The 287134-nt window shown below is 44.4% G+C and overlaps 2 protein-coding genes across 5 annotated transcripts; both read right to left on the minus strand.

Moving 5' to 3' along the window:
* Nucleotides 1–4772: 4772 nt before the first annotated feature.
* HSPB8 (heat shock protein family B (small) member 8) lies at nucleotides 4773–40574 on the minus strand. 2 transcript variants are annotated; one of them, XM_072983610.2, is made up of 4 exons: nucleotides 40276–40574; nucleotides 28493–28948; nucleotides 20608–20671; nucleotides 4773–7118 (listed from the first exon to the last, which is right to left on the minus strand). In XM_072983610.2, exons 2-4 carry the CDS (start codon nucleotides 28887–28889, stop codon nucleotides 6959–6961), a joined length of 621 nt encoding a protein of 206 aa, XP_072839711.2. In that variant the 5' UTR covers nucleotides 28890–28948; nucleotides 40276–40574; the 3' UTR covers nucleotides 4773–6958. The 2 variants fall into 2 exon arrangements, with proteins under 2 accessions (XP_072839711.2, XP_072839712.2); XM_072983611.2 differs by having other exon boundaries at nucleotides 28493–28901; nucleotides 40276–40386.
* Nucleotides 40575–43003: 2429 nt separating this feature from the next.
* On the minus strand, nucleotides 43004–192180 carry SRRM4 (serine/arginine repetitive matrix 4). 3 transcript variants are annotated; one of them, XR_013539172.1, is made up of 14 exons: nucleotides 191911–192179; nucleotides 96455–96595; nucleotides 86877–86960; nucleotides 85913–85987; nucleotides 81459–81485; nucleotides 80574–80624; nucleotides 77681–77791; nucleotides 75204–75366; nucleotides 64151–64479; nucleotides 61204–61296; nucleotides 59675–59785; nucleotides 55800–55949; nucleotides 43533–43628; nucleotides 43004–43364 (listed from the first exon to the last, which is right to left on the minus strand). XR_013539172.1 is itself a non-coding variant. In XM_078381624.1 (13 exons), the coding sequence occupies exons 1-13, from the start codon at nucleotides 192042–192044 to the stop codon at nucleotides 55016–55018; spliced, it is 1737 nt and encodes a 578-aa protein (XP_078237750.1). In that variant the 5' UTR covers nucleotides 192045–192180; the 3' UTR covers nucleotides 53603–55015. The 3 variants fall into 3 exon arrangements, 2 of the variants coding, with proteins under 2 accessions (XP_078237750.1, XP_078237749.1); XM_078381624.1 differs by lacking the exons at nucleotides 43004–43364; nucleotides 43533–43628 and adding an exon at nucleotides 53603–55286 and having other exon boundaries at nucleotides 61204–61293; nucleotides 191911–192180; XM_078381623.1 differs by lacking the exons at nucleotides 43004–43364; nucleotides 43533–43628 and adding an exon at nucleotides 53603–55286 and having other exon boundaries at nucleotides 191911–192180.
* Between the last annotated feature and the right edge of the window lie 94954 nt (nucleotides 192181–287134).

The raw sequence follows: 287134 nt of genomic DNA on the forward strand, positions 1-287134 counted from the left end.
ACGAATACCACCATCCCAGGTGCAACTAATGTGGGTCTGGCGCCGGAATGGGCCCGCCTCCCGCCTGGAGTGGCTAGCTTAGCAGAGAGACAGAGGATTGACTTCCACAATTGGTGAGGAGAGCTGGAAGCTGGCAACGCCAGGACTCATGAGTGGATGGGCCGGGTCTGGCGGCCACCGGACCCACATTAGTTGCATTCAGGACAGAGATATTCATATATTTTTGTGTGTTTAGCCATCCTTCACTCTCAAGAGACTATGGTAACATGCTCTGTATGGAGGACTTGGAACAGTGTCTAGTGTGGCTGAGAAGGCCAATTCGAGAGTGACAGTCCCTTCCACACTGATCACAAATGCAATCTGTCCCCCGTCCAGCTCCCTGATTTGGCTGCTTTCGGGACAGCCTCTTTGCCTCAGCCTGCTGGACAAGGGTCTCTTCAAATTGGGAGAGGCCGTGATGCACTGCCTGCCTCCAGGCTGAGCACTCAGAGGTCAAGGTTTCCCATCTGTTGAGGTCCGTTCCCAAGGCCTTCAGATCCCGCTTGCAGATGTCCTTGTATTGAAGCTGTGGTCTCCCTCTGGGGCGATTTCCCTGCACTAATTCTCCATACAGGAGATCTTTTGGAATCCGACCATCTGCCATTCTCACAACATGCCCAAGCCAATGTAGATGTCACTGTTTCAGTAATGTATACGTGCTAAAAATTCTAGCTCGATCTAGGACTACTCTGTTTGGAACTTTGTCCTGCCAGGTGATACCAAAAATGTGTCGGAGGAAACGCATATGGAACGTGTTCAGCTTATATTTGCAACCTCTTATCTGTCTGTAGTTTGTGTGACTAGGAGGAACACTTCTGGACTCGTGTGACTTTCCAGCACTAACCAATTATTTCTTCCAGCCTTTGATTCACAAGAGAGCCCCACCTTTCTGCTACTGTTTCTTCACCTCTTTTCTTTGTTGGAGCCAGTCGTTTGTTTGCTGTTGAACTGTTCGGTAAAGTATGTGTTCAGTAACTAAAGTAGCATGCCCAAAAGTCTGTAATTTCAAGCAGCAGTCATTGAAGAAAGGTTTTTTTTATTCTTTCTCCTACAAATGTCTCAGAGTGAGTCACCGAGACCTTAGGTGCTGGTTAATGAGAAAGGGGTGCACTATCTGGGGAACTTGTTGCTATTCTCCTCTGTGGACCTGTGTATTCTGCTGCATAGAAAAAGGAATTTTACCAGAAATTCAAAACTCTGCAACAGCAACTGCTTCCAGACAACAGCTGCTGGGAGCAGCCAGGCAACAGTGAGATGCTGTGGGGCAGAGTTCTCCCTGGACCAGTGCTAGAAGAATACGAAACTATGACTCTGGTTGCCTTCTCCCTTTAGAATGAAGTGGGCACCAAATTATCCCTGGCCTCATGCAGCAAAATTGTTCGGGTGTCCAGCCATAGCCACCATGGTGCAGATGGTTGAAATGGCAAATCTGTTTTGTTCTAGAAAATCTGGCAATCCTATTTATGGAGATCACTAATTTATATGAGTAGCAACAAGCTCGCCATTTAAGGGTGTGCTGAGAATAAAACCCCTTTCTCCTTAATCAAAGCTTTATTGAGGTTTTAATCTTCAGATAAAGCCCAGGTCCTATTGGGATGTGTTCCTGGAGCGTGCCTAATGAATACAGCTGTACACTTGTGGGTTTCGGAGTTCTGGCCTGCGACCAGAATCGTACGATGTGCTAGCGCAGCCTCCAGAGATGTAATGTATCATTATGGAGAACCATGAAGTGTGAAATGCTTACCACCTTTAAAAGCTTGCCCTCTCCAGCAAACAACGGAGCGGTCCATCCCTGTCCGTTGGCAACGCAACGTTCCCAGATTTTAAAATTCCTGTCACATAGCTGAGCATGCATATTTATTCAACAGTGCAAAATCCATTTAGTAGAAAGAGGAACATGTGGCTGCCTAGGGAAGCCATCTGATCCCATCAGCCCTAGAGGACCTAATCAATGGCCAATGGCCATCAAGGAGAACCTAATCAATGGACGATGGGAGTTGTGTTCCAACAAAACTGAAGGACTACATATTTCCAACTTCTCCGATGTACCAATACCAAATTTAGTCCTTAGGGGTGGATCCTTATGTTCTCCAAATCGCGAAGCCCATGGCTTGCCAAACTACAACATATATTTAGGGCAATATGTGTCTTTGTGTGTGCAAGCACATGCCCAACACCTCAGTGAGGGAGTGAGCAAAATGCAGAAATGTTAACTTCAGAAGGCAGAGACGTTATAGTTGCCATAACTTCTGTTTCAAAAATTGTGCATACCTAGGCATTTCCAAGAGGTTAATACTAAGTTTCAAACCTTAGATGGAAATGTCACTTTTTGGACTACAAACCCCAGATTCCATGGAGGTAATTCAGAGCCCTTCTGGTTAAGGGATTCTGGAGTTGTATGCAACAGCAGCTTTTCTCGAAGTCCAACAATTCAAGAACTTTCCAGTTCAAACCAGGTTGGCGAGCTCATGGGGATCATCTCTCTCCTTATGCAACAAAATAAAGACGCTTCCTTGTCAAAGAGCCTCTTCTTTTTTACAACTTGGATCTATATATTTGAGAAGAGGAGACTAGAGGAACTTCCTTGCCAATTCAGAGCAAAGGTTTAGATAATGTTGTGTTATGCTTCCACAAAAGCCAACCATGTGTCTCATCAAATTTTCACAAACTAAATGTTGTAGCAATTCAGTGGTCCCCAACCTTGGGCCTCCAGATGTTCTTAGACTACAACTCCCAGAAGCCTTCACTACCACCTCTGCTGGCCAGGATTTCTGGGAGTTGAAGTCCAACAACATCTGGAGGCCCAAGGTTGGGGACCATTGTAAATGTAGCTTTTCCCTGGTTCCTCCACCCTCCCAGGCACTAAGCAATTGGAGGTATCCTACTTCTGCATCTTGAGGCTCAGTTTCACTCTTATAGTTCAAAGTGAGCAGTCCCTAGCACGTTCTGTGGGTACAAGGGTCACATCATCCTCACTGCTGTTGACCCTTTAATTCAAGGCTGGGAAAACAAGGTCCAGCAATGTTCTGGCCTAAAACTCCCATCCATGATACCTTAACACTAGAGATGCTGGTTAGGGCTTCCAGAAACTTGAGGACCACCGCTTCCCTAGCCTCACTTTAATGTTTTCCTCTTAGTCCAGTGCCCTTGAGCTACACCAGGTAGCTGAGTCAGTCTGCCATTTTAATTTCCCCAATGGCTTGCATGTAATTGCCTTGGAGCGTTTTGGGAAAACAAAAGAGTCCTCAGACATCCCATTCCAATGTTGCAACTGTCGCTCCCACGGGAACCCACCACTGTGCCTGACCAACAGAAAAGATGCTACATTTCTTACCACCCTAGGTGGTCTGCATTGGGTGGAGTACCTCATACCAAGGTTTCAGATGAACCTCCTTTTAATAGTGCTTCATCCACATTCAGTCCAAAGTCCCCCATCTTTTCAATGGAGCTGACTTCCAACAAGGTCTACCCAGGATTTCCCAAACATGGGAAATATTTAGGGGTTTTTTTTGGACTGCAACTCAGCATGGTTGCTAGTCCAGGAAAACAAGTTTTCTCATCTCTGAGACATTGGAGTTTAAGCACTGGTCTTCTCCACTTGGCTCTAGCTGACAGAGTTTACTGTATTTCTTCAAAAACAATGTAGACACCATCAGCTTAAAACTTGCTCCTGTCTCTTGAGAAATCCATGTAATTCCCTTGATAGGGTTTCGGCTATCGGGGTGCTGTCTGAAATCTCAAGAGCACTGCTATACTTTCCTGGGGTGAGGAGAGAAATCTCCGGGCACAGAGTGTTCCCTCATTTATGCTCCATATTAGGGGGTGGGTTTTTCTAAATTTCTTGGACTACAAACCCCACAATTCCTCATCCCGAGAGTTGTACTTGACTTACCCACAACTTACAGACATCTAAATGTGCTTCAAGTTCAAGTTACAGTGGTACCTCACTCGACGATGATAATCCGTTCCACTGAAATTGCTGTTTAGCGAAATCATTGTCTAGCGAAAAGCATTTCCCCACTGGAATGCATTGAAACCTGTTTAATGTGTTCCAATGGGGAAGAATCGTCATTGTCTAGCGAAGATCGGCCATAGGAAAGTTGCTTTGCGAACCACTGATCAGCTGTTTAAATCGCTGTCTTGCGAAGCTTAGGTCCCGAAAACACCCGCTTTGCGAGTGCAGAGGGAGCTGTCAAACTCGTCGTCTAGCAAAAATCGGTTTGCGAAGCAGGGACCAAACATTGTCCAGCGAAATTCCCCCATAGGAATCACTGTTTTGCGAATCGCTATAGCGATCGCAAAAAGTCAATGTCTAGTGAAAAAACTGTCATGCGGGGTAACTGTCTAGCGAGGCACCACTTCAAGTGGTTCTCAAGGGCTCTTGAGCTGCAGTTCTCAGAAACCCTGGTTAGCACAGCTAATAGTGATGGCTTCTGGGGATTGCAGTGCAAGAACACTGAGCAACCCATGGCTGGCCTAAGTTGGAATTCTTTGAGGCTTAGCTTCCAGTTCCGAAAAAAAGCTCCCAGCTAGCACTGGGACAGAAAGAGGAAGAGAAAGCTTGGTTGCAACTAGGCCAAAGGAAGTCCGATCTGCACCACCAACACCCTGTAATGGGACATCACACCCAACGTTGCTTCTTCATGGTCTCCCATTGTTTCTCAAGAGACAGAGGTTTCCACTTATTTACAGAAGCAGAACCTTTGACACCACCACTAAAAGTAAAACACCACTAAAAATTTCAGCTTAAGTTTATTCTTCAAAGAAAAACACAGATCTGGTTCAAATGGTTGCAAATTCGAATACTGTAGTTGCATATTTCATTATTTTGGGGGGTACCACTGCCTTGTCTCTCTAAACCATCCTCCCTTCTCCCAAATCGCAGTTACTTGAAGACAACACAGTTTGTATAAGAAGCAGGTTGCCTTTTTTTAAAAAAAGAAGGGGAAGCTTTATAAGATTTGTAATAATTCTACATTCAAAATCTTATTGTCTTAAATATCTTACATACACCCAAAACTAGACTAATAACAGAGACAACTCGTTGCTATGTCCAATATACAAATAAACAACACTGGAGCAGGTAAGACCTTGATGAAATCATACAGGGTGTTAATTTGCAAAGGTGTGTTTCTCTAAGGAGGAGTTGTCACGGCTGGTACTGTTGCAATCCCAAGTTTCTATAAGACTAATTTGGTTTGGCTTGTCCTAATAGTGCTTGAGGGTACACGAGACTGTCGTTATGGAAAAAACAATAACAAGAAAACAAGAGAGTTCCATGTTCTCGTGAGAACCACGAAGCCCTTGGTGGCCGTCGCTAGTTCAACTCCGATGCTTCCGGATGTACATTTGTAAACTTTACGGAACGTTGGAAAGACAACTTTAGTGCAAAATCAGTATTTGAGTGGGAAGCACTTTGGTGAGCTGCTAGTACTCTGTGACTCAAGAGGCACTCGAAAAGTGATGAACGCAAGGGTGAGATGCTCAGCGCAGAGGGCCAGTCCTTCCTAGTGCTGTGTGGACCTGAAAGAATGCTGGCCAGTGCTTGTCTCATGGGACACTCAGTCTTCCCTTATGAGGACTTCTGTTCCTGCATATGTAGCACGATCAGGTATACTAGTTTCTCAGGCTTCTCACTGCATACACAAGGTAGGTATTACACAGGGGCAGGAACATCCGGGTAGGGGCCAAGACTTCAGAGGGTCAACCAGGGCAGTGGGCGCAAGAAGACGGTCAAGATTCTGCTCAGGTCAACTGAGGCAGTGTGGTGAGACATCATTTGAGTACCAGAGAGCCTAACGTCTACACTGTGGCGAAAAACTACAGTAGTTGGACAGTCCTAAATGATGCTTCGGTGGCAAATTAAGCACCTACATACATTGAACAAGACCAATGACAATGATAGCCCCATCTTCCTCAGCTGCAGAAATCAAGGATTGAAAGTCAGGCAGCTGACGTGTTGTGCCTTCCTCAGCCGAGAATCCACTTTGGGAAACAGGTAGGCAGGTAGAGAAGCCCTTCTAAGAAGCGGCTGGACATCACCGTTCAACATTCGTGGACCACTGTCAAGGTCCCAGAACCTCAGGCAACGCCATCCCTGATACCGGCTTCAATGGTCTCTCAAACCAGTACTTTGATCTGAGAGCTGGCAAAGCGGGTCGGAAGGGACCTGCCGTTTCGATTTCCCACAATGCCCCCGAGACTGCGTTGTTCCTTGGCATTCTGGGAAATCTAAAGGGCAGCTTTATCACAACACACAACACAGCTAGGTGCTATCAGCAGGTAGGCAAGCGGGCTACTGATATGGATGGAGGGCATCAGAGGGAGGTTTGTTCAGGATTTCCTCAAATGTATGGCCAGTGGCGTCCTTACTCAAAAGATCTAAACCGGAGAGGGACTCCCTGGTCTGCTAGATGTTTTGAACCTCAGCTCCCAGAAGCCGTGGCTGGCGTGGCCAGTGGTCAAAGATTATGGAAGGTGTGAGGCCAACCTTTGGAGGGCCCAAGGCTTCCCTATCCTCAGAACGTGTAAACCTCTGCTGCTTCTCTTTCTAAATTCTTTTGAGTTTATGTCTTCAGGTGCTCCACAACTTCTGGGCCGAGCCTTTTTGCTTCATAGCCATTCCGGGGGTCGGGCTACAGAACGATGGGGCCATGACCAGATGGGGCTGTTATTTTCAAAAATGGCTACTGATATAAAAGCTACAACGCCTTCTCCCCTTGCCATGCAGATCCGACCAGATCACCGGCGAAAGCAGCAGGACTCGCCAGGGGATGGGGTGGGGTTTGACATATATTTATTAAAAAAAATGGACAACATCAAATGGGCTTCTGGTGAATGGGGGTGTGTGATCCGATGTGAAGAGAAGGTAGTAGGGTGCGGGGGTGAAGCGGTGGGGGAATGGCAACGAGGGCGTGCTTCAGGCAAAGGCGGGTTCTTTGCTGTCCATTGGGAGCTCGTTGGCAAAGCTGATGTCTCCATACTGGGAGTAGGGAGGGATCTGTGGTGCTTCAATGATCAAGAGTCCCTCCGGGGACAAGGAGGCGAAGACGGTGCTGGGATCCACCTCTCCGGGAAGCCTAGAAGGCAAAACAGGAAACAGGAGGACATTTTGTAAGTTCCAAACCACGCTACTCCTTTGTGGAGCTTGTAAAAGATGGCCAACATTGCATTATAGGTTCATCTGGGCACAAAACCTTCACCATAAATTGGTTTTTACTGCGACATGTTGATAAGTTAGTGAAGGCATGGGTTGTTGTTGCACTCCGAGAGGGAGCCATGGTACACAACAGGAAATATCTGTATGACTTTTTTAATTTGCAGCAATTTGCTTGCAAGAATTAGGCAGAGGTACGACCGGACAAGGAAATAGCTCTAGTCTTGGACTGCTTTGGAAACAGCGCAAGTTATTTCCCAGTGATCACACAACGAACAATCCAGTCTGGCCAAGGTTCCCTCTAAGCTGGGCATATGCCTCTTACCCCTCCGCGCAGCAATTGTGTTAGGTTCCGGTTGTGATGGAACCCAGTGCATGTGTGTTTGGAGTCTTGTGTGCAGAAGCAAAGTTGCGCGCACAAGAGGCAGAGTCCCACCCAGTGGAGCTGAAAGTGAGAGGGCACATGGAGTCTGACCATGATCCACGCCCATGCTGGACCCTTTCGGCCCAGCCGCTGGGCTACTCTTTCTTTGGGCTGGGTTAGAGCGATTCCCGCACGATCAAAAGCGTCGCTTTAGGGGAAACTGCTCCTAGCAAAGTGATTAGAGATGGGCACAGAACGCAGGTTTGGCAGGTGTGTCGTGGTTATGAGCCCCATCTTCTTTGGCAGGCGCCCACTCAGAGACAGCATCCTGGCTTCCCCGCTCCGCCTTCTCCAGGCACTGCCCTCTGAGCGGGTGCCTGTCAGGGATGGTGGCAGCATGGAACCTCGGAACACCTCTTGGGCCAACTATCAAATAGGCAGTTTGAGCTCCTATCTAGACACAACCCTTTCTTGCTGTCTGATTGCACTCTGACCGCATGAAGGACCTATAACAGGAGTTTGGCTATTACCATATTTTTCTGTGTATAAGACGCCCCCATGTATAAGACCCCCCACTTTTCTAATCCAAAATTAAGAAATCTAAGTGGGGCTTAGCAAGCGTAGGTGGAAAGGGATCAAAGCGCTGCAGGATCACTTTGATCCCTGCTTTCCCCTCCGCTTGTTTTTGTTCTCTCCTCAGCTTACTTCCATGTATAAGACAACCCTCAATTTTTAGTCTAAGGATTTTAGACAAAAGTATAGTCTTATACACCGAAAAATACAGTATTCCTTCCACTAAAACTCCCAAGAAAAAACAGAGAGATGACAAGCATTCCTGCCTCCCTTTTTATTAATGAATATAATGCCCAGAATACTAGCTGGGGCATTTTGAACATTTGGCCTCTCTCCCTCTCAAATTTCTAAGCTCTGTTCTTCCCTGCCCTTTGCAACGCCGTTCCTGAAAACTAAAGATGGATGAGAATTTCAGTTCAATTTGTTCTTCATCACAGCCACACCGTCACTAAATTAAATGTGGGTGCCTGCTGCATTGCATACATAGTACATCGGTGCATTATTTATAACAAATGCTCCGAAAATCTCATCACACATATTTTGTGGGCATACATGTATAATGTGCTAAGTGCGCACTAAATAGGAAGGTATATCAAAAGCAATCTTTGTGCCTATTTTTTATTCTTCCTTTTTATTCTCTGAAAAACAGTGGCACACTGTCATTATATGCTACAATACATGTTGACGAAGTGTTAATAGGCAAGCACCGGGTACATTTATCACTGCTTTGATACACTGCATTTTGGAGAATGAAAAATAGGTGCAAAGACTTTTCAGCGTACCTTCCGATAATTGTATATTAACGCTGATGGATGGAAGGAAACCTACTGTTTGGATGTGCTTGTTGGAAAGCCAGGATTGGCTGCAGCTGGGAAAAGTTACTTTTTTCCCTACTCTTCGTCCGAGAAGAGGAATGGTTGCTTAGCTCCACACCGCAGTGAATTCAGTGAGACTGTGTTCCAGATAAGACTATTCAAGATTGCAGACTTCATATGCTATTTATTTACATTTATATTTTATGCAAGAACAGATTTCTAAATGATCCAGATTTAAAACCCTGAAAAGGCAGCGTGCAAGTCTTTGATCATTATCAGAAAAGCAAAAACGGGTGGTGGTGCTTATGCACAATCCAAAAATGAGGGTGGGTGGGATCTTTATTCATCATGTGTTCAGTCAATTCTGACTTATGCTTGCCCTTTCCAGGGTTTTCTAGGTATGTATTTGGAAATGGTTTACCCTTCCTGTCTTCTGGAGCGTCCTGGGACTGTGCAGCTGGCCCAAGGCCACGCAGGCTGGCCTTTCTCCAAGGAGGCACAGTGAGGGAATCGAACTCCCAACCTTTGGCTCCACAGCCAGAGACCTAACTCACTGAGCTATCCAGCCAGTTGATATTTTTATTAGACTATTAAAAAGACACACACAGGCAATCTGTAGAGCCCAACAGGATTATTAGACTGTTGAGGAATGGGTAAAAGGTTGCCCTTGACATTTAGTCCAGTCGTGTCTGACTCTAGGGCACGGTGCTCATCCCTGTCTCCAAGCCGTAGAGCCAGCATTTGTCCATAGACAGTTTCCGTGGTCACGTGGCCAGCGCGACTAGACACGGAACGCTGTTTACCTTTCCACGGAGGTGGTACCTATTTATCTACTCACATTTTTACATGCTTTCGAATGGCTAGAAATGAGGAATGGGAGGGGGCAGCAAAAAGTGAAAATTGAGCCTCCAAAAGAGCCTCCTCAAGTTAAACATGAAATCTGAAGTGGCCCAGAAAATCAGTGTCGGCCTGTCTCTTTGGTTTCACAAGAGTTTGTTATAGGAACACTGGCTGGATGGCTCAGTGGTTTAGGTATCCGGCTGTGGAGCCACAGGCTGGGAGTTCAATTCCCCACTGTGACTCGCAGGAGAAGAGCCAGCCTGGGTGGCCTTGGGCAAGCTGCACAGTCCCGAAGATGCCTCCAGAAGAAGGGAAGGAGAAACCACTTGTGTGTATTCTCTACCTCGTAAAACCCTGGAAGAAGTCACTGCAAGCCAGCAGTGACTTGATGGCATATTATTATTATTATTATTATTATTATTATTATTATTATTATTATTATTATTATTATTATTATTATTATTATTATTATTATTATTATTATTATCATCATCATCATCATCATCATCATCATCATCATCATCATCATCATCATCATCATCATCATCAGAGCATGTTCCACAAATATTCTCCCCTTCATCCAGTGAGTGGATATCCAGTAAACGTTGCAGTTAGAGTAGGCTCACTTAATCAGTGGAACCTACGGAGGAGTTGGCTCACCATAACCCCGCTGATTCAATGGGTTTCCTGAAGTTATAACTTACTGCTGGATTTCAGCCAATGTCTTCCTCCTCCTTCAATATTTATTTATTCATTTAATTCCTTACATTGCCCTGCACTTTTCCGCCTCCAAAAATTTAAGGCAGCCCGTATATCTCGGTTCCTGCCTTCTTTATCCTCATCACATACGAACAGTACAATATAATTATAGAAGAGAAAATGGTCTTCCTTTAAAAGATCCACAAACAGAGTCATTTGGCTTTTGAAGGCCACAAGGAGACTCTCTTATGGGTCTACACACTTTCTTTGCTGTAATTACTAATTAAACTTCTCTGAGAACGGGTCAGATTACACCGGGGGGGGGGAATGATGGGAGAGCGGGTTTAACAGCCAAATAATGTATGCTTTACAAAAAGAGAGAGAGAATCTACTGACTCCTCCTTGGATTTTAACACAGGCTTTGTGTTGAATCTTCGTACATTCTTTGGCAACAGGTTTGGGCAGGACATCTTTCTAATCTTAAACTGCAGCTTAGATACGAGTGCAAGACCATCAAAGTAAACATGACGGCAGAGCATGTCCAAATAAGGAGCGCGTGCAGATGCTCAAGAATCCAGCCAAAAACTGGGAGGTAGAACACTAAATCTTAAGAGTGCCTCTGATTCCACCCTGAGATGGGTACTTCTTTTTGTGGGTGGGTGGATGTGTAAGTGATTGAGATGCTATTGGGAGGAGATGACAGAAAGTTGGGGGGGAGAGATTAGATAGATAGATAGATAGATAGACAGACAGACAGACAGACAGACAGACAGACAGACAGACAAACAACCCTTGTTCCAATAGTTTCAATGCTCCTGCACCAGCTACACGAAAAACACAGAGTTCTGTACGGCTGTTCCAGCTTTAGGATAAAGTCTCCTCCAAAGCAGTCAAATGGGAAGGGTTTCTTGACAGCCTCATATGGCAACGATCAAGTTTCTTCCATCTGCCCCAACAACCAGTTCAAGCAAAGCATTCTGGATTTGGGCCATTCCCCCCACTCCGGTACATTAAACTTCCCTTGCCCCCCTGCCTCTACCTCCTTCTACTTTCTCTCTTCAATTTCAGACTGCAAACTCCTCGGGGCAGGGACCCACCCTCTTTGCTTCAATAAAACACCATCCGCACAGATGAAATTGCATTAGGAACGAACAAGAAACTGCTTCTACCTGGCTGTTAGGTGGGAAGATTGATTTTTATAATAAAATATACGTCCTCTTGTCCCAGAATTTCTGGTACAAATTCAAAGGACACTTGCTGATTTTATTCAATTATTTTGGACTACGATCTTGACAGATTATTTCTTCCCATTTTTTAAAAAAATCTCCTGCCCTTCCACTAAATCCAACCTCCCCAGACACAGGAATTGTAGATACGATCAAACTCAATTTAATAGGCATGGCCCTGGGGAAAACCTATTGAAATGATGTGGGTTCCTCTCTCTGTTATGAAATGCACTGCAAGGCCATGAGTTTTTGAAGACTGCCTAGGAATGAAGAAAACAGACTGTGTCCCCCCCCCCCCACAAATGTTCCATCACTCCCAATCACTGGCCATGCCAACTCTGCATCCATTCTTAGCGCTGCCTCTGGAAAGTGTCCAGAAATTTCAATGGGTCCAAAATTCAGCAACCAGATGGCTTATTGGGACCGGTCCCTGGAATCACATAAACCCCATTACGTCAATTCCACCGGCTGCCGATCTGTTCCCGGGCACAATCCAAAGTGTCGGTTCTAACCTATAAAGCCTTGGGTCCAAAGTATCTCAAGGACCACCTCTCCCTTAATGAGCCCACCCGGGCATTAAGGTCATCAGGAGAGGCCTTTCTCTCCATCCCACCACCTCCGCGGGTATCTTTGGCGGGAGACACAGGAGAGAGAGAGCCTTCTCTGTGGCTGCTCCTTTAGACTCTGGAACTCCCTCCCACAGGAGGCCAGGTTGACCCCATCTTGGCTATCTTTCCCCAAGCAGGCAAAGACCTTTCTCTTCAGGCAACCTTTCCATGAGTGACTGGCTGCCTGGGTTGGATTTTTTAATGGATGTTTATGCCTTCCTGCTTTGAATGTATTTTCAATATTGCTTTTGTTTACCATTTCTCCGGGCGGTGTTTGTTTGATCCCCTTTAGTATTTGTATACTTATTGTTTTTAGCTTTTAATGACGTAAGCGGCCTTGGGTCCTTTTTAAGAGAAAGGTGGGATAAGTACAAACAAACAAATACAGTGGTGCCTCGCTAGACAGTTACCCCGCATGACAATTTTTTCGCTAGACATTGACTTTTTGCGATTGCTATAGCGATTCGCAAAACAGTGATTCCTACGGGGGAATTTTGCTGGACAATGTTTGGTCCCTGCTTTGCAAACCGATTTTCGCTAGACGACGATTTTGACAGCTCCCTCCACACTCGCAAAACAGGTGTTTTCGGGACCTAAGCTTCGCAAGACAACGATTTAAACAGCTGATCGGCGGTTCGCAAAGCGGCTTTCCTATGGCCGATCTTCGCTAGACAACGACGATTCTTCCTCATTGGAACACATTAAACAGGTTTCAATGCATTCCAATGGGGAAATGCTTTTTGCTAGACAATGATTTCGCTAAACAGCGATTTCAGTGGAACGAATTATCACATCTAGCGAGGCACCACTGTATATAAATGGCTCTCTCAGCTGCCTAGGGCTTCTTCCAACTTCATGAGATGCCCTTTTAAGAAACAGAAAAGTGATCAATGAGCTCAAAGCAACCCTTATCTACAAATTATTTCCCCTGCAGCCTTTTGTGGTTGCTAGTGACCCTTTCTAATGTCTTATATTTTCAATAATCTGGGCCGGGAGGGGGGGAATTGAGGTTATGTGAGACACATATCTCAAGTTGTGGGTGGTGTGCTATCCACCTTTTTTCCATCTTTTCCACCCAAACAACAGAGGTCCAGATTATTGGTGCCAGATACTGTTTGCTCCCTTTTGCTAGAGCCACTGAAGGCAGAAAAAGAGAGGCCATGTAAGGACTATATGATGTCCACCCTGGTAAATAAACAAACACACACAAATAATCTCTCTCTCTCTCTCTTTCTATCTACAGAGTGGACACCATATGATCTTTATATCCCCTCTGTTTTCAGGAATGTAGCAGTACTTTTAAAAGCCAACTGAAAACATGGATGTACATCCTGGGCTTCCCTCCTATCAGCACTTGACTCTCTTTTCTTGCTTGCTATTTATTATTTTCTATATTATTTGGCACTCTATCTGTTATTATGTCATAATGTTTTTGTGTTAACTTAATGTATATACGTTATGTTGGAAGCCGCCCAGAGTGGTAGAATATACCAGATGGGCGGGATATAAATCAAATCAAATCAAATCAAATCAAATCAAATCAAATCAAATCAAATCAAATAAATAAATAAATAAATAAATAAATAAATACTCTATTTACATTAGCCATATGCCTTTGTAGGTAATACATTAAAAGTTACTTGGATATGAAGCCAGCATACTAAAATCAAGAAAATAAATGCAATCATCAGAAATAAAGGCATACTCTAAAAACAGGTCAATTAAAAATAATTTAATGTTGCATGATCCGACCATATATGGTCACGAGTGGCTTCATACCCAGATACAGGAGGGAGGGTTTAATTCCTGTCACAATGCAAGCATCATCTCACCTACCTACCCAACCCCACTTGCATCATCATCACAATGCTACTTGCCATTCCAGGTCATAATGGGACTGCCTATAAAAAGCCCCCACATCTTGAACTCAGGAGCATTTCTCCAGGATGGAGCTGGAGGAGGGAGGGCCCTGGGATCTCTTAGAGAGGATGGCTGGGGGGGGGGATCCCTTGCTTGTGGGTCTCGGTTTGAGACCTGCACTTGCTGCCTAACAGCTTCTGGATGTCAGATAGTGCTTAATTAGAATGCCCCAGCTTTGCTGGGAGAGAGAGGAAGGGAAATAAGATTTGCTCATCCCTGCTCTCCTTAGAGAATCTGGAAGGCCATGCCCACTTAAGTAGACATGGGGTGGCCGGCAGGATCCTGCACTTAGCTTATTTCATATTAATGCAGGATCCTGCACTTGGCTTATTTCATATTAATTCAGGATCCTGCCCTTGGCTTGCCTCTCAGATTGCTTAAGATCAGGACCTTGAATAGGCAGGCTTAAAGTCAGGGCCCTTGGCAGTTCTTCAGGTAAGACCTAAGACCAGCAATCATTAAAGAGGTAAGACAAACTGGACCAAGAAAGAAGAGGTGAGTTACTCTTAAGGAAGATGTAACCATTCGGGAAGACTTTGTGCCTGGTTCCTTGTTGTCATCCTCTCTTGACAACCCCGGCACAAAAAAACGTTAGTCATTCAGCCCTGGGCCCTCAGATATGCAGCTTGTCCCCCATTGACTAACTGGTCTCACTTTTCTTTTTAGGATAGGATGGCGGATGAAGAAAAGCAAGGGATTCAGAACTGACGCCGGAGATCTACAATCATATCTTCTAAATACCTAGGCCAGTCCACCCAGTGTTTAACCTGGCAGTGCAGGCTCAGCCGGTTGCCTGAATTGGAGCCGAGAAGGAATTTTCCCTGTGGAACCCCATATTGGCCCTGGTGGAAGACATAGGTTTTTGCCTTCTCTGCAGTGCCTTCCCCTTGAACTGCCGCCTCTTGAGTAGCAGCCAAGGAGGAGTTAAAATGGGTGGCGTGCTGGGGGGGGGGGTCTTTGTGAAATAAAATCTTTAAAATGTACTTATGGTTGTCTTGTCTTTTTTGGGGGGGGATTTGGGGCCAACACTCCGGGCATGGAAAGGTTCCCCTTTTTTGAGTGTAACTGTCTTGAACCCCCCCCCCCAATCAACATGTTTCGAGAGACTCCTCCACCCATTTATCTCCAATCCACAGCGATGTGTGGGACTTGGTAAGAACCGAAAAGAGATGGGCTCAAGGAATCATTTTTGGTCTTTGGTTTATGATGACGAGGACAGTCTTCAACCTCAAGGCGGTGATGATGGACATGCCAACAGCAGCAACAATGGGAATGATGTCAAACCTGACTCAACACAAGAAGCCAAAAAAGGCTCAGCTTAACCTGTGAAAGGACTCTGCCACCTTAAAAGGATCCAAAGTGGCTTACATCATTTGGCTATTAAAGGTTAATTTTAATATTCAGTCACAATGATCAGAAACTCATTGAATTAATAGGATTTATAATTTAGATTCGATTCATCCAATACATCTGCCCTAGTTCATAACTGATAATAGCCATTAGATTTCACCCTGAGAGTTTAAGTACTATTATATTGCTTCTAAAGAATAGACCCAAATCCTGTGGTTTGCCATAACTCAAATAGTCCTAAAGCCAGTTGCTCCTCCCAGTTAGATGCAACCCAAGTTAGGATACGGTTAATTAACAATAGCAGAAGTGTTGGGCTCATAACTTTTCCAGTTAAAACATTTAAGCCTAAATCCAGGTCAGAGTCTCAGCTCAAGTGGCTCCATTGAACCAACCGGTGATGTGTAAATCTAGTCTTGAGTAATTTCAGCTGACTCAGTTGGACACTTTACAGGCAGAACTACCAACTGGATTCAGGTCTGAGTTATTAATGGTAGCAATTAACCCAACGAATTGATGTGAGCTTTGTTAAGTAACAAGTATTTCACTTTTTGACTGAATCTCAGATCCACATGAAGGAAACAAGACTGTGGCCCTCCAAATGTTCCATCATCCCCAATCACTGGCCATGCCGATTCTGTACCTATTCCTGGAGAAGTCTGATTTGGCCACTGTGACACATGCTTTAGTTACATCCTGGCTGGAATACCGTAACACACTGTATATGGGGCTGCCTCTGGAAAGTGTCCAGAAATTTCAATGCATCTAAAAGCCGGCCATCGGATTGCTAACTGTAACAGCTCTAATCTATAAATGTTCTAACCTATAAAGCCCTAAATGGATTAGGCTGAAGCTATCTCAGAGACTGCACCTCCCTTTATGAGCCTGTTTGAGTATTAAAATCAGGAGAGGCCTTTATCTCTATCCCGACACTTTTACTGCTGCGTTTGATGGGGACACGCGACAGGGCCTTCTCTGTGGCTGCTCCCAGACTTTGGAACTCCCTCCCACAGGAGGCCATGCTGGCCTTACGTTGCTGTCCTTCCACAAGGGCCTTCTCTTTAGAAGGGATTTCCTTGAGCGATTGACTGCCTGTGTGTTTTTTTTTGTTTTAAATAGACTGTTGTACCTTACTGCTTTAAATGTGTTTTGGTATTGCTTATGTTTTTTGTATGGCATTTGCTTGATCTTTTTTTTTGTATACTCACTTTTTTTTAATGGTGTAAGCCACTTGGGATCTTTTTAAGGAGAAAGGCACAGTAATGAATGAATGAATGAATGAATGAATGAATGAATGAATGCTGCCTGGATCTGTTGGGAGATGTCATCTAATGTATGGTTGGTCACAGGTTCCCCACCCAGCACAGCTTGACCTCTGATACTATATTAGGAATAGAAAACGTCTAAGGATGCAGGGATTCAGGCCCCTCTGACTCCACAGATAATCACAGTTAACAAATGTTAACATTCAGTTATTAGGGAAATCCTAATTCATTGGTGGAGGCATTTTATGGTGCAAGAGGAGAGAGTCTCTCTGTGACCAACAGAGGACAGCAGGCTCGGCAATAAAAGGGCTGGGAATATCAGATGTTCTCCATTGATTAAAGATTCCACCATGAAAAAGACTCTTTTCTCTTTTATAACCTTCTGGAATTTTGGGGGGTAAAAAACAAACACTAACAGAAAACAGAAGCAGCAGAAAGAGAAAGTTTAGGAGTATGACTCGTCATCATTTAAAAGTAAACGATGAAGGCTTAGAAGCCTGATGACACATCTATTCTGAAATAGATGTTTAAATGCCTGCGGGTGAGTCACCGCTCTTGGCAGAAGCTCCACAGCTAAACAGAGAATGAGCGTTTCTTATCCACCTGCCATCCTTTTCCCTTAGGAGAAGCATCCGTACCACATTGGCCACGCTGTGGATCTGTCCCACTAATCTTATAAACTTTCCAAAGGTGCCTCTCCCAACCTTCAAATTTTTCAGCTACTCCTCCAGTAACCCCTCACTACTGATCATTGTTTGTTGGAACAGACAGGAGTTGTTGGTCAAAAAGTCTGGCAAGCCAGCAGTTCTTCACTGAAAACGTTATGTTTTCTGCAGGCACCATAACGAGGACCATAATGGCCTCGAGGCAGGGAGCTGACCCCGTCCTCTCATTTCCTCAGAGGATATTTGCATTATAGAGACCCAGTATGGTGTAGTGGACAGAGTGTCACAGTAGGATTCAGGAGACCTGGGTTTGAATCACGGCTCCACCTCAGAAACTCGGTAGTGGGAGGCAAGAAGAAAACACTCTCTGAACATCCCACGTACCTTGAAAACCTTATTAAAGTTGACCTTGAGTCAGAAGCAACATGGCAGAGAAGAAAGCCTTCTGCACTGTAAGTGTACCAGTTTAACAACTGTGCCTTCTCCTTAGAACTCTGAGAATCGTAGTTCAGGTATGTATGGGTGGCGGTGGGGGAGAGTAGCAAAGCCATAACTACAGGAGTTAGGAACCGGACATGCAACGGAAACAGTATAGTCCCAATCGGTTCTATTTTTTTGACTCAGTCAGAGACACATACACATATCAATGGGTGCGTTCACATGTCACAACAAGCCATGAGTGCACAGGAGACTTGAACTGTTGTACTGTGTGCAAATGATGGGCACATACTATCTGGCTATTCATGCTTAGGGCATGGTGTATTATGGCAGACCATGCCAACGAAGAGAGGCAATCGCCAGCCTCTTGCAAGTTGGCTTGGGGACCCCTCTTCTTGTTCGTTGGGAAAGAAGCAAACCTGGGAGGCCTGGGTACACAGAACATGGGAAACTCTTCCTGTTAGCAAGAATGATCATGGAGCATGCATGTGCACGTTGTCTCCCCGAAGGAAGGTAGAGTTATTGCAATGGCTTGGCTTACCATGTTGTGCAAATGCATCCGATACATAAACATGGGGCTTTTAAATATCTGGGAGGAAAACACAACAGAAAGAGCCAAAGTAGCCACTGTGTAACAGCTTGGGTTTATAGGTTCAACTGATGCTTCAGGCTGGTGATTAGGATGAGTCATGCTCCTAAACTTAAGCATCACGCTAAATAAACTACAGTGCGTGAATCTGTAAATGACAGCACATTACAAGGGAGCTACTGCCCTAAATTACTAGGGAGTGCCCTAATTGTGATGAATGCCCTTACTCTCTGGTGCATGCAAGTTGTTACGCGCCATCAAGTTGCTTCTGACTTACGGCAATCCTAACAGGGTTTTCAAGGCATGTGAGATGTTCAAGAAGATGATTAATTGTCATTGACACCCCCGTGAGTTTTTGTGGCCAAGCAGATTTGAACCCACATCTCCCAAGTGCTCGTTCAATACTCTGCCCACTGCATCGCACCGGTCCCAGTACTGCTTGTTGCTTGCACATGGCACTTTAAAACACCCAGTTTGTTAGGGATCACCCCAGGACGCCAGTAGTTGGCAGTGCGCATGCTCTCAACTAGAGAAACAGATCCAAAACTGTGTCAGCCTACTTGGCATGATTTAGACAGCCGCAGGTTTCGAGAGTGGGACCAACAGAGGTCAAATAGCAAATAAGTCATTCATTCCTCTCCGTTTGCTGTCTCGGCAGACAAATCCTGTAATGGATGCTACCAGACAAAAATATTTCTTATCCTGGTCATAGCTATAGGACCAAAGCAGGTTCAAATAGGATTCCCTTTGCCTAGAAACCAAGGTCTGGCAAAAGTCCTCTAGGACGAGTCTTTCCGCTCCCATCATCTGCCTCTGATCAAACCAGTTTCCAGAGGACCCAGCATGGCGTCAGCATTTAATTTTTATGCACGCTCCTGAGTTTGGTCGGACGCTAGAGGGAGAAAACAACTGACGCAAGTGTAGAGCTGTGCAGGAGTCAAGCTATGAACAGAGGCACAGAATCAGACTCAGCCAGTCTGGAGTAAAAGAGTAAACCGCCTACAAGCCAATAAATAATTTGGAAAGGTGGAGAGTGGGGGAGATATATTGGAAATGCTTCAGCGCTGCAGTCACGGTGGGCATGTCTAGCATCCTTTCATGGCTGGAGCTGAAGGTTGTTGTGTTGTCGTTACATGTCGTCAAGTTGCCTCTGGCTTATAACAACCCTACACATCAGCAATCCCCAAAATTCATACTGAATGGTCCCTTTTATTATCTTCAGATTTTATACTTTGGAATTGTGCACAAGATGCATGGAGATGTCCTCAATGAACCGATTTCCTGCAGGTACACCTCCCACATACGCTACAATAGTTAGGTATTTTACCTATTCTACTATATTTATTGCTAGCAGCAAATACAACCCACAATCCGTCCTCCATAATTGTTAGTGCTGTGAAGCCAAGTATTCCCAGTATGCTTGATTGTTCCCAGTTTCAGATTTAGTCTCCTTGTCTATCACTGCAAAGTCTCTCCCCGGTTCCACTAGGGATTCAATGGGACAAATGACTCCGAATCCCATCTAAGCTTCGGTCTCCTCTACTAAAGTCTTGGCTGCTCTTCCAAGGCCAATCACCTCCCAGATGTTGAATCAACAGAGCACAAGGTTTACAATCCATTTGGAAAGCCAATCTACCAATTACGGGTCAACTAGAAGCTGAAAACCGTACAGATTCTAGCCTCCTGAATTCTACCTGCAGGCTATAATTCAGAATTCACACTGACCAAATTCAGTGTGACCTGGGAGCAGTTGTATATTTCCCAATTTCCTTCCTCCGAGATACATCTGTGATGATCTCTGCTATGAAGGCACACACTTGGGCTAAAATATTCCTCGCACACCCAGAATATATGACTGAAGTGTTTAGGCAATCAGACATCAAAAGTATTAGCCCTAAAGATCAATCAGCAAATAAATTGCTTCCAAATTCAGGTCATAGTGTATATTACATAAAAGGTAGGTCATCTGTCTTATCCTGATGAATGGGACTCTGTACTCTTGGCCTTGAAATTCTTCCCCATTGGGGGAAGAATTGCTCTTGAGAAACTTAAGTCATACTTACTGGATTTTCTTGGTGAAATTCTTAGACACGATTCCTCCTTCCGCCTGTTGTTCTTCATGTTTACCTGTCAAAAGCCAAGCCAAAGGATGGAAACGTTACTCATTGCAAAAAAAAGGGACCATTCAGTGTTAATTTTGTGAAAGAAAATGTGGTACTCACTAGCTAACAATTTTTGCCTGTCCCACCATTCTTTTTAGGTGTATTGTTTCATTTGTTAGCTGCCTTGAATGCTAAAAAACATCCCAACCCTTGAGGCACCTTTGTAAATCATTTTAATCAATAAATAAGAACAAATGGAAAAACGTAGCCATAATCATTTTGTGTTTTGTTTTTAGACCATGGTATGGAGACATGAGTATTTTTGCCAAAGCCACAAAGCCTGTCCTGTCCTACGTGCTGGACAGGTTCTTGAGGAGCAAGCCAAGCTCTGAGGAACAGCTGCTGCCCTGAGGCAGCCAAATAAAACATCCAGAACCATCCGTATGGGATGACCATCTCTGAGCGGGCACAGATCTGCTGCCTACCTCCAGTGCAGACGGACAGGCTCTCTTCCTACATCACGGTGACAGCAAGCCAAGAGAGTTGGCAAGCAAGGATGAATCCCAGATGTAGCTTTGCAGAACAGCTGAAGAGGCCAAAATAATGGCCTCTTGAAATTCTCCCCCCATTTTTAGGCAGAGAACTATGTGTGTAGGGGGAGGTCCTACTTCACCTAATATCTCCATGGGCAGTAAAAATTCCTAAAGTTTCTCAAGCACAGAGACTTCGGGACTGGCTGTGGCATTCTGGGATTTGTAGTCCAAAATTAGTAACATTTCCAAGCGACTGGGTCAGGATCCCCATTAATAATGGGAGGAGCACTGCTCCTCCCTTCTGACTGTAGGCTTGGTTTTATTTTGGCAAATGATGGCAACAGCAACTTCCATGTTGTATGCTCCACAGGGCGCTCGACTGAACATCTTTCCAAGGCATTTGTGGGTGGGCGTGCGCATGTAGGTGGAAAAAATGGAGACCCAATTCAGAGTCCAATTAAAGTTAATATTTTTGGATGGATATCCAAAAATATTCTGGATCTCAGAATTTTCTAGCTGGAATTGGATATGGGATTCTGGGAATAGTATTCCAAAACATGAGAGAGAATCAAACCATATGTTACAGATAGCTCATCATCATCAGAGGGAATTTCTAAGTCCTGAAACCATCTGGTTATTACAGCGGGAGCTTCTTGTCCCTTTCCAAATGAACTCCTTTTGTTGTGTGACTGGTCTTCAGGAGATAAATCTCAACTCAGCTTGTAAATCTGATTTCTCAGACTTAATGGTCTGCCGGAATCATGTCTCTGAAACACGCCAGTGACTTGGCTTCTAAGAACACATTATCTGAATAGTTCAGCCTTAAGTCCTGCTCCCATTTTTTTTTTAAAAAAGACCTTCCCTCACTACTCTTAAGTTTCCTGCATTAAATGACGAACATCTCAATTTATCCCAAAACGTCACTTGGGAGGATGAGTCTGTGGGGGTGACCTAAAACGGGGAGTCAAATTTTACGGTGTATAATTTTTACGTGTGTCATATTCTGAGGATGGGCAGCTCTGAAGGCTTGGTTCAGGCAAGCGCGTGGTTGACTAAAATGCCAAGGGAGATGGCCAGCGACCCAGTAAACATCACCGTGGGGCTCCATCACAAGACTCTTCAAACGAAACAAATCATACATGGCTGCCAGCCAGATATCAAGTAACGCACATGATTAAGGTTCAGGTTGGCCTGATTTTATTTCATACTATTACTGTGTCCTGTTTTTCACCCTCCTGAGTGTATATTTCAGTCTCCTACACTGCTTCGAGAATTGAGACAAATCGCAGTTTGAGTACGGGTAGAGGGAATCTCGCCCTGAAATTTTGGGCTGAGGTCTCCCGACAACAGTATCCTTGGGTCACAAGCTGACAGCTAATAATCTGGAAGCCAGGGCCAAACATATTCAAAAGAAAAAGAAAAAGTACCCACGAATCAGCTGTTAGGAACATGGGAAGTGGCTTTGTCTCACCATAAGTCCCTCTAGCCTATCAGCTCCTTCCAACAATTGGCATCTTTCATATGTGTTGGATTACAAGTCCCATTGTCCACACGGTATCAGGTGCAGGGCCAACCATAACTGTTGGCAGCTGTCCAAGGCGTTCTATATGGGCGCTGTATATATGGGATCTTCTGTACTGTACTTTAGCAAGAATCACTAGGGAACAAGGAATAACTTTAGACTCCTTAAAAACTGGGAAAGGAAAGGAGGGTGACTCTATGCAGGTTTTATGATCAGTGATGACTTGGTACCTGGAACTAACTTTAAAAACAAAACCTGAAATGAGGATGCACCCATTTTACAGATAGTGGAACTGAAGGAAAGAGACAGTCCTGAGGCCAGGCTCTCAGGATTTTTCCACAATGACTTGGGGCCAGCTCACACAATAAAGAAAAGTGTGGAAAAATCAGGAAAAGGCTGCATGGTTGTGGGAAAAAAAAATACAAAGTGTGTGCAATCAGTTCATGGTGTTGTTCTTGCTTCAAAAATTGCACGCTGGGGGTGAGGTAGGATGAGGAACGTGGCCGGCAGAGAAGAAATGGCTAATGCTTCCCTATGCTGCGGTCCAAGTAAAAAATTACCCTTCTGTTTGCAACAATAAAGAATCCCTTAATAGCAATGTGGAGTTGAGAGAGGCAAATGTGGCTTAGGATTCACAGTGCAGGGGGAAAAGGTGACTCTTCTTTCATAGAAGCTGTGAGCACAGCCCTTGATCAGGTGAGTTATTTTTAAAGTAAAAATAAGGTGCACTAATTGTATGTGGCTCTTTATGGGGAACACAGAACTCCCTTTATGCAACAGTTTTACTAGCTGCAGGTCCGTCTCTGCCCACAATTCAAAGTCACGACTGTGACCTATAAATTCCTATACCACTCGGGTCCAAGGTCCCTGAGCAACTGTATTTTCCTCCATGAGCCTGCCTGGGCTTTGAGATCTGCAGGAGAGACGCTCCTCGAGGTCTCACCGCCTGCTTGGTGGGGGACATGAAAGTGGGGATAAAGCTGGGAAAAGCTGAACAACATAGGAAAAGAAGCAGACCAACGATGAGATGGGTTGATTCAATACAAGAAACCATGATCTTGTGTTAAGAGCAGGATCATTAATCTTGTTCTTAATTATAAGAGCAGAGCAGGGCTGTTGAGGACATGACGTTCTAGATCACCTGATGATGAGGACCCTTGACATGAGAGGGCCTTCGCTGGGTCGGCTCTTGAGGTCTGGAACCCTTTGCCAAGAGAAGGAGGGTTACGAATCAATGTCCTTCCACTAGGAGTCCAAGATTTTTTATTTATTTAGTAAGCCTTCAGCGACTACCATCATCCTAACGACGTTTAGTTGGATGTGGTGATTTTCTTTTTTAAAGGTAAAACATTATTAATATTTTAATTGGGAGGCTATTAAGTCTTATAATTTTAACTGGGTTTTAATATTACATGATATCCATTCTATTGAAGTGCACTGTATTTTAATGCTTTTCAATCTACTGTAAGGCACCATGAGTCATAGTGTTGGGAGACAGTAACAAATAAAACAAAAAAGAATTACAAATAAATAAAGCATCCAATTTATTGTTTGGTTGCTCTCCTGCAGGAGAGCACCATTGGATAGCTGTTGTGGTTGTCATTTATATTTACATTCAATGTTTCCCCCCATAAGCCCAAAACAGCTTACATCCGTTTTATTCTTACCACTATAATCCTTACCTATGAGGTAGGTAAGATGCAGAAACAAGAGTGAGTGGCTCAAGGGTCACGCAGCAAGCTTAATGGCTCCGTGAGGATTAGAATCTGGATCTTCCAAGCCATAGACCAATAACTCTTACCCAGTGGTCCCCAGCCTTGGGCCTCCAGATGTTCTTGGACTTCAACTCCCAGAAATCATGGCCAGCAGAGGTGGTGGTGAAGGCTTCTGGGAGTTGTAGTCCAAGAACATCTGGAGGCCCAAGGTTGGGGACCACTGCTCTAACCAGTACATCTCACTACCTTATATGTGGCATCTTCCTCCGTGACAGGCTGGGGTAAATCTGGAATCCTGATTGATTGAAAAGGTGGGGAAGGGGATTTAGGATGAGAAGACTAAAACGGCATAGTGGTTAAATACAGTCTTTCTGGGCTGGGAACCTCGAGAGGAGGAAGCAGAAAAGCACGAGATGGGAATTTCACCATCCTCCTTCGATTTAGCTTTCTGCCTGGCTCAGCCGTAAAACAGAATGGGAAAACCTCCCCATGTCAAAGGAACTGGTGTTTTCTCCCAGAAAGAGGTGTTGTGCCTTAAACAATGGCAAAAAGACAGGTGGAAAATTATTAAGTCATGCTTTTCCTGGCATGGTGATATAGTAAGATCAGAAAATCTCCTCCTGATTTCTTTCTTTCTTTCTTTCTTTCTTTCTTTCTTTCTTTCTTTCTTTCTTTCTTTCTTTCTTTCTTTCTTTCTTTCTTTCTTTCTTTCTTTCTTTCTTTTGGAGTAATTCTATAAGGGTTGTTCTTATGAAGCAATGATTATCCTAACAACAGTGTAGACACAGTAAAAAAAATTTCCCTCCGCAAACTACACAGCAGTATAAATTCCCAGCGACTTTATTTTTGCCCAGAAAACAGCTATTTAAAAAAACATACATCATCCTTTCACCTGCTGTAAGTTGCATGTTCTGGAATTTGCAGCTAAGTAAGGGGGGGGGAGAGACAGAAAGAGACTCTGTTCTTTATCCTTTCAGAATATTTTCACTCTTACTATATATAAGCAGGATATATTTCTGAATACAGTACTTACAGTATCTCTCCCTTAAAGGATACTCCTTTTGTAGTTAAATTTAAATAGTGATTAGTTGAGCAAAGATATGAATAAAAACGCAGACGCAAACTTTGCTAACAGCAAAATTCTATGCTAATCTTTGCACTCTTCATGCTAATTTATAGCTTTTCTATTTCATAAAGAGTATTTTATACTCTTTATACTAATCTGGATAGTAATTTCTCTTTGAATCTCCTTACCTTTATTCGGAATGCATTATTATTATATTGTACTTCTTAATTCTCAGCATTGCTGGTGCTTATAGGTGGGCCAAAGGTTTAACCCTAAACATTGGGAGTCAAGTTATAAAAAATTGTGGGTAAGGTGATGTGCAAACCCACTGATTTTTGAATTTCAGGGAGCAAATGAGCAGCCACTGGCCATTGTTTCATGCTGGTAGCCAAAAATTTTGGAAGGATTCCAGTTGCTGAAATCAGTATGGTGGAGAAGATAAACTGATTTTCTTTCCACAGTCTTTTAATTTCTTGCCTTAATGTTTTGTACTTTCTGTAGTTTTGAGGTTGTTTGCTGTTGGAATTCCAACTTCCATCAGATATGTTTTTTCTTTGCTGCTGGTCCAGAACTATAACATCCAGCTTATTAAAATCAGTTGTTTTATCCATGTTCACTTGAAACAACTATTTAATCCATGATAACTTGTGTTGTTGTTGACAATGATATTCCTTGAATATTATCGGGTCATTGACAGGAAGGCAAATATTCAATTCTTTTTTTTAAAGTCAAATTGATTTAAATCACAGTTTTAATTTTTTTTTAATCAAATTTTTATTTTTATTTAGCTTGGTTCCCTATTTTACTGACCTTTTGTTGCTGTTGCTGTTTATGGGTACGTGGAGAGGAAAGCAGAGCAGGGGGAAGATGAGAAATGGAAGATTATGGTGTCTCAACACCTTCAGCCCTAGAGTAACATTTCCTGTTTCAGTTAGGGTTATTGCCTCATAAAAGCCTCCCCTAGAAGGACCTTGGGAGCCAGTGTGGATATAATATGGGACTAGGACTCAGGAGACCTGGGTTCAAATCCTCACCCACCTACAGAATTCACTGGAAGGGATGGAGCTGTTAAAGCCACTCCTTGAATTTCTCATAGATGGAGCTTAAAGGCTGTACTAGAGTCACTGTAAGTCAAAAGCCGCTTGATTGAATGTAATAATGGCAGAAGAAACCTGGTTGGATTACAGCGCCCATCATCCTCAGCCATCATTCCGATCAGGAGGCCACCAAATTGGCTAAGGCTACTCTGGGCCAGGGCTTGACCTACCAATAGGTCTCACGTCAAACCAGAGCGGCTCCGAACAAGCTCACCGGTTCTGCACACTGAAGAATCGAAAAGTTTCTATTTTTGGATTGCTAACCTGGAACGATTTGAGGAGTTGTCGTGCAAAACAGAAAAGAAAATAAAACTTTGGCAAACTTTCCCCAAACACTGGCAAAGAACAAGGATTCTAAACAATCCAGTAGGCTTCAGTAAAACACCACATGCTTCTTTTTTGGGGGGTGGGGGATAGTTTATGAGCAAATTGCGTAATTTTCGCTCTTTCATTCTCTACCTCTAAATTGATCAGCCAGTCAGTCATTCAACTAAAATTGAATAAATATGGAAACTTATGTTTAAAAAAAAATCAAAAGAGGTGAGTTTCGGAGCCAGTGAACTTATTTTAAGGTTATAACCCCATGCACATTTAGCATGGGGGGGGGGAAATGTAATTGAGACCTATAAAAATGACTTTTATATAGTCACGGATCCAATCCTGCAGGAATCCTTAGAATGTTTCTGAAAGTTTTTTTATGCCATGGGGTTCCTCAGGGCTCAATACTGTCCCCCATGCTGTTTAACATCTACATGAAACCGCTGGGAGAGGTCATCAGGAGGTTTGGGCTGAGGAGTCAGCAATACGCTGACGACACTCAGCTCTACCTCTCATTTTCCACCAATCCAGGTGAGGCAATTTCTGTGATGAACTCGTGTCTGGACCTGATAATGGACTGGATGAGGGTTAATAAACTGAAACTCAATCCAGACAAGACGGAAGTGCTGTTAGTGGGTGCTTCGCCGGACAGGTTGGAGGGCCATTTCCCTGCCCTGAATGGGGTTACACTCCCCCTAAGGGACAGGGTCCGCAGCTTAGGGGCACTCCTGGACCCCAGTCTAACTTTGGAAATCCAGATGGACTCAGTGGCCAGGGGCGGCTTCCTTCAGCTGCGGAAATTATACCAGCTATGGCCCTACCTGGACGAGCGGAGTCTCATGACAGTTACACACGGACTGGTAACATCTCGTATAGATTACTGCAATGCACTCTACATGGGGCTGCCACTGCAACTGGTCCAGAATTGAGCTGCGCGGCTGGTGAGTGGTGGAGCCGCTAGGGAATACATCAAGCCGATTCCGTTTAAGTTACATTGGCTACCAATTGCTGCCCGAGCCCAATTCAAAGTGCTTGTTTTGACCCATAAAGCCCTAAACGGCTTGGGCCCTGGATACCTGAAGGACCGCCTCCTTCCATATGAACCTACCTGGCAGTTAAGATCTAACCAGGGGGCCCTTTTGAAAGAACCGTCCCTTAAGGAGATAAGAGGGAGGGCTTGTAGAGAAAGGGCCTTTTCGGCAGTTGCCCCCAGACTATGGAACGCCCTCCTGACTGAGATTTGTCTGGCGCCGATGCTGATGTTTCGGTGCCAGGTCAAAACCCTTCCTGTTCCAGAAGGCTTTTAATTGAAATAATATCAAATGTGGGTCTTGATGCCAATTTTTAGAGTCTCTATTTTAACTGTATTTTAATTGTTTTATCTTTTTTTTATTGTAGTTAAATTGTTGTAAGCCGCCCAGAGACATTTGGGTAGTGTGGGCGGAATAAGTTAAATAAATAAATAAATATTTTTAAAACATCTGATTATTAAAATTGATTAAGATAGAGTTTTTTTTAAATCCTTAATTTGTATCCTCCCCGCTCTTTAGCAAGAAGACTTGACCACCACCACCCTGCATCTGCCATCCACTCACCAGAGACTTCCACGTAGCCGTCCTTGGTCTTCACCGTCAGCTCCTCGGCTTTGAAGCTCTGCACGTTGACGCACACTTTCCAGGGCTCCCCAGAGAAGGGGGGTGGGCTCCCGCCAAAGGGTCCTCCTTCTGTGTAACCCCCAAATCTGGCCCCATAGCCTGGCGGGGAGAGGCCAGGGGTACGGGTCATGCCCGCTCGGAGCGGGCTGGGCCAGGCGCTGCTCAACCGGGAGCGGGCCCAATCCGGCCAGTCGGCCGTCAGTTCGCCGGAAAAGGGCGACATCCCAAAGTCCTCGTCCAAGAGTCGAGAGGAGAGGCTGGATTCCCGGAAAGGGTCCCGAAGGCTTCGGTGCCGGCTGGGGAAATGGCAGGAGAAGGGCATCTGGCTGTCGGCCATGGTCTTCTTTCGCTCGGAGCCAAGAGGACGGGATGGGGAGGAGGAAAAAAAGGCAAAAGCTAAGGAAGAAAGGAAGGAGAATCCAAGAGGGTTACCTGGCTGAAATTTAGGACGGGCAGGAAAAGGTCATGCAATTGCCCTTCAACGATGCAGGAATGTTGGGGGAACGGGGATCCCCTGGCATCGGACAGGTTCAGCTTCAAGATCCTGTGTCGACAGCTGCCCTTGGCTTTCCTCCAACTCCGGAAAGAAACTCCAAAAAAATAAATAATATTCTCCCCGCTCTCCAACAGGACGCAAACTGCCACCACCTTCCAAACCGCACCTGAAGGCCAAGCGGACTTCACTTGCAAAGGCCAAGCCAGTCGGAGGAGAAGAAACCGAGGCGGGCGATATCAGCTCTTTCCTGGGCTCAACTTTCCCCCTCCGGTTCCCAAACAGAAGCTTAAATAAGCCTTCCTTCTCAGAGCCCAGAAACTTCGCTAAAGTTCCAACGCCTGCCTGCCTGCCTTCTATTTATAACGTGCTTTAGGAATGTGTGAGTGTGTGTGTGTGTGTGTCGCAATTCCTGCCCTGCAAGCTGTATTTTTGGAGAGGATGAAACACCCCCGGAGAATCTGGGCTGCGACAGCTGACTTCATCCCGGTGGGACAGGCATGCCCAAATGGAGAGCCAAGTTGAGGCAGCTCCCTCCCTCTTTATGCTGGCACCTGGATCTGCAGCAGGCGAAGCCGGCTATTATTAACTTAGGGTGTCAGTCTGAACTTCTGAATGCCATCTCTTCGGATTTTGCTGAAGCCACAGAGAGGCCTCGGTGGCATTTTAAAAGCCAGAAGCTTTGGGCACCTCTGATCCAGATGGCTCCCGATTCTCTCTGTCTCAGTGTATTTGGCTTTTAGGTTCTTCATTTCTCAACCCGAGGTGTACCAAATGTATTTTGTGTTATTTAAAAGCAAACAAACGCACTCCAAAGCCGTAACTGCAAAGCAGCGCACGTAAAAGCATGGAGAATCCATGTAAAAGTATAGCTAGCAGCAAAAACAAAACAGTGAGAGGACGTGTGAAAGTATGTCTTAAAATAAAATGAAAAGAGCTGTCGGGGACCTCAAGCAGGCCATGAAGGTACTGCCTGATTGGCAAGGTCATCTTCAAAGGGCCATCTGGCCATTGTTGTAGTGACCTCTGGTCTTTCTTTCCCAAGAGAGATTCATCTGGCATTCTCATTGTAAATTTGAGACGACAGGATAAAAACCTGATCTTGAATCCAGTCCTCAATACGTACAGTGGGGTCTCGACTTACGAACGGCTCGACATACGAACGTTTCGACTTACGAACCACTCTCATAGGAATATATGGACTCGACTTACGAACTTAGATTCGAGTTACGAACTTTTTTCCCTTTTTTTTACAGCTAAGTCATCTTAGGTTAAAAGGAAAAAAGGAAAAAATACCCCCCTCTAGTGGCAGAAGGCGGAATAGCAGCTTCCCATTAGTTTCTATGGACGAAAAGAGCAGATACGGATTAAATGGTTTTCAATGCATTCCTATGGGAAATACAGATTCGACTTAAGAACTTTTCGACCTGAGAACTGCCTTCCAATACGGATTAAGTTCTTAAGTCGAGACCCCACTGTATTTTCAATTTTACTTTAAAATAATATTTTTGGGGAGGGGTCACTTTTCCACATTCTAATATTCCAATATTCTAACATCTCCACTCCTGTTTCAACTGATTTGCTTTCTTTGATTGTAAAACTGGAGATTTTTGGGGGGGTCTCCCTTCCTTTTGGTGTTTTAAATCTTTTTGAAACACAGCTTGTGTCTGTAGTTGCCATCGGTAGAAATAATGGCTGAAACAACCACAACGGCAAGACTATTTTCTTTTTTTAAATTGGTAAACAGTTGAAAAGGCAGTAACCCACCAGACCAAGGCTCTATTTCTTGGGTCATACCTTTAAATAGTTCATAATAGTTTTAATTTACCCTGTCCTGGCACGAGTTCCAGATGAAGGGGCGACGAATTCAGATCCTGCCTCAGTCATAGAAAGATCTATTTATACCATGGCACAACAACCTGTTCTTGAAACACCAAGGTTAAAAAAAATGGTGGCAAACTCTTTTCTGCAAACTCTTATGATTGTATCAAATTACTTTGCACGGAATCAATCAAGTGCTGACCATCTCTTTATATATGTGATGTGGGAATGAGTGGCATTTCTTTATTTTCATATCTGGCCTCCTTATTTTGTAAACATTTTACAACAGCTTTATCGAGTCAGGTTACACGGAGATGCAGTGACACCTGCTCAAAGGGACACAGTGAGCGTCCCAGCTAAAACGAGATTTGAAGGCAGTCTTTCTTGAGCGCTCGAAAAGACACCAACAGCATGTAACTGTTTGGGGCAACTGGGGCTTCGATCCAGTGTGCTGAAATTTAGAGAGCGCAATCATTTAGTACAAGAAATACATGATCCCATCCATTGGCATTTGTGGCAGGAAGGGTGCAAACTCACCCAACCACAGGCGATACCCCATCTCCAGCCACTCCTCCCCAGGGAGAAGGAAACATACAATAAGTGGGCTCAATACAGAAACAATATGGTTGCCACATGCCCAGATCCAGACTTTTGTGTCCGTTCCTCTGTCCTCTCTCTACCGATCTCACCCGAACAGAGTTTAACCAACAGGGCAAAGACGCTGCAGGGACCGAAGTAACTAGTTCCGCCTCTGCATTCCATTGTGTTCTTTCACCTATATCCAGTCTATATATTTTTATATGAACTGAAATACGTAGTGCAAACACCAATAAACCTCCAGTGGCTCAACAGAAACACCGGATAAATACTGGACTGTACGATTTCAGAGAACAGTGGCGACTATCACACTCTCCTTATTCCTATATATAAAAAGGGGGATACCCACAGAGGCTGGTTGGGGGGGAGGGAGGATACAGCTTCCACTCAGAGGCAAAAACAAGGGGTCACCTGGAGCCAAAGATATTTAATATGCTACCGAGCTTCCCCAATCCCTTGTAAGATCTAACGAAGCAGCTATATTAGTCTGCGCAAAAGCTAAAGCCACAAAACAAGCAAAAAGGAAAAAAAACCTCAGCGTTACATTCCAGTGTGAGCTTTCATCCCCTTCCTCAAACACAAGTCGCATCTCAGTATATGATCCGTGAAATAACACATTGGCGGAAATCTGTTGCTTATCAAAAGTCCTGCTATAATAGATCCAGTCAACGGCTCCGTAGGTACCCTTGATTCAAATGGGCTTACTCTCGTTGAGGTTTACCGTAGTGTGGCACGTTGCAACTAGAAGGCTCATCTGAATCAACAGAACTTGCAGAGCTGTTGATTCACTAAATCCCTAATGACTGAATGGGCCTATCCTTAGTATTTCTATGCTAAGCAACTGGATTTTAACCAGTGAAATTGTAACATTTCATCCTTAAGCTGCCACTACATTTTTGGTTTTTATTTTATTTGTTTGCTTGCTTGCTTTTGGCTTTCTCCCCCAACCCCCATATGTAAGACGCAAGTATACTTCGTGCCCTGTTGCTGAGGGCTTAGAATATGCTTACAACCGCAAAGCTGGAAGGGATCCAATAGATCATTAAGTCCAGCCCTTATTCAAGGGGCACAGTGGGGAATCGAACTCCCAACCTCTGGCACCACCGCTGCTGAGCTATGCAGGCTATTGGAGGTTCAGTTGACAGTGGCCCATCTCTACAGACAGTAGGGCTGAAAAAGAGGGAATCAGGGAACGGGTCTGAGCACTTTGCTTAGCGTTGGGCGCGTCCAGAAGGTGCCCGTCCTGGAAGATCAAAGGACGAGCTGAATACCATTCCAGACTCAGTCAATGAGGGTAATAAACTTCAGTCATTAGGCCACCCCTGAAGGCACTGGCACGCCCGACCTTTTTTAAAGCCTGGCATTCCCTCTGACTCACGTCATAATTACGAAATAATGACTGTTTGTAGGCAGCGTTTAGGCGGCCCCAACCCCAGCCTGAAGACATGGCTCCTAATCCACGAAAACTCAACCTCAGCTAATCTGCAGCTTGAAAAACTAGTATTGGGGCATGAGAGGGAGGCTGGAATGCCCTCCATTCAAATCTCCCATCAGTAATGTAGTAGATAAGAATTGTTGGACTAGGACTTGGGTTATATGGGTTCAAATCCTGGCTTGGCCATGAAACTCACCGGGGGACTAGGATTGGTAAAACTGCTCATTAAATATCTCACATGCCTCAAAAACCCAGCTAGGGTTGATATAAGTCTGATGTGACTTGCTGGCATTTAATATAACACAGTGAATTTAGTTAGAGCCAAACACCTCAAGACAGCAGGAGGTGGGGGAAAGGCTGAGAGAGAAAAGGAACAAAATATTTTGCAAATGTCTCATGGGGATACAGGGGACCCTCTCGAAGATAGGAGGTGACCTGTTGGGGGAGACTAACCCATTCATTGTATACTTGAAGGCTTTCACGGCCAGGATCTGATGGTTGTTGTGGCTTTTTCAGGCTCCCTGGCCGTGTCCTGAAGGTTGTTCTTCCTGATATTTCGCCAGTCTCTGTGGCCGGCATCCTCTGAAGATGCCGGCCACAGAGACTGGCGAAACGTCAGGAAGAACAACCTTCAGAACACAGCCAAAGAGCCTGAAAAACCCACAACAACCATCTAACCCATTCATTGTTAGAAGCTCTTCACCTGTATAGGGAAAAACATGTAAGGAGGTATACTCAGGGACAACACTGTGGCCCTCCAAGCAGTTGTTGGACTGCAGTTTCCAGTAGCTGTAACCAACTTAACCAATGGTGAGGGATCATGGGATCTGTAGTGACACATGCCTTAGTTACATCCCGGCTGGTTTACTGTAACCTACTCTACATGGGGCTGCCTATGGAAAGTATCTGGAGACTTCAATGGGTCCAAAATGCAGCAGCCAGATTGCAAACTGGGGCTAGTCATTGGAATCCCATAACTCCCTGTTACAGCATCTCCACTAGCTGCCTATCTGTTTCCAGGCACAATTCAGAGTGATGGTTCTAACTTCTAAAGTCCTAAATGGCTTGGGTCTAAGCTATCTCCCTTTATGAACCGCTTTTCTCATGGTTCCACTTGGTGGGTATATGGGAGAGGGCCTTCTCTGTTGCTGGTCCCAGACACTGGAACTCCCTCCCACTGGAGGCCAGCCTGGCCCCATCTTGGCTGTCCTTTCGCAATGCCGTCAAACACCTTTCTCTTCAGGCAAGCTTTTTCTCAGTGACTGGCTGCCTAAGTGGGGTTTTTTAATGGATGGTTGTGCCTTACTCTGCTTTGATTGTGTTTTTGGTGTTGCTTTTGTTTACCTTCTACTTATTTAAAATATTTTTATCCCGCATTTTTCCTTAAAAGGAACACAAGGCGGCTTACATCGTTAAAAATACAATATGTGGAAGCTAAAAATGGTAGGTATAAAAATATTAAAAAAGAATTACACAAGTATACTGTACATTAAAAACAGTAATAAAATCAATACTAAAACACACTTAAAACAACAGACTACAAGCATTCATTTTACTATGGTAATTGATATGGATAAAAATCAATAATTTTTAAAAATCAAATTAATTTAAATCATGATTTAAATTAAAAAAAATTGGATTTAAATAGTCAAAAAAATCTGATTTTTTAAAATTTAAATCATGATTTAAATCCATTCTAAATCATGATTTAAATCAATTTGATTTAAATCAAAGCCACCCTGCTTTTCAGTATGGATGGAGCAGATGACACATCTTTTTAATATTTTTTAAATCACGGCTTCTAAGAAGCTGAGTAAACAATATGGAATGGAAAACCTTCCCTGGTAAGAACATCCTGTCCTACCCTTTTACTTTGGTGGGGCTGGAGAAACAATAGATAGAAAGCCTCGGGGCACAGTGAATAAACTGAGCATTGCATCCAAAAACTCTCCTCACAACCTGGTTCAATCCCAGGTAGCTGGCTTCAGGTTCATTCAATCTTCCTTCCTTCCAAGGTTGATAAATTGGGTACCCAGCTTGCATAATTAAGTAGCCTGAATAATTACATTTTAAGCTGCCTAGAGAGAGCTTTGACTCATATAGGGCGGTACACTTTGCTTTCTTTTTAAAAAAATAAACAGGACAATTACATGTAGCTTTTGAACTCTGAGATTTGCCTGTCTTGACGCATGACAAGATCTTCTTCGTATTAGCATTTTAACAACCCACACAATGGATCTTTGGCTTCCTGGAAAGAACTCCTCTTTAAAGGAAACCATCCTCTTCCCTGTAAATACATTGAATCTGGGTTAGATAATTTGATTTTGCATGATCTTGTTCACCTCGATGCCACTTACAGAATCCAACTGCCCTGGCACTTCAGTCTTGCTTCAACACTGGTGAAGGTTTAGCATCCTCCATCACACCAAGGCAAGCATGACAATTATGGGATGGAGGGGAGGCCATCCAGAAGGAAACCTCATTTTCTAACAGAAGGGCATGCTGCTTTTCTTTTCTTTTCCACTCCACTCAGATCTACTGTCTGAGACTACTGCCAGTGCCCACTCTGCCTTTACGGTAAATCTGGCCCTGTCCGATCTACGCTTGGTACCACCTTCTTATTTCTTTATTCATTTAAATTTCTACTCCACGTTTCTCCCAGCAAAGAGACTGAAGGTGGTTTACAAGGATTTTTAAATCACAAATATTATAATAATTAAAAATATACCACATCCAATGTTAAAAAAAAACTTTTTTAAATCTAGTCATCCCATAGGGGTCCCAGGTGATGGTTTATTTAAAATATTTATACCCCAGCTTTCTCCTCCAGCGCACCCAAGGTGGCTTACAGTATAGCACAGTCTGGGGCACGATGGGTGACCCCCAAAGACCTCCGTTGACCCACCGTTGAAAGTCGATATTCAAAGAGGAATGAGTATACAATGGTGGCTTGCCTCCTTAAAAGACAATATTAAATCAATAAGTATACCAGTATTAAAAAGGAACGAGCAAATCACACGCTGAGAAATGGTAAACAAAGGTAATACTAGAAACTCATTCAAAGCAGAAAGGCATAGCAATCCGTTGGAAAAAAAAAAAAAACCACACTCTGGTCACAGGGGGAAGGAAGGCTTGTCAGAAGAGAAAGGTCTTTGCCTGGAAATGGCCAGACCATCCTTGATGCACAGAACACTATCGCAGACCCATCGCACGCACAAACGATGGCTGCCCAGGTCCACCATTTTTAAAATTATTATTTATTTGAAATATTGTTACTCCGCCTTTGCGGAGGCGCTTATTTATCTGCTCCTTCCCTAAACGGAGAGATGGGTGTTTCATTTGATGTGATGGTGATGGAGAGGCAGTAATGGAAACCTGCTGCTGTTGCCTAGCAACCACAGGGCCTACTCCCCAGGGTTCGCAGGGCTGGGATGGAAGCCACACTCCCTTTGCTAGGCAACCGCCTGTGTTGTCCTTCCCCTGGATGAACAACACAGCTGCTTGGAGCTGAAGGCCCAGCACGGAGCGAGGTGGGAGGCTCCTGAAATGTTTGTTTCCTTTGAAGCAGCCAGGAAGACTTTGATAGTGATCAGACAGGTGCCCCCCCCCCCCGATTTTTACCTCTTTTTATCCTCTCTCTTCCCTAATGTGGATCCACCGACACTTGGAAAGTTGCACTGTGCCTTAGTGTATATTCATACTGTATGTATGCTGCAAACATATATATATTTGCAATATTTACCGTATATGTATGTACACAAAGCTACAGTGCCAAGTGAAACTTTCAAAGTGTAGGCTGACACAGTGGTGCCTCACTTGACAATGTTAATTCGTTCCAGCGAAATCACTGTAGAGCGAAAACATTGTCAAACGAAACGAAAAAAAAACATTAAAACACATTGAAAACTGTTCAATGTGTTCCAATGGGCTGAATACCAGCTCGTCCAGTGAAGATCCTCCATACAGCGGCCATTTTCGGTGCCTGTAAAGCGAGGAATCTATCCTAGAAAACAGCGGGGAGCCATTTTCTTCAGCCGGTGGCCATTTTGAAACCCGAAAAGGTTGTAAAGCGAAAATCGGTTCCCGAAGCAGGGAACTGATCATCACTAAGCGAAATTCCCCCATTTAAACCATCATTTTGTGATCGCAAAAGCGATCGCTAAACCATCAATGTAATGCGGATTTGTCATAGAGCGGGGTAATCGTCCAGCTGGGTACGACTGTACACAGTATTTGCAGTGTGCGCATACACACAAACACAGACATATTTGCATTTTTCTTTTCATTTATGGAGGGCTGGAAAAGATATGGCCCAAGAACTAGGTTTTAATCACTTGATGCCACCTCACCATTTGCTGGGATCAAAATCCGACTTGTAGCCAATCTGCTCTCCGGGTTCCTGACAGAACCATTTTATCTGCTGCATAATTAGAGGAAATTTAGCTATTATTACTTAAGCCACACTCTGTTCCTAACACACTCTGCCCCAAGATGGCACCCACACAGTTACATCCCAACTGGATTATTTAATGTGCTCTATGTGAGACTGACTGCCCTTCTGAACAGTCTTCCTGTGCAGAAATTGAAGCTGATTCTTCACTGGCTGCTAGTCCGTGTCTGCCGGCGATGCAAAGTACAGGTTATCAGTTATAAAGCCCTGTCTAGGCTATTTGAAAGATCATTATTATGCTATACAAGCCTGTCTGATATTTGAAATCTGCTAGAAAGGTCCTGCATGATCACACCACCTACAGAGGGGGGACCCGAAAGCAAGGCCTTCTCGGTGTCTGCTCCCAGGCTTCGGAATCCCTTCATCTTAGCAAGCATGGCCCCCCCACCCCACTCTACTTCCTGCATCAAGCAACTATATTTTTATCCAACCTTTTTATTCATTTGTCTTTGGCAGTTAAGAGCTTAAATTGCAAGATTTTAACCGATATTATTATTTTATTTATTTAACGTAAAGTGGTATTAGTATTTTAGTCAAATGATTTTAATATGTTTTAATTTTTCATTGCGTTTTATTAAGGCAATGAATGTTTTTAATTTTATTGTACTTTCTTCTTCTTCTTTTTTAGAAAAACTTCCTCACTGTTAGAGCAGTACGACAGTGGAACCAGTTACCTCGGGAGTTGGTGAGTGCTCCAACACTGGAGGCATTCAATAAACACTTAGATAATCACCTGGCAGATATACTTTGATTGCATTCGTGCCTTGAGCAGGGGGTTGGACTTGATGGCCTTGTAGGCCCCTTCCAACTTCCACTTTTCTATGATTCTAAACTGTCTTGCAAGCCATATTGGGTCCCAATTCTGGGAAAAAGGCACTGAGCACTGTAACCTTCAGGTCCGAAGTTACTATCCTTCTACATCACGACAAATCACCATAATGTGTGGCATTGAAATCTGGCTTATTTGTGATGTTTGAACCCACACTTGCTAAGGGGAGGCCCTTTTTATAGCAAACATAAACCACCATTGGAATTTGTTGCTTTTGGTTGACTTCCTAACTTTGGCTTGTTTAAAACATGGCTTGCGAAGTTTGAACCCACCACTCTGGATTATTCCTGTCTTGATGCCCAGATTTCTTACTCACAGAAACAGTTGAGAAAAGGAGCAGTAGAAAAACTAAACAAAAAACAAAAAAATGGGAATTGAAGACATCAAGCCATTTGTAGCTTAAGCAACAAACCATGATTTACAGTATAATGAAGGGCAAAACTGCCTGCATGTGTATTTCTGTATGGGAGACTGGCGTTTCAGACAACTGTTTGACAGTTAACTTGTTCAGATCCAAAAGAGGCTCTTATCCTCCCAAATACTTAAAGTTATACCTAATTACACTAATTACAGTTACTCGCCATTACCACATCTGTCATCTTGATAGGGAGAGAATAAGAGACCATACACCCCATTTCATTTCCCTTACAATTTTTATATGTGTTATTCTTTGCTTTGGGATATGCCCAATGGCTGGGGTTACCCCCCTCCCCTCCAGAACTAGATATTCATGCAGAACTGCGTCGCAATCATTGAATCACAAAGGCCTGCCGCGGGATAAGTAAACAGGTATGGACTGTGGGCATATTTTGTTAGTTATTTGTAGCAACCTTTTCTCCAGTCAGTAGAGTATTGATATCCTGGACTCCTCCCTGTTTTATTCTTACAATAATGTTGTAAAATAGGTCTGGATGACAGGCACAGTGGAAACGAGATTCAGTTTTCCAGACCAACAGTCTTAACTACTACATCTTATTTCTCTCTATGGCTCCTATAAAGGTCACTGATATGTTACATTGCAGGAGGTTTTTTTCCCCCTTTTATGTTAAAAACATCACAGACTTATGCTGTCTTTTGCATCGGATGACCTTTTGCGCCCAGATTGTGGCATTTCTCTCTCTGAGAACCAAAAACAATATGTATAACAAACACGGCATGCACTTGAAGAAATAGGCTTTGGGTCCACCAAAGCAAAGCACAATGTAGGTCTCCTTGAAGGTACTGCAAATGGCTTTGCATTTGTATGTTTTATTTCTGTCAGAAGTGCACCCTGATACCTGTGGGCTAACCTGCAGGAAATGTCATCCAGTCTCCAAGATGGTGGCCTGCAACCACCATCCTATTCACCCAGGAGGGGGTGGGGAGTTGCTGGTGGAGACTAAATTATACTTTATTACGGTCAAAGACCAGTAAAGAGACTAAATTATAGCTCTTGAACCGCACACATCTCCAGTTCACAAACCATCATAGAATCAGTGCGTTGGAAGGGGCCTATAAGGCCATTCAGTCCAAGCCCCTGCTCCGTGCAAGAATACAGATCAAAGCAAACCTCGACAGAGGGTTGTCTAATTTTATCTTAAATGCCTCCAGCCTTGAAGCACAGGCTACTTCCCAAGGTAACTGATCCCCCCTGTCATGCTGCTCTAACACTTAGAGGAGGTTTTTCCTGATATTTGACCAAAAATCTGGCTTCTGGTAACTTGAGCCCATTATGACATGTATCCTGCACTCTGGGGTGACGGAGAACAAATTCTGCCCCTCCTCTGTAAAACAGCTTTTCAAGTCTTTGAAAAAGTGCAATCCTATTGCCTCTCAATCTTCTTTTCTCAAGGCTAAACATGCCCAGTTCTTTCCTTCTTAAGGCTGGGTTTCCAGCCCCCTGATCATCCTTGTTGCCCTCCTCTGAACTTATTCCAGGTTTGTCAATATCCTTCTTAAAGAACTAAATGCAGGACTCAAGATATAAGGGCTAACCAGTGCCAAACAGAGGAACTAGTATCTGAGCACACAAACACACAACCGACTCCTCCCAAGACTGCAAAGTATATAAAAGCTCCCCCCCTCCCTTTGGTTAAGCAAGTTTAGCAGTTCTTCTTACCCACAATTTCCTGGAGGTCAGGAATTTCCAAGAGGCGCTGGACGATGCCCACTCACCACACCGAGCCCTGGGGCATTTGCCTGTTCCAATCCCAGTAATGGCGATTTCAGTTGCTGAGTCAGACAGGCACACACACAAAACACACACACACACACACCACTTTCCTGGCAGCTCAGCAATGCAGAGACAGAGCGTCCCTCCGCTTTTCTCCGGGCAAGCAGCCACTGCAAACCAGCTCAGTGGGCAGGGGTGGAGCAAGGGAGTTTGCAGCTTACTCCGGAGGTGCTCTGGTTATTTTTTCAGCTGAGAGCACTCTGGATCCCGGCCAGCTGTCAAAAAAAAAAAAGCCTGTGCTTTTATCCCCAGCTGATGGCCTTGACACTGTGATGGCCGCACAGAGTACTGCATTTAAATCCATCAAAGCTGCAACCTGCATCTCCAGGGGTTGGGAAGAGAGAGAGAGAGATCCTTTTAGGTTCTGAAATGAAAACTATTAGCTGCTATTCTGTTGCGCAGGGGTCGCTTATAAAGATGGGCTTTCCAGATGTTTCGGATGCTGCTTTGGAAGCTCTGGAGGGTATCAAGACCTTGAAATAAAACAACCCCGTTTCCCCCCAGATGGTTCATCTCTTCCCTTCACATTGCCATTTATCTCCCAACAACCTTGTGAAGCTGTTTTATGGTCAAAAAGGGATGTGAATCCATGTTCTTGCAGTTCCAATGAAGCACCTTTTTTTGGAAACCTCACTTACGGAACAGCACAGGAGCCAAATCTATTAGCTTATTTTTTTTAATTTGATTGTGTAAACTGTTCAATAATATTTTTTCCAGTTAGTTGCCTTGTTCAAAATTGTTTTAAAGTTGTTTTATTGATTCTACTCTACCATGAGATATAAGACCGGGCAGATTGCAGCTTAAAAAAAACAACAATTTCTAGATGTACCTTCTAGACTAGTTTATTGTGCAGTACATTTCAATGAACCCTATGGGAATTTAAACAAGATATTCGACTTCTGATGCAGCTGTTTCCTTACTTCTGTCTCTCTGCCCATCTCAGCTCAGAAAGCTGGTTAAAAAGGAAAAGGATGAATTGTTCCAATACTGGAAGCCAAACTTCCACACAAATTAGGACATTCTCTATTTTATTTCTTCTTTTTCCACTTTCCCCTCCTTCTTCTCCCTCTTTTCTTCCATTATGCTTGTTATTGTTATTGTTTCCCCTAAAATAAGACCTAACCTCAAAATAAGCCCTAGTATGACTTTTCAGGATGCTTATAAGCCCTACCCAAAAATAAGCCCCAGTTAAGTGAAACGCCACCCTCCACCATTGTGTAGCAACCAGAAAAGATTACATGACTGTGTTTGAATAAATGTAGATGGTTGTACATGGAAGAAAAAACATCCCCTGAAAATACGCCCTAATGCGTTTTTTTCTAGCAAAAATTAATATAAGACCCTGTCTTATTTTCAGAGAAACACAGTGTATAAATCTATTTGAAATGTGATCCATTACATGTAATGGTGTTGAAGAATAGTTATTGCTTATTGATACATTATTGTTATCATTAAGATTTGTAACATCACCAAACGTTTACAATGGTACACACACAACAGAAAAAAATACTGTTAAAATAGCTCCCCAATTCTGATGATGAACTTAGAAAATGTGATTATAATATTGACAGTAAAATGGCCCTGTTTTTGAAGGCAGCATATAGGTTATTTCAGCACAAACAGTTTATTGGTGTTGATTTCCATGTCAGTCTGTCTTGTAGAAATCAGTAAAAGTCAACATTTAGTGTGCATGTAAAATAAAACACTATAACTAGATCTAAGTGTTAGCCTCCCAAAGAATAGACTCCATCTATAGAACTTGAAAGTGCTGTTCATTTGGACTAACAATTATTTACACAGTGAAACATTTAAACAAAATCTAATGATTAATATCATCTATGGGTGACACATGGGATTTAAGGTCATCTTTATTGTGAACTCATTGATTGCAACCTAGTTGAAATTAAGTGTTGAATTTAGCCCTAAACCAGATTTACATATGTTTTTGACTCACTGTTCAGTCATTAATTGAATGGATCTACTAAACTTTTGGCTATATACTTGGATTTAGGTCTAAATATTGTGGCCTAAATATTTTGCATCACAAAAATTGATCTCTGCTTTAATTTCTAAACCGGGTAGATAACAGTGTCCAGTCACAGGTTAAGCTGGGCCTCAATGAGTTTGTGATCATTGTGACTGAATATTCAAATTAAGCTTTAATAGCCAAATGATGTAAGCCACTTTGGATCCTTTTAAGGTAGCAGAGTCCAGTCACAGGTTAAGCTGAGCCCTTTTTTGGCCCTGGGCTTCTTGTGTTGAGTCACGTTTGACATCATTCCCATTGTCGCTGCTGTTGGCATGTCCATCATCACCGCCTTGAAGCTGAACACTGTCCTCGTCATCATAAACCAAAGACCGACAATGATTCCTTCAGCCCATCTCTTTTCAGTTCTTGGATCTTCAAGTCCCACACATCGCTGTGGATTGGAGATAAATGGGTGGAGGAGTCACTTGAAACATGTTGATTGGGGGGTTCTAGGCAGTTACACTCAAAAAAGGGGGACCTTTCCATGCCCGGACTGTTGGCCCCCCATGGAATCCTAGGCACACATTAAACTGCATGAAAAGATTGACCCCAAATCCCCTCCAAAAAAGACAAGACAACCATAAGTACATTTTAGAGATTTTATTGCACAAAGACCCATCCCCCCACCCCCCCCAGCACGCCACCCATTTTAACTTCTCCTTGGCTGCTACACAAAAGGCAACAACTCAAGGGGAAGGCAGTGCAGAGAAGGCAAAAAAACCTGCGTCTCCCCCCAAGGGCCAATATGGGGTTCCACAGGAAAAATTCCTTCTCGGCTCCAATTCAGGCAACCGGCTGAGCCTGCACTGCCGAGTTAAACACTGGGTGGACTGGCCTAGGCGCTCTCTTTGGAAGAGAGGATTGTAGGTGTAAGAAGAGATGATTGTAGATCGTCGGCGCCAGTTCTGAATCCCTCGCTGGTCTGTCCCCCGGCGTCCACTTGATCCTGAAAAGAAAAGGGAGACCAGTTAGTCCATGGGGAACAAGCTGCATATCTGAGGGCCCAGGGCTGAATGACAACGGTTGTTGTGCCGGGGTTGTCAAGAGAGGATGACAACAAGGAACCAGGCACAAAGTCTTCCCCAATGGTTACATCTTCCTTAGAGTAGCCCACCTTTTCTTTCTTCATTAGGCCTTGGACCAGCGGTGTCTCGCTTCCATCTTTCACAGTGGCTCATCCTGGTTCTTCAAGGGCCCGATCTTAAGCAATCTGAAAGGCAAACCAAGTGCAGGATCCTGAATTAATATGAAATGAGCCAAGTGCAGGATCCTGCATTAGTATGAAATAAGCTAAGTGCAGGATCCTGCATTAGTATGAAATAAGCTAAGTGCAGGATCCTGCATTAGTATGAAATAAGCTAAGTGCAGGATCCTGCATTAGTATGAAATAAGCTAAGTGCAGGATCCTGCATTAGTATGAAATAAGCTAAGTGCAGGATCCTGCATTAGTATGAAATAAGCTAAGTGCAGGATCCTGCATTAATATGAAATAAGCTAAGTGCAGGATCCTGTTGGCCACCCCATGTCTACTTAAGTGGGCATGGCCTTCCAGATTCTCTAAGGAGAGCAGGGATGAGCAAAACTTATTTCCCTTGCTCTCTCTCCCAGCAAAGCTGGGGCATTCTAATTAAGCACTATCTGACATCCAGATGCTGTTAGGCAGCAAGTGCAGGTCTCAAACCGAGACCCACAAGCAAGGGATCCCCCCCCCACAGCCATCCTCTCTAAGAGATCCTCCTCCCAGGGCCCTCCCTCCTCCAGCTGCATCCTGGAGAAATGCTCCTGGGTTCAAGATGTGGGGGCTTTTTATAGGCAGTCCCATTATGACCTGGAAGGACATGTAGGATTTGTGATGAGGCAAGTGGGGTTGGGATGCTGCTTGCATTGTGACAGGAATGAACCCTCCCTCCTGTATCTAGGGATGAAGCCACTGGACTAACTGGTCTCACTTTTCAGGATCGAGTGGATGGGGGACAAACCAGCGAGGGATTCAGATGATTCTACAATCATCTCTTCTTACATCTACAATCCTCTCTTCCAAAGAGAGCACGTAGGCCAGTCCACCCAGTGTTTAACTTGGCAATAAAATATTTAAAATGTACTTATGGTTGTCTTGTCTTTTTTGGGGGGGGATTTGGGGTCAATCTTTTTTTGCAGTTTAATGTGTGCCTAGAATTCCATGGGGGGGCCAACACTCTGGGCATGGAAAGGTCCCCCTTTTTTTGAGTGTAACTGTCTTGAACCCCCCAATCAACATGTTTCGAGAGCCTCCTCCACCCATTTCTCTCCAATCCACAGCGATGTGTGGGACTTGGTAAGAACTGAAAAGAGATGGGCTCAAGGAATCATTTTTGGTCTTTGGTTTATGATGACGAGAACAGTGTTCAGGTTCAAGGCAGTGATGATGGACGTGCCAACAGAAGCGACAATGGGAATGATGTCAAACGTGACTCAACACAAGAGGCCCAGGGCCGAAAAGGGCTCAGCTTATCCTGTGACTGGACTCTGCTATCTACCTGGTTTGGATAATAAAGGCTAATTGTAATATGTGGTCACAATTATAATAAACTTATTGAATTAATATTTATCATTTAGATCCCATTCATTCAATAGATTTTCACTAGTTTATCACTGATAATAGCCATCAGATTTCACCCTGAGAGTTTAAGTAATATTTTATTGCTTAAAAATAATAGAGCCAAATTCTGTGGTTTGCCATAACTTAAATTAGGCCTAAATCTCGTTGCTCTTCCCAGTTAGATCCAACCCATGGAATAAATTGGGTTAATTAAGAATGGCAGAAGTGTTGAGCTCATTGTATGGCAGGGCCCTTTCACTTTCTTGGTTAAAACATTTAAGGCTTAATCCAGATGAAGAGTCTCACCTTGAGTGGATCCATTGAATCAACTGATGAAATGTGAATAAAGAGTTAGGTAATTTCAGCTAATTCAGTTGGTCACTTTACAGGAGAAACTACCAATTGGATTCAGGTCTGAATTATTAATGGCTGCATTTAATCAAATGAATTGATGTGACTTTATATTTGCCTTATTAAATAACAAGTATTTCAGTTTTTGACAAAATCTCAGATCCATATGAAATATTCAGTTTTTTCTTTCTTTCTACCACCTTTAACATTGGCCTTGATGTGCAAATTGAAGCAATTGGCTTTAGTCAGAAGAATTTCTCTTCCACTGTACAAACTAGTGAGACAGGTTTATTGTCATTAAATAAGTATATATCTTTCTATTTTAAAATTGAACTTTTAGAACTGCTGGATAGAATGCTGTGTGGCATAGAAGACTTCAATTATAGGAAACCGAGGAGGAAAATAATGACTTGGGAGAATACAAAATAAATTAAGCCATTGTGGAGGGGGGGAAAAAGAATAATTATTGCATATAAAGGTAACAAAAAGGTTGTTGCTGTCTGTTCTTTCGGTAGTGTTTTATTGCTTTACTATGGGCAATAATTATCACTTAATATAAATTAGATGTTGGAAAGATGTAGTGGTTATGTATATTAGTGTGCTCATCCTTTGTTAGGGCTGCCTTATAGAAATGTTGCTGTTAACAAATTAATGATATTTAAAGCTACTGTATGATGTTATATATTTTTACTGCAAGTCATGAGGATACCAGCCAAATTTTATCTAAATAAAATAACCTTAGCTTTACTGTTGAGGTTTATTAATTTTTTTTATTTGATCAGTTTTTATTTTATATTTTGTTTGTGAATTTTACTGTTGTATCCCAACTAGTTTTGAGTCATGGTTGATTTGTAGGGGTTTTCATTGTGCTGTCAGTTGACTGAATCAATAAAGTTGGGATTTTAATGTTATTTAATTCTAATATTAAATGAAAATGTGATTTTGTTTGGCTCATGGCTTGTTGAAATAACAGCCGCAAATGTGGAAGTCAGATCCATGCAAAATTTGGCATCCTTTTGCATTTCTGTCTCTTTTCACAATTTATTGATTACATTTGTGTCCTGGCTTGTGAAAAGGAAAACAGGAATACATATTTCGTAAACATATATTAATCACCTATGAGGGCTGAAGTAGATAACATGGTTTCATAGTGTCATAGAATTGGAAGGGGCCTATAAGGCCAATGAGTTCAACATCCTGTTCAGTGTTAAGAATCCAAATTTAAGCATGGTGGATTTTTTTGACCATTTAAATACATTTTAAAAATGATTTTTATTTCAATTGTAATTTAAATCAATTTGATTTTTAAAAATCATTAATTTTTATACACTCTGAATCAAAGCAGATCTAACAGATGGTGGTTCATTGTCTCTTGAATGCCTCCTGCACTGGAGTGCTCATCACCTCCTGGGGTAATTGGTTCCACTATCATACTACTCCAACTGATAGGATTTTTTTCTTGATGTTCAGCCAAAATCTGGCTTCCTATAACTTGAGCTCATTGTTGTGTGAATGACTGAGAACAAATCCTGCCATATTTAGGACATTTTGAGAACAGGTGCCCCCTACTCACTCTGCCTTCTAACTCCTGATTTTCTTGCCTTATTTTGGGCTTAGGTAACGGTAAAGGTTGCCCTTGACATTTTTAGTCCAGTCGTGTCCGACTCTAGGGCACGGTGCTCATCTCTGTTTCCAAGCCATAGAGCGAGCGCTTTGTCCGAAGACAGTTTCTGTGGTCACGTGGCCAGCGCGACTAGACACAGAACACTGTTACCTTCCCACCGAGGTGGTACCTGTTTATCTACTCGCATTTACATGCTTTCGAACGGCTAGGTTGGCGGGAGCTGGGACAAGCGACGGGAGCTCACTCCGTTGCGTGGATTCAATCTTACAACTGCTGGTCTTCTGACCCTGCAGCACAGAGGCTTCTGCGGTTTAACCCACAGCGCCACCCACTTCCCCTTGGGTTTATCCTGCCTGATTTTGTAGTTGGTTGTTGAAAATTAAAGATAGGCTTAATTTGCAGGCCTGATTACTGTGCTCCATATCTGTGTAGAGGCAAAAGATAAATAAATAGGCATTTGATGACCCATAAAGCCTGATCCTCAATATCATAGTTCACTGGTGAGTAGAACTTGCACACTGTGGAATTAGCAAAGACCTACGGCCTGCTGGAGTGTGTGGAGGGCCATGGGTTGTAATTTACAAGTAGAGACAAAAAATATTCTATGGAAGCATTGATTGTCCAGCTTAAACCCTGTTGGCTATTTCTCAAAATCAGTTCACAAAGAACCCCAATTTGGTTCCACTCAATGGTTACCTTTTAGCGGCACCTGCTCATAGACTTTTTAGTCTACGGGATGGTGCTCACGGAGATCATCTTCCTCTGGATCCCAACCGAGAGGTTCTTCTGTTGTCCACCACGTTTCCATCTACCATCAACAATGCGTGTTACAAGCGCAATATTGCAAATAATTAGCTTGTATGAAAAAAATAAATCCTGTATATTCATGGCTCCTTGGATTCTGATAATTCTTGCTACAGCATCTGATCTCAGCTTGATTAAAACCTTAATCTCTGGCTTCCATTAGTTTGGGTACGATCGGACCGTAAGGAAGCTGATCACAATGGAAAGGGTCGCTTTGCTGAGAAGTGAGCGTGCCATCGGTCTAGGAGCTGCTCCAGTCTGGCCTCCCAAATTAGTAGCCCTGGTGGTCCAAAAAGGTCCATCTTGGGCACAGATAGGGGTCAGGCTGGAGCACTATGACCACAGCACGAGCAGTCCAACATGTGACCTATATCCCCGTGTGATCACACCCTTAGATTCTAGTCCTGCTAGGGCCTTCTCAGTCTGATGCTTTGGTTTTTGCTCCACACAACTTTTTAGAATCTTCTTGTCTACCTTGTTTAATAATTGTATGTCCCCTTGCCTCTAGCTCAGCTTTCTGGATGCTCTACTGTGGTTCCTTTTATTTGACCTGGTGCTCCTGTGACACTAACAGTTTGACCCAAGACAGTATGAACCCACACCCGTTACTACTGGCGTGGAAGCAGGACTCTAAGCTTGGCTTGGTCTTCTTTGGAAAGAGAGAGGAGGAGAGACTTAAGACATTTCTAAAATGTTTGAATTTATTTGGAAATACACCAGCCGGAGTAATACAGCATAGCACACCTACAGAAAGCAATTTTACCGCTCACCAGAGTAGCTGACACCCTGGATGCTTCCCAAAACTAAGATTTATCACTTTCTCCGTCCGTCTCAAAACTGTACCTTCCACCTCGCACAAATCACATCTTTAGCTGAGAGGAAGAGAATAGCTTTCACTTTTCAAAACAACCAAAGCAGATCTCACCTTCTGTCAAAACCACTCTCTCCGTTCAATTAATCTTTGCGGCTATTTCTTTGCCACTGTGGGGAATTTCTCTAACAAGAGATGGTTGAGACCTACTTGACTTCAGGCTATTAAAGACCTTTAAGCAGGGCCGGCTCTACCATTAGAGGCCGGTGATTTGACAGCAGATTTGGGGCATTATGGAAGGATAGTAGATTTGTTATTTATTGTATTGCTGTACCTTCACAGAAATGGCGACGGGCTTGTGAGATATTCCACCTCCTGTGCCAAAATAACTTGATTGGTGTTGTGTTCTATGACCTTGACTTCGGGGGAAGCACTTTGACGTAGGTATATAAGGGCATGGGGAAGGGAAGCATCATTTGTTCATCTGCCTCAGATGGCACAACGTTTTGGGTCTACCCTTGTTCTCCATTGACTTCTAATCAAACCTGAAATTGTGATTCAGATTTGCTCCAGGCTGAATGTACAGCAACGTCTCTCGTGCCTGAATATGCTTCAGAAGGTAATTTTGGAACAGAAATGTGCAGAAACAGGTGTGAGCATGAAAAAGGGCAGGACTTCTCTTTATTTGCATGTACATGTGTGTTTATGCACTATGTATTCTTGCGTGTGAGAGAGAACTAGTTCAAAGGTTATTTTAAAAATCTAACGTTTGGTATAATCCCACTCTTTCATGGAGTAGCTCTGTCACTAATGGCCAGGAGGCACAAATCAAGCGAGACACACCGCTTCTACTTAAAAAATTTCTCCATACTCCCTGACCCCTTTGGATTTCAGCCCATGTTGTTTTTAAAGCCCCTGAATTCATGTTGTAGAGCAGTGGTTCCCCAACCTTGGGCCTCCAGATGTTCTTAGACTTCAGCTCCCAGAAATCCTGGCCAGCAGAGCTGGTGGTGAAGGCTTCTGGGAGTTGTAGTCCAAGAACATCTGGTGGTCCAAGGTTGGGAACCACTGTTGTAGAGGAATTTATCAGTTAAGTTCTGGATTTCTGTCTTCCTTGTAACCCAGCGCACACCCCAAAAAGCTGTTCCCTTAACATAGTCTCAGGTCAGTTTCCACCAAGTTGAAGCAGAACATCCAGAGAAATAAATTTTCTCTCTCTCCTTTGTAAACTCTCGAGGGTGCATTCTTCATGAAAGTCTTTAGCTACAGCAGATGCAGACGGCATCAAAAAGGAAAAACAAGGCTCCGTGATTGGAAGGTTCTGTCTTGTTCAGCTGTTGTAATGCTTCTTGTTCTGGGGCTATGTTGAGATCCTATTTTGTGATCCAGTCTCTGTCTGTCTCTCTTTGCTGCAGGGGGAGCCACCTCTGTGGCTTGTGAGCTGGTCCCACCTCCCATCTCCCCAAGGGCAGAATTGTTCTCCTTTAACAGCAATACTCAATAAATGCAATAAATTATTAATAAATTATACTCTAGATCTGAACATACGTACTGTACATATCAGTGCATAGCAGCAGCAGCAGCAGCAGCAGCAATAATAATAATAATAATAATAATAATAATGGAGGCAGAAATCCATTCGCTCAACCTGACACAGAAGGCCAAATGAATAATAGATGCAGCAGAGAGAAAAAGACAAGGAACAATTTAATATGGAGTCTGTATGTTTAGTTCCACTGAACTCATAGTAATAATAATAATAAAAAATAAAACCGACAGATAGTACTTTTAAGACTATCAGATTTCTTTTAGTGTGAGCTTTCAGGAAAGCTCATAGGAAAATAAATCTCTTAATCCGAAAGATGTAGCAACACTTTGTCTTCTGTTTTGGTTATGTACTTGCTGATACAGATTGACACAACTCTTTGAAAATGATGAACCCACTAAGAACCTTTCTGAAACTGAAACCATGTCAGTCTTCTTTAAACTGAGTTTCTCAGAATCACTCTGGATTGTAAAACCTCATGCCTATTCTGTCAGTAAATCCCTGCGTAGTTTCGTCGTATATTTCCTCATGAACACGTGTTTGTATATGTTTTTCCACTGAGTAGTTTGTTTTTGTGCATTTTTCACAGAGACACAATTTGAGTTGTGCATTTTCTTTAACCCCCCTCTCAATGCATCACAAGTCCTAGAAATAAGTGGATTTGTATTCTGTTGCTTGCTTTGATGGCAAAATATGAATTTAGTGAACTTCTACGACTGTTTTGGATTGGAATGTCAGAAAAGCCAGTGTTTTTCCCTGCATAGAGGTAGAATCAGCAGCAATAGTGTTTTTTTTTCTGAGGACAAAGGTGATTGGGTCTTGTATTTTTGGATGGGAAGTTTGCACAAACAGAAGGAAAATTCTGAGCCTGCAGTGGGAATATATTTGAGGAGTTTGTGGGTGATGGGAGAGTGTACAGGAGAAGATATTTTTAAGATTGAGTAGACAGACTTCGGGTTTATAGGGTCTACCTTGTTTTTCATGAAAATGTCCATCAAGCAGTACCAAATGGAAAAGAGTCGCTTAAGAAGGCGAGCACAGGGAGTCTCTTAAGCACATGTTAAACCCAGCTGTTTCCTTCCAGTAGCAGAATTTGAGGTGTCACACAGATCCAGTAGCAGAATTTGAGGTGTCACACAGATCTACCCCCTCCAGGATTCAGGTGGGAAAGAAAACTTTTGGCCTTCCAGATGTTCTTGAGTTCCAGCTCCCATAATCCTTTAACTCTGGCTACGTAGGACAAGGCTGATGGCAACAGAAACCCAATGGCTCTGGATTTCCAAATTCCTTCATCCTTGGACCAGAAGAAGAGAGAAAGATTTATCCTCCAGAAATTCCTGGATTGGACCTCCAGCATTCTCCACTGTTGACTGAGAGAAGTAAAACACAGCATCTGGGACTGGATCCTCCAGATTAGTGGTCCCCACCATTGGGCATCCATAAGTTCTTGGACTACAACTCCCAGAAGCCTTCATCACCACCTCTGCTGGCCTGGATTTCTGGGAGTTGAAGTCCAAGAACATCTGGAGGCCCAAGGTTGGGGAACCACTGAGCCTTTTTCAGGCTGAAGAACCTCGAACAAACACCACTAGAGATCCTGTTTCTCACCCAAGAGCTGTCCTTCATAAAGAAACAAGTTACTCTAGAAGCATATCTTACAAAAGTTATATTTTTTGGAGGGTAGAATAACCCACCCAATAGCCCAAGAAATTACAAGAATGGAGGTCACCGTCCCATTTTTGTTCCGACCAAGTTGAATATTCCATGTTGGGCTCTTACATTCGTGCCACCCCGCTCGTCGTTGCTTGGTGACAAAAGAATGTGAATTTTCCATCCAAGCTTCTCTTTTTAAAAAATCTGTTTCTCTTTGTATAAAAAGCTGCCCCTCTTTAAGAACTTCTTCAGAAAATTTGAAGAAATATTTTAAAAATCTGCTTCTCTGCTGGAGCTTTCTGTACTGAACCTTTTAATGGAAAGTGTCCGAGATGTTCTCACTGTGGACTAGACTTTATTTGGGAGTACCAATAACATTACTGTGTTACTTCAGGAGAACTAAGGTTCTGTCTACGGGGACGATCCCTTAGCCAACAGCGCTCTCTGAGCAAAAGAAGGGGTTTTTGGCTGGATTGAAAGGACGAGAAAAGCTGCAGGGCCCGAAGAAGGATGGTGGGTCTCCCGTTTGCCATGCTCACATGAAACAAACCTGATACAAAACAGTGGTTGTTGTGGGTTTTTCGGGCTCTTTGGCCATGTTCTGAAGGTTGAGAGGTTCTGAAGGTTGAGGGTCAAAGAGCCCGAAAAACCCACAACAACTATTAGATCCCGGCCGTGAAAGCTTTCGCGAATACACGTACAAAATAATAATAATAATAATAATAATAATAATAATAATAATAATAATAATAATAATAATAATAATAATAATAATAATAATAATAATAATAATAATAATAATAATAATTTAACACTCCCAAAATGGCAATAAATTAAATATTGATTGTGACTGCAGCACACTGATTCCCATTCATACAAAATGCAGAATCTTGAAGACGCTATTCAATAAATAACCCAAAAACACAGAACAACGCAGGCGCCGCTTGAGGAAACGAAAGGAGTCTTATTAGCTGCCGTGGAATAATATGGCTGTGGACAGTTTCTCTAAGTAGATCCATTTGGCCACGATCCACCAAGGCAGTGAAGTGCGAAGGGGGATGTAAAATTGGGAGGTTTGTCCCGAAATCCTCCTCTCCGAGTAAGAGACTCGAACCTCCTGCTTCCATTGGTGCAAAGCTCTTTTCTTCTGCCTTGGTCCAGAGTTTGTGGGGCTGATGGCTCATGACAAAAATGTGCCTCTCCGAAGCCCATCATCCTGCTTCCTGGCCTGCTGAAGCCTTAGCCGGACATTCTTATAAGCTGACAACTCACCGGGAGATGCAGGGAGGAGGGAGAGATATATTTTACACTAGAGTAGGTGCACACCGCCCCTTCTTCAAGCCCTCTTCTCAAATTTATATACAACAGCTCTTGACGGATCTTAGCTACTCCTAGCTACTTTAGGGTAAGGCTGGGATATAGAAATGTACCACAGGCTTTGGGGGGGGGGGGAATGACAATCCTCTGCATCACTATGCGGTTTGATCCATCAAGTCCTGTACTGGCAGGGAGATTTTATGAGTAGCAGGCAGTAAATAAATAAATAAATAAATAAATAAATAGATCAGTCGATCGATTGATCGATCAACCGATCGATCAACCGATCAATTGATCAACCGATCGATCGATCAATCAATCAATCAATCAATAACTTCCCCTATCTCTGTGCCAGAAGAGATGAAATGTAGTTAGACCTAATGGGAGTTAGACCTAATGGCGACATCAGTCACCCAGCCCAGTGGATCTCGAGAGTGGGGTTTTGGGGTGTAGAAATGAACCCCCTTTCTGCCCCACTGCAAATTTCTCTTTTAAAATCACCTGCTTTGGAGATTGTTTTCAACCTTGAAGGAAAAAGTAATGAAGGAAAAGGTTAACTCACCGTCCCCCCCCAATTCCAACCCTCCCCCCATCTAAGGCAGGGCCATCAAAGTGAAACTATCAAGAGGCCTGAAGCTTCTAGCTCCCATTTTTTGCTACCTTTGGCACCTCATTCCATCACATCTCTAGCCTGGCCTCCAAGAACTAGTTGAGGGCCCACTTGGTTTTGATGACAAGAAAGGCAAAATAAGTCATGCATCTGCTCTGTCCACACTGAATGCAGAAGATGGGACCTAGTTTTTCCCCCAAATAAGGAGTGCCCCCCTTAATTTCAAACACTAGTTCTATTTTTTCCCCCAAAAAGGCTATTCCATAACTTTGAAATATCTTGAGGGAAGAGAATTTGCCTTGAAATAGATAAATTCACCTGTTCTTTTTTATACTCAAAATGGACGGTGGGTGGGTTTGTTCCTGGAAGGGAACTGATCATTGCAAAGCGAAATTCCCCCATTTAGACCATTGTTCTGCGATCGCACTTGCGATCGCAAAAAGATCGTCGTCAAGCAGATTTGTCATAATGCGGGGCAATCGTTAAGCGAGGCACCACTGTATAGGCAACACTATGGCCTCCAGGAAAGACTGAGGGGATGAAGGGAAAGCCGGAGGCATGGCGGAATTTGAATCAAAGCTCCAAGGGGATCCAGACCAACTCCTCTCCCATAGCCTGCCTTGCTCATTAGGGAGCATCCAGAATCATTCACATGGGGCTGGCCCTACCATTAGGCAGAGCGAGGGGGTTGCCCGGGGCAAGCGTTTGTTGTCATGAATAGGCCACAGATAGCAAGGTACATATCTATGTATTTTTCCTGACCGGAAGGGGAAGAGGCCTTTGTGACATTTCCAGCTTTAGGTGCCAAAATAACTTGGTGGGCTTAGATATAATAGGAGGCACCGTATCTTTCTGCTTCGACATGAGAAGGAAAATGTCCTCCGTCAGCCCAGCCTGTTGAGGTTGGGCTGTGCATGGTGGAGATTGGACAGCGGTCCCTACACGGGACAGTTTAATGATGCTGACGTGACGAGGATGATGGGCTCAGAGGTTTCCGGTTTTGAGAACTGGATCCTGGTTGTTTGCTTGCTCTCTTGTTCATACGGTGGAAGCATGCTGAGAGGATCTGGCTTTGTATTTTCTAGTCTACATTGAACAAGATTGATGGCACAGTCCCCTCCCCAAGAGGGGAAAAACATTAAACTTGTAATCTTCCCTTTGAGACGTGTCCTGCTCTGTAGGGTTGTTGTGACATTGTTCGCCTCTGGTTAACAAGGAATGGGTTTTTGCCCCTCGCAAAAAGACATCCCATTGTTAGGGCAGAGCAGAGGGGGACTAAGAGGGCATCCAAGCACGTTCTCCGCTAACGCCGCATGCTGTCGTAGCTGCCCGCCGACGCCGAGCTCCTGCTGCCGCTCTGCCAGCTGTTCCTCGCCCCTGAGCTGCGGCTGGGGCTTCGGCTGCTGCTGTCGCTGCTCCAGCTTCTGCTGCGGCTGGTCCGGCTGCTGGAGTAGCTGCGACTCCGGCCGGGCGAGTGGCTGTAGCAGCTGTACCACGAGGAGTAAGTGCTCATACTGCTGGAGGAGGAGGAGGAAGGGCTTGGTCTGTAGTAGGGGATGGGGCGTTTTCGGGCGCTGCAAAGGGAAAAGCAGGAGGAGGAGGTGAAAAAGGTGAGTTAGTTCTGCATTTGTAGAATTTATTTTATAGGTAGGGCTCGGAGCCGTACTTTCCAGCACACCCTCCCTTCTAGCACAAGGCCAGAGTTCCCTAGTGAGGGTGCAACCGGACGGTGATACAGTATAGGAAAACCTTTGACCAGAAAGGGTCACTCCACTGTGAGTGATCTCCCTTAAAGCAACTCTTGCACGGAGACAGGAATTGCTCCAGCCCAGCTCCAGATCGGAGGTCCAGACTGGGCCTGGAACGGAGTTGGTCTGCTTTGTGATTTCCATAATGTCGTCTGATCAACCGAAGACAGCTCAAACTGGACGATGCTACAAGTGGTCTAAAAACACAAGCTGTCGTCCTCCGTTCGATTGCAGCCTAACTTATTCCTTCCTTCACGTTGAAACAAGTTGTAAGAACACTGCCATGTTTTGCCTCCCAGAGAATTAAACCATGCTTTAAAAAAAAACCTTATATCTTACCTTGTTATGCGCCGTGCCTCCAGGTGACTGGGAGAATCTCTCCGGCGCTTCCGTAGAGGGGAGTAAGACTGTTTGCGACGCTGTCGCCCGTGATGCCCGTGTGACTCCTTTCTGCCGGAGCTATACTTGTGATCCTCCTCTTCACGGTCCCTGAGAAACAGATAATACCTGAAAGGGTCCATGGGACTTAGCCTTGATGAAGGAAGCTATGTAATGTTTGGCCACATCCCATTGATTTCTGTCTCCGTGCTCTTTGCAATCAATATGGATATTCTCGGGAGGCCTAATAGCTCCTCCTTATTGGGCAAGGATGGCTAGGCAGGTGGGGCAATAATATTGAGATTCTGATATGAAAATGTATCAAATATTAATGCTGTATAGTTCAATGTAAAATGGCTGATTTTACCTGAGTCACTGTACTGATTGTATTCAGGAATGGGTATCATGATAATTGGATCATGGTCAGATTCCAAAAGATCTCCTGTATGGAGAATTAGTGCAGGGAAACCACCCCAGAGGGAGACCCCAGCTGCAATACAAGGAGATCTGCAAGCGGGATCTGAAGGCCTTAGGAATGGACCTCCACAGATGGGAAACATTGACCTCTGAACGATCAACCTGGAGGCAGGCAGTGCATCACGGCCTCTCCCAATTTGAAGAGACCCTTGTCCAGCAGGCTGAGGCAAAGAGGCCGTCCCGGAAGCAGCAAAACAAGGGAGCTGGACAGGGGACAGATTGGATTTGTCTTCAGTGTGGAAGGGATTGTCACTCTTGAATGGCCTCCTCAGCTGTTCCAAGACCTCCATACAGAGCACATTACCATTGTCTCTCGAGACTGAAGGATGCCTACTACTATCAAGGATTAAGACTTACCGTATTTGCCGGCGTACAAGATGACTGGGCAGATAAGACGACCCCCCCCCAACATTTCCACTCAAAATATAGAGTGGACGGCTCTGCTGCGGCGGCGGTGGCTGTCCGGGACTCTGCCCAGGCCCGCCCTGGAAGTTCATGGCCGGCGATGAGGAGGGCAAGGAGGGGGAAGCGGCTGGGCAGGCGGCAGCAGCGGAGGGGGAGGAGGGGAAGTGGCTCTTCGGCGGCGGGCGGGCGAGCTGGCTCAGCGGCGTGGGGCAGTGGGCAGCCCGGCGGCGGGCTCTGGCTGCTCAGGCATGGCAGGCTCTGCTTCCTTCCCTCCATCCATACTGCCCGCCTGCCTGCCCGCCTTCCTTCCTCCCCTGTCGGTGCGGCCCCGAAAACACCTATGAAAACATCAACGGTGGTGGCGACAGCAGCTCCTTCCTGGCCCAACTGAAGTGCACCCGCCGTATAAGATGACCCCCCCACTTGGAGGCATGTTTTTTTGGGCCAAAAAAGTCATCTTATACGCCGGCAAATACGGTAATGTTGTACCCAGCTGTGTAACAGAAAATGAAGTAATGTATTTTCTAATGGGTCACAGAACTGTACATAAGTCATGTATAAAATGAACGTTTCTATCTGCTGTAAGTCAGGTCACTTTTTCCTCTGCTGTGTTGCTTTATATCATGTTATGTTGCCAGAGGAATGTCTTTTCTCTATGTATATATGTAAACAGACTAAGTTGTTGGTTTTACTCTCTCAGTATCATAGTGTCATAAGTATCTCTGCTAACCAATATCTCCTTACTCTGCTGATGTTATAAGGATACACGTTATAATCACAATTCTCAACAGATAACTCCATGACCGACCTAAGTTATTTTGTCGCCTGCAGCAAACAGCAAGATATCTCCCATTCCACTTTAAAAATCTGACTGCAGGTCAACTTTGCCAATGGGACGGAGACCTCTTCAGCACCTAAAGGCAGTTGGCTAACTTAGGCTTTGTGGTATAGACTTTATGATATTCTGTTCTCCCAGTGTACACCTGCCGCCTCACAGCATCTGCTGCCTGAGTCAGAGGCTTCACTATGGCTAAACAAAGGGCTAGCACCAAATAACACGGGGAACCATTAAAAGCAGTCAATTAAAATGTTGATTAAAAAGAAGGAAATTGTCAAATAAAGTAAGTTAAGTAATTTTAAGCCATGGTTTTTTTTTTAAAAAAAAGAGGCCAGGATTTGATTGTGTTACACTATTGTGTAAGTGCAGTTTTGTAAGTGTTCTCCTGGTCCAGCAGGCTCCTCTTTGCATATTTGACCTCGCACTGCTTGTGAGATGGATTGTACAGTCAGTTGTGTGACTGGCCACACAATAGGGAACTTCCCAGAGTGTGGAAACAGTGACACAACTGGCTTGTGTTCTGGACAGAATGCTGGCCATTATACGTAGGTGTTTTCCATATGCATAAGATTTAATATACAGTACCTCGCCATACAATGATAAAAAGTTTCTGAACAGAGATGGGCATGAACCTTCATGCCAGTTTGTTCTTCCAATGAGCAGGTGTTTGGTGGTTCCCAGCCTACCTCCTCGAGTGGCCACTCACTCAGAGGCAGCAACCTGGTTTCCCTGCAGCGCTGAACACCTGTTCCTCCGAAGAATGAACAGGCATGAATCACCAAACCACCAGTCCAGACTGGAAGGCCTTAAGGTCTAACTTCCTGTTCAAAAAGAAAGTTCCCAGGAATGGGCAACCTGGGCAGGGCCATGCCTCGCTCAGCCTCAAAGCCTCCCAAATTGAGGCATTTCTCCCAGGTGTCCATAACATCCAGGGATCCATAACACGCCTACCTAACATGTCAGGTGGAATTCCCACAATGAAGAATGATGGGATGTGTAGTCTAAGAAATAAAAAAAATCCCATCCCTATCAGTTATATCCTGTATTAAATATACTGTTGGTTGCTGTGTTTTTTTCAGGCTCTTTGGCCGTGTTCTGAAGGTTGTTCTTCCTGACGTTTCGCCAGTCTCTGTGGCCGGCATCTTCAGAGGACTGGAGTAGGAACTCAACAGAGCATGGACAGAGTTCTGACTCCTTGTCCTCTGAAGATGCCGGCCACAGAGACTGGCGAAGCGTTAGGAAGAACAACCATCAGAACATGGCCAAAGAGCCCGAAAAACCCACAACAACCGTCAGATCCCGGCCGTGAAAGCCTCCGTGAATACATTTATACTGTTATTTTATACTGTTTGGTTTGATTGATTTATAATCATCATCAGCAGCATCTTAGAACTCCAAAGCTGGAGGGAACCCTGTGGGTCACCCCCCCCCATGTCAAGGGGGCACAGTGAGGAATCAAACTCCCACCCTCTGGCTCCACAGCCAAATATCTAAACCACTGAGCTATCCAGCAACTCAATACATTGGACCCTCAACTTACAGATGGCTCGACTTACAGACTTTTCGAGTTACAGATTTCTCTGGCCACAAAATTTAGGTTTGACTTGCAGCCGGAGAATTGACTTACAGACCAGAAAAACAAAAAACAAAAATGGAACAAAAACGGAACAAAAATGGCCGGTTACGGATTAATCGGTTTTCAATGCATTGTAGGTCAACGGAGACTCGACCTACAGACTTTTTGACCTGCAGCCACCGTTCCAATACGGATTAATTCCGTAAGTAGAGAGTCCACTGTATATTGTACCTGGCAATTTAAAAGTCTATGACCAAAATAAATGCACCACTAATTATTAATTAATTATTAATAATCATTATTTATTTATTATGTATTATTAATAATTAATAATTATACTATTACTTATTATACAGTATTTATATTTGCAATCCATCTTGTATATGAGTGAATGAATGAATGAATGAATGAATGAATTCATTCATTCACATGCAAGAGGGTTTGCAAACATAAATACTGTAAGCCAAAATCCCTGGATGTAGCAGCATGTGTGACCACTTTCATAAGGGATATGATATGGTGTGTGATGATGAGACATACCGGCTAGGGCTATACCGAGAATAGCTGGGGCTCCGTCGCTGCCTTGAGCTCCTGCTTTCGGAACGTCTCTTGCATGACTTGGAAGAGTAGCTGAGGGAGCGCGAGTAGGACCTGGATGGAGCAGAGAAGCAGGAAACAAACAGATTTGGGGGGGGGGGAGCAAGAGAAAGAGGCATCTCCCAAACAGGAGGTGGGGAGAAAGACTAGCAAGTCCTTATCTGGGGTTGATTGTCTCTTACTGCTTCCTGTAGGGCTAGGGTGGGATAGGGTTTACATTGGAATTTTTTGGACTTCAATCCCAAGAATTTTCCAAAAATTTCCTTTAGCCAGATTTCCGGGGGTTTAGCCAAGAAACGAAAATCCACACAATAGTGTTCAGTTACTTACAGATGAGGAGTGAAGCCATGTTGTTCCTGTGAAGGAAGAGGAAATGGGTGGGCAGGTGGCTAAATCCAATGGGAATTACAAGGGATGAGGGTACTGGTAGTTTTTTGAGAGTCCTTTTACTGAGCCTAATGGGCAGAGAGCCTACCAGTCTCAACGTTCTTCAGTCTTCAGCTGTAAGTGATTAAAAATTCCTATGAAGATCTTAACCTCTTGGTTAAGGGCTCCAGAATTCTGGCTAGGAGAATTCCTGAAGAATTTGGGGAATGGAAGTCTAAAGAAGTCCAAAAGTCCCATGCCTAGTGGTGACAGTTTCGGACTGGGATTTAGATCCCAGTTCAAGTCTCCATGAAACTCCCCAGGTGACCTGAAGCCAGTTACTATAATACAAACAATTTTGGAGTAGCTTAGTTTTGAATGGGCAAAACTAAGTTCACAAAACACCTCTTCTGGTGGAGATGAAAAGTGGTCGATCTGATTTGCTGCTATGGCTCTATAACACTTGTCTCCATTTTTGGAATCTCCTTGGGAGTCTGGCTTTTGAGACTGGTTTTGATTACACTTCAGAATATTCCACTACCTCACTGACCTCATGCTTTCGCCTCTTCTCTCTACACCTCCCCATGCTTATCGGGGAAGCTGAAAACCTGAATCTATATTATAATTAGCTGTACAGTGGTGCCTCGCATTACGAGCGCTCCATTTTACGACGAAATCACTTGACGTTGAAGGTTTTGCGATTGCAAAAGCGATCGCAAAACGATGTTTCCAATGGGGGCATTTCGCTTTGTGATGATCGGTTCCCTGCTTCGGGAACTGATTCTCGCAAAGCGATGATTTTCGGCCAGCTGATCGGCAGTTTCAAAATGGCCACCGGGTAAAAACCATGGTTCCCCGCTCTTTTCTGGGACAGATTCCTCGCTGCACAGGCAGTGAAAATGGCCGCGCTATGGAGGATCTTCGCTGGACGGTGAGTTTCAAGCCCATAGGAACACATTAATTGGGTTTTAATGCATTTCTATGGACTTTTTAATTTCGCATTACGACGTTTTCATTCTACAGCAATTTCGCTGGAACGAATTAATGTCGTAATGGGAGGCACCACTGTATATACATATGCACACACACCTCAAAATATAGCTCACCTTGTCTCTGATGAACAGGATCTGCTTTGGGAGGACCTGGGATTCGTCTTGTGATGCGATGAATGGGACTGTCTAGACGCTGGAGATGACCTGCTGAAAAAGGACAGGCTCTAGAGACACAGACAAAGCAGACAGTTCAGGGAAACGGGTAAAGCCAAAATGTCCTTTCCTTTTAGGATGTCCAAAAAGCTGCAATGGCCATCCTATGCAAAGACAGGTTTTCCACCCAGTTTTGCATGTTTTAATGGCGCAGGACCCTGTGACAAAAAGATGATCCAAAAAGCACATTCATTTAAGAGCAGCAGTCTTGCTGTCTGGAACACAGAAAGTTGTCTTCGTCGGCCAAGATCCAGTTGTTACCCTGAACTAGAGAAGACCCGTTGACTCAATGGGATTTATATAAATATTGATTTAACATTTGGTATCACCTGGCAGGACAAAGTTCCAAATAGAGTCGTCCTAGAATGAGCTGAAATTTTTAGCATGTACACATTACTGAAATAGTAACGTCTATGTTGGCTTGGGCACGTCATGAGAATGGCTGATGGTCGGATTCCAAAATATCTCCTGTATGGAGAATTAGTCCAGGGAAATTGCCCCAGAGGGAGACCACAAGGAAATCTGCAAGCGGGATCTGAAGGCCTTAGGAATGGACCTCAACAGATGGGAAACCTTGACCTCTGAGGATTCAGTCTGGAGGCAGGCGGGGCATCACGGCCTCTCCCAATTTGAAGAGACCCTTGTCCAGCAGGCCGAGGCAAAGAGGCAGTCTCGAAACCAGCAAAATCAGGGAGCTGGACAGGGACAGTCTATTTGTCTTCAGTGTGGAAGGAATGGTCACTCTCGAATTGGCCTTCTCAGCCACACTGGATGCTGTTCCAAGTCCTCCATACAGAGCACGTTACCATAGTCTCTCGAGACTGAAGCATGCCTAATTTAAGATTTAACATTGATTCAAGGTCTACTCTAATTGGGATTAACAATGGGGAAAAAAATTAGACCCAGCAGTTTGATTTTCTCCAGAACGCATGAAAACCTGGTCAGGCTGTGTTGCCCATCTGGGGTGGCATTGTTCTGAACTGGCAACCCTTTTTCTTGTCTCAGAGAAGTGTCTTTCCCCCACTACGGCTAACTGATCCTTTAAAATAAAAAAGCTGGAAACAAAATGCTGGTCTTCCTCTTTGGAAAGGATGTGTCCCATTGCTGAGCTGGTGGTATTTCTCTAAACAGGAAGCTTCATTTTGCTAGATCCTGCCTGTCCATCTGGCCCAGTATTACAATAGGGTCACCATATCCATGGGATAAGCATCTGTGGTTTCACTTATCTGTAAAAATATTTAAAAATATTAAAAGAAAAATTCCAGAAACATGTATTTCCATGTTATAGTTGTCAGAACTGGCTACTAGAGGGAGCCAGAGACCATGCTATTTATTGCATCTGCTATTATCTGTGGGTTTTGGCATCTGTTGGGGGGGAGGCTTGGAACTGATCCCCTGCAGATATGGGGGTCCTACTGTACGATGCTACAGATAAGCCATCCTTAGAAGAGGGGATCCTGTATGAGCTGGGGGCGCCTGATTGTCATAAAAAGTGGTTAAAACGCTGTACTGCAGCTAAAACTGTGCTCACGACCTGGGGTTCAAATCCCAGGTAGCCGGCTCAAGGTTGACTCATCCTTCTGAGGTAGGTAAAATGAGTACCCAGCTTGCTTGGGAGGGTGCAATGTGTAGCCTGTATAATTAAATTGTAAACCGCCCGGAGAGTGCTTGTAACGCTATGTGGCGGTATATAAGTCCAATAAATAAATAAATAAAAAGGTGCCGTTCACACCTTCCACAATTCACAAATTTGCTCAAACTATTTTGTAAGTGGTTTTCAAAGGCTAAGCCCAAACGTTGACAGTACGACTCCTCCAGTACAATAGGATTTCCACCATTACAGCACTTAACCACTAACTTTGAAACTTCTGATCACAGGCCATCACAGTTGGGACTTTGGGCTTAATCAGCAGCAACTCTCTGAAGCCACAAGTAGCAAAGAAACTTTCCTGTACAGTATTTGAAAGGTCATCCCGTCCGAGTGTGAAGGGAAGATAAAATCCACAAGAAGGGAGATCAGGGGTAAGTTGTGTTGCAATTCTGTTCACATAGCAGAAATTATGTCTAATTTTGCATATGCACATATAAATTAACGTATTAAGTTTTATGTAAATTGGAATCCTTGTTGGTTATTTCGCCAGTCTCTGTGGCCGGCATCTTCAGAGGACTGGAGTACGAACTCTATCCATACAGTGGACCCTCGACTTACAGACGGCTCGACTTACAAATGGCTCGACTTCTCTGGCTGCAATATTTAGGTTTGACTTGCAGCCGGAGAATCGGCCTGCAGACCAGAAAAAAACAACAAAATGGAACAAAAACGGAACAAAAATGGCCGGTTATGGATTAATCGGTTTTCAATGCATTGTAGGTCAATGGAGATTCGACCTACAGACTTTTCGACCTGCAGCCACCGTTCCAATATGGATTAATTCCGTATGTAGAAGGTCCACTGTACTCTGTTGCTGTTTGTTGGATAATTGAATATTTATAGCTGTGGGAACAGCCGGCCACAGAGACTGGCAAAACGTCAAGAAGAACAACCTCCAGAACACGGCCAAAGAGCCTGAAAAACCCACAACAACCATCAGATCCCAGCTGTGAAAGCCTTTGAGAATATATGGAATCCTTGTTCTTGAAGTAGTTTTTATTATGTAGGTGACCTATTATTGGTGACACATGACCCTAGGGGCAAAAATAGCATGGGGAGGAAGTTTGCATCCATGGGTGATGGGTGATGTTGCCCCCACCAGGACTAAACGGATCAATGCTCTGAGTTGGTACATGGCAAGTTTCTGTGGTCCATGGGACATGTAGTTGGGTACCAACTCCCTGGGCAAGTTCTCACCTTTGACTCTTGCTTTGGATTTGCAGAGATGGAGCCGGATCTTCCCGAGTTGCTCCTTTTGTCCGAGAAAAGCAGCTGGTGAAGGAATTTCCCGAATCTGAGCTGCTTCCGCTGCTGGCAGATGAGAAGGTATTGCCAAAGTCATCATGAACCGGGCAGCTGGCTTCTTGCTTGCCCTTTGACCTTGATGTGCTTGTCTGATTGGATGGTGGGGAAGAAGTGTCATTTCCTGAGTCGTTTTCATGGGGTTCTCCATTGCGTTGGACTGGGTTGACCACCTGACCTTCTGCTTTTTGAAAGAGGTCAGCAGAAACCCCAGTCTTTGATATCTGCAAACAAAAAAGCCATTTTGCCCGTGTTTAAAATAAATGCTTTTTTCAGTACAAGGGAGTATGTGTTAGCTTTCCCTGTCTTTATGATTTATTTATACATTTATTTCTTTTCTCAAATCAACCAGTGGTTTTGGGTTTTTTGTTTTTTTTTGTCAAATCAAATATATTGCTTTTACCATCATGATGCAAAGTCTGTAGTCAAAGAAAAGTAAGAAAGAAAGGAGGGAAGAAAAGAGGAAGGAAGGAAGGAAGGAAACGAAGAAAAGAGAAGTCAGAACTTAAAAACCAAACCAAAAACTACATTTCCCTTGAAAGAAAGAAGAAAGTGTCCTTTTCCCCCAGATATAATTGGAAGATTTTAAGGCATCATGCAAAGAAGTACTAAGCATGCTATCCATGTTGAATGAATTTTTTTAAAGTTCTAAATTAAAGCAGACTAATTAAACAAAACAAAACAAAAACACATTGTCCTAAATAGACCTAAAAAGAGAAAGAAAGGGAGAACAAAAGGAATAGGAATAAATGTACCTTTTAAAAAAAGAGAGAGAGAGAGAGAGAGAGAAAGAAAAGGAAAGGGGAAAAATATATTTTAGAAATCAAAGAAAATGAAACAAAATCCTAGGAGCACAATCCAGCCAAAATTAAGCTCTTTTAGATACCATTGAGTGCAGTGGGAGATTTTTGATCACAGAAAGATAGGAAAAAATAGCATATTTCAAGATGTTGTCAAAGGATTTGTGGGAATTAGGAAAACTGTGAATGGATTGGTAGTGCATTAGCACCCATTATTTCAGGTGTACCTGGGTGAATTTGCTTTAGCTGACCACACGGGAGTTAGCAGAGACAGGGAGAGAAAGGGAAAGAGAGAGGTGGAAACTAGCAGTCAGCCTTGTTTACAGCTTGTTAAGGTAGCTCTGCTGTAGCCATTCAAATCTGCAGGAGACACAGTTAGAGTAACAAGCTGTAATCAGGGCTGATTGGCAATTTCCTTCTCTCTAACAATGGATTCCTCACTCCCCCTTCCTCCTTTTAGCCACCTAGGTGTCCTAAAACAACAGCATGAAACCTTTGAAAAGAAAGAATGAACAAAAGAAATGAGACAGAGTGGGAGGAAGACAGCAAGCAGACTCAGCATCAGCTTTGGGGAGAAAAGGATTCAGGGGGTAGCTGGTTTCTGTGCTGCCACTTCAACCACATCTGGGTAGAAGGGCTTTAAACAGAATGTCTATATAACCCTCCACATCAGTTCAAGTGATCTCACTACCTGAACTGATGTGAATGCATTTGCTACAAAAAAAAAGTAGAAGCCTTATCGGCAGATGGGAAAAAAATTGGATTGGGGAAAAAACGCGATGCTGATTTGCATTAATTTGTACATTGTAAAGTCAATGGAGGGACATGGTGGCGCTGCAGGTTAAATTGCAGAAACCTCTGTGCTGCAGGGTCAGAAGACCAGCCTTCATAAGATCAAATCCACGCAATGGAGTGAGCCCCCGTCGCTTGTCCCAGCTCCTGCCAACCTAGTCATTCGAAAGCATGTAAATGCAAGTAGATAAATAGGTACCACCGCAGTGGGAAGGTCACACCATTCCGTGTCTAGTCGCGCTGGCCACTTGACCATGGAAACTGTCTACGGACAAACGCTGGCTCTACGGCTTGGAAACGGGGATGAGCACCGCGCCCTAGAGTCAGACACAACTGGACTAAATGTCAAGGGGAACCTTTACCTCTACCTTGAAGTCAATGGAAAAAGATGTGAATATGATTGTTCCTATCCTGGAGCAGGATGTGCTTCCGTTTTCTCTGACTTAAATAACCAGAGGTTCATATGTGTATGTGTATCGATTTACGTTCACAGCAAATTCCATTGAATGCACTGAAACTGACGTCCAGCTCACATAGAACTGTGGTAGATAAAGGGCTAAGTCCACTGAATTTGGGGAGACTTCTTTATTTCATTGTAAACATGTGAAGCAGAATTGGGCATCTGGTGGTCCTCCAGCTCCCTGCATCCTCTCCTGTTGACTGGCTTGCAGATCCGGGAACATCATTCCTGATGCACAGCTAATGTATAAGGAAGAAGTAGGGAACCCAACATCCTCCAGAGATTGGTGGACTCCAGCTCCCTCTCCGCTAGCTATTGACAGTATTGGCAAGGGCTGATGGGGGTTGTAGTCCAAAAATGGGGCTATACCGGGAAGGCCATGGCATCCCGTGCAATGAGGGTTTAATTTTGGTTGGATTGTACTCGGTAAGATGATTTCCATTTTTTAAAAAAATATGGTTTTGATCAGGAAGAGATGAGATGGCCATCGGACGACAACAACCCAAAAAGGTTTAGGCATAAAGTAAAGGGGAGGAAAAACTGGCAAACTAACCAGAATAATTTGAAAAACCATCTAAAGAAAAAAAGGAGGAAATTAAAAGAAACTTAACAACAACGACAAAACAACGACCTGAAAGCAAAATCCCTCTGGAGAAAAAAGGCAGACATATATTGCTCTGTGTGTTTTTCCCCTTGGAGAAGGTACAGCTAAGAGTTTTTGAGTTCCTCTAGCAAGAAATGCCCTAGCGTCTTGCGGTTAGCATCCACTTACCAATCAAGATTTCCTCCTTTAGTAGGGTAAGGTGTAAGAAAAAGGGAAGAGCGGGCAACGTAAGTCCATTATTAGAGTCTCAAATTACAAAAGAAAAAAAAAAGCCACAACCCCTCTCTTTCATCCACAGTGCCAATTCAAGCGTTTGGTTTTGTCCAGTTTTTCACTGCTTTGCTATTGTTTTTCAAACCAATTTTAAATTCAGTTTTCCTCTAGGCAGGTTGATTCTCTGGGATTGACAAGGCATCAGTTCAAATAATCACTTTCTGGCTTTTACGCTAGCCCACAAGACAAAGCAAAAAAATTAAAAATCATTAGAAGGAAATTGAAGGGTTTTTTTTAAAATTTTATGTTACAAGAAAAGCTGAAGGTTTCCTGTTTCTGCTTCCCGGTGAATTCTCAAGAATCTTGGGTTCAAGAAGCATATTGGGGTCAAATAGCATATTAAGGAAAATGCCTTTTTCCTAATGTTTTCCCTTCAAGCACATACTGTACATCTTTCTTCCTATATGCTGTGAAATGAGACATACACATAAAGCCCAAGTTTATCTTCCAGAGCAATAATAAATCAAACATCAGCTGATTCGCAAAATGGGGACTGAGGTGAGCCAGCGTTAGGATAAGCAGATGTCTTTTACCTTTTAATAGAGTTCTGTTTCTAATGATGTGCTATTTGTATCATCTTGGTCTGCCCTAACCTCTTAACACCCACAGACAGAGGGCCGTATCCTTCCCAGGTCCTACACTTGAACTTTCTTCCCCTCACCTTATCCCACAACCAATTATGAAACGTTCCAAATCTCAAAGGTATTGACTCAAGCCACCTTAGAGATAACTCTGCTTTTCGTTCCACTGCCAAGAGCTGTGAGAATTGGTATGTAGAAAGGAAAGCACTCAGCACGTGCTCAGAAGAACCCTTTTTTAAAGATTCCAAACCTTGCCAGCACTCAGACTGGCTGAAACTTAGTTCTGTGCAAATTGAACCTGGTTTACAGATTTAACAATCTAGGTTTTCTTTCCACGCATGTGTGTCTCTGTGTGAAGTTTTAGCCATTACTTTTTATACAGGATGAAGACGGGGAACAGAATATGTTATTCACTGGTCATATAGGATCATGTCTGCTGAAATAAGCCCCTTCCCCGTAGAATAAAAACAATAAAAGAATCCTGACCAGAACACAATCCTGTAGAAATAAGTGAGCCTTTGAAGCAATATTAAGGTCAATCAATCCATCCACTATCAATCTTGAAGCTACGGTATTCCGTCAGATTAAATGAGAACCAATTAGAAGACGTATCCATGAGGGGAACCTTCCCTTTTTCTGTGTGGTGCAACTCACTTAAAGCTTTGGAAAATGACTTTTTAAGACGACAATTCCCCAGTGGTCTCGCTACCTAGGGGGGATCTGGGAGTTGTAGTTCTAAAAATGCCAATTTCTCTGAGTTTCAGATTCACCACAAAGCCAGAAAGGAAAAGCACTCATTTCAGAATGTGGGCTTTACTTAAATCGCAGCCAGCAAATGTTTTGCAGTTTTGGCCGGCCGTTCCTTGTCGTGCTGAAGAAAGCGAGACAACTTTCCACAAAGTGAGCCAGCAACAAGGGCTGAAAGTAGAGGGCAGAAGCGGCTATGAGCAGCTATTGTGGGAAGGGCCCCGATTTTCACAGTGTCACGGCCAGTCTTACAACCACCCTCTTAGATGGGTTGGCCTTACTGCATCTTAATGGATTCTCACAATGCTACTGATATAGCATCATTTGAGGAACACTGTGCGGTTATGAACATTTTAAATTTCTCCATTAGGACATTGGAGGTAGTTGAAATGAAGCGTGTCTCAGAGTGACGTGAACTGTCCCCGTTATCGTTGGCCATCATCGTTGCTGCCACTGTAGATATTGCAAGAGGTCTACTAATGGACATGCGACACGGTCTACATATAAATCTACACAGGGATTTTTTTCTAGTCTTCTGCCACTCCCTTATCAGACCTACCAAGCAAAGTATTCTTCGCCTTTGTCTGCTTATAAATATTTCCACCGTGCAATATCAGAATTGGCCATTGGCGGGGCATAGAGTATAAGGGCAATGCAACACGGTAACACACAACACAACGAATTAATTGCACAATGGGAGCAGCCTCAATGGTAACTCAACAAGTTCCTTTTAAAATGCAACAGTTTAAGATCAGGCTCTGGGGAATAAAATAGAACAGACAGATTCGTCCATCTAAGCGGCTGAAAGTTTACCTCCGAATTCCTAGGCTTTTAGTCAGGTTAATATGAAATTACTGCCACATCAACTTTAATGAGAGGCTTTTCATTCTTCATATGCATGAAGTAAGCAAATTCAACAGGAAGATCTGTAGCGATTAAATCCGGTGAAGGAGGAGAATTTTGTTTTGCTTTGTTTTTGAGCAATTTGCTCACATCCACAAATATCTGTATATTTGGGGGGAAAATGACTTAAGATTTTAAAAATCGGGAGATGAGAAAAAAGGAAGGTGTCAGAGTACCCAGTTTCTAATCTTGGGCGCCTCTTTCCTTAGAGCCGTGCTACATTTTTATTTCCACGTTCTTCAGTTGTGCGATTTTATTCCCTTGTTCTCTCACCATGAGAACATTGCGGTTGCTGGTCCCATTTCAATGTGTGATACAGGGTAATGTCCAGGGATTTCATCTAAGTGTACTTTTGGAAAAAGAAATTCCAGCTAGATTCAGCAGGATTCCATGTCTGATTAAAAATGTTGAAGCTTAGGGTATTATCAAGTTTTGGTTGGGTGAAAACATTATTTCATTGAAGCAAGAGAAAGGGGTAAAAAAAGGAAGAAAAGAAAAGTGGAAAAATGCGGGGGAAGTATTTTACTTACTCCTCAGGCTTTAATTTCCACTGACTGCTTAGTTCAACAGGCAACCCACCCTAATAGGTTACAAAAGTATAATCGCAGTGAGTTTTCCAATTAAACCGAACAAGTCTGTTAACTGTGCTTCAAATGGCCCCTTGCGGAGAAGTGGCTATCAATTTTGTGAAACATATGGAACCAGCAATTTTGCAGAACACTGAAAACTCTCTATCAGGGGGTGGGGGTGGTCTTTCTTGTGATTTAAGCTCCTGCTTCAAAGTTAAAAAGTTTTTACCTTTGAGGAGGTACCAGGCAGAATAACAAGAGCAGAGATCAGTGTAAAACAACAGATTTTTCTATACGAAATCACAGATCCTTATACACAAGATCTTCGTGGAGAGTTTTTAACACAGCATTCCCCAAATGGGTGTGGTCCAGAAATGCTGGATTACAATTCCCATCAGTGGAGATGCCAAGAGCAGAAGATGGGATTTGTTTTCCAACACACTGGGGAGATGGTTGTTGTAGGTTTTTCGGGCTGTTTGGCCGTGTTCTGGATATTTTTCTTCCTAATGTTTCGCCAGTCTCTGTGGCCGGCATTTTCATAACAAAAAACACCCTGCTCTCCATAATCGCCCAATCTCCTTAAAAGGACAAAAAGCTGATTCCGCAGCTACAAATATCTAAATATCCCACACACTACACCAGAACACAGACAGAGTGTTCTGAAGATGCTGGCCACAGAGATGGGCGAAATGTTAGGGAAAAAAAAAAAACCTTCGGAACATGGCCAAACAGCTCGAAAAGCCTACAACAACCATCGGATCCCGGCCGTGAAAGAGAATACACTGGGGAGAGTACGGCTTAAGGCAAGGTGATCAAACTGGTGACCCGCATTCAATGGCAACTCCAGGTTACGGTAGGAAAATAGCCAAATGCTAAAGGTCAGTTCCAATGGACATTCATGGAATTGGATCATAGGAGGGACCAGTAGAACTTCAACCCCTACCAAACATTCATTAGTTTCTCTTATTCTGTTGAAAATACAGAACCCCATCTAGTCCTACAGCGCATGTGCTCATACAACTTCCATCAGTGGAAATGGTAGAAGTTAATAAACTACAAAGTCTCTGTGAAGTTGGGATGTTCATGAACATACTCTAGCATCTCCACTATAGCTATAAATGGCTGACATCAACCTATGGTTCGTTCCTCTCCCCCACCCACCCTCCACACACACCTAGAGCCATAGGTGGGTTGTGCATGACTCATTCTTAAGTGCAGACGTGGCAAAGGCAGATCCACGGAAGTAACCAAAGTCAAGATGTCTACGCAAATCTCCAGTTGATCTCCGTTTGAAAGAGATCAAAAGCAGGTACATATTAAAGTAACCCCCCAAAAATGTACTATGATGAGGACATGTGCTTACAGAACTTCCGTAAAAACATTAATGTCCTTTTTGAATGCACTGGGCTTTTCATTTCCATCAGGGAACTCTCCTTAAACAGAGCGATTAGTGGGGCATTAGATACGAAAGATGTGTGAATATGGAATACAGGGGAGGTAGCAGAACCTAAAGTAAGTTTGCCAGCTTTCTTACGGACCCTGCTCTCGTGCCTAGACTTCAAGAAATTAAGCAGGAGAAAATTACACACGGATACACCAGCCCTGGAGACCTAGTGGTATGTAAACATTTATCTCCTCAATTTAATTTAAGTTAAGTCAAAGGGGCTAAGGGTCAGCAAAAGCTGGTACTTGTCTCTCTCTCATGCAGCCTTGTATATAACGCCTTGGCTGAGCCTCCCTCCTTTGACCAGCTCAAATTTAATGGTATTTTTTAAAAAATTAACTCTGAATTACTCCCTTTGTTAGCAAGCTCGCCAGGAGACGCCCAGATTAGATTTTTTTCCCCCTTTGTAAATGATGGAGCAATAACACTTAACAGGAAAAGTTCGGCAACATCAACTGTATTCATTGTTTGACTTTTAGCAGGCATTAAGAAATAAGGTTGCCAGCTGCCTTTGCTAACCCCACAAACATTTAATAGCCTAAGAACAGAGAATGGGGCTGAACCGCTGAGGAAAACTGGCCCTACCATTAGACAAAATGAGCAACCAATGCTTTCCGGTCCATTTAGCACCCTGACTGGAAGGCAGAATGATATGTTTTATATAGATTCCAGAAACCCAAGGGTTCCCCTGTAAATGCAGGATTCTGGAAGCTGTATTTCAGAAACTGATATTCCTAAAACACTGCTCCTTCAGCCCTGGGGGGCCAAAAAACCTGGGTGAGAGTGAGCAGCTGGTGCTATGTGGGAATTTGACACACCCCCGTTCAACAGAATGATGCAGATTTCTGTGTTTTTTTTTTTTTTGACTATAACTCCCACTATTTTGGGAGTTACAGTAAAAAAAAACCACACACCACACATCTGCACTCCTTTGCTTAGAAACGACACCAGGCCAGCATTATTCTAGAGAGGAATGGTTCAAAATGAACCTCACCTCAGCGGCCTCAAGCAAACGGGAAGGCTAGACCGCTCTGCTCTTTTGGTATGTTTCTAACCAGAGGCGTGGACACCAGTTTTTACACAATTAGTGGATAAATGGGGGCCAACCGGGGCCCTCAGTGCAGTCCCTATAGTAGCCTCCACCCACTGTCCTTCTCATGGAGAAAACTGAGGTGGAGTTGAAGGGGGGCAGGAAAGCCAAGTCGTGATGCAGTGGCCCCCGTTTGATCAGCTTGGAAGAGAGAGGGTCTCCACAGCAGCAACAGGAGTGGGTGGGTTTTCGGATGGAGCAGTGTATTCTCCCACTCCTGGTGGTTCCCCGTCTGAAGCGGGTGCCTCATTTCCTCGGATGGCAGGGCCAACTCTGAAGGCAACATTAACGGCCTTGTCGGGACGACAGAACGGAAAGGAAGGACACCCTTTTCACTGCCTTTGATGAGGACCAGAAAAGCCATGGGGTCGGGTAAGCAGAACCGTTTGACCGAAGACCACCAGGCTGGAATGATCAGCGTGGCTCCAACAGGGTAAAGTCGTGCCCCGCTTAATGACTGCCCCACATTACGACAAATCCATTTTATGATGATGTTTTTGCGATCGCAAAATGATGGTCTAAATGGGGGAATTTCGCTTAGCGATGATAGGTTCCCTGCTTCGGGAACCAATTTTCACTTTAGGACGATAAAAAACGATCAAAAACAGCTGATCGTCGGGTTTTCAAAATGGCCACCGGATGCTTAAAATGGCTCCCCGCTGTGCTTAGGGATGGATTCCTCGCTATACAGGCACCGAAAATGGCCGCCGTATGGAGGATCTTCACTGGACAGTGAGTTTTTAGCCCATTGGAACACATTGAACGGTTTTCAATGCGTTTCAATGGGTTTTTTAATTTTGCTTTACAACGTTTTCGCTTAACAGCGATTTTCCTGGAACGGATTATCGTTGTTAAGCGAGGCACCACTGTATTATAAATCAACGAGGGGCAACAAAAAGCCCCCACCCCACCTCTTTGGGGAGGGAGAGAGATGCAATTGTGCCATGTTTTTTGGGGGGGCTCAACTGACCTAAGTGCCGAAGGCTGGGTGGGGAGGTCCCCCCCCCAATGCTAGAGCAGCTCAGAAGCACCAAAAACAAACTCAACCAACCAACCAACAAAAAAACCCAACCCAACAAAACTCAGTGAAATCACTTTTCTTCGGTCAATAGAGGAAACGATGAAGTTTTTCCAAGTAAAAAAGGTAGTGGGTGCCGCTGTCCAAGCCCCCCCCCCCCCGCTGGGCCATAACATGAGCAGAGCGACAGTGGCTTTCCCCCCATGGGTTCTTTGGTGCCACTTTAGAGGGCACCAAAATCTAGAGGGGAATCTACTGACAAATGTTAGGGAAATGGTCTGTTCATGTTTCTTTTGTGGAGGGGGGGAGCCGCACATTCTCCTCCTTATTTCTGTGGGTTGGTGGTGGTGGGGATCATGCCCAGATGTCAGGGGAGAAAGAGTAGAGGATGCTAACAACTGCCCTGGCCTCTAAAATTGCCAGTTATCACTCTGCGCCCAACAAGGGGTCTGTGTTGGGTTTCTGACAGTTGCCTGGTGCTTTTAAATGCCTGCTTATTACAGCTCATCCCTTTCCCTCTGCCATTAGCAAAGCAATCTCCCCTTTCTTTCCGCTGGCTATCCCTTGGGCGTTCTTTATTTTTACACTACAGGCCTCAGAGGAGTGCACCTTCCCTTCGCTTTGGATGACAATACCTGCCTGAAAATGGCATTAAAATACAAATAAATAAATCACCAGTCTTTGAGAAGGGGGAGCCCCCTTGACCCGAAGTGAAATGGGTCCAAGGCTAGGGAAGTTCGCCAACCCCCCCATCGAAGGTCCCTCCCCATTTCCCAGGCTCTTGGCTGAATTATTATTATGATGCTTTTGCAAGGCTCCTGCTGAACAACCGAGCGCTCAAGCAAAGAACCGGAAATGATGGTTTCCTCGAAGTAATTCCCTGCCTCACTCGATGGGAAGCTGACATCGGGTGACGCTTCCTCCGTTTGACTTGAGGATGCTCGAAGGGCACGCATGATCGCTGGAATTAGACGCAGCCAGGCATGCCCAAAAACGCAAGCAAACCCTGCTTTGAGCTAAGCTGACGGCGCCTCAGTGGGCCCAAGTGTATCTCTCCGCACAGAAGAGGGAAATGCCCTTGGGGACTTGATTGTGCATTTTCTCCTTGGATGCCCACATGGCACCGATTAGCATCCACGGGAACAAGCCAGCGTTGCTTGGAATGGGGACTTGTTAAGTTTGGAGTCCGTACAATATCCGTTCAGCAGTCAGCATCCACCCACCTCTTTCCCCCAATAACACTCACACCCTGCTAGACATAAATGTTTCGTTTTTGTAGCTTTAATCTTCTGTGCCTCGGAGGAATGGGGAACTGGGTGCAGCCAAGAAGGGAGATCATCCATTGAGTAAAGAAGGGGTTTTATAGCTCCATATCCCTGTAAAATATCATGGCTACAGGCTGCTGTTTGGGTAAACGTCTTCTCTTTATTTTTCTGGGGCTGAAGCCTAGGTAGGCTCTCTCTCATGTCTCCCCCCCACACGCCTCTCTGCAAAACATACGCTTTTTCCATACCTCAGACTGAGAGAGTGTGTGTCACACCATGAATAATGAAACCAGCTTCTAAATGGATGCCAGTCTAATACGGCACTAATAGAGTCATAAAAATTTCATGCAGATTCTTGGGGGCCCTACATTGAGCAGTGGACCGGATGGGGACAATGCTTACCATTCCATGGGTGGAGGGGAAGCGGTTGTTCTGGAGGGGGCAGCTGAGGGACGGGGTGTTAGTCACCTCTGCAGCAGCGTCTGGCTTTCGAGCACTCTTCAAGGAGCGCCGTGAGCGCTTCCATCTCGTTTTATGCCCCTTTTCGCGGTATCGGGCTCTCGGCCTGCGGGATGAAAGACAACAGCGTACAGTTCCCAAATCAGGCAGCTGAATTTCCTGCATCCGGGGAAATCAAGGGGGGCAGTCTGGTTGAAAAGCAATGCATCTCCTCTGCCAGGTAAGGGCTGAAGTCTCTGCGTCTCAGAACCAGTGGCGGGAGAGACGGTCAATTTTATATTTGTAAGTCAGGTGTTTTTAAAGTCTTGAGCACCCTTCTCCACTCATCTTTATTTAGTGACAGCTCTGCACAAGCTCAACGAGCCTGGGATAATTTCCAAAAATCATGCGTGTAAGGATTGCAAATCCTAGCAAGAACATGGATCTTCTGCAGCCGATGGTTGCCTTACACTGCCTGCCTCACCACCCAGTTCCCTTGATGCCAATAATCTGCCAGATGCCATATTACCTGACCTAGCCAGGATTTAGCTGTATCCAAGGCATATTTACTAAGGTTCCTCATGCCTGCTTTTATAACCAGCTCAGAAGCAGTTCCATCTCGCTCACAAACCCTGCCGGCCTTGCCTCTGTGACATCACGAGGGACCGCCTCCAGGCTGGCCCCGAATCTCAAGGAAGAGGATGCTGCTGGTACCTGACACATCTAGCACAACAGAGCCTGCTTCACTGCACAGGTGTTGTTACTGCTACTACTACTACTACTACTACTACTATTCTTATCAACCTGATTGTTAACATTGATCATTATTAATCTGACTATGAACACTGAACTTATTAAAAAGCTTTTAATACATTGTTTTTAAAGAATAGTTTCTTTGTATTCTCGAAGGCTTTCACGGCCTGCATCTGATGGTTGTTGTGGGTTTTTCGGGCTCTTTGGCCGTGTTCTGACGGTTGTTCTTCCTAACGTTTCGTCAGTCTCTGTGGCCAGCATCCTCTGAAGACTGGAGTAGGAACTCTGTCCATGCGTACAAAAACATGTTGATCCCCATCATCACCCTATCTCCTGAAAAGGACAAAAGCTGTCCCCACAGCTATAAATACTCAACTATCCAACACGCAGCAACAGAGCATGGACAGAGTTCCAACTACAGTCCTCTGAAGGTGCTGGCCACAGAGACTGGTGAAACATCAGGAAGAACAACCGTCAGAACACGGCCAAAGAGCCCGAAAAACCCACAACAACCAATAGCTTCTTTGATTATATTCTGTCCAGTCATATATCAGTCAGTTTTTCAGCAAGTTCAGTTCCACATGCACTAATTCTCAGGAGGATAGTGGCCTGCTTGTATGTAATAGAACAGTGGTTCCCAACCTTGGGTCACAGATGTTCTTGGACTACTGTTCCTAGAAATCATGGCCAGCACAGCTAGTGGTGAAAGCTTCTGGGAGTTTCAGTCCAAGAACACTTGGGGACCCAAGCTTTTTTTTTGGGGGGGGGAACGACTGTCCTAGAATGAGGTTCCACAGCTCCACCACTTTAACATCTGCTTGATTTTGTTTGGTGGTTGGTCACTGAGAGGTGTTTTGCTTGCTAGTTGATCGGGCAAGCATGACAGCTCTGAAGGTATTGACTCCAAAGGAATCCTGAAGCTGAAGCTCCAATACTTTGGCCATCTCAGGAGAAAGCGATGAAACACCTCGACAGCATCTTAAAAAGCAGAGACCTCAACTTGCCAACAAAGATCTACATAGTCAAAGCTATGACTTTTCCAGTAGTGATGTATGGAAGTGGGAGATGGACCATAAAGAAGGCTGATCGCCGAAGAATTGATGCTTTTGAATTGTGGTGTTAAGAGGAGGATCTTGAGAGTCCCCTGGACTGCAAGGAGAACAAACCTATCAATTCTGAAGGAAATCAACCCTGAGTGCTCACTGGAAGGACAGATCCTGAAGCTGAGGCTCCAGTACTTTGGCCAACTCATGAGAAGAGAAGACTCTCTGGAAAAGACCCTGATGTTAGGAAAGTGTGAAGGCGAGAGGAGAAGGGGGATGACAGTGGATGAGATGCTTGGATGGTGTCATTGAAGCAACCAACATGACTTTGACCCAACTCCGGGAGGCGGTGGAAGACAGGAGGGCCTGGCGTGCTCTGGTCCATGGGGTCACGAAGAGTTGGACACAACTGAACGACTAAAAACAACAATAACACTTGTCCCCATAGAACCACTTCCATGAACGACTCTAGCTGGGAGATGTGTTCAAGACCTCTGGGATTTTGAGCTTTCCAGACTGTGAGTTAATGTGTGGTTAGCAATGCAACCTAATATTTTGACTGGTACGAAGTTATAACAGGGAATCTTGTGCTGCAAGGAACTTCTCCACCCAGGTGACTCAAGAGGGTGCTTATAGGGAACTTACCTGCTTCCACAGCTCTCTGAGAGAGAACTGGTGCTCTCTGAGCCAGAACGGCAGTGTCGGCGGCGGCGGTGATGGTGGTGACGGTGAGATTTTTGAGATCGGCCACGAGAGCTTTTGGATGGCAGGAAGGGAAAACAAGCATAAAATTAATTCACAGAAGCATAAGATCCAGGGGGGCAGTGAATGGGATACATGGGGTAGGTGGCTGGAAAACCTGGCTAACGAGTAGACATGGTCTAGAGGGGCGGGGTAAAAATCAAATAAATAAATAAATAAATAAATAAATAAATAAATAAATAAATAAATAAATAAATGGCCCCATGCCGAACGAGTATAAACCGCTAATAGCTGTGTTAAATTCCGAGCGTCTGAAATGATACAAAGTGGTATCTTTTGTAGACCAGTCTACCAAAGATTTAACATTTAACAGTTAACATTTAACTGTTAGTTAAATATTTAATATTAACATTTATTAGTTAACTATTTAATAGTCAACTATTTAATAGTTGACATTTAATAGTTAGGGAAACCGAATTCCTTGATAGTACCATGTTAAGAAAGTGAATCTGTAAATTAATTTGTTACTTAATTTGTCAGAGCATTGGATCATTATGCTTTAAGGTACTGTCTAGGATTACAGAAATTGACTGCAACACAACACATCAACACAACAACAACAACAACAAAACATTGAAACAGCATTTTTCTGATGATCTAAAACAAGGAATTGCCACTTAAAATAGGGAATTTTGAACCAGTTGGTAAAAATTTAACAAATTAGGGCAGTGATTTAATTTTCAGGAAATTGTTTCCAGGTTTTAACTCATGTAGCCAAAATACCAACACCTAAGCCTGAGGGGGAGGTATCACTTCATACAAAGGCACCCTGAGGAGAGGAGAGTGGGGGGCTCTTTAAAGCAGGGGTGGGAGCAATAGATGAACAACGATCACATGTATTCATTGGCTCTGGATAGAGATGGGCACAAACTGACGGTTTGGGGGTTTGTGCCAGTTCATTTATTGACTGAACAGGTCATCTGCACTTCAAGGCCCCACCTCCTTTGGCAGGCACCTGCTGGAGGAGGCGGGGTAGGGAAACTAGGCTGTTGCCTTTGAGTGGGCACCTGCTAGAGGAGGCGGGGTAGGGAAACTAGGCTGTTGCCTTTGAGTGGGCACCTGCTGGAGGAGGCGGGGTAGGGAAATTAGGCTGTTGCCTTTGAGTGGGCACCTGCTAGAGGAGGCGGGGTAGGGAAACTAGGCTGTTGCCTTTGAGTGGCCACCTGCTGGAGGAGGTGGAGCTTTGAGGCACCAAACATCTGTTCATCCGATAAACGAACTAATGTACTGGCAGTTCGTGCTCATCTTTCCTCATGGAATACTGGCTGATGGTTAGGACCCCGCCTCTGAAAACTGGGATGGTGAAGGAATGAATGGTATAGATTAGGAGTAAGCAAAATATATATTTTTCCCACATGTTGTTAGACTGGAGATCTCAGCATTTGTCAACTTTTCTCCGAGCTGGTTAAAAGTAACAGGTGTTCCCATCCACCAATCATTGAAGGGCTGAACTTTGCCTATGAGAAAATGGGAAGGGACTCCTGGGCAGCAAAGATATCCATAGTTATATCTAAGCTGGGCCATACTCTACTGGCAGAGTATCACATTGGGATCCCCAGATGTTCTTGGACTGCAGTTCCCAGAAGCCTTCGCCACTTGCTGTGCTGGCCAGGACTTCTGGGCACTGTGGTTCAAGAACATCATGGTGCAAGTAGATACTGCCCAGCAGGATGCTGTAAGATAGAGGGCATGGTACATTTTCTAACAGAATGCTTTCTGTATACAGATTTGAGGGATCAATATCTTAAACCAGTGGTTCCCAACCTTGGGTCCCCAGATATTCTTGGACTACAACTCCCAGAAATCCTGGCTAGCACAGCTAGCAGTGAAGACTTCTGGGAATTTTAACCTAAGACCATCTGAGGACCCAAGGTTGGGAACCACTGTCTTAAACCTTTCAAAACTGAAATTAAGAACAATTCCCCTTTATGCGTGGTTTTCTTTGAGCTAGCAGGCACAGACTATATATATACTATAGGATGGCCAAATCCGTTAAATGAGCCATGGAAAGACAAACTCCATTGCCTGCTTCACAATCTCCATAAGTTCATCTTACAACTTGATATACATGCTTGAGGATGTTTATTTCATCTGTTTATCCTTTTCTGATTGTTTATATGTATTTATATACTAGTTGCTAAAAGAGCAGTTTTAATTTCTGTTTATGCATACAGCCTGGCTGGCTATGGAGCAATAATAAAGTAAGGCAATGCATTACAGTGGTGCCCCACAAGACAATGTTAATTCGTTCAGCAAAAATCGCTGTCTTGTGAAAACGTCGTCTTGCGGGGCACCACTGTAATGCATTGAAATCCATTTAATGCGTTCCAAAGGGGAAAAATCATCATCGTTTTGCAAAAATTGCCCATAGAGAAACTGTTTTGCTGTAAAAATCGCTGTCTTGCGAAAATTGGTCCCGAAGACACCCGTTTTGCAAGTCGCGGACTCAGCTGTCAAAATCGTCATCTTGCGAAAATTGGTCCCCCCCCCCAAAAAAGTCTTGCGAAGCACGGTCCAAAACATCCTCCAGCAAAAATCGCCCATAGGAAACACCATTTTGCGAAGTGCTATAGCGATCGCAAAAACTCATAGTCTAGCGAATTAACCATTTTGCAAGGTAATCGTCTAGTGGGGCACCACTGTATTTTGCTATTCTTCTAACCAGTTACACAGTAAATTGCTTTTTAGACTCTGCCCACTGGATCCACAACCGTTCACGTCAAAATTGGGCTGGTTCCCCAAGGATTCAAATCTACTTCCGGCCACCTCTACTTACTGTTTCTTGTGTTTGCGATCTTCCTTCCTTTTGCTTTTTGGGCTTGAAGAACTGAAGAAGAAAGATAAAATTAATTGGTAGATTGCTGCTTTACTCAGACAGCCAGTTTTTATCATCATCATCACCACCGTCATCATAATCATCTTAGAACTGCAGAGCTGGAAGCTATGGATCATTGAAACCAGTCCCCATTAAGGAGGCAGAGTGGGGAATTGAACTCCCAACCGCTGGCTCCACAGCCAGAGACTTAAACCCAGAGGAAGGACAGCTCTCTCTGCCCCACGCCCTTATGGAGTTTCAATCTATAATTCCTATCACCCCTCCACCATTGCTCATGCTGTTTGTGGCAGATGGAAACTGTAGTTGGACTTGTCAAGAAAGGATGACATTGGAGGACATTGAAGGGGCATTTGCAAATTAATTAGCTCGCCTTGAGCCCGTGCCTATGCAAAATAGCTGTTTAGTAGGCACAGTGGTTGCCGCTTGGAAAGAGTAAGAGGGATTAAACACTAAACTTCAATAAAAATCTAAAAACTTTGTGCCAGAAAAGAATACATTCTTGCTCCTTATCCCTTGCTGCTAGGGCAAGGGTAAGTTTTGATCTTGATCCAACTGCCCATTTTGGCAATCTTTACCTTAACTGGGAGCATGGCTTTTGTTGATGGGTCTTAGGTCATCACAGGACATCATCCTCCCTACTGATTATAAAAGTTCCATTTGTTCTAGCTCTTTTTGACTTAGTTCTCCAAGACTGGTCAATGCACAGCAGGCTAGCCTTAGCTCATCCAGGGTGATATTGGCTGACCGCACTGGCCCCTTACCACCTAACAGCTGAAAAGTTGCTTCAGCTTACAGTTCTAAACAAGCCATTATTACTATCCTTACCTGTGTCTTCTTTTCTTCGAAGATAATCTGCAAAGCAATAAATATTGATATTTTACAAACCCATAAAGGTGTAAACTAGGAATAAATCTCACTGTACAGAACATTTTTGGTTTGAAAAAATGCCTTTCAGGTAGAACGCTTGGCCTCATGGGGATCTAACAGAAGCACCTTGCCATCGTGATTTATAGGGGCATCTGTTCAGTAGAAGGAAAATTTGAAAAGAATTTGGATCCAGTTTAAGTGTCTTGGAAGATCTTCCTTCCAGTTAAAAGTAGATGGAAATCTGACATAGTGGTTGAAAGCCCCTACTATCTAGCAGCAGTGGCAGAAACACAAAATAGCCAGTTCCTCAAATCAAGAGTTTTGGGCTACTTTAAATTCTCCCTCTCCCAACCTTGGCTTACGAAAAGTTATGGAGAAGTCACATCTCTTGTGTCTGCTGAAAAGAACTCTACACAAAATGGTAATCAATCACACATGCACTTTGCACCTTACAGTAGGATGTCTGTTGCAAAAGTGGTTGTGCACTGGTGGTGAAACCACTCGTGCGACTAGTTGCACAACAGGTGCCATGCTAGAGGGTGCAAACTGCTTGCGGGATTACTCTTGCGCATGTGGTTTTCTCGACAGAATCTGTCCTAGTGTTTCTCTTTTGTTGTTATTGTTGTGGGCTATCAAGTTGCCTCCAACTTATCGTGAAACTATGAATGAGCCATCTCCAAAATAGCCTGTCCTCAACAGTTCTGTTCAGCTGCTTTAAATTCTAGCCCTTTGTTCTTTAACAGAGGCAATCCATCTTATATTTGGTTTTCCTCTTTTCCTGCTGCTTTCGACCTTTCTCAACATTACAGTGGTGCCTTGCTAGACGATGATAATCCGTTCCACTGAAATAGCTGTTTAGCGAAATCATTGTCTAGCGAAAAGCATTTCCCCATTGGAATGCATTGAAACCTGTTTAATTTTATTTATTTATTTATTTATTTATTGGATTTATATACCGCCCCATAGTGCTACAAGCACTCTCCAGGCGGTTTACAATTTTAATTATACAGGCTACACATTGCCCCCCCCCAGCAAGCTGGGTACTCATTGTTCCAATAGGGAAGAATCGTCGTTGTCTAGCGAAGATCGGCCATAGGAAAGCTGCTTTGCGAACCGCCGATCAGCTGTTTAAATTGCTGTCTTGCGAACCTTAGGTCCCCAAAACACCTGTTTTGTGAGCGCGGAGGGAGCTGTCAAAATAGTTGTCTAGCAAAAATCGGTTTGCGAAGCAGGGACCAAACATTGTCCAGCGAAATTCCCCCATAGGAATCACTGTTTTGCGAATGGCTATAGCGATCGCAAAAAGTCAATGTCTAGCAAAAAAACTGTCACGCGGGGTAACTGTCTAGCGAGGCACCACTGTATTATCTTTTCAACTAAATGTGGTTCAGCTGGAAGAAGGGCCTAAACTGTAAGGCTTTGAAAGTTAGTTAGACCTAGCTATGCCTAATTTCCTACTTAGAAAGAAGGGTTTCGGCTAGCCCTGGGGCAAGAACAGGAAGCTTGGGCTGATCTAGGCCTAGATTAGGAACTTCTCATGGGTGAGCTGTATTTAGGTTTCTGTCTGTCAGGTAGAACTCCCAGAATGGAGAATTATGGGATTTTGTAGGTCAAAAAACCTGACCATTCCATCCATAATGATGGCTGGTGCCTGTGTTAGCTTTTGCAGTTGATCTTGCATTTATGATGTGTAAAAATATCAAATAGTATTCTAACCAATGAGGATTCAATGTACCGTATTTTTCCATGTATAAAACGCCCCCCCACTTTTCTAACCCCAAACTAAGAAATCTAAGTGGGGCTTAGCAAGGGTGGGGGGAAAGGGATCAAAGCACTGCAGGATCGCTTTGATCCCTGCTTTCCCTTCCACTTGTTTTTGTTCTCCCCTCAGCTTACTTCCGTGTATAAGACGACCCTCAATTTTTAGTCTAAAGATTTTAGACAAAAGTATAGTCTTATACACGGAAAAATACGGTATCTTCCCCTGTAAGAAATGGGACAAAGAAATCCAATGAAATGAATTTCATTGTTTTTTATATATAGCCGTGAGCTGATACAGTTCAGTGAGTGGAAGCGCCTGGCGTTCAAAGCCAGGAGTTTGAATCCCCATGGATCCTTCCAGAAGAGGAGACAGCCAAGATCATGCAGCGTTTGTATGACTGGCGAGGTCATGTGCTTTGCCAAGTGTGTCGCACCAGAAAGAGGGACAGCTATACATTTCTGAGCATTTATTTACCTCAGTATCATAACACAGAATCGACCTGGAAGCAGATAATATCTATCAACATCATATGCAGTTGATGAGTTTTGGGGTGAATATTCCTTTTGCCTGAGCTGAGAGTTTGGAAGCTGAGGAACTCGAAACCAAACATAGGGGATTTTTTTCCCCCTGATATCTTGCGATTAAAAACAGTCTCTCCAAAGCTGTCATGTTTGAAGGTGATTTTAAAAGCACAAGATGGCAAGAAAGCCTTCCAGGTTTGATGCTGAGTTTGTGAAAAATCTCATCTAAAGAAAAAGAAGTTTTGAAGGAAATATTCATTTTAAGTACATTCATTTTCTTTGGAGGACTTTTGTCTTCTTGTTGACGGTGCTATTTATTGTCTCGTGCCTATCATGGACTCTCTTCCCCAGTTCCATATAAGCCAATAACATGGTCTGGGAAATTGACTAGAGAGGGTTAGGAAATAGCCGTCTGTACTAGTCAATTTCCCTTGCAGCCTAGCCAATTTCGCTTCTCAGATTAAAGCAAAGTGCAATGTAAAAGAAACAGAGTGATAAATACTGATGTGCAGGAACTTATCATGGCAGCCCCCTTTGCCATGTTCCCAAGGAGGATGATAAACTAGAGGCAATTGTGATAATTTACAGCAACAAACCAGTTCTAGTGGTTTTTCTGCTTCACCAGGAAAAGGACATCTGTAAAGCTAACATATTTTCATTCCCTGTTCAGGACCAAAATATTTTGCATTAAACTGGCTGGGGAAAATACAAACCCTCCCCCGAGCGACACTTAAGCACAGAGGGAAGAAGAACGTGTAAGGGGAAGGATTGCAGATGATGGCTGTGTCCTTGCTGGATTTCTGGACTATAAATACCAAAAACCTCCATTCTGGGAGATATACCTCCATTACAGACACCGTAGGTTGTAAATGTTCCCCTTGTAAAGGTTGTAAAGGTTCCCCTTGTAAAGGTTGTAAAGGTTGTAAAGGTTCCCTTTGACATTTAGTCCAGTCGTGCCCGACTCTAGGGGGTGGTGTTCATCCCCGTTTCCAAGCCGTAGAGCCAGCGTTTGTCCGAAGACAGTTTCCATGGTCACGTGGCCAGTGCAACTAGACACAGAACACCGTGACCTTTCCACTGAGGTGGTACCTATTTATCTACTTGCAATTTTGCATGCTTTTCGAACTGCTAGGTTGGCGAGGAGCTGGGACAAAGCGACGGGTGCTCACTCCATTGCGTGGATTCGATCTTATGACTGCTGGTCTTCTGACCCTGCAGCACACAAAGGCTTCTGCAGTTTAGCCCGCAGCGCCACCCACGTCCCCTACAGACACCTTGAGAACCTCTAAATGTGATGCATCTGGGAGAAAGATAACAACTGGGAGGCTTTGAGGGTTAGCTAGACTTAGCACCACCCATGCTTCCTGTTCAGAAAGAAATCTCCCAGCTAGCACTGGGGCAGGAAGAGGAAGCTTGGGTGCTGCTAGGCCTAGCTAAGTCTGAAAGCCTTCCCATTGAGGCCGTTCTCCCAGGCGAGCCACTCCCAGAATGGAGAATTATGGTATCTGTCATCCAGAAAATGTTTTAAAAATCCCACCCCTATCTCCTTGTGTTTCATCTTTGGAACCCCTAGTTCTGCTATACAACAAGTTCAGAGGAGGGCATCAAGGATGATCAGGGGACTGGAAACCAAGTCACATGAGGAAAGACGGAAAGAACTGGGCATAATTAGCCTCGAGAAAAGATTACTGGGGGGAGATATGAGAACGTGTTTCAAATAATTGAACAGCTGTCATTCAGAGGAGGGGCAGGATCCGTTCCCGATCATCCCTGAGTGCAGAACACATAAGAATGGGCTCAAGCTACAGGAAGCTGGATTTACGTCATGAAAATCTTCTTAACTGTTAGAGTAGTACGACAATGGAACCAACCGCCTCGGGAGGTGGCGAGCACTTGAACGCTAGAGGCATTCAAAAGAAAATTGGACATCTATCTGACATAATTTGATCTGGATTCTTACACTGAGCAGGGGTTAGACTTGATGGCTTTATAGGCCCCTTCCAACTCAGTTCTTCTGTGGTTTCAAAAGAGATTGCAAACCTCTACAGTTTGGGGGCAGGGGTAGGGAATGAGTCCTCTTTAAGCAGGAACAAATTTTAGGAGCGACAAAAATCCATGGGAAGCCATACCTGTTCCTTTTCCTTTTTTTGGAATGCTTCTTTTTCTTCTTCTTCTTCAGAGGGGAGAGGCTGCAGGATGGAGACCTAGGGAGAAATCATTAGGAGCGGCTTTCATTTTCACGTGAAAATGGCTTTGATTCACTTGGGCTGGAAGGATTTAGCATGGTTTCTGTCCTGATCTGTGCTCTCTCAAGTATAAACACCATCCGAACAAACTAAACCAGCCATCTCCAATCTGCTGCCTCTCAGATCAGTCACAACACGAGGACCATAACCTTTGAGAAGACCATGCCTTGCCGTCCTAGCTGTGGATGATGGGAGTTGTAGTTTGACATATGTGTAGAGCCAAGATGAGGACGCTAAAATAAACCATAATGATGGTGGTACTGAAGATGTTTATCATCCCTGTTCTAGCAGGCCACTTCCTTCTCTGTAGGACACACAATAAAATCACAATCATAGCGTAGTGCTTTATATGTGGAGCTGCCCCTTGGAGAGGGTGTGGAGTCTAAAGCTAGTAAGGAATGTTCAAAGTAGATTAGAAAAAGTTTATATTTTGCCTGTTTGATGCCGTTTTGAAGTTTAAAACTCTTTAGGGCTTAAGACAAGTACTTTAAGGGCAGCCGGCTTCCACATGTACCTTTTTTTCCCATCAGATTTTCCACTTTAGAGCTTATTTGAGCTCTCGTATTCTCTTATCTGAAAAATTTAATCCAACTACAAATGCAATTGTTTTCCAGCCATGTTGGATTAAACCCACCATCATTTCCAGCCAGCAAGACCATTAACAGTGTTGTCTGGGTATGATTGGAGTTATAGTTCCACACATTTAATGGCCACCATCTTGGACAGGACAAGCCTAATGGGTGACCAGTTATTGTTCCCCTCACTTATCGAGTTCTCAACTTTTCTGATTTGAAGGAAACTCTTCTCTCTTGGTAGAAAGAAAGTGGATCCAAATTCTTCCTCTTACCTCCTTCTCTTCTTCCGAGTAGATTTCTTTTTCTTTTTCTTCCCCTTGATAGGAGGTAGAGTAGATTCCTCATTGCAAGATAGGCTTTGGGGAATGCAAGAGAGAAAGGGGGGGGGGGGGAGAAAAGAAAATTATGCCAAACTAGTACCTGTCAATCAATGTCCTGACAATTCACACCCCAAAATTATGGTCCTCTGGAAAGGGTGGTGTTTTGTGACCAATCCATAACATAGGGTAAGTGTTTAATTGGCACATTCTGGGCAATTTAGTCATGCTTGAAATTAAATGTTTCCTCTAAGGATTTATCGCACATATAATGAGAGAGTTACTGTATGTTAACTCACTTGGCATCAAGTTATTTAAGACATATTTATTGAGGTTAACAGCTCTATAATAGATTTATACATTTAACTTCCTTCAGTAAATATGCATTTACAAAAAAAATTAATCAGAATTTAATTTGCATAGCCTAATGGTTGCGAGCGCAGGCAACCAGCTAATTTCTTTCAGAAGGAACTGTAATGTATATTAAATCGACACTGGTTATTTAAAAGAGAATATTAAGCAGCAATTGACCAGCAAGAGTTCTGTAGTCATCGTGGTAGTGGTGGATGGGAAAGGAAGAGAAAAAAATATAAATCTCAGAAAACCTTAAAGAAAAAAAATGAAAAGCCAGTGTGGGCCCCAAAGATCACACAATATATGAGTGGGTGATACTTTGCACTAAGAATTAAATCTTTTGCAAGCTTTGGTGTAGAAAACCCCACTTCTTCAGGCTTCACACAACCCATCGTGCAGGAAAATTATAGACCAGAGTCCAAAAATTGGTGATACATGTCTACCAGAGTTGATGGTAGTCCTCTCGAGGCTGGGTCTCCAAGCCTCTTTGTTTGGAATTTCAACGCCCTTCTCTTAGCACCAAAAGGATGATGATAAGTCTGTGACAGGGGTGAGGAATGCATGGGAACCACGCCGCGTATGGGCTGTACGTTTGCCTCAGACTGTGTTTGCAGCCACCAGAACACTCTGTTTTAGAGAGCTGTTATCAGAGAATCATACCTCCAGGGACTGACTGTACATCTTCTCTTGTTTTAGAACTTGTTTTGCGAAGTTTTGCAAAGTTCCAAGGCAGAAATGTTTGTGGTCCCTCCTCCCCCTCTCCCCACAAAGGAAACAGCCTGCTGGTAATTCCTTCCACCTCTCCCCTTCCCATCCAAAATTATAACATAAAATACACAAAAGCCTGACATTTTAAAGGTTTTTATCTTTGCCTGCCGGGCGGAGGACATTAGGCTAAAAAGGAGGACATGTCCTCCTTTTGCCGGACGCCTGGCAACTCCTAGCTCCACTCTATCCCTCTGTGATATACAGTACAGAGGCCACAAAAATCTATCAAAACTGGTTCTGGGAGATTGACAGGGTGGTAGCATCTCATCCTTTGCCCCAGGTGGCAAAATGTTCCGGCAAGGGGGGGGGAACTCATCCTAAAAAGAGCCAGATCCTCTGATAGTGGAGGACAAGGAATGTATCGGTTCGGTATTCACGGAGGCGCATTCCTGAGCCCTTCTGAAGATCAGAAGGAAGGTAAGGAGCAGTGAAGGGTGAATGACTGAGAGCAAGCTAAGTGAGAAAGGGCATAGATTCAGGGTAAAGTAACAAAGCCCCGGCTTGTTCCCTTGTTCACTAGTCACAATTCTTAATCAGGAACAGACTGTCCCTCTCACACTGTTGCTTATCCTTCAGAAAGCATTCTTGTGCTTATTTTCCTTCCATCCAAAGTTTCACAGGTGCTGGGGGAAGCTAGTTAAGTAACACATTGAGTGCCTACTGTTACCTTCATGATAAGAGGTGTTACGTCCCTCCCTTCTTTTCTTTATCTGCATCAAGACACAAGGGCTATCTTTGCAAAAAACCCGTCTGTCTTTCTTTAAATCAAACCACCTATTTTTGGCGGTTATCAACAAACACTGCCTTGCTTCTGGACCGCACAAACTCAATTTCTCAAAAGCGTTCCCCCCATCTTCTTTTTATTTTTTGCTCCCTTGCATATTGCTTTTTCTCCATTCCCAGACAGCCCAGTAAGGACCATCCTTTGTAACTTTTTTTTCTTTTACTCTTTATTTTTGCAGATTTAACATAAAAAATAAAGGTAAGCAACAAAAATTAATTGAAATGAGAAATGGAACAAACAGCCAAAACGAGAGCAATAGTATTAACAGTGAATGTCATCATGGAAGTTCTAACTATAAACCACTGTTGTAAATTTGGTATATGAATATAACTAGAATCATCACTTCGGATATCTTGTGTTAAGCACATAGATCAGTGTCAGCTTTCCAGATGTCCAAGTAAACATCTTCAAGAAATTGGTGCCTGCATGATATAGGTCTTGGACTTGTTTGCAGCCTCACATGTTGTCTGTGGTTTGTGTGACTGGGTTGGGGTGATTGTCTATCTATTCAGCACTAACCAATTGTTCTTTCCAGCCTTTCGTTACAAAGAGGGCCCCGCCTCTTTGCGGAGTGATCTCCCCCTCATTTCAGTCTGTTAGTGGCAGTTGTTTGTTTGCTGTTGAGCTCTTCGGTTGGCTGCGTAAAGAAAGTCGTGACTGTCAGTAAAAATGTTTTTTTATTCTTTCTCTTACAAATGTCTCAGAGTGAGTTACTGAGAATTTAAGTGCCAGTTAATGATAAAGGGGTGGACTATCTGGGGAACTTGTAGCTTTTCTCCTCTGTGAGTCTCTATACTTTCTGTTGCGTAGCAAAAATGAATTCAACCAGAGATTCAAAACTCTGGGACAATATGTTCTCACGTAGCTAGTGTAAGATCTGCTGACCATTGTTGAAGCAGATGGTGGGGGTCTATCTTTCCATGCCTTGAGCATAAGGTTCCTACAAGGGCTTTTACATTCCATTTTTGTTGCCCATTGGTCAGACCCCAGGGATATAGCTCAAAAGAACATTTTTGTTGTTTAGTCGTTTAGTCGTGTCCGACTCTTCGTGACCCCATCGACCAGAGCATGCCAGGCCCTCCTGTCTTCCACTGCCTCCCGGAGTTTTGTCAAATTCATGTTGGTCGCTTCGGTGACCCTGTCCAACCATCTCATCCAGACATCTCTAAAGAACATGAATAACTGCAAATTTCAGAGATGTTCCCAATATAGCGTTAATACGAGATATGACTTCAAACTTGAAAAAAAAATCACTCGAGAAGCCCACCTCCTACGTCTCAAGATGTATTTCCCAGTATTACATCTCCAGTATATGTCAGAGTTTGACGATCCGTTCCCAAACAACCTTTGTGGGGTCCAGTAGACTCTGAATATTGTTGTTTTAAAGCACCCATTTAAATTTCAAACCTAAGGAGAGGTCCTGCACAGATTCTGATACGATTTCCTGTTGTTTAGGTTGTCACTTGTGGTTTTCTAGGAGCCCTGAACCAGCAATGGGAGAGGTAAGATCCATGCTGATTGGGGATGCTGGGAGCTATAGTCCAAAAAAGGAACATTTCCTAGGCCAGTTTCAGACCATGACAGAGCCAGGCTCACATAGATAGCCTACAGCTTTTGCAGTTCTGTGGCTACTTCCAGATTTTGCCCAACCTCCCCTGCCTTTTCCTGATTTTTCTTTTGTGCGGCTTCCATCCATCCAGCAGTGAGAGACCCAGACCTCTGTCAGCCTTTTTCCAGTCCCTTGCAGAGTAAACACCTTTCCCCCCCACAGGTGGTCTGCCCTCATCCTGTTCCACCCCACCTGTTATGGACAGAACGGAAAGGTGAAGCCACTAGGTGACATCCATTTCAGGTGCCCTTGACCAAAGAGAACTTTTTAAAGCGCCATCTGCTTCACAGCAGAACATCTCTACTCTTCAGCCCTAAAGCTAGACAACATTGCGGGGGTTTTGTGTGTGTGTGTGTGTGTGTGTGTGTGTGTGTGTGTGTGTGTGTGTGTGTGTGTGTGTGTGTGTGTTTGAATGCACTACAGCTCCCAGGATCACACTGCCAACATGCTGTGGTGGTTGAAATTCTGGGATTTTTAGTCGAAAAGAAAACCACGCTTGCAAATTCTGTCCTAGGTATGGAAGGTAATGCCTGCAGGGTCATGCATTCAGGACATCGGCACGGGAATAAAAACGTGGCGTTCAAACCAGTGGCAGCGAGTTCCGCACATTATTTAGAGAACTGCCTATGTGAGAAAGTGTTTCCTTTGGCTAACTTTAAATCTACTGCTAGACAGATTCATAGGACTGGAGTTCTGGATGTTGTGACAGAATCTCAAAATCTCTCTGTATCTACATGCTAAATTGGTAATTTTGATTGGAGTACCCCTAATCCCCAAATGAGATAGATTGGCAGATGAGGGGGGGGTGTAGTTCAGAAAAAGTAATTTTGCCATGCTCTGCATTTTTATCCCCTCCATCTTAAATGAGAATCCTTGGCTCCCCCCCCCCCCCAATTTTATCCTTACAACAAATCCTGTGAGGTCTGCTGCAGAAGGGAGGTTGGATGTGATCCTGGACTTATGGTGCTCACATAATATCAAGCACAAATAAGGGCGAGCCAGGTGGATGTGGACGGCACCATAACGTACAGCAGGGGATGAAGCCAATGCACTACAGTTCCTATCATCCATGACCATCAGCCATGCTGGGTGGAGTTCATGAGCATCAAAAACCAGTATTGTCAGGATTATTTGGATTATGGGAAGATTATTGGTTATTTGCAGAATGCGGAGTCTTTGGCCACTCCGTACAAGTGAACACTCTGGAACCCTGGATTATGACAAGAAAGAAAGAAAGAAAGAAAGAAAGAAAGAAAGAAAGAAAGAAAGAAAGAAAGAAAGAAAGAAAGAAAGAAAGAAAGAAAGAAAGAACGAATGAACGAACGAACGAACGAACAAACAAACGAAAGAACGAAAGAACGAACGAACGAACGAACGAAAGAAAGAAAGAAAGAAAGAAAGAAAGAAAGAAAGAAAGAAAGAAAGAAAGAAAGAAAGAAAGAAAGAACGATTTATTAGTCCTCCGAGAATAACACTATTTATTAATTTAGGAAATCTACTTAAGGATAGCACAGGAATAAAGATTTCATATACTAATTCAAAGACGTTCCTTGGTTCCCATGTCTAGCTGCCGTAGAAAGAAGATGCAGAAAGAGAAAGCAGGAAGCAAGAGAACCTAAAATCAGCAATCTACACTTTGGTGAGCGAAAACATGCACTCCGATCACCTGTCTCTTCATCATCCCCAGCCACAGACCCACACTGGGTCAGACCTCTGGACACCTATCCTGATCTCGATTTCAGTAATTGGGAGGATCACACGGTCTCCATACCTAAAGGAGAGGATGAGCCTTTTGGGGATGATTTGGGGCATACGGCCCGGAATGCCCTTCAAGGTAGTTTGCGAGCTGGGTGATGATTTTTTTACTCTAACCCCCTGCTTCTAAGCTCGTTTGTTTGGATATATAAATGCTCTGTCCTAGTCTATGCAGGTTCTCCACTTGCTGTCACATGCTGTTACTTAAAATTGCCATCCACCAGCCTATTCTATCAAGGGACCAGGGTGGCCGTTCTCTACAAAGAGAGCAGCCCATTCCAAAAGACTGCCTGAATCACAGATCCCGGGAATGGGAATCCATTGTTTCCTTAGGGCTGATGGAGGCAAAATTGCTCTGGGTGTACAGGCAAGTCCCTTTTAGGCAGAACACTTCTGACATGAAAGCATTTCATTAAAGAAGCAGCAATAGCGAAACAAAGAATTACTGGAGCAGAAATGTTTCTTCATTGCCTCGGGCATAATCACAGAGCACGACTCCTAAGAAACAGGCCCTTCCAAAAGTCTTTCTTTCAGACTGTTCAAAAGAACCTGCCAGGTCCTGATGGCACAGGAAATGCTTTGTTTTTTTTTTGAACTAAAAATATTTTATTTGTTTGTTTTCTACCTAACCTTTCTCCCTGTACTTGTTGTTGCTGCTTGCTCTCAGGGCACGTCCAAAATGTCCTGTCCTCAACGGCCCATCTCTTGCAAACTCATGCCTGTGGTTTCCTTTATGGCGTCAGTCCATCTTGTATTGGGTCTTCCTCTTTTCCTGCTGCCTTCAACTTTTCCTAGCATTATTGTCTGCTCCGGGGAGTCTTGTCTTTTCATGAGGTGCCCAAAGTAGGACAGTTTCATTAGTAGAAGCTAACAAAACAGTAAAAAATATTCCAGAATCACACAACCACCAAGGCTGCTGGCGTTGTCCAAAAATGATTATTTTCTGTCTCTTTGGACATAGTGCTGGCCTCATGGGCGTAAGCAGAGATGAGGAAATTTACTTTGTTGGACGACAGTGTTGCATCAAAGGTGAAAAGATGCATGAACCCTCCTCCTATATCTCCAGTATTTGAGATATTCTTAAATAACAGAAGTCTTTGGAAAAGTTAATTAATATTTGGAAATTAGGATTTTTTAAAACTATAATTCCCAGAATGCCCCATCCAGGCATGGCCAGTGGTTGTACTGGCTGCAGGAGTCTGGGAGTTGTAGTTCAAAAGAAAGAAAGAAAGAAAGAAAGAAAGAAAGAAAGAAAGAAAGAAAGAAAGAAAGAAAGAAAGAAAGAAAGAAAGAAAGAAAGAGAAAAGAAAAGAAAAGAAAAGAAAAGAAAAAAGGTAACGGTCTCCCTGATTTCTGATCCTGAGGTTTTCCAGCTCCTGCAGTTTTCAGCACAATGCAAGGGAAAGAGGGAGCAAGAAATAATGGTCCTTTCCCGCCCCCCCCCCCCTTTTGCATGCTCTGCTTTGCAAGGCTGACTCAAGACTTCTGCTGCCTGATGCAAAGCACAGAGGAGCACCTCCCTAGACTGGCCACTTACACACTATCAAAAAGGATAGAAGGGCATCATTCAACAGCAGGAGAAAAGAGGATTGGCATAAAATTGCACATATGATTTTATACATACCAATCAAAAATCAGGCATTAATTTTTATATTTTAAGAATCACAGTGTGTCTCACTTCTTCTCATGTCAAGGTCCGAGACCAAACGTTTCTCTTCAAATGGGCAACACCTTCAAAACATTGTTGCCAGTTGGTAGCCCTTCAAATAAATGACTCTCCCTCTTAATGGGGACATGGCTATCCCAGCCCACACTTACCAAGTTCAACATATTTAAAGCCAGACAAGGTATTTTGGCATATAAGCAGAAAAGTCCACACATCATCTGTTGGAAACATTACAATATATGTATGATGCCTGTAAGAGGGTTTGGCTGGAAGGGATCTTTCTGGACTGGGGTGAATGTCAGTCAATCCAGTAGGAGCCAATCATTCTCCCTCTGCCTTAGAATTTTGAAAAGAGTCACACCTCTCTATTAAAGAGTTATTTCCTGCTCTTTTTAGTCAGTCAGTGTACTTAGAATTAGTCAACCATTTACAAAGTCTAAATATAAAGTCTAGATGCAACTAGATAATCAGTTAAGCTCTGTTCATGTAGCAAATTAATATTTTTCTACAAAATGATGTTTTGATCTATGAAGAACTGTGAGTAAAATGGAACTTTTAATTTGTCCCCTTATCAACATCTCTGAGTGGATTATTGAGACAGTAAGTGCCAGCGGAGGTAAATCAAACCAATCAGGGGCCACCAAATTTCCACACTTTGCAAATATTATCTCCCCCTCCTGGCAGTACAAAATTACAATAATACAAAATTAAATAACCGTCCATGTTCGATCTTTTCATACCTCAGATTTTACTACTAGGCAGACTTTTCACTGTAACTAATGATAGGCCTGGCCCTTGCCAGCTAGAGAGTAAGGTCCAGCTGATCTCCAAATTTTCATATTGCCTTTCTGGCTTCATTAGACAACTGAAATGACAGCATCAAAAAGATCCCTATCATGTGATAACCTTTTAATCTTTCCCCACTTCTTCTTCTTGTTCTTAAAAAGCATTCAATAGTCACTTTGGCAAGCTAGCAAGTATGGACCTTCCATAGACAGGTGTGTGAAGACATGCCACTCAATTTCATCTTTCCGCTAATGCACTAGAAGGGAAAAGGGATCTGAGGCAGCCATTCTGTTCTCCGTGCAATATCACAATTGCTTTTTGTGATCACAGGCATTTGCAGCTAAGATGAGAGAGGTCTGTTCCTTTTTGCTTTCTTTTGCATTTGAATTTCTCAAATTTATTTTTATTTATTTATTTTAATTTATTTGATTTATACCCCGCCTATCTGGACTACTCGTCCACTTTAGGCGGCTTCCAATATAAAATAAGACAATCTCATTTTCCCTCTGTTTTCCGTGTGAAGAAAGGTGCGGATGTAGCAAATGATCAAAAACTGGAAACAGAGAATTCTTATCAATCTGTATTTGTAGCTGCAATATTTGGTTTTTATGTGAGGTGCTGCGCTTCCTTTCTCACTCCAAATGGCTATTCACTATTTTCAAAAGAATAAAATAAAATAAAATGTGAGGAAATAATGGCAGGGCTTGCAAAAGTTTCATTTTCAATTCATAACCCTCAGAACCACTTTATCCATTTTCGGGAGCTGTTGTTCAAAAAGTAACATTTACAAAAACTGCATAAAATGCATCATGTAACAGAGCATACCTCCTGCTCAATTGTTTAGGTTCAGAAATCTGCATAGACGTCTATTAAAAATTAACAGACAAAACCACACAAGTTAATACAGAAGGGAGATGGGCCGAATGAACATCAAAGATGGTCTCTTTGGATTTCTTGTACAGTGGTGCCTCGCACAGCGACGTTAATCCGTGCAGCAAAAATCGCTGCTAAGCGATTTTGTCGCTATGCAATTTTAAAAAGCCCATAGAAACGCATTAAAACCTGTTTAATGCATTCCTATGGGCAAAAAACTGACCTTAAAGCGAAGATCCTCCATACGGCGGCCATTTTCGCTGCTTCTTAAGCGAGGATCCATCCCTAAACACAGCGGGCGACCATTTTTTTTACCCAGCGGCCATTTTGGAACCGCCGATCAGCTGTTAAAAAAATCATTGCTTTGCAATGATCGGTAAGCGAAACAGGGAACCGATCATCGCAAAGCGAAAAAAACCCATTTAAAACATCGCAATGCGATCGCTTTTGCGATCGCAAAATCTTCATCACTATGCAGTTTCGTCGCTAAACGGAGTGCCCATTAAGCGAGGCACCACTGTACTAGAAATCCCCAAATTCTCTCTGACAGACAGAGCCCTATATGTAGCTCTCAACTTTGAGGATTACCTAGGCTTAGCTTTGCCTAGTTTCAGAAAGGAAGTTCCCAGTGAGCACTGGGGTAGGAACAGGAAGTTTGGGGGGAAGTAGGCCTAGCACAGCCTCAAAACCTTCCAGTTAAGGCCTTCCTCCCAGGCGAGCCACATTTAGGTGCCTGCAAGGTGTCTGTCAAAGACAACTCCCAGAATAGACAATGGTGGTATTTGTAGTCCCAGAAATCACAACATCCCACCCTCGTGGAAATCACAAAAGTGAAACGAACCACATTTAGTCTGACCTGTCCATGTTCTTCATGTGCTTGCCCGGAACACTTCTGGCCAAGCCCCTGTTTTCTTCTCGTAGCTGGCTCCCAATCTTACCTGTGTGATTTATTCCTGAGGTGCACCTCACTGTCTTTTAGCCTCGCACAGCCATTGCTGTTCGAGGTCTCTTGAGCTGGATGGAGACCTTCCAGGGGTTTCTCACTGGTTTGAAGTGACAGGCAGCTGGATGCTTCAGTGCTATAAAAGAAGGACGGGGAGAGAGGGTGGGAAAAAGCATATTGTCAGTGAAACATTCCCAGGGTGAAAGTAACTCCCCCATGTTCTGAGAGCAGCAAACTGTACTTGAGCCCATCCATCCTAGCCAAGGGAGAACGTTCTCAAATAAATTACTTTGTCATCTGAGCCAGAACCTACAACAACCTACTCTACCTCTCCTTGGAGGTAGACATGAGATCATGATGAATTAAATAAACAATAATTTCCCGTCCTTTTATTATACCTAAACTGACCCCATGAAGTGTATACCTCTCTCAGCCAAATGATAGGGCCGGCCCTCAAAGGAATTCTGCGGATTCACTGCAGGATAGTGAAGGTTTAAAGTACAGAACTGGTTCTGGAGATCATCATCTGTGACCCATTCCTTCCTTTAACCTATAGCCAGAATTATGCATATTATTTATTTATATTTAATATGTAAAATAGGGCCGGAGAATGCAAGTTGACCAAAGCCGAATTTAATACGTGGGCAACCTCTAACAGATGTAGAACAAGAACAGTGGAGGTTCCGTGTGAAAAACCTCACAAATTTCCTCTGAAACAGCATCAACTAATTACTTCCATATCTCTAAAAGTCGCCGACTGGTAACCGTGTCCTTTCCCTTGCTGGAGCTTCTCTAGTGACATTTTTGTTGAGATAGTAATTGTAGAATTGAACATTTCGAACTTGGAGAAAGGAACTTGGATGAGCAGGATCATAGCGCTAAACTCCACCCCCAAAATAAAACAAGCCTGAACAGAGGCTGAAAAAGGCATGGAAAACAGCCCCAAAAACAATGAACTAAGCAAGAGAAATCTTAGGCTTTTTGATTGGCTGGGAAAATACTGGAACCATCAGTGCAGAAGCCAGTACTTTTTAAAAAAAGAATCAAATATTCCATCTGGTTAACCCTGTAGTTTGGTGTATTCGCGAAGGCTTTCACGGCCGGGATCTAATGGTTGTTGTGGGTTTTTCGGGCTCTTTGGCCGTGTTCTGAAGGTTGTTCTTCCTGACGTTTCGCCAGTCTCTGTGGCCGACATCTTCAAAGGACAGCACTCTGTGCTCTGGTGTAGTTGGCTTGGGAGTGCAGTATTTATGGCTGTGAGATAGGCTATTGTCCTTTTCTGGAGATGGGTGATTAGTGTGTCTTGTAGTTTGACTTTAAATATGACAATTCCCTCACCATCGTTAATTTTTGTTTTGTTTTAATTGCTCTTTGTGAGGCTTTCCACATTTCAGGACTGCTTCTCACACTTTTCTGCAAAAATTGGAAAATGGTATAACTCTTGCCTCGATGCATGGATTAGCAAAAGTAGTAACAACGGAGGCAAAAGGTCTTATGCAAATTGGGGGAATTCCCAATAGGCTGCCTCATTGTTTCTAAATAGCTGATCTTGGCCAAAATCTCAGAAATTTCCCCTCCCCATGTTCCTATTTTGCAATAGGAATGCAGAACCCATGGTTTTTAAAAGAATGGCAAAACCCTCTGACCATATTTTTAGATTGCCACGTTTCTTCTCCCTGGCACCCACTTTTGGCATTATCTGGCCTGATTATGGGTTCTGGAGAACAAAGTTTTTCATTCCTTTGTAGGGTTTGAGATGGTTCTAATCAAGCTATGGAGTTGACACAGCTCAGTGGGTTGGAGCACCCATGGAGTCAGGAGGCAAGAGTTCAAATTCTCCTCGTGCCTCCCATGAGAGGGGACCGTGAAGGCTACTCAGAGCTGGGGTGGCTGATGGGCTTCCATGCCCTTGCCATGGATGCAGCCGCCACCAGAAGGAAGGGCTGGTCAAATGCTACACAACTTTTGCGACTTTGAAAAGACAGCGGGGGGGGGGAATGATCTCCATAATTGGAAGGGTCTGTTGTTCCATTTTGTGTTTGTTCTCAATGACGGCTGTAGCTGCCTTTGATTTTTGTATTTAAATGGGAGCCAGCGGCTGAAATCCAGTAGTAAGTCGCAACTAGAGTAGGCCCATTCAATCACTAGGCATGGGATGACTCAAGTACTCCATAACTTCCATTGATTCAAAGGGTGTGCTCTAATTGTGACTTATGACTGGATTTCACCCATTAACTCTGAAAATGCGCCTAGAAATGTTATTTTACACACAGATTCTTGTGTGTGTGTGTGTGTGTGTGTGTGTGTGTGTGTGTGTGTGTGTGTGTAAATCCCTGCCTTTATTTATCCCCTGTTTTGGTGATGCCCTCCCCGTGTTTTGGGAGAGCCGGTGGGGTGATGTACCCCTCCGCTCTTTCAGGCCAGTTGCTTCCAGCGGCTGAGGACGGGCAGTCGCTCATCCAAACCAATCCATCTATTAAGAAATCACGGCTGGTGGGGGAAGGGCCAGCGCGGCCACCCTCCCGGATTGATTGGGATTTCAGAAAACCGGGACACGCAGGCCAAGGCTGCACGGGCCAGCGATTCTGTCGGGCAGCATTCCGCGAACAACCACTGCTTCACTGTTGTTGTGATCTGGCACCTCATAACACCAAGTGACTCCCATCCAGACAAAAAGGCTGGGAAGGGTATGGAGGCGAGGAGGAAACATACTTGCTTACACTAAAAAGGGAGCTTGTCAATCAATGGTTATGTTAATGTATAAAAACAGTGGGTCCTTGTGCCATCAGTTGTTCAGTCATTAGGCCTCTGGTGTCCTCAGGGAGCTTTCCAAGCTGGGTGTCGCATCGCTCCCATTGACACCAATGCCTACTTCTCTGCCCCCCCAAGGCCAAAATCCTATGCTGAGAGCACCTACTCTCTTCCCGCCCCATGTGCTTGAATGTGTGTGTGTGTGTGTGTGTGTGTGTGTGTGTGTGTGAGAGAGAGAGAGAGAGAGAGAGAGAGAGAGAGAGAGAGAGAGACTAGATGAGCAGGGCCCTGCTGACTCTTTGTTTTAGCTCCACTCTGTGGTGGACCGATATTTTGCGGCCCCTGAAATCCCAAGAATTGTTTCCTTGTGAGGAAAGTGATGACAAACCTCGACAGCATCTTAAAAAGCAGAGACATCACTTTGTCGTCAAAGCTATGGTTTTCCCAGTAGTGATGTATGGAAGTGAGAGCTGGACCATAAAGAAAGCAGACCGCCAAAGAATTGATGCTTTTCAATTGTTGTGCTGGAGGAGACTCTTGAGAGTCCCCTGGACTGCAAGGAGAACAAACCTATCCATTTTGAAGGAAATCAACCCTGAGTGCTCACTGGAAGGACAGATCCTGAAGCTGAGGCTCCAATACTTTGGCCATCTCATGAGAAGAGAAGACTCCCTGGAAAAGCTCCTGATGTTAGGAAAGTGTGAAGGCAAGAGGAGAAGGGGACGACAGAGGATGAGATGGTTGGACAGTGTCTGCGAAGCAACCAACTTGAATTTGACCCAACTCCAGGAGGCAGTGGAAGACAGGAGGGCCTGGCGAGTTCTGGTCCATGGGATCACGAAGAGTCGGACACAACTTAATGACTAAACAACGAACTGTCATGAGGCCCCCTGTGCAACCAGCAACGAGGGTTGGGTAACCACTGCTTTCCCTTCTTCAATGGGGTTGTTCTGCAACATTTCTGCCCACAGCACACAGTCTGCATACCTGCTGATATTTTTAAAGATTGCTCACAGCCCTTTCTCTCCAAGCGTGGACCTGAGAAACAGGTGTGGCGTAAAGGCTGGAGTGTTTGACTAGGACCTACGAGATCTGGCTTCTGCTCCTCACTTGACTGGATGGGCTTGGATCCTTCAATCTCTCAGCCTAATCTACTTCACCAGGCTATTGAGGATGAAGCGGTGGAGATACAAACTGCGCATGACGGTTTGATTGCATCAGAGGAAAAAGAAAGATATCAATTTAATTAATATGTTTATGGGTTACTTGTAGTGGTGGGGGCTGGACTAGATGACCCTTGGACCTCCTTAGAAGTCTACAGTTCTGTGATTCCATAAAACACATTCTGATTTAAGCCTTGGGTCGTAAGAGCTGCAGAGGTCTGGCAGGGACAGCGGGGAGGATAGTTCCTCTTGATCTAAAACTTCACTACTGCACGTAGCTCATGAATCCATCTGGTCAACGGCATACATTGCCAATTTTTCATCAGAGGGCTCCAGCCAGCCCCCAGCAGTACCTGAGAGGGCTCATCTTTGGGCATTTCTCCTTGATTAAGTCCCCTGCAGGGAGCTTTGTGGTAATCCTTTCCTTTCAGATTAGAAGAATCATTTATATTAAATTGCAAATGCAATTCCATCACAAACATGAAAGTCTACAAGATAGAGAGCGAGAGCAAAAGGAAACACACACATATAGGCAACGGACGGAGCTCCCAAGAGCCTGGTGCCAATGGATTACCAGTGTGGAGTTTTCATGGAACAATGGGAAAGAAGATTGGGTTGAAGGAAAGGCTGGCTTTGATGGGATTGAAGAACAATTATTTCCATCAATAATTGCGCTCGGCTCTTGGGGAATCGTTCAGCGCCTGTTCCAGAACTGTAGCCCTTTATATTGTCCTCAGGCCAAGTATGAATTAACCCTGGAAACAAAAATACCATTAAGCCCAAGTAGAAATTCCGTACTTGAAAGTGGACTCGTGCTGCATTTTCCCAAACAAAGCCTCCAGCTGCTGATCTAAATATGCACTGTGTGAAACTTCAAAATTGGTCACATACAGATAATGCCCATGTCGGTCCATTCCATGGGAGTGGAATGAAGAATCCAAGCACACAAGAGTGCCATATTGCACCACTAGGTACCACACTGTTGCCAAGCACTGACTGGCCCTATGTCTCTATAGGGCCTGTGGGCAGCACCATGCGGCACTTTTCTTTGCAGGCCCCCTAAATTCTTGGGACAGTTCAAAAAAAGGTGCAAGAGCTACAGTCTGAAGGAGAGTGAAAGACCAGAGGGAAAGGGTGCTGGAAGGGGTGGGAGAAAAAGCAATGGGTGCCACAGGGAGGAAACACAAAAGGGCTTTTAGCCAACCCCAAAGCTGCTGCATCTGATAAATATACTAATTCCAGTCTTCAAAAAGAGGATGTTATTGTCAAAATAGATCCACCCTCGCACAACAGGGAGGTGTCGTGACATTCGGGGAAGCCAAGGTTTTCAGAAGAACAAAATGATCTTTATGGTGTTTTGTGTTTTTTTAAAATTCCAGGCAAGGATGAAGATTGTATGTGCTTGGTGGCCACAAAACGCCTACAGTTGGTTGGTGGAGAAAATGGAATACGGTGTCAGGAAAAGGGGAATGGAGAATTGTCCATTGTCTCGAACCCAGAACTGAGAGCAACCCGTGTTGCCATGCTGTGCATTACTTCTGTTTCTCATTTCTCTCTCTTTTTAACTTGATGTCTTCCAGATGTGTAGACTACAAGTCCCATCATTCCCCAGGTTGGGGGCACATCCCTATAAAATGCTGCAGACTTTTCATTTTATTAAAAAGACTCTGTCCCCCCCTCCCCCTTTGTGCTTTCCTCTGTGCCAAAAATCATTTGGAAGACAAGTTCTCTCCAAGACAACAGCTTCAGGGTTTGCCCAAGGCGTTTTTGCTGCCTGAAGTGACATTTCCAGCCCCACTGTTCTGGAGCCTATAGTTTAAAAAAGTCTTCCTGTACTATTCAGGTCAAAATTTGTGTCCATCTATGACAAGAGGCAGTGACAGATTTTACCTTCTTGGGCTCCATGATGGTGACAGCAGCCACAAAATTAAAAGACGCCTGCTTCTTGGGAGGAAAGCGATGACAAAACTAGACAGCGTCTTAAAAAGCAGAGACACCACCTTGCCGACAAAGGTCTGCACAATCAAAGCTATGGTTTTTCCAGTAGTGATGTATGGGAGTGAGAAATGGATATAAAGAAGGCTGACCGCCGAAGAATTGATTCTTTTGAATTGTGGTGCTGGAGGAGACTCTTGAACGTCCCCTGGAATGCAAGGAGAACAAACCTATCCGTTCTGAAGGAAATCAACCCTGAGTGCTCACTGGAAGGACAGATCCTGAAGCTGAGGCTCTAATCCTTTGGCCATCTCATGAGAAGAGAAGACTCCCTGGAAAAGACCCTGATGGTAGGAAAGTGTGAAGGTAAGAGGAGAAGGGGGACGACAAGAGGATGAGATGCTACAGTGTCATCGAAGCTACCAGAATGAATTTGACCAAACTCTGGGAGGCCGTGGAAGACAGGAGGGCCTGGCATGCTCTGGTCCATGGGATCACGAAGAGTCAGACACGACTTAATGACTAAACAGCACGACAAGAGTGGACAAAACATGAGCAGTCCAAGAACATCTGGGTTACCCAACCACTGCTTCAGACGTTGTGTGATGGTAACTCCCAGCACCACTAGTTAGGATACTGAAAGTTGAGGCATGAGGGGCATGCGCAGCCCAACAACTTTATCATCTTTGAAATACAGCAGTAGTGCACTGAAAATAGATGTATTTCAAAATGTTGTAACCCCCCCCTCAAAAAGTACCTTTGCCAAACTCTGACAGTATCAGAGTTAGCTCCCAGACAGAGTTGCTTGTGAATTTTAAACAAAATATCCCGATCCCTAAGCTTCGAATGGTGCAATTAGCTGTGGGTCTGATGGCAATTTTAATAGTATTTTAATTATTTTATCTTTTACTGTATTGAATTTTAATTATTGTAAGCCGCCCAGAGACCTCTGGATAGTGTGGGCGGCATATAAATTGAATAAATAAATAAATAATAAATAAATTCTTTGGTTCATTTGCTCCGATGAGCCCCAGAACAGGTGTGGAAGCACTGAAGGACGCCTTCACAGCTACCTGTAGCAACCTCGCAAGGAAACTGTTGTCCTCAGAAGCGTTCCCAATTTACAGGCGCTCAGCTTCTCCTTTTCCAGACCCAACCCAATCCAACCCCCCCTCTCTCTTTTTTTTGCTCATGCTTTGGATTTCACTAATGCGCCCTAATTGGGCATTAACACAGATCACCAATTCTGGAAAAGATTTTCAAAATTGATTCTAAAAGACTGAGTCTCAAAAGGTTTTTTTTTTTTTGTTTCAAATAGGTCCATCAAAGAAGGTCACACGTCAATTAGCACAAACGAGGCGGCCAACGACCTGTGTCAGCTCGGGAAAGGCCGACGGCAGGCAGGAAAGACTTCCATTGCCATGGATGATAAAAACTGCTTTAAATTCTGGAGTCGAGCTGCATCTGTTCAGAAGGCCAGGTACCACCTGCTTGGGTGCTGTGGCTGTAGATTTCTTGGCTGTATTGATCACAGGATTGTGAAGTTGGGTGCCCTCAAGGGCCATCTAGTCTGGCCTCCTCCCAATGTAGGAAAGCACAGCTGCAGCATCCTTGACAGATTGTCAACCCATCTGGGACTGAAAAACTCCACCTGAGGAGAGTCCGTCAAGTTCCAAGGTAGTCCAGTCCACTCCACTGTTCGACAGCTCTATTTGTTGAAAATGCTAGGCCATATCCTCAAAATCTATCTATTTAGCTCAACTCCTATCAGCTTTTTTACTCTGTTGCTTACACTCATTCCCTAGTGGCTTATTTTGTCCCATAGACTTATGCAAGGCCTGGTCACTCATTTAAGACTGGCTTTTCTTAATGTTCATTTTTAAAGTCTTAATGTTTTCCTTCCTCCATTCTCTTCAGCTTCATTTATTCATTACTGGAAAAAAAAAGGCAAATGCAATTTCAGGATGCATTAATGGAAGCATAGTCTCCAAATCCCATGAGGTACCAGCCCCTCTCTTTTTGGCAGGGGTTAGGCCTCATCTGGGGGGGGGGACGTGGTGGCGCTGCGGCTTAAACCACAGAAGACTTTGTGTGCTGCAAGGTCAGAAGAACTGCAATCGTAAGATCGAATCCACGCGATGGAGTGAGCTCCCGTCGCTTGTCCCAGCTCCTGCCAACTTAGCAGTTCAAAAGCATGTAAATGCGAGTAGATAAAATAGGTACCACCCCGGTGGAAAGGTAACAGCGTCCCGTGTCTAGTCGCGCTGGCCACATGACCATGGAAACTGTCTTAGGACAAAACGCTGGCTCTATGGCTTGGAAATGGAGATGAGCACCGTGCCCTAGAGTCGGACACAACTGGACTAAATGTCAAGGGCAACCTTTACCTTTACCTAGGCCTCATCTAGAGTACTGTGTCCACTTCTGGATGCCACACCTTTAAAAAGGATGCCAACAAGTTGGAGCACGTTGAGAGGAGGGCAACAAGGATGATCAGGGAGCTGAAAGCCAAGCCCTAGCAGGAAAGACTGGAAGAACTGGGCACATTTAGCCTTGAGTAAGGAAGATGGAGAGGAGATAGGGGAGCACTATTCAAAGACTTGAAATGAGGAGGGGCAAGATCTGTTCTCTATTATCCCAGACTGCAGGACAAGCAACAATGGGCTCAAGTTATTTATTTATTTATTTGATTTATACCCCGCCCATCTGGCCTAAAAGTTACAGGAAGGCACAATTACTGTTGAAACTGTAAATAGTGAAACATTTGAATTCTTTCTCCTACAAATGTCCCAGAGTGAATTATTGAGACTTGAAGTGCTGGTTGATGAGAAAGGGGTGGACTATCTGAGGAACTTGTAGCTATTCTCCTCTATAACTCTCTTTACTTCTACCGCCTTGCAAAATGAATTTTACCAGAAATTCAGAACTCTGCAAGAGGAGCTATCAGGAATGTTGGTAAGTCTTAGGACCTGAGTCTCAAGTCCAAGGCCGGATCTTGGGCCCAAGTCCCAAGTTCGAATCTTGGGTACCAAGACCTAAGCCCTGAGTCACTTGCCCCGCCACGTGAGGCTTGGTACCCAAGACTTGGGTCTTACATGGTGACCCTCTTGTCATGTCAAGACCTCTACCAGCCTCAGCAAGATTTCTCAGCTTTCTGCAAAAACAAGACCCTGCTTTTGTTTTCCCTCTTTGCCCCCTTGTTTGGCATGAGAAAAAAAAAAGCAAACTTCTGTGCCACCTCTGGTGCCATTGTGATCAGGAATGTCAACAGTCTGGTGCAGCTGGGTGTTCCTTCTGCCCTGAACAGGTGACTCAATCCTGTGCACAAAAGGTGCCATTCTGCACAACAGGAAGGGTCATCAGAATCCGATGGCACAGCTTGTCATCTCTTCCTGGAGGAAAGGACCATAAAATGTCCAGGAAATTCCACAAGGTAGCCCAAGGAAACGGCAGAAAGATCTGGTGCAGAGAAATCTCTCTGCAAGGAGAACAGAGGGATATTTTCCCTCCCAATTTCCCTCTTTCAAGTGAGAAGTGGCAAACTCCACAAACAACCCTATTGGGACATGACTTGACCATCTGGGCCCCCATTCCTCACTGGTGTCGGGGCTCATGAGCAAAAGTATTTCAATGGGTGTGGTACTTGTTTCCCCTCCTGCCTCTGCCTGCCCAGCCTCTGTGACATCACAAGGACGCACCCACACCTGTGATATCAGAAAGATCTGCCTTCCGATTTCAGGTTTCGGCCCTGAAATTGCAAGGAATGGCAGCTGCTAGGCTGGGAGCCCTAATGTGGATGGTAGGCATGACGGGTAGATCGCTATATTGTACACCTTGAAAAAAAAGAGGCAATTTTGGTTATTTATCTCTGACCCTGCTGTCAAATTTGTCATTGTTATTATTTTTTTAAAAAGGTACCTGTTGTAGTGCTTCCTGGGAGCCATAGTTGTTTGGGAGGTGCCCTTTTTGGAGTCTTGTGGGCAGAGAAGCTATGACTCCCAATGTCCTCTGTGCTTGAGATTGGATCTACACTACACATTGTGTCAGTTTGATGGCACTTTAAATGCCAGCCCTCTATCCTGCAAAATCTTGGGATCTACGGTGATCTTAAGTGATGGACTTGAGAATTCTCCGATGCCATTTTGGAGAAGGGCCCTAGAGCTCTCTGGCAAAGAATTTTGTCACCAAAATACAATCCCAGTATTGCAGGGGATGGAGCCATGGCAAATAAAGGTGAATTGAACTGCCGTTAACTGTGCACTATAGAAACCCTAAAATCAACGCTTGATAAGCCAGATCCAACTGTAAGCAAGTTTATCCTTTTTTTCGTTCTCATTCTCCTATCAGTTAGTCACTCACCCAACCAATCAATGCATTAATTAAATAATTAATTATCTCTGTTGCTTGCTCCCTCTTTCCCTCTCTCTTTTTTGTCCTTCATCATCATCATCTTAGAATTGCAGAACTAGAAGGATCATTGAGTCCAGTCCCTGTCTAGGAGTCAGAGTGGGGAACTAAACTTCCAACCTCTGGCTCCACAGGTAGATACCTGAACCACTCATCATCATCATCATCATCATCATCATCATCATCATCATCATCATCATCATCATCATCATCATCATCATCATCATCATCATCATCATCATCATCATCGGCATCCTTCAGTCTCGAGAGACTATGGTAACATGCTCTGTATCAAGAAGTGTCCTCTCCAGAGCACGAAGCCTGGGTAAAGTAGTATGGAGGATAGGCTGTTACCCAAGCAGCAGATCCCCCCTCTCCACATTGCTCAAATGGTCCAATGGAAAGGCAAGAGCCAATACAACTGGTTCCAGCAACATCACAGGAGTTGGCAGAACGACACGAACTGCCTTCGGGACTCCAGCTCCGGATTTTGGATATAGCTACAAGGCAGTGGAGGTTTTAAAACTGGAGTTTTCTTTCTCCTAGATGGGCTGCCTTCCAGCTATCTGGTCTTTCCTCCCCGTTTGGCATGCTGCGATGGAAGGGAGAAATTAGTCATGCAAAAATTGAGCCTGATCATTTTGCAGAAAGCTTTTAAAATTAGGTTGAAAGCCCCACGAGAGTCAGCCACGGATCACAGGTGGCCTGAAGGTTGCATGCCTCGGCTATGGTTCACTAAGATGTGAACAGGGGCTTCTCTCTGCCCCATTTCAGATGTAATTGGGGACCATGGTTTCCCATTATGGAAATGGTGCAAGGTCAGTCTTCGGTTTATTTATTTTTTTAATTAAATTTTTATCACATTTTAACATGGAAAGAAAACGAGAAGGAACCAAAAACATAAGAACAAACTGTATTCCAAAACGGCTGATAAGGACACAATAGTTATAATAATAATAATGGAAAGAACTGCACATAAGCTTCTACAGAAGTCTTCTAAATGTCCAAAAGTGCATCCATACGAAGCTATTGTTGATAGAGTTGCAAGAAGGGCATTTATCTTTCCAATATTGTAATAGCAGTTTTTTTTACAGCAAGAATAGAGAATCCATTTTTGCTAGCCAGTGATTAACATCCAGGAAAGAGAAAAATAATTTAAAAGCGCATAAGTACCAAGAAATGCCTGAGATTGTGATCCAGTACAAAAGTAATATGAGTAGTGATTTCCATCGCCTCCCCAAGAACTTATGACTAGACATGGCCAGAGCATGTGTTTAAGAGAAAAGGCAGATGAGTTGTAACACGGCCAGGATCCTGGGGTTAACATAAAATATCCCTGCCCTCTTTCATGCTTGCAAGGAGGACGTCAGGAACTTTTACTTCACATATTAACCAAACCATAATTCTGGCGATGTCTCATCTCAAGGAATTGTGTTCTTTGAACCAGCATTCCGTTGGGTGATCTACCACTTGCAACTTCAACTTGAAGGGACAAGTCTCTGACAGGGCCGGGTGGGCATCCCATAGTGGCATATAGTCTGCCCCCGCCCAACCTAAAGAGGACTCTAACTGGCAACAACAGACTACTGCCTACACTGGGACCAGAATCAGACCTTGTGGGAAACCCAGATGCCAGCTCTGCCCATGCATTTAGACAGGAAAGGCCACCAGAGGACCAAACAATATAATTCACTACCTCAGGGGGTTGCACAATTGCTCATCGCCCAAAGAGCAACGGGCATCTTTGGTCACCAACGTCCCACTGCGCGTTATATTGGACAAACAGACCGAACTCTGCGCAAGAGAGTAAATGGGCACAAAATGGACATCCCAAAAACCAGTAGGTAAACACCTTATCCTTCCTGGCCTCTCTTTCCCTGACCTCAGGGTTGCAGTCTTTGAACAAAGAAACTTCAAGAACAAGCTCCAAAGGAACTGAGCAGGAACACCTCAGGAAGTTCAGCGCCGTCTCTTTAGGCCTTAACAGAGACAATGGTTTCCTGTATCATTATATATATACTAATCCTACCATCTGAGCCTGTTGTCATCTAGTCAGACCCCGATGGCCACAATTGTGATGGAATTAATCACTCCTGGGTAGCTCAGTGAGTTGCGTATCTGGCTGTAGAGCCAGAAGTTCAATTCCCCACGGTGTCTCCTGCGAGTAGAGCCAGCCTGGGTGGCCTTGGGCAAGCTGCAGAGTCCCTAGAGGAAGGGAAAGTTGAAACCACTTCTGAGTACTCGCTAACTAGAAAAACCTGAAAAGGGTCTGTACAAGTCAGAATTGTCTTGAAGGCATGCAACTGTTATTATCATCTGCTAAAGATCATCTTCACCAAGGAACAACACACCCTGAGGTTGTCCTCCCCTGATGCACAACGCCCTGCCAACAATTATAAACCCCCCTCCCTTCTGCAAGAGTAGGCACCCCATTCATCTGAGCAAATGGGCTCGGACACACAAAAGCTGGTGAAAAATTATATAAAAAAAACCAGTTTGTCTTAAAAGTGCTACAAGACTTCTGATGATTGTTAGAAGAAAGTCTTTGGTCTTTCTTGAGACACCTGGCAAAGGATGGAAGAAATCAATGAAAGCTATTAGAACAGGGCTGGGAGGCAGCTTTTTGTCTTTTTTAAGGGACCGGATGCCCCCCTCGTCTCACTATAGTATTCTGCAGGCAAAGGGCATTAGGAACAAAGGGTTAATTTCCATCAATTGCTTGCAGAAGACTGGGAGGAACTGGCTTTGCTTCTGGTTCCACTATGGGGAAAAGGGAGAAGAGCCTAAGACAGTAATCATGCTATCTCTGATGGTTTGTTGAAATCTACAGCATTTGGGAGAGTTACCGTTAAGAACCACAACTCCCAGAATCCAACATGCTGGCTGGGGGATTCTGGGAACTGCAGTTTTTAAAAAAGTCATGTTCCCAAACCTTGTAACTGATGGATAGCTCAGTAGTTTAGGTTTGGTTGGGAGTTTGATTCCCCACTGTGACTTTTTGACAGGGGCTGGACTTGATGACCCCTTTCAGCTCTGCAGTTCCATCATCATCATCACTTTATTACTATTATTAAATCAATATGTGGAAAAGCAGGCAGTGATTGGAGGTAGCTGGAGTGATACTTTTGTTGCTGAGTTTATACTGGGTTGCTCTGCATGCCCGTTAGCATCTCCGGGAGCGCTTTCTGAAATCTGTTTTTTCCAGGTGGCAGAGTAATATTCTCCCCTTGATTAACTGTAAGTCAGACAAGACGGGGAAACTGTCTCGGAGGCTTCTCCGTGCAGAAATTCCTGATGGATGTGCCTCCGTTGATGGGCAGAGATACCAAGAGGGTCATCATATGTCTTCCTACACCATTCCTCTGGCTGGCAATGGAGCGCTGTGCCCCTAAATTGAAAGAAAAAAGAGAAGCAAGTTCTCCGATCCCTTGTTGGACTAAGTGTGGCTTCAAAACACCACAGTTGAACGCGTGCAACATGGCCACCTTTTGGCTCCGAGTTTACTCCTGCCCTTCCCTTCCCTCGCGTTGCTTCTCTGGCACAGAATTGGACCAGACTGGCAGAACCTCGGGTAGCGACCTGGCCTCTTTTCAGATGCCCTGCACACAATGTAGGTGGTAAATAAATACCTGGGTGAGGGCTGATCTGGGAATTGCAGTCCAACAGCTGAGGGTCAGAGCTTCCCCATGCTGCAAAATGTGTGATGGTTTGGGCAGGTAAATTGTGGAGGGGGACATGATGCTGGGAGTTTTTACAACCTCTCAGGCTGCCTGGAGAAGGCGTGGCTGGGAGGGGCCTTTCTGGGCTGAGGCGACTATCAGTCTACCCAGCACTAGCCAATCATTCCTTCCCTACCTCTGAATTCGAGGAGAGTCCCGCCTCTCTGCTGAGAGCTTTTTATCACCTGGACCTAAATTAGAAATATTCCCTTCTGCTGCTGCTTCCGCCATGGTGAGGCTGAGAGTCAGAAATAGGTAATGCAGATGGGCCCCGGTAAGAATAAGGTAAAGGTAAAGGTTCCCCTTGACAATTTGTCCAGTCGTGTCCGACTCTAAGGTGCGGTGCTCATCCCCGTTTCCAGGCCGTAGAGCCAGCGTTTGTCCAAAGACCGTTTCCATGGTCACATGGCCAGCGCGACTAGGCACGGAACGCCGTTAGCCTTCTACCAAGGTGGTCCCTATTGATCTAGTTGCATTTTTTACATGTTTTCGAACAGCTAGGTTGGCAGGAGCTGGGACAAGTGATGGGAGCTCATTCCATTGCGTGGATTCGATCTTACGACAGCTGGTCTTCTGACCTTGCAGCACAGAGACTTCTGCGGTTTAACCCACAGTGCCACCACATCCCCTTTCAGTAAGCATAGGGGGCGGTAATGGCAGCCCAAGCCATTTTGCCCTCATGGCTCAACAGCTACTGCACCCACCTTTTATAAACATATGCCGTCAAGTCAATTCTGACTTATGGTGACTTCTTTTTCTCAGGATTTCCTGCGTAGAAAGGACTCAAAAGGGGTTCACTCTTCCCTTCTTCTGGGGGTGCCCTGGGACTGCGCAGCTTGCCTGAGACCACACAGGCTGCATATTCTGGGATGCCCTGTGGGGAAGCGGAGTTCCAACCTCTGGCTCCACAGCCAGAGACGTAAAACCACTGAGAGGACAACGGCCAATGTGACCTACGTTTACTGAGAAAGGATAATACCTCAGATGGCTCTTCTTCAATGCTACCTCATGGATTCAGTTCCAGAGCAGCAATTGTGAGCCAACAATAGACCGGTTCTTCCAAGACGGAAGTTTATACCCCATTCAAAACCCCAGGCCTTGTATCAATAGATGGAGATTCATTCCATTGGAAGGGAAATCAATGACATTTATATAGGGAGAAAGATTAGAAATCAGGCACAATGCTTCCTTAATTATAGCACTTAATCGCCAAACAAAAATATAAAGTTGAGTTCATTCCCTTCCATCCATATGTATATTGGTGGCTCATAATGAGATGTGTGTGATTCTACTTGAGGGACAATTCACAAGGAAGTGTTACTGGATTCATCTGCAAAAAAAGAGAGGGAATCAAATGGTCTAATAGGTAGGCTTTTCAATATGGTTCTGCCCCCCTCCCGCTCAAGATGGCGCCAAAAATAATAATAAGGAAGAAAGGAAGGAAGAAATCGCTTATCATGACTTCTCCCATAGGATGGATTTATTGTGCAGAGATAAGAACAAAAAGAGAAAAACTCCCCCCCCCATGCACATTTATGGACAAAACGTGATGAACTGCCTCATCTAGTCTTCTTTGCCGGCTGCCGGAATTAGGTTACTGCTGGAACATAAAGCGCTAAAGAAAATAGCTTGAATTGCAATCAGTGTCAGTTTGCCCAAGATATAAATTACTCTGAATGGGATCCTCCTTCCATAATTGTTCTCTTTTCCTGCTCTATATAGACTCCCCACAATCTCAATTCAATAGAGGTTGAACTCAATACCTCTTCCCCCTGCCATCTGCAATACATAATACAACACAATCCATTTTGGTCTCTCCCTACCCCCCTCTCATTTTTTTCAACCACAGCCCTCCAAAATGGAGGAAATAAGGAAAAGGAAGAAGCAAAATGAGAAGCTGGTTCTGTTTGAGTGTTAATTACTTGCAAGCCATTAGGGATTTTCACCTTCCCAGACCTTGTCTGTTTTTTTTCCCAACAAATGTTCACTGAAACTATGAAAACTCTCTTTTCTTGATTTTTTTTTTATTAGCACTCAGAAAGCCTTGAAATGCTGGCTATGCTTTTGCTCAAATTTCTTCAGCCTCCACCTCTCCCTGGGGCATGTGGACCCCACATATACTGCACTCACTTCATCATCAGATACTTCCTTGTTCATTGAGCTGCTTCTGAAAGCTTCTGGATCAGCACTAACTGTTGGGGTACTTAATTCTCCTTCCACTAGTCTCTCCTGGCCATATGATTTCTTCTGTCTTTTCTGAATATGGATGAAATCTGCAATCCACTCCCTTGCTTTGAGTATCTTAACCTATGTGTATATGTTAGAGATTTAGACTCCAGGGATAAAGATTACTTGTTCTTAGCAAGAAATAATTGAGTCTCATGCGGCTTTTCGCCTTCAGGGTGAGAACAGGATAAAGAATATCTTTTCTTTGTCACTGATAGTTCCTCTATTTGAACAGAATATCCTTTTACCTAACTGCTGTTTTTTTCCCTTTCTGAAGCAAAGTATATGCCAAGCACCAAAGAACAATCTGATGGATTAAAAGACACAAAAACCCCATTTGATATTTTTTTTCCTTAAAAAAACCAGAATGCAACAAGGCAGCAACTGTCACAATGCGCTACAATTACACAATCTGCACAATTTTTTTTCACATGGGTAAGAACTATCACCCACAATGCCAGAAAATAGCTCATTGTGGCATAAGATCCAGTGAAAATTCTTTTCAGTCTCTCACTCTTTTGAGCTTCCTTACCCAGGTTCCAGAATGTTCACTCCCAAGATAGCTAACGAAAACAGCAAAAATGAGAATTACAAGCCCTACAAACACTGCGCCACAACCTCTGAGAGGAAAGGAAGAAAGATAAAAGCCACTGGGCTCAGCGAATGAAGTCAATTTGAATCACGTTAAAAGGTCTGGACAAATGCAATCACCCTAAGGGAACTTGGGTTGACTGTCTAGGCCCACAGTTGGAGACTGTTTAATGGTATCAGATTTCAGATGAGTGCATAGCCCCAGAAAGCTTTTTGCACATTTATTTCAGGGGTGGGAGGACCCAGAATGGCCATGTGTCCTACTTTACAGATGAAAGGCCTCTGTTTCAAAGCATCCTTTGTTTGAAAATTGAGGTACGACCACCTTGATTTTTTTTTAAATGCAGGAAATACTAGAGGATTGCGGGCAGGCTGATTGCTATTTTGTTGTTGACCACATGATACAAAGGGAAATATATATCAGACTGGGATTCTTCCCCCAAATTGAGTTTTTCCCCTCTGCCTATGGAGCTTCTACTTTTTAAAGAACAGATCATTTCATGTTGGGTTGGGCATGTGATCATTTGAACCAATGCAGAAAGGGAGAATGAGCCATGTGCACACGTGTACACACGCAAACACACAAAGTGGTGGTTTCCAGAACACTTTCCTGCTCAGGCAGTTTTCTGTAATGGCGCCACCTGCAGGACTCTAAATAGAACTGCAAACAAGCTGTTCACAAGGCTTTCTCTGTCTGCCTGTGTGGCCAAACACTGAACAGACCTGAATGTCTCGGCATGACTTTACAGAGAGTGAATGCCAGCGAATTCACACTTCCCTTGCTGGGTAGTCACACCCTCAATCTAATCTCAAGTCTGGTCTTAAGATAAAAAGAATCGTAAAAAGAAATGCATGCTTTCTAGCTGCCCACCAATACCAGCACCTTGATAAGAGATGGAGCAGATATACAAGTTGTATATCTGCTCCATCAACTGGTCACAGGCTTCTCCCGTCTGGATGGTGTTATTATTTAAGTTTTCAGAAAAGAAGCCGTATTAATCTCTTGCAGTAAATACAGTGGACCCTTGACTTACAGACGGCTTGAGTTACAGACTTTTTGAGTTACAGACTTCTCTGGCCGCAAAATTTAGGTTTGACTTGCAGCCTGAGAATTGACTTATAGACCAGAAAAAAACCAACATGGAACAAAAACGGCCTGTTATGGGATTAATCGGTTTTCAATGCACTGTAGGTCAATGGAGACTTGATTTACAGACTTTTTGACTTGAGAACCACCTTCCAATATGAATTAAGTTCTCAAGTCAAGACCCCACTGTAGAGCAAAGATGCTTGTGGGTCCTGAAGGACTAATACTTTGGGGGTATTTTTTGTATAAGCTTTCATGGAGTGGAGGCCACTTCCGCACACAGTTCAGACTGAAAAAAGCTTATGCCAAATAAAACTTCTAAAGTGCTGAAAACCTCCTTCCTATTTAAATAATAATTGTTGTTTCTAAATTTGGGTCCATGCATTTATAAATTAGCCTCTAGAAGTTTAACAATCAGCACATGCAGTTTTCAAGCAAATCTGTGTCTCTTTTTCCAGAGGAGAATCAAGCTTGGATTAAAACGCCCCTTGAAAGAGAAGAACTTGTAAAGGAGAAACTCCTGCCTTTTTATAAAAAGCTTTCTTTTAAAGCGTGCTGCTTATATACCGCCCCATAGCGCTTCAAGCTCTCTCTGGGCGGTTTACAAATTAATTATGCAGGCTACACATTGCCCCCCCCCAGCAAGCTGGGTACTCATTTTACCGACCTCGGAAGGATAGAAGGCTGAGTCAACCTTGAGCCGGCTACCTGGGATTGAACCCTGGGTCGTGAGCACAGTTTTGGCTGCAATCCGACGCTGTGTTCAAGACTGGAACCCAAAACTGAGATCGCTATTAAAATCCCCCAAAGGAGTGGGGCAGGCCCTAAAGGTGAAACATAACAAGTAATCAAGTAGCTCAGGGGGTGGAGGGGGGGTGGTAATTCCGCTCTGATCCTCTCTCTGTAGGATCACCATTACTGCCACCACCAAAGTATGGGAGTAAAGTACCGGATAATGACGAATAACATTAAATGTAATACATTTGTTTGAGGGGCGAGGAAATCATAATGCCCATAACCACTGGTAACATCATCCCTTTTTAACCTTTAAAAAGTGCAGCTTACTTATTAATGCTAAACCTTTTGCAGGGATTGGGACCAATTCTTCGTTTGGAACGTGCATTTCTTAAAATGTAGTATTCGGAGGAATCTTGGCCGGGTAGAATTAGGTAACACGTGAGAACCGACTTTGTGATTTGTCTCCTACAAAGCTGACCGCCTTGAGTTCACAGAAGTTACAGCTTTCAGGATACTTTCCCCCAAAGCATCCACATGCTTCTGATCAGCTATCAAGAGATCTCATGATACTGCTGTTCTAACCCTTTGATACTTCATCAAATGGGCCCCACGTCTTCCAGACTCTGCTCATCTTCCGAGGATCCACCGGGAGAACTGCCATCAGCCCTTCTCCCCCCAAAGGCATCTGAGAAGATAGCATCATCTGGGCGACTGAGTTCTTCCTGAGGACTGTCTTCCTGCAGCAACATGAGATCATTTCTCCTCTCCGAAGATGACTCAGCAAGGTAAAGCATGACTCGGAATGCGTGTGACTCACCAGGCAATCAACCAACACTGTGGCGAGGAGCCATAGCTTAGCATCGGAGGTTTTCTGTGGCTTCTGGCATCAGTGACTGGCAGCCCCTGTTGATCAAGTTGGCTTAGATCAACCAAGGGCTGGAATTTACAGACCGCAGTTTCATATGTTCCCATGCTAATAAAACGCCCCTCCAGATTCCTCAGTGGGTTCAACTTAGCTAATTAAAAGCTGTTTTGCCCATTAGACCCAAAGAGTTTGTGTTTTTTGAATGGCCATAATCAAGATTCTTTGGGGTCTACATTTTTTGCCTAGAAGTGTCAGCACGCAGGCTGTCAAGGTCAGAGGGTGGGGTAGGGGGGGAAATGCTCCCCTCTCTCCAGAGACATTCTCCACCCTGGCTTTAGATTGTATTTGCTGCCATTGCGGCCAAGTAGCAACCATCCGGATGGTCTCTGGGCCTGTTTTGCCCATAATTGCCTTGCTCTGAGAAGGATCACAGCATGGGGAGAGGTTTTTAACATGCCTCTGGAAATTCCAGAATTGTCCCTTGCAGCCATTTGTTAGGTCATTAATATCTTTTTCCTCCCGCTTAAAAGCAAGCAGGGGTAGACAAAATGGGGGTAGAGAAAATGTGTGTTTGTGTGCGTGCGTGCATGTGTGTTGGGGAGCTGTCCTTCTTAAAAAATATTGCTATTGTCTAAAATCACACCCTATTACATCATAGCAAAATATTTTCCCTACTTTTATAAGAATATTTTCCAGACTGCTACGTCTGACTGTGTGTGCTCAAAAAGGAATAAACGGCATGCCGTTTGTTTTGAAATGTGTACAGCTGGTTCCCATCATCAGTCCTTGATTTCAACGCGGCCGTAATCTTTTATGTGATTGTTAAATTCCGCAGTTTACCAAACCTGTCTGTGTTTCTATTTTTTAAAATTGCCGAGACAACCAAGAACGTTAGGAGGAATCGGATTGTAATGTTCTTGGTTTACATTGGCTGCATATAGCCCAACAACACAACTATTAGATCAACCAAGGGCTGGTAATAAGTATCTTTTAAAAAAATCCTATGTTTCGCCAGCATAATAGGATACTTACTGTACTTAAATACTGTTGGAGTTTTTGCAAACTTTGCATGCTGCCCTTTATAGCTGGGAGGGACATTTCTGGGCTGGGTGGAGTCAATCACTAACAACATTAAATAATAGTTTCTTCCCTGCCTCTAATTCAAAGAAAGCCCTGCTTCTCTGCTTTAGAATCTATTCTCACTCTCTGCAGTCTGTAAGCAATCAGTGAAATCTGTTGAGGCCTGTTGTTCAAAGCAATCAAGTGATGTTAGCTTGCTGTTATCTGTTCGACTGTGAGTAAATGAAACTTTTATTCTTTCTCTTACAAATGTCTAAGAATGAGTTACTGAGACTGTAAGTAACCTAAAAAGTAATTTAAAAAATAAAAAAAATTCAAGTGTTTGTGCTTCCCCCTCTCCCTCCCAATCCTACTCTTTTTGTATCACACCCTATAGATCGCAAGGGAGCAGGCTGAGACTCTATTTTATATCAGTAAGCTGCTGTGGGAGCCTTTCTGGGAGTGCAAAGAGGGTAAAGTAAATGAATGAAAATAGGGTTATATGTGTTATGTTCCGATGTTCTGGTTCCCTTTTTTCGGAAGCACCCCCTTCCACTCAAATTGGGTCTTCTGTCACCGTCTCTAATTGTACTCCCTGGGTTCCCACAAGGTGCACAAAACCATTTGATCCTGTTTTTATTTTTTTTATTGCTTGATGAAAATGCTTCTTGCCCTTCACTGTTCTCCAATGAGAAAAGTTGGAGAACAATTCCCATTCTCGAATCACGGCAGGCATTCACTCAAAACTCCCACGACTCTCTCAGGTTTCATGCAACTGGAAATGTGTCTTGGCTCACGATCTCGGGCCTTGGACCGGGCATTTCCCACACACCAGGCAGGTACCCTGCCTTTATTATTATTATTATTTTGCATAAATGGCACGTCCTCAATTACACACACGCCCTCCGATGCATAGGTGAGGACCTTTAGCCGCCACCACAACTAGAGGGACAAAAAAAGCAACAGGCTCGTAGCTTGCTCTCCTGGTTATGTTACTCTCCTGTGTCAAGTGAGTGAAACTGAAGGGAAAGAGAATGATCACAAAAGGCCCAAGTTCAGGGAGAGCAAAAAGAAGACTATGCAGGTTATCCCTATATCAAACCTCCAACAAAATGCATTTACGCAGGTCTGTGTGATTCATCATCTAAAAATATCTTGCTCAAATAAGAGGAAATGGAAGTAAGGATTTACTTAACATTATCCCTGCCACCTCCTCTCTCTCTCTCTCTCATGTACACAATGTTCTCCTCACCTGATTATAAAAGGAAACCAAGGGCATCCCATGCCCCCATAAAACTTTGCCCTTTTAATAGAACGAGCCCGCCTCCATGTGCCGAAACTATTTGCAATACTTTTAACGGTTCCATGATGACAGCCCCTCAAAGAGCAGTCAGAATAGCGATGCCTCCCTGTGAGTAACCACAGGCAATTCTCACACAAATATCAACACAGGTGTTCGGCTTGGACCGTTGATCCATCAAGCTAAGAACGGCCTACTTGTGGTTTTCTCTAGGATCTCAGTAGATGTCTTTCTAGCCAAGAGGTGTCCCATTCAAGACGTCATGAATGGTCCCAGAACCTTCTACATACAAGGTGTGTGCTTTAGCATGGCGCTATGTCACCTTTCACAAGAGGTGCTAGAGCTTTTGCCATGCAGATACGCCTGGGCATCCAAGTGATCAACGTGGATTTAGCTTTAACCCGGAGTAGGATCTGAACCGTGGGCCACAGGCAAGACCAGGGCTGGTTTTGGAGGCCCCCTCTCCCAGAAAACAACAGGGATCGGGGAGGGGGGAAATCGTTCCACAAAAATGCAATGGTTTGGATTTTTATCCCCTCTCGAATGGCAGAATTACATTCCTGGGGGAGGGGAGACATCATCTTCCTCTAAAACAAGATGTAGCCCCTGTGTACTATTTTTACATGTGTGTTTTGAATACCTTTTTTTTAAAAATGCATCTGGTTTTAACAGTGAACCACTTCCTGTTTCATATGGAGGGGATGGGGCAGTCCCAACACATCCTAGGTCTGGAATAAATGACCCCTGGATGCCTGGAATTTGACCAGACCAGCCTAAATATCTGGTCCAGATACTCAACCAGGTGAAAGAATTTAGCTTTGGTACATGTTCTGGGGATGCGTGCCCATGGAAATTAATTGTCAGCTGATCATTTCAAGACCAGTGGTTCCCAGCCTTGGGTCCCCAGATGTTCTTGGCTTACCACTCCCAGAAATCCTGACCAGCAGAGTGAGTGGTGAAGGCTTCTGGGAGTTGTAGTCCAAGAACATCTAGGGACCAAAGGTGAGAACCCCTGCTCCAGATGCAGGACCACCACCGTGAGAGGCCAAGAGATATTCTGAGTACTAATCACATCCCTACTACATATTATGTCTAGTACCAGAGGTAGTAGGCCTCTCCACACTGAGCACTAAGAAGCATAAGCATCCTGTTGCATACATGGCCTTCTTTGTGGGCTTCCCCAATGCTGGACCAGATAGGCCTTTGGGCTGAATCTGTACGGCATCTCTTACATTCTTGTGTCAACTCAAGCCATGTATGTTGCCTGAGACACTACTGCTGTATTTCAAAGATGATAAAGTTGTTGGGCTGCACATGACCCTCATGCTTCAGCTTTCAGTATCCTAACTAGTGGTGCTGGGAGTTACCATCACACAACGTCTGAAGCAATGGTTGGGTAACCCAGATGTTCTTGGACTGTTCATGTTTTGTCCACTCTTGTCGTGTTGTTTAGTCGCTAAGTCGTGTCCGACTCTTTGTGACCCCATGGACCAGAGCACGCCAGGCCCTCCTGTCTTTCACTGCCTCACGGAGTTGGGTCAAATTCATCTTGGTAGCTTCGATGACACTGTCCAGCCATCTCATCCTCTGTCGTCCCCTTCTCCTCTTGCCTTCACACTTTCCTAACATCAAGGTCTTTTCCAGAGAGTCTTCTCGTCTCATGAGATGGCCAAAGTATTGGAGCCTCAGCTTCAGGATCTGTCCTTCCAGTGAACACTCAGGGTTGATTTCCTTCAGAATGGATAGGTTTGTTGTAGTACAATCCTACATTTTGGCAAAGCGGTAGTGGGGTTTTTTTTTTGGCAACACTTGGGGGGGGATCAGGCTAGTTTGGAAGTGGCAAGGCGCCCCATACGGACACTCACGTCTGTTCTGCAGCATCTCACAGTCAATTTGGGCTCCTGTCATGTTCAAGGCTCATTGGGAGAGTCTTGAGGGCAATGTCAGCAAAGCACCAACGGCTGCAGTACCGAGGACAGCTCCCAGTGAGCCCCGTGACCCAACAAGGGCTGTAGAATATTCCACACGTCTGATGAAGCCGACTTGATCCACGAAAGTTCCCATTAAAATATAATATTTCATCTTTTAAGATGCCACGTGGTTTTCTTTTGGGGGGGGCTGTGCGTCCTTTCCCCCCCCTTTCGATTTTGCCTCATACTGTTGCATCTGTGTCTCTAGACAACTCCTGGATCCCTGGGACATGTCAACCCTCTACAAGTTGTCATCTAAAGTGGCCACATCAGTCATCATTACTTAATGGTAAAGGCTTGGCCTGATTCAGCTTCTAAAACCTTGGAGAGCTATTGTTGGCAACTAGCAACCGTTCTGGTCCAGACAGAACATAGCATAGGCATCCTTCAGTCTCGAGAGACCATGGTAACATGCTCTGTATCGAGGAGTGTCCTCTCCAGAGCATGAAGCCTGGGTAAAGTAGTATGGAGGATAGGCTGTTACCCAAGCAGCAGATCCCCTCTCTCCACTTTGCTCAAATGGTCCAATGAAAAGGCAAGAGCCAATACAACTGGTTCCAGCAACGTTGTAGGAGTTGGCAGAACGACACGAACTGCCTTTGGGACTCCGGCTCCGGATTTTGCTTCTAGGTTAACTCCTGAAGCCTTTTCCATGAGTGGATATAGCCACAAGGCAGTGGAGGTTTGAAATCGGAGTTTTCCTTCTCCTAGATGGGCTGCCTTCCATGGCTGGCGAGCCCCACCTACCCGGCCCAGACAGAACAAAGCGGGTTTGATTCAGTCTTTGGCAGCTTCTTAGGTTGAGTCCAAAGGTTTGAGCTGTAAGACCCGGCTGGCACCTTTCTCTCTCTTTAAAAATAAACCAATAACTGGCAAAGAAGCGTTCATTAGCTTCGCAGGTAGCTACACAAAGTGTCGGCAGTGAGCTATGAGTGCTTTGTTCAATTACTTTAGTCTGTGGGTAAACAGCTCTGGTGTAATGGACTGATTAATCTTCTTATCACACAAAACCCATAAGTGTAATTACATCAGAGACTACAGATCCCTGAGCACGGTATCAATCAAGTGATCGCAGATTCCTCCCTCCACTGCTCCCTCACCAAAGGTGTGGTAAATAGAAAAAAGTGCTCCTCGGGCTTCGTTTGCATTTGGGAACAAAATGATCTGGGGGGCAAGATAGCCAACCCCTTCCTTTGAATTGCATTTTGGTAGGGTTTTCTAAATGTGTTTCGCAGAGTTGAAGCTGGCGAGAATCTGCCATCATTTCATGTTGATCGCTGGTACCTAATAGCAAACCATTTAATAGTCTATGCACATATGCACCAGTGTACATCAAGCAGCGGTGTGGAAATTGCAGTGTTTTGCTTTTGAGACTCAAAGTGGGGGGAAAATGAAGGTCTCTCAGCAGAAGCATTGGCTTACCAGCTCGTAGCAGGATTTGCGAAAGGAGAGCAGGCTCTTTCCAACAGAGACATGAGAATCAGAACACCATGAACAAAGTTGTCTCAATCCAAACACAGCTAATGTAGATAGAGAGAAAATTTCTGATTCTTTTTTTTTAAAAAGTGCCTACAATATAATGTGATGCGTACATTACCGGAAAGGTCAGCTCTTGAGGTTTCAATGTGTGTACTTTACTGGCCTCTAGGAGCAAGGGCTGCGATGCCCTTATTGTTAATTGAAATCTCGTCTGTGACCCCTGTGTTAATTAAATTAGTCAAAGCTGTTCTCATCCGATTTGATAAACACTGGGAATTCCTTTTCTGACCGCATCCCTGGAGGGTAACTCTCAAACTGGCCAGCCTAAAGAAACATAGCTAATCCTGAAGCATCTTTATGTTAAGAAGCACAGCTGAAATGAAGAACAAATTGATAAGATCTATTCTGAATTTCTGGGGTGTGCGCATTTCTTACTTTCTTACATTTTCTTAGTTTCCTCATTTTCCTTTACATCTCACATTATTGCTTGTTCATTCACAATATATTTTAAATATGTGTTTCAAGTTATTATGGTCTTCGTGTCAGGAATACATTCTTTAATACAAAGCTTCAACACAGAGTTTCCTGGAGACATCCAAGATCGAAGCGTTGGCATCAGCAGGATTTGATCCTCACTAGACGCTGTAGCCTTCCTAGTATTACGATCACATGTAGGTACCAGGGTGCTGATTGCAATACTGATCATTCCATGGTGTGCAGTACAGTAAAACTGTGAGCAAAGACATTGCATTCTGGCAAGGCACCTGGGAAGGATAACATCCTTGCTGAAGTGCTGTAAAGAGATCATCACCACTGAGTTGTATGAAATATTTCGTCTTTGCTAGAGGGAAGGTGGAGTACCACAGGACATAAAGGATGCAAACATTGTCACATTGTGCAAGAACAAAGGAGACAGGAGCGACTGCAATAACTACCGTGGCATCTCTCTTCTTAGAGTTGTAGGGAAGCTGCTTGCCCGCATTGTGCTGAAGAGACTCCAGGTGCTTGCAGACAGGGTCTATCCAGAATCACAGTGTGGATTTCAAGCTAATAGATCCACCACTGACATGGTATTTTTCCTCAGACAGTTGCAGGAGAAATGTAAGGAACAACAGCCACTCTTTGTGGCCTTCATAGATCTCACAAAGGCTTTTGATTTGGTTAGCAGGCTTTTAAAAATACTTCCCAAGATTGGATATTCACCTCAACTCCTTAACATCATCAGGTCCTTCCATGAGGAAATGAAGGGCACTATAGTTTTTGATGGCTCAACATCAGATCCCTTTGACATCTGAAGCAGAGTAAAACAAGGTTGTGTCCTCGCGTCGACCCTGTTTGGGATCTTTTTTTGCTGTCATGCTGAAGCAGGTCTTTGGAACTCCAACAGAAAGTGTCTATCTCCAGACTAGATCAGATGGAAAGCTCTTTAATCTCTCTAGATTGAGAGCGAAGATCAAAGTCCAGCTGAAATGCATGCGGGACTTCCTCTTTGCCGATGAGGCAGCCATTGTTGCCCATTCTGCTGAAGACCTCCAACAACTCATGAATCGTTTCAGCAAGGCCTGCCAAGACTTTGGACTAACAATCAGCCTGAAGAAAACACAAGTCATGGGCCAGGGTGTGGACTCACCTCCCTCTATTACCATTTCCACCCATGAATTGGAGGTTGTTCATGACTTTGTGTACCTTGGCTCAACCATCTCTGACACCCTCTCCCTGGATGTCGAGCTGTATAAACGCATTGGCAAAGAAGCTACCATGTTCTCTAGACTCATAAAGAGAATGTGGCTCAATAGGAAGCTGACGGCATACACCAAGATCCAGGTCTATAGAGCCTGTGTCCTGGGCACACTCCTGCACGGCAGTGAGTCCTGGACCCTTTGTGCACGGCAGGAGAGGAAGCTCAACACGTTCCACATGCATTTTTGGTATCACCTGGCAGGGCAAAGTTTCCAATAGAGTAGTCCTAGAACAAGCTGTAATTTTTAGCACGTATATATTACTGAAACAGAGACGTCTACATTGGTTTGGGCATGTTGTGAGAATGGCTGATGGTCGGATTCCAAAAAATCTCCTGTGTGGAGAATTAGTGCAGGGAAATCGCCCCAGAGGGAGACCACAGCTGCGATACAAGGACATCTGCAAGCAGGATCTGAAATCCTTAGGAATAGACCTCAACAGATGGGAAACTCTGACATCTGAGCATTCAGCCTGGAGGCAGGCAATGCATCATGGCGTCTCCCATTTTGAAGAGACCCTTGTCCAGGAGGCCGAGGCAAAGAGGCAGTCCCGAAAACAGCAAAACCAGGGAGCTGGACAGGGGACAGATTCTATTTGTCTTCAGTGTGGAAGGGGCGGTCACTCTCGAATTGGCCTCCTCAGCCACACTAGACGCTGTTCCAAGTCCTCCATACAGAGCACGTTACCATAGTCTCTTGAGACTGAAGGATGCCTAATCTAATCTAAATGTGTTTCGAAATGCCCAAGTAAAACTGGAAGGGGGGAAGATGAAAAAGATGAGAGGAATCCATGGAAAAATGAAAGAACTCTCTCTCCAGCCCATAACCTTTAATGGAATAAAGTAAAATAATAGTTGCATATCTCCTGTATTCGTACCCCAAGAGGTTTTTGATTGTGCTATTATATTGAGTCTGGCAATTTGACTCCTAAGCGGCGTTTTCTTTTTAGGATCAATTAACTTTGAACAGGCACCTATTATGGCTTTGCTTTTGAAAAGCATCAGTAGTTTCTGAACGAGACTGTGTATGTCTGATGTGGTCCGTCGCAGCCCCTCTGTGATATCAAGGAATCAGGGAATTTCAAGAAAAGCCCAGCGGGGATTATTGCACTGAAGATTTGCAGTAAAACGGAAATAAATTGGGGTGGGGAGGAGAAAGCTAACATAGGTGGGGGGTAAGTGAGAGCAAGCATTGAAGATTTCTTCAGGAGGGGGCCCCTACATAGGTAAACGGTTCTTTTCACAAAGGGGAGGGGGGTTGCATTCATGTAATGCAAAATTAATCCGTTGCTAGCACATGGTGGCATAATGCACACTTAATACAGTGGTGCCTCGCATAGCGAGGTTAATCCGTTCCGGATTAACCTTCGCTATGCTGAAGCATCGTTAAACGGTACAGAAAAGCCCATTAGAACGCATTAAACATGGTTTAATGCGTTCCAAATGGGCCAAATACTCACCGTTCAATGAAGCTTCGTAATGGCCGGCAGCCATTTTCGCGCCCTCGCCTCGCTTAACGAGGGCGCGAAAACGCTGCGCGCGGCCATTTTAGGCCATTTCCCGGCTTCCGGCAGCCATTTTGGCCGCCAAACAGCTGATCGGCGGGGGTCATTTTGCGAAGATCGGTAAGCGAAACGCTTACCGGTCTTCGCAAAGCGAATTTTTCCCTATGGGAACAACGTTGTGCGATCGCATTAGCGATCCGAAAAAACGGATCGCTATGCGATTAATTGTTATACGGTGCGCTCGTTAAGCAAGGCACCACTGTACACTGCTGCAGGATGCAGTCATAGCTTCTGTCTTAAACAAGGGTCATGAGGGAGTTTGAGTGGTGGACAGTAGGAATGGGATTTCTGGATTTCTTGCACTACAAATCCCATTGCACTACAAATTCCATTCTCCAGTCTTGCTGCTCTACTTGACAGACCACCACTTTACATACATCTAAATGTATCTCACTTGGAAGAAAGACCTCAGCTGAAGGGCTTTGAGGTCTAGTTAGGCCTAGCTCTGCCTAGCTTCCCGCTCCGAAAGGAAGTTCCCAGCTAGCACTGGGGCAGAAACAGGAAGCTTGGGTGGAGCTAGGCCTAACTAAGCCTCTGAGCTTTCCAGACGAGGCCCTGCTCCCAGGCGAGCCATATTTACGTGTCTGTAAATGTCTGTCAGACAGAACTCCCAAAATGGAGAATTACAGGATTTGTAACCAAGAATTCAATATGTCCATCCCTAGTGGCCTATAATTTAAGACGTCCATGTCTGAGTCCTTAATAAGGCATGAAATGCACTGGGTGATTTTGGACCGGTACATCTAGCTCAACCTGGTTTCTCTCACGGGGTTCCTGAAGATGAAAAATATTTCCTTCAACATTCATTTTATACCTCATGCGCCAAATAAAGCTTCTTCCTGGTTGGAACTTCAAGCTGCAGGTGGAAATGGTGGCAGGGGAGAGGCAACTATTATTTTTCCAGAGAAACGGGGAAATAATAGTCGTGGAATATTTTGTGTATGTGAGGAAACATTAACAGACAACCAGGTGATCTGCTGAAGCATAAAATGGCTACTCTCTAACTTTTATTTTACCACATTATACCATCTATTTTAACACGGTGGCTGTGCTCAACTGCTCCTCGTCCTTTAAACATCTTATGCACCAAATTTAAAAAATTTTTTTTTCTTATCCTCTCAGTTCTGTTAAGAAAGTGGCGAGTACCCTCATGGAGTTTTTCCTGGTCTGATGTTCTCCCTTCTAGACCTTTGGGTAGTGTGGGCGGCATATAAATAAATAAATAAATAAATAAATAAATAAATAAATAAATAAATAATAAATAAATAAATAAATAAATAAATAAATAAATAAATAAATAAATAAATAAATAAATAAATAAATAAATAAATAAATAATTTATGAAATGGCAGGAACAATAAAATACAAATGAATTTAAGGTACTGCCCTTGTAACAAGAATAAAGTGCAGCTGGTTTTGCATGTCCTTTTGTCCTGCAATTTTTCATCATCCGGCTATGAAAGAAAGATCTAATATATCCTGTTATTTAGTCCCTTTCTGGGCACTTCTTTTGAATCTCTTATGATTACTTTGCCTCAGGGCTGTACTAACACAAGTCAAGCACCGAGCAAGTGGCAAAATTCCTGGACATAACTATTCCCCCTAGACCTCCGTATTATTGCTTGAATTTTTATAGACATCTAGTGGTTAGCACTTCCATAAATGTGGGCTATTGCAGTTTCAGTGCATGTTTCGTAAAGTGTTGTGATGGTCTGGTTGACTGTAAATACCAAAGTGATAATAGCCATGGAATTTCCACCAAGTGAGTGGAATTGAGTCTAAAGCTGTAAGGAGGAGGAGGCAACCGGGGCCAAATTTAGAGGCTACACCCCTTCTCCCATACTTCCATGATTGTCTTGGAGGCCTCGTCATAGCAGAAGAGAGTAATAAACAGGTTTCCGGGGCAGACCAATTTTTGGCAAGTTGTATGCGAAACCACCCCAAATCTTCCAAGTCAGATAATAATAATAAAATACTGACAAAATCTGCATGAATTAATTAATTAAACAGTTTTACAACTGTCATCCTGAGCTCCTCCCCCCCAATTTAACAAAGAGGATAGAAATCCATAGTTCTATGTTCTGCAGCAAACGCTCTGAACCCAGTAATTTCAGAGTCATTTTTCAGCGACATTTTCCAGAGAGCCTCTGTGGGGAGCAGGTTGCCTGTGGGGTGTGACCCGGCTACGAGGTGCTTCCATGGCTCTTTTAAGGTGGGACGCTTCAGAGGTGGCCATACGGAGGAGGGATCCTGCTCTAATGACTCAGCACCGAGTCTGAAGGGGATCGCAGGCTCTTCCTTTTGAAAGCCTTTGGTTTTGGTGGAGAGAGATAGCAGCAGTGTTCTTATTGGCCACTTCTGGTTTTGGAGGGGAACAACAAACACAGAATCACAATATGAAAGAGTTTGAAAGTTCCTTGGAGGTCATCTAAGCTAACCTCTTATTCAATGCAGACCTTTTATAGCTACATCAGCCTGACAGATGGCTGTTGAGCTATTGACAGATGGCCATTCTCTACCTCCTTCCACAAAAGAAGGCTTCCTGGGGAAATCTGTTCCATTATCAAACCACTTGTACCCTTATGATGTTTCCGCCCATATTTCACCAAAATCTGCTTCCTTGAGACCCACCCACTCTTTGGAGGAGCAGAAAATACATTTGCTTCGTCTTCTCTCCGAGCCTCTGTGGGAAAATCTGCACTGTTTTGAAAGTCATTCATTCATAGGTTGCCATAAGCTGTATATGACGTGATGGTCCAAAACAACAACAATGTTGGTAACTTTTAAAAAATAAACTATTAAATATGGGGGAAAAAGTGAACAGAAGACAGCAGCAACAACAGCAGTCAAAACTTTTTAAGTATCTGTAGAAAGAGGTTTTAAAGGCATTCCAGAAATGAATGTTTTGAGCTGCTTCAACAAGAAAACAACAATATCATTACAATGAGTAAGTGAGATGGGTCTCTCTTGTATTTAATATCATGTTGAGCCCTTTTTGACAAAACCCTGTACAATTTAGCCCTCTGAGGTGAAATCCAGGAGTGGGTTCCACTGAATTGCTTCATTGGGCATTGTTTCTGATTGTGTCTAAAATATAAGAAAGCTGGAATTATCGGCACTGTGTCTCTGCCCCCACAGTCTGTAGGGCAAATGTCACCTTCCAGAAATTCTTAGACTACAATCCCCATCATCCACTTGACATCACAGGCAACCATGAGGGCCAGCAGGACTTGTAGTAGAACAATATCCAGAGGACCGTGAATTGTCCACCAGGATCTGTGGTGAGTTGACATGCTAAAATATTTCTGTCGGTGGGTCTGGAATGGCTCCAGGTTGAGCTGGCAGATGTGGAAGGTGGTCCTCCTCTGCTTCTGATGGGGCTCTTTCCAGCCCTCAGAGAATGCTTCACACAGGACTAGAGCGCCTGCTCAATGGGTGGAAGTGTGGTGTTAAGGGGAAGAAGGAGATCCTCCAAAATCAGGCAAAGGAACAATCCATGAGCATGGAGGGGGTGGTCCCCTGCCAAGAATCCAGACACGACACGCTCTTCGGTTGTAAAGACCTGGGCATGCCTGGGATGCAGCGTCCCTGTTTAAATTGTCCACTTCTGGTTTTGGAGGGGAAAAGAAGCATGCCAACGCATCAACTTGTCTACCCATGAATCTGCCTATAATGGCCAACACATCTGAAGGCTTCGGGGGTGTGTGTGTTGGTGGTGGAGGGGAGAAACATTGGCACAGACTTCCCTTCCCCATAGGAGAGGGCACCTTGGGATTCTGGTAGGCCAGACGTGACCCCATAAATCCCCCTCCACCCCGCTGAAAGCAGGCTCTGGGTCCGACCCTGTTCTATTAGGCTGACTCTATCTTGCAATGCTGTGTCCTGACAGAGCCGAGGACGCAGCGGACCAGAAAGTAGTCTGCGTGTCTCCTTTTGCCCTTGAGAAGGGAGGCCGTTTTCTCCTCGCTGGATGACAATTACTGTCAGTCCCCCTTAATCTGTGGCTTTAGAGCCTCACGGACGAAAGGGTTCCTCAGAGCTAAGGATGTCACAGCCTTTTAAATCCGCCTGGCAGCTGCGAGCTACCTCTGAGCAAGGGAAGCCCTTCGGTGCTGGCGAAATCCATGTGGTATCTGTGACAGGGAAACCAGGGACAAATAAAGATGTGTCCAGAGGGTGCGGGAAGAGAAAAGGGACATTTTTCCTTCTTGCCTTGCTTGACCCAAAGGATGGACAGAGAAAGTCTTGGGCATGTCAACTCATTGACCGATTCATTGCTTTATCTCTGTGTCCAGCCATAGGTTTGGTCTGTTCCCGTTTCTGCATTGATTTGCATTCTTTTTAACAAAACGTTTGCACAAGATGTTACAACATGAGAATTATTTTTTTAAACCATAACTCCCAGAACTCTGTAGAACATGGTCACAGCTGAGTAGGAGGTTCCAGGAATCATATCCTGCAAAGTAATTTTCCAGACAGTATACACATTGGTCTTAATATATGCAGTTTTGTACAGAGTTTTGCCGAAAACGCTACAAGCAACGTCCTGTCAAATGATGCAGTTTTGCATGTTGTTTTCACAAATATATATGCATTTTTCTGTCCGTTCTGTGGATTGTCAATGTTATTTGCCATCAAATCGGAATCTGATTTATAGTGAACCCTAATAGGGCTTTCAAGGTAGGTAAGGTATTTAAGGAGTGGATTTAGCCCAGTGAGTTTCCATGGCTGAGTGGGGATTTGAACTCAGGATTCCTGAGTCCAATTCATTGCTCTATCCACTACACCACACTGGGTACATTCCTTAGATAAATACACTTTTTATTATATTGCTAAACGACTAAACAACAACAACAAAAATCCAACTAAGTTTTTACTACAGTGTCATGTAATCAATGTAAGTCTCAGTGACATATTGCCACAAGTTAATGTTGTTCTAGTTTTTGTTTGCTGGCTACCCAACTCATCATTGGCAAATGCCCACAATAACTTCCAAACTGCAGTTGACTAGTGAGATTTAGGCCAACTGCATTATGCCAACAGGCATTGGGAGCACATCTCTAAGCCTCCAGTCCTTGATGATGGCTTGACTAGAGTCTAGTCTAGATGTCATTGCAGTCAAAAAGCTATATGTGTCTCCAAAGATCTGTCAGCTGTTCCAAGGCAGGAGAGAGAAAAGGTGCATGAATTATAGAATTCCGCATGTTTTTTTTCTTTCCTTCCCATCTCACATTTTTAATTATTTTTTCTTTACAAAAAATAATTAGTCTCAATCAAGGCAGAAGCTCTTCAGAATTATAGCTCATTAGCTACTCTCCCGTTTCCCTGTTGCTATAAAAAGTCAAGCTGCACTGATGAAAATTAGACCCTTGGAATCGGCTTTACGTACAGCCCATGTTAGCTTCCTATTACCGTCATCTGCATCTATTTAGCATAGGTAATTGCAGCTACAGACAAAACCCGGGGATTATATCGTAGCCCTCCTTTGCTACTCAACCACTACTCAACCCTTCCGTGATGGCTAAAGAGAAGGAGAAGCTTAACTTTGCTTTGACGTGGAGGGACAGTGGATTCAAGAGATGTTGCTGGGGGAGGAAAAATTCATCATCATCTTAGAACTGCAGACGTTATGGATAATCAAATCCAGCCCATGTCAAGGAAGCATAGTGGGGAAGTAAACTCCCACCTTCTGGTTCCACAGCCATAGATCTCAACCATTGAGCTCTTTGGCTGTTCATGATTTATTACTATTTATTTTATTTATTATTCAATTTTTATCCCACCCTTCTAGATAGGAGTCTACTGTTGACTTCTCTTTCTCCTTCTCCTTGTGTAGTTTGAAAGGGAAGATGATTTAATCATGGTAGCCTTCGCAGGCCTAGTTGTGTTGGCCTATGACTCCCAGAACAATTTCCAAACAACGCATAATTTTGTAAGTAAAGCATTTCTGGACAGTACTGCACAGTGGGAATCCGACTCATGGTGGACAAATATTCTTATCTTGGTCTCTAGTAAATATATTCTTCAGGTCTCTCCATTGTTTGTGTGGAAATACCCTGCATTTTCGCAATAAACTCCAGTGTTTTTGTTCATGCTGCCAGCTTGCAGCGGTTGATCATTTTTTAAAAGGGTAAAAATCAATGTGCTGATACCCTCTCCTTTTTTTTTTTTTTTAAATCACGGCTAAGAAAATTTGAGAGCAGGGTTGTGCCCTTCTTCCCCCTTATGTTCCAAGAAAAGGAACATAAATGAGAACCCTCTCTGCCTTCTTCTCTTTTGGATACTACTAATAAAAATACTACTAATAAAACTAGCATCATAATACTGTAATCATAATGCAACTGGAACTTGTCTGTGTTCATCCCTGTAGTTGTGTGCTACTGAATCTCTGGGGGGGAAATTATTTCCATGAGTAGGAAAATGCAAACAGTTATAATGGGGTGCTGGATCACACAGGGCCACCAGAACTATTTCTGGCATGATTATTTGCCCACCTCCAGTCTAGAGAACGCAAGAAAAAGGGAAGCAAGAGGAAGCTGGTATCAACGTTGGCCATGACACCTATACAACAAGGAGAAAAGAGAAACCAAAGTGGGGGGGGGGGAGTGAAAAAGACCCTAACATCCTAAAGTGATGTTCTGACTTACAGTAACCACTCAAATTCCACACAAGAACATAGCCATTTGTATCTACATGAAGTGAAGGAGGTGACAAGTTATTGTAACTAAATGAAGAAGAGGAGGAACTAGAAGAGGAAGAAGAGGAAGGAAAAAGAGAGAGAAGGATGCAATGCCCAGGCAGTATAGACGCTGCTGTTGTTATGTGCTGTCTAGTGGCTTTTGGCTTGTTGTTGTTTAGTCGTTTAGTCGTGTCTGTGACCCCATGGACCAGAGCACTCCAGGCCCTCCTGTCTTCCACAGCCTCCCGGAATTGTGTCAAATTCATGTTGGTCACTTCGATGACACTCTCCAACCATCTCGTCCTCTGCCGTCCCCTTCTCCTCCTGCCTTCACACTTTCCCAACATCAGGGTCTTTTCCAGGGAGTCTTCTCTTCTCATGAGATGGCCAAAGTATTGGAGCCTCAGCTTCAGGATCTGTCCTTCCAGTGAGCACTCAGGGTTGATTTCCTTCGAAATGGATCGGTTTGTTCTCCTTGCAGTCCAGGGGAATCTCAAGAGTCTCCTCCAGCACCACAATTCAAAAGCATCAATTCTTCGGCGGTCTGCTTTCTTTATGGTCCAGCTCTCACTTCCATACATCACGACAGGAAAAACCATAGCTTTGACTATTCGGACTTTTGTCGGCAAGGTGATGTCTCTGCTTTTTAAGATGCTGTCGAGGTTTGTCATCGCTTTCCTCCCAAGAAGCAGGCGTCTTTTAATGTCGTGGCTGCTGTCTCCATCTGCAGTGATCATGGAGCCCAAGAAAATAAAATCTGTCACTGCCTCCCTATCTTCCCCTTCGATTTGACTTTTGGTGTAAAGAAACCCAAACAGTGTTTTCAAGATATGTGTGAAGTCGAAGGAGTTGACACTCCCCATCTTGGTACCGCCGTTGCCATCCTCCAGTGAGTTTCTCTGGCCAAGTGAGGAACTGAACACACACACACACACACACACACACACACACACACACACACACACACACACACACACACACACACACACACAGAGGTTGCTGCTCAGCCCCATGAACGTCCCAGGGGTTTTGCCTTGCCTCGCCCCGGAAATGCACAAACAGTCCAGATTTCAGCGAGCGTTTCGGGATTTAGCCGAACGCTGCCCCCATCCTATTTCGTGAGTCTTTGTTAGCAGCTTGGAGCACTCCGTAATTGGCTGCCTGTCAAGACTCATTTGCAGCCCTTCGCTTGTATGTTCTCGGGCTGTTGGCTGGGTCTGCCCATTCTCAAAGATCAACAACAGTGATCTGTTTGTCCTGCAACCAAGCTGCGCCCTTGCTGTAGAATGTAAAACCAGGATTAACTCTGGTTCATCTAAAATGAGAGGAGAGGGAGAGAGAGAGAAGAGACGCTGAGAAAAGAGACTGAGTTCCAGGAGAAGAAAGGTAACTTAGCTGCATGGACTCCTGAGATCATTCAAGAGTTTCAGGACAAGCCTGTCACTTTGCATCAGTCAGACGGGAACCGGCCTCTGGCAGCATCATATAGGCCAGAAGCAATATTTCAAAGTCAATTCTCTTTCGCTCCATTTTTTTGGGGGTGTGTTGTTGCTTTGTTTTGCAACCATGATTTTGCTGCTAACAAAACCAGCCTGCCTTTTGCATGATGCGCATGACCCCACGCTTCCGGTTTCTGCCATCTTTCAGAGCCAGGTTTTGGACCATTCCTTATCTTGATTTCTGCAACCTTCCTCTCTGGCCTGTCCTCGTCTCACTTCAGTTGTGCTCTTTCTAGCCAAATTTCTCCTGGGAAAAGCCATCCATCTTTCCCGCCGCTTGAATGCATAAAGTTGCTGCATTGTAGAATGGAAGGAGCCCCCAAGGGTTATTTGACTCCGGGGTATAAGAGAAAATTCACAACTTAAAGCATCTCAGTAGAAGACTGCAGAACGCAGACAAGCAACTCCGTTTTCATGACAACTCCAGGGCTCGCCTAGCTAACACAGCATGGAATCCCAAGGTTCGGGAGTCATGAAGGCCAAGATCCAACTCCAGCAGTGGGAGCCCCGAATCTGCTCCAGGTCTTCAGTTTCTGCAGCCTGTGCATCAATATCAGCAGCACAAGCTCTTGAACAATCAAGGTGCTGAGTGTGAATCCAGTCAAGGAGGATTTCTTTAAGATTTCCCACTTGATCGGAAAGGGTGGAGCCTGAGAAGGGTAATCTGGCCCAAGAAGAAGAAATGGCCTCAGATGAGGTTCAGATTAGTTGGTGTGAAGAATGGCTGCTAAATTCCTCATTCCATTAAGGAAGTCTCGGCATGATGAAATGCCTTGAGGAGGAATGTTCAAGCCCTGCAAGAATTCTCACCTCCTGCCTGAGAATGAGACAATAGCGATTTCCCTCCTGTCCACATTTCTGCAATTTGTGCAAAATGTCTTTGCACAAAACTCCCATATTTTCCCTTTATCAATCTGAGTGCATAGAAACACATAGCAGGACTGGTTAAAAAGCTGAAAATAGCGCATCTGGAAATCCTGATATTCCAAAGTCCATGTCGTAATGACAAAGCAGCTATCATGGTTCAGCCCAATATGCGGTATTGATGTCTTTTTTGTTAATTGTACACAAACCTTTCCCCCAGAATATTCTAGACAAGAACAATAGAAGATATTTTACAATTTCAGAGTCAAGGACAGAATTTGTGCGGTTTATTGCTTGCACATAGAAGAACAAGACGAGAGAGCTCTTGTGGAATCCGTTAGCTTGCCCTTACAGGTCGAGGCAGCATCCTCCATTAGGCTTCTCCCTTGTTCCTCTACTACTAGTCTGAATACAACTGTCTTTCATTTTCTTTCTTATCTTTCATTTGGGGTGTTGGGGCTGAACTCTGAAGAATTTATTTATTTATTTATTTATTACATTAATACCCCGCCTATCTGGTCATATTGACCACTCTAGGCGGCTTACAACACACAAAGGAAACAAATATATAAAAGCAATATCTAAATAAAAGGAAGTTTGTAGATAATTAAAAAATTGATAAGATGGAGAAAGAGAACATAGTAATGAAAGAAAGGGAAGAGGTCAGGGATTAACTAGGAGGGGAAGGCCTGCCTGAACATCCATGTTTTCAGTTGTTTCTTAAAAGTACCCAGCGAGGGAGCCGCGCGAATCTCTGGAGGTAGATTGTTCCACAGGCGAGGAGCCACCGCCGAGAAGGCCCGGTATCTTGTTTTTTCCTTCCAGGCCTCCCTTGGCGTCAGGCTCCTCAGCCTCACCTCCTGGCTCGCACGAGTGACACGGGTAGAACTGGGTGGGAGTAAGCGTTCCGCCAAGTATCGAGGCCCTAAACCGTTTAGGGCTTTATACGTAAGCATCAGAACTTTGAAGTCAATGCAGAACAGCCCTGGAGCCTTCAGACAAGCAAGGCCAGATCTGAAGAACATCAGAACCCAGGCATAAGCCAGAAGCTCAGATTGAGGGGGGTAAATGATAACTGAAGGCTAAAACAGGTGTCAGGAGGACCAACCAATAAGCAAAGAGAGAGCGAGAGATACAGCACAGGTATACTATGTTACTGAAGCAGGTCTCCAGCTGAAGAGGAAGTCTTTCCTGCCTAGAGAGCCAATGGCCAGCCTGAGTAGGTGGATCCCCTTCAGATCCTCAATGCATTTCACCGAGAAGCTGCTACCTGCAGTTCTGTAGTTCCCTGCATGGGGCTGCTCTATTCCGGAACCAGCAGCTCTCGAGACACATGGGAACGTTATGCATCTCATTGAGAATCCAAAGCACCTTGACTGCCATGCAAATGTCAATAAATACAGTGGTGCCTCGCTAGGCAGTTACCCCGCATGACAGTTTTTTCGCTAGACATTGACTTTTTGCGATCGCTATAGCGATTCGCAAAACAGTGATTCCTATGGGGGAATTTCGCTGGACAATGTTTGGTCCCTGCTTCGCAAACCGATTTCCGCTAGACGACGATTTTGACAGCTTCCTCCGTGCTCACAAAACAGGTGTTTTTGGGACCTAAGCTTCGCAAGACAGCTATTTAAACAGCTGATCGGCAGTTCGCAAAGCGGCTTTCCTATGGCCGATCTTTGCTAGACAATGACGATTCTTCCCCATTGGAACGCATTAAACAGGTTTCAATGCATTCCAATGGAGAAATGCTTTTCGCTAGACGATGATTTCGCTAAACAGCAATTTCAGTGGAATGGATTATCATCGTCTAGCCAAGCACCATTGTATACACACAAGAATGGGAAAAAAACACGACCACACTGTTTCCCTTCCAACCTCCTATCATCACCACCTTATCACAGAAATGTCTGGAGCTGGAAGGGAAGCCAAGGAGTATTTAGCCCAACCTCTTGCTATTGCCATTGGCACAAACCGCTGGAGGGGATCTCAAGGACCAACCTTCTGTGGAACCAGGAAATCTACAGCGAAAGGACCCAACCACTATTTTAAAATTGCCAACTAAAGAAATTGAATTTGACAATAAGAGCAGTTTGTCAATGGGATGGATGGTCTTAGAATGTCCACCGCTCTCTAAGGCCATCCATTCCATTGTCAAACTGCTCTTATTGCCACAAATTTATGCTTTTTGTTTAGTTAAAATCTCTTTGAATCCATTTCACTGGATACTACAGTCTAGAGCCACACAAAAGCAGCTTGTCCCACCTTCCATGTGGCAACCTTTCAAGTATTTGAAGAGGGCTATCTCAGCCTTGCTCAGTCTTCTCTGAAGCCTCTTCACTTAGAGTTTTCACTGAGCCTGCAGCTCTAGATACAACGGCGGTCTATAGACCGGGATCAAATGTTTGAACTTCTTGGCTGAAATCCTGCTGCACAGATTCATGTTCACAACACGGGCAATGCCATCGTTAGCAGCCGATCCTGCTGATTAACATGATTTCAGGGTGCATGCAACTTGTGCACAGTACAACGGAGTCACATGTATTCTAGACTCACAAAAGGAAGCTTATAATCAGTGGTGATTCACCGCTCCGGTTGATGTCATCGCCATAGTGCACACAAAGGAACGCAACAGGATTCGAGGCACGCTGCCTTGCCTTTCCCCCTATTTTTGTACCATTTCCCCTGATAATTAGAAGACCACACACCATTTATAACCACATTTCTAACATTCTAATGGTTCTAAGAAAAAAAGGTCTGATTCTGGCTTTTATTCACAGACCACACTGCCACTGTATTTTACATAAGAACCTAAGAAGAGCCCTGCTGGATCAGGCCACGGGCCCATCTGGTCCAGCTTCCTGTATCTCACAGTGGCCTCACCAGATGCCTCTGCAGCACATGAGAACACAAATTCCCCGTCTCCCAATACCCCTCCCCTGCATATGGCATTTGGAGGTACCTCCCTTTTAAGCCTGGAGGTTGTATATCCCTATCATGGCTTGTAATCTGTGATGGACTTTTCCTCCAGGAATCTGTCCAATCCCCTTTTAAAGGCATCGTGGGCAGAGGCCATCACCATATCCTGTGGAAAGGAGTTCCACAGATTAACAACACGCTGGGTCAAGAAATATTTTCTTTTGTCTGTTCTCACTCTCCCAACCCTCCACTGGAGTGGATGTTCCCTGGTTCTAGTATTGCATGGGAGGGAGAAGAGCTTCCCTCTATCCACATTATCCATCCCCTGCATAATTTTATATGTCTCAATCATGTCCCCTTTCAGGCGCCTTTTCTCCGGACTAAAGAGCCCCAAACGCTATAGCCTGTCCTCATCAGGGAGGTGCCCCAGCCCCTTCATCATTTGAGTGTCTCTCTTCTGCACCTTTTCCAGTTCCACAAAGTTTTTTTTTGAGGTGCAGCGACCAGAACTGTACGCAATACTCCGGGTGCGGCCGTACCAGCCTTTTGTTTTCTGTTGCTTTTTAGAAAATCTATGTGATCTCATGTGCTTCTGCTAGTACTAGCCTGTGCACCTCTTAATCTCTCCAAAGGCAGGTCTATTTTCTCAACAACGGCCGCATCTGAGTTCTCACCTAGGGACAAGAATGTCGGTGAAGATCATGCATTTTTAAAAAATCCAATAAAAACCCAACGATGGCTTGACGGTGCAGCTTGGCACTTTGCCCTCTTGGTCACTCTCTCTTCCCTATAAGCTGTGATGCACTTCTTGCTGGTTTATGTCTGCATCCCACGCATGCACGAATATCAATTCTCTAGCAACGAGTTCTAGGTCCTGGGATCACTCCGCAGCAATTTATATTGGCATATACTGGTAGCCTCCTGGTACATTCGAACTTGAACTCCAGTCTTTTTTTCCTCATTGGGATTTGGGATTACATCTCGAAGGGATAAAGGTGTTAAAGGGCATGCAGAAAGCCTCTTGCAAGCTGTCCAAAGCCCAGTCTGTTCCTTAACCCTATAAACCGTGCTCGTTGGTGGCCGGCCATGCTGTAGCTGGCACATGGAAAGATGCTGACAGGCAAAACACTGTGAGCACAGAGATAAGAAGATCTAAAATCACATGCATATGCACATTAGAGCCTGCTTCCCAGTCCAAGATGGTCAATTGTGGAGCATTTTTTAAAAATTGCTTTGAACCTCGACGTTACAGAATGCTTTTTAATCCAATGCACATTGGTTTGAGATCAAAGGAGTAAATGAATATAAGTCCATCCCAGAAGGAAGGGAGAAAACAGTACAGAATTACAAGGGTCTATGGGAAGGATTTTTTTGGAAAGGTGTAAGAGGTTGGCAAGGCAAGAGGAGAAGGGGACGACAGAGGACGAGATGGCTGGACAGGGTCATTGAAGTGACCAACATGAATTTGACCCAACTCCTGGAGGCAGTGGAAGACAGGAGGGCCTGGCATGCTCTGGTCCATGGGGTCACGAAGAGTCGGACACGACTTAACAACTTGTTGTTGTTTAGTCATTTAGTCGTGTCCGACTCTTCGTGACCCCATGGACCAGAGCACGCCAGGCCCTCTTGTCTTCCACTGCCTCCCGGAGTTGTCTCAAATTCATTCTGGTCGCTTCGATGACCCTGTCCAACCGTCTCATCCTCCGTCATCCCCTTCTCCTCTTGCCTTCACCCTTTCCCAAGATCAGGGTCTTTTCCAGGGAGTCTTCTCATGAGATGGCCAAAGGTTTGGAGCCTCAGCTTCAGGATCTGTCCTTCCAGGGAGCACTCAGGGTTGATTTCCTTTAGAATATGATAGGTTTGATCTCCTTGCAGTCCAGGGGACTTAACAACTAAACAACAATAAAAAAGAGGTTGGCGGGGGGGAGGACCTTATCTGGCTAACTTTCCAAATTTATATCAGAAGTCAGGAACCTTTGACTTTTATTTTATGTCTAGTACCAGAAGTAGTAAGCCTCTCCACATTGAGCACTAAGAAGCATAAGCATCCTGTTGCATACATGGCCTTCTTTGTGGGCTTCCCCAATGCTGGACCAGATAGGCCTTTGGGCTGAATCTGTACGGCATCTCTTACGTTCTTGTGTCAACTCAAGCCATGTATGTTGCCTGAGACACTACTGCTGTATTTCAAAGATGATAAAGTTGTTGGGCTGCACATGACCCTCACGCTTCAGCTTTCAGTATCCTAACTAGTGGTGCTGGGAGTTACCATCACACAACGTCTGAAGCAATGGTTGGGTAACCCAGATGTTCTTGGACTGTTCATGTTTTGTCCACTCTTGTTGTGCCGTTTAGTCGTTAAGTCATGTCCGACTCTTCGTGACCCCATGAACCAGAGCACGCCAGGCCCTCCTGTCTTCCACTGCCTCCCAGAGTTGGGTCAAATTCATGTTGGTCGCTTCGATGACACTGTCCAACCATCTTGTCCTCTGATGTCTCCTTCGCCTCTTGCCCTCAAACTTTCTCAACATCAGGGTCTTTTCCAGGGAGTCTTCTCTTCTCATGAGATGGCCAAAGAATTGGAGCCTCAGCTTCAGGATCTGTCCTTCCAGTGAGCACTCGGGGTTGATTTCCTTTAGAATATGATAGGTTTGATCTCATTGCAGTCCAGGGGACTTAACAACTAAACAACAACAAAAAAGAGGTTGGTGGGGGGAGGAGCTTATCTGGCTAACTTTCCAAATTTATATCAGAAGCCAGGAACCTTTGACTCTTATTTATTTAAAGTGCTTCTTGATCGCTGTTCTGCATAACATGGCCTAAGGCAACCAAAAACAGATTTAAAAAAACAACAACAGGAACTCGTTGAAAACATTTTTGAAGCGCACAAAGCACTCTATAACAGACTACAAACATTTCAAAACAGATCCAAAAGGTTGTCCAGAAGCTGGTTTAAAAAAAAGAGGAAAAGATAATCCTAGAGGCTCAAGTTCCTTCAGGACAGCGCAGTTTTAGCTGCCCATCAGAAGATGAACAGAAATGGAGTTGGGCTGACTTCTTTTTATAATCATAACCTTAGAACTGCAGAGCTGGTAGGGACCCTTTGGATCACTGAGGTTCAGCTCCTGTCAAAGACGCCCAGTGGGGGAATCGAACCCCCAACCTCTAGCTCTGCAGCCAGATGCCTAAACCTCTGGGCTACCCAGTAGATCTTGACTGAAGTCCCACAATTTGAGTATTAAGCCAAGAAGATGGAGGTGCAGAATCTGGTAATCCCACAAAAAAAAAAAAAAGAGTTTTAAAAAAGAGAGAAGTGGGAGGTATAAGGTTAAGGGGCATTATTATTTATTTTTTTATTTTTTCTGGACATTCACCAGGAGATTCCTCTCTAGATTTCAGTGCCTACTAAATTTTGGCATCTTGGGGCAATGCCACCTTTGCCCCACCCTGCTTACAGCCTTGCTTTTGGTTAAGAAACGTCAACCATCAGCATGTTGTGAAAGATGGCTGTATTTATTTGGAGGTATGAAAAAAAAGAGAGCACAATATTAATTTCCCATCTGGGGGAGTTTCAAGTCATGCGATTTTATTTTGGATATATCCACCCACCCTTTCCAAGCATTTCCCCCCATAATGCGTAGACACACACCTTTTTGTAAAAACAAAAAAACAAAAACTGAAATTAGAGATTGAACTTTTGCAGGTGAAAAGTAACCAGCTCAGACTTTCCACCGTTCAAAAGCTTGATGCCCTCTTTAGCTGATCATTTGTGTACATATTTAAAGTATTCAGATCATGTCTCTCTCTCTCTCGGCAACCCTCAGGAACAACGACCGAGGCTGTAATTATTCCCTCCAACTTTTGCTTATTAAGAGCCCCAAATAGGTTCCGAAATGTTCAAGTGATTTCTTAAACGAAGCAATTAGCCCGAAACAGCCTCCGTAGAGATTTCCCCAGACCAATAAATGTTAGTAGGAGAGAGGCTTTTTGCCCAGACCAACAGCGGCATCTGTGTGGTGGTGTGGACACTGGAAGGCTCAGCCAGTATCTGCTGAAGGTGCTCGAGATCTCAAGATGTGGGGGTGTTATGTGTTATCAGCTCGGAACGGACTTGCAGTGACCCAACAGCGCTTCCAAAAGAATTGAAATCCTTTAGGAGCGGTTTTGCCAGTGCCACCGGCCTGTGGGTTTCCAGGGCTGAATGGGGATTTGAACCCAGGTCTCATAAATCCTAGCCTGGCACTATATCCATTACACTACACTGGCTACTTAGGATCTCAGTACCTAATAATAATCCCCTTCTCTATGTACCCATGTATACCTCCTCTGGTATGTACCAGCAGAAGCTGGTGATTTTGCAGTGGATCCACCCCAGTTTTTAGCTTGTGTTTTGCAGAAATGATGCAAGGTACCGCTGATGCTAAAGAGTCCAGTGTCTTGTGTATCTCTCGGAAAGTTCTGGCTAAAATCTTGGATGGATTCATTGACCCCTTGAAATTGGAGTCATCCACTTTGGCTGCTACCTGTCAGCTTAGACAATCATGTGTCCCACCAGGCAGAAGGCAAGACAGTCCTCCACTTATCCAAAAGACTGTCAGCAGATGAGCATCTAGGTCACGCTGAAGAACTTTTGACCCTCCAGAGTTACGGACTATGACTCCCACAATCTCTTATCCAGGATCGTACGGATTCTGGAAAAAGCTTGCAAAAGCTGTATTTAGATGAAAATTCTCAACATCTCCCAGACAGTGTGGCTACTAATCACGCTGGCTGGGGGATTAGGGGAGATGTCATTCCAAAAAGGGGCTCTGCTTTCTGGAAGCTGAAGCTTTAAACCTGAAGGGCTAAAATTTTGCCACCCCCCCCACCTCTGGCTAAGGTGGATGGTCTTACACAAATCATTTCCAACCACAACAACAATTACGTCCCTCAATCTGGACATTATGCACCTGTTAATTTAGCCCTGTATTGCATCAGCTTTTTGACTGCTGCACAATTCTGTTGGCTCATGGTTTGCTTGCAGTCTGGTGTGACAACATTGGCAAGCCAAAATGGAGCAATTTGGCTTTGTGTTGGCTTGATTCGCAGCCTCTTTTCCACTGCCTTTGGTTTAGGTGACCCCATGAAAACCTTGGGCCCTTCTCCACACTGTGCCCCCCAAGCCAAGGTAGCTCAATCTGCTTGCACATCTGCCCTTCCTTTCATACCCCACTCCTCCCCATTTCCTGCTCTCCTTTTTTGGCCCGACGTCAAGCTGCGGGGCCTGTTCAAAGGGTTGCACAGCAGTAGGGAAAAGGAACTACACAACCTGAATGTTGACAATGAAAAAATTGTAATAGAGATTTTGTATACCTTGGTTCGACCATCAACCCAAATGGAGACTTCAGCCAAGAAATCAGAAGAAGGGTAAGACTTGGAAGAAGGATGATGGGGGGGGGGAACTGATTCGACTGAAATGTGATGCTGGAGAACAGCTCTGTGGATACCCTGGAGTGCCAGGAAGACAGAGAAGTGGGTCCTTGATCAACTCAAGCCTGAACTATCTCTGGAGGCAAAAAGTGGTGGAAACGAAGGCTGTCCTACCTTGGGCACAGGATGAGAAGGAAAGATTGTATGGAAAAGACACTAATGCTGGGAAAGGTGGAAAGCAGCAGGAAAGACCAAATATGAGATGGTTTCAGTCCCTAAAGCTTGAGTCTATAAGAGCTAAGCAGGGGAGTTGAGAACCGGACATTTTGGAAATTGTTCATTTATAGGGTCTACCTATGTCAGGGGCGACTTGACAGCACATAACAATCACAACATGCAGAAGAAACAGAGAAATCTGGGACATATATTGGTTTCTTCACAATTCCTCTGTTTTTCATTATCAAAAAGTCATAGTCACTTCAACCTAGAATGCCCTGGCTTTGCCACACCAGACTGATTTAATAATTTGCACTATAAAAACAATGCAGATAGAACCGGAGACAGGGACTCACAAGCTATCAAGTCCTGGGGTTGATTGGATGCAGGACGTATCATCGAGGGCTCCCCAACAAATTTGAAATGGGACGTGAGCCTGTCAAGGCTCCAGAGACCCCTCAAGGCAAGGCACAGGATTGGGGGGGAGGAGGGGGCTTTTGTTCTTTGTGTTTTAATTTGCTTTCTGTGTTCGCTGGCGGCTCTGGAGATGTCACACCTGTGAGCGCAAAAAAGGATGAACGCCTCCGCATTTAATGCGTTTCTACTGGGATTTTTGGGTACATTCCAATCTCATCCTTCCTCTGCAGCCCTGCTGTTAATTGTTTTTATTAACATGCCTTGCTGCAGGCATTGATACAAGTCATTTGTGACACGGCCGCATGGAACAAAGTATGTGTGTGTGTGTGTGTGTGTGTGTGTAACCCTTTCCCAGCTCTTTTCTGTTTTACCCCATACATCCATCTTTGATTACTTAGGGACAATTTTTCCTCCCCATAGGCAAGGTGGCAAAACCCTATTGTAAAATCCTGTCCGTATTCCATTTTTATTCCATTTAGCTGAAGCATCGGCCATTCCCTTTTACTTGGAAACAGCCCCTCCTGGCCATCTGTTTATCTCCAATAGGCAGGTGACAAACACACAGTTGTGGGCCTCTTAGAAGCTAGATGCAGACAATCTAGCTGACAGCTGATGAAGCCTCGGACAGGTAAGAGCGAGGCCCTGCAGGGTCTCTCCAAAACCTGAGTGAGTTATATTAGATGTGCAGCTTTACTGCACTGCCATGGAAGATCTTCTCCATGGATGTACATGGTTTCTCAGGATATAATTCACTGACAAAGGAAGGAAGGAAGGAAGGAAGGAAGGAAGGAAGGAAGGAAGGAAGGAAGGAAGGAAGGAAGGAAGGAAGGAAGGAAGGAAGGAAGGAAGGAATTAATTTAAGAGCTACTGATGACGTTTTGCTGGCTGAGACAGAGCAGCACGTGGTATCCTACAATAAAGATGCATAATAATCAAATTCAGTTATTTTGATATCTGAGGCAGCAAATAATAGATTCACAGAATAATGAAGTTGGAAGGGGCCTAAAAGGCCATCAGTCCCAACCCCCTGCTCAATCCCCAGAGCATTTCTTTCTACACCCAAACAGGAAACAAATGAACACAAAAGATCAACAACAATCCCAAAGCAAGCAGACAACACACAAACATACATGCACCCCTCAAAACGAATGACTATATCCTAGGGCGAATGTCCCAAGAACTTTTATTGGTACTGATTTATTTTCTCCTATTTGAATCGTTATGGCTGTCTACACCACGGTACCAGTTTATTTCCTCTCTTGCTTCAAGGGGCAATTTAGCCTCTTGATTTATATAGCTATATTTTTATAGCTTGTCTCATAAAGTCAGAACCAACTTCTAGTGACCCTAGGTAAGTGAGATATTGGAGGAGTGGTCTGACCAGTTCCACTCCGCCAGTGAGTTTCCATGCCTGAGTGAGGATTTGAACCCTGCTCTCCAAACTCCTAGTCCATCATGCTATCCACCACACCAATCTGTATCTAGCTGTATTTCAAAAATTAAGTCCCCAAGGTCAGCTGTTCAGTGGCTTGAAGAATTCTGAGCTTAGCAATCAAGGCCCAAACTCAAGATGCCTTTCCTTCTGCTGCCTGCAGTTCAAAGTTTTCCTGCCCTCTTGGTCTCCCGTAGACAGCAATAACAAATCACTGCTTTTGTGGGAAGGCATTCAGGCTGCGCCGTCTGTCATTCTCACATATGGGTCTCTCTTCTGAACAACACCGCTTTGTGACTAAGAGGCTTGTCTGCAAAAACTGAGATCTAGTCTTAGCTGGTAGAGATAGAATGAGCAGCGAAGAGGGGCAGGTGGGAATAGATAAGTATTGGGAATAGATAAGACGTGGTGGCGCTGCAGGTTAAACCGCTGAAGCCTCTGTGCTGCAAGGTCAGAAGACCAGCAGTCATAAGATCGAATCCACGCAACGGAGTGAGCTCCTGTCACTTGTCCCAGCTCCTGCCAACCTAGCAGTTCGAAAGCATGTAAAAATGCGAGTAGATAAATAGATACCACCTCGGTGGGAAGGTAAACGGCGTTCCGTGTCTAGTCACGCTGCCACGTGATCGTCTTTGGACAAAATGCTAGCTCTATGGGTTTGAAATGGAGATGAGCACCGCCGCCTAGAGTTGGAAATGACTGGACAAATTGTCAAGGGACTGCAAGCGAGAGATAGTGGGGGGGGGGGGCGCTTCAAGCTCTGTATTTCCTCACCAGCTTTCAGCCCCATGTTTGGGGCTTTTTGGGATGGAGAGCAGGGTATTTATTTTATGACACAGAAGAGAATTGGCTAGGAAACAATAGCAGAGGGAGGACAATAATTTATACCCTCCGTGGTGCAGTGCAGACAATTTATTAAGCAGACGTTGTGCATCCAGAGGGACACCCGGCCCTCACTTTTAGACACCTGGGAGATGAACCTGGGCTTGTGAGCCGTGACCCAGGGGCACAAATATAGACTTGGGAGATGTTAGGAGGACAAAATATTGGTTGTAGTTTTAGAAGAGGCTGCCGTGTTAGTCTGGGCAAGCATATCAGACAAAATCCAAAGCAACAAAACAAAACAAACAAACAGGAAAAGACAAAAATGCGTGGCTCCTTAAAGACTAACTATTATATTTTAATGTGAGCTTTTAGGAGAGTGGGCAGAGAGTGACCCTGGGACAAAACTGTTGCAGAGGTTTGAATTTTGGTTAAAAATCTCTAGCTGTGCAGCAGAAGTACAGGGACTTACACAAACATGACCAGGGTGGGTGATTTGCAGGGCAGGAGAATCTCAACTAAACTTTGACATAGGAACTGTTTTTAGGTCCACCTGCTCCAATGCAGAAGGTGGCATTTCTCTGGCACCTCTCTGATCAGGCACAACTTCTCAGATACCTTTTTTGTATACCTGCTGAATAGTGCCATGCGCTCCTCCACCCCACCCCCCAAGTGAGTTTCCATAGCCGGTTGAAGATTTGAACCCAGGACTCCTGAGCCCTCGTCTGACACTCTAGCCACAACATTACACTGAGCCAAGTTAAATAAGCAGAGGTATATTCTCTGTGTTATGTGCTGTCAAGTCATTTTTGACCCATGGGGACCCTAACCGGATACTGGATGTAGGTGAAATGTTCAAGGAGTGGCTTACCATTTCCACTCTTCTATGGCTGAGCAGGGATTTGAGCCCAGATCTCCTTGGTCACAGTCCAACCCTATCTCCACGCTGCTACTCTGGCTCTCTACCTTATAGCCAAATCATAGCCTTGGTTTATGAAAACTCACAGAGGCAAGTGACGTCTCTTCTGTTTCGTACCCGGTGAAACTTGCCAAGTTCAGACCTGATGGGTCCTTCACAGAGATGGGACGTTTGCTGTGACAAGGTGGTAGATGCTCAGAGTATTAAGATGCCATTTTGGACTACAACTCCCAGAATCCCCAGCCACCCAATGGCCATGCTGGGCAAGGTTGCTCTGGACTGTAGTCCAAAATGACATTCCTGAGCTTTGTAGATGCTAAATTAAAGCCTATTGCAGCCCAGGTTCTCCGACTTCTGTGGGTTGTCACACATCCTTCTAGCTGCGGGAGGGGAGCAGCAGGATATGACCCAGAGGCTTGAATCCCTACAATCATTTATCACAGAGCCAGACAAGAGCAGTTCCCACATCCCAGAATGACAGGTGGCTAATGAGATGATGGGCCCTCTCCTTAAAGGATTTGATTTTCTGCAGAGCACGGACAGCATGCGTTTCGAGGAACGCTCCCCCTCTTCCTGACTGGTTCAAAGCATCTCCATTAAGCAAAGTGTCTCTCCAAAGAAGCCTGCCTTTGCTTGTGTAAATCTGGATCTCTCCCTTCCCCTAAAATGAGTTTATTAACAAAGAAGTAAAAACATATATTTCAAGACTGGACTGTGATAGCTAACCTGCCCTGCTGTGTTGTTTTAACTGTATCCTTATTTTATTGGTTTTATTGTATTGTAATGGCTTTGCAAGGTGGGCAAGATACATGATCTTATGATTTTTTTTTTAAAGCAGAATGTGGTTTAGTCTGGTTTTATGCTTTTAAAATGTTTGTAAGCCACTTTGACTGTTGTCTGTTAGTTAAAAGGCAGGGTATAAATGTAATAAATAAAATAAAACAACTCACAATGAACATCATGTTTTATCAAATGAGGGTGGAGGGTTTATCAAGTGTGATGGTGGAGCCACAAGTATCTGGTCTCCATTCCCCGTTCCCCAATGGGCTGCTCTAGAAAAGAGGCCGAATCACGAAAACTCCCTCCACTGGCTCACCTGGAATCAGTGGAGATTGTTGGCTTTGTGATCATGTGTTTGTGTGTGTGCATGCTGTCAATTCAAATATGACTTACGGTGCCCTTTTTCAGGGTTTTGTAGGTAGAGAATACTCAGAAGTGGTTTGCCATTCCATTCTTCTTGGGTTGCCTTGGGACTGTGCAGCTTACCCAAAGCCACAGAAGCTGGCTCTACTCACAGGTAGCACAGTGGGAAATCGAACTCCCAACCTCCAGCTCTGAAGTCAGAGACCTAAACCACTGAGCTATCCAGGAGCAGTGAAGCCCCAACCATCATATGTCTGAATGTTCAGGCAGCTCTCCAAGGTGCTGAACCTATTTCGGACAGCCTTCAGCACTTTGGAGATCTCCTGTAAAGTTTGGAAACAGACCCAGAGAGGATACCCGCATCCTCAAGACAGATGCATAGTCAACCATCATTGACTCACTTAGCTCCTTCCTTCTCAAAGCTGTTGTATCAGTGGCTATTCTGCTTGGTCGTTTTGAGGAATGGGGTTGTGAATGGTCAGATATGGCCAAAGTAGGGTTTCCACATCCCCAAAACGCTTTATGGGAGGAAAGGGGCTCTGGCTCAAAAATTAAAACTATTCTGAAGCTCAGGGAACCTGTCAGAGAAATAATGTATGCACAAAAGGTATGGGCACATTTTAAAAAGCAAAGGGCTGAAATGTGTACAGCTGAAAGAATAGGCTTCCATTTGACAATGGGCACAAACCAATGTCGATATTAGGGAAAATGTGCAAATTGTTTATGCAGATTTCAGTGCAGGAGGAAAAGAACAAAAGTACACAACACAATATACAACTGTGGAGGTGGAATAGGCAGGAACGCTGTTCTCAGGATTGGATCCTGGTGCAGAAAACCATGCATAAAGGGGAACATCTCAGTTGGTTTTCATGCTTTGCTGGATATCCATTCTGTGCCCGGCTGCACAAGCGGCCACAAAATTCATCACAAGAATATGGCATTGCTATTGTTGCTGTTATTATATTACCTACGTTCTTCTCCATGCCATATATGTGGCATTTTACAGACTCCATAATTCACAGTCATACCTTTTCCTAAAAATGAAAAAGATGTATGCCATACAGGTCAACCATGTCATTGCTGCCATCTTTGCCAGTGTAAGCCAAAGCTTGAAAAAGTTCCTTTTCTGGTATGTGATTCCCAGAATCCCCCTAACAAGGGTCCTGATAGCTGGGAAATTCTAATAATTTCATGATGAAAATGATTTGCTGTTCAGAGTCTGCTGCAGAGAAATGGTTTGTACAATAGTTTTCACTTGACCTGGCCTGACAGCTGAATATACTGTCCGTACCACATCCTTCTCTCACCTGCTCCTAAAATTCTCTTGGGTAAAGGCAAACCAGCATTTACTTTTAAAGTTACTTTACAACTACAGTGGTGCCTTGCTAAACGATGATAATCCGTTCCACTGAAATCATTGTTTAGCAAAATCATTGTCTAGCAAAAAGCATTTCCCTATTGGAATGCATTGAAACCTGTTTAATGCATTCCAATGGGGAAGAATAGTCATTGTCTAGTGAAGATCGGTCATAGGAAAGCCGCTTTACGAACTGCCGATCAGTTTAAATTGCTGTCTTGCGAAGCTTAGGTCCCAAAAACAGCCATTTTGCGAGCGCGGAGGGAGCTGTCAAAATTGTTGTCTAGCAAAAATCGGTTTGCGAAGCAGGGACCAAACATTGTCCAGCGAAATTTCCCCATAGGAATCACTGTTTTGCGAATTGCTATAGCGATAGCAAAAAGTCAATGTCTAGCGAAAAAACTGTCATGCGGGGTAACTGTCTAGCGAGGCATCAATGTAGCAGAATGAAGCAGCATTAGGTTCAATACAAGCAGCACTTGGACCACATGATACTTCTTCATTACTACTTAGCGACACAACCCCTAACTGTAAAAGTAATTTATGATTACTTCCTACAATGGGATTTCTACAAAAAGTGCTTCAGCACTCAGACTTGCAAATTAAGCGTGTGGTTGCCTTCCAATGAGATCCCACATGTACACCTTGCAGCCACCAATCAGATCACACGTGAAACAAAGCACGCTGATTACAAGATGCGGAGGTGAGGAAAACCACATGCGACTGCAGGTTTGACACTCAGACGTTCAATGAAATGATGTTCTCTCCATGATGTAACTTAGTTGTGCCTGGTTATTGCAAAAAGGAATTATTCACAAGTAACTAGTAACTTCCAAGGCATTTTCTTAACTTTTATGTATAAGGAGGCAGGGATGGCCGTTGCTAAACTATCCACCAGAGGGCAGCAGCTCAGCCCTAGTACTCTCAGATGTTTGACAAAAGTTTTCATTTTGAACCTCTTGGAAGTGTGGACGCGTGAATGTCAGGGAGCAGGAGATGCGGCCTTCCTCTCAGATCCTGCGACTGGAACAAAAAAGGAAAATAAGTGAAAAGAAAGAGACAAGTCTGCCTTGGGCCTTTTGGGGGAAAACGGCTGGTCTTTCTGATTTGATGGAGGGGAAAAGTTTAAAAAATAGAGGGCAGCCGCCAACATCAGAAGCACTTCAAGATGGAAGGCAAAGCACCGCACTTAAAAGAACCTGCCTGCCAAGCGATTTATTTTTTAAAAGCACATTTTAGGGGGTGGTAGTAACGAAGAGTTCTTTTTCTGTTCTGAAGCATATTTTCTATAAATCCCTCTCTCGAGATTTTTCCCTAATCAGGATTGCCAACTTTCTAAAGAGGAGAAAAATGCGAGCCTCGCTCTTGATCAGACGATCGATGTGTAGAAAACAGCAGGTAAGGATTTCCTTTGTGTGGAAACAAATTTTTATCGCCACCTGAATATGTTTCTCCTCTTTACTCCAGGATTTTGCAGATCAAGGCCTCTTTTCAAGCAAATGGTTCTGTGATGTCGGCTGAAGCGAAGGGTAGAGATTTAAAAGGGACTTGGAAAAATGTCTCATTTTCTGCATCTTTTTGAAGTCTCTTCGCTTGTGAGACTCCCTGCAAGGATTTCTTCCTCCATCAGCGAGATTTCCCAGCTTTCTGGGGGTAAAATAATAAAAAAATCTGTTTTCATTTTCCCTTTTTGTTTGTTTGTTTTGTATCCTGCCTGTAGCTCTGCTCAGGAAGCTGCCAAATTCTCCACAGCTTTTATGTTCTTTCCAGTCAATCCTGCATAGGGAAGGTGCCATCCTGCTGAGGCACTGTTACAATCCTGAGCGCTCGGTCTCTCTTCTGCCCGTTCCAGATCAATACCGTGCAAAATGAGAAATGTTAATTCAGCACCAAGTATGCTTTGCCTCACAAGCAAACTGTCGAAGGCGTAAAAACCGTGCCTTCCGCCGAGAGTCACGGATTTCCACATCATGCTTCCCCATCCCTCCCCTTGAGCTCGCGCCAGCCTACCTCACAGGGCCGTCGTGGTTGAACGGGGAGTTTAATCCGCACAGCCAAGAAGGTTTCCTGCCCGTGAATAGAGCATTTGTCTCCATTCAGGGGAGAAAGAGAGAAAAGAAAAGAAAAGAAAAATCCTCACCTGCTGTTTTCTCCACATCACGCTCCTGTTCAAAGCACAAGAAAAAGCCAGCCTTTTTGCTGATGCTGTGATGTTTTTAAAGCCAGAGACAAAGACGGAAAAGGGGGGTGGAAGGAAAAAAAAAAGGCAGGAGAAGATCAATTCTTCAAGGCCAGAACAAAGTGGGGGGACTGTTTGCAGGCATTTAATATCCCGTTTGGTCCGGCTTGATTCTTCCCTGTGGATGATGTTCTTGGCCTGAATAGCAATCAGGCCCTCTTGTTCCATGGGGAGGGGGGGCGTGGATGGCGCTGGAGTGCTTTCCTTTTTAAGACTGACCACTTAAAGACTCCCAAGGAAGAGGAAAATATGTGCTTAAAGAGGGGGTGGGGAGAGCGGGAGGAGGAGAAAAAAAAAGCAGACCAAATTCCATAAATTAGCCATCCATGAATTGGTAACTGTAGATGCACATTTAGAAATAAAGGCCACGCTTTCAGCAGAAATGCAATCTGCCTCCAGGAGAACACGTAACCAGAAGGCTGGTGGGCCATCCAGATGCAGCAAACGGTGGATGATGGGCTACTTGGCGGCCTTTTCTGTTTTCTTCTTTCTCTCCTTAAGCCAGAGGACCCACAAAAAAGGGAGGAAATTCCCCATGTTCTTCTCTAGCAGTCCCGCAAACAGACGACCACCTTCTCTGAAGCTGGATAGACAGGCACCTGGGGTTTTTTCACCTCCCTTCTGCGTGTCCAGAGCAGGAGGAGTCCAGCGTTGGTTCTGGTTGTAAGAATATTTCACATTTGATGATAGCAGGGTGCAGGAGGCCACTGCTGAGTTTATGGCTACGACCTAGAAGTAACTACACTGGAAACAGGATTCGGGGAAATAGAGAAAACGTGTGTTTATTGCCTCAGAAAAATCTGTTCTGGGATAGTGCTGGAGGAAGAGACCCTTAGATTAATGAAAGAGGCCCCAGAAAAGGTGGGTTCCATGCATGGGGTATTCCGATCGGCTCGAAGAGGAGACGGGATGGGGCAACACAAAGGAGGAAGCAAAGCAATCTGAGCATCACTAAACGGTTGCGTAGAATCACAGTACTGTTGGACTGGAAGAGGAACCTTAAGATCATTAAGCCCGACCCCCTGATGAAGCAAGAATGGCACAGCAGAGGCATCCCTGAAAAAGAGCTATTCAACTTCTACTTAAAAATCGCCTTCTGGGGAATCTGTTTCATCATCAAATAGCTCTGACTGCCAGGAAGCTCTTCCTAAGTGTTTAGTGGAAGGTTCGGAAGATCCTGGTGAAGCAAGAGGAGACAAGATGTCCAAATTCAGCTGGTTGCCCATCTTTCTGTCTCTCTGTCTGCCCATCCCCACTGTTTCAGATTGTTGGTGGACCAGCGGGTGTAACCTTTCACTCCCCTTGGGTTTTGTGTCCAGTGGCAGCATGCCAATAGGTGCTTCCCGGTTGCTTTACCATCCTAGGTTAAGAGCGGGTTAATTGTAGCCATCTGCTATCTTGGCTGGGGACACAGTGAGTGTCTGACACTGGAACTATCCTCCTCTCTGTATTCTCAAAAGCTTTCAAGGCTGGGATTTGATGGTTGTTGTGGGTTTTTCGGGCTCTTTGGCCGTGTTCTGAAGGTTGTTCTTCCTGACATTTCGCCAGTCTCTGTGGCCGGCATCTTCAGAGGACTGGAGTCGGAACTCTGTCCATGCTCTGTTGCTGTTTGTTGGATAGTTGAGTATTTATAGCTATGGGAATGTGGATTCCCAACAATCACAACAATACATCCACAACAAAAACATGCTGATCACCATCATCACCCTATCTCCTGAAAAGGAAAAGTTGTAAATACTCAACTCAATACTCACAGCTATAAATACTCAACTATCCAAGAAACAGCAACAGAGCATGGACAGAGTTCCTACTCCCGTCCTCTGAAGACGCCAGCCACAGAGACTGGCGAAACATCAGGAAGAACAACCTTCAGAACACGGCCAAAGAGCCCGGAAAACCCACAACAACTATCCTCCTCTCTCTTTCTTGATGCTCTGGCCTCTTGGCCTTCTTCCCTCAAGTGTGGTGAAGCGTTGCCAGTTCAAGGAGATCGAATTGGGCTCTGATGGCAGTCAGGTCAGCTTTGTAGATGTGGCAATGGAGACGGAGAACTCCGATTCTCTGGCGATGGTGGATCTGCTCTGGGTTTTAATCTGAAGTTTATAGGGTCTTCCCCACTCCCAGCCTCTCCAAATAGGTTCAGCGCATTAGCTCGTTCCTTAAGCACTCTGTTGTAAATTCGGAGAAAATTCACCACCTCCTGGTGATGCAGGAGTCCTCAGCCTTCACTGGAATGTGGTATGGAACGTAAAGTGTACCCTTTTGTGTCTCTTCCTCAGCAGTGTGCAGAAGAGTTGCTTTTCTGGACTAGAGTTCACAGGATTTATTTTATTTTTAAGCAACACTCTCCAGCTGTGTAGCCCAGGCAGCAAAACGTTTTTGGGTGGCCCCAGGCGGGCAGCTCATTCAAGTGCTATAAAAGTAATGTAGGAGTTGGCGACCGTTAGGGGCCTCTTGTTCTCTTTGGCTGAGGATAATCGCTCTCCCGAGTTGGCTTATTTCTTAGCCTAAGCAAACAGCAACTGCTATCAAGTCTAGCAAGGTGACCTTATCTGAGGCAGGAACATTCGCTAATTAAGAGGCAGCCGCCCAACTTTTACAATATTTTAAATCAGTTCCTATGTCAAGAGGCTGTTCTCGGTAGTCGTTCTATGACTCTGTTGCCACCTGCCCTGCCTTGGTCGTCAAAATCCGCCCTCTTCAGGTTCCCTGGCAACCTGTGACGACGGCTCTCGGGCATTTCTAGTACACAAAATGGACATCCTCCTTGGAATGAATCACTTGGCAGAAAATGAATTAGAGGGGGCTGGTGATTGTGTCCGAATCTCAAAAGAGATCCACCCAGAACCGGTATCTGACTTCTTCTGATTAAGGTTTTACATATGCTGGGAATAGCATGAAAAAGGGAGATTCAGATGATAGTCACAGACACACAGAAATTCAAAGTAAACACACACACACACACACACACACACACACACAGGGCTCATATCCTTGCCATTCCGTTCTCACAACAGCCCGAGTGAGTGAAGGTATTATGTTGCTTTTAATAAATCAACGCAGTATTTCAATAATAAGGCAAATGTATAGTTGGAATTCTCTCCAAGTTGGCATAATATAAAGTTAGGACTGCTCAAGTGTACCGGGCCTCACACTGTGACAGCCAGCATAGTGCAATTTGATTGCACAATCCATTGTGTAGTTCACACTGAGACTGTCATGTGGCACGCTTCATGGATAATATTTTTGCCCTGCCAGGACAATGCACGGAACATGCGAATCGCTAGATTTCCATAAAATATCCATACCTCCCCCCCCCAAAAAAAATCTATCAATAAGGAGGCAAATTTTCACTTATTTTCTCCTATAAACATCAATCAACAAGTCAATTAATCAATCGTACAACCAAAGATTTTCCTTCTGCCGGGTGAGAGTAGAAGAATTTTTGTGCATTTTGCACATTTGGGGGTTTTGTCGTGAAAAAAATAGAAGGTTTTTTTGGTGCAAAATCCCTTTTATGTCACCAAATGTTTTGCACCTTTTTTTGCAACATAAAAAGAGTTTTCTGCAGAATGATGCATTTTGGCTTTGGCACAAACGCCTCACATGTTGAGCTAAAGCTGCTGTTGACCCAGGAGAAGGATCCTGATCTTTTCCTTCTCACGGAGGAGTGAAAACTCTTCCAACAATTGGCATGTAACTTGAAAAGCACGTCTTAATGTTTTTGAGATGCCTGCTTTTGTCTAGCAGGAGGAAATTCGTGAGGTTTTCTTAGCTCTTTACCTGTTGGCTTCTCTATTTCTCATGCCTCTTCTGACCCATCTGGTTCCGCTGGGTAGAGTTTGAAATACTTTCAATTCTGCCCTTGTTTACATCTATTGCTAACTTGGGTTTGTGGACCTCTGAGAATCTATAGCAATAGATTCCTGTAGTGTGAATACTGACCTCAGAACCTTGAAATGGAAGGAGTGCCATTGACTGAAATCAACTGGATTTCTGCCCTGGACAAGACCATGTTATAGCTACCTCCTCTATAGGTGTTAAAAGACGAGAAGCCTTTTTTGGTGGAAAAGGTGGCATCTCAGATTTCCGCTGTTGCATATTTGAAAATACAGGGATTCAAAACCAGAAAAATTATGAACTGAAATCATCCGTATATTATTACTTGCTTTTCATAGGGAATCTGATTCAGAGCAAGGGAGTATTCTAGCATCCTCCTCTTGAGGAACAGAAGACTTTAGGGTGTCAGACGAATCCCAGTACCCCCAGTTCTGGGCTTCAGATGGAAAACCCTCCCATTTTACTCCTGGGGTTGATCTTGGAATCTGGAGCTGCCTGGGGAGTTCTGGGATTCGTAGTCCAGAATGACATCTGCACGGCTTCAGATGAGACATCTTTGCAGATGATGGCTACAGGAGGGAGAGCTTCCCTTCAGCTCCATACATACTAGCGCTGGGAGTGGAGCCCTTCAAGATACCAGGAGCCTCATCGTGTTCTGATTTGGTCCTGCCAGGAATGCAATCGGCCACAGTAACCATACCTATCTGCCAGTTCTGAAATGCAGGCATTGCCAGGATCCGCCTTGGCTGAGCGGTCCTTTGGAAGGCTGGTATTGCACCCAGCATTCTGCTACTAAATCTGCCATGGACACTAAGTGTTGGTGGGAGGGAAGAGACCCACATCCGATTCCTGCGAATCTAGTTCAGATTGATAAACTGACCTGAAAGAAAAGAGGACTGGGAATGGGCAGAAATGGCCTCAGATCACCTTACATGCCAGCTTTGATGTGGAACCCCCCTAAATCATATAACCATTTCATTCCACACTCTTCCACCTCTCTGCCTCTTCTGATGCATGGCAGAATAAATCCTCCTGAACATGTGGCAGGACCGATACAGATGTCTTGGAGACAACAGGCTGAGAGTCCTCGCTTCCAGGTGCTTTGCTACCCTGTATGGCCTTAAAATCTCCATGCTTCTTGATGTTTTACTCTCTCCACCAGCTTGCCCAATTTGGAAAAACCTATAGCCTATTCGTATCACTGGTTCACCCTCCGCCACCTCTGCAAACAGACGAATCAACTGAAACTCAGCTCTTGCGCCAGCCTGATAGATGGATAGAAAAAGGTATGAACGTGTGGATCCCCCACTCATGTCTTCTTTTATTCTGTCCTGTTCCTAAACATGGGTAAGCCAGGTGTTCTTGGACTGTAACTCCCAGAAGCCTGTGCTGTGCTGGCTGGGGTTTCTGGGAGTTGCAGTCCAAGAACACTTAGGAGTGCAACACCTAAGGTTGGAGCCCACTGCTCTAAGGAAAAGGTTTGGAAGTTGAGGCATTCTAAAAGTTATTGGGGTCACATCTACCCCGTTATCCCTGGCCTCAGTGCTATAGGGTGGAGCGTATGGGAATTGTAGTTTTGAATAGTCATAGTATTCACACCTAGTGGCCTGCTCTTCCTGTTCATGGTGTCCCTAAAACAATATGTAAGATAGCTTTAGATTGGGAAGGAAGGAAGGAAGGAAGGAAGGAAGGAAGGAAGGAAGGAAGGAAGGAAGGAAGGAAGGAAGGAAGGAAGGAAGGAAGGAAGGAAGGAAGGAAAGAAAGGAAGGAAGGAAGGAAGGAAGGAAGGAAGGAAGGAAGGAAGGAAGGAAGGAAGAAGGAAAGAAAGAGAAAGGAAGGAAAGAAAGAAAGAAAGAAGGAAGGAAGGAAGAAGAAAGAAAGAAAGAAAGAAAGAAAGAAGAAAGAAAGAAAGAAAGAAAGAAAGAAAGAAAGAAAGAAAGAAAGAAAGAAAGAAAGAGAAAGGAAGGAAGGAAGGAAAGAAGGAAGGAGAGAAGGAAGGAAGGAAAGAAAGTGAAAGAAAGAAAGAAAGAGAAAGGAAGGAAGGAAGGGAGGGAGGGAGGGAGGGAGGGAGGGAGGGAGGGAAGGAAGGAAGGAAGGAAGGAAGGAAGGAAGGAAGGAAGGAAGGAAGGAAGGAAAAAAGGAAGGAAGGAAGGAAGGAAGGAAGGAAGGAAGGAAGGAAGGAAGGAAGGAAGGAAGGAAGGAAGGAAGGAAGGAAGAGAAAGGAAGGAAGAAGAAAGAAGGAAGGAAGGAAGAAAGAGAAGAAGAAAGAAAGAAAGAAAGAAAGAAAAGAAAGAAAGAAAGAAAGAAAGAAAGAAGAAAGAAAGAAAGAAAGAAAGAAAGAGAAAGGAAGGAAGGAAGGAAGGAAAGAAGGAAGGAAGGAAAGAAAGTGAAAGAAAGAAAGAAAGAGAAAGGAAGGAAGGAAGGAAGGAAGGGAGGGAGGGAGGGAGGGAAGGAAGGAAGGAAGGAAGGAAGGAAGGAAGGAAGGAAGGAAGGAAGGAAGGAAGGAAGGAAGGAAGGAAGGAAAAAAGGAAGGAAGGAAGGAAGGAAAGAGAAGAAAGAAAGAAAGAAAGAAAGAAAGAAAGAAAGAAAGAAAGAAAAGAAAGAAAGAAAGAAAGAAAGAGAAAGAAAGAAAGAAAGAAAGAAAGAGAAAGGAAGGAAGAGAAAGAAAGAAAGAAAGAAAGAAAGAAAGAAAGAAAGAAAGAAAGAGAAAGGAAGGAAGGAAAGAAGGAAGGAAAGAAGGAAGGAAGGAAAGAAAGAAAGAGAAAGAAAGAAAGAAAGAAAGAGAAAGGAAGGAAAGAAGGAAGGAAGGAAGGAAAGAAAGAGAAAGGAAGGAAGGAAGGAAGGAAGGAAGGAAGGAAGGAAGGAAGGAAGGAAGGAAGATTCAAGCAACCGAGTGTCTTTACTTTACACTACACAGCTATAGCAGGTTTGGGATTTGTAGTTTATCATGGGATGTGTCGTTTGGTAATGCACTTCACCAGGAAAACACACCAGAGCTCTCTAGCAAAGAAAGGACCCCAAAAGATGGAGCCATGGCAGTTAAAATGGTATCAAAAGGCATAGCTGTGTTTTGTCGATAAGCCCTGAGAGACAGGCGGAAGCCACCACAGGGAGTCGTTGCGGCCAAGCGGAGATTTGAATCCAGGCCTTTGCACGTTGACTCTCTGGGTGTGTTGACAAGAAGCCTGAGTCAAGTGGATCCTACCGAGGCTCTCGTGACCCGTCTGGTTTGTTTCTCAAAAACGCTTGAGTCAGCTCAGGGGAGAGGCAGATGGTCCTCAGGGGGGCGAGACAAAGAGAGTCAGGCTGGGGGGGGGGGGTCTGGGAGGGCTTTCGGCTGTCTGGGGAGCCGACCTTTGTGGGTGGAAGCGCTCAAGGTGAGGAAGCCTGGCTCATTCTTCTCCTCTCCCCCCCCCCCCCGGGGCTGCCAGCCGGGTCTTGTGGCCTGGTAATTAGAGACCAGCCTCCCTGGCACCCCCTTGGAGGGGCCGCTGTACAGCTGGAGCCCGGGGGGTCAAGGAGCAGACGAGAGCTGGGCGCTTAATTGCATCAACACGCTCTTCGCTTCCTCTCCAACCTCCCCCCCCCATGTTTCCCCTTCTCCCCCCCTTGTACATCTCCCCACTTGGCTGTTTGGCCAAGGCGACAGTTACGGATTCTGCTTGTCAGGATCCAAAAGAGGCTGGGATGAAGCAGATGGCAGGCAGGCAGGCAGGCAGGCGGCGGGGGGCCACCGGCCACCCCCCTCCTCTTCTCGCCGAGCAGATGCCCAGGAAACAAGAGGGGCCGAGAGAGGATTAAAGGCAGCTCTGTCTCAATTAGCGCAGAAGGTCAGAGAGGAGGAACTAGAGAGGGCTCCATTAGTAGGGCAGGGAGAGGCCTGGGGTGACCCCCCCCTACCCCACCCTCCCTCCCGAGATCGGTCCAGGCCAGCAAAGAGGGCCAGAGGCAGAGAGATGTGCAATCCCAGCCAATATATGTCAGGGGTGGCGCCCATCATCCTTCTGAGTACTACTCCTTTCACAATCCCTTACCTTCTCATTTGTGGGAATGAGAGGCTTAAAGCCTCCGTTTTAAGGTTCTGGGGCGGCCACAGACCAAGGGCGTCCGTGCTCCTCTGCCTTTGACCGATGGATCGGAAAAGGACACTTCAGCAGGTGTGGCATTGCACGGCCAACTAATGCCTGCCACACAACGATTAACAGCGTAGGAGCCGCATCCTCCTTTTTATATGGCAACCACAAAATGTGCCATATAAACCAACAGGGTATGAATGTTGTTGTCCTGGGAATGGCACCCCTTCCCTATTATTTGGTCTCTCACTTTCACTGTGGGGTGCAAGCCACAGTCCGAGGAAGACAACGTTTCCAGTGGCGCCCCAAGAGCAGGAGCGCGGCATAAATGCTCCAGGGTGCCATTCGGTCTTACAAAACAAGAGCCGTCCCTTCTGAGGTCCATGGAGGTTCGGTTCTTAAACAGAATCTGGATGAGACCACATTGCAGGGCAAGGGGCTGGATGTCCACGACTGAACCAAGCCGCCCCCCCAGTCCCTCCTTTCTTTCCTGTATCGTTAATGAGTCACTAAATGAATCAATAAAATGGGCAAATCGCCTCTCTACTCACCAGGGTTCCCAAAGTATCTTTTTAAAAAATCAGAACAAAAGCATTTTTAAAAAAGAGAGTAAAAACAATTTTGGAAAGCAATGGCTGGATGGAATCACCCCCTTATGACCACCTGTCAAAAACTCAGGTAAGGCTGAAGTCAGTCTGACTTCAAGCAGGAGAAGAGGAAGGAGGGAGTTTTCCTGCTGAAACATGGGCCTTGTCTGGTTCAATCACAGGGTGATGATTTCACGCAAGCTCATAAAGAAAGAGGCAACTCCAAGCTATTCAAACTTTGACTGATTATTTTTTTGGGGGTTGGTGGGTTGGGCAGAGAATCCATTCTAAAATGGCTGGATTTTAGTCTAGTTTACAAGACCCCATTCTGGGGGTGGACTGACTCTTCCCCCCCCCCCCCCCCAGAAATCGTCAGCTGCCATGGCTTCGTGGATAAAACCCAGAACCTTGAATCTGAAAGAAGGGAAAGGCGAAACCACTTCTGAGTATTCTTGACTTGGAAAATCCTGGAAAGGGTTGCCGTAAGTCAGAATGGACTTGACAGCATATTGATTGATTGGTTGATTGATTGATTGATTGATTGATTGTCATTGTAAGTATATACACAGTCATACCCCATACAATGAAATTCACAGACACCCAGACACATGCACACACATAAAATTCCTCAAAACACTCCCACCCACTAAAATCCTAACACTCCCACCCATAAAAGTTCCCCCCTAAAAACACAAACATCTACAACTGCAGGCCAAGTAATACAGTCCAACTAACTATTCACTACTGGTGGTATTTAAGCTCATTGTTAATTGCAATTATAGCTCTGGGATAAAAACTATTTAGAAAACATGTGGTCCAAGTCTTAATTGTTCTATATCTTCTGCCAGACGGTAACAGTTCAAAAAAGTTATAAGCAGGATGGGAAGAATCTCTCAGGATGCTGTGTGACTTCCTCAGACAGCGGGGATGTGAAGATGTCATCCAGGGTTGGTAGCTGGAGCCCAATGATATTCTGGGCAATTTTAATCGTTCATCATCATCTCGACATCAACGTGATGCCATGCTGGGCCTGACCAGAAGATGAGTTAATCAGCCTTCCGTCTGTCCTTCCCTGACAACTAATACTGTGTATTGTGTGTTTTTAAAATTCACATGGGGGGGATTAATTTCTTCCCAGGCATCACTGAACCTACAATGTTGGGGTTCTGTTTGAGAAATGAACCCACCCAAGGAAGGCATCTTTAATAAGAGAAGTCCTGATGGACAGGACCAGTGGTTCATGCAGGAAAGTGTTCTCCTTGTTGGGAATGGGCAAGCAGAGGCCTGTAAGAAGCTTCCATAGCTCAGCATCAGAGGAAGAGGCTAGAAGCTGGTAATCAGAGTCAGAGGAGCACTGGTGGAATGGCTATGGTCTAGAATGGTCCCTTGCCACTGTTGAGTAACCACAGCCAGGCATGCGGGAGAGCAGCAGTTCCCAACCTTGGGTCCTGAGATGTTCTTGGGACTACAGCTCCCAGAAGCCTTCACCACTAGCTGGCCAGGATTTCTGGGAGCTGTAGTCCAAGAACATCTGGGGACCCAAGGTTGGGAAGCACTGCAGTAGAGGGTGATGCCTTCAAGTTTGAATCTGATGTCTCTTCGGTGCTAAGTTTACAGGAGCTCCCCATGGTGCTGAACTATCTTCCCCAGGTAGAACCAGCATTTGTACAGCAGTCTTAAAACCCAGTGGGATTTTAAGAACCTCCCGCAACTCTAAATCACTATCTTCTCTGCAATGGTCCTTATCTGGACAGGATCTGGGGGCAGACATCCAGGGGCCCCTCTTAGTCAAAGGAGTAGCACCTCCGCAGCCAGACATGAAGTACATGAAATCATACACATTGTCAACTGAACGAATAACTCCTGTAAATCCAGAATTTAAACTGACTTGATTGCATTAGTAACCTTAGTTTGGGAGTTTAGAGGGGGGTGCAGCCCGCAGTCAGACGGCCTTTTCAAATCTGGCTTTGTGCAAAAGAAGGCAGTCAAGTCTCTCTCATGTCCTGGATCCACGCAGAGACCCTGTCTTGCTACTTCTCCCCAGAAATATAATGATTCGTGTCGGTTTCTTGAACACAGGTACCAAAATCAAATCCCACATTCCTTTAAAATCATTTGTATTCAGTATTCCTTTTCTAATCTTGGTTTCACAGGTGAGTTCATCGTCAATGGCCATATTCCAAGTTACCATTCCTTCACATTACGTTGATTATCATTCTTCCAATTTTTTTGCAAATACCAACCTTGCCACAGTTACCATCATAATAATAATCAATTCCTTTTCTTCCCCATTTTATTATTAACCACATTCAAAGTCGGACACACTTGTACGTCAGCACCCCTAATTTCTGCAATCTCTTCAAAACCCATTGACCATTCCTTCTTCCTTATTTCGTAAGTCCACCACTTATGTAAATATGTCCCCTTTTCTTTTTTTTAAACATCTCCAACCTAAAGATGACATCATGATTTTGTAAAAAAAAATCAGTTCCACTGGTGTGAAGAACCCCCCTCCTGCATGAAACCTCTAGCAGCTCTCCTGCAGCCCCAGCATCGAGGACTGAGCTTCAACTGAAAGAATAATGATTCCAGCCTTACACTGGCCTCCCGTCCGCCAGGAACGCCCATTCCAGAGATTAACAACCAACTGCCCAAAATATCACCCCTATTTAATCCGGCCTGTTTCAGATCAACCCATCCACTCTCCGGTCCTCCCCGGCACGATTCATCACACGCACACGTCCCTTGTCTTTTCCTCTATAATGTTTTCAGAACAGTAAGCGTTAAAATGCAAATCTCTCTAGCCCTCTAGCCTTAAGTGACCCCCTCTGCCATCTGGCACCCTCATCATCCGGAGGGGGAGGGAGAGAAGGGAGGGGGGGTGAATAGGATGTTTGCTCCACTCCGGGACAGCATCTCCCGATGGCCTATGGGGCACCTTGGAGTTGGTGCCATTCCAAACAGACAGACTTCCTGGCCTAGGGAAAAGTTTCAGGAATTCTGCAAAGTGGAAGAAGAGTGAGACTCAGAAGAGAGGCTATGAAAAAGACAACAAATCAAGACTAACTCATAAGGACAAGTAAGTATTGCTTGAAAGCGAAGCCAAGACCATCGCCAACATTATCATCATCATCTTAGAACTGTAGAGCTGGAAGGGACCCTAGTTGTTGTTTAGTCATTAAGTTGTGTCCAACTCTTCGTGAGAAGAGCACGCGAGGCCCTCCTGTCTTCCACTGCCTCCCAGAGTTGGGTCAAAGTCATGTTGGTTGCTTCAAAGGGTTCCCCTAAAGGTTCCCCTTGACATTTTTAGTCCAGTCATGTCCGACTCTAGGGGTTGGTGCTCATCCCGTTTTCAAGCCGTAGAGCCAGCGCTTGTCCGAAGACAGTTTCCATCGTCACGTGGCCAGCGTGACTAGGGAATGCCGTTTTACCTTCCCCCCGAGGTGGTACCTATTTATCTACTCACATTTGCATGCTTTCGAACCGCTAGGTTGGCAGGAGCTGAGACAAGCGACGGGAGCTCACTCCGCCGCATGGATTCAATCTTACAACTGCTGGTCTTCTGACCCTACAGCACAGGCTTCTGCGGTTTAGCCCAGAGCGCCACCACGGATCATTAAGTCCAGCTCTTGACAAGGAGGTCCAGTGGGAGAATTGAACTCCCAACCTTTTTCCGCCGCAGCTGAGACCTAAACCCCTGAGCTATCCAGTAGTTCTTTATCCCTACTGTTGTATTCCCAACTACTAGGCACAGATGGGGAAAAAAAATGAAAAATGAAGAAAGCTGATGGGGATTAAAAAAGAGAAGACTCATTCATGATATGGTGTTGGAAGGAGCTTTGCAGGTATCATGGATTGCCAGAAAGACCCATAAATGGGTTCTAGTAGATCTAATCGAGCCTGGACTTTCATTAGAAGCTTCAGTGATTAAGCTGGGGTTATTGGATAGTTCAATGTGTTACGTATCTGGCTGCAGAGCCAGAAGTTGGGAGTTTGATTCCCCTCAGTGCCTCCTGGGAGAAGAGCCAGCCTGGGTAGCCTTGGGCAAGTTGCATAGTCCCAGGGCAACCCCCAGAAGAAGGGGATGGGTAACCACCACCTAGTGAGTACTCACTAGCTAGAAAACCCTGGAAAAGGTCATGAGTCAGAATTGACTAGACACCATGCAGTTGGAGCTGTTATTGCATGTTGAACAGACTGTGAGCAGAGAAGATTCAGTAAAAAAGACCCTAATGCTGGGGAAAGACATAGGCAGTAGGAAAAGAGGAAGACTTCACATGAGATGGATTGATCTAATCAAGGAAGCCACAGCCTTTAGTTTGCAAGAACTGAGCAGAGCCTTTAATGAGACAATGTTTTGGAGGTCATTAATTCAACTTGTTGTTGTTTAGACTCTTCCTGATCCCAATGGACCAGAGCACGGCAGGCCCACCTGTCTTCCATTAATTCTCTGGGTCCCCATAAATCAGAAGAGTTGACAACATGCATCTACAGAAGTCGATCAAGGATGAGCAACTCCATAAGGCCAGGCACCTTTTTTCTGTCACAGAACCTTCCAGACCGCCCCAGATGCCAAGAACAACATCAGAAGGGGTTAGACATCTGTTTCTGATTTCAAAAGATGGACAATTTTTGGTGTTAAAAAGGGCAGGAAGAGGGTCCCGGGCCAATTAACCAGGTGAATGGCCACTTCCGGATGCAAAACAAAGCCTATAGTCGATGTTGTCTTCCGAGCTGCTGTGACAGCAGGCCCACGAAAGGGTTGCTGCGCATGTGCACAAACACAAGGGGCTTTCCCCATTCTACAGCTGTTTCCCTTGGAGGATGGTGTTCGTGGAGTAAAACGCATCCGTTATGCTTTCTTCTGCGTTGGAGTGTTTTAAATGGGCATTTTCCTTCCCAAATCGGTGACTGGAGAATGTCGTTACATGCTTTGAAAATGAACTGAGATGAGATTCTCCCCAATCTTACACTGGCCAAATTCAATAGGTACTGTTATTACCGGCGTGGAAACGACCATATTCCAGCTGTCTGCCGTATATAGAAGAAGTTCAGGGAAGGAGGGTTTCAGCCTGGGCTGGATGGAGTGACATCCCTTCCCCCCCCCAAAAAAACAGGTTTGCAGCTTGGATTTTCACCTGGATGCTTCCCTGAGCCTTGGCAGTGGCCAGAATTGCGTTTGCAGAGGAAAAACTAGCGTGCCAGCTGTGCCCATCATCCGCCCACAGGACTTATAGGCCTTAGTTACATCTGATTTTGATGACGGCAATGTGCTTTGTGTGGGGCACCCTTTGGAAACTGTACGGCAACTTCAGCAGGTCCAAAACATTCCAGCCATATTGTTAACCAGATTGGCTGGTTACAGCGGGCCACAGAACACCTCCGTGGCAACAGCTCCGCCAGCTGACGGTCCATTTCTGGGCGCATCTCAAAGTGCTGGCTTTGACTTGTGAAACCGCAAATAACTTTAGTCTAAGCTACTTGAAAGGCCACGGTCTCCCTTTACGAGCCTGCCTGGGTTTTAAAACCATCAGGGGAGACCTTTCTCCGAGTCCCTCCACCTTTCCAGGTATGTCTGATGGGGACATGGAATAGGGCCTTCTCTGTGGCTGCTCCTAGACTTTGGAACTCCCTCCCACAAGAGGCCAGGCTGGCCTCTACGCTGTCCTTCCACAGGCAGGCATGGACTTTTCTGACTGCCTAAGACATGGGGCTGCCGGCTGTTTTTCTTTGCTTCCTTCCCACCTCTTTCCCATGTTATATTGTTCGTTTTAACTTTGCAAGCCAATTTGGGCCCTTGTGAGGAAAAAGGTGGGGTATAAACATTTTAAGCAACCAACGAACCAAGCAAATAGATACATAAATACATAAATAAACAATATATGTTATTAAAATTGAAGGCCAATGTCTTATTCAGAGGATACAGAGAGGGGTGTAAACCTTTTCCTGATCCAACAGGCCTCCTGTTGTGTACAATTGCACAACCAGTCTTAAAAGCAGTGGAGGGCTAAGCAAACAAAGGGGAAATGGCCAGAGTGTGTCCGCGTGGGGAATACTTCTGTGAGTTCTCTGCTACAATCACATAACGTAGCAGAATGCTGGCAGAAAACCATATTGAAAAGAAGAGGTGGCAACTCCGATCTAGTGCTAACCTGGTCAAGGGTTCTAATCCTGACATTAAAGATGTAAACACTCAAACACTTGGCCCTCGGCAGATCTGTCGATTCCAGTTTCTCCCCAAACACGTTTGGTAAACGCATTGTCGAAGCAACATCTCTGCACGAGAATGTTGCCACGCCAATTGCTTCCACGAGGAAGGGTTCACCTCACGGAAGATGGAATGGGATGCTAATAGGAGGTTTTGGACCAGCCAGGAGTTTATGATGTGTGTATGTTTGTTTTTGGATGGAAACAGAAAAATATAGGTGCCTTTGCAGGTTTGTTATATTGATGCTTGACTGGGAGGATCCAGTCTAGCACAAGGGAAAACCCAGATATTCTTCCAAGTTTACTCTTCCAGGTTGATAAGCTCTCCTGGTAAAGCTGGGCAAGGTGTTTCGGAGGCCAGGTGCCCCAATGGATGGCTGGTCCTCCCTGCCAGGGCATGGATGCTATCCAGGCCGTAAACAACCAAAAGGTTTTTACAGCCTCACTTCCTGATGTCAAAAGAAGGCAGGGATGAATGGAAGACAACAGCCACCCAGTCATCTGTAGAAACTGGTCTGGGCAGAGTGGCATAAAACTCCTCCTCATCCTATCACCTTGATCGCAAAATCATTCCAATTGAGTTGGAAGGGGCCTCTAAGGCCACTGAGCCCAACGCCCTGCTCATTGTAGGAATCAAAATCAAGATATATCTGACAGATGGTGGTCCTTTTTCTCTTGGATGCTGCCAGCATTGGAGTGCTCATCACCTACCAAGGCCATTGGTTCCACTGTTGTACTACTCTAACAGTTAAGACATGTTTCCTAATACAGTGGTGCCTCGCTAGGCAGTTACCCCGCATGACCGTTTTTTCACTAGACATTGGCTTTTTGCGATCCCTACAGCAATTCACAAAACAGTGGTTCCTATGGGGGAATTTCAGTGGACAATGTTTGGTCCCTGCTTCGCAAACCAATTTTCACTAGATGACGATTTTGAAAGCTCCCTCCGCGCTTGCAAAACAGGTGTTTTCGGGACCTAAGCTTTGCAAGACAGCTATTTAAACAGCTGTTCGGTGGTTCACAAAGCGGCTTTCTTATGGCCGATCTTCGCTAGACAACGACGATTCTTCCCCATTGGAACGCATTAAACAGGTTTCAATGCATTCCAATGGGCAAATGCTTTTCGCTAGACAATGATTTCGCTAAACAGCGATTTCAGTGGAACGGATTATCATTGTCTAGCGAGGCACCACTGTATTCACCCTAAATCTGGCTTCCAGTAGTTTGAGCCCCATGATTACATGCCCTGCACTCTGGGATGATTGAAAATAGATCCTGCCCCTCCTCTGTAGGGGTGTGTGTGTGTTATCCTATCTCCTCATAATCTTCTTTTCTCAAGGCTAAACATGCCCAGTTCTTTCAGTGTTTCCTCCTAGGGCTTGATAGATTAGGCTACTCTTAGAACCGGAGATTTGGAAGGCCAGGATCGGATGGGCAGTTCCTTTCTATTCCCCAGGCTCCCTGTAAGCTGATGACATGTTGTGCATGAAATAGTACATAAAGTTAATTTTCAATCTGTGAAACACTACCCATTCTCAAAAAAATCTGTCTATGACATCATGGAGGCACCATGAGTGTCAGCTGGGAAGAAGACCACAGCAGTATAGCTCTCAGTATGTTTACCTGCTTGGAAACCTCACTAAATTCAACAGAAACTTCTTTGAGTTTGTTGGTGGTGGGGGGTTTGAAGCTCGGCAGTGGATCACCGAGGTCTGTTTCCATTGGAAATAATTCAGGTAAGCCACTGCGGGAGAGTGGATTCCCAGACAATCAAAGTGGAGAAATATTAAATAGATGAACGGAAAAGTTCAATTAAGTTCCTTTTTGGACAGTCCCAGTTGCAGGGGGATTCTGGGATTTGTAGTCTATAACAGGTAGCATTCCACACTCCAGTGTGGTGGCACGCTCTCATGAATTTGCCCGATTTTGCACAAGGTGCTCTATGTTTTAATGGGTTTGCATGGGTTTTTTTTTTGTGGTGTGGGGGTCTTGATGGTCATGTTCTCCCGTAATTGGAGGATTTTGTTCAACTGCTGTGAAACTGACTGAAAACATTTCTGTAACCATAAGGGCTAAAAAGTAGTTTTAAGAAAAGGAAACATGAAGGACAGGAGAGAGAGATTCTTAAGAATTCTAAAATCTTACAGCCCATAGGCCATCCTGTCACCAGCACCAAACAAAATAAACTTATTTCGATTCAAAACTGTTCTCTCTTGATTTCATGGAGCATCATTCTTTTTTATTCTCTTCTCCCTCAGCATCAAGGCTGCCTCCCTTTAGAACAGAATTAAATAATGGATTGTCATGGCAATTTTCAGTGTTGAGATGTTAAAAAAAAAGGGGGCCAGGAGTTAAAATAAATGTTCCTTTTACCAGCACAACATAAGTGCCTCAGTTCTGCTTAGTTTGCAGGCTGTGATATTGAAAAACTACGTATATACAGTATGTATATTTTTTGTGGGGGAGGAGTTATTGATTGGGAATTTCTCTGCATCTGCGCTTCCTCATTTATAACTGGGTTAAAGAGGTTCTAGTCCCTGAGGGTGCTTTCTGGCTCATGACCCAGTTTCGTGTGGTTTGGAAATCAGATGTGCCTGCCATCGATGCAACAGTTGTTGTGTAGTTTTGAATTTCTGGTTACATTCCCCTCGCAGCAAAAGTGGAGGGATTCACAGAGCAGAACAGCTTCCAGGTTAGTCCAACCCTTCCCCCTTCAGCTGGCATTTATAGTAACGCACTCCAAGACAAGTGGTGCCTCGCTTGACGATGTTAATTTGTTCCAGCGAAATCGCTGTAGAGCAAAAACATCGTCAAACGGAATTAAAAAAACCATTGAAAACCGTTCAATGTGTTCCAATGGGCTGAATACCTGCTCGCCCAGCAAAGATCCTCCATATGGCAGCCATTTTTGGTGCCTGTAAAGTGAGGAATCCATCCTAGAAAACAGCGGGGGGCCATTTTCTTCAGCCGGTGGCCATTTTGAAACCCGACGATCAGCTGTTTGCTGATCGTCGTACGGTTCCCGAAGCAGGGAACTGATCATTGTTAAACGAAAAACCAATTTAAACCATCCTTTTGCAATCGCAAAAGCGATCACAAAAACCTTAATCACACAGCAATTTCCTCGTTAATTGAGGCAATCGTTAAGTGAGGCACAACTGTTCTTTCTTTCCTTCCTTCCAGTCTTTCTGTCTTTTTTCTTTCTAGCTTGCTTGCTTGCTTGCTTGCTTGCTTCCTTCCTTCCTTCCTTCCTTCCTTCCTTCCTTCCTTCCTTCCTTCGACTTCTAAACCACCCACATTAGTAGTTAGAAGAGAGCATAAACGGTTTAATTGCTTACAATGGAACAGATCAAACAGCAAACTGACGAACACGACGGCTTTCAACAACAGACTTCAACAGACTCACAGCTTCCAACAGAAAACAGTGGGGGTGCAGAAGGAAAGACACAGAGCAGAGAGGCAGGAAGCAGGAAAGGAACAATTGGTTAGTGCTGGATAGAGTGATAGCCACCTCAGCCCGAAAAGGTGCCTCCCAGCCCCACCTTCTCCAGGCAGAATTGCAAGGTTGCTAAAACTCCAACAGTGAATAAAGTTTCGGAAAGGGTCATCGCAAGACTTTACAGGGCTTCTCTTGGACAAAAAAAAATGTGGACACCTGAACAAATTGGATGTAAGTCCTGTCATGTGGAGTTTCACATCCTTGGTAGTATGCTGATGTAATTTGTTGTAGTAGTGATACATCCAATGAGGAGCTGGGGACTGTGGATAGTTTAGTTCTTCAGCATGTTGGTTTGTATCCTGTTAGCAGAATCTGCAGCTCTAACAAGCTGTGACTCAGGCAGTTCTGATGTTGGAGGAGCCGCATAATCCAGCTACAGGTTTTGTGCAGTGGACATTGTGGCCAGTGTTCACTTCTTCCATTATGGCATGCAGAATGGACCATAAGGAACTTAACAGCCCCTGCTCCATACCTCTATGCTCATGATTGTGGACAGGACGCTAATGTCTGGGGAAAGCTTGGTCAACCTTGTATTTATTTATTTCATTTATATTGTGTTTTTCCTCTCAAAAACAGTGCTCAAGGTGCTTACAAGTTTTTTTTTAGGAAGAAATGAAAACAGATAAAACCTTAATCAAATCATATAAATTTGCCCCACTGTAAAACCATTAAAAAATCAAGCAAAGTTAATTTAAAAAACATTAAAATGGCAAAGATGGGTCAAAAACAACACAGCAGGTCCACAAAGACCTGTTGAAAAGGGTATGTTTTTGCTCCCTTTTAAAAAAACCATCAAGAGTGGAAACATTACAACTCAGAAAAGAGTGCATTCCATTTCTGGAAGCCATAGAGGAGAAGGTTGGGGTCCTTTTTCAGTGGGCATCTGAAACTGTTGGCATTTTTCAAAGGCCTCTTAAAGTCTGAACAAGTTCAGAATGGAACAACCAGCTTCTTCAGACAAACATCCCCAAGCTGTATGTAAAGCATTCTTACCCTCTTCTATTGGAAATTTTAGAGCTGCCTATTGCTCAGTCAAAAAAACAAACAATCATGCAGGGGGGTTTGTCCTCTAAAGCAGTGGTTCCCCAACCTTGGGCCTCCAGATGTTCTTGGACTTCAACTCCCAGAAATCCTGGCCAGCAGAGGTGGTGGTGAAGGCTTCTGGGAGGTGCAGTCCAAGAACATCTGGAGGCCAAGGTTGGGGACCACTGCAAAGGAAAAGGAGCTGTGGAAGGAAAAGGAAAGGAAACCAGTTTACGGAGATGACAACACAGGAAACATATGAGATACAAACTTCATCTCCTTAACACAATGTCATCCCTAGCTCTCCTTCCGGTCTTGATATACATAGAACTCATTGCCATGCACTGAAACAGTTCCTTCCTTGGAATCAATGAAATGTAAAAGAGCTGAGCTATCCTTAACTTGTGCATACAGCAAAACCATGTGCTGAACAAGGCGATTAATTGTCCTGTGTTTCAATCTAGCCTTAAGGAAGTGATGGAGGTATGCACAATTAGGCACAGGGTGGAGAAAGCAAATAGAGGGGAGGGAGTTTCTTATCTTGTCTTATCTTATCTCTTAGATCTGCAGAAGCTGGAAGGGACCCTCTGGATCATCCAGTCCAGCTCCTGCCGAGGAGGCACCATGAGGAATCGAACTTCCAAACCTCTGGCTCCACAGCCTGAGACCAAAACTCCTGTGCTCTCCAACAGAACCTGGGTTCGCCTGCTGAAGCTGAACGGTGGGAAATTCAAGAGAGACAAAGGGAAGGATCCCCTCCTGCAACACATTGTTAAACACATTGTTAAATTTCCCAGCCCCAACGCACACCGCCTGATGCTCAAGGAACGCTGCGCTTACTATGCGTGTTGAATTGCATGGGAGAAACAGGGGTGAAGGACACAATAGGAAATGTAAAACAATCGTGTGCAGGCAGACCGAATAATAAAACGCGAAGTATTTGCCTCGAACTTCGTTGCATTTTCCAAATACATTTGTGATCCTGTCTTAGAAAATGCTTATCTGGCGTTTCTCTGGAACAACCCTGTCAATACTAAAAACGCAATAGATAATCACCTGTCAGATACTATATCTGCAGATGGAAGACAGAAACGGGCGTCAAAAATGGATGCATTTATCAAGCAGCCCAAGAAGAGACACAACTACTGAAAGTGGGAAACAAAAGGAAGGAAGGAAGGAAGGAAGGAAGGAAGGAAGGAAGGAAGGAAGGAAGGAAGGAAGGAAGGAAGGAAGGAAGGAAGGAAGGAAGGAAGGAAGGAAGGAAGGAAGGAAGGAAGGAGCCAATGATGGACGGAAGGAAGGAAGGAAGGAAGGAAGGAAGGAAGGAAGGAAGGAAGGAAGGAAGGAAGGAAGGAAGGAAGGAAGGAAGGAGCCAATGATGGACGGAAGGAAGGAAGGAAGGAAGGAAGGAAGGAAGGAAGGAAGGAAGGAAGGAAGGAAGGAAGGAAGGAAGGAAGGAAGGAAGGAAGGAAGATGGCAATGCACTGGTGTGAAAACAGATACTGTCATATTTCTTGCTGACAAAACAGCCGTCATGCTTTAGACAAATCATGAGAAGACAAAGCTCAATGAATAAGACAATAACACTCGGAAAAATTGAAGACAGCAGGAAAAGAAGAAGGCCAAATACTGTATGAGATGGGATTGGCTTTCTAAAGGAAACCACAGCCTCGGGTTTGCACAAGCTGGGAAGAGCTGTTGAGAAGGCATTTTGGAGATCACACATTTAAGGGTTACCATGAGTTGGGGCAACTTCATGGCACAAACAGTTGCGCTGGCCATGTGACCATGGAAACTGTCTTTGGACAAACGCTGGCTCTACGGCTTGGAGACGGGGATGAGCACTGCCCCCTAGAGTCGGACACGACTGGACTAAATGTCAAGGGCAACCTTTACCTTTACCTTTACTATGGCACAGGGCGTGGTGGCGCTGCGGGCTAAACCGCAGAAGCCTGTGCTGCAGGGTCAGAAGACCGAGCAGTCGTAAGATCGAATCCACGCGACGGAGTGAGCGCCCGTCGCTTGTCCCAGCTCCCGCCAACCTAGCGGTTCGAAAGCATGCCAATGCGAGTAGATAAATAGGGACCACCTTGGTGGGAAGGTAACAGCATTCCGTGTCTAAGTCGCACTGGCCATGTGACCACGGAAGATTGTCTTCGGACAAAAACACTGGCTCTATGGCTTGGAAACGGGGATGAGCACCGCCCCCTAGAGTCGAACACGACTGGACAAAATTTGTCAAGGGGAACCTTTACCTTTACCTTTACTATGGCACAAACAGTACATCTACCTATCAAAGCCATTGCATAGATTTAAGGGAGAGGGAAAGTTGCCACTTGCAATGCCATACTGGGCAAAGTCAAAGGTAGAGGAGGAGGATTTTGTCCCACTTTTTGGCCTTCATCATATTTAACATTTCTTCGCCCCCATTGCTTTCAATGGGCTCTGGGGCTTTGTTCTTCTGGACTGTTGAGTTGCCTCCAACTCATGGCGACTCTATGAATGGGTGATCTTCACGGGGTCTTCTCTTCAACAGCCCTGCTCAGCTTTTGCACACTCAACCTTGTGGCTTCCTTTAGGGAGCCAGTCATCTCATATTGGGTCTTCCTCTTTTCCTGTTGCCTTCAGCTTTTCCCAGCATTATTGTTTTGTCCCGTGAGCTGTGATCAAAGTTGGACAGCCTCGGTTTTGTCATTTTGCTTCTTACAAGGACTTGATGTGATGTCGGACATGCTTTTCTTCTTTCTTCCAGTCCTGAAAAGCTCTCCTCTAGCACCATATTTCAGATGAATTGATTTTGTTCCCTCCACTATCCAGCTGTAGAGTTAGCACAGGTCTTCTGCCCTTCCTGGGGGAGGTGCTGACGGAAAAGGAGGGCACTGGATTAAGTGGAAAATCCACCTCCACTCTGCCTTGACAGCTACGTTCACTTCTTGTTGGACTATTGACAGTGAGTGATACAGTGGAAAGAGGGAACACAAGATCACAGCAGGAAGAAGTTCTGATGATCAGGGACAGCTACATCATTTGCCCTCCACCCACTAGGCTTCCCTTTCTTAGCTAGCAATTCTCCCAGTAGTTAGAGGAGGATGGGTTTTCCAAGCAACAATATGTGCTTCTGAGTTAGTTGTATAAGAATGCTGAGTATTTTGAATGCCTTCATCTCGGTGTGGGCAATGGAGCCCCCTTAGCTTTGCCAAAGATGACCAACTACCGCAGATGACAACTGCCAGAAATGATTTGTCGATGTGGTTTGCAAGGATGGTGGGCTCTTTTGGGAATTCTCCTTGGGAATCCGGCTTTTTGTAGTGCCTAGGTTTTGAATGCACAACTAAGAGGCATTAGCTTTACAAAAGACTTGCTTCCCACTGGAGATTGCAACATGTTGCATTTGGCATCCGCTTTTGAGCCATGCAGCCTACCCTAAATCAAGAACCCAGCCCGCTGCAGAACCGCAAATGATACCTGTGAATCCACGGTTAGAGAAACTGGCCATGACAAGGGAGGGGGATTTTGGGAACTGTCCTGTAGAAAAAGGTAACTCTCCATGTTACCTCTGAAAGAAGTTTCTTTCAGAGCAGGCTGTGGACTACAAGAGAAAATGTGGAGCATGGCAACCCTGAAGCTGCTTTTCTTGGAATAGAGACCTCAGCCCCCCGCCAGGCTCTGACAAGCTTTAGGAAAGGTTAATTGGGAAAAAAAAATCCTTTTTGCTGATTGTCTTGTTTATTCTGCCATGGTACAAGCAGCTCAATAATCCAATCACCAGAGACCCCGTGGAAGGCAAAACCCTTCTAGCCTGACTCCAAAACATTACAAGAATCCTTGAGAGAAGATCGAAGGGGAAAGTCTGTCTGTCTGTCTGTCTGCCTGTCTGCCTGCCTGTCTGCCTGTCTGTCTTCTGTCTCCCTCAGAATAAGCAGCCCTCCTCAGATCTTGCATAGTCAGGCTGTGGCATCTCTGACTGGACCAATCTATCTCGTTTTAAGTCTTCCTCTTTCCCTACTGCCTTCTACGTTTCCTAGCATTCTTTTCTTTTTCCGGCCTATGATCAGAGAACACAATAGCCAGAGTTATGAATCTTTGGGGCTTTTAGTGGAGGTTCTGGACCGGTTTTGCTCTACAACCTGTGGTTTTGTCTTTTTGGCACTCTGTGGTTTCCATAAAACTTTCCTCCAACCTTGCATTTTGAATGAGTCCATTCCCCCCCCCGCCAGGTTTCCTCACCATGTAGTTTGCATACCCAAGTGTAATAATCAGGAACCGCCTAGTATGGATGTCTCAGGGTGCGATCAGACCAGGAAACAGTTCACATGGAGAAGCGCCTGTGACAGGGTCTGTTTCCCATGACATGTGGATCACAGCGCTCCAGCCTGTCCAGGATCGGTGCCCAAGCTGGACCTTTTTGGTCCAATGGCATGCCTGCTCTTTTTTTAGGGGCTGGACTGAAGCGATTCCCCAATAGATGGAAATGTGGCTTTAAGGGAAATCTCTCCCAGCCCAAGGATGCTTTCTGCTGCCATCCCACAGCGAGAAAGGAGTGTGTTCGATGCTTTCTTGCTGACTAATCATGGTTTTGAGGTCCCCCCCCCCCCCAATTTCTTGGTTACAGTCTCCTGGCTTAGGAAATTTTCACGGTCAAATCTCAATGCTCAAAAGTGACCCCACTTTTGCAATTTGTTCTTTGTTGTTGATCGAGTTGCTTGTGGCTTATGGCGACCCTATGAATGGACAACCTCCAAAGTGTTTTCTCGCAAACCCAAGCCCTGTTGCTTCCTTTAGGGAATCTGTCCATCTCATATTTGGCCTTCCTCTTTTCCTGCTGCCTCCCACCCTTTCCTTAACCTCCATCCACAGCCATTTCAAATCCCTCTTCCGTCGGTAGTGTGGTACCCTGTGCAAAACTCAAATTACAGATGTTCCTTCCACCAGTTTCCAGCCCTCCTTCTTATGCATCTAATTCAGCTTCTTGTATCATACGTTTCGCACACAGATCGACAGAAAGAGAAAACACACTCGTTTCTGACATGTTTGCCAATGCAACGCCTTTGAATTAGAAGGATTTACAGAAGCCTTGAGTAACCATTGAATTGCTCTGGCTTTTCCTGGTGTAAACACATTTGTGCAGTTTTCTTAAGATTCCCAATATGATGCTATGGGTGGTTTCTCTGAAGGAGGCCCAGAAATCCACTAGCAGGAACGGGGCCTTCTCTGTGGTGGCCACCACATTATGGAACTCTCACCATGTGGAAGTGTGTCAGGCTTCTGTCCTACTCCTTGGCTTCAGGAAAAAGGTAAAGACCTGACTCTTTATTCAGGCTTTTTATACTCCTGCCCCTGTTTATTTTTTTTTTCCTTTCAGTCTCTCTAACTTTTGATGGCCCTCAACTTTATAGGTTGCTTGTTTGGTTTGCCCCCATCTTGTACCGAAGTAAAAGAATTTATGATGTATTTAAACTGTGTGGAAAGAAAAAATAAGGATTTAATAGTAATAATGACTACGGCTGCAAGATTAATTTTTGCAAGAAACTGGAGAAATGATAATCAATTTTAGTTTAGAGGAATGGTACAGAGAATTATGGGATATGGCGATTAATGATAAACTGACGTGTGATATGAAAGTAAGAAGAGGCCAATTGAAAAATAATGATTTTAAGAAAACATGGAATGTATTTTTGGAATTTGTATTTCGGAGAGAGAAGAGGTAAACATAGAGGGAAGAAACAATGAGATTTTGGAGAGAAAATGGACTGAATGAAATTTAATGCTAGTCCTGAAGGTGATGGGAGCACTTGTGAAATTGTATCTTATTGTTTTGTATTTTTTAATAGTTTTTTGTGTGGTAGTAGGTTTATGTTGTATTAATAAAAATTATTTTTTTTAAAATAAACTGTGTGGATGTTTTTGCTTAGTGTTTTATTTGTCATTGGTACTGAGTTTTGGCTTATGTTTGTTGATGTCCGGATTGTAAGCCGCCCAGACTAGTGGTAGACCGGTGGAATAAAAATCAAAATAAAACAAACAAATAAATTTTCGCACCTTGCAATGCGTCTATGTGCAGTTTTTCGACCACATGCATTTTGATCAATCCACATTCCCATGTGCATTAATTCCAGAAAGAAAAAGAGTTTTCTCTTGATGTCAGGAGGCCAAACACTAGGTGTGCGATTATATTGCAGACCACAGACAGGATGCATTAAAAAAATAATCTGCTTTTTTTCTGTCCTGATTTGCAGCTTAGCAAAGGACATCTTTATGGGGAAACACAGAATGTGCTTCTGAATCACTGCTACACACAGCTTTCCCTCTCCGCGTCAGGCAGACAGCTGGAATTCGCACCTGTCACTCTTTTTAAAACTTTTTTTTCCTCTTTCCTTTCTGCAGAAGTGATCTGATCTAATATTTCCTCTCCCCTGCAAAAGGGGGTTGGGGAGTCTCACTAGTAGACACAGTCTGGCAGAGTCTCACTCTGCAGCTGGTTTGATTCCCTCCTGCAAGCCCCGAGCAAGCCGGGAGAGCCCCCAGTTGTATCCTGGCAACATGGAGGGGAAGCCAGCGATTCCGACTTTGTGGTTGAATGCATTCCATGCTCATGTTCGCTTCTGAACTTTAAAGGTGGCACCTGATGTGGTGACCTTATGTGGGGGTCAAGGTTCAATACCTTGGATATTACTTGTAAAGTTCAGACAAAAACCCAGAGTGGACTTACCGGCCCTATCAAAACATAGTCCTCAACTTCCACGGCCATTAGTGGTCACTTTTTCGGACCATTCTCAGAGTCTAAGTAAAATAAAAAAGGCAAGACACTTCTGTGTTCCAGAGCTCAGGACCTCCTGGATTTAAATTTTGTTCCTTCTTGATACGAATCAACTGATATTTGCAAATGTCTTCATTTGCAATTCTTCCATTTTCTTTCCAAGATGGAAAGAACTTGGTAGGGTTTTTAAAAAGAAGTGTTTATCGGAGAAATTTCAGCTAAGAGATTCCTCTGCCCGTACCTACCCACCCAGAGCTTTGAAAGATAAATTCTTACAACTCTGGGCTTGAATTTCTGCATCTTCAACATCAACGTTGCTGAACTCGGTTGCTACCTCTCCCCTCCTTTTTTTTTCCTGAGAAGCTTCTCATTTTTAATAGATTTACGGCTGACAAATACAAGATAAACCGCTCCATGCTGGCAATAGCTGGGGCTTATTTGATGGCTGCGAATGCGAGAGACGTTTCTTTCAGAATTGGTTTTAAAGGATTTACCATAATGCACCATTTTGTATTTGGAATGGAAAGAGCTTGAAGTTTAAACAAATTCCAGTGCAGGACAAAATAAAACAGGTCAGTTTCCCCCAGCTCTGTTGAATGTCATAAAGCCATATACTGCCTTTTACCAGGATAACTTTTCATGTTTCCTTTGTCCTTGACTTTGTCTGTTCATGAAGTGGAATGAGATGGTGGAGGAAGCATTGTTGGGCAATAAGAAGGAAGGCAGAACTACTACAGGCAACAGATGGGAGCACCTTTTGTTCAATGTGCCTTTTAAAATTTCTTCCGTGCCGAGACTCCCTGCAGGTAGAAATGTAGCACATAAGAGAGAGAACATGAAAGTTTAGAACTCAGCCTCCTCCCTGTTCTGCTGGCTTTCTGCTTGCAGGAAGTGCCCCCCCCCCAGGAAACAGAACATTTTGGAGTCTTCCTCCAGCAAGTTGAAGTGATATAGACCATCCAGCAAGTCGGGAGGGCAGTGTATGTGATTGGTGTCGCAACTGGGTAGGGAAATACCTAATTCTCCCCTCCCCATCTTCTGGACCTCCTCCTCAGAACCCCGGCCCTCCCCAGTCTCTGTTCAGTCTTGGAAAGAAGCTGCCATGTAAAGCCACTTGAATGAGTCTTTCAAATTTAATTAGTGGAGGCAGCAAGTTAAAGAGGTCAGACAGAGGTGAGATGGAAAGGCTTAACATGTTTTATTCATGTTTGTTACATCAATGGTCCACCTTTCCTGTAATTGGTTCAAGGAAGTGTCCATGGTCCCCTTTCCTTCTTTATCCCTATTACGACCCTACGGGGGGGGGAGGGCAACGGAGGGAGAAGGACTGGTTCAAAGTTGCCTAATGAGTTTTTATGGCAAGGCAGCCTGCTTCTTGGGAGGAAACGAATGACAAACCTAGACAGCATTTTAAAAAGCAGAGACATCACCTTGCCAACAAAGGTCCAAATAGTCAAAGCTATGTTTTTTTTCCCAGTAGCAATGTATGGAAGTGAGAGCTGGGCCATAAAGAAGGCTGACTGCTGAAGAATTGATGATCTGAATTGTGGTGTTGGAGGAGGCTCTTGAGAGTCCCCTGGACTGCAAGGAGAACAAACCTATCCATTCTAAAGGAAATCAACCCTGAGTGCTCATTGGAAGGACAGATCCTGAAGCTGAGGCTCCAATACTTTGGCCATCTCATGAGAAGAGAAGACTCCCTGGAAAAGACCCTGATGTTGGGAAAGTGTGAAGGCAAGAGGAGAAGGGGATGACAGAGGACGGGATGGTTGGACAGTGTCGTCAAAGCGACCAACATGGATTTGACCAAACTCTGGGAGGCCGTGGAAGACAGAAGGGCTTGGCATGCTCTGGTCCATGGGGTCACAAAGAGTTGGACACGACTTAATGACTAAATGACAACAAAGGATTTGAACAGCTGTCCAGATGGCTCAATGAGTTACGTCTCTGGCTGTGGAGCCAGAGGTTGGGAGTTAGATACCTCATTGTGTCTCCTCTGAATAGAACCAGCCTGGGGGGCCTTTGGTTAGCTGCACCGTAGTCCCTGAACACCCCCTTGGAAGAAGAGAATGGCACATTACTTCTGTGTACTCTTGGCCTGGAAAACCCTGAAAAGGGTCACCCTAAGTCAGATTTGACTTGACGGCACACAATGACTATTATTAAGGATTTGATCCTGGATCTCCCAACATCACAAACGCTAGTTACACAAACTCTCACTTTATTTAAAAAGTGGCCGTCAAAAACTTGCCCCAGTCTTTATGGTTAATCAGCATTCCAAACTTCCCTTGATGACGAGGGATGGAGAAATCAAGAAGTGTGCTAAATTCACTTGGTCAAGCATTAAGGCCTCCTGTTTCAACCGTCTCTCAAGGGGGAAAAATTGCTGTGCTAAGTTTGGCTAGATGTGCATTTTGAAAAGCCTTTGGATGAATCCGCAGAACCTCTTGCACACCTCAATGTGACGCATGCCTGCCTATTTTTCTCCTCCTTTGCCTCTCTGTCAAAACACTGGAGACTGTGCATCTCTCACAGCCGAAGTTTCATCTGACAGCTCCCCCGTTATATTCAGAACCTTTCACACCATTGCACAGATGGTCTCCCCCCAGCCTCTGGAGTGTTCACACCGCGCTGCAAAACGAACGTCGGCTTGCCATTTTGGAAAAACCCTCCTGGCCAAAATTCGAAAGAACTACATCCTGCCCTTTCTCAGCTGATCTGGAATGTGGAGATACCTATAAAGGGAGCAGACTCAAAATATTACAAGTGTCGAGCTACAGTGCGAGCAGGAATCTTACAACGGCAGTTTTATAGACTGTCGAGCTCCTGAAAAACTATGCCTCGAGGAGATTCTCTGAAACAAACTGGGCACCTCCACACACTTGTTTTAGCAAAAAAACCAAAGTGTGCTTCTTAGACACCACCCCATCGTGCTTAAAGCACTCTCTGAGTAGTTTACAATTTAATTATGCACGCTACACATTGCTACCTCCCCCCCCCCCAAGGAAGTCGAGTACTCAGTTTATTGATTTGAGGAGGATGGAAGGCTGAGTGAACCTCAAGCCAGCTACCTGGGATTGAACCCGGGTTGTCAGCAGAGGTTTGCCTGCAGTACTGCAGTTTAACCACTGCGCCACAAGGCTCCTTACAAAAAAATTATCTCCCAGATTGGGAGTGTCCCCTTCCTCAACTGGATATGAGCCTCTGGTCCCTTCTGGCTTCACGTGGAAGAAAAAGCTGCCAATTTAACATAATAACAAAGGTGTCTTTGAGGAATACTACGTATAGTACCTCATTTTCCCCCCACCCTACAGCACACTTGACCTTTCTTATTGTGCTCATATCTAAGTACAACTCCCATCATCCTGTCTTCTCATTCCTTTGGGTTACTTCCCTACTTCCCATCTTCCCCCAAATAAGGTTCGCTGGTCCCAGTTCTATACTGCAGTACAGGAGCTATATTTTTTCCCAGAGTTCTATAGCGCTAATCCAACAAGCTTGGCGCTGTAAGAAAGCACCGTGATGCAGAACTCTGCCCCAGCGGTACAAAACAGTACAAGAAATAAACCCTTGGTTTTGGGAAATACAAAAAGTCGGAGCAATTCATGAAAACTCAATGGTTCAAAGGCTCAAACAAGCTGCCTGCTCCTGCCCCAGTGCATACTAGGAGATTTGTTTCTGAGCAGAAAACTAGGAGCTGCTAGGCCTAGCTAAGCCACAAAGCTTCCCAGTTTAGGCCAGTATACTTTTGTTAGTCACAGCTAAAGAAACCCTATTGACTCAACATTTTGCATACAAATCCTACTGTTGAGCTACCAAGTCCGCTGTGAGTTGGGATGATCAATAGGATTATAGGCCTAATAATTAAATTCCTCTATAGAGCTCAAGATGGCATATGTGGCTCTCAATCTCACCCCATCAGCCTCATACCCACCCTGCGAGGTAGGCCAGTTTGAGACAGAGTGATAGACAAAGGTCAGCCAGGGAATTTTTATGGCATACTTTGGATTTGAACCTGAATCTCCAAAGTCCCAAACTAACATTCTATCAATGTGATTGCTCCATATTTTATATTTACAGCCTTAATTCTTCCACACAGACATGAACATCACAGGCAGGGTAGAAGCACTGTATCAATAAACCCATGAATATCTGCAAATGAACAGCTAGAATGTATGCATGCGCAATTGTGTAGGTTGAGCAAGCAAGTTGCCACGAATTGACAAAGTGCTCACAACAACTGTGCAATGGGCATGCAAAGAGGAAAGCAGCTGGCGTTGGTGGCAATTTGCCTCCAAGACTGAACACAGGTTCACTTCTGTGTCCATCAGTCACCGGGAGGATTCTGAGTTGACTGGTCAATCAGCGTTGGGTTAATCGATGCGCCATAAACACTAGGTCAGTTCTGCTAGAGGTCGGGAAAGGGCGCTTGGCACAGCGCCAGCTTTTGTTCGATGGGATGCACATGACCCTCAGAATATTTCGCTACACCTTGCGAGGCCTTAGGGGAGCTGCTCCCTCCAAGCCTCACTGCCCCACTACTCCAGTGACTAGAGGAAAAGGATAATATTGATCTGCTGTGCAGGGCAGTCAGAAGTTTATCGAGACAAGTACAAAGTGTTCCAAGTGTGTCGAAGTGGCGTAGACATCCTGCTGCTTCATAAAGTAAGCAAGTCTGTTCACTCCCTTGTCAAAATCAATCAGTATGTGTCATCTTTAGTGCAGTGAATCTCAGGACAAGAGGGATTGCTTCTGGACAATTGATATTCAGATTTGCAATTGTGCTGCTTTATGCTTTTTTAAAAAAATCCAACCAGCACACCAAGGAAATCATACAGTCTCTCCCCGCCCAATTTCTGAAATGGAGGCATTTAACCCCAAAGGACTACACAGACCATTTGAATAGAACAAAATCCTTGCACACCTGTTGGCCTCGGTCCTTTGGCTCACACAGGGAAGATCGTATAGCCTGTTGCAGCCAGTTTCATGCAGTGGGTTGTGTGTGTGATTAAAATATTGGGCAAAGGAGCAGAAAAAGGCAGGTGCAAATCCAACATCGCTGCCCCGAGCCATAAAGCTGTTTGGGTGATCTTGAGCTGTTTTTGAACACACCGCATGGTCTACCTCACAGGGATGTTGTACGGATCAAATGGGATGAGGAGAACCATGCAGGGTTTCTGGAGGTGTGTGTGCAACCTATAGATGTTCAAACAAATCTTCTGCAATATGACAAATCTGCCACTTGCACAAGTTATATATCGTATTCCGTACTTTCCCTCATTTGTTCCAGTTTGGGTACAGAACTGCGCAAGGCCATGCTGGCCCGTATCCAAGCATGGGGATCCTTACTCAGCCCCTACTGTGGGTTCTGAGAACAGCTTAAACACAGTCAAATTTAAGTTTCACCGTGTTGAGGACTAGAAGCTTGCTGAGGACTAAAAAGGCAAGAAAGCAGGCATGGAATTCTTTACTTGTCACTAGGAAAACGGATGTCTTACGATGCAGACCGATCAGAAGGCAAGGTCCATCATATTCACGGGGACACAGAAGGATCCCCCCCCAAGAATGTGAGGACTGTGAACATTTTGGGGACCCCTTGGGCAAAGATCCCTTCAGCGGATCCTTTCTCTCCGGACGCACCAGTGAATTGCTTCCGATGTGTGCAACTAAGATCCTGTTCATATCCGAGCTCACTTTCTTAACAAGGGTTCCACTTGCGGGCTGGATTTTTCTGCCTTTGGCTATAAATTGCGCAGTGTTTTCAGTACTGATTGAAACATGCCTTGCAAAACACACACACACACACACACACAGAGAGAAATAGCTGTCAACTTTGCTGCTGCATGGTACATATTTAACTCGAAGGTTGTGGTTTTGAGAGAGGAGGATTAGACCTCCCTTCTCCTCACTTGGAGACCCAATGATGGCATCAATTATAGCTCGGAGCAAAACAGACATCAGTTTCCAGAGCCAGACCCTCTATTAGAGAGCTCTCAAGGCAGGCAAACGGCTGTAACCACAGGCTGTCGAAAAAGGGCGAAAGAAAGTGGAGGGACCTTTGGAATAAATTGTGCGCAAATGGGGCTTAGAATCGGGAATGCTGCTTTGGGTGCCAAAAGACAATTTTTGACTGAGCCAAATGGATGGAGAGAAAGCAAGTAGGGGAGGAGGTGATCAGGTGGCTACATCAATGTGGAAAATCATTTGGTTTCTGGAGATGAGGAGATTAACGTTTGCCCTCCCTCCGTTCCCAAGGAGCGAAGGGCAGAGGAGACGGCTACCGAGCTCAAAGTGTAAAGGAAGAAGAAATAAAAGGATAGCTCAGTGGTTGAGTTCTCTGGCTGTAGAGCCAGAGGTTGGGAATTCGATTCCCCCACTAGGCCTCCTTGGCAGGGGCTGGACGTGATGATCCCGAGGGTCCTTTCCAGCCCTGCAGATCTAAGAAAGAAGCAGGAGTAGCCCAAAGGTATCGGCAAACGGGGCACATCCACCTTCCCAACCAAGGTGTATACTCTCTTGAACCAATAGGGGGCAGCACAAGGTGTGCTTAAACCTTGCAAAGCAGAAGGTTGGATAGCAAAGGAGCTGGAGCTCATTTTGTGGGTCACCCCACCCACCAGCCCATCAACCCCCGTGGGCTTCAGCCACCACCGGAAAGAAGTGCCGAGGCCTCTGTTTGGTGTGTGTGTCTCATGGTGTTGTCTTTTGGAAACCTTTTCAGTTCCACAGAGTTAGCCAGGTTGAAAAATGACTAAGAAGGAGTCTTTGCGAGAGTTTTGGGCATTTCTTGAGCTACAGAACAAGGAACATCTATGATGTACCGTATTTTTCCATGTATGAAACAACAGTTCTTCCAAAAACGAGCAGAGGAAAAATTGAGGGCTGTTTTATACACGGTAGTAAGGAAGCGGGGAGGGATCAAAGCGCTTTGATCCCTGCTTTCCCGCTCAACTTTTTGCAAAGAAAGTGGAGGGGGAAAGCAGGTTTTTGCAAAGAAAGTGGAGGGGGAAAGCACTTTCTTCACAAGAAAGTAGAGGGGGAAAGCGATTCCTGCTTTCCCACGTCCACTTTCTTGCAAAGAAAGAAATTTTGGGTTAGAAAAGCGGGGGGGGGGTGTTACGGGGGTGTCTTATACACAGAAAAATACGGTAATATTACAAAATAAGCCAGTACCACTTTTTGAAATATGTGTGCCCCAATTTTCAAAAAGCACAGACCAGATTGGTGATCCAGTTGCTGAGCTGCGAGGTGACCTTGGACATCTCTCCCTCCCTCTCTCTCTCTCTCTCTCAATCTGTCCATCAACCCGACAAGGTTGTTGTCAGCGATCAGAAAAATGGCCTTTTGTGACACTAGGAATCCCAGAATCTCTGAGCCAGTATGTCCAGAAGCTACGCCAGCTGGGGAGTTCTGCAAAGCCGTAACCCGGAAACAGCACTATCCCCAATTTCTGCCCTTGCTGCTCGTCAAAGAACAGTGCAAAAGCAAAACAGATTTAAAAAAAACACATCTAGACTGATGGTGTATGCACATCTCTCTATGTGTGCATTTTGCTAAAAAATAAAAATAAAAATAAATAAACAGCACCGGGAAAAGCCGTTTGCTGATTGGATGGGTAATAAGGAGAAAGCTCCTGGAATTAGCTGTGTGGCAGTAAATTTCCAGGGTAATATAAAACCCCATTTATAAAATTGTTTTCCTCTGGTTGGAGGAAGCAGTCAACTAGCAGGATACCTCGGGCATCGGAGGATGAAATTAATGGCAGCCACCCAAGGCAATGACAAGGCAAGTATTCCCCCCCCCTCACTCAACCCATACACTGTGTCTCATTTCAGAGAGACAGAGAGAGAGAGAGAGAGAGAGAGAGAGAGAGAGAGAGAGAGAGAGAGAGAGAAGGAGGGAGGTGAGGAAGAGAGAAGGTTGCCTGACACGAAGTGGGTCCCAAGTATTGTCAATTCTCTGGAAGCCAAGGTGGCTCAGCTTTTCAGGTGCAGTTTTGACGCAGGCACTGCAATTCCACCGAGGTCCCTTCCTGCACTCTGTCTTGTGTTCTCCTTCCTCGTCTACTCGGGGTGGGAAAATACACAAGGTCACGGGCAGCGTTACAGCTCTGAGGCCCGAAGAAGCTGTTTGTTTCTGTTTTAATTAAAAACTTTGTTTTTTTAAATAAACAGGAACCCCGAGGTGGGGAGGGTGGAGGAGAGAAAGAGGGAGGTTAAAAGCCAGCATGGCGTAACTGTTGAGCACGTTGGAAGGAAAACAGAGACCCCTTGCTCCTCTCCTCTGAGCTATGGAAGGCGTTGGGTGACTCTGGACGAGTCCCTCTCCCTCAGCTTGACTACCTCATAGGGCTGTTGTTGTGAGGATGTAGCAAGGTGGGAGAAGGCCTTGTGGGCTGAGTTTAATGCTCACTGAAGGAAAAGCAAGATATCTTTGATGAATAAATCCAGAAAAATGAAGTCAGGAGATTGAATATAACTAATATTATGAGCTACGTTATTTGCACCACAATGTTCTGTGGTGCAAAACACACACTTGTTGTGCTTACACCCACATATGGGCACGAGATGTCAACATGATCCGGCACTTGAGCCATGTGACCTTCTTCCTCCACAGACTGCAGGCCCTACAGCCCCAAAATGATAAATGCCACCCAACTGGAGAGTTCAATGAGTTAGATAACTGACTTTAGACTCAAAGGTTGGGAGCCAGCCTGGGTGGCCTTGGGCCGGCTGCACAGTTCCAGGGTGCCCCCTAGAGGAAGGGAAGGGTGACACACTTCTGAGGACCTGGTACCTAGAAAAACCCATCACCATAAATCAGAATTGACCTGACAGCATGTAATTATTTTTAGGAAAAACCTAAATGAGTATTCTACATCTAGAAAACCCTGGGAAGGGTTGCCATAAGGCAGAACTGATGGAATATAATTATTATTGTTTAGTGTTGGCTAAGGGACCCTTGGAGGTTTAGCCTCCAAGGGTCACTTTTCCTAACTCTGTGGGAGCAGACGGTCACACATCTTATTATATTTCCTCCAGTACAGAAGCTCTTGGTTGTTCCAGTGGTTGGGAGGGTCTGTCTTCTTGGGGGGCCCTTTGCAATCATTTCCTAGAGAAACTCAGTTTCTCTTCGGAAACACTGTGGGAACCAGAACTGGGCTTTTTGAAGAGCCTGATCCTCTCCTCCGGAGAAATACTAGCCGTTGTTTGTCATCTGGAAGGGAAAAGTCTCCCCCTGAAGAACCTGTTCAAGGCCATGCGATGCTCACTTGCCCCTCGGGCCAAATCAAAATGTGACAGCTAGAGGACTAATAATATCAGGCAAAATCCAAAGAAACAACAGAAAACAAAAAGAGAGAGACTAAAATGCGGCAACATAAAGACTAACCATGATATTTTAACATGAGCTTTTGTGGACGAGTCCACTTCGTCAGACAAATTGACTTAAAATGAAATACTGGGCAGAACACTAGTTACACAAGTAAAACTTACTAAATATTCATTGGTTTTGAGAGTCTTGGGTATTTGGTTACATCTAATAAGTAGAGATGTTGAGATCCTGATTGAAGTTCCCACCGAGCCATCGGCACCAACCGGCTGCCCTGAAATTCACGGGGTGACCTTGGGGAAGCCAGTCCATCTCTCTCATCCTGACTTTACCTCCTAGGTTTGCCGGGAAGACAGATGGGGGGAGCAAGAGGAGAGACAAGGTGCCTTCCACTGACTGGAGGTAAGGTAGGATCTACAGGGAATTAAGCACGAAGGACTCTCCCTCTATAACAGTTTGTTACTTCATTTTATTATTTCTTTTTAGTTATGCTTTGTAGGCTGTATCTTGTCCGTTGCTGCCATCTTGAGCATTTAGTTGTATATTTCTTTTTAGATTTTATATATTCATATTTGTAGGTTGGGTGGGCTGTGTGTTGCTCTTGATGTTTACGTCACCGTCGAAAACTGTCCAGAGTAGTGGCGATTGCACTAGAGGGAGTGGTACATACATACATACATACATACATACATACATGCATACATGCATACATGCATACATGCATACATGCATACATACATACACACACACACACACACACACACACACACACACACACACACACACACACACACACATAAAGTAAAAGGTTTTCTGTATGCATGCAAGCAATCTCTGTGTCCTTTTATAGGAGCATCTCTCTGCTGGTGGGTGGACTCATTCATTTAGTTCTACATCCTCTCCCGACATGGCTTTCAGCTAAGTTAGACAGGACTGTTCTCTCTGTTTTCACAGGCTTGAATTCAAACTTTTTGTTGCTGACATTTGACTAAAAGGCTTTTCTTCAACATCAGCATCTCGCCCAAAAGACCAACAAGTGAGTTCTAGAGCTATTTATGCCTTAACCCCCTCTAGAAAAAAAATGACGATGTTGGGCCTATTGCATTTTGGGCATATCATGAGAAGACATGAGTTTCTGGATGAGACAATAATGCTAGGGAAAGTGAAAAGAGGAGGGTCAAATATAAGAGGGTTTCACTCAATAACTTAAGCCACAGCCTTGAGTTTGAAAGAACTGAGTTGATGATAGGACTTCATGGAGGTCATTAATTCATAAGGTACATTGAGAGTGACTTGATAGCGCATAATAAAAACGCTGTCATGATTATTACCAATGAACAGCCCTTTCTCTTTATAGTCTCTCATGTGCCCAGCCTGGAAGATACATGATCATAGTGACCTCTTCTAATATCAGGAAAAATGGGGCCACCCCTGCCATCTGAGATATGCCTGAGTCCATTTCAATAAAGTAGCAAACGGGCCAAGGTGAACCTGAAACTTTTGTCAAATGAAATAACTACTGTGTGGGTGGGGAGGAAGGAAGGGAGGGAGGGAGGAGCTGATAAAGGAAGGGAGGGACGGAGGAAGTTTAAAAGAGAGGAATGAGCAAGGAGAGAAGGAAAGAAAAAGATGAGCAATTAAGAAAGAAAGAAAGAAAGAAAGAAAGGAAGGAAGGAAGGAAGGAAGGAAGGAAGGAAGGAAGGAAGGAAGGAAGGAAGGAAGGAAGGAAGGAAGGAAGGAAGGAAATATAGAGGGAGGAAGGAAGGAAGGAAGGAAGGAAGGAAGGAAGGAAGGAAGGAAGGAAGGAAGGAAGGAAGGAAGGAAGGAAGGAAGGAAGGAAGGAAGGAAGGAAGGAAGGAAGGGACGGACTTATGTATAGGAAGTCCTGAATCAACTAACTGTTCATTATTCCCCTCTCTCTATTGACCTGATACTCAGGGCCTGAGATGAAATTGCAATGTGAGAACGAGATCATGCCTTTTCTGCAGTCTTTGTGACTACAGGCGCAGGCATTTGTTAATTCCTCCTAAGAAGATCTTGAGATTTAGAGCCACACCCTTTTGCTTAGGCTTCTCCATCAAGCTCAGATTCCCCAGGACAGCCCACTCACCTGCTTTGGTTGAACAACCGGCCAAGCCACCCCCCTGCATCAGGTGCCTTACAAAATTAATGCCACCACGTTCTTGGTAACAAGTCAGCCAGCCTGCTGCTTGCACCAACTATTCTACTCAGAAGATAACATCCTGCAGGAGCAGCTCGTGGCTTGAGGAGAAAAGGGCCATACTTCACATACACACACACACACACAAATTTCTGGATAAGATGCTTCTTCCTCCTCATGCTACAGGCCGCCTATGTGATCAATACAAGCACGGAGAGGCTCCAAGCAGCTTGAAACAAATGAACATTAATGCTTCCTGGCTTTGTTGTCATCACTATATAACTGGTTTTCTGTGCCATATATTGTTATTTTATCAAGACCTTACTAGGACATAAGGTTATTCTGTCTCAGATTTTCTTTGCTTGTTCAAAATGGCAGATATCAATGATCTCGGGGCACTTAAAAACAAGAGAAGATGTGAACATAAACCTTTTCAAAATGCTTCTCAAGTTGCAAGTCCCCGACAGTAAATCAGGAGGTTGACATTTTTTTTTAAAAAAAAATGATAAATAGATCAGAAAGTGGAAAGAAAACAAAGTAAAAGCGAGGAGAAAGGTATTATACCAAGAATCTGTCAAGTGTTTGAACTAAAAAATAAAATCAAGCACAGACCGGATGTCGTTCATTTCAGAAAAAATAATGAAAAGTAAACAAACCGGGAATCATCTGTATTTTTGTGTTATGAAAGGCCTTATATTTCATGTGAGGTTTTTACCCAATGTGAGAAAGGGCTGAATTTCACAGATGGCCTTTTAATGCTGCAGAACAAGGAAGAAACAAACTCAAAACAGTCTTAGAGCAGTGGTTCTTAACCTTTGTTACTCAGATGCTTTTGAACTGCAACTCCCAGAAACCCCAGTCAGCACAGCTGGTGGTGAAGGCTTCTGGGAGTTGCAGTCCAAAACTCCTGAGTAACCCAAGGTTAAGAACCAGTGTCTTAGAGGAATCTTCTGCACCCCAGCCGTCTTCTGGGTCAATGGTTCCCAACCTTAGGTAACCCAAATGTTCTTGGACTACAACTCCCAGAAGACTTCACCACCAGCACAGCTTCCGGGAGTTACAGTCCAAAAACAGTTGGGCTACCCAAATTTGGGAACCACTGCTCTAGGTGCTAGCTTACAATTCTCATCATCCCCAGTGGGAGCTGTGGTCAGTACACCTGGAAGGTAACATGGTTGGGAAAGGATGGTTTAAAAAAAATATTGGTGGTGATGACCTCGCAGGTTCCAATCTAGATGAAACTGAAACAGTCCAGTCTTACACACATCTACTCATAAGAAGTTAATTCCTATTGTGTTCAATGAAACAGGCTCCCTGGGTAACTGGGTGTATAAGATTGCAGCCAAAGAACGTTTAAATCTATTGTTTCAGTGTGCTTTATTCTGGTTGTTAATGCATTCCGTTTGTTTATAAGGAGAGCTAATTGTTTCGGTATAAGCTACAGGGATCTTGATCAGATCTACCATTCTTTAGAATGGAGTAATAAAAATAAATCTCAAAACACAACTATCATTTATAGCAGCGGTTCCCAACCTTGAGTCCCCAGACGGTCTTGGACTAAAACTCCCAGAAACCTTCGGTCATTTACCAATAGCATTTCTACTCCACTTTCTAGATTAAGAAAAGCAGCCAATGTATCTTACAAAAATTTCTAGTGTGATCGCATTATCGCTTGAGTTTCCAATTTAAAAGACACATCACACAAGGAAAAAAGGGTAGGGAAGGAAGAGGGGAAACTATGCTTAGATATCAGAGGAAGTTACCATTCTTCTAACAACCTGCTGTGATGGAAACACAGCACGAACATCTGGACCGCAGATCAGGAGGTGAGCCTATTTTTTCCTTCCTAGAACACATGGACCCACAGGAAGTGGCAACTCCTTCGAAAAAAGTTGACCTAACTTAGCAATAAGAGCACCACAGAAATGGAAACTTTGATCTCTGAAGTTACTGGAGGGAGAATGGAGGTGAGGAATAAAATTCCCCAGGAGACTCCTTCAAGAAATGGATGACGGATAGTTCCAGACCACAAAACGAGAGAGACAGAGTCACTGATGTGAGCCACACACAACAGGTCTTGGGGTGGTTTTTCTCTAACAAGGAAATTGATTTCCTTTTCACACCAATGTTATCAGAACAATCTGGGCCCATGGCGGGTGGCATGAAGTGGTAACAACGTTCAGGAGTTACGTGCGCTTCTTCTTGCTCATAATTGCAGGTGGCACCTCAGCTACAGCTGTACACCCCATGCAAACACAGACCCCCCAGGAGGTGCAACCAAAGCATGACATTTCTTCTTGAAGGAAGCAACAGTGGAAGGGGAAAAAAAAAAGAATATAGCTAGTTGGTGGATTTTGCCCGAGACAGGCAGCCCACCGCTTCCACAAGCTGTGGGGAGGTCTTGCCCTTCTCCTCGGCAGCCTATTCAACAAACAGTGGTAAAATCGTGCAGATGGTTTGCATGAGTTCGTTGCTTATGGGTCTATATCTCAGAAATAAAATGCACACACCCTGCAAAACGGCGGTACGGGGGGAAAACTGGGGCCCAGAATGTGCCCAGAAGGGGGGAAATCAGAGTGATACTTTTATTTGTAAAAATATGTGTACTTGGGCATTCTGCCCAGATGTCTAGGGTGTGGGGTCGGAGACTCTTCCCCAGCCAACCATGTGGAGTTCCTTTTTCCTTTGCATGCTGCACTTCTTAAAGGCTGCATGACACAGACCAGTAACCCTGGCACACTTCTAAAACACCCAATTGTTCTGACACACATCATGGCTTTTTACAGGGGCAACAAAGAGGGACAGGCGTCCCCCCTACCCGCCCGCCCACCCTCTCTCCATCACTGCACGCATTTGGAGTTTAAAGGGGGCAACCCTAATCCACTTCAGTGGTTACAAAACCCCAGCAGCATCGCTCTTTGAGATACACAGTTGTTATTATGCCGGCGGGGGGGGGGGGGCTTCCTGCCAACCTCGCCGCCGGGAAGGAGGAAAGGCTAAGACATTCAAAATCGATTTTTAAAAATAAAAATAAAATGACGTCCACCGACAAGGCAAGTTCAGGTCTATCAGAAATTAATTTGGAAAAGAGGGGGGGGGGGGCAGCAGACAACCTCCAACTTCCTCTTGAAAGTCAGCCAAAATTCAAAGTAGAATACGGTGACCAATAACAATACTGTTTATTGTTTGCCACTAAATGATGCAGTCCAGTTTCTAGGCAGAGGCTCATCACGGGGGTTTCCAGGAGGTGCGCTTGTTTCTCCTGCAGCCCAAGAAAAGTTTCGTGCCCATTTTTTAGGATGGGCATTCACACGGACTGCCAGGCACAGGATCCTGGCTTCTATTACTCTACCCAGGAAAGCCTCTCCCCACCACATCCGCGTCTTCCTGCAGCCCCAAGAAGCATCCTCGTGTCCCCCTCCTTCACGGCTGCCCAGCGCCGCCACCTCCGGGGCGAGTTTCTTACCTGGCCCGGGGCTTGCGGGAGGTGATGCTGGCCACGATGATGCTGCCGGGCCTCGGGGTGGCCACCGCTTTGAAGGTCCCTTGCCAGAACTTCTCGAAGAGCTGCTTCTCGCCCCCCTGCACGCTCGTGGCCATGGCCGCCCGCCCGCCCGAAACCGTCGCTCTCCGAGGTGCTGAAACCGATCAGGACGCGGACAGGTCGCGCTTCGCCCGCGTTTGGCGTCCAAACATTCAAGGAGGGAGCCCGAGGGCAGGACCCGGGTCCTGGGGTCGTGGGAATACGGGGGCGGCCAAGAACTCGGGGGGTCTCTCGCTATCTCCCCCCCTTCTCCAAAACGTGGAAACAGCGAAATATTTCCAAGAGTGGGGAGTCTTTCTTCCTTCCTTCCTGCCTGTCTGCCGTCGATCCGGTGGCACGATCCGGTTTGACTGAGGCGTGCTCCGTTTTGTCTCTTTCGCAACGTGACGTGGAGTCGGGGGCTGGTCAATTTCAGGAGCTCTCTGGCTCGCTCGCCCCCCCCTCCGTCTATGCTCTCCTCCCTCCCTCCCCGTCCTTCTCCCCCTTCCCTGCCTTTCTCCTCCGTCTGCCTCCAAAACGTACACAAAAGAGGCCGGCTCCCGCTCGAGTCCGCTTCACAAAGAGCAGGCTGGTCTCCTTTGGGGGGGGGGGGAAGCCAGGCGAGGAGGGGAGGAGGAGGGAAGGGAGGGGGGCGAGGCGAGGGGAGGCGAGGCGCTGACTCAGAAGCGATTTAATTGAGACCGGGAGGAAATGAGCGCACAGGCAACGCTGCCAGCTGCCTGCCTGCACCACCCCCTTCGCTGGGATCGCGGGAGGCGAGGGGGTTGGAATCATCCTAATTAAATCACTCGCCCCTCCTCGCTCATGGGGTGGGGAGAGAAAAGCAAGGCCCCATGCTTCCGTGAGGCATGGCCCTTCCTAAGGGCTGCCAGCCTGACGCAGCAAACCAAGAGTCTTGTGGCAACCTGAAGCCCATCACGTTCATTGTGGCAGAAGGCTTCATTGATATCATTGACTGATTTTTTACTTCTAGGGTGCTTTACTCCCAATTGCGAGATCCAGGATGGCTCACAAATTATTAAAAGACCAAGCAGACCAGAGCAGATGCTTTTCAAGCCACCCCACTCAACTGCAAAATCCTTTCGCCATTTGTTGGTTGGTTTGGCACCCTCTGTCAGTCCTTGGGTTGCTGCTCTGCCTTTCCTGAAATCCCAAAAGGTTCCCCATGGCAAGCATCCGTGTGATGTCCCAAGTCATTGTTCTGCCTGAAGCAGGGCAGCCAAAGCCACCCTCCCCAACCAAGAGGCACACAGCCCAAAGCCAGCCTGATTGTGATGCCAACAAGCCAGATCTTCCCACAGGCACTGCTTTTGCATCCTTGATGGCTAAAAAAAAAAAAACAACAGCACAAGAAAAAAACAGGCAAGTCACAAGGTGCTGCCTTTTTATAATGGAGAAAAATCTGCCCAAGAGGGCAGCCTCCCTTTACGGAATGGTCGAGCTGGCCCCAGGGCTGACGCCGTGGGCACCGTAGAAGCTGATGGTTCCTAGGCTGGTTTGTTTCTTACACTTTTATAGTGCCCAATTAGTGCGAAGGGCTACTTAAGGCAGCAAACAAACAAATGACGCAAATGCAAATTATATCGCAATAAAAATAAATCATAAACAAAAATTAGAAGGATGAGTAAATAAAGCAGCATAATTAAAAATAAAACAGCCTAAGTTATCATGTAGGGTAATAGTATCATGTGTAGTAATAGCCCCAAGTCACTTGGGAGGTTGGGTAGCCACTAGGGAAGACTATGGGGAACAGGTGAAGGCTGAAGGGTTTCCTTCCCGGCGTTGGTGGGAAAAACTACCACGTCTGTGGCCGTGGTAGTTTTATCCCTGGCTCGTGTTCTGCTTGTTGCTGCAGGATCTGCTCCAGAGAGGAGTCTGAATTTTAGAGGATGTAGACAAGGTGCTGATGCCTGTTCCCAAAACAGGTCCATAAAAAGTGCCTTTAAAGTTCAGATTAAAAGTGGGAGTGGATTCACACATGCACACTCTGTGACATCAGAGTCACCAGCCTGCACTGCCTGGGAAGACAGGTCCAGGTGTTTATGTCAGAGCTGGCACCCAATTAAATAAATCCCAGTAGATTCGGTGTATGAAATTTAAATCAAGCCACTGATTAAACCTGCATATCTTTGCATATGAAAAAAGGAACGGAGAAAAGCAGGCCAACTTCATTTTGGGTAACATAAGAGAAGGGTAAAGCGTGCTGCTTGCTGGGTAATGTCTGCATGAAATTTGTGGCTCCTGCCACCCATGACTCACTGTGAGTTCTGTGCGAAATTTAAATAACTCAGGTAGGAAGCTGCATAATTGCAGCTTACTCTTATGTAAGACTGGCTTACTCTCTGGTAAGAAGCTGTAAAACTGCAGTCTAAATTTTACAGCCCTTGTTAAATTAGATCTCCTTGGGTATTTAAGTCCTGGTTCTAAATAAATTTGTTGTCTTGTAAACTCTTAGCTTTAATGTAAGTGGGAAAAGATTTACTCTTGCTTGTTTTTTGTTGGTAAGCCAAAGGCAGTTAGCGTGTGCTCAGAGGCAGTTATGATTATTCTTGCCATAGTTGTTCCCTATTCAGCACTAGTTAGGACTCAACTAGAGTACTGTGTCCAGTTTTGGACATTGCACTTTAAGATGAACGCGGATAAACTGGAACAAATTCAGAAGAAGGCAACAAGTATGATCAGGGGACTGTCAGATCAGATAGATTTGATTTGTATCCCTGCACTAACTATGGGATTGGACTCCACTATTCTATGATTCTATGATTCCTATTCAATATCCTTCATAATTCATTCAGACAGTGTGTAGTAATGGTTAGAGAGTTGGACTAGGACATGAGAAACTTCAAATACCCGCTTGACCATGAGATTCCAAGGCCAGTCATACTTTCTCAGACTGACCTTCCTCACAGGACTGCTGTGAAAATGACGTGGGGAGGTGGGGAGCCATGTATGGTACTCTAAAGTTACTGGATGAAAGGAAGGATATACAGTGGTGGCTCGCATTACGATGTTAATTCTTTCCAGCAAAATCGCTGTAGAACAAAAACGTTGTAATGCGAAAATAAAACGCCCATTGAAACCCCTTCAATGCGTTCCAGTGGGCTGTAAACTCACCGTCCAGCGAAGATCCCCCATAGGGCGGCCATTTTCGGTGGCTGTCTTGAGAGGAATCCGTCCCAGAAAACAGCGGGGAGCCATTTTATTTACCCGGTGGCAGTTTTGAAACCACCGATCAGCTGGAGGAAAATCGTTGTTTTGTGAAGAATCGGTTCCCGAAGCAGGGAACCGATCATCACAAAGCAAAAAACCCCCACAAAAAACATTCAGACCATCGTTTTACTATCGCAATTGCGACTGCAAAAAGATCATCGTAATGCGGTTTTGTCGTAATGCAGGGCAATCGTAAAGCAAGGCACCACTGTATACTAAACTACTCACAAAGTATCCTGCTTGGGAAAAGCAGATACTTGATAACTAACATTCTGTTCACGAAGATAGCCAATATATATGACATTACACTGCTGAAGCTGGCAACGTTTCAAGCAGGTTGTATTTAAGTGATTTATAGCGCACAAAGCTGTACTTCAAGACAGCTAACAAGAAAACATAACAAAACCACACACAAGAATATGTCAACACACCGACTTGACTAGACTAGGTACTGTAGTTCCAATCTACTGTAGTAAACCTAGTGATTCGATGGGATTTCCAAAAGGGTTGACTCGCCTTTCAACAGTTAATTCCATGGGTTTGCTCTAGTTGAGATTAGCAAGTAATTCGATTTAGGCCACAAAAGCTGTACAATCATGGGTTTTTTTGGGGGGGGGGAATTCTATCTTATGAAATACTGCCGTACGTGATAACATGTCTTCCATTTTTCTGTTTAAATACTGGAAAAAGATGGAGTTTATAGGATCTCTAAAGCAGAAGACCTGGAGGTAAACCCTGTCTGGAGGTCTGATTAACACAGTCATGAAGGTCTGCCTGAATGACATCTCTGGAACAGTAATGGGTTCTGCTTCCAATGATGGGTTAAGCTATAAAGTATAGTCTGGCTCTCTCAGGGTTTGGATTTTAGTCTCTTCAATGTGCGAATGAGAATGAGACTCTTTATTTCTCTGGAGTAACAAACTCAATGCTGTGTTGGTGGATTCTCTAATGTACCAGCGGTAGGTGAGGAGTGTCTATCTGTCCTCTGACCATTGTGCAAAGGGATGCGAAACCTCTCGGTCTTAATCTCATTGTGTTTCTTAATTCTCATTGGCATTTTCTTTGGAAGATCCCCCCCTCCCTCTGACCTACTTCTTCCCCCGTTGCTCGTGGTGTATGCCTTTTTCACAGACATTTTCAAAGTGTGTGCATTTCCCCTTTGACTAAAGTGTTTGTACACATTTTTCAAAGGCATGTGCTTATGTAAGTTAAGTTACATAACTTTAATGCTGATAATGAGGAAAGCAGAATATCTGAAGCTTTTCTATACCTCGGCTCAACCAACAATCCAAATGGAGACTCCAGCCAAGATATCAGAAGACGGCGGAGACTCAGAAGGGTGGCTGGGAAGCAACTAGAGGAGAAAATATGTTATCCAAGAGGACAAAACCCATACCGCTGAATTTCCAAATGCGAAATCTGGTCAGCGAAGAAAGCTGACAGGATGGAAACTGACTCATTTGGAAGGATGTGTTGAAGGAGACCTTTAGGGATACCACAGGCTTTCAGAAAGACATATAGTTGGGTTCTAGGTGAAATCAAGCCTGAACTCCCCCTAGAAGCTATGAACCTGCCATACTTTGAATATATCATAAGATTGACTGGAAAAGACAGTATGGACAGAAAAAGCTGAAGGCAGTAGGAAAAGAGAAGAGTGGACATGAGGTGGAGGGACTCAGTACAGGATCCACAGCCTTGAATTTGCAAGCTCTGAGTTGGACCTTCTGGAGGTGATTAATTCATAGGGTTGGAAGAAACATCATAACACAGAATAACTGTATGCTTGTTGAGTTAAGCATGTTCTTGGAATGTTGACATGGTTTTGCATACAACAGTTTTCTCTGGAATACACCACAACCTTAGCCTATAGATATCCATAGGTTTCACTCCCCGGTTCCACTCACTGGTGGATTCCCCCACTGTACCTCCTGGACAAGAGTTGGTGATTCCTAGGGTCCCTTCCAGCTGTGCAGTTCTAAGAGAATACTATCAAGAGTGGAACTTGTGAAACCACTCCTTAAATATCTCACTTACCTTGAAAGCCCCATCAAGATCACTCTTAAGTCGGTTCCAACTTGTCAGCACAGAACACACATGAAAAGTCTATGTCCTTGATCTGAAACAACATGATTCTCCCACAGTGAATTCAAAAGTCTCTCTGAGCATACAAGCTCCTTCTTTGGTGGAAAACAAGAGGTTCCAGACACTCTTTGCATTGTTCATACTGGAGTTAATTTCAAGTGGTGGCTTAGATGACGAAAGTAGTGGTCTCAAAACTACGTGGCCTTTTTGCTTGATGATGCTCAGTCTCTGGTGGCATAGACTTGTGGCACAGTGGTTAGAGCCAAACTTCACTGGACGATAAAACCCACAGGGTAGACTTTGGACTCTCTCCAGAACTCCCTTCCCCTGTGTTACCTCACAAGGCTGTTCTGAAGATAAACTGAGGAGAAAGCCAAGTACTCATGGAAAGTGAGGTGGGCAATGAAAATGTAGAAAGAATTTAGAAAAGGTTGTGCGGTTCAGGATTACACAAAAACAAGAGTTAGGTGATAGCTTTATTGAATCACTAAAAAAATCAAACAAATTGCAAGCCTTCGTAGGTAAAATCCCACTTCCTCAGGCTGGGCATCACCCTTTCACGAATCATGCATGCTGCAGGAGATGATGTTTTAAATAACACTCCCCAGTTGACTTTACAACCTGAGTCTGAACTCATCTCATACAAGCAGATCTGCCACGAATTTTTGGGACTCTGAACTACACTGTTTCTGCACTGCCTATTAAGAGGTACCGCCGAGCCTGAGGAAGTGGGATTTTACCCATGAAAACTTGCTATTTGTTTAATTTTTTAAAAAAAATTGGTTCAGTAAAGGGATCACTTTACTCTTGCATTAATGAAAATGTAGTAATGTATTCTCGAAGGCTTTCACAGCCGGGATCTGATGGATGTTGTGGGTTTTTCAAGTTTTTTGGCAAGTCAGCAACTTCTCTCAACACCTCTTCTGATGCCCAGCTATCCCAGGTTTTGCTGTCATTGTCATCCTTGATGATGATACCCCCTTTCCTTGTGCTCTGAGAAGGCTGGGAAGAATGGGTGGGAGTTGAGATGCACGCAAAGGCTCCAAGACTCAAGACAGCCCTGGGCGTGTGGAGAGAACAAGGTACAGAGGAGAGGAGAGTTTCTCCGATCCGTGGTTAAAAGTGCCCTCTGGTGGAGGCTTGGAGCTGTGCCCGAGAGGGTGCATTCCTTCCTGGTCAAGTGACCTACGGTAAGTCTTATGGAGAGCTACTTCGATCCTGCAAACTTTCCCCATCACATGTAAATAATTCTCAGAAGGGAATGACCGCACCTCCACTTTCATGGCTGTAGAAGCCATATGTCGAGGTCTTTGACATGGCCAGAATGCTTTGAGGCCAGAAGACTAAAGCATTTCCCACCCATGGCATTCCACAATTTGCCAGACTCCCTCTCCCCTAATCCCCAATTAATAGCCACACTGGCTGGGGCTGATGGGAGATGGAGTCCAGCAGCATCTGGAGGAAGACAGGTTCCCTAGCTCTCTTTTTAACACAGCCACCCTAAAATAGCTCATTGGCTTGGGTTTCTGGCTGTGGAGCCAGAGGTTCGAGTTTGATTCCCCCACTCTACCTCCTGGAGAAGAGTTGGACTTGATGATTCGTAGGGTCCCTTCCAGCTCTGCAGTTCTAAGAGAATACTATCAAGAGTAGCTATCAAGTCATTTCTGGTTACAATGGCTCTCATGGGCCAATACTCAGTACTCAGTACTTATTGAGTGGGGCCTCCGACAGGTGGTGTTTTTGGGACCATACAGGTTGCCCAACTGGAGGGACAGGTAATTCTCTCAGCTACACATGTTCTGGATCCTCTACTCGGACACACAGTGGGGGGTTCAAACTCCTGGCCCCTGGCTCTGCAAGTAGGTGCTCCAATCTACTGATGTACACTTACTCATAGATATATCTCCATCCAAGAGGCTCAGCTTGGCCTGCATTGGCCACTCCATGTCACACCGTCCCTGAAACATTAAGGTGACGGCTTGCCATCAATTATCCAGAAAGTTCCATACCCCCCCCCAATAAGGATTCGCAACTTAGATCCCTTACTTTTTGGGACGACCAAAGGTCAGAAAATAACCAGGACCACTGCTTCCAAATCATCTACTAGCCATGCTGGCTGGTTACGTGAGAGAATAGTAATTCCCAAAAAAGCAACTTTTCCGAGATCTGGACGTGGCATCGCTTTGGTGTCTGAAATGATTTATGGGGTTGGGAAGCAGTTACGCTTTGTGGCTCTGTGTTGTTAGGACCCGGCTCTCAACGACAAATGAGCAAAGAGCAGCCCTAGGACGAGAAAATTTTTCCAGTGGCTCAGGGCCAAAGAAGAGAAGATGTTCCTTTTTTTCTGAACTACGACTCCCAGAAGTCTCCAGTGAGTCAGGCCAGTAGGAGCTTAATATTAGGAACACATCAAATTCCTAGGAAATTTGCTGAGGAGAGGTATGAAAATTCAATCCTAGGAGTTATTACGAAAGGGACTCGTCAAGGAGGAGGAAGGGCTAAGCTTCTTTTCAGATTCAACAATGCAGATTAATTTTATCGCTGAGTCGCCGCTTTGGAATCCTCGATGTTTCTGTTGCTGTTTTATTACTCGACTTCACAACTTGTTATATGTTTATTTGTGTGATTATAAGCGTTGGGGGTTGTAGCTGTTATTTTAAAGTAAGAAAATCCTTATTCTTTTAAAAAGGCATATCCTATTACAGCATGGACAGTAATGCGATGGAATATGTTCCCCCAGCCTCTAGATTCCCCGGACTATACTGAACTTTTTCCTCATCCTCAGCTGTTTCTTCTCACTCCAGAATTCTTGTCCTTCAGCAAAAAGCAAGTTCCCTCCACCAGGCTTCCTCCCACTCTTTGTCAAGTGATGGAGTAACTTTTGGCACTTAAACTGATGGCTTAATCCGTCGGTTACTTGGCTGTAGAGCTGAGGGGTTCAGAGTTCAATTCACCACAGTGCATCCCAAGAGGAGAGCCAGTCTAGGTAACCTTGGGCATACTGCACAGTACCATGGCACTCTGAGTATTTCTGTACCTAGAAAACCATGGAAAGGGTCACCATACGTCACAATGGACTTGACGGCACATAATTACCATTTGTTCCAAATAGAGTTACTCACGTCCTGAGCATCAGATGCAGAAGGGATGTTAAGAGAACCGTAAGTAAGTGTATGGTCTAGAACGTGGGGGGAGGGGGCAATGCCACAATACTTTCTTTCACATGCAGCATCAGCTAGTGAACAAGATCTGGTCAACACTGGGGGGGTGTATGTCACACAGAGCAGGAAGAAACTAGCAATGTTCACAGCACCCCGAAAAGCCCAGGGAAATCCTTTAAAAATGTTTTTTGCCTGTTTGTGTTTTTTTTTAAAAGAGGAAAATAAGGATTATATTGTGTTCGTATTTATTGTAACGGCATTCTGGACCTCTGGAAATTCTGAATTTTTAAAATTCCAAATTCCAAATCTGAAGGGCTGTAATTCGGAATTCAGAATCAAAATTTTTTTTTACTAGTGCAAATCCCTATGCTGTATGGTTCGCTTAGTGTTTTGTGTACCATACTTGGAAATGTTGAAGGTGTGAACCACTTATTAGTCCTCAGAGATAGAGCTGCAATGCTTGGCACTAGAGATGGGCATGAATGGCCAGGCTTGTGCCAGTTTTTTTTTTTTTTAACCAAACAGGTGTTTGGTGCTTCAAAGTCCTGCCTCCCCTGGCAGGCGCCCATTCAGAGGCAGCGCCCTGGTTTTCCTGCCCTGCCTCCTCCCGGTGTTGCCTTTGAGTGGGTGCTTCAAAGTTCTGCCTCCCCTGGCAGGCGCCCATTCAGAGGCAGTGCCCTGGTTTTCCTGCCCTGCCTCCTCCCGGTGTTGCCTTTGAGTGGGTGCTTCAAAGTCCTGCCTCCCCTGGCAGGCGCCCATTCAGAGGCAGCGCCCTGGTTTTCCTGCCCTGCCTCCTCCCGGTGTTGCCTTTGAGTGGGTGCCCACCGAAGGAGCTGGGGCTGGGAAGCACCAAACACCTATTCGGCTGAGAAATAAACTGGCATGAACCACAAAACTGGTGGTTCATGCCCATCTCTACTTGGCACCAGTTGTCATCCATCAGCTATTCCACCAGGCTGAAGCAGAGGATAAAAAAAAGGAAAATGTCCCACCCTCTTGGTTATGTCTCCTGAGAAGCCAGTTTGGTTGAAATTCAGCCAATAGCTGCTACCTGAGGGTGAGATTGCTCATCTTTGTTTATTTAAAATACTTTTACCCCTGCCTTTCTCTTGAGAAAGGACCCAAGGCAGCTTTAAATGACAGCATTTAAAAGTTGAAAATGGTAGGTATACAAATAATTTAAAAGAACCAAACAAATACCACACCAAAAAGGGTAAACAAAATCAGCAATTAATGAGGATTTGAAGCAACAAAGCAGATTTCATTTAAAAAACCCTCCCAGATAGCCAATCACTAAGGATCACTAAGCCTGCCTGGCGAGAAAGGTTGTTGTCTGCTTGTGGAAGACAGGGCCAGTCTGGCCTCCAGTGGGAAGGAGTTCCAGAGTCTGGGAGCAGCCATAGAGAAGGCCCTCCCTTGTGTCCACACCAAATACCCCTGTAAAGGTGTGGGACCAAGAGAAGGGCCTCCCCTGATGATCTTAACATTTGTAACCCTTTTTGTTTTAAAGCACCAACCCAAAAAAACCAATCTGTCCTTTTAAAAACCCTGAAACTTGGGGCCTAAGTTTTCTTGGATTCCTTTCCTTTCCCCTCCTAATTCCCTTTCTTTTAGTGATGTTTCTTTTTATACCCTAAGCATAAATGCAACACCTGCCTGATTTTGCCTTTATTGATGCATAAGCCATCCTGAGAGTCCTTCAGTGGGAATAGTACTGAATAAATGAAATAAATAAATGAATAAATAAAAGTACTGAATAAATTCCACACAGTGGCACTGTTTCTGGGCCATCTGGGTATCTGTCTGTCTGTCTGTCTGTCTGTCTGTCTGTCTAGATTATTTATTTTTGGTGCAGATTTGACTACATCATCCTGCTATTTGTGTCCACATTTGGAGAGAGAATTTCCTACTGGATGCACTTTTAGATTAGGCATCCTTCAGTCTCAAGAGACGATGACCACGTGCTCTGTATGGAGGACTTGGGACAGCATCTAGTGTGGCTGAGAAGGCCAATTCGAGAGTGACCATCCCTTCCACACTGAAGACAAATAGAATCTGTCCCCCGTCCAACTCCCTGGTTTTGCTGTTTTCGGAACTGCCTCTTTGCCTCGGCCTGCTGGACAAGGGTCTCTCCAAATTGGGAGAGGCCATGATGCACCGCCTGCCTCCAGGCTGAATGCTCAGATGTCAGGGTTTCCCATCTGTTGAGGTCCATTCCCAAGGCCTTCACATCCCGCTTGCAGATCTCCTTGTATCGTAGCTGTGGTCTCCCTCTGGGGCGATTTCCCTGCACTAATTCTCCATACAGGAGATCTTTTGGAATCCAACCATCAGCCATTCTCACGACATGCACAAGCCAATGTAGACGTCGCTGTTTCAGTAATGTGTACATGCTTAAAATTCCACCTCATTCTAGGACTACTCTGTTTGGAACTCTGTCCTTCCAGGTGATACCAAGAATATTCTGGAGGCACTAGGCTGCACTGAATTGTCCTTGTTCTTCCTGTTCAGACACATCTGGCATTACCCCTGACATTTCAGTCCCATCGCAGACGCCCTCCCCTTTTTGCCTGTCTTACTGCTCCCTTTACACCCACTTCATTCTCTTCTCCCTCCTTGTTTTACCCATTCCCTGGAGCACTGAAGGGTGCAGGCTGACCGGTAGGAAAAACGCCTACGGGGAAATATTGTCAAGTGGCAAACATTCTCAAAATCAGCACGGAACAATGCAGTGCTCAAGTCCACTTGAACATATCTTTTACCGGAGCAAAGCAGAACAAGAATGCAGCACTCAGCAGTGGGAGTGTAAAAAAATAAACAAACCAAAGATGTCAGGAAGCAAAGTCTTTTTCTTTTTCTTTGACTCTTTGGTCTCTTGTTTCAGTACCTGCCGTACTGGCACTATAGATGCAAGGAAAGATGAACAAAAGCTGAAGGTAGATGGGCTCTATAATAAGAAAGAATAACAAGTTTGTGTGGGTCCTAGATAAAATCAAACCTGAACTATCTCTGGAGGCAAACATGTTGAAACTGTCCTATTTTGGGCACGTCACCAGAAGGCAAGATTCTGGAATGAGACAATAATGCTGGGAAAGATTCAAGGCAGCAGGAAAAGAGGAGGACTGAATACGAGATGGACTGATTCTGTAAAGGAAGCCACAGGCTTCAGTGTACAGGAACTGAGCAGGGCAGTTGATGATAGATTTTTGGAGTCCCCTCATTCGTAGGGTTGCAATGAGTCAGAGGTGACTTGATGGCATATAACAACAAAATGTGTGTGTGTGTGTGTGTGTGTGTGTGTGTGTGTGTGTGTGTGTGTGTGTGTGTTTGCTTGTTTGCTTGCTGGCTTATCTGTCTCTCTTGTAGTTCCATGACCATGAGGTCTAGCCACCCGAAAGTTGGCACAGATATGAAAGGAACTTTGGAGGTGTCCATCCGGGGTTATCTGCTTTTTAAAATGGATTTTGAGATACTGCCCACAGCCTGTTTGCAGTATCATCTCTAGACATTTGGCATCCCATACCCTAGCCTAGACAGAGAGCCGGTGGTGGGTGTGAGAGATCCCTTTCCAAACAGAACATCTGGATATCCCCAGCTCCGCTTTTCCTCTGCAGGATCCAGAATCCCTCCAGCAGTTTAGAAGGATAGGAAGATGGGGGACGACAGACAGAGATGGACAAATGGACAGATAGATGGATCGGATTTCTGCTGCTTGGCACAGGTGGAGAGCAAAGAGAGGAAGGAGCAAAGACAGAGCACAGGGTAAAGAAAAAAAGAAAGGCATGGGGTTGGATACTAAGGGGTTTTAATCCAGGTGACGCTGTTTCTTCTAGTAAATAATAGTCATTAAATAAAGTCATGCTTCCCTTAAGGTTACAAGTCGTACCTACGTACAACTCGCCATGCAGCTCTTCGTGGGGCGGATCTGAAAGCAAATATCCATCTGTGATGCCAAGCAGACAGAGGATATGGCGGCTGGCCCCATCTCTCTTTGCAAGCAGCCGGCATTGTGATGGGAAGCCCATCCGTCACTAGGATTTTGAGGGGCACCTTTGGAAATGGCTCAGGATTTGATTACCGTCTTCAAGTCTAATGGCTGCTGCTAAAAGCTGTTATTTCCTTGCTGTGGATCAATGGCTGCTGAAGAGCTGCCAACTGTGTGTGATGCAGGAGACATCGGATTTTTTCCGCATTACCCAGGGGGCTTTGCAGCTGCAGCTGAAGCCCAGGTGGGCAGGGTTTCTTGAAGGTCTCCGACAGAGCCCAGAAAAGGGTTTTTTCTTCCCCTTCCATTTTATGATGAGGACTTTCGGAATGCCTCTGGCTAGGAAATTCTGGGCAACTGAGTCCAGAATGGTAAGCTTTCAAGGCTTCTGGACAGGCGATTTTATGGTAACTGTGCTTGTTTTGCAAATTAATAACAGGGTTTTCCATCAAGCCCAAGAATTTCAGCAAATCTCAGTTCAAAGTCATCCAGAGGCAGCATTCCTTTCTCCTTATTTCACTTCCTTTGTTGTCATTGGGTGGCAGATGATCATGTACTTTACGTGGACTCACCTCCAAACAACCATTTCGTGCTAAAGCGCTTCAGCGCTTCAGCGCTAACATGCTTCAGCATTCTTACCACCATGGCTGCCAGAGGCTGGGAGCTCTGTATAGATTTTGCCTCCTCCTAGGGTTATTCAAGGCTGCCTGGTAGCCTACAGAGTCTTTGCACTGAGTTTCAGCGGCTGATATCTCTGATCAGTGATGGCGATTGGAGATAACAGACTATTTGCCGCCATTAAGTCACTGCATGGAGCCCAACACTGCTTTTCTGCACGTGAAAGATGTTTGGAACTGAGCTCCATTTTACAACCAGGGAAGGTGTTGCATGGAACTGAACTGTGCTTTGCATCCTGGGAAGCTGTAGCCTAGATCTGAGCTTTGCTTTGCAGCGTACAAAGCTTGTTGCATGGAATTTCGAAGGCCATGAATTTGTTGCAAGGAACTCTGCTTTGGAACCCTGGAAGTTGTTGCATGAAACTCAGCTCCGCTTGGCAGCTTGGGAAAACTGGTGCACTGGGACAACTTGCAGAGAACTGATTAGCTGTGAGTTTTGTGCTTGGGTGTGGACATGTACAAATTACAAGTGATCTCAGATACTTTGCTTTGGTCCCATCATCAGCTTATGGCCCCATTCAATGCTAGAATGTCCTCTTTGAGTCTGCTCATAATTTGGTGTTCCATTCTTGAGCCTAAAAATGTCCTCCATCCCCTGACTCCAAGCCAGGGAGAGAAGAAGCAACAATTGTTGGGCCGTAATAGCTAAATAGAGCATCCAAGACCTCTTTGAATATCAGATGGTAGGGACAAGCAATGCAGTAGGGTTCATCTGATGCTCTGTTTCTGGGTGTCTGGGTGTTCCAGAGCTAGCTAATTGGTCACTGTAGAAAACAGTGTGCCGGCCTAGATAGGTCTTTAACTTAGTCCAACAGACCTTTTCTTATGTTCTTGAAATAACAGCCATTGAGCTTTTAGAGCAGAAGAACAAAGATGTTAGTACTGTAGAGGTATCAACTGCAGATGAATCACCAAACCTCCCAAAATTATAAAGGGAGGAGTGTCCTAGATTCTTCAGTGGTCAACAAAGTTCTGTGCACCATTGTGATTGTCCTTTGTCACTAATTCGATTGGTATGGTTCTTTCCTGCCTCTGGCATTTTAGGCAAACCCCAGCTCTTATTTCTGTTTGTTTGCTTTCTTTCTTGCTTGCTTTCTTTCTTGCTTTCTTTGTGGTGATAGTCTTTTCTCTGTGACCTTCCTTTAAGCCAGTGGTTCTTAACCTTGGGTTACTCAGGTGTTTTTAACTGCAACTCCCAGAAACCCCAGCCAGCACAGCTGGTGGTGAAGGCTTCTGGGAGTTGCAGTCCAAAAACACCTGAGTAACCCAATATTAAGAACCACTGCTTTAAGCAACAAGCATGGAGGGTGTCTTCCATGTACTGGAGACTCCATTTTCCTTTTCCTTTTCTTCTTCTGACTGAAACTAAAGATGGTAACTGTAAGTAAAGGTACCTCTATTTCTTTTTTACCTTAAACGTTTCTAGGATATCATACACAGTTTGTGTGCAAAAGAAATGGGGGGGGGAGGTTGATGAGACTGAGTTGATTTCTCCATAATTCTATGCTGTAGTTTTTCTGCCTCATACTCAGTTAACCAAAAGAAGAATACCCATAACGCCCAAATAATGTGGCCTCCTAGGGACCCTAAATGGCCATGCCCCTGCTCCCTGGATGCCATGGTTTGGGATGGGATTTTTGCTTGGGATCTATTTGCATTCTGAAATGTTGAAAGGTCTTTCCTATGCCCTTGTCCTTAACAGACTCTCATGGCTACAAAAATGAATTAAAAGGTTTCAGCTATACATAAAAGTAATGAAGTTATTCCTTGTTAAGTTGCGACCTGTGGGTAACTTGACCCTTGTTATTGGCAGAGAAAGGAACTAATCAGAACAAACTCAATATTTATACCTACCTACTTGCCAGCTTTCTAATAATGGCCCATCTCCTTTTGCGTTGCTTATATGAACTGGCAGCAACTATCCAGAGTCTTGGCTATCCTCAGATTAACTGTGTTCAAGTGCACCCATTTGCAGCCTTAGATTCTCTAGGATGGCCAGCCAGCATGGCTGTGGGTCAGAGACTCTGGAAGCTGCGGTCCTGCAGCATATGGACCACAGATTTGTGGACCGCTGCTCTAGACAGCCTGCGCTTCACCTTCAACCAATGGAAGCTGGTGACTCCAGTTTCATGGGATGGGTATGTGATGGATTTTATTTTGAACTTTATGAGATCTATCCAAGGTGCTGAAGCTGATCTACTTAGATGCATCCAGAACTTTGGATAAGTCCTTTAAATTTTGGGCTGAAACCCAGAACGGATTTGCCACATCCCCTTGACTTCAGAGTCAAGCGTCCCCACTTCCCTTATGCTCATCTGGTGCTCTCTAGCGAGGGCTGACAGCTTAGATAACTTCTGTATGTCAAGTGGCTGTGAGTGCCCATATACTATCTCACGGTTAGCCTCGGGCAGCAAAATAACTTGGCCGGGCCCCGAAACATAATTCCTTCTGTCCCACTTATGGGAACACAGGACATTTGCATAGAGTAGCTGAGACCATTGATCTTTCTGGCTGGGGATTATTCACACTGTGGGGAAATGGCGACCCCTACTTTCAGGCAGGATCTTCCCTCAGCCCTCTGGGCACCAAAGCTGGAACCTTACACATGTGAAGCAGCTACTCTACCATGGAGCTGTCAATGCAGGTAGAAGATGCTCTGGTTTAAGGCAGAGCGGGTTGCGCAGTGAGATCATAACCACTGATATGTACCAGGAAAGAAAACTGCCTACACACTTTCTCTTGCAGGAGGGACCTTCCACCTCTGAGGGAGACAAGGCCATCCTGAATTGTTCTTTTACTGTTATTAAAACCAAGAATCCATCATCACAAAAAAAAAGAGGAAGAAAGAAACAAGCAAAGCAAGGAATCGCAGCTGAAGCCTCCCATCTGACACCGTTTCCTAAGCCCCACACAGCTTTTCCATCTGTCTTGTTCTCTTTAATTAGACCCATGCAGTGCAGAGCAGGTGAGAGAACGGGCTTGTTTTTAAATACGGACTTGTCACTTGGGAAAGGAAAGGAGGCAAATAAAGGTATTTTGCCCCTCAAGAGCCGGGAGTTGGCCAGATTCTCAGTGATGTAACGGAGCCAGGGCTCACAAGGTGGAAACACCGGCATGTTTTGATTAGCAGAGACCATGACATCACCTGCTACCACCCTCAGTCTCTCCTGTTCCTTATGAGCCAAGCTGCTCTCTGTGGGGAAACAGAGGAAACTGATTCTTCCCGGCCAGCAGTAGTATCTTGTGTGAGCTATTCTAGTTGTAATATAAAATATTTTGGAGTGACTTAGTTTTGAATGAGAAATTAAGAGCCTTTAGCCTTATAAAAGCCACGGATACAATGTGATTCTTGGTTGCATCCATAGGAGTATAGCATCTAGATCAAGGAAAGTGATAGTACCACTCTCTTCTGCTTTGGTCAGACCTCACCTGGAGTATTGTGTCCACTTCTGGGCACTTCAGTTCAAGAAGGATGTTGACAACCTGGAACGTGTCCAGAGGAGGGTGACCAAAATGGTCAAAGGTCTAGAAGCCATGCCCTATGAGGAGCGACTTAGGGAGCTGGGAATGTTTGTTGTTGTTGTTTAGTCATTTAGTTGTGTCCAACTCTTCGTGACCCCATGGACCAGAGCATGCCAGGCCCTCCTGGAGTTGGGTCAAGTTCATGGTGGTCGCTTCAATGACATTGTCCAACCATCTCATCCTCTGTCATCCCCTTCTCCTCTTGCCTTCACACTTTCCTAACATCAGGGTCTTTTCCAGGGAGTCTTACAAAAAGAAGGTTGAGAGGGGACATGATAGCCATGTTTAAAGATTTGAAGGGATGTCATGTGGAGGAAGGGACAGGTTTGCTTTCCACGGCTCCAGACACTAGGACAAGGAGCAGTGGTTCCAAACTACAGGAAAAGAGACGCTGCTGAATCTCGGGAAGAACTAATATGCTGCCTCGGAGTGTGGTAGAGTCTCCTTCTTTGGAGGTTTCTAAGCAGAGGCTGGATGGCCATCGGTCGGGAGTGCTTTGATGGAGTTCCTGCATGGCAGGGTGTTGGACTCAATGGCCCCTGTGGCTTCTTCCTACTCTGTGATTCTATGATTCTATAAACCCTAGTATGATTTTTCAGGATGCTTGTAATATAAGCCCTACCCCAAAAATAAGCCCTAGTTAAATGAAACTCCTCCCTCCACCCTTGTGCAGCAACCAGAAGATGACATGACTGTATTTGATTAAATGTAGATCGTTGTACATGAAAAAAAAACCCTGTAAATAAGCCCTAAAGGAATTTTTGGGAGCAATAATTAATATAAGACCCTGTCTTCTTTTTGGGGAAACACGGTATATCAAAAAGATTTCCCAGCTAGGCCTTTTGTCCAGGTGAGCCAAATTTAATTGTCTCAAAGGTGAACTCCCAGAATGGAGAATGATAGGATATATATTGAAATGAAATTAAATGAAAATAAAAACCCAGAATTCCATGGAATTGTCTGGAATCAATTCTAAAGGGGTCCATCATCAGAGCCCCCGGCCTGTCTATATGGCACCTTCTTGTTTTCCAAGGTCGAATATCAGGGATCTCCAGGTGATACTAGGAAACACTCCTGTCTGAAAGTCTGAAAGTTGCTGTCAGTCAGATCTGGCAATATTGCGCTATGTAGGCAAAGGATCTGATTCAGTATAAACCAACTGAATCCAATCCAAACTGCCAACGTTGATGGACAGCGGCTGTCCAGATATGTGGATGGGATCCTTTCCTATCTCCACCTGGGGGTGACTTCGGTTCCTTCCAAGTACGAATCAGACCCAATCTTACCTACCTCCAGGTGTCAGGTGTGTCTGGGTGATATACCAGCCTGGCATAGGTGAAGGGCAAAAGGACTACCTGCAAGTTATTTTGGTTCCTGGCATCCGAGAGAAAATTGGGCACCATCTGTCTGATCTACTTTGATCTGGATTCCTGCCTTGAGCAGGGGGTCGGACGCGATGGCCTTCTTCCAACTCCACGATTCTATGATTCTAAGATTCTTTGGACCACCTCCCTGATGCTAGATTTATGCTGGAGAGCTCTCCCACTGTATCCAGCAGGGATCTTGTCCGGACGCCTGCCCACTTCCTTTGCTGGACTGCTTTGTTTCTTTACATCTTGGAAGGGGACATTTTTTTTTCTTTGCACTTTCAAATGCAGTCCCAGAAAGACCCGGCTGCCGTAGCTAATAGACTGAGTGGAGAGAACAAAGACAGAAGTCAAGGTTTTGTCTGGGTTCAGTTTAGCGTTTTCTTACTTACTTTCTTTTTTTAAAAAAAATCCCATTTAAGACACATTATCAGACAATGGAAGCCTGCTTTTTCTTCCCCCTGGTCTGTTCACTCCAGTACCGGAGTGCGTCTGCTCATTGTGTTCTGCTTTTTCAGAGCCGCTGGAGCGTGCTGTGTTGTGACTGAAGCTTTTCTTCTATCTGCCTTGCAAATGGAAAACAAACATGCTGGAATGGGGGGGGGGAGGGAGGGAGGGGGAGAGAGAGAGAGAGAGATGTCTGAACACATCATAACCGGAGAGCAATTGGTGAGACACAAACTGTAAAAAGAGGCGACAGAGATGGAGAATTCTTGCAGCAATAGTCATCATCCCTCCCCCAGTGCCCTTTCTTTCAGTGTTTTTTTGTCCTGGAAGCAACAGGGAAAGACGAAGGGGTCTGCAAGGATCTAGAAATGTCCCCTTTATGGATTACGGCTCCCAGAATCCCCAAGGCCACTAGTAAGCACCACCAGCCTTGACTTCTTGTAATGCAGATTGCAGAGGTCAAAAATTGTATTATTTTTCTGCACTATAACTCCCAGAATCCTCCTGTCCAAAAAAGTAACTTTTTTTAAAGCTCTGGAATTTGCGTGACAAAAATCCAAGGTGATTGTTGGTTCCTGCTTGTCAAAGAAAGACCACATTGTACTGATGTGCCTTCAGATTTTCCTTCTGATACTCCTTCAGATTAGGCCAGTTGACACCATGTTGTCAGTTCAAAATGGAAAGTCCAAGGATAAAATAAATAAATAAATAAAGTTTGGACTCCCTGTCATCCTCAGTTTAGACCAGTGGTTCCCAACCTTGGGCCTCCAGATGTTCTTGAACTACAACTCCCAGAAGCCTTCACCACCACCTCTGCTGGCTAGAAGTTGAAGTCCAAGAACATTTGGAGGCCCAAGGTTGTGGACCACTGGTTTAGACTGCAAGGTTTTTTTTCTTCCTCCTCCTCTTCCTCCTCCTCTTTTCCTTCTTCTTTAGTAAAGTCCAGTCGTGTCCGACTCTAGGGGGCGGTGCTCATCCCCATTTCCAACCCATAGAGCCAGTGTTTGTCCGAAGACAATCTTCCCTGGTCATGTGGCCGGCACGACTAGACACGGAATGCCACAACCTTCCCACCGTGGTGGTACCTATTTATCTACTCGCATTTTGCATTTTGCATGCTTTCGAACCGCTAGGTTGGCGACAGCTGGGGCAAGCGACGGGAGCTCACTCTGTCATGTGGATTCGATCTTACGACTGCAGATCTTCTGACCTTGCAGCACAGAGGCTTCTGTGGTTTAACCCGCAGCACCACCACGTCCCTGTTTCCTTCTTCTTTAACAGCTATTAAAATGTCAGTTTTAATTGCAGTTGCTGTAGATTCGATTCTCAGTGTCGTGTAGTTAACAGAATGATGGGTAGGACTCTGGAGAACGAGATTCAAATCCCCATTTGGCCACAGAAACTCACTGAAGGAGTGGAACTGGCAAAACCTCTTCTTAAATATCTCATTTCCCTCGAAAGCCCTGTGAGGGTTGCTAGAAGTCAGTTCCGACATGACAACACAGTAGATAAATTGAAACCAATGAGACTTATCTCAGTGATGAGTAACAAGTTCCATTCATGTTCTGAGGTCCTTTCTAATTGTGTAGGATTGGAGTTAGCCCTGGAGGGCTTCAATCTCCCATCAAAATAAAAATCCAATAAACAAAAATAAAGAGGAAAAAACACTACTTGCCAAGGAGGACCAAGTGGGGAATTGACCTCTGGGTCCACAGACAGAGACCTAAACCACAGAGCTGTTTTTATTGTAATCTTTTGAGTAAGCAAGTTTGAGAGAGGAAGGGAATGGCATAAGTTTGCTCAGCGAGTTACATGCCTTGCTGGGGACCTGAAGGTGGATTTTCCATGTCCCAGTTCAGTACTCTAATCACTATACCCAGCTACCTCTAGCCATTCTGTTTTTTGAGGTCTGCAGTCCCAGGAAATGACTCAACTGAAGTTATCATGCTTTGAGCACATAATATGAAGACAAGACTCACTGGAAAAGAGAAAAAGCATGGGGAAAACACAGTAGGAAAAGAGGAAGACCTAAGATGAGATGCATTGACTCAATAAAGGAAGCCATGGACTTCAGTTTGCAAGATCTGAGTGGGGTGTTAACAAGACCTTTATAGGTTGCTAATTCATGCAGTCACTGTAACTGGGAAGCTACTTGATGGTGCATAACAACAACAAAGGCAGCAATAATTCCAGGAAGGTTATGCAGCTATGCAATGGAAAGTGGGAGGTGATTTCTCTACTCTAATCTGCAGCTGTCCAAGGTCCTGAAACCACCTCCAGCAAAATAGGTTCATCACCTTTCTAGCTCCTTAAAAGTTCATGCAGAAAACTAGGGTGGATTTGGTATTGCTCTGAATGGGAGTGACTGGATTCCCACTGCATTTGAGCCTTGCAGTTTCCCTGACATTTCTCACGAGGGCCAGACAGGCTGTATCATTGTGCCAAGATGCTTTAAACTCAAATAAAAATGCTGTCATGGCGAGATTCCACACAGACTCCTAACCTCATATTGGCCTTAGGCTGAACTGGAAGAATGCCTTGCTCTATGCTCATTGTGGCTTTTGTGGGCATAGGCGTTTTCACCAAGAGGCACGCATCCTTTTTGCAACATCAACCATTAAATAGAGAGAGCCTGATTTAATGGACAGTTTAAAACGGAATTAAACAGCTGTCGAAAGACATCTCATGCTTAGTACTATTATAACCACATTATCTCAATATTTTGGAACTGTATAAAGGAGGAGAGAGTGAAGGGAAAAAGGCAATCCAGGGAGGAAAGCTGAGCCAGAGAAATGAGACTCATATTTTATAACCTAAATTGGATTTGATCTTAAATGCAAAATCACCAGTAACTCTTATCTCTTATCTTTCTGCTAAGAAATGTTTAGATAGGAATGCAACGAGAATTAATGGGCTGATATAAATAAAGTGATATCCTGCATGCCATAGGCAAGCTCGTATGCCAGATTCCTCGATGGGTGAGAGGATTTGTCTGACTGCCCTTACAGCCACATGCGAGCAGCTCTGGATCTCAATGTTTCATAGGTGAAACAAAGCACATTTCAATTAAGAATGTGAACCAGATTCAGAAAACGTAAAAAATTCCAAGCCTAATTCAGACCCATTTGTATGAAGCCCAGATTAAAGCAGAATACCAGTTTTAGATCCAGGATAAAGTAAAGAGAACTTCCAAATCAGTTTTGATCCATAGCAGAAATCAAATTAGATGGCGCGCACATCATCTCAGCCTAGGAGTGTTCTTAAAAAAAGAAGACATATTTTAAGGATGCATAATATGCAAAGCCCTGGAGTTAGCTGTCTGAAATTCATCAGGTTTTCGGTCCTCTTTAATACCTGTCAAGCTGCCAAATTTAATGTAGAAGAGTGCAGAAACAAAACAGTTACAGCCATTTCGGTTTTCTAGTGGATCAACTTTGCATATGGATAAAACCATTCAAATGCAGAGCCCAAATTGAAACAGACGAGGCCTGAATCACTCTGGATGAAATTGAGATTCTGAAGTCCTGAACTGGTTTCCAGAGGAGGCCAGTTAGGGGAAAATGTGTACAGCCCTAGTTTCAGGCTTGATACGAACACTGGAGAAGAGCATCTACAGTCAAATGAAGCAACGGGGCTAGCACCATGGACAGCTCTCTCCAATTCTCTGTAGACCAGCCTTTCTACATTCTAATGCCCTCCAGAAGTGTGGGTTTGGGAATATTGTTCCTCGCTTGTCCTCTTGCAATAAAGGGGACTTGCAATGTTTTCCAAATAGCATGAGGTGACAGTAGTCTTTTGGTGGGGAAGGGATAAAATGCATAAAATGGAGAACTACAATCTTGATTGCTTTGGTGCATGGTTTGCTAAAAGCACATGGGTTGCTTCATGTCCATAGCATCAGGTTGTTCTTTTGTGCTTTGTGTCTTTTCATGCACACATGTAGTTGCTAACACAAAAGAGGGGGGAAACACAACTTTTGATATAGATTAGAATTTTAGACGAGTATATGATGTGCAGTGTACAAAAGCTTTGGTAGAAGTTCAAGACATCATTTGAAGTCTTAAGCTTGCAGGAGTCATGGTCTCTTGAGGGGGAATGGATCATCTTGAAGGCCATCTCACCAAGACAAAAATGGCCAGTCATAACTATAATTGAATTCTTCAAAAATCTGCAGTTTATGAATATGTGATATTGTGCTTTTCACATTCTGATGCCACGATCCAAAACATAGATCCACTTGAGTCAAAATGCCAGGAAATGATCTTAAATGCAAAATCACTTGGAACTCTGGTATCTAATCTTTCTGCTAAGAAACACTTAGAGAGGAGTGCTATGAGAATTAACAGTTTGGTGTAAATAACATGCCTGCATTGCCAGCAGGAAAAGGGACACCAAGTTTACCTAGCAAAGGGCAACTTGATCATTGATGACACCAGTATCAGCAATCAAGATTGTCTATAGCATACCTTCTTCTGATGATTACTATTCACAAAGAGAAACGAGGCAGGGGAAAATCCTAGGACCTGGTACCATTTTTCAACAATTAACCACTTCTCATCCAAACACAAAGGAATTTCCAGGTCTCTTTTTCAACTCTAGGTATCCATTGCTTGGAAAACACGGATGATCATCAAGTCCTGGGATGAAACCTCTGCTTTGGTTGGCAATTGATGGGGGCTGATAAATCCGGATGATCCATCATGCTCGCGAGCGAACAGGCTCTTCAGCTGATGGCAAGGGAGTGTGGAGAGAAGTGACTTCACTTTTCAGGTCCTGGATTTTGCTACAACTGCTGTTGGTTTGAAGTCCAGATTCACATTATAATTTGTGGGGGGGCTGCACCCCATTTTTAAAATTGCCTTTTAGAATGTTGATTTGCTCTGCCACACAAGAGCAGTGGTGCAACTCTCATAGCACCTCAAATCCTGGCGACGGCAACGTTTCTTCATATTCCTAGTTGAACTACAAAACAAGAAAGGGGGAAAAACAGCCACTATAAATGCTAGGAAGAGCCAATGTAATGTAGTGAACAGAGTGTTGCATTAGGACTCCGGAGGTAAAGATTCCCCTTGACTAATGTCCAGTCGTGTCTGACTCTAGGGTGCGGTGCTCATCCCCGTTTCCAAGCTGTAGAGCCAGCATTTGTCCATTGACAGTTTCCATGGTCATGTGGCCAGCATGACTAGACACAGAATGCTGTTTACCTTCCCACCGAGGTGGTACCTATTCATCTACTTGCATTTGCATGCTTTGCTAGGTTGGAAGGAGCTGGGACAAGCAATGGGAGCTCACTCCGTCACGTGGATTCGATCTTACGATGGCTGGTCTTCTGACCTTGCAGCCCAGAAGCTTCTGCAGTTTAACCCACAGCGTCACCACATCCCTAGGACTCAAGAGACCTGGGTTCAAATCCTTGCTTCGCCATGGAAACTCAAGGGAGGTGGGCACTGGTAAAGCCACTCTGTAAATATCTCACATACCTTGGCAACTTTCCTTGGGCCATCATAATTCAGAACTGTCTTGATGGCACATAACGAAACAATAATAACACTCGAAATGACTACTGTCTTTGGACAAATGTGCGAATATGAATTGAATGAGGAGTATCTTTGCAATTCTGGGGTTACCAAGGGGCAGGGTAAAGAGCTTCATCTGGGTGTGGGGGAATGGATGACTAGAAGCCCCATGAATTCCTTTTGTTAAATCCGGGATTCACTCAACACAATCATAAATGGGGCAAGAGAAATATACATCTGACAGCATGCTCGTTAACATAGAAATGTATCTTCCTAGAAATAATGGTTGCAAGCCCTCTTGACCTTGAATTTCCATATGCCTTCTCAAATAAATGCCAGACCAAGTTATTTTAAGATCATTTACACCTTCTTTTGTTTGATGAGTGTCTGTAAAAAAACACAACATATGACAGCATGCTCTTTACTTTAGAAATGCATTTTCCTTGCTTTTCCTGCTGGAAAGGTGATTGATTAAATCATCAAGGTCTTGCAACTGGAACACCACTAATTTCAGATCCAGGGAAGAGGAAGGGTGGGGCAAAGGGGAAGGGCAGAAAGTATTGATGTTTAGGTTCCCTCTTGCGGATGACTGCCATGGCCCTTTGGTTTTGCACCCTTTGGTCCATGGCCATTGCCTCTGTCTTTCTCCATTCTCAGGAATGGGGTCTTCACAAAGAATCAGCAGTCCGCAGACAGCGACACAGACTCAGAGATGGAAGGTGTTACCAAAATGACACCGAGCAGGTCAACCCTAATCAACGAGCCCTTTTTTGGGGCTGTTTGCATACTTAATAAAGTGCCCTAGGATGAAAGACTGAAAGAACTGGGCATGTTTAGCCTTGAGAAAGCAAGAGAGAGGGGAGATAGGATAGCATTTTTCCAAGGCTGCCATACGAAAGAGGGGCAGGATCAGTTCTCGATCAACCCAGAGTGCAGGACATGCAACAACGGACTCTAGTTACAGGAAGCTAGATTTAGTATGAATACCAGGAAAAATGCAAGAACTGCAACAGCAGTACAACCGTCGAACCCATGACCTCGGGAGGTGGTGAGCGCTCCAACGCTGGAGACATTCAAGAGAAAATTGGACAACCATCTATCAGATTTACTTTGATTTGGACTCCTGGATTCAGCAGGGAGTTGGACTCAGTGGCCTTATAAGACCCTTCCAATTCAATTATTCTTCAGTTCTATGAATGACAGACCTGGATGCCTGAACACATCCATGGATGCACGTCAAACACAGACATCGCTCATCAAGGATATCTGGCTCAAGTCCCCCAGTATCACCAACAGGCATTCCGAGACATGGCATGACATTTCCAAAGTCTTCTGTCTTGTGCCTCCAGCAGGACGTACCTTATGCTGATAGTAAACAGGTACAACTATCAGAAACCAGTCTCTGGAATGCGGCAAGTAATGATTGACTGCATTACTGCTCCACTGCCCAAGCAGAGAACCTCACCTGGGGTTATTCACGCCCCATGCACACAACTCAGACTGATGATTAATAGCCTCATCTGGGGTGCGATGCACCTCCCTGTCTGCAGAATGCTATTCTTGGGAAACATGATTTGAGAGCTGCAAAATCTAAGGGAGTTCCCAAGGTCACACACCAATGGGTAAATTACTGTAAATGTTCAAAGTCTCATTTTAGCCATCAGTTCTTTGTGCCTTGGGGGCTTAGGGACCACTCAATTTTGTCTGCTTTTGTACAGGGGCTGACTCATTCCCTAGGCTTCAGTTGAACTGCAATATATTCAGACTTGCCTAAATCCAATATTTATCACAACTTGAGTGGTCCCACTGAGTGAACAAGACTTTTAAACTCAACGTTATTTGTAGAATCTCTTTGATTCAATGGGTCTGCCAACCACTATTTAGCTCTGTGATCATATACTTTGGCCAGAATCCCAGTGGTTTTTGCATAAGGTTTGGGTAACTCAGTGGTTTCAATATCTGGCTGTATAGCCAGAGGTTGAGAGTTTGACTTCTCATTGGGCCTCCTGCAAGAAGAGTCAGCCTGGGTAACCATGGGCAAGCTGGACAGTCCCAGGATGCCCCTAGAAGAAGGAAATGGTAAACCACTTCTACATATTTTGACCTAGAAAACTCTGGAAAGGGCCATCATAATTCAGAATTGAGTTGACAGCATGAGATTATTATTATTGTGTAAATGAATGCAGCTAGTTGATAAGGGTGCTGGGCTGTGTCTTGATTGACTGGTCAGGCATTTAACTGTGCAACCAGGAAATGCCTCTGCACCTTATCAATTAGCTTCAGTTAGCCATGGCAAGCTACATCAACACCAGTAGGGTTTGTATCATTAATTCAGGTCTGGACTGCCTGGCCTCCAAGATATCTCATTATCCCTTGCACCCCTAAAAGTTTTTTTGGAAGAATTTCTGGGGAGTATGGATTATTTTAGCATGCTTTGAGGGCTCCCAAGACTATTTAAGGCCCCACACACAACTTAAAAAAAATACCACATTTTTTTGGCCGCTAAAGGGTACAAGAGGAATTCTTCAGCTAAAAACCAGCCAACCAACCAACCAACCAACCAACCAACCAACCAACCAACCAACCAACCAACCAACCAACCAACCAACCAACCAACCAACCAACCAACCAACCAACCAACCAACCAACCAACCAACCAACCAACCAACCAACCAACCAACCAACCAACCAACCAACCAACCAACCAACCAGCCAGCCAGCCAGCCAGCCAGCCAGCCAGCCAGCCAGCCAGCCAGCCAGCCAGCCAGCCAGCCAGCCAGCCAGCCAGCCAGCCAGCCAGCCAGCCAGCCAACCAATCTACCACAATGCTGTTTTGTAAGAAATTTTTTTTGTACGGGGGGAATCATGGGACTGTGGTTGTGGCCTTGCAAGGTCCAGGGTTTGACTGTGTGGCCCCTATTCTTGGGATGTTGCCGACCCCTGCTTTAATTCAGTCTTTTTCCAGATAAACCAATTAATATTTTGGTTAGTCTAAATAATCCACTTAAACTGTTCAACTGTCAGGACCTGTTTAAAAAGAAAAATATGCAACTGATAGGGAAAGAAAGGCTTTTATGATTTTTTGAGGATGTCCTCGTTCGGATGCATAACTGGGAATCCCTGTGATGCCAACATGGATGATGATCAAGGATTGTGAAATCTATAGTCAAAGCAACAGCAGAATATAGCTGCCATCTGGAGGTCACCTGTCCTAAATCTGTAGGGAATCACAGTGTTGCAGTGGGATTGTACATAGGTTAGGATTTCCCAGAAGTATAGAAAAAGCCATTAAATGTTGGTAGCAAGAGAAGAAATCTATTTCCTGAAAATCCTTACTTCTTATTTTTTTTCCCCTTGCTAAACAAACACACACAAAACAGAAAAAAAAGCAAGCTCATGAACTTTACTGGATGGCTCGGTGGTTTTGTTTTCTCCTGCAGAGCCAGAGGTTGGGAGTTTGAATCCCCCCTGTGTCTCCTTAGCAGGGGCTGAATTCAATTATCTGTAAGGTCCCTTCCAGGTCTGCATTTTCAGTTGATGGGGGTGATGATTTACGGTTCTGATGATATATCTGAAAGTAAACTGGCAGCACCACATAGCCTCTCAACAGCCAAAAAACTCCCATCTAAGTAAGATTGTAATGGTGAAAGATTGTAGCTCAAATAAGCCTCCGGGGTTATATTTGCTCACTTTCTTGCATCCTTCAGCTAGGAAAAAAGCAAAATGCAAAACAGCAAAACATTGCGGAATAAATTATGCAAAACAGGTGTCATGCAATTTGGCTTTATTTTACTTTTTTTTACCCTCTTCGCCTAGCAGAGAGCACCCTGAGAGCCTTGTTTACTCCTCTCCATGCTCAGGATACAGTTTAGGTGACAACTGGAAAAACAACAACAGTCTACGGCACTGTTATCTCAACACAGCCGAAGAAGAACCAGAGGCAAATGTTATCCTGTAGGTCAGCCCTATGAACAGAATTCGCTTAGAAGGAACTAATGCAGTTGCTTAATACCGCTTCTTCTATCCACTTGTGTTCTTTTGTTCCAATTTGTTGAAAACATAACTGGAGACCCAGGAGGTGATTAAAGCTGCGAGGAAGATTTGCAAGCGATTTGATTTTTCATTAAAGAAAGGAAGATTTGCCGTCAGGAGTAAAACACGGGGAAAATAAACATGATAAGAATATCCTGGCATTCAACACTCACTCCTGATCCCATGTGTATCTCAGTTCCTCTTCTTTCCCACTACTCATTTTTTTTAACCTACAAAGTATGCTCTGACATTATAGAATTAGCCCCAGTGCTGGAAAGGTCACAGGTTTTGGACACCGAAGAGAAAATGCTTCCACACATGGATTACTGGTGGAGAACCTCATAGGAAATATAAAACAGATTTGACTTTGCATCTAGGATTACATCTCATACTTTGGAAATATTCGTTGTTTAGACTACAAATCCCAGAATCCTTCAACCAGCATGGGAGACGGATTTTTGATCTGGTGCGCAACCTGGTGGACCAGGTGTGAGAATCCAGAAGTCTCAGGTATCTGACACAGTCCTAGAACCCCATGAGAAAAAGCATTGATGAATACACCTTGTCTCCTGAAGCCTTTTCCATTAGTGGATATAGCCACAAGGCAGTGGAGGTTTGAAATCGGAGTTTTCCTTTGCCTAGATGGGCTGCCTTCCATGTCTGATGAGCCTCACTTACCCAGCTGTCTCACTATACAAGGTATGTATTTTATATTCTCTGTCATAGGTTATTTTGTAATGGTGGCTACCTCCTGCCATTGAAGTTTTATTTGTTGATGGTGGCTGGCTCCTGCTGCTAGAAGTAACAAAAAAAAAAAAAGATTTTCAGTTTGGGCTCTCTCTTTTTTGCACATAGTCAAGGATCGTTATGATTTAGGTAGAGTAATGTATTTTATTTCATAATAAGGAAGAATGCAATAAAATACAACAGATTTTTGAGCCATTTTAGGGCAGTGAAAAACTACCCATAAAGTAGGCATATTACTTAAAATTCAGAGATGGAAAACTATTACTTTATTTGACTACAGTTCCCATTAACCCACAGCCAACATGTCCACCAAAGAGGCATTTCCCATCTCCATCAAAATTAAGGAGAAATAACTTTAAAAAACACTAGTAGAAGAAGCATAGATGTACCAGGTGGCTATAGCCAATCTTGTAATCTCAAAGATCGGGATCCTCCAGGTGCTTGGGACTATCTATAACCATACAGTCCCTTACCTTTATCCAAACTGGGATGGGCTGATGGGAGTTGTAGGCCAAAAATACTTGGGTGCTAAAAAATTCCCCACTCCCAAAGGTGATATAAGATTGATTAGTCTTCAGTAGTGTACGTCTTGTGGCTGCAACACCACTGATTTCAGATCCAGGGAAGAGGAAGGCTTTGTTGTAAAGGGAATGGAAAATGTAGAAGAACAGATTTCCTGCGTTGCCATTTTAAGAAGGAAGCAATAGTGATGTGCCCATTGCCCTTTTAAAGCTCTTCACCGACTCCCTTCCTGGTGGCTGCCTTATAAAAGAGTGGGAGAATGTAAGACAGATTTCCCTCTCCCCTAGACCTGCAGATGCAGAGTATAGCTAAGGGATCAGAAGGAAATCTACAGAGGTCCTTGCAAAGCTGAATTCTCCTTTGGCCTTTAGTGGAACCTCTTGATGCAGAGCATAGCAAATTTATCCCTTGGATGAAAACTCCAGAATTCCTTAGCTAGGAAGGACAGTTAGTGGGTGTCATTTTGATTGGGGGATTCTGGGCCTTCTCATCTGTGGGGACTGGTGGCTTCAGCATCAGTTGGAGAGAAAATCTGCTCCAGCTTTTAGTCTATTCTTTATGGGAGTTGTCCCAGGTGTTGAAACCTATTCCCAAAATAGGCTCAACAGCCTGGCATCTCCTTTGAAGTTCGTATTAAAATCTGCCATGAGTTCATGGCCCTGCTAGCAGCCTTGACTATTTTTTCTCATAGCTCTATTCTGATTGCCAGGAGCTTCTGGTAAATTGCTTTAAGTCCTCTTCTGGAAGAAAAGCAGGAGATTCTAGGCTGGGGAATCTAGGATTTGTGGTTCAAAAATGTAATGTTTCTAGGCACAGGTGCCCTCAAATGTGGTAGAAGGCTATACCCTGTTGCCTGAATTGACTTCTCCTTCAACTAGCTGTCCAGTCAGCTTCAGTAGGCGGAATTCAGGGGTCAGCACAGAGTTCTTGTTGCTATTTTTGCCTCATCCCAAAACGTCTTGAGGTGATCCTAATTCCAATCAGCCAGCCATCCCAGCCCGGTTCTTCATTTTCATCTTTAATGTTCCAGTGTATTCTCATCATCCCAGAGGTCTTGGAAGCTGAGCGTTATCTATTCTTTTTTTTTTTACATCAGGAAACCTTCGAAGTCTGCCAATACCTCCCAGTTGTTTCTCAGCGGCTCCATTTTGGCTTTGCTTCTGTCAGCCGGCACCGCGCAGGTCTGCTGTGGAAAAAAGCGATGATCCTCAGAAACCCGACAGCTCTGGATCCCGGGAGATCCGTCTGGCAGGGAAACAGAGTTGTACAAAGAGCTGAGATGAGTTTTGACAAAGCAGACAAAAGGTACAGCTGTTCTTCTGGGCTGTGAATGTAAATCGCAACCCAAGCTCAGATCGGCCTTGATTGAGGCATCGCCGCGGCGGAGGCTTTTAATGCAAAAAAAATGTGCATTGCTGTGGAATGAGCAATGTGTGCCGGTCCTCTCCTGTCCTGCCAACCTCAGGAAAAGGCGCGCAAATAGTCCCAAAGTGCTCTTCAACTGCCATTGTGAGGTTGAGCAGCCGTGCTAATGGGTGCCCAGAGTGATCATTGTTTTCTCAGCTGTCAGGAGGTAACATGGCGTGTGACGTTCCAGGCAAATATAATCGGGACTCCTTCCAAATTCCCCTAAAAGCGCATCTTGGCTTGAAAGGTGTAATTTCGTAAAAAGGGGCAGAGCTTAAGAAAGGTGCCTTTTGGAGACACTCCAGAAGTTGCTCCCATCATCCCTGAGCCATCACGGCTGGCGATTTGGGAAGATAAAGTTAAAAAAAAAAAAAAAAAACGGGGTGGGGAAGAGACTTTTCTAGGATCTAAAAATTGGGCAGGGTTGTCTTCATTTAGCTAGTTTACAGTAGCTACTTTCTGGAGTAAAGGCAATAAGCAAGTTTTATTCTATTTCATACTGGTTTGTTGTTGTTTAGTCGTGTCCGACTCTTCGTGACCCCGTGGACCGGAGCACGCTGGGCCCTCCCATCTTTCACTGCCTCTCAGAGTTGGGTCAAAATCATGATGGTCGCTTCGATAACACTGTCCAACCATCTTCATACTGGTTAGTTTGTCTTTATTCTGTAGGTTTGCAGGGAATCACTAGGGGCAGTAAACACTTTGTGGCTCCAGTGTCAGTGGGCCGGTGACTCTGCCTCGGGTTTTAGTCCCAACTTCCAGAAACTGTCAAAGGTACTAAACCCAATCTCTTAAACAGGTTCAAGAATTTGAATGACTCCTCCTTTATAGTTTAGGTCACTGGTTCTTAACCTTGAGTTACTCAGGAGTTTTGGACTGCAACTCCCAGAAGCCTTCACCACCAGCTGTCCTGACTGGGGTTTCTTGGAGTTGCAATTCAAATGCATCCGAGTAACAAAGGTTAAGAACCACTGGTTTAGGTTAAAACCCAGAGTGGATCATCTGCTGCACTGACCCTGGAGCCACCAGACTTGACTCAGTCTAAAGCAGAAAGAAGGATGTTAGGAAGAGACCATCACTAACCATCCACTTTTTAGGGACCCATATGTGAGTCAAGACTAGGATCTATAAAAAGACCACATCCTCATGTATGACTTTTCCTAGGATTTGTAACCTTAGAACATGCCCATTTTTATTTTCCACCACTGGTTGTGCATATACAAGACGGGGCCTTTTCTGCTGCAGCCCCTCAACTGTGAGATTCCCTTCAATGGGATAGCAGGCTGTCTCTGTCTCTACTAAGCTTCCCACAGGCTGTAAAAAATGGAATGTCTTGGGTTTTAAAACTGGTTTCAATCTATACTTAAAGAATGATTTGTTTCTGGGTTTTTTTTGGGGGGGGGGGACAGATCTAGTTGGGAAAACAAACCCATGCTACTTCAGTGAAATAAATACATAAAATAAAATGAAATTCCAGGAAGATCTGCTTCAGCCACATCAGGAAACAGAAGGTACCGAGGAAATACTAAGAGAGGGACAAGAAGCCTCACCGACTTCCTCATACCATATTCCTTTGGGAATAATGTGTTGAAATATGCCAGCAATTTCTGGAGCCAAACATGAGTTGGTGAACTTGGTTAGGCTTCATCTAGAGTACTGTGTCAAATTCTGGACCACACAGTTTGCAGAAGGATGCCCACAAACTAGAGCAAGTTCAGAGGAAGGCAACAGGGATGATCACGGGACTGGAAACTCTATGAAGAAAAACTGAAAGAACTGGGTATGTTGAGCCTTGAGAAAAGAAGATATCCCTCAAGGAATACGATAGCACTTTTCAAATACAGGTTGTCATACAGATGATGGGCAGGATCTGTTTTCAGTCACCCCAGAGTGGAAGACACCTAATTATGGGCTCAAGCTACAGGAAACCAGATTTAGGTTGAATATCGGGAAAAACTTCTTAACAGTTAGAGCAGTACGACAATGGAACGAAATCAGGAGGTGGTGAGTGCTCCAGCGCTGGAGGCATTCATGGGAAAATTGGACCAACGTCTGTCCGATCTGCTTTGATCTGGATTTCTGCGCTGAGCAGGGGGTTGAACTCGATGGCCTTCGAAGCTTCTTCCAACTCAAGTATTCTATGCTTCCGTCAACCTCCACTGCCCCCAACATACATAGGCACAAGGCATTCTAACATGTGGTTTGCATGGGAATTCCAATTGTAGAAAGTGGCCGTTATTTTGCAATTATTATGCAAACGTATACAAAGAAGGGACAGGATCTACTTTGGATGTAAGTAATAACATTTGCTTTAATTCTTATGCTTATGACAACAAGTCTCCACCATTAATGAGACAGGGCAAAAGTGTACTGCCAGTCGGTACGGCTAACACTCACATGATGCTCCCCCTTAATTTTGTCCTAGTGATGAAAGCTTTCCAGGGGCAGCGCTACCGGATTTCATTTCCTTTGCACGAGAGAGGAAGCATTAGAATGTATCTTTGTAAATCTCTCCTTTATTTACAGATATATAAGCAGTGCATAAACAGAAGCCTGGAAGAATATTTGCTGCCTCTATAAGATACGACCAGAAAATAACTTGGGGGTCAGGGGCTGGACGTGCCTCGGTTAGTTGGCTGGTTGGTTGGTTGGTTGGTTGGTTGATTTTCTTCCCAGACATTTCCCCAAACTCACTTACTCATTCTTCCCTCTCTGTGTGTGTCTCTCACACATACAATCTCTCTGTTTCCCCCCAGCTCCATCTGCAAAACCCGTGTTCTTCTCAGACACAGGATCGAGCAATGCGTGGTGTCAGATACAGTTTCAAAGTCTGCAAACTTTGGACTCGGACAAAGGAGAAGGATCCTTAACCCTTGCTTCCTTTTGTTGCTTCCCCATACTGCTTTTCCTAGGATGGAACAAGAGTGGGTAATTTGCATTAGGCTCCACATTAAATTACTTAGGTCTCTGCCAAAGATTCCTGTGCCTATCCTGGTGCCAACTGGGACCTTTTCTTCTAAAGAGGAAGTTAGGTGGAGCTAGGCCTAGCTAGGACTCAACACTTCCTGTTTAGACTGCAGCCAGAATTCTTTATGCCAAAAATTGGAAAAAGTCCGACGGTACCGAAACAAGAAGATTTTATAGAGAAGATACGGTAAACAGCGGAAATGGACATTTTATCAGAAGTGATGAAGGACTGTCCTTTACAAAAGGCAACTGAAAGATGAGACTTATTCTATAAATGGGTTGAGTCAACAGACATCGTATGAAGAGCATACATTTCTGGAAGGCAGAAAATAGTAAAAAGAGCAATCTGGAATTTTGATATGGCAATATGTATAGAATGGATGTTAGTATGTCATTGCTTCTCCTTTTCCCCCTTAACCTCAATCCCTTTTTCCTTTCTGTCACCCTTTGTTAAAAATAAAACAACAATAATAAAAACTTCCTGTTTAGGCCTTTTCTCCCAGGTGAGTCACATTTGGGGGTCTTCAAGGCATGCGTACATGAGATAAAACTCCCAGTACAGGAATAGATCAGATTTTTAGTCCAAACAAATACCACCACCTCCATCTCTATAGCGTCTGTGAAGTACGTGTGCGGCTCAACCAATAAGCAGTACGTTGGCCACGTAACTGCCACCTACTCAGGTGTTCAGGCTGAAAGGGCACAGGTCTGAAAAGGTGTGGCAATATGAGGATGCAGGTAACTCCAGGTCCCACCTCACTCAGAAGTCCGGCACATGTTGTGTATTCAGTGTGAAAGGTTGTGCGGACACAGGAAGCAGGTTCAGCTAAAGAGTCTTCCAGTGTTTTCATCACCGGCAGCCCTGATAAGGAAGGATGGCCGGTCGGTCGTGGAAATACACGGCCGACGGGCAGATACAAGAGACAAAGCGAAGACAGGCGAACAAGACAATTTGAAATTATAATCACATCTCAGCTATCAAAAAACAGAGCCAACACGGGGGTGGGAGGTGAGGATAATGTAAGCATAATGCAGCGAAGAATTGCAAACGGAGATGTCGCTGCTCCTTAACAATACTGGCTTATCTGGCATCCACACAGACATTCACAGAGAAAACGTCTGCTTCCCGTAAGGAGGCAGACAGGAACATCCTTCAGTACGGGCTCCAAATTTGGGGGAAACTCTTGGGCGAGGTGCCCTCAGTCGGCGCCCTTCCCTTTTTGTGGTGCCAGGCTCCACTCTCTTGCTCTGCTTGTGCCACACAACACTCTCCCCACTCCCAATCCCATCCCCTGCTGGAAAAGCTCAAGGCAAAAGGAAGTTTGTGTTGGAGCGATTTCGAATTTGGCTCTTCCCTCTCCTCTTTTTTTTTGTACAGAGAAAGGTGTGGGGAGATCAGCCAAGTCTCACCCATTGAAAAAGGAGGTTTCTAGGTTCTTCTTAGGTAAACAAAGCATTTTATGTGCATCTCATGGCACACATATGTTAAAGAACGAAGCCGGAAGTGTAGATAAACAGCCTGTCTCTGGATTGCGAGACATGGAGGAGGGAGGAAAGGCGACTAGGAATGGAATAGCAAGAATGAAGAACTGCATAAGGAGGAAACCCTCTAAGTTCAGTGGAAGATGCCTAGCATTGCCATAGAATCATAGAATAGTGAAGCTGGAAGGGGCTTCTAAGGCCATCAAGTCCAACCCCCTGGCCAATGCAGGAATACAAATCAAAGGAGATCTGCCAAGTGGTTGTCTTAAGTTTTTCTTGAACGCCTCCAGTGTTGGAGCACTCACCACCTCTTGGGGTATGTACTTGGTTCGTTCCACTGTCATACTGTTCTAACAGTTAAGAAGTTTTTCCTGATATTCAACTGAAATCTGGCTTCCTTTAACTTGAGCCCATTGTTGCATGTCCTGCACTCTGGGATGATCGAGAACAGATCCTGTCCTTCCTCTGTATGACAGCCTTTCAAATGCTATCACATCATCCCTCAGTCTTCTTTTCTCAAGGCTAAACATGGCCAGTTCTTTCAGACTTTCCCCCTAAGGCTTGGTTTCCAGCCCCCCGATCATCCTTGCTGTCCTCCTCTGAACTTGTTCTAGTTTTTCAGCATCCTTCTTGAAGTGTGGTGTCCAGAACACCCACTGTTTAAGGAGAAGCATGCCACACAGTATTTTTCCCCCCAACAAACCGATCATGCTGAGAGATAGCCAAGCATACGAGATGCAATCACAAGGAAAAAAAGAAGGAGAAGACTTTAGAGCAGTGTTTCCCCAGATGCTGTTGGACTAAAACTCCCAGAAATCCTGGCCAGCACAGGTGGTGGTGAAGGCTTCTGGGACTTTCAGTCCAAGAACATCTGGGGACCCAAGGTTTGGAAGCACTCCTTTAGAGAGTATGCTGTAGCAGATCGGTGGGCATCAAGAGGCACCCTGGGTTGCCAACTCTTGGGGATGCCAGCTTAGATATTCCTTTGCCAAGGACCTGCCCCTCCCCACTCAAAGTGATCATGCAGATAAAATCCAGAAAATTATATGGATGGGGAGGTTCTCCCCTCCAGAGACACCGGATAACATCGCCCACCGTTCCCTACCCATTGTTTATGCTGTTTAGGGCAAACTGTAGGCCGAAACACTCAGAGGGGATGCTATTTTCTATGTGCAGCTGCCTTTTGTGTCGATTTCCCCATTTCATTTATTTTCCTTCTGTGATACTGTCTATCCACATGCGAATTGCAAAATTGGGTAGCTGTCAATTTTCAGCACAGTGGGATACAGAGGAAGGCACAGCACGGGGAAACCCGCAAGTCTGGAACCATCCGCGCTAACAGCAGCAGCAAAAGCAACAGCCGCACAAATGCGGATCGAAAGCTTTTCCCCTTAAGAGCGGCATAAGCCCTGCGCTAACAGGGCATGATTATGGGACATCAGTTGTTTGTCCATCTGCACATTTTGTGGGAAGGATGAATGACTTGGAGCCTGAGAGGGAGGGGGCACGTCAGCTCAATATTTCAGGGTGTAACAGCCCCCCTTGCTTAGATTGCAACCACCTCTAGTAGGGATTGTTACCCCTTTCAAAAGAAGGAAGGAAGGAGCCGAAGATGGATGGATGGATGGAAGGAAGGAAGGAAGGAAGGAAGGAAGGAAGGAAGGAAGGAAGGAAGGAAGGAAGGAAGGAAGGAAGGAAGGAAGGAAGGAAGGAAGGAAGGAAGGAAGGAAGGAAGGAAGGAAGGAAGGGAGCCGATGATGGAAGGAAGGAAAGAAGGAAGGAAGGAAGGGAGCCGATGATGGAAGGAAGGAAAGAAGGAAGGAAGGAAGGAAGGAAGGAAGGAAGGAAGGAAGGGAGGGAGGGAGGGAGGGAGGGAAGGAAAGGAAGGAAGGAAGGAAGGAAGGAAGGAAGGAAGGAAGGAAGGAAGGAAGGAAGGAAGGAAGGAAGGGAGCCGATGATGGAAGGAAGGAAAGAAGGAAGGAAGGAAGGGAGCCGATGATGGAAGGAAGGAAGGAAGGAAGGAAGGAAGGAAGGAAGGAAGGAAGGAAGGAAGGAAGGAAGGAAGGAAGGAAGGAAGGAAGGAAGGAAGGAAGGAAGGAAGGAAGGAAGGAAGGGAGCCGATGATGGAAGGAAGGAAAGAAGGAAGGAAGGAAGGAGCCAATGATGGAAGGAAGGAAAGAAGGAAGGAAGGAAGGGAGCCGATGATGGAAGGAAGGAAAGAAGGAAGGAAGGAAGGGAGCCGATGATGGAAGGAAGGAAAGAAGGAAGGAAGGAAGGGAGCCGATGATGGAAGGAAGGAAAGAAGGAAGGAAGGAAGGAGCCAATGATGGAAGGGGAAGGAGCTGATGATGGAAGGAAGGAAAGAAGGAAGGAAGGAAGGAAGGAAGGAAGGAAGGAAGGAAGGAAGGAAGGAAGGAAGGAAGGAAGGAAGGAAGGAAGGAAGGAAGGAAGGAAGGAAGGAAGGAAGGAAGGAAGGAAGGAAGGAAGGAGCCGATGAAAGGAGCCCCCACCTTCCAACTACTGGGTGAAATATACTATACCATTGAAGCAAAACTGAATTCATCAGTCCGTGGAAGATGTTGACCTTACAGAGAATAGAATAATTTGTATGGCACAGAGAATGTTTCATAGCTAATCAACGTGCTCCACCAGCGCACACAGTGAGAATAATTGCCTCAAAGCAACTCATGATATTTTATAATATTAACATGCTCCCAACCCGTCAGTTTGTTTTTCCTTTAAAACAATATGTGCTGTTTGTTTTAATCCACCAGTGGGCAGAAGGGAGATTGGGGCTGGCTAGTGGATATTTGGATGATTTACTTTAGATAAGCAGGACTTCCAGCCGTGTGAGAACAGACACATGGAAACATCTCTCTCTGTGTTTAGGTTAGGTTGCCAGGAAAGAGAAAAACAGGACGTTTTTTTTTAAATCAAAGATTTTCTGAGATTCATTCCAGTATTCGTCATTAATTACTGGTCTGATCATATGCTGCATTTTAGGGATACAGGAGTCCTATGAATTAGAAGCAATCGCGCTCCCAAATGTTTCATAGGGGTTGCTTTGGATTTAGAGGATTCCTGGATCCAGAACTGAACCAGCCTGAATTGGGATTCGTCCTAAGCAGCCCAATTCCGAATCTAAATGTTTCTGAAGTTTTCCTGGTGATTTGGATTTAGAGGGACACAGAGTGTCCCCCACATTGACAATTTTCACCCCCAGCTCTCCATATAAGGAAAATGCCCTTGTGCGGAGAAAGGGGGTATCCATTATTGATCACGGCTCCATCCTGCTGAATCCTGGCGTTTGGAGGCGGTACATAGCATTCCCTGGGCTTGCTAAAACACCAGCCAAGAATTCGGAATAGCTCAGTAAACTACAGAACCCAGCATTCCATGGGACACAACCACGGCATGGTAGCGGCATCAAACTGCCATAAACTTTGTGGTAGTGTTGGTGCATCTGTACCTGCTTCCCCACTGTGGTGAGACCTATCGTAGAAGGAGGGATGGAAAAGGCAGGAACAGCCCAAAAGCATGGGAGCGCGTTCGCTTTCCTGCATGTCTGTCATGTCCTTAGGCTCTCCCAGAAATGTTAGTGTTCTTTTGGATGCCTCAGTAGAGTGGAAGTGTGTCTAAGATGGCAGCCAACCCTCATCGTCCTCAATCTGTCGACTCGCTTGCCTTGCCAATCACATGTCTTGGAAGGGAACAGGATTATATTGGCTTCCCTGCGGGGCACCGGGAGATGTTGACAAGATCTGGCATTGCCGTGTGTTGGCATTCTCAGCCTCGAAAGGACACTGATAGATATATACGTTTTGCTCTTTTACCAGTGGCGATGCCTTCTGTCAGTTGATTACTCAACACAGAAGACTTAATTAAGGCAGGCAATTAAACCTACTCAGCGATGAGATCCGTCAGTGGGAGAAAAATGCCTTTGTCACCTTGAGTGCCTTGAACTTCTGGAAATACTTGTTTGTTTGCTTGTTCACTTCAATGTACATGTGTGTGTGTGTGTGTGTGCACGCACGCGTGTTTGCAAAATATTTTTACCTCATGTTTCTCCTTAAAAAGGACCCAAGGTGGCTTACATCCTTAAAAGATAATATTTACAGCTATACTTATTGCAATGCTCAGAAGACCTGCAGTCGTAAGATTGAACCCACACAACGGAGCCCCCGTCGCTTGTCCCAGCTCCTCGCCAACCTAATGGTTCGAAAGCATGCAAAATGCAAAAATGTGAGTAGATAAATAGGTACCACCACGGTGGGAAGGTCACGGCGGTCCATATCTAGTCGCGCTGGCCACGTGACCACGGAGGATTGTCTTTGGACAAACGCTGGCTCTATGGGTTGGAAATGGAGATGAGCACCGCCCCCTAGAGGTGGACATGAATGGACAAAAATTGTCAAGGGAAACCTTTACCTTATACTGTACTAATATTTTAAAAGATCAAACAAATAGCACTGAGAAATGGTAAACAAAAGCAATACTAAAAACACGTGAAAGATGTATTGGTGGGATGGAGGCTGCTGTTGGAATAGCTTCTCCTTCAGAATGACCATGTCCAGTTTTTCTTACCTTGTCAGCTAAAAATTCTGTGGCCCTTTTTATGCATCCACAGAAATTGGCTTCCATTTTCCATGCAATCTTTTTGTCTAACATTCCCTTCCAATGCTACATGCCACACGGTGAGTCCGGAATTCACCATTCCTTTGTCCCTTATCTCTTGTATTTTAGTAACCAATTTAGTAATGGCGCCCACCCACCCGGATGCTGAAAATCTCAGATTATAGCGACCACTGTTTTAATAGTGAATGCTATGCATAGAATTGGCTCTGCCTCCCTCTATTGGCCAGTTCTGGTAACTTCATCTTTAGAAAATATATACTTCTAGGATTTTTCTTTCAATATTTTTAACATTTTCAAACCGTGGATAAGTGAATCCGTGGATACTGATCCAATAAATAAGGGGGTCCTATTTTATTGTATTTTTCTATAGCATTCTTAAACTTTCCTTTCTCCTCCCAACTATCAGCAACCCTGTTCTGTGCCTCTCAAACCCCAACTTTCGGCAGAACTCCATTACCGCAGTTTTGCGTTTCCTACAGAGGGGGCTTGGGCTCCATAATCACTGCAGATGGAGATAGCAGCCACAAAATTAAAAGACGCCTGCTTCTTGGGAGGAAAGCGATGACAAACCTTGACAGCATCTTAAAAAGCAGAGACATCACCTTGCCAACAAAAGTCCGAATAGTCAAAGCTATGGTTTTTCCTGTAGTGATGTATGGAAGTGAGAGCTGGACCATAAAGAAAGCTGACCGCCAAAGAATTGATGCCTTTGAATTGTGGTGCTGGAGGAGGCTCTTGAGAGTCCCCTGGACTGCAAAGAGAACAAATATATCCGTTCTGAAGGAAATCAACCCTGAGTGCTCACTGGAAGGACAGATCCTGAAGCTGAGGCTCCAATCCTTTGGCTATCTCATGAGAAGAGAAGACTTCTTGGAAAAGACCCTGATGTTGGGAAAGAGTGAAGGCAAGAGGAGAAGGGGATGACAGAGGACGAGATGGATGCACAGTGTCATCGAAGCAACCAACATGAATCTGACCCAACTCCGGGAGGCCGTGGAAGATAGGAGGGCCTGGCATGCTCTGGTCCATGGGGTCACGAAGAGTTGGACATGACTAAATGAACGAGTGAAACGAACAGAGGGTGCATCTTTGAGTCTGAGTTGCTCTGCTCATCAGCTTGCAATACGTGTTGCTCAATGAGCTGGTAGTTTTGACTAAAAAAAAGTTTTATTCCATTTTTTTGGCTGCGGCACATTTTTTGGAAAAGATATCTGTTTTATTGTAGTGCCTGGCTTTCTTTCCAAGGACTGTTGTCATCTCGTCATCGTGAGCTGCTTTGAGACAGCTGGGACCAAATAACTCAGCCCTAAAATATTCTAAATATCTTAAGGAATGTTTGTTTGGGGTGTTTTTTTTTAAAAAGGAAAAAAAAAGCCACACAACAAAGTCAATTCTTCTAAAGTCTCACCCTTCAAAAGTAGCAGGAAGGAAAGCAATGTGCCAACGAAGAAGGAAAGTAAGCTGACAGCAGCAAGACACGGAATAAATATTTTTTGCAGGTCTAGTGAACGTTCCAGGATGCTGATGAAGGATTAGTTCATCCTTGTGTAAGTCTCTGTTCCCTGTCTTTAGCGGATGGCCTCAAGGACAAACAACTAGGAGGAAGAGAAGATGCTGAGTCTTCCCAGACAGCCTGTTGATCAATAATAAGTGACAAGCCTCATGCTTGGGAGTGTAGCCTTCCGTGGAGATGGCTGGTCTCTACGCATACATCACTGAAGAGAAGTACCCCTATCCATCAAACGGTTGGGAGCAATATGGCAGGAGTTGCGTTAATCAGCCTATTTGGGCAAGGAACATACAGAGACTGGAAGGAAGTGGACAGAGGGAAGGTTGGAGGTGCCTATAGCTTTGCCCAGAGGTAGCTACCACGAAGGGAATGCTGGAAAGAGCCCCCCTGGTGGTCAAACTGCAGTACTTCAGTCAAGACTTGGTTCACAACCTGAGTTCAATCCCAAGGTCAGGCAGCCAATTTAAGATTGACTCAGGTTTTGATCCTTCTGTAGTCAGTAAATTGAGTGCCCAGCTTGCTGGGCATGTGTGAACATGTGTAGCTTCTATAATGAAATTGTAAAACCACCCAGACAGGGTTTGCTTTTTTTTGGGAATGTTTCCTCAAGGTTGGTAGATAACGCCCTCTCCCTGATTCACCAAACTCTCCTATATGAGACTATTGATTACCTGCGCCAAGAGTGGATCTTTGTGAGGAAAGTATTTTCCAAGAAGAGTGGACGCTTCCATTGTTGACAAGAACAAGCTTTGCATAACCCAAGCTGCTAGATCAAAGGCAACTCATGAGTGAGTTTTAGGCACATGCATTTAACCAGTGTAGCACTTCCCTACTCCGCCTTGTGAGTAGAAAGGGCGATAGAGGTACATTCAACAAAGGATCAAGTATGACAGTATCGGAGCCAGGGATATTGGCAAGTCCCAAGTCTGAGTCTGAGTCCTTGGTATCAAGTCCCAAGTCTCAAGTCCCAAGCAATAGAGTTGAATTGTCTCCAAAGGAGGACAATCAGAATAATAAAGGATCTGAAAACTCAGCCCTTGAGGAACAGTTGAGGATGTACGGTAGGTTTAACTGGAGGAGGGAAGACTAAGAGGTTATAAGACTAAGATGGCGTATGCACGGGTGTTTGTTTGCTGTTTTGAAGATCAGAAATCAAGAAAGGACATTCCGACAAAATATTTGGAAAAACTTCCTGATAATTAAGAGTTGTCTGGCAGAAGAACAGACCACCTTGTCTGGAGGCTTCCAAGCATGGACATTGATCAGGGATGCTTGATCTGTGATAGCAGGGGGTGGACTAGATAGCCTTTAGTGTCTTTTCCAATGCCAAAAATCTATGCTTGAGTCTATGCTATGAGGTATTCTGTTCATGGCTGACTTAGGACAGTTGGCCGTTGACTTAGATGAGGGCAGGCAGAAACATCAACAGGAAACCCCAGGTATGTAGTCAACTCAGATCGACACAGCAGGCTAGAATTACATCCACTAGGTGGATCTTTTAAGAGAAGCATTTTTGTGTTCTTTTAAGAAAAAGTGTTTCTAATTGCTCCTCAGTCTGAAATATAGAAATTCTGTTCTGTTCTGTTGGGAAACCTTTAATGGCATTTACAAACTACAACAACACAAGCAAAATAGATGAAGTAAAATTAGACAAATTTCACAAATTAGGAGCGAGAAGCAGGGGACAATTTCAGAATTGCAGATAAGAAACCTGCAACAGCAGCGGTCAGGGCATTACATTCATCACTCATGAAAACAGAAAGAATTGACTCAGAAGAGTTTGAAAAAATAAGAGATCCAAGGTTCAAGAAAAAAAAAATTGGAGGTGAGAATGAGAAGGGCATTGAAATAGTATATGAACCAGGGTGTCAGGCGTCTCTAAACAAACAAACAAAAATCAAGGTCTTTTTTTCGCAAGGGATATTAAGAAATCGACCAGCATGGGCGGCCAAAGGAAAAATATTAAAACAGGCTAACATAAAACCTCTTCTTAGATGTGGGTTTACTAGGGAATGGAAATATTTGGGAGAAATTAACACGTGCAATTTAATGTAAAGGAGATCAGGGAGAGAAAAGAGGTGGTGGAAAGTGGCAGAAAGAGAAAAAGAGAGAGAGAGAGAAGGGACAGAAAGAGTGAAAGAGAGAGGGAGTCACAGAAAAAGAGAGACAGAAAGAAGTGGTAGAAAAGTAAAGAGAGGAGGAGTGGCTGTGACAGAATGAGAAACAGAGGCGTAGAAAGAAATGGGCTGAGTTACTTTGGGTGCAATAGCGCTCCTCCTTGGCTTCAAACCTGCCCACATCAGAGTGTGGACACTATGAGGTTATTCCATGGGCCTCCTGGGAAAGAGAGAGAGACAGAAAGGGCTCCCAAATCCAGATTACGGATCATTTGCGGCAGGGGTTCCCAACCTTGGGTCACCCAGGCGTTCTTGGACGGCAGTTCCCCAAAGCCTTCACCACTGACCCCACAGTCGGGGACCATGTTATTCGTCAGCGTGTCTCTTCCAAGGCCATCTGCTTCACCCACCAGCTCTTCCCAGTCTAGGCTCCTCCATGTAGTCACCCCAAGGGAGGCCTGAATGTTTTCCAGAACAGGCCGGGCTTCCTCGAGGTGGCACCGACCTCATGGAACCAGCTCCCCGAGGAGTGACGCCTGGCTCCCTCCCTGTTGTCATGACCTAGATGACGGCGAAATCTCTGATCTATATATATATGTAGCATGGATGTTTAGCTTTTCTTGTCTTTTCTTGTTTTTGTTATATCTTACCTTGTTGTTTTGTGTGTTGCGTATGTATGAGTAACCATAAAATAGTTTTAAAAATATTGCTTTTCAAGGAGGCCTCTCATAATGACCCTGGCTGATATAAAATCAGTCAACCTCCTGTTCTGGTATGATTGGGAAACTATCTCTGGCACCATTTGGTTTTTCATGCTCTTAGCATTTTTTAATTTTCTGTTTATCATCTGTATAATATATGTTTTAACTTAAACCACCCGGAATAGAGCTTCAGCACCAATGGGGTGATATGTAAACTTTAGATAGATAGATAGATAGATAGATAGATAGATAGATAGATAGATAGATAGATAGATAGATAGATAGATAGATAGATAGATAGATAGATAGATAGATAGATAGATAGATAGATAGATAGATAGATAGATAGATAGATAGATAGATAGATAGATAGATAGATAGATAGATAGATAGATAGATAGATAGATAGATAGATAGATAGATAACTGCGTCGCCTGGGGTTTCACTGATTTAGGAGGAAGCCAAGGAAGAACAATACAGTGTGCCGTGCTTTCTATGCGCAAAGAAAGAACAGAAGAAAGAGTGTTGGGGAACTCTAGACAAAAAAGGAAAGCAGCACTTCTTGGCTGTTGGAAACCCCAGCCCGTTTCCTCCTCTCTTCTCCCTCCTTCCTTCCTCCCAGCATTTTTAGCATCTCCAAGATGCAGCAGCACAGAGAAAGCTCCTGGCAACAGATGAATGCTGCCACTTTAGGGCGAATGAGCTGGTAACCAGTCCTGGGGAAAAAAAAAATAAGTGTCCAATATGTGTGTTCACCTTCCTGTTGCCTTGCACTCTGTAACACTGGAAGGGGATGCCTAGGCCACAGGAGTGGGAGAGCGGGGAGGGAAATGTAGATCAAAATGTAATTTTCCTTTACAAGCTTCATGAGAGCACGAGGCTTGGTAGGTAGCCTGCCTCAAGGGCCTCAAGCAATAACTTGCAACCGTTCCTTATTATATATATCTAAAGTAGTGCTTATTAAAGGTCAAATGTAGCTACAGGGCTTGAGAACTGATGGATGTTGGGAAGAAGAAAATCCAAGGTGTTTTTTCTTTCCCCTCTTCTTTTCGGGAGTTGCAAAATTGAGCAAGTAAATATTGAGCATGCCGCCTGCCACTGTGCGTTGCTGGAGCGTTTGCTGTGAGATTTCTGTTAACCCCAAAGGAGTTGCAGTGGTCCATCAGCAGAGGATCAAACCCGCAAAGGAGATGCCTTCACAACCGTTGGGATCAGGGCTCAACAAAGGCAGGGCATTCGCGTGTTTGCATGTTGTTGCTGTTTAGTTGTTAAGTCGTTTCCGACTCCTTGTGACCCCTATGGACCAGAGCACGCCAGGCCCTCCTGTCTTCCACTGCCTCCCGCAGTTTGGTCAAAGTGTTTGCATATAGGCTATCTATTCTAAATTCAGTTCAGAATTTAGCAAAGTGCCTTTTATTTCCAGCTATCATTCTCAGAGTCCACCAGACAGTATTGTCAGCGGCTGGGGAATTCTGGAAGCTGTAATCGAAAACCAGTAACTTCTCCAAACTGGATCCAGGGCATCCAAGAGTTCTGCTTTCATTGCATTGTACAGGTAAAGGTTCTCCTTGACATTTAGTCCAGTCGTGTCTGACTCTAGGGTGCGGTGCTCATCCCCGTCTCCAAGCCGTAGAGCCAGCGTTTGTCCATAGACCGTTACCGTGGTCACATGGCCAGCGCCACAAGACATGGAACGCTGTGACCTTCCCACTGAGGTGGTACCTATTTATCTACTCAGATTTGCATACTTTCAAACTGCTAGGTTAGCAGGAGCTGGGACAAGCGACGGGAGCTCACTCCGTTGCGTGGATTCGATCTTACGACTGCCGGTCCTCTGACCTTGCAGCACAGAGGCTTCTGTGGTTTAACCCACAGCACCACCACATCCTTAATCGGTGTATATTTTCCCATATTTCAAACATTGAGGGTTTTTGGAACACACATTTAATACATCCTGTTTTGTGTACACTTTTCCCATGTACCAAGGCATTTTTAATGTGTTTTTTTGACAGTACACATTTTTAGAACTGCGCATTTTTCAATGTACAGAAGGGCTTGTGCATATTTTATTCCTCTGAAATGCAGAGCGAGCTTCAAAGATCCTGGATTTTGGAGGTGCCATATGCTTCGTCTGGCTAGTAGGTGGAAAGCTGATAATTTTTTAATCAAGAATTTTGAATACCGCAGTGTTTTTCCTAACCCTATCTCTGGTAAAAATGCAGGTGCAATTAGGAAAGGCCTTCCTTTGCTTAAGTCAAGCTACTTAACAATGAAGTGAGATGTCCTTAAGCAAATGAGAGAAAAGGGTCTGAAAAACAGACTAGCTGTGTGGGGCTTCATTTGGAAAGGAATTTGTAAATAAAGAACTTCTACAAATCTGTGGTGTAAATTTGTTCATCTGGGTTTTCAAAAGACTTCTGACAAATTCTCCAACAAAGACAATTTGGAATCATGCGTGGTTTAGGAGCCAGAGGTTGGGAGTTCGATTCCCCACAGTTCCTCCCGGGAGAAGAGCCAGCCTGGGTGGCCTTGGGCCAGCTGCACAGCCCCAGGGCACCCAACGAAGAAGGGAAGAGTAAACTACTTCTGAGTATTCTCTACCTACAAAACCCTGGAAAGGGTTGCTGTAAGTCAGAACTGATTTGAAGGCATGCAATTATTATATGAAACAAGGGGTAAGATCCTTGTAAGGCCCAGTAACAAGGGGTGGAAAAATATTCACAGAGTGTGAAAACTTACGGCTTAAAAACCTCTAGCTGTGTAGCACATAAAAGTTCAACGACTACAGCACAGAATTAGCTTCAAGTCTCCCTACAATAGACCACCCCTTATTGTTCTCCTCAACTGGCATTACTGTCTGAATAACTCACTCAGAGATACTGGTAAGAGAAAGAATAAAAAGGTTTCCAGTTTACTCACAGTTCTCCATAGATAAGAAATAAACAGCATTCTGTATAAAAAGTGACTGGTTATCTGAACAGAGACTAACTGTTTCACTAGCTGCACACTGACGCACTACACGGCTGACTGGCTGGCTATGAAACTCAATCTGAACACAGACTAACAAAAAGGAGTAGAAAAGGAAGAGTTGAATAGAAAGGTGTGGCTCTCTTCAAAATTCTGAGGCAGAGAAGGAAGGCTGAGCTGCTGACAGGTTGGTTAACATTCAACCCAGTACAGAAAAGTCCCTCCCAGCCAAAACCTTAAAACTTGCTAAAATTCTTCATTCTTTCAAATTGGACTTAATATCCCAATGAGGAATTTTAAAGCTCTGTGAGATTCCCTGCCTCCTTCAAAGAACAGGGCAAAGAGTTCCCCTGCTCAAAGGTCTTTCAAAATCGTGCAAAAATCAATATTGTTTGCCCTTAAGACAACAAAGACACTTCCGGAAAGCACAGAAGGACTGGCTGATGGTTAAGAAACATGTGAACAACCCATCCAAGGCACCAGATCCTTAAAGGAAGTAGCCGTCAGCCTAGCTCTTGGGCAATTTGCAAAGTGCATAATGTTGTGCAAAAAGGCCTCCTTTTTTGCACAACATTATGCACTTTTGCAAAATACCATTCTTACCTATCCAAGAGCACCAGTAAATTCCTCACTATCCTAGCCAGAAGGATGCTGTAGTCCATTATCCTTGCATTCAAGGATGAGAGAAACAAGGATGTATGTCTCTGTTGAAAAGTGATTTTGGAAAAGAAAGGCATGAACAAGAATAAACCCACTATTTTTGTGATGGGGGGGGGAATCTAAAGAATGGGTTCTCCTAAGGATACGTGTGTGTTTTAAATTTTTTTTTTGAAATAAAAGATTTGGAGTTGGGGAAAGGTACTGGATAGTGGATACAGTAAGGGAGTAGGATTCCGGAGGCCTGGGTTCAAATCCTGGCTCAGCCATGAAAAATCACTGAGGGGTGGGGTGGGACCGGTAAAACCATTCCTTAAATATTTTGCTTACCTGGAAAGCCCTGTTAAGACAGCTATGAGTTGGTTCCAACTTCATGGGACTGAACTTAACACAAAAACGAAAGGAAGGGGGCAGAAAAAAGCTTCAAAAAGATCTCTCTCTTGGGTTAGAGGAATAGATACGAAATGCAGATCAATGGAAGCAAAGAGAAAGGGCTGAACTTTAGGGGACCTCCTCAACTTTACCGAACGGGACCTGAACTGACAGCTCTGTGAGAATGTTGAGCTTCGTGTGGCTGCCACAAGAAAGTTGGGTTTCCTGCTCTGGGCCGTTAGGAACAGAAATCAAAAATGAACCAGCCATTTTCATGGTGTCTAAGGTGTGGCCCCACCTGCAATAGGTGACCAGACCGCGGGTCTTTGGACATCAGAACAGATATTGAACAGCCGGGAAGGAGCAGGAAAGGACACTCAAAAGGGTCAAAGGAGAGAAGCGAGTGTGCAAAAAACGTTTCCTCATTCTGAGTTCTCCAGCTTGCAAAAAGTGGTAAGGGGAGAATATGTGGGAAAAATGGGTACTAAGAAGGTTTTGATACTCAGTGTGGTATAGTGGATAGAGTGATGGACTAGAACTCAGGAGTCCTGGGTTCGAATCCTTGTTCAATCAAGGGAACTCACTGGGGCTGTGGAACTGGTAAAACTGCTCCTTCATTATCTCATTAAACGTGAAAGCCCTATTAGGGTCACTCTAAGTCGGTTCTGACTTGACAACACAGAACGACAACAGAGAAGGTTCTCCTCCCTTATTCATAACCCTAGGAACCAAGAGGCTCATCTGCTGAAGTGGAATGGTGGGAGAAATGGACTACCTAAAAGGAAAGACTTCTTACAGTGTATAGTTAAACTGTGGAACTCAGTGCTACATAGAATCATCATAGAATTGTTGTAGGGTTCGAAGGGACCTTGGAGGTCTTCTAGTCCAACCCCTCACCCAAGGCTGGAGACCTCATACCATACCATTCTGGCCAGATGGCTGTCCAAACTTTTCTTGAAAACCTCCAGCGATGGGGCACCCACAACATCGGGAGGCATGCTGTTCCACTGCTTCATGGTTCTCACCCTCAGGAAATTCCTCCTTATTTCCAGGTTGGATCTCCCTCTGAGGGGTTTCCACCCATTGGTTCTTGTCCTGCCCTCAGGCATAATGGAGAATAAATCAATGCTCTCTTCCCTGTGGCAACCCTTCAGATATTGGAAGACTGCTATCAGGTCTCCCCTCAGTCTTCTCATACATGATTGATGATAGAAGCAATGTTGGTCATCACATTTGTTTCTGAACCCACAACCTATTAGGAGAAGAAAGAAACATGAAACTGAAATCTGTAGCTTTCTGTAATAAGCCACAGTTCCCAGAATTGGCTTTTATCCCAAAATGTCTCATTGAAAAGAGAGGATCCATCCATCCATCCATCCATCCATCCATCCATCCATCCATCCATCCATCCATCCATCCATCCATCCATCCATCCATCCATCCATCCATCCATCCATCCAGCATTCTATCTTTCCCCCCAATACTGGGGCGCAGCTTACCCCATAATAATAATAATAATTAAAAAATGATACAATTAAAAGCCAGTGCATTGTGATATTTAAACACAATTAACTGCTGGATAGCTCAGTGGTTTAGGTACTGGGCTGCGGAAGCTGAGGTTGGGAATTTGATTCCCCATGGCGCTTCCCTGACAGGGGCTGGACTCGATGATCCAGGGGGTCCCTCCCAGCTCTGCAGTTCAATGATGATGATGATGACTAAACAAGTGGTGACACCGAAACAACTATGAAATAAAAACAGTACCTCTTCCCATAAAAAAGGACCTCCAAACAAAATGCTTAATTGAAAAGAAACAACGTACAGTGGTGCCTCGCACAGCGACGTTAATCCGTGCAGCAAAAATTGCTGTTAAGCGATTTCGTCGCTATGCGAATTTAAAAAGCCCAACAGGTTTTAATGCATTCCTATGGGCAAAAAACTGACCTTAAAGCGAAGATCCTCCATACGGCGGCCATTTTTGCTGCCTCTTAAGCAAGGAATCCATCCCTAAACACAGCGGGTGGCCATTTTTTTTTACCTGGTGGCCATTTTGGAACCGCCTGATCAGCTGTTAAAAAAATCATAGCTTTGCGATGATCGGTAAGCGAAACAGGGAACTGATCATTGCGAAGCGAAAAAACCCCATTTAAAACATCGCAATGCGATCGCTTTTGCGGTCGCAAAATCTTCATCGCTATGCGGTTTCATCGCTAAACAGAGTGCCCGTTAAGCAAGGCACCACTGTATTGTATCCCTTCCCAGGAAAAAAGTATTTCTCAGCCTAAACCTTTGTAGATAAAAAAATCGGGTTTGTGTGTGGCAGGGGGAGTCATCTACTTATGCAGTAGTTCTCTCCATTCTTTCTCATGATCCGAACTTTGCTACATGAGCAATGGCCTGCCTGTTCAAATTATGTCTGCTTGTGTCCAGGTTTGAGTCTGACAGATGCCGCTGGCTCCTCCAACCAGCTTCAACAGTATAATAAAAATGGAAGCGGCTTCCTAAGAGAACATAACAACCTGCTATCACTCTCCCGAAGTATGCAGGTAAGAGGAAGCCGGGGGAGGAGTTGCCTCTTTGTTTTTGTTGAATGGATTTTTCTTGCTGGGGGAAGGAGCTGGTGGAATTCACGCAGATCTGGAGACACGTCGCTCTCTTCCCCCCTCCCTTTACACACACACATACACAACTGACTGCAACAAACCTTGATTGCCGGGCAACCGTGTGTCAGGCCTCTTGTTGTGAATAGCCTAGGAGTTAAGTGTGTGTGAAGGACTCAACATATTCCTGCTCAACAAAAGGAAAAGAGAATCTTCGCCAACTTAGGGGAACAACTTGCCTTGAATGCTCCTGGGTTTTGCGTTGGGTTTAGCACGCTTGAGATCGATTTGAAAATATCTGCCTACATTACGTACTGCCTCTTTTTTTGGTTGGAAAGTGAGTTTTGTTTCATGAACACCCACAAGAGGGTCATTTATTTTAAGCTGATTCTGGTCCTGCTTTTTTGAAATGCATTTTGGCATGTGTGGAGGAAATAGTGTCGGGGGGTTGGGGGGGTCTTAGGGGTTTCCCCAAAAGGGTGCCAGGTACAAGGGCTTTACCCTGCGGTCTGAACTCTTCTTCTTTAAAAAAAATCTGTTTCTATTTTATTGCTGCTTCGTTCTAGCGCTGTGCCAGTTCAAAACGTATGGTGAGGATGTAGAATGTGCGGCCTCCAGATGTTTATGGGCTTCAGCTTCCCTTTGCTGTAGCCAACATAGCTAGAGGGAGAGGTTATGGAGCAACAACATCTGGAGAGTCCACAAGACCCATCTTTCAGGTTGCTGTCCAGGGTCCTGAATCTGTGGATCTGTCCATGGTTCTGCTAAGCTTCTTGAACTCTACCTCTGCTTTCCCTATCTGCCTCACATTATAATGAGACAAACTGACTTCATAAAGGTATTTACTTTCAGCTATGACGCCACGGCCTGAACATCAGTAAACAGGATTATTTTCTAGCTTTTCTGTGTCTTATCCTGCAGTTTTAACAATGCCCAGCTGGATAAAGAGTTCTGAAGGGCCGAAAACTAAACCATTTCCTGAGTTTTCAGTAATCTAAAAAGGTATGATCTACCCTTGGGTTTGGGACCAAGCTAATCAAGGTTCACCAATTTCCTCCCTGAATCTCACTCTGATCCTCATAGGGGCACAAAATATGAAGAACATTTTTCTTTGCATGGAAACTCATGCACACTCCATACATATTTCTGAAAGTACATTTTGCCCACCCATTGACTAAAATTTGCTTGTGGAAATGAAGGTGTTTTTTTCTGCCCTTTAAAAAAAAAATCTAGTAAAGACACAAGAAATGCGCTTCTTGTTGGCTTTTTCCTTCTTCTGGAATGGCAGTCCCTGGAGTATGTCTTTACAGACTGCCACTAATTCCTTTCTGCCAGTATTTAAAAATATTTTAATTTTTTGTTAGGTCTCTAGCATGCAATCTGGATTACAATGAAAAGGTAGGAATCTTCCTTATATTGAGTCAGACGATTGATCTATCCCGTACTGTTTACTGACTGGGCAGCGCTAGGTGTCCAGAACTTTAGGAAATATTTTATTTTCTAACCCTTGCTGGAGATCCCTGCTCTTTCCTGGTGCTCCCCCATCTATGTACCAGCCATGTCTGAACCTGCATAGCTTTCAATATAGTAAAAGACTGAGCATATTCAGTTTGATATGATGAATGTTGTTAGCTGCCATAAGAGTCATGTCTGGTGGAAAGTTGAGGTATACATAAGGTAATTAAAAACAAACATATTGAAGCCCCCCTCAAACTTTGGTGCATGATTGTGAGCTCAGAAGAGCAGAGATGCCTAATCACAAACAGCATGTGGGTCTATGTTAGCTTCTGGGAGGCAGACATTGGCCAAAATCCTGTTGCTTTGCGTAGTAAATCTCACTAAACTAGTCCGAATGAATCAATAGGGATTTGGTGAGTCAACACCTCTGTAAGTTCCTTTGATTTAAATGGGCCTATTCTAAACTGTGATTTATTACGCTAAAGTTAGTTGCAATTAGAGTAGGCTCACTTGAATCAATGAAATGGAGGAACTGATTCATTAATTCAGCGGCTCTACTTCAGTGTGATTTACTACACTAAGCAACAGGATTTAGGCCAGTGTATACACCGTTGTCAAAAATGAACAGAAGCATGCTATTGCAAAGCTCTCTCCACGGGGCTCCCTTTGAGTGACCACAGCTGGTCCAGAAGGCAGTGGCCAGACTCGTGGCTGGAATGAGCAAATATGCCACATCGCTGTAGTTTCGGCTTGCCTTCGCTGGTTACCTGTTGTGTCCTGGATGAGGTTCAAGATTTTTGAAGCTCATGTACAAAGCCTTTCACAGTTTGGAGCATCTCTCCCCAGTGTCACCTGCCTGACCCACCAGATCCTCCCAAGCCAGGCTCCTCTGTGTTGCCCCTCTGAGGGAGGACCATAAGTCTTCTAAGACAGTGGTCCCCCAACCTTGGGCCTCCAGATGTTCTTGGACTTCAACTCCCAGAAATCCTGGTCAGCAGAGGTGGTTGTGAAGGCTTCTGGGAAGTGTAGTCCAAGAACATCTGGAGGCCCAAGGTTGGGGACCACTGTTCTAAGAGATGCTGGACCTTCTTCACGATGGCACTACTATATGAAACCAGTTACTAATGGAGCTATGCCGGGACCCCTCCCTGCCAATATTTATTGTAAGCCGCTCAGAGTGGTCGACCAGACCAGATGGGTGGGATATAAATCAAATAAATAAATAAATTGAGAAGGCAGCTGAAAATACTGCTCTTTGGGGAGGCCTTCCGTAATGACCCTGTCGGATGCTACACTTCTGTTTCCGGTCTCATTTTTTTTAAAGGTGCCTTTATATTATGTTTGTTTTGATGGTTTGATGTGTTTATAGTTTCCTACATTTTTGTTATTTATTTGTTATTCTGCTTGTTGTGAACCACCAAAAAGGGGTACATCACACTAATTGGGTGGTGTATAAATCCAATGAAATAAATAAAATACATAAATTCTTCTCTCCTGTTCGATCTTCCAGCCTCTCTGGCTCCAGAAATGAAGAGGGTGGAGCAATATCTTGTGTCTGAATTCATTAGACACTCCCGTTGCCAGCATCTGTTTGCATTATCTCTTTCCTTGCTCTGACAGTCTCGGGGGGAAAAAATGGGGGAAACTGCCTTGAACCACTTGGCCTTATTAATCGTTAGTGCAACTGCTAATGGTGAAACTTTTATGGCTCCAGCAAACAAACAGAGGATTTCAGGAGCAAGCATTTCCCATTAAGAGGCACTAATGAAATGTGAAAATGTTTTACTAGGCCATAATTGTATATATGTTTGTATGCGTTCTGCAGCCGCCGTGCATTTCCATTTGTGGCTAATTTAAACACCCATTAAGCCCATCCAAATTGCAATAAAACAGCTCTAGAGGAACTAGTATCACTAGAGACGGGTGCGAGAGCAGGCATGTTTCTGGCAAAAAAACTCTGCTAGCTTCTTTCCTGAGCTTAAAGAGAGAGAAGGTGGATGATGTCAATTTATGCCCAGCCAAGCCCCATCTGCTCACGGAGGTCTGGAGAGAACAAACAGGGGAGGTGGAACACACCACTCCATGCTACCGTATCTTTTTTTCCCCAAAGGAAAATAAATGGGGTACCGGAAGGCAGTCAGCCGAGAAGAAACACATTTGCAGAGAAACACATTTGTAGACTGGAGAAAATGAACCATTTCGGGTGGAGGGGAGCCACAGGCAGCCACGAATTTACCCAGTACCCTTTAAAAGCTGTCAAAATGGGCCGCCATCACGACATCCTGTGTCAGGGAATCCCACGGTCCAATCATGCCTTGCGTGAAGAAGCCGTTTGTCCTCGAAAGTTAAATTAGCCACAAAAGTTCGCATTAATATCTGATCTCATAGGATATACACATGGTAACGTATTGCTCCTTAAGTCTGATGGTAGACAGGATAGGAAATGCGCCTACAGACAAAGGAGCCAAAAGGCTGGATCCATTAACAGGGCCCTTTCCAACAAGACTTGTTTCCTATCAACACATTTTGGCCTGGACCATCTTTTTGGCTGACCGTTGTCTATGGTGGTGATGCTTTCTGGGGAAGGAAGTTAAATTTGTTTCTGTTCAGGCAAACAGGCATTGAGGGAAGGAAAAATATAATGTCATGTCATTTCGCCCTCTTCCTAAAAGAGAGGTGGTAATCATTCAGCCAACGTATCATTTGATGTTGCTGCTGCTGCTGTTTTTGTTATGTGCCGTCAATTTGCCTCTCTGACTCATCGCAAGCCTCTGTATGAGTGATCTCCAAAACGTCCTGTCCTCCTGCTCAGCTCTCGCAAACCCAAACTTGTGGTTTCCTTTAGGAAGAGATTCCATCTCGTATTGGCTCTTCCTCTTTTCCTGCTGCCTTCCACCTTTCCCAGCCTTGTTGCATTTTTCCAGAGAATCCTACCTCCTCAGGATGGGCCCACAGTAGGACAGGCTCCGTTTCAACATTTCTTTTGCCTCCAGAGAGAGTTCAGGCTTGATTTGTTCTAGGACCCCCTTGTCTGTCTTTCTGGCAGCCCAGAGTATCCGGAAAGCTCTCCTCCAGCAACACATTTCAAACAAATCATTTTTCTGTGCCTGCTTTCTTAACTGTCTAGCTTTCACACCTATACATTGTGATCGGAAATACAAAAGTGTGAATGATTTTGGCCCTTGATCTCCAGTGACACATCCTTACAGTAACTTAAAAACCATTTTAAAGCTCCAGAACGCCTGCTGGTTCCCCTTTAGACTCTTCTCTGCCTCCCCAATTTTTTTCAGCCAATAATAGTGAATCAACGTTCCTGGAAACATCTAAGATCAGACTTCTACTTTAGAGCAAGAAGTGGGCTGTACATTACAGAGAGGAGATGCTTCTCAGATTTGAAGATGACATCAAACTGGGAAAGATAGCAGTCACGTTCCTGCCTGTCCCTTGATGGTTTCACCAAATACCGGGCACAAGCTACGTATCTTGCAGCTGCCACCAGTGGATTACATCAACATGGTTTATTATAAACCAAAATGTGTCATTTTAAAAAGAACCAAATAGAAGTTGTTTGTTAATACAGGTGATGAAGGTACAAATCAATGTCTTTAACTCTTAACCAAGCATCCCACTTCATTGACCCTCAACCGCCAACGCCCTCTTTCTCCACTCCAAATTCCCAGTTCCAAAACCTCCCTTCTCAACTCTCCCTCATCCCCCCTCCTGCAGAGACTCTTATATCTGGTGACTCCGCCTCTCCAGCACTCTCATTGGTGCATGCAAAATAGCTTATCAATATTCATGACCCGGGCAGACGCCACAATAGCTAATACACTCCAGAAGACAGAATAAGGATTCAAGATCATCTAAAGAGGTTGTAAAACTGGGCAAAAAACCAGACAAAATGAATTTTAACAAGGGGGGGGGGAAGTAAGTTCTGTATTTAGGCAGGGGGAAAACAGACGCCTTTTAAAATGGTGGTGACGGCTGGCTTAGCTGTCGTGCATGTGGAAAGGATCTAGGGGTCTTGGTAGACCATGAGCTTGACATGAGTCAACAATGTGATGTTGTGACAAGAAAAAAGGCAAATGAAATACTGCATCAGCAGAAGTATAGTATACTAGATCAAGGGTAATCACAATGCTATCTATTCTGTTTTGGTCAAATTTCACCTGGAATATTGTGCCTAGTTCTGGGTGCTGCAGTTTAAGAAGGGTATTGAGAACCCGGAATATGCCCAGAGAAGGGTGACCAAGATGTCAAGAGATCTGGAAAACAAGTTTGTGAAGAACAGCTGGGGAAGCTGAGTGTGTTTAGGCCAGAGGAGAAAAAGCTGAGAGGTGACATGGTTTGTTGTTTAGTCGTTTAGTTGTGTCCGACTCTTCATGACCCCATGGACCAGAGCAGGCCAGGCCCTCCTGTCTTCCACGGCCTCCCAGAGTTGGGTCAAATTCCTGTTGGTCGCTTTGATGACCCTGTCCAACCATCTTGTCCTTGGTCGTCCCCTTCTCCTCTTGCCTTCACACTTTCCTAACATCAAGGTCTTTTCCAAGGAGTTTTCTCTTCTCATGAGATGGCCAAAATCTTGGAGCCTCAGCTTCAGGATCTGTCCTTCCAGTGAACACTCAGGGTTGATTTCCTTTAGAACTGATAGGTTTGGTCTCCTTGCAGTCCAGGGGATTCTCAAGAGCCTCCTCCAGCACCACAATTCAAATCATCAATTCTTCAGCAGTCAGCCTTCTTTATGGCCCAGCTCTCACTTGCATACATTACTACTAGAAAAACCATAGCTTTGACTATCCAGATGTTTGTTGGCAAGGTGATGTCTCTGCTTTTTAAGATGTCGTCTAGGTTTGTCATTGCTTTCCTCCTAAGAAGCAGTCATCTTTTAATTTCGGGGCTGCTGTCTCCATCTGCAGTGATCATGGAGCCCAAGAAAGTAAAATCTGTCACTGCCTCCATATTTTCCCCTGTTTGCCAGGAAGTGATGGGACCAGTGGCCATGATCTTAGTTTTTTTGATATTGAGCTTCAGACCATTTTTGACGCTCTCTTCTTTCACCCTCATTATGAGGTTCTTTAATTCCTCCTCACTTTCTGCCATCAGAGAGGTATCATCTGCATATCTGAGGTTGTTGATATTTCTTAGTGACACGATAGCCATCTTCAAATATGTGAAGGAGCGTCATGTGGAAGATATATTAAGCTCAGTTTCTGTAGACCCAGAGGCAGTGCCGGGACTAATGGATTCAAATTACAAGAAAGGAGATCTTGCTTAAACATTAGGAAGCAATTCTGGACAGGGGAAAGGGTTACCTCAAAAAGTGGTGGACTATCTTTTACTGGAGATCCTTAAACAGAGCCAAAATGAGAGGCTCAGAGAGGCTTTTATTCTCTTATTGACAGAAGATAATTTCTGTCACTTTTAACTTTGAGGGAAAATGTGAAAAAAAGAGAGTGATCCATATATATTAAAAGGTGGCAGAGTCTTTGGAGATTTCCTGAAAGACAAAAATCAGATCACGGACTCCTGGAGTTCGTCCGCCCAAGTTCTAGGATATTTGCTGAAGTGGAAAGAGCGGCTTCATGCCTTTTCAAAAACTGGATATGCTCATCCAAGTTATCGAATCTCCACATGAAAAAAGCCCCTTCCCCTGCCTATGAAGACTAGTTGGTTGGTTGCTTGCTTGTTAGTTTGACCTCTGCCTTTCTGTTCTCCCAGGATTGAGCCCAAAGGAAGATTAAAAGTGGATCCAGATTTTCTTAACACAAACAAACAGAAGAAAAACAGAGACGAAAAATGCAATTAAAAAAAGAATAGTCACAAACCAGTAAAAAAAGAGAAAGTATAACGCCAATCTTTTAAAAGATCTTTTCAATTGCCCAAAGTGCGTGGGGGGCAGGGGATAAGAGAAAGGGCACCCTAAGCTCATTTAAAGGAGTTTAAAAGTCTCAGAGCCACTACCATAAAGACTCTGCCCTACATCACCTCCAAGCATGACTTTCAGGGTGGTGGAACTGAGAGGAGCGTCTCCACCTCATTTGGGGGAACCCAAAAGGCCTATGTTGGCATCCTACAGAACTACCTTGGGCCTCAGAAGTCCCCACTCCCTGCCTTTCCTAACAGGGGGGTAGAAGAAAGGTTGACTTTCCTCAAGCATGCTGCCCAAGGTCCCAGTTTCAGATTCCCAGGGCCTTATGCAATTCACATGTCTACGAAGGCCACCTCTCTGGCAGAACACGGTGATCAAGACAAGCGTGCAGTCCTGACAGGATAAGCTGCCTTCCTCTAGCTCCACGCACATAACCTATCCATCATAATGACAGGCATTGTGCTCACAAAGAAGCGCCGGAGCAAGTGCCAAATTGTTCATGCAAACATCTGCAGGTGCCATTGTGGGTTTGTGAATACATCTCCCGTCATGCTAAGCTTGGGCAGAGCTAAAGAATAGCCATGGGAAAATAGGCAAACATTATTTCCTTCCAAAGAACGCTCCACCCACGTTGCACAATAGGTTTAATTCTACGGCTGTCTCTGAACTGGAAAGAGATAGCAGGGTGGAGGTTGAGGTGGCGGGGACAACAGACATAAATCCTGATAAAGCATGAGTGAGAGAGAAAGAAATTGTATTCGATGGCATCCTTCAGTCTCGAAAGACCATGGTATCATGCTCTGCATCGAGGACTTGGAACAGCATCTAGTGTGGCTGAGGTCAATTCGAGAGTGACCATCCCTTCCACACTGAAGACAAATCCAATCTGTCCCCCGTCCAGCTCCCTGATTTTGTTGCTTTCGTAACTGCATCTTTGCCTCAGCCTGCTGGACAAGGGTCTCTTCAAATTGGGAGAGGCCGTGATGCACCGCCTGCCTCCAGGCTGAATGGTCAGATGTCAGGGTTTCCCATCTGTTGAGGTCCATTCCTAAGGCCTTCAGATCCCGCTTGCAGATCTCCTTGTATCACAGCTGTGGTCTCCCTCTGGGGTGATTTCCCTGCACTAACTCTCCATACAGGAGATCTTTTGGAATCCGACAATCAGCCATTCTCACGACGTGCCCAAGCCAACGCAGATGTCGCTGTTTCAGTAATGTAAATATGCTAAAAATTCCAGCTCGTTCTAGAACTACTCTATTTGGAACTTTGTCCTGCCGAGTGATACCAAAAATGCATCGGAGGCAACACATATGGAAGGTGGGAATATATAAGGAACAGACGGGAGGTCAAGGCAGCTGTTCCTATTTATATCTCTTACAATGGGATGGCAGAGACATGATGTAAGTGTAAAAGAACAAACTGTACTTTTTCCTAAATGCATTCTGTCTAGGGCTGGGTGAAGTTTGCTACCTGAATGTTCAGGACCAGCAGAGGCAGATGGTGAACATGTTCGCACTGTTGGTTTTGGCCTGAACTTTAGGGGAGTTATTAAATGTCCACAGCTACAGTATTTTGAGGCTATGGTTCAGCACCACGGATAGCTCCTTTGAAGTCTCTTGATCAGAATCAGAAAAATGGTGATTTGTTTTGATTTGTGGTTCATCAAGGTCAATAAATCATGAAATATGATTTTTTTTCCTGATGAATCAATGAATCAACGTAATTAATTTTTTAAAAAATTCAAAACACTATAAAATAGCACCAAGATCCAAATTGATTTGTAAATTCACTCTGCTTCAACCCAAAGCCAAAATGGGTCAGCCCTTGTACAAATCAGTCCAAACTGGGATGACTCAGTTCAAGGTCTGAGGCTTGGCTGTATATGGAGCACAGCCCTGCCTTCACATATCTGGATCCCAAGCCCTTTAGAACTTTTCAGGCTACTAAAAGCAACACTTTAACTGGTGTCCAGTGTCTCTCTGGTTGCCCTTGGAGGGAATTCAAAAAAAAAATTATTAATTCATTAATTTATTTCCTGCCTCATTCATTCATTCGTTCGTTCGTTCGTTCGTTTGTTCGTTCAATGAATTTATATACAGCTGATTTAGTACAAAGCACTACAGCAACACATTATAACTGTGACCTAACCACACAACAATGAATATCTCAAATAGAACACATGGCTATAGCCTGTTCATCTGAATGCATACGTCTTCCACTGTACAAAAACGGATAGGGGTTTGCCCTAGTGAAGGTATACTCTAACTGTTTGTTTGACGATTTCATTCTTTACAAAACTGATTCGTTTCTGCCCCATTTGTCTCCCAACAAGCAACTACGAAAAGGGCAGCTGTCTTCCTTTCTCTTGTGCAAGAATTAGACACAACCTGCCGAAAAAGAGGTGACAGTCTTGGCACTATCGTAGTCCTCTATTACTTTGTCCTATTACTTAGAACAATGAGATAGGAGACACGCTGCTTGAGATGCTCTTAAATCCCTTCCTCCTTTTCTCCCCCATTCACGGAAAGAGAAGACATTTGATGTAAAAGGAGAAGTAAGGCGTGAAAGACCTTTTCTCATATTTTGTAGCTGTCTCGGAAATGGCAGGTAGCGCATTTTCTCCACACTTTGCAAGCCGTGGGCCCCGCCTCTCCTGAAATGTCAAATGTTCCTTACGCACACACTCTCCCCATTTAGCTTGGAAGTGCTTTCACACACAATCGCACACTTTACCGCAGGGCAACCTAGCAATAAAGGAGATGCTCAAATTGTCAGATCTACCCAAGTGTTGTGTTGCTGGAGAAACTACTCAGAAGGGAAAGAAAAATGAAAAAGGAAGATCTCCAGTAAAACGAGGGGATGGAACTTTGTTTTATATCAGTTCCTTTGTGGAAGCCACCAGAACAACCAAATTCAACAACAACAAAAATGACGGGAATTAGCAAACTCAAACAACAAAGGAAATTAGCTGTTTTGTTGTGCCCAAATTTACCCACTCTTTCCTTAAGGATGACACTTCTGGTTTCTCATGGCCTAAAGCAGTGGTTCTTAACCTTTGTTACTCGGATGTTTTTGAACTGCAACTCCCAGAAACCCCAGCCAGCACAGTTGGTGGTGAAGGCTTCTGGGAGTTGCAGTCCAAAACTCCTGAGTAACCCAAGGTTAAGAACCAGTGCTCTAGACCAGTGGTTCTTAACCTTTGTTACCCGGATGTTTTTGAACTGCAACTCCCAGAAACCCCAGCCAGCACAGTTGGTGGTGAAGGCTTCTGGGAGTTACAGTCCAAAACTCCTGAGTAACCCAAGGTTAAGAACCAGTGGCCTAAAGGGAAGTAAAAGGGTGGATATTTGGCTGCAGGGGCAAGCGCCCAATGACTGCTCTCCATTAGAGAAGACCCATTGACTCAATGAGAGTTACATAAACATTGACTTGCTAGTCAACAATCACATCTTTGGGTCTATTCTCTAGTTGAGACTAATTTTTTAAATTAAAAAATTATTTCTAATTTATATAGCACCCGTCTGGCCAGGGGCCACTCTGGGCATCTTACAACAGAATAAAACAAAAACCAACCATTATAATAAAACAACATTAAATTAAATCTACATCAGACTTCAAAATAACATAAGGGAACAGATACATACTAAACATTATAACTTAAAATACATTTGGTACATATGACATTTAGTAAGACATTTAGTAAAAACCATTCAAGATGGCGGTGGTCAAATAACTTAGCAACTGATTCATGTTTGATGGTGGAGTACTTGTCCTGTTTGTTTATTTGTTTTACTTCTATATCGCCCATCTGGCTACGAAGCCACTTTCAGAATAGTCTGAAAGGCCTGTCTGAATAACCAAGTTTTTAAAAGTCTTCATGGATTGCTGCCTTGTTGTGGCGAAGGGGCTTGAGTAACTCAGAGAAGCTATGGGCTATGCCGTGCAGGGACACCCAAGATGGACAGGACATAGTGGAGAGTTCCGACCAAACACAATCCACCTGGAGTAGGAACTGGCAATGCCACTCCAGTATCTTTGCCAAGAATGCCCCATGATCAGAAACAAAAGGCTAAAAGATATGACGCTGGAAGATGGGACCCTCAGGTCGGAAGGCGTCCAACATACTACTGAGGAAGAGCGGAAGACAAGTACAAGTAGCTCCAGAGCTAATGAAGTGGTTGGGCCAAAGCCGAAAGGACGCTCAGCTGTGGACGTGCCTGGAAGTGAAAGGAAAGTCCAATGCTGTAAAGAAAAAAGAACCAGGGTGAAGTTTAAGGGAAAGCCTATCTGGAAGAAAGTGAAATAGGTTTAGCCACCCTTAGAAGATGCAAAGTCTGCAATCTTATTCCTAGAAATGTTGAAGGAAAACCCATTAGATTTCTCTGGAACAAACTTCTGAAAATATATAGAATTTTAGAGCTGGAAAGGTTATGAATTTCATTGTATTTCCAAAACAGGACATTCATGGCTACTACAGGTGGCCACCCAACTTCCCAAAGGAGTCCATTTCATGGTGGTATGACTCTCAGCAGGCTCTTACTAATGTTTAGAGGAGGGATGACACTCTGACCTGATCTTTGTCCTGTGTTTGCAGATCTTTAGAAAAAGCCCATTGCTGCAGATGGAGAAATGGAAATGGCAAGTGTGGGTTATAGCAAATGATGCTTACTGCACAAAACCCTGGACTTTGGGGATCTTCAGACATGCAGGGGATAACACACAGCAAACAGTTATTTTATTTGAAGGTTATATTTTTCTGCAGCTCCCAGAAAATTGTTTAAAAATTGTTTTTAAAATTGTTTTTTTTTAAATCTTAAGTGTTTAAAAGGTTATATTCATACTGTATTTTTAAATGTGTTGTGTTATCTGCTGTGAGCAGCCTTGGAGAGAAAGGTGGCATAGAATTAATATAAATAAACAAGTAAGCAAGTAAACAAGCAAACAAGCAAACAAGCAAACAAACAAGCAAACAAACAAGCACACAAACAAGCAAACAAACAAGTAAACAAACAAACAGATAAACAAACAAACAAACAAATAAATAAATAAATAAATAAGGTTCCAATGGAGTTACATTTCAACAGTAATGTAATGAGTAGCAATGGCTTTAGTTGATTTGGCGCAATGAATAATGTATTCTAGTTCTCTTTAAATGTCAAAAGGGCATTTTATAAATGAGTCGACAGACATCTGAACAAGAAATTTTTAACCGTTGCATCTTAAACAAGCCGTCCAGTCCAAAGGGTCAGCGACATACAGGCTGATGTTGGCAAAATGGGGACTGGAGGAAGAATTACATCAGATCACAGGCAAAACTTAATTGCACAAGGTCTTAAGTACCAGCCTTCGGCAACCTGGTGTTTTCCAGATGTTTAGGACCGGAAACCCCACAATCCAGAGACAACAATTGAATGAAGAGATTTCTGCAAGCCTGGGTTGGGAGAGGTGGCTTTTGCTCCAGAAATATCAGATTTGGAGGAGCCAGCAATAAATGTGCCACTTGCGGGCCGTGGTGTTATTGTTTTTAAGAGCCATCAAGTCACCTGCCACTATGAATGAGTAACCTCCAACATGGGCTGTCCCCACCAGCTCTGCTCAGCTCTTGTAGACTCAGGTGTGTGGCTTCCCTTCGGAAATCGGGCCATCTCATATCTTGTTGTTGTTTAGTCGTTAAGTCATGTCCGACTCTTCGTGATCCCACGGACCACAGCACGCCAGGCCCTCCTGTCTTCCACTGCCTGCTAGAGTTGGGTCATGTTGGTAGTTTAGTCTCCTTTTCCTGCAGCCCTCCACCTTTCCTAACATTATGGTCTTTTCCAGAGAATTCTGCCTTCTTATGATGGGCCCAAAGTAGGACAGCCTCATTTTCAACATCTTAGCCTCCAGAGACAGTTCAGGCTTGATTTGATCTAGGACCCACTGGTCTGTCTTTCTAGCAGTCCAAGGTATCTGCAAAGCTCTCCTCCAGCACCACATTTCAAACAAACGTGTCCTTTTTTCTATCAGCTTTCTTCACTTAACCAAGGGGTGATGTGCCATTTTCTCTACCAATTCCATGGTTTCTAATGTTAATGCTTGACAGGGTGCCAATGGCAACCCATCCAGGGTTTGGTTTTTGAGCTGAGGGGCAGCTCAACTAATTCACACCTGAGCACCTTCGAGGCACGCCTCTCTCACAATGACTTCCATCCCCCACAGAACAGAGGGTGAAAATGGGAGTCTTTCAAGCATTATGATTTTTTTTTTTTTGCTGCAGTTTATCATGCTGTACTCGTCAGACATTTCAAGGTTTTTCTGTAATTATCTATGAAGTACTGCTGGAAAGGAGATGGATTTAAACCCGCAGATGAAGCGGTCTAGAAAGCAGCAGGAACAGCTGACGCTTTTCAAATACTTGAGGTCTTTTTCTTTCCTCCATGGGTCTTTTTGATGAAGTTCAAACAGGGCATTTAACACCTTCAAAAGCCACCCAAGCCTATCTCTGAAGTCTTATCCTATCGGTAGGCTGTCAGGGCTGTTTTCTCTGCAGGTTTTTAGGACCTCTTGTGATCGGCTGATAAACAAAGGCAGCATGCTAAGCAGCAGATGGAGGACAAGGTAGCTAAAATCAAGGTGGAGGAAATGAGAAAGAAAGAATTGATTAATGAAGGGAAGGGGGAAACTGTATACCTGAAATTATAAATGTAACTGAGAAATTGCTTTACTGAGATTCTCTTTCAAGAGACTGGAAGATGGGAATCAAGACGCTGTGCCTTATATGATCATGGTGGAAAGGGGTGGCCTCCGGTAGGAGTAGGAGGTGACACTGCTCTGTTGGGTATGAGAACTCAAATGTAACGCTGAGCCCAAGGGTGGAACTTAGTTGTTTCATTTCTATTTCTTCTTCCTCCAAGGCGTACAAGACAGCAAAGCTTGCTCTCAACCGAAGTGTCTTCGTAACAACCCTTTGACGTTGGTCAGGATAAGAGAAGGTGATGGGCTGAAGATGCCACCCTATGAGTTTGAAGGCTTGGTTGGGACTAGAACCTAGGGCCAGGACCATCTTGAAAAATGGTTCCATCAGCTGACGTAGGAAGAAGTGATTTCCTTACCCATGAGAATTCACAAGGTGGCCTGTAACAATAAACGCTGCGCTTTGTCCCACCTCCACATCCTTCTGCAGAACCCACAGTGTTGAATGGGTGGTCCCACCCTTCCATTAGTACTAGTTAGTTGGTTGGTTGGTTGGTTGGTTGGTTGGTTGGTTGGTTGGTTGGTTGGTTGGTTGGTTAGTTGGTTAGTTAGTTAGTTAGTTAGTTAGTTAGTTAGTTAGTTAGTTAGTTAGTTAGTTAGTTAGTTAGTTAGTTAGTTAGTTAGTTAGTTAGTTAGTTAGTTAGTTAAATTCCTAAACCACTAATCCAATGAAAAGCCACTGGGTGGTTTACAACACATTAAAACACAACCACTCATCCCTCATTTGATTGTATCATGAGCCAAATTCCACCCCAACACTGCTTCTCCAAAGGGAACGTGCTGGCCCTATTAGCAGCAGAGGCAATTTCTGTGGTTCACAAACTTGGGTCCCCAGAGGTCCTTGGACTACAACTCCCAGAAATCCTGGACAGCACAGCAAATGGTGAAGGTTTCTGGGTATTCAGTCCAAGAACATCTGGGGAGAACCACTGGGCTTTCTCATGGATGTCCCTTTTTGGATCATACCAGCCTTACTAGGCATCTAGTAAGTGAAAGCCCAGGGAATCAGGTAATGAGGGTGCCCAGCTTCAGTACCAACCCAACTTCCACTGTATTTTTACCTCACACCTTCCTGCAGGAACTCCGGGGTCCTAATCCAGAACATGCGAGGAGTCAAGCCATATCTGGACCCGGTGCTCTCCATGGAGTCACAGGTGGCATCGGTGGTCCGCACCGCCTTTTTTCACCTTAGGCGGATAGCCCACCTGCGGCCCTACCTGGAAGTGGGGGCGCTCACCACCTTAGTACATGCGCTCGTAATCTCAAGATTAGACCACTGTAATGCGCTCTACGTGGGGCTTCCTTTGAGGCTGCTGCGGAAATTACAGGTGGTGCAGAATGCGGCGGCCAGACTACTTAGTGGAGTGAAAAAATTCCAACATATTTCGCCCACTCTGGCCGCATTGCATTGGCTGCCCATCAGGTTCCGCATCGACTTCAAAGTGCTAATGCTTACGTATAAAGCCCTAAACGGTTTAGGGCCTCGATACCTGGCGGAGCGCCTTCTCCCACCAAGTTCTACCCGGGTCACACGGGCGAGCCAGGAGGTGAGGCTGAGGAGCCTAACGCCGAGGGAGGCCCGGAAAGAGAAAACAAGAAATAGGGCCTTCTCGGCGGTGGCTCCTCGCCTGTGGAATAACTTACCTCCTGACATTCGCGGAGCTCCCTCGCTGGGCACTTTTAAGAATCTATTAAAGACCTGGATGTTTCGGCAGGCCTTCTCATAAGTCTATTTTTGATTTTTTTTTTATTTTTTATTTCTTTATCGTCTTTTTTCTTTTTACCTGTTTTTGTAAATTGTTGTTTTATTCTTATTGTATTTTAACTTTGTTGTAAGCCGCCTAGAGTAGTCTTCGCGACTAGATAGGCGGGATATAAATAAAATAAATAAATAAATAAATAAATATGCCTGGACTAGGAGTGAAAACTGGTGGAAGAAACATCAATAATTAAGATACGCAGATGACACCATCTTACTGGGAGAAAGTAGCCATGAGTTGAAATGACTTTAGTGAAAGTGAAAGAAGAAAGTGGCAAAGCAGGACTGCAGTTGAACATTAAAAAGAGCAAAATCATGAGTACAGACGAATTATACAACTTTAATGTTAACAATGAAGAAACTGAAATAATTAGAGATTTTGTATACCTTGGTTCAACCACCAATCCCAATGGAAACTGAAGCCAAGAAATCAGGAGAAAACTGAGACTAGGAAGTGCAGTAATGAAGGAATTAGAAAAGATCATCAAGTGTAAGAATATGTCACTGGAGAGCAGGACCAAGATCACTCAGACTCTCATGTTTCTGATCATCATGTATGGGTGTGAAGGCTGGACAATAAGGAAAGCTGGCAGGGGGAATAATTGGTCTGTTGAAATGCTGTGCTGGCGGAGAGCTTTATGGATATCCTGGACTGCCAGAAAGATGAACAAGTGGGTCCTAGATCAAATCAAGCCTGAACTATATCTAGAGACAAAAATGTTGAAACTGAGCTTGTAATACTTTGGGGAGATCATGAGAAGGCAGGATTCTCTGTAAAAAGACAATCTCACGGGGAGAGGTGGAAGGCAGTAGGAAAAGAGGAAGACCAAATATGAGATGCATTGACTCCCTAAAAGAACCACAAGCTTGGATTTACAAGAGCTGAGAAGGGCTGTTGAGGAGATCACTCTTTCACAGGGTCGCCATGGGTTGGAGGCAACTTGAAGGCAGAAAACAACAATAACAACAAAAACACAAAGTCTCAAAGTATGAAAAAAGAATGGGGGAATATTAGATTCAGAGAAACCCAAGAAACCTGGATCTGAGAGATGTTCTGAACTCTGGAGAATAGTTAGGTTTTGGAACCCAGCCCAGATGCCTACAAGTCAAACCACGGAAAGGTTAATTCTTTGGATGACAGCTCTCAGACCCTCCCATTCCACGTGACCACTGGTTATGCTGGCTGGGAAAATCTGGGAGTTCTGATCCAAACGAGAGATCCTAACAGGAAAAGAAGTCCAAGATGGGTGGGAGCTTCTGAAAAAGGAAATTCTGAATTCACAACTATAAGCAGTTCCAACAAGGAAAAGAAAAAGATGGAAGACAGCAGAAATGACCAATGTGGCTTCACAATAATCTCAGAGAGGAAATGAAAAAGAAAAAAAAAGAGACACATATAGGAAGTAGAAGTAAGGCCAGGTTTCAGAGTACAGAGAGTTAGCAAAGAATTACAGGAATAGTAAAATTAATTTTGTAGCGAGTTTTTTTCTGGCCTGTGATCTGCCAAAGTGGTTTTTGTTGTTATATTTTCATTTCTTTAATTGCTGTATATTTTTTGCTATTTCCTGGAAGCCACCCGAAGTAGTGGCTTGTCCAGTAAATGGGCGAGGTATAAGTTTTAAACAAATAAAATAAGCAAAATGAAAGCTGAGAATGAGCTGAGGTTAGCGAGTGATGCTAAAAGTAACAAAGATACCGTTGTTCATGTGTGTGCATAGCGAAAGACAGGAAAAAGAAACACTGGCTCAGCAAATCAGTGGGGATGGGAAAAAGTGTTGGGATATATAAGGGCAACCCAGCATGTATGTAACGCAGACAAATTTTTTAGAGCTGTGTAACTTAGAATATTTAGAATATTAGAATAATTTAGAACATTAGAACTTCTGTAACCAGTCAAATCCTGGTTGGTGTTAGCCAATGGCTGTTAAATGGGTTAACTGCCAGATAGATAGATAAAACAATGACAGTTATTGTTGTTCTAGAAGATGTCTGTTTTGAAGTAGTCTGGGAGTTGTCTGGAATCCGTCTCTGTCGGATAAGTGCCAAGTTAAACTGTCAAGCACAAGTCTGTAACTAAATGCAAATGTGTCAAGCACTTTTAGTTTTTTTCTACATGAATGTTTTACAGTAAACGTTTTTTGCTTAATTTTTAAATTTTTATTTAAAGCTTAGTAAGATACAATATTCAAAACCATAAAATAGTTATAAACCAGCAAACAGTAAATGTTCTTCAAGTTTTTACAATGGCCAAATGAATATTATTTCAACTACTAGCACATAACAAGGGAGGATGCCGTTCATGACCCATGTGATTTTTTAATACTACACTTCAACCACTGGGTACAAACTCTCTTATATTTAACACATGACAAAGAAAAAGCAGAATTGCTCAATTCCTGCTTCAACTCAGTCTTCTCCCAAAAGACAGTCTATACTCCTCCAGGCAAATGTGAAATACAAAGGGGGGAGGATAGGATTGCAGTTTGAGATTGAAAAACAAATAGTCAAGGAGTACCTTACTATTTTGAATGAGTTCAGCTCTCCAGGGCCGGATGAACTACAACCAAGTGTTCTGAAAGAACTGGATGAAGAACTCACAGAATCACTGCCTGTTATTTTCTTGAAATCATGGAGGATGGGCGACGTGTCAGAGGACTAGAGGTGGGCTAAAGTTGTTCCTTTCATTAAGAAAGGCAAAAATGAGGAACGTGGGAACTTCGGACCAGTCAGCCTGATTTTAATCCCAGGGAAAATTCTGGAGCAAATTATAAATCACTCACTGTGTAAACAGCTTGAGAAGAATGCAGTAATAATTACAAGCCAAAATGGATTTTGTCAAGAACAAATCCTGCCAAACTAATCCTATCTCTTTTTTTTGGTGTGGGGGGGTAACCTTCTTGGTTAACAGTGGGAATGCTGTACATGTAATATATCTTCACTTCAGCAAAGCCTTTGACAAAGTGCTCCATGATCGGCAAACTACCTAGGTGTGGGTTGTCCATAATTGGTTACAGAATCATAGAGGGTATTTCTCAATGGCTCCTTTTTAAAAGTGGGAGGAGGTACAACGTGGGGTGCCATAAGGTTCAATCCTAGGCCTGGTGCTTTTCAACATTTTTATTAATGACTTGGATGATGACACAAAAATGGGTAGGCCAGCGAACACCATGGAAGACAGGAAGAAATTCAAAAAGATCTTGATAGGCTTGAGCAGTAGACGGAAAACAACAGAATGAAATTTAACAGAGGTAAGTGCAAAGTTCTGCACCCAGGAAAAATGGAACCAAGATGGGGGATACTTGACTCAACAATACAACATGTGAGAACGCTCTTGGATTTGTTGGTGAGTACAAGCTGAATATACACCGACAAAAAAGGCATGCTATTTTAGGCTGTGTTAACAGAAGTATAGTCTCCAAATCCTGAGAGGTACTAGTTCCTTTCTATTCGGCACTGGTTAGCCCCCATCTAGAGTACCGTGTTCAGTTCTGGACATCACATTTTAGGAAGGATGTCAATAAATTGGAGCAAGTTCTGAGGAGGGCAACAAGGATGATCAGGGGACTGGAAACCAAGCCTCTGGGCATATTTAGCCTTGAGAAAAGAAGATTGAGAGGAGATAGGATAGCACTCTTCAAATAGTTGAAATATTGTCATACAGAGGAAAGACAGGCCCTGTTTACAATCATTCCAGAGTGCAGGACGTTAATAAGGGGCTTAAGTTACAGGAAGCCGAGTTTCAGCTTAATATCAGCAGAAATGTCCTATCTGTTAGAGCTGTATGGTAGTGGAACCAATTACTTCGGATGGTGGTGAGTGCTCCAACTCTGGACACACTTATGAAAAAGTTAGACAGCCACCTGTCAGATATGTTTTAACTTGGATTCCTGCACTGAGCAGGGGGAGTGGATTTGCTGGTCTTATAGGTCCCTTCCAACTCCATTATTCTATGATTCTCATATGAAACAAATACCGTATTTTTCTGTGTATAAGATGCCCCCCCTTTTCTAACCCAAAATTAAGAAATCTAAGTAGGGCTTAGCAAATGTAGGGGGAAAAGGATCAAAGCACTGCAGGATTGCTTTGATCCCTGCTTTCTCCCTTCGTGCTAAGCCCCGCGGGGGGAAGGGATCAAAGCAATCCCATGACTGCATGATTGTTTTGATCCCTTTTCCCCTTATACAGCCATGCGATTGCTTTGATCCCTTCCCTCTACACTTTCTAAGCCCCATGGGACTTATTAAGCAGAGGGGGAAGCAAGGATCAAAGCCATCCTGCAGCGCTTTGATCCCTGCTTTCCTTTTGCTAAGGCTTAGCAAGTGGAAGAGAAAGCAGAGATCAAAGCCCTGCAGGATCACTTTGATCCCTGCTTTCCCCTCCACTTGTTTTTTTCTCTCTCTTCAGCTTACTTCCGTGTATAATTTTTAGTCTAAAGATTTTAGACAAAACTATAGTCTTATACATGGAAAATACGGTACCATTGTCTATCTCTGCTTCAGGGAATGAGTATTGATGAAGATAATTAGTCTGAGCCACTGGTCTACTGTTCCACCATAGGGCAGGAGTAAAGAATATGTAAAGGCATTTTATAGTAATTTGGACAATTCGTTGACTTTGTTCATGCCATGAGAAAAAAGAAGGAACATTCCTTTGTCCTCCACACTATAGCAGGTTTACCAAGATTCCAGACAAAAGTCATGCCTAGCCCTGCTACCCTTAGATTTCACTAGACCAGACAGTTCAGAGGAAGATACTGCTTGTGTTTTCTAACAAGAACTTTGCTGAATTTGCACAACTACTGTGCCACCAATTTTTTTTCTTTGGTTGACTGGGAGATACCATAACTTTGCTTACACCTCCTGCCTTAGGCAGTTGGTACTGAAAGATTTGTGTGCCTGGAGGGATAACACGATTAGATTTGCCTTAATCTTTGATATGACCCTGAGATCATTTGAAATCGAGACCTCAGAAACTGAGCCTTGGATCATTCAGAATATGTGCTGCCCCTGAGTTATAAATGCTTTTCATCTCTACGCTTATCTTGTTTTTACTGCTTACAATAGTACTTACCTCTCATGATAAACACCCTGCATTTTGGTGATTAAACAAATAGATTAAGATGGACAAGGATAACAGTGAAAGGATTTTTTTTTTTGCTTTGAGGCCCCCTTTTAAATGGTGGGATGCAGATTATTGGTACAGTTAATTGTTCAAACTGCCAAGGCCAAGAAAAGTATAGAAGATAAACAGATGCTGATCATGATTCAATACTCATTACGGCAGAGAAAGGATTCATTTCCTATGCATGATTAACTCCTGCCAGCCAATGTTTTGATCAGAAGAGAATTAATTATTCCATAAATAGTACCTCTGATATCTTGCCAGTTGGTGCCCCTCTTGGGAACACAAGCGTATGACTCGGCTCGCCCCGTCCGTTGTTTGCTAATTTGGAACTATAGTTGTTTCAGTTTATGAGGGTCTCTCAGACAGATGGATGGATAGATGGCCCAGCATCCTGGACATGCTGAAACAATGCTTCCTATTTGCCAGCATTTGAAAATCTGCCTTGTCTCTACTATTCGTGCTATGGATTGGAGTCCCCTTCTCCTGGGAGAATTTCCAAGAAAACAAGAGTCTGGCTATGGAGTCATGGAGAGTGGAGCCGATGAGATGTTGCATCAGCAGGACTGTGAAGCTTTAGGAATACTGGAGATACAGAGGTGGAGAAGAATTGATTCAGCCCACATTTTAATTTAAATCTATCTGATGTTTGTATTCCAGAAAATCCAAAGATCCCATCCCTAATTTCAGTGACTCAGACTGATTCCTCCTATGGACCCAAGAACAGGGGTGGAAGAATTGGCACCCTCAGATGGAGGAGGCTTGGCTTCAGAGGTGGATGATGTTGGAGGCCCTCACAGCCTGCAGGAGCAACATCACTTGGTTACAGATAGTAAATAAGAGGGAGCAGGTCCAGGAAGAGGAAGCAAGGCAGACAGCTGCCAAGAGTAGACGCCTTGGTTTGGGCGAAACTGCTGCTGCTGTATTCACAAATGCTGTCTGCTGGGCTGGCTAGCGGCTTTCCAATACACAAGCCACAACATATTCGCGAAGGCGAATACATCAAAGGGGTCACGGACTGCACGGGGAAACTTTTGAAAAAGCACAACCTACAAACAGTATTCAAGCCCACCACAAACATACAACAAATGTTACGGTCAGCAAAGGACAGAAGGGACCCCCTCACCACTGCAGGAGTATACCGGATACCTTGCAGCTGGGGCCAGGTATATATTGGAACCACAAAATGAAGCATCCACATCAGAATCAAAGAACATGAGAGACACTGCAGACAAAAACAACCAGAAAAATCTGCAGTAGCTGAACATGCCCTAAAACAAACTGGACATGAAATTCTATTTCAAAATACTGAAATACTGGACAACAACACCAATCATTATGTCAGACTGCACAGGGAAGCCATTGAAATCCACAAGCACCAGCAGAACTTCAACAAAAAGAGGAAAGTTTGAAACAACAAAACTTGGCTCCCAGCTCTCAAAAATAAAGCGTGCAAAAGGTCAACGAACTCTACCCAGCCACAAGGACAGGGGATCACTACACACAAAAGACCAGCTAATGACACCCATCAACCACAGTGACAGATAATCTCTTCTCCTTATCACAACAAGACACCCCCAAAAAGACACACTAATCACCCATCTACAGAAAAAGACAAAAGCCTATCTCACAGCCATAAATACTGCACTCCCAAGTCAACTACACCAGAGCACAGAGTGCTGTCCGCTGAAGATGCCGGCCACAGAGAAACGTTAGGAAGAACAACCTTCAGAACATGGCCAAAGAGCCCAAAAAACCCACAACAACCACAAGCCACAACCTTTGTGGTGATGGTTGGAAGAATGTACACATTATAAATCAGAGCTGTAAGCCTCTAGGGCTCTCCCTGCTCACAACAGAACCCGCACCCAGAGGTAGCGGCATCCAAAGCTCCTGTTTCTTGGAGAACTAAACAACAAAGAGCACAAAATGTTCTCCATCTATGCTAGTTCTGGACACCACACTTTAAGAAGGTTGCCAAGAAACTGGAGGCAGGTTCAGAGGAGGGCAAAAAGGATGATCGGGAGACTGGAAACCAAGCCCTATGAAGAAAGGCTAGAAGAACTGGGCATGTTTAGCCTTGAGAAAAGAAGACTAAGAGGAGATGCAGCACTCTTCAGATATTTGAAAAGTAGTCAGAGGAGGGGCAGGATCTGTTCTTGATCATTCCAGAGGGCAGGACATGTCATAATAGGCTCAAGCTACAGGAAGCCAGATTTGGCCTAAATATCAGGAAAAAGTTCTTAACCGTTAGAGCAGTACAATGATGACATCCATGACCTTCGAAGGTGGTGAGTGCTCCAACGCTGGACCACCTGTCCGATCTGCTTTGATTTGGATTCCGGCCTTGAGTGGGGGAGGCGGGTCAGACTAGGTGGCCTTATAGGCCCCCTTCCAACTCCATGATTCTAGATTTCTACGATTCTATGCCAAAGAATACATGATCTCTGCCTAACTTGCTTTCCATACCCCCTCTGCCCCCCATCGCTCGCTGATGCATTATGTGATTGTCTGGCTCCAAGCAGCTCATGTTCTGAGTGCTGCAGCACCCTCCCAAAAAAGAACCAGAGGAGCCTTATCTCATTCTCCCCGTTTTGTACAAGCGGCTGGGCAGGGCTGCCTGTTGACCTTTTCTGCCACGATCGCAGAGCGAGATGCACAGAGAGAGAGAGAGAGAGGGCTTTTCTTCTGCTGTGCACGCTTTTTGACTGGGCTAAAAGATGCTTGAAGCTATGTGAGTGAGTACATTGTCTGCACTCCAGAAAAATCCATCTTCACTCCATTTGCCTCTCCAAGCAGATCTCGGCTCGAAAAAGAATGGAAATGTCAAAATGTCCTCATGATGCCCAGCCCTAGCTGCTATTTCCAGAGAACGCCCCTGGTTAGCTGAGCTTCTGACATCCTTCTCCCCAACTTCCTGACTTCTCTCTTGGTGTCTCCATCAATTACCATCCCGAGAGCCCACACTGGTGACTCTGAATGAACTCCCACCCACCCACACAGCCTGCCTGACACTAGCTCGACCTAGTTAGCAATGCTGTCAACTGGTAAAGCAGAGGTAGGACAGGATTGTTCTTGATGGAAGGGAAGTGGGATAATAGGAGGCAAGAAACTGAGAGGCTACGGTTGGCAGGAGATGACATCCTGGCTGGGCTTTCCAGCCTAACATCAGCCTTTGTTATCCGTAAATTGTGAAGACTATATATATACTATGTCATCATGACAGACCCGAACCCCCAAAGAAGCACCCAAAAAAGGGCATCCAAATATATATAAATATATACAAGGGAGACGGTGGCACTGCGGGCTAAACCACAGAAGCTTGTGCTGCAGGGTCAGAAGATCAGCCGTTGTAAGATCAAATCCACGCGACGGAGGGAGCTCCCGTCGCTTTGTCCCAGCTCCTCACCAACTTAGCAGTTTGAAAGCATGTAAATATGAGTAGATAAATAGGGACCACCTCGATGGGAAGGTAAAACGGTGTTCCCTAGTCACACTGGCCACATGGCAATGGAAACTGTCTTCGGACAAAACGCTGGCTCTATGGTTTGAAAACGGGATGAGCACCACCCCCTAGAGTTGGACATGACTGGACTAAAAATGTCAAGGGGAACCTTTACCTTTAGATAGATAGATAGATAGATAGATAGATAGATAGATAGATAGATAGATAGATAGATAGATAGATAGATAGATAGATAGATAGATAGATAGATAGATAGATAGATAGATAGATAGATAGATAGATAGATAGGTAGATAGGTAGATAGATAGATAGAGATAGAGATAGAGATAGAGATAGAGATAGAGATAGGAATATATATAACTAAGTCATCATGACAGACCCCAACCCCCAAAGAAGCATCCAAAAAAGGGAAGCAGATCCATCCATCCGCAGCCACAAAACCGTCCTACTGGGTTTTTTCAAGAGCAGGTCATTTGTAAAGCTTATGGGTCCAAATGCTTCAAGCAAGTACCGGTCACAACGACAATATTTTGCACTAGCCGATGGAGCTGGCTTTGCCCACATTCCATTCCGTGAGTCCCGCTGCCATCACAGCACCCCTGAGGGCCCCCCAGAGTGTTTCTTGCCCAGTCTCCATTTTAAGTCGGATGACCGAAAAGACACTCTGCAGATTAAATGCAAATCTGTGTGGCTGCTCAACACAAAATAATTGGGCCCCTATAAAGTCATTTTCCTATAGAGCCTGTTCAAGCAGGCCATCCCAAATACCCTTCACATCCAATCTGTTCGCTGCTTGCTGGTTGCTCCAGCAAATACTTGCAATGCTGCAGCAACAGTGCCTGTGCACATAAGATAACTTACCCACTGATGCTCAGTCACAGGACAAGGAGTAAGACCAGCCCTGGATTAAATGGGCCCCAGGAAGACAACCAGGTGAACTCCAGAGGCTTCAGATTCCAATTGGAGGTGGTACGAACTCCTGGTTCGTCAGTTTGGCCCAGTTTGTTTACCACCCCAACAGGTGTTTGGCAGTTCAGCACCCTGCCTCCTTCATCAGGCACTCGCTCAGGGGCAGTATCCTGGCTTGCCTGCCATGCCTCCTCTGGACACTGCCAAACCACCGAATTTATTGGGACAAACCTCTAAACCAGTGGCGCTTGCCCTTTTCTAATTCAACTCTCCTAATTTTTGAACATCGGGCGTTGTGAATTGAATTTATGAGCACTGTAGCCCAAAACACGTGGAAGGGGCAAGGTCATCTCTGTCTGTGCCACCCTGATGTTGTGCCCACAAGGTTGCTCTTAGGACTTCCTGCTTCCTTCTACATTTCTTGACCTTTTGGTCTAACTGTACACCAGGAATGTTCCAATCTTCATAGCCAAAAGAGTATATATATGCCATTTCCTCATGGCAGCGGGGAAGTCTGGAAGGAGAAAGCGCTTTGAGCCACAGGCGCCAAACTGAGGTGCCATGAAACCCAGTTTTTTGGACTTAAAAGGGGGGACCCTTTACAAAATGGGGTTGCAGAAGCAGAAATGGCCAACGAGAGTGTGCATGATGGAAACCTGTGGTCTTGCCTTGTTTCAGGTTCTTTAATTTTTCATGTCTTTTGTGATGGGTCCATTAGTTTAACGTGAAAGGGACCTGCTGTTTTGGCTTATTCGGTTTCCTTTCCCTCCATTTGTGTTCTATCTGGTATTTGTCCAAAAGCCTTAAAGAACTCCCACCTAAAAAAAAAACCACACCATGACCCCACCCAAAAGCAAAGGTAAGGCAACAGAGAAGCAATCAGTATCTCAATAGCAGGCAACTACTCCTTGTCAAAGTATCCTGGCATTCCACTGAATTGTGCCATCGATCCCGCTCTGAAAAAAGTCCTGGAGTTGGTCCCCACTTAACCCCTCTTCCACTCCACCGCTCCACACGTATATGCATCGTCACTCACCAGCCCACCTAGATGTGACCCAATAGTTTTCTGTTTTGCTCCTATCCGAACTCACTAGCCTCAGCACCAGTATCTCATCTCCAGTTTCAGCTGTGACCCTATGCACGCCAATTGCTGAGAAACCCACTAAACCAGTTCTCCACAGGAACATGAAGAAGCTTCACCATTGCTGACCTTCTGGTCAAGACTGACAAGACTTGACAATCACCAACCCCCTAGAGCGGGCGTAGGCAAGCGGGGCAGACCCTGGGGGCAATTCTCTCCCTCTGAGACCCTCCACAGCTGACACAGACCTCTTAAAAATGCCAGAAACACAACCGGGCTACCACTCACCCTCTGATCTTTTAGATTAAGGTCATTCATATTACTCACATTACATATTTCTTGTGGTTTATAATATATAATTATCTTAAACGTGCATTACTTCTTACAGTACTTGTTATGTAATATACCACAAATTAATTATAATTAACCCAATATAACATAATCTATTACTCAAATTAAGTAATATTAATATTGTAAGTAATCATATTGGTAATTATATTACATGTTAATCGTGTTTATCTTGTACCGAAGACAGTTTCCAGTTTAGAAAAAAAATTGCAGGTGGTAAATGGTGGAAGGAGCTTCTATGACCTGCTTCTCCTCTGAAGGCTTCTGGGAATGATCGTTTATCTTTATTTGTTGGAAACGCATGAAAGCAGGAGAAGGAGCTTTTTTTGGGGGGGGTTGCCCTCTGCCTCCCCCCCAATTCTGAGTGTATTTCTTTTCTGCATGAGACTGAGATCACCAAATGTCTGTTTTCGACCCTTATCATGGTTCTTGGAAAATAGAACTTAAAACTCCTGTTTCTGTGCAAAACCAGTACTTTTCCCCCATTGGGAAGCTATGTCAGGGTCTTCAGTCTCCCCAATGCTTTTCAACATCTGTTTTAAGCTGTTGAGGTGTGTGTTTGTCATCCGGAGATCTGGAGGGCGTTGTATGTGGATGACACACAACTCTGTCTCTCCTTCCCATCCTCTGCGGTGGATGTGGTCCGGATGCCAGAGCCATAAGTGGTCTGGCTTTGGTTCCACGGTGGACAAGGGCTAACCCTTGGAGCTGAACCTGGATAAGATGGAGATCCTCCTCCGGGGGGGGGGGGTCCTTGATTTGGCTTGAATCAAAGGGTTTTCAAAAACGGCAGTTCTTGTGCTTACTTCTATGAGGACAAATCAGGTCATGATTTACAATCCTAGTTCCCCCCCTCTCCCACATTGCCTCTCATTCAGAAATGCTATACCTGTTGGATTTCTACCATCCTGATTTGGAAAGCATGCATCCTTAGGTAAAGCAAACACATACCCTACACACCTCTGCATCAACCTCATTTGCACTGCAGCCTGCAAACCAACCCAAAGGCACCTTTGCAGCCTCCCCCCCCTTGGCATGTATGCTCTCTGCCAACTCGGGATTGAATCTGAAAGATAAACTTGCCCGAAGCTTCCTTTAAAAAAAAAAAAGGACGTAAGGAGCCGGGTGGCGGTTGGTGAGCTTCCATATTAATTGAGACATTTGCTTTAAACCAGCCAAGGGCCTGGGGTGTTTGCTTGCATTATGATTAGCACTTGTTATCTGCTCTGCTTAGCCAATGTTCTCCTTGTTCTTCTATTAGTACGGCTCGTGTCCTCCGTCAGTGAGGAAATGGGAACCCTGAGGCCAGGCATCAGGACTGGGTTTGTTTCTCTCAAACAAAAAAGGAGGGATGGAATGCTCTCTGGGTCTGGCCCTCGGGTCCAAAATAGTCTCTCTTTTTTTGGGGAGGGGGTTGTTATAACATTTCCGGACATCCCTGTCCTTCGCACAATTCTGTGGGTCGTCAATATTTCTCCCTCAAGAAACCAGTAGCATCATTCTCTTACCCCACTCTCAAAACCACACTGTTGTGTCAACCATTTTTGTGCTGACCTTACAGCAGACAGGGCCGTAGAGGTTAGAGAGTTAGACTAGAATTTGGATAGTAAAGGTAAAGGTTCCCCTTGACATTTTAGTCAGTTGTGTTTGACTCTAGGGGGTGGTGCTCATCCCCCTTTCCAAGCTGTAGAGCCAGCGTTTGTCCAAAGACAGTTTCCGTGGTCACGTGGCCAGCGCAGCTATACACGGAATGCTGTTTACCTTCCCACTGAGGTGGTACCTATTTATCTACTCGTATTTACATGCTTTCGAACTGCTAGGTTGGCGGGAGCTGGGACAAAGCGACGGGAGCTCACTCCGTCGTGTGGATTCAATCTTACAACTGCTGGTCTTCTGACCCTGCAGCACAGGCTTCTGTGGTTTAGCCCGCAGCGCCACCACATCCCCAGAGCGCTACCACGTGGATGACCTGGTTTCAAATGTACTCTTGTCTATTAAGCTCACTGGCGATCCTTGGGCCAGTCACACCCTCTGAGGAGACCAACATATGCCATCTTGAGCTCATGGAAGGAAAGGTAGAATATGAATGGAAGGAATGAGGGAATGAAGGAATGTATCAATAAGCAAGCAAGCAAGCAAGCAAGCAAGCAAGCAAGCAAGCAAGCAAGCAAGCAAGCAAGCAAGCAAGCAAGCAAGCAAGCAAGCAAGCAAGCAAGCAAGCAAGCAAGCAATTTGTAGAAAATAAATACATTCTACTATATTTCTCCTTGATACCCAGTGTGGTGTGGTGGATAGTATGACAAACTAGGACTCAGAAGGTCTAGGCATGAATCTCTGCTCAAGCATGGGAACTCACTGGGGGTGTGAACTAGTAAAACCACTTCTTCCTTATCTTACTGACCTTGAAAACCCTGTTAGGTTCACTCTACGTTGGTTCCAACTTGACAGTAGGCAAACATATTTCTCTTTACTAAGAAGTAGGCAGCCATCTGAAACGACTTCCCCTTTCTCTGTGTAGTGCTCGTAAGGAGTCTCACCTAAGATAAATATCAAACAGTAACAGGAAAAGACATTCATCCTGGTTGCTTTTTCCCTCTGCTTCATAGGTTGGACTACCCATGTAGACTATCAGGGAGCCCATCATGAGAGAAATGGCATGATGGTGTTCCATAACCAATCAGCACTGAGGAGCAAGATCAGAGGAATGTTCTAGTTGCATTCACATGACTCCATAGGGTCACTGCGAACCTCAGCAAAGCAATGTTTCTGTTTACATAGAGGTTTCTACTTATGCTGGTTATGAGCAGCAAGTCCCTTCAGATCAGCCTGCTTAGAGCGAGATGGAACAAGTAGACTATGCGCCAAATCCAGGAGCCGAGTCCCATCCATATCTGTACTGATAACCCTCATGCATTCACGCAGCCCATGGAATAGAGCTTGTGAGTAAAAATGATTGCTTCTTCTGTCACATGAGTGAGTTCATCCCGTTAGGATGTATTGAGTCCAGTTCTGGACACCACACTTTAAGAAGGATGCCAACAAACTGGAGGAAGTTCAGAGGAAGGCAACAAGGGTGATCAGGGGTCTGGAGATTGAGCCCTAGGAGGAAAGATTGAAAGAACTGGGCAGGTTTAGCTTTGAGAACAAAAGACTGAGGGGCAGATATGATGATACTTTTCAAATATTTGAAAGGTTCTCAGTCATCACAGAATAATAATGGGCTCAAGGTACAGGAAGCTAGATTTTGGCTGAACATCAGGAAAAACCTCTTAGCTGTTAGAGCAGTATGACAATGGAACCGATTAATTCAGGAAGTAATGGATGCTCCAATGCTGGAGGCATTCAAAAGAAAGTTGGACAACCATCTGTCAGATCTGCTTTCACTTGGGTTCCTGCCTTGAGCAGGGGGTTGGACTGGATGGCCTTAGAGGCCCCTTCCAATTCAGCTAAGTGGTGCCTCGCATAACGAGCGCACCGTATAATGACGAATCCGCATAGTGATCCCTTTTTTGGGATCGCTAATGCGGAGGCATACCGATCGTTCCAATGGGCAAAATTCACATAGCGACGATCGGTAAGCGTTTCGCTTACTGATCCTCGCTTTGCGATGCCCGCGGATCAGCTGTTTGGCGGTTCTAAAATGGCCACCGGACGCCCGAAATGGGCGCATGCAGCGTTTTCGCGCCCTCCCCTCGCTTACTGAGGGCGCGAAAATGGCTGTCGCTATGGAGGAAACTTCACTGAACAGTAAGTTTAGGGCCCATTGGCCCTGAGAAGGAGTGTTGTAGTATGGCTAGCTGAATTTGGACTCATTCAGCCCATTTTAGCATGTGCAAACTCCTGATTGCTCTCTGTCCAGGCTTACACGTGTGTTCTTGGACCCGTGTTTGCCGACAGAGATCTCCATGCTATCTATGCTTTATCCTAGTTTATTAATCACCCTACAACTCTCTATAAATTCCAACAACGTACATTAAATTTCAATACAGTAGAAACCCTGGAATCAGTATCTATTGATTTACTTAGCCACAGTCAGAAAATATTGATAATATTAAAAGCTCTCTCTGTGTGCATACACATACATACATACATACATACATACATACATACATACATACATACATACATACATACATACATACATACATACATACATACATACATACATACATAGAGAGAGCTTTTAATATAATTAATATTTTCTGACTATTACATAGAGGATTAGGGAACTTTGGGTGAATGCAGGTCAGAATGATTTTAGAAAAAAATATGGAAGGAGTTTGTAATAATGGTGGGAGCTTTTAATATGGTAATGGATACAGGGAAAGATAAAGCAAATCCAGCTAAAAAAGAGGAAAGGAATACAGTGGTGCCTTGCTTAACGAGTGCACCGTACAACGACAAATCCGCATAGCGATCCCCTTTTCGGGATCGCTAATGCGGAGGCATACCGATCAGTCCAATGGGCAAAACTCGCATAGCAACGATCGGTAAGCGTTTCGCTTACCGATCTTCGCTTTGCGATGCCCGCTGATCAGCTGTTCGGCGGTTCTAAAATGGCTGCCGGATGCCCAAAATGGCCACGCACAGCGTTTTCGCGCCCTCCCCTCGCTTACCGAGGGTGCAAAAATGGCTGCCCCTATGGAGGAAACTTCGATGAACGGTAAGTTTAGGGCCCATTGGAATGCATTAAACGATGTTTAATGCGTTCCAGTGGATTTTTACGTTCCGTTTAGCGATGTTTTCACATAGCGAGGGTTAATCCGGAACGGATTAACCTCGCTATGCGAGGCACCACTGTATTTTATGATCCTACGATTCATATGGTGAGCGGGCTGACACCACAGTGCTTTGTACCATGTCTCCCTGAAAATAAGACAGGGTTTTATATTAATTTTTTAAAAAATTCATTAGGGCTTATTTTCAAGGGATGTTTTATTTCTTTTCATGTACAACGATCTACATTTATTCAAATGCGTCCATCTCATCTTCTGCTGGTTGCTACACAAGGGTGGAGGTTGGGGCTTCATTTAACTGGGGCTTATTTTGCAGGGTAGGGCTTATATTACAAGCATCCCGAAAAATCATGCTAGGGCTTATTTTCAGGTTAGGTCTTATTTTCAGGGAAACAGGGTAGCAAGCCAGGTTTGGGGTGCAGCTGGAGACGAGGCCTCTATAAACAAGGAGAGAAATATTTTTGCGAGGCGTGCCAGAAAGTTAAAATAAAAAAAGGAGGTGCGTTTGTTATTGACATTTTGGGGAACATCTGGGAATGAACAGAGATCAGCTCAGCTGAGCGCCATCCTGGCAGGTTTATTCCTCCAGCAGGTGCAGTTTCATGGAACTACGTGCTGGAGCGGAAAAACAAACGCCATGACATCTTTATCCCGGTGATTATTGCAGGATATAAGTGGCAGCAAATACGCCTCATTCCCCGTGCTTTATGCTCCATATTATTTGCTGTGATTTTGTTTCTAGTTGCCTTTTATCCCACCTTGGAGTAAAATGCTGCTTATATGCCACCCTGCAGCACTTAAAGCACTGTCTGGGTGGTTTACAATTCAGTTGTACAGGCTACACATTGACCCCCAGCAAGCCAGGAACGCCTTTTACGGACCTCGGAAGGATGGAAGGCTGAGTCCACCTTGAGCTGGCTACTTGAGCCTGCCATACTGCAGTTTCCACTACTGCGCCACAAGTACATGTTTCTCCAAGTAACTTTATCCTCACAACAGCCTTGTGAGGTAGGTCACGCAGAGAGAGTGGGACTGGTCCAAATGGGCTTCAAGGCTGAGTGGGGAATTTGGACATGGATCCCTTCAGTTGTAATCCAACACACTGGTGGAAATGCCGTTTCACAGTTCTGCAAATGTCATCATTTTGGAAGTAAGTCGCCAGCTTAAGAAACCTTCATACCCATTTTCTGTTGCACATTGAATTGCGCAACTCAGAGTACAACAGAGAAGCTCTACATTGATTTTGTAATTTACAGCAATTCACCACTGAAAATGGTGTCATTTGCATTGCAAACAGGATTTCAGCCTTGGTCTGCTAAACTCTATAGGAACAGCCCGGTTGTCCTTTAAAAAGCTTGTGCAGATATATCTTTTCCCTGGACTTTGATGGGAGGCTTCCCTCCTCACTTCTTCTTCCCAAAATATCATCTTGGGGTAGCCATGGCCAATGGCTGGGGTGAAAAATACACACTCTGGGTGGTTTACAATGTAATTATGCAGGCTACACATTGCCTCTCCCCTGCAATGCAAGCTGGGTACTCAATTTACTGACCTTGGAACGATGGAAGGTCGGGTAAACCGGTTACCTGGGATTGAACCCAGGTTGTAAGCAGAGTTTTCACTGCAGTACTGCAGCTTAACCACTGCACCACAAGCCTGCCTAAGTCAAGGGAGCCGCATTTGAAAAACATTTGTGACCCACTGATGTAAGAAATTGTTTCATGGTTAATCAATGATTTGAGCTCAGCATCTTTCCCACCACCTAAAGCCCAACGCTTTAACCGTGGCAGTAGGCTGGCTCTCAGTGCGTGAAAAACAGAGCTCCTATTTGGGAAAATGGGTCAGTTCTGGTATTCAAAAAATGTTATTGGCAGGCGAAATGACAAGGGTATCATTTAATAGAAGAATCACAGCCTTGGAGGCTTCTGGAGATGCGAGTCTTCTCCTCCTGCCCCACTCCTTTTTTTCCCTTTCCGATTTCCCCCCTCCTAGCTTTCCCTCATTTTCAGTGGTATCTCTTCTACACACCCGAATAAAAAAAGCTGAAAAGAAGTAGGGGGTCAGACTCAAGAAGGGTTGGGACACGAGCCTAGGGAATAGGGACCTCAGATTGGTCGTCAATATGCGCCTTGAACATTTTGAGATTTCATCTCTTCAGTTGGAGAAATAGGTTCATTTCATCTCATCTGTGTTTTCTTGGATCAAGTGCCGGGGGAAGATGATGGCCAGCTCAGCTTCTTTGACAGATAATCGCTGGCAATTTCTCTCGTCAACTCCTCTGCCAGATAAAAAGCACAAAGAGGGGGAGCCCATTAACCTGCGGAATAACTAAGGCTGGTCTGTTTTTTTGAGATTCCCTTCTTCAAAGGGTTTAGGAAGGTGGGACACTGTGCTTCTGTATCCATGAGTCAAAATGCCAGGAAATGGCCCAATATGGCTGCACAATATCAGGACTGCCCTGCCAGTGGGTCTCACCAAAGAATATTTATATATCTATGAGGAATATAAAGAATATTCAAAAGCTTGTTGAAAAACAATCCTGACAACTGCTTTGCGTTTCGGCGAGAAGTGGCTAACACTGTATATATTTAATATTCTAATATTTAATTTTCTTTTTTGTTTCTCCTTTTTTACAACCAGACACAGAATCTCCTTGCAAGCATGACTCTGCTAAGTCTGTTGGGTCAGGAGGAGTTGAGAAATTAGCGAAGGGTCAGGTAATTGAGCCTTGTTTGACAGGGTTAAACATTCAGATTGTCCCCGAGGTGAAACTAGTTTCCTCTTTGAAATCATAGGAGAAGATGGTTTGGTCTCGAAAATGCTGAGAATATGTTTATTGTAGAGACATGTCAAAATATTCCCCTTCCTTGAGGACGGTCTCTCCATTACTTTCTTTAAAGCAAACCTTTTTTTTTAAATTTTTACTTTTTAAAGAAACCCTTTCTTTTCAGTCTGTTTCTATGACCGTTCTCTCTATATATCACCCTCCTACCCGCACCAACTACAAATGTATACAATGCTTCATTTTGGAAAACTCCTGCTGGCTAGCCTGTGCCACACATGCTCAGTCTTATAACAAAGTAGCTGTTTCTCCTTGTTGAAATGCTACCCAGGATCAATATCTCAGCTGCCACAGCCTGGATTCCCTTTCAAATAAGTAAGCTTGATCTTTTCACTTTATGTGATCTGTGGTACATCTGGAGATGTTTGGGGCTGCTTATTTCTGAAACGGGCGGGTAACAGTTTTACTTTCTTAAAAATTGTAAATCAAACATCCTTTGCCCACACTTCTCAGATTTGGCACAGAGTAAGCACAGACTGCCTACTATATGTCACGTTCCCAGTGGTTACAACAGCAGAGTCTGATAAGCCAGTCCTATGTCAGAAATTCAGAGAATGCAGAGCCGATATCCAAATACCAAAGCCAACTCACACAACGTAGTGCAGGGTCAGAGTCCAAAGCCAAGGGTCCAGAGAACAAGGTTCAAGGTTGTCCTCTCTGAACCTGATTTGAGAAGGAACCCTAAGAAGGCAGAACAATAACAGAGGACTCCCAAGTGTCCCATCCTTCTGGAGGCACATAAGCCACCTGGTGACAGCTTTTGCCACTTAAGTGAGACATATTGTGCTTTTGCTTTATTTGTATAATAATCTAGTTTTCCATCTGGATATATGTTATTGTTATTCACCATCAAGTCACATCCAACTTATATTGACTCTAATAGAGCTTTCAGAGTATGTGAGATGCTGAGGTTTTACCATTGCCATTCTCCCATAAATCTCCACGGCTAAGCAGGGATTTGAACTCAGGTCTCCTGATTCCTAGTCCCCCAGCCACGCCATGCACACATTAGCTCATCTGTACATAAACCATGCACATTTTTCCGCAAGCCTTTGGGTGATGCTTTCACTGGCTATTTTGCATCTCCCGTTGCTCTCTTGCATGCTCAGGTTTGGAAAAGGAAAATAGGGGCCATGTTCAGGAGACTCCATAAAAGGGGAGGGGCATAAGGGAAACTCCTCCCCCCCAATTGGAATTAACTCTGCAAGAAAGATGTTTTCAGGATTCGGAGAATCCAAGGGTGCTCATAGGTTTCTTAGTGTTTTGCCTGCAAACCCTTGACGCAACTCCCTCCCCTCCATTCTCTGTGCCATGTAGGTGGGAAGACGGTTGAAGAGAACTCTCCGATGTCCTTGGTTTGAATCAATCACGGAGGGAAGATTGCAGAGAACAAAACAGGCTATTGTGCTTGAAGGCCGGGAAATGGTCTGTGAATGTGCCAGGACTATGGAAGCAAAACAGAGAGGCTTTTCTAATAATAGGAGGATCTGTGTGCAAAGCTGCCAAAGGGTGCACAGGCAAGTAAATAAATTTTCGACAAAAGGAGGATGAATTGTTGAGGAGTCTGTCGCCGTTTTCCTCGGCTCTTTCAGGTTGTCTATCAATGGGGCAGTAACCAAGCAACCTGGAGAGGCGCAGATAATGGAAGGGCCAAGAAGAGGAGAAAAACGTGGATCTATCCGGAGGCTGAACAGAACCGGTGAGAAAGAGCTTGCTACTAGCAATTCATTCCTTTTTGCAGTAACTAAGGCATAGCAAAGTTACACGTTGCCTCTGTAATTCTTGAAAAGCTAATATCAGCAAGCTCCGATATGCAGATAATACCACTCTGTGGCCGGCATCTTCAGAGGACACGAGTAGCACTCTGTGCTCTGGTGCAGTTTGTTTGGGAATGGAGTATTTATAGCTGTGGGATCAGTTTTTGTCCTTTTCAGGAGATGAAATATACCCGTGCATCCACACCAGAATCAAAGAACATGAGAGACACTGCAGACTAAAACAACCGGAAAAATCGGCAGTAGCTGAACATGCCCTAAAACAAGCTGGACATGAAATTCTATTTCAAAATACTGAAACACTGGATAACACCAGCAATCATTACGTCAGGCTGCACAGGGAAGCCATTGAAATCCACAAACACCAGCAGAGCTTCAACAAAAAAGAAGTAGGTTTAAAACTCAACAAATCTTGACTCCCGGCACTGAAAAATACAGTCTGCCAAAGGTCAATGAACTCTACCCGGCCACAAGGACCAGTGATCACTACACACAAAAGACCAGCTAACGACACCCATCAATCACAGTGACAGATAATCTCTCCTCCTGCTCACAACAATACGCCCACAACAAAAACACACTGATCACCATAATCACTGATGTGAAAAGGACAAAGTGATCCAACAGCTATAAATACTCTACTCAACTCCCAAGCCAACTACACCAGAGCACAGGTTGCTGTCCTCTGAAGATGCCAGCCACAGAGACTGGCGAAACGTTAGGAAGAACAACCTTCAAAACATGGCCAAAGAGGCTGAAAAACCCACAACAATCCTGGAGTTTCATTCCACAGATGGCAATGCCTGGTGGTTCTTTCTCCTAGTAGGACAAATGCACAGCAACATCCCAGACCTCCATGTCCAGCCCAGGACTTTTGACTACCTGAAGCCAAAAATACATGAGACTTCCTCCCTTTATCTTGTCAGTTGTTAGGGAAACCTTTCTTTCGCCCTGATGATGGGCTGGTGTTCTCTGGCTCAGCTGAAGCCAACAGAGCAGCTAAGTGGACTCACTTATCACATAGATCCCACCTCCAGAATCTTGCTGTTTCTTCACAAATGGCTAGGCTTGCTGAGATTTATAGGATTGGTAGGCGAAAACCGTCTGGTGGACACATTTGCCCACCTGCCCACCTCAGGTGAAACAAGAGATTTAGAGAAAAGAGCATAAGATATCCTTGGTAGGCTATGAGCAGCCTTGCCCAAAATATTCATTTTGAAAATTATAAACGTGATAACAGGATATTAAGCCAATTGGACTACACATTATGGGATTTGTTGTCCAAGTTGCCCCTACAGGTTGTACTGAAGATATGGTTCAGCTGAAAGTCTTAAATTCATCATCTTTGTTAATTGTTACAAGGCCAGTGATTGATTGTGGGTAGAAATCTCCCTGATTCTCTTCTATTTCAAAAGGATATCGTCAGGTTTAGGCTAGTAGTACGTAAAATTAGTAGTTACATAGATACCCAGTGTGGTGTAGTGGATAGAGAGATGGATTAGGACTCAAAAGGCCTGGGTTCGAATCCCCACTCGGCCATGGAAACTCACTGGGGGAGGGGAACTGGAAAAACCACTCCTTAAATCTCTCACATACCCTGAAAACCCTGTTAGAGTCACTATAAGTTGGTTCCAACTTGACGGCACAGAGCAACAACAAAAACATATAAAATTAAGCTACGATATTATGACTGGCGTGGAGGTGGAGGCATACCAAACAGATGGAGAGAAAAATGGAGTTTACATATCATTAGAACATGAATCTTTATAGTGAAATGCATCCTTATGTACTATTTTCCCTTATATGATTTTGTCAGTGGTGCCTACGTAAGGATAAATTGTGGTTATAGTGGAATGGGATAGGAATAATATAATACTATATTTACGCATAGATTTATATTAATATGTCTTGAAAACAAATGAAAAAAAAATCCTAAAAGACAATATGCACACCTTGCTGTGAAAATGCACTCACAGTCAAGACCGGCCGTACTGTTAGACAGGGTGAGATGATTGTTTTTGGTGGGAGATACATCGAAGGACCAGATAATGACAAACCTCACCCACTTAAGCTTAGTTTTCTAATAGGTGAAAATCTGGTTCAGTTGTAGACAGGAGCACAGCTTTGAAATATACCCTGTTTCCCTGAAAATAAGACCTAACCTGAAAATAAGCCCTAGTAGGATTTTTCACGATGCTCGTCATATGAACCCTACCCGAAAAATAAGCCCCAGTTAAGTGAAACCCCACCCTCCACCCTTGTGCAGCAACAAGAAGAAGAGGAGAGGATTGCATTTGAATATATGTACCGTATTTTTTGTGTATAAGACTATACTTTTGTCTAAAATCTTTAGACTAAAAATTGAGGGTCGTCTTATATACGGAGGTAAGATGAGGAGAAAACAAAAACTAGTGGAGCGGAAAGCAGGGATCAAAGTTATCCTGCAGGGCTTTGATCCCTGTTTTCCCCTCCACTTGCTAAGATTTCTTAATTTTGGGTTAGAAAAGTGGGGGGCATCTTATACATGGGAGCTTTTTATACATGGAAAAATATGGTAGATGGTTGTACATGAAAAAAAAACATCCCCTGAAAATAAGCCCTAATGCGTTTTTGAGCAAAAATTAATATAAGACCCTGTCTTATTTTCGGGGGAATACGGTAGTATTTTTGATCCACAGCTTCTCAATTCTCCCAGGCCTGGAGAAAAGTTTTCCAGAGTTCTGGACAGGAAGTCATACTTAGCCCCAATCTACTAGAAAACTCATTTTTTTAAAGATCAATCTTCCATTTGTGATTTCTCTGAAAGGCAGGTTATCTTCATTTTGGCAGCCCATAAATTCACCCAAACCCTCCCATTGTCTCTCTGTAGGGCATGTGTATTGATTGCAAGCTTCTCAGTGATATTGTGACTTCTTAGAGGCTATAGTTCTCTCTGACCCTGACCAGGTATCTTCCAGTTTATTGCCTTGTTTGGGAGCAGAAGGTTAATTAGCTGGAAATTAAATCAATGTACCTGCGAGCATCTTGAATAGGGCTGCCTATTGTCTAGGAAGAAATTGACAAAAATGTGGAGTTGTGAATCTCTGCTACAATTTGGGCACTGCTTCCCCATCTCTCCTAGAGCACGTGATGCGACCCAGTTCATATGTTGCTCAGGAGAAGAGGAAACGCAGATACAGAGGAGATGTGGGCCAAGTGTTCAGCCCCTTCCCCCCAAGGTCTCCTATCTTGCTCCTCACATATCAAGATGGGCAGAGTTTTTACCAGATTGGGGGTAATGGGTGTTGAAGTCCAAAAAAACATGCTTCCAAGTGGTAGGCAAGCATGGACATTTCCTGGAGGCTGGGGGTACAGGCTTGCCTTTACAGTGGTTTTCAAACATGGTGGTCACCACCCAGAAGACATGGCTCCTGGACATGGACTTCTTGGTCCCCCTTCAGGGTGGCCACCCGCAGCATCAAAGCCTGAGAAGTTCAAGTGGTATGGGTACTTACTTTGTGAGTAGCTCCCTAAAGAGGTGTCTTTTTCTCATTTGTGCATCCCAAGACTCAGTAGACCACCCCTTATTGTTAGTTCTTCTCAACTGGCACTTACTATCTTAATAACTCACTCAGTGACACTGGTAAGAGAAAGAATAAAATGTTCCATTTACTCACAGTTCTTCATAGATTAAAACAAACAGCATTCTGTAGAAAAATATTTATTGGTCATATGAACAGAGCTTAACTCTTTAACCAGTTTCATGGCTAACTACATGACTTGCTGACAGAATACTTCCGACAGACTGCATAGGTCTAACTGTCTTCAGACTCCTGAATGGGGAAAAAGTGGAAAAGGCTTGATTAGAGAGGTATGGCTGTCTTCAAAATTCTAAGGTTGGTACTAGACTGATTGACATCCACCCAGTCCAGAAAGGATCCTCTTAGCCAAAACCTCCTAAAGGCAACTTATGCAGATAGAATAATTCCAACAGTTATAGGAAGACAGATTTCATTTGAATACCAGGAAAAGCTTCCTAACTGTTAGAGCAGCATGACAATGGGACCAATTTCCTTAGGAGAGGGTGAAGACTTCAGTGCTGGAAGCATTGTAGACATCGTCTAGAGGGGCGGGGTATAAATTTAATAAATAAATAAATAAATTCAAGAGATTTCTCAGATCTGCTTTGATTTGGATTCCTGCATTGAGCAAGGGGTTGGACTCGATACCCTTCTAGGTTCCTTCCAACTCTGTGATTCCACGATTCTTTGATTCTAATTTAGGAAGAATGTTCACTACCTTGGCTATGTCCTGTAAAATATGCAACTAAAACCCAAAGTGGATTCATTGATTCAGAAGACTGGAGTCTTCACCAACCCCTTCCCAGTAGCATCCATAGGAATGGGCAGAATAGATGTTTGAGTAATTGGGGGGTTCTTCTGGTGTAGAAAAAGTCTCTGTTTGTAAAGAACCAGACTGTGAGCCAGCTCTAAAACATCAACGTTTTGGCATCGCTCTTTCTTGCATCCTTACCCACCCTGGCGGTCGACATTCCCTTCCTAGAGGAAGCCAAGCGGCTTGTTCATGGCAAGACGACCAAAGCAGTTTTAATAGCATTTGAAGCAGCAATATGTTTTCACAGAGGCTTGCGCAGTGGCCCCACAACAGGGCGGAAAGACAACAGAAATGGGAAATGCCGGGGCAGGAGACCGTGAAAAAATGTTGGCATCTCGGAGGATGAAACACAGCAGCCGGAATATTGAATATCTGATAGAGAGACTGGTAACACGCCACTTGATCTTTCCCAGAGGGACTTAGATTGCAGAGTGCCTGGGACATTCAGAGATGGCAAAAGAGATTACCAGGGCTGGAAATATTTTATAAAAAGCATTAGATTTCAGGAGAGCCAGGACTCTGCGGAAGCTTTCTTCCCCCGTTGGCTTTATACAAGTGTGCCTCAGCCTAGCCAGAACATTTCCGAAGCTTTTTATTACTCTCAGATTAAAGGCTACGTACTTGACACTGAAATAGCTTTGCCTCTGTAGATGCACCTCAAGGAAGGAGATAGCTCTAATATTAGGCAGAGAGATTCCTTCACTTTTTATTTATTTTATTTGAAATATTTTTACCACACCTTTTGCCTTAAAGAGGACCCAAGGCTGCTTGCATCATTAAAAACACAGTATACAAAATACAGCTAACAACAGTGAGTATACAAATACTAAAAGGATCAAACAAATACCACACTCGGGAAAAACACACACCAGTAAACAAAAGCAACACCAAAACTACATTCAAAGCAATAAGGCACAACCATCCGTCAAAAAACCCCACTCAGGCAAGCAGTTGCTAAGGGAAAGCTCGGCTGAAGAGAAAGGTCTTGGATCCTTTGGGAGAAAGGTGGGATGTAAATATTTGAAATAAACAAATAAACGGGAAAGACTCCTGCTAGTGCAGAAAACTGACAGCTAAAGCATTGCTGACAGGTGGCCATCTGACCTTTGCTTAAAATCTCCAATCCACCACCTTCTAAGGCATTGGAATGGCTCTCGCTCTTAGGCCATTCTTTGCAAGTACTGTATTTAGTTGCAATTTCTTTTCTTGTAACTTGAATCTGTTACTTACGAGCAGGAGAAACCATGCTTGCTCTTTCTTCCATGTGACAGCTCTTTAAATACTTGAAGTTGGCTCTCTTCTTCTCTAGGCTAAACAGTTCCAGGGATTCTTCTCTTCTCCTGAGGTGGCCAAAGGATTGGAGCCTCAGCTTCAGGATCTGTCCTTCCAGTGAGCACTCAGGGTTGATTTCCTTCAGAGCAGATAGATTTCATCTCCTTGCAGTCCAGGGGATTCTCAAGAGCCTCCTCCAGCACCACAATTCAAAAGCATCAATTCTTCAGCGGTCAGCCTTCTTTATGGTCCAGCTCTCACTTCCATACATCACTACAGGAAAAACCATAGCTTTGACTATGCATACTTTTGTCGGCAAGGTCTTTAGTAATTTGTATGTGTGGGCTGAGATCCTGGTTTTACAAGTTATTTATTCAACCTCCAACTTGCAAATCTTTCTTTCCCTTTCTAAAACATCTTTTTCTTTCTCTCTCTTTCATTTCAAGATACTTTCTTGATTTCTTTATTCATATCTGGGCACTGCACAAATTAAAATTATGGATGTACCTGAAATGTAGGTAAAATTAAAAACAAATTAAAATGTTAAGATAATTTGGCTATTTTTACCAGAAGCTTCAATAGCATCGTCTCAGCCATTTCTAGATCTTCCTTGTTCACATGGTGGGGCATAATATTATTAAATTATATTTTAATATTATAATCTTTATATTGTTGTTAGCCACCCAGAGTGGCCTGGTTGCCCGATGGTGTGAGATATAAATTCAAATAATTAATAAATAAACTCCATGCACAGAGGTGCTGCATGGATTGAATTTCTCCACAGCCACAGAAAAATTTGCTCTGTATCCAGGTAGCTCCATTTTACTTGATTATTCTTTGATCTTCCTTCTTCCCTTCAAAGTCTGACTTCCAGAGGGTCCAGACGGAATCTTGTCCTGGTGGGAGACACTCTTCGGCAATTCATCCATTCAGCGGAGTGTGTTGTTTTTGTTTGGCATAGAATTAGCCTCTGAAGGGACCACGTACACAAAAGCAGTACATGAAACACGCAGGAAGAGCACACCTTTGATCAGATCACGTGGAATGCAGTTTGGAAGGATAAAGCACAGCCAGCGATACGCATATATGTACATGTTATTTGTTCCCTCAAAGAGTCTCTGTAAAGGAATAAGGCTGGCCAGGTTTCCTTCGCCTGTGTGGCGATCTCGCTTTCCAATCTAGATCAGAGAAACAAACAGGCACAGCACAGCTGGGTTTTGACTCTCTTCCCCCAGGCAAATACAAGGACCAATCTTATGCAAATTGAACTCTGGAACCTGGACAGTCATTGCACAATTTTGTTGTTCTTTAGTCGTGTCCGACTCTTCGTGACCTCATGGACCAGAGCACGCCAGGCCCTCCTGTCTTCCACTGCCTCCCAGAGTTTGGTCAAATTCATGTTGGTCACTTCGATGACCCTGTCCAACCATCTCGCCCTCTGTTGTCTCCTTCTCCTCTTGCCATTGCACAATACCTTTTCCCATGCAAACATTATTTCCTATTACCTTGGAAGTCTCCTTTTTAACCCAACCTTGCAACCTATTTGCAAAATAATAAATTGCTTTCCTGCCAGAACAATACAACAATGTAACCATGTATTTCCATAATTGCTGTCTATAGACCCACCCTGTTGACCCACCCTATTGTAAAAGTCTATCCCTTCTGTGATTCCCACCCCGGTAAAGTTTGGATTCCTTTGTAATCCCATCCCTTCTGCCAACAAGTCATGAACCACTCATTTCTCCTCCCATTCCCTTGTATAACCAATGTTATATAAGTCCTGGTCTTTCCTGTGCAACACACTGTTGTTCTTTCCTACACTTGGAGGCATGACTTCCGTCACGCCTTTTATTTAGCTAAATAAAACAGCAACCATCTGAACTCTCTCTCTCGTGTCAAGGTGATTGGTGTTAAAACTTTGGCTCGCTATTCCAGGAGACTAGCTCCTGGTTTCAAACCTCACCTCTTCCGGTTTAATTTTTAGATCTTGAGAGATGCATGGAAGACTTTTCCTTGTTCTCTGCTGTCATCTCAGGGGTTTGTGTCCATGAAATCAGTTTGGTGCTGTACTACCTTATTTCATTCATTATTTGCTAGCACCTCTAGATGTACTTCCAGAGGGACAATGCAAGCCAAATGGACTTTTTCAATGGTGGTAAGTTGCAGGAAGCATAATAGAGGACATGCAGGGAAACACACGTTAATTGTTCAGCTTAAGGGTGTGAATTTGACAGACTGCCATTATCTGAAGAAACTGAGAAAATATACAGTATATATCTTCTTATCAAAACAATATTTCTCTGGGTGAAATATTTCCTTTCCTTTCCTTTTGAAATCTCATAGTGTGTCTCAGGTAATTTTCAGAGGTTTTAGCAGGACTTTAGAAAGGAAGAAACACCCGTCTGTGCAGAATTATTAGGATTCCGGCACACCATGGCACCTTCCTTACACACAATTCTTGAAAAAGACATTGAGCTGCTGAAAGAATTGGGCAGGTTTTTGCACAAAAGAACAGGGGGAAAAAAACAACAAACAAAAGAATTGAGGAAAATAAGAATTCTTTTTTCCTCCCCCTGGGAAAACAGATTTGGTGGGTGCAGAGGGCTTTGTTAATGAGGACTCCTGGCACTAAGAGGCTGAGAATACTGCCAAAGCTGAGAAGATTTTCATGTATTTTCCACAATCCTTGTTCAGCTAGGAGGGCTCCTGGCATCCTGGAAG

This window comes from Pogona vitticeps, chromosome 14, assembly GCF_051106095.1.
Source record: "Pogona vitticeps strain Pit_001003342236 chromosome 14, PviZW2.1, whole genome shotgun sequence".
Taxonomy (NCBI): domain Eukaryota; kingdom Metazoa; phylum Chordata; class Lepidosauria; order Squamata; family Agamidae; genus Pogona; species Pogona vitticeps.

Bases quoted from the DNA above. Each gene is read 5' to 3' on its own strand.
- HSPB8 (XM_072983610.2), bottom strand. From the start codon at position 28,889: ATGGCCGACAGCCAGATGCCCTTCTCCTGCCATTTCCCCAGCCGGCAC. The intron at 20,672-28,492 runs GTGAGTGGATGG...GGCTTTTGACAG, and splicing joins CGGCTACGTGGAAGTCTCTG to GTAAACATGAAGAACAACAG. The intron at 7,119-20,607 runs GTAAGTATGACT...TTTGCCTTCTAG, and splicing joins AATTTCACCAAGAAAATCCA to GCTTCCCGGAGAGGTGGATC.
- SRRM4 (XM_078381623.1), bottom strand. From the start codon at position 192,044: ATGGCCACGAGCGTGCAGGGGGGCGAGAAGCAGCTCTTCGAGAAGTTC. The intron at 96,596-191,910 runs GTAAGAAACTCG...CTTCTTTTATAG, and splicing joins TCCCGCAAGCCCCGGGCCAG to CACTGAAGCATCCAGCTGCC. The intron at 55,950-59,674 runs GTATGTCTCATC...TCTGTTTCTCAG, and splicing joins TCTCGGTATAGCCCTAGCCG to GGACCGTGAAGAGGAGGATC.